General features: G+C 41.9%; 5 protein-coding genes and 1 pseudogene across 17 annotated transcripts; 3 read left to right on the top strand and 3 right to left on the bottom strand.

The window, feature by feature from the left end:
- Nucleotides 1-18,011: 18,011 nt before the first annotated feature.
- Nucleotides 18,012-62,731, bottom strand: Efcab7 (EF-hand calcium binding domain 7). Of its 4 annotated transcripts, XM_060365954.1 has the most exons (15): nt 62,494-62,612; nt 61,983-62,106; nt 60,521-60,708; nt 55,036-55,247; nt 54,186-54,272; nt 52,821-53,016; nt 52,272-52,390; nt 42,159-42,300; nt 34,342-34,451; nt 31,321-31,478; nt 30,058-30,191; nt 25,588-25,736; nt 21,660-21,869; nt 20,255-20,362; nt 18,012-18,259 (listed from the first exon to the last, which is right to left on the bottom strand). In XM_060365954.1, the coding sequence occupies exons 3-15, from the start codon at nt 60,705-60,707 to the stop codon at nt 18,185-18,187; spliced, it is 1,887 nt and encodes a 628-aa protein (XP_060221937.1). In that variant the 5' UTR covers nt 60,708; nt 61,983-62,106; nt 62,494-62,612; the 3' UTR covers nt 18,012-18,184. The 4 variants fall into 4 exon arrangements, with proteins under 4 accessions (XP_060221937.1, XP_060221938.1, XP_060221936.1 ...); XM_060365955.1 differs by lacking the exon at nt 61,983-62,106 and having other exon boundaries at nt 62,594-62,731; XM_060365953.1 differs by lacking the exon at nt 61,983-62,106.
- A 67-nt stretch (nt 62,732-62,798) lies between these two features.
- Itgb3bp (integrin subunit beta 3 binding protein) lies at nt 62,799-113,534 on the top strand. 7 transcript variants are annotated; one of them, XM_060365959.1, is made up of 11 exons: nt 62,799-62,972; nt 71,508-71,592; nt 73,820-73,862; nt 77,396-77,492; nt 82,576-82,711; nt 91,317-91,383; nt 98,930-99,008; nt 99,735-99,828; nt 100,860-100,919; nt 111,315-111,362; nt 113,343-113,534. In XM_060365959.1, exons 3-10 carry the CDS (start codon nt 73,843-73,845, stop codon nt 111,359-111,361), a joined length of 600 nt encoding a protein of 199 aa, XP_060221942.1. In that variant the 5' UTR covers nt 62,799-62,972; nt 71,508-71,592; nt 73,820-73,842; the 3' UTR covers nt 111,362; nt 113,343-113,534. The 7 variants fall into 7 exon arrangements, with proteins under 7 accessions (XP_060221942.1, XP_060221941.1, XP_060221944.1 ...); XM_060365960.1 differs by lacking the exon at nt 62,799-62,972 and adding an exon at nt 70,006-70,125; XM_060365958.1 differs by lacking the exon at nt 71,508-71,592.
- LOC132646965 (U6 spliceosomal RNA) lies at nt 95,574-95,672 on the top strand (annotated as a pseudogene).
- Nucleotides 113,535-117,020: 3,486 nt separating the features above from the next.
- On the bottom strand, nt 117,021-161,681 carry Alg6 (ALG6 alpha-1,3-glucosyltransferase). Of its 4 annotated transcripts, none has more exons than XM_060365951.1 (15): nt 161,611-161,681; nt 154,927-155,186; nt 146,988-147,072; nt 143,038-143,127; nt 141,923-142,011; nt 139,947-140,029; nt 139,159-139,223; nt 136,760-136,945; nt 136,051-136,186; nt 134,271-134,356; nt 132,764-132,848; nt 130,904-130,974; nt 128,440-128,508; nt 128,137-128,335; nt 117,021-118,198 (listed from the first exon to the last, which is right to left on the bottom strand). In XM_060365951.1, the coding sequence occupies exons 2-15, from the start codon at nt 155,006-155,008 to the stop codon at nt 118,001-118,003; spliced, it is 1,524 nt and encodes a 507-aa protein (XP_060221934.1). In that variant the 5' UTR covers nt 155,009-155,186; nt 161,611-161,681; the 3' UTR covers nt 117,021-118,000. The 4 variants fall into 4 exon arrangements, with proteins under 4 accessions (XP_060221934.1, XP_060221932.1, XP_060221933.1 ...); XM_060365949.1 differs by having other exon boundaries at nt 161,523-161,680; XM_060365950.1 differs by lacking the exon at nt 161,611-161,681 and adding an exon at nt 161,291-161,470.
- Nucleotides 161,682-212,746: 51,065 nt separating this feature from the next.
- Foxd3 (forkhead box D3) lies at nt 212,747-215,117 on the bottom strand. Its single transcript, XM_021661207.2, has one exon. It carries the CDS (start codon nt 214,356-214,358, stop codon nt 212,877-212,879), a length of 1,482 nt encoding a protein of 493 aa, XP_021516882.2. The 5' UTR covers nt 214,359-215,117; the 3' UTR covers nt 212,747-212,876.
- Nucleotides 215,118-226,735: 11,618 nt separating this feature from the next.
- Nucleotides 226,736-226,897, top strand: LOC132646755 (NADH dehydrogenase [ubiquinone] 1 beta subcomplex subunit 1-like). Its single transcript, XM_060365243.1, has one exon. It carries the CDS (start codon nt 226,736-226,738, stop codon nt 226,895-226,897), a length of 162 nt encoding a protein of 53 aa, XP_060221226.1.
- The last annotated feature ends 4,923 nt before the right edge of the window (nt 226,898-231,820 follow it).

Genomic DNA, 231,820 nt, shown 5'->3' with positions numbered 1-231,820 from the left:
AGCCAGTCTGAAGGACGGAAATGCCATCCAACGAGTCTTTTTTTCTGCAAGGACAGAATCAACCCCAAAGTTAAATTCGACTTTCTACTTTTTAGGTGTTTGCTGTAGACCACACAGTGATCTTGGGTATCCAGAGAGCTGATTTAGTCAGCGTATAGCTTCTAAGTCTTTTCAAAAGTAAGGCTTTTATTTTTCCCTGCTTATGCTTACAAAATTTCGATAATAAAATCCTTCCTCACAGCTTGTGGGGGCCAGAGGGAGGAAGTTCAGCTCAGGTTGGGCCTAAATAAACCAGGCTTTTATCAGGATTTACCTGCTAGTCATCCATCAAGTTTGACAACTAGGAATCGGAAACTCGCAGGGCAGCCTAGATAAACAGAGGTACAGATATTAGGCACCATATAATTACCGTGACAACTCAGCGACAGTGAAAACAGCAAAAGCCACGGCAGCCGAACAGATTTCTACTGATTATTCAGTAGAAACCTTTTCTTGTGGTTTTGGTAGTTCCTTTGCTTTGTTGAGAGTCTCTGCCTGGCAAATGTGTCGTTTTGCTATACGGAGAAAAAAACAAAACAAAACAAAAAAAACCTTGAGAGTTAATGTCTGTGGGTATCCATCTTAAAGGAACATAAAGCCTTTCATAAAGGATCTCTGCAAGACTTAGGCTGTGGTGCTGAGTGTGCCTCCGTTCTTAGGCACGCACACACATCATGGTGCACATACCTATGCGGACTTCCAAAATGGCCCCAGCCCAGTACAGTCCATGTGAATTCCTTATAATCAGTTGATTCAGTGATCAGAGTATACCTAAAACATTTTAGGCCTAAAATTATCAGCTCCCCATCCCCAGTCCCAGTACTAGAACATACTGTTAGCCCATGAATTCAGCTTGTAGTCATGCTTTCATCATGGATAACTGGTGTGTCTTGAGCCAGGAGGGAGGTTGGCTGACTCATGTGAGTTCTGCCTCAGAGAACAAATGTTAATACGTACGTAGCTACAAAGTGTATATACATAGAGCATAGCTTGTTATGGTCAGTGTCAGTGAACTTCTGTGGTAAATATGTAGAAACTGAATTGTAGACTGCAGCTCATAATTTCCAGTATTTTTTAAGAGTTTACAATTTACAGTCACATATTTTTGTAAATTAAGTTGTATGAACAAACCCATTAAATAGATGAGAAAGCTGAGGGTGGAATAGTCAATATGATTGAGATGACCCAACTCAAAAATGAAAATATAGCACAGAATCCACAAGTCTTAGAAATATCTACTTTAGAATTATATAGTGCACATTAGTGCTTTGCCATGGTACTAATAAAAAGCACTCAGCAAATGGAATAGTGTAAGAAGGGGGCTCAAACTCAGAGCCCATGCCCTTCCCTCAGTCTTTCCTTTCTCTGCAATTGTGGTGATGCTTTTGGCTTAAAAATGGCTCTGTATGTCCTCTTCTCCTTTCTTCTACCAATCATGTGCCCAACACCTGACTCAGTGACTTGTCTTCTCACAAGACTTTGAGAGTCAAGCGATTCCTGGCCAAGAAAGAAGAGCAAAACTATCCTATTCCTCAGTGGGTTTGGATGAAAACTGATAACTAAACCAGTTACAACTCCAAGAGACACTGGAAGAGAATGAAGCTGGGTCTGTGAGGATTCACACGATGACAAGACTGAAGGTTTATACCGAATCATGGTCATTGATCCAGTGTCTTCTCTTCTTTTCCAGGGTAGAGATTTCCAGAGTGGGGATTGGTGGGATTTCAAGGTCAGGAACTGGTGGGTTTTCAAAACCTGGAACTGACCTTGACTGTTTACCCTCCTGAGATCAGCTATCCTGCTGATCTGAGCAAGACCCAGCCAATCTTGGCTACATCCAGTGTCTCATTTACAGCCCCTATGTGTTGGGGGCTGGTCTGGCGCTCCGTATTCTAGTACTAAATACTGACCCCCAAGATCTGGTTGTTATCCAGATGAGCACATTCTCGTGTACACCAAGTGATGTACTTGCTTCCCAATTTAAAGTTGGTTGGTTAATAAAAGTAGCTGATAGCCTATACTTGGGCAGAAGAGAAGTAGGCAGAGCTTAAGTTCTCCAGCTTGGTGTCAGATGAGGACCACAGGTAAGAGAGGGAGGAGCAGGAAAGGAAGCCAGAGAGAAGGAAGTCACCATAGGGCAGTATGGGCCATGAACCCATGGCCATGAGGGATGGCCTGACAGAACAGAAGCACTCCAGGTAGCAACAGTTACGGCAAGCAAGTTGGGGTGTATATCTGGGAAATAGCAAAGTAGCTTAGAGGGTTGATATCTGCCCGGTTATTGTGCTTTAAAACTTATAAATCATAGTCTTTAAATCTTATAAAAGAAATCATAGTTTTCCCATGTCAATTTTGGGAACTAGCTGGGATAGAGGAGCCCTCTAGAGTCTAACATGTCTTCCTATGGTCCTGGTCTCCTGGTAATTATTTAGGTAACCCTTTTGTATTACTTTTCTAGTGCTATGTAACAAAGTAGTACATGAAAACACCCATTTATTACCTCAAAGTTCTGTAGGTCAGGAGTTTGCTAGATTTGGCTGTGCTCCACATGCAGCACATGTGAAAAGATTAACATAGTCTTGGCCAGGCTGGACTCTAGTCTGGAGGAAACGTGCTAAAAAGGTAAATAAAAGTAGTGGCCACAGGCTAGATACGCAAAGTCCAATCACTTACAGCTGCGTAGCCCAAACTTCACTCATCCTGATTGCCCTCAACTACTACTAGCTCCGGTCATAAACAGCACAGAATGTGCTTGTCATGGTGAGTCAACAAGACCTACCAGCTACAGACAGCGTACAGAGCTCTGCTTGCTCTGTATATGCCAATGTATAGCACAATAACTGGGCAGACACAGCACAGCTGTGCAGAGGCACAAATGCTTTATAATGTGAGCAGGCTTTTGCTTCTTTTTTAGAGGCCCCCACTTGGTGAACCATTGCTGCAACAATAATCTAAATTTTGGAACTGTTTTTAGCTGATTTGTTTCTGACCCATCTCTTGAGATCGCTAATGGTGTCGTCTTCTTGGCAGCGGTGGGCCCAAGAACCGCCTCCTCCTTCTCTGGAAGCTGTAATCCAGGCCACGGATTACACGGTCTTCATGACTCACGTCTCTAACTTACTCCTACAGCATTAGCCAAAGAAACTTCAAGTTTTTAAAAAACACTGATTTGTGTGTATGGGTGCGTGCTATAGCCATGTAGCCTGTGGACACCCTGCAGGAGTCAGTCCTCGCATTCTACCATGTGAGTTCTAGGGATAGAGCTCAGATGATCAGGCTTGGCAGCAGGCCAAAACATACATGTTTGTTTGTTTGTTTTTAAGAGTCTGTGTGAGCTGTAACCATGAAGTCTTAGTAGCTACAGGTGCCTGTACAAGAGCATACTGATCAATACTCAAGGATGGGCAAAGAGCCACTGTGTAACAAAACTTGTTCTGGGGAAATGTCTGCTCACCCCAGATGGGAAGCCCTTGACAGACCAAAACACAGATCCTGTAAGTTTTACAGCTCTGAGGAGAAAGGTATCCTGGCAGTCGGGAGCCAAGGAATATCCCAAAGTCACACTGCACAACAAACCTCACACTAGATTTTCTTGGTAAAGACACAAAAAGATTGATGCTTCTGCTTGGGAGAGAACTGAGCAAGCGGCTGATGTTATATAGGGTTTCTTGGGGGTGGAGTTTTCCAGGGTGGGTATATCCAGGGTAGGTGTTGGTGGGATTTCAAGTCCTGAGCTTGAGGCAAGCCCAGGGGTTGATGGATTTGGAGCTTGGGTTTTCAAGTGCAGGGATTTGTGGATTTTCAGGTCAGAGATTGGTGAGGATTTTTTTAGCTCAGGGATTGGTGGGCTTTCAAAACCCCTAGTGGCCTCAGGCTTTTTATCCTACAGATACCTCCAAAGTCCAGCTTGGAAAACCCAATGAATTTAATTGGTGCTATTTATAGGAATACGGGTGAGGGGTTACTTACAGGAGCAGAAATGAGTGCAGCTGCATCACAACAGCCCACCCCAGCACAGCTCACAAAAGCTGGAAAATCTGGAGCACAGTGCACAGCCTGCAGGCAACTCGACACGTTGGGAGAGTGTCCTTTCCAACTGACTCTGGTCTAAACCTTTTCCAGTCTGCTTGGCTGGTTTCTGCTTCCTCCAGGTAGCTGGTCTGGCCTCAGTCTTCTGAGTAGCTTTTGTTCTTAGAATCAGCTTTGCAGTTTAGCTCTGTTTACTCCAGCAGGCAGGAGCCTAGTGAGTCTGGTCTGTTTCCGGGACTTGCTGAAGCAATTGTGAGTAGTTTACCCTCCTGTTTAAGGAGCTTAGTGGCAAGATGAAGTGTTTCAATCTGGGAAAAAAAAATGTGAAGCAAGGGCCTCAATATCCCACCTCTATGAGGAGTTGTGTGCAGTTGACAGCTGCTGGCAGGGGAGAGACAGTTGTCTTCTAGAATAGCTCTGATAGGTTGCGCACACCCAAGAGGTCAGCCCAACACTCCCGTACATGTACATGTACATGTAGGCAATGCCAACTGGACTCAGGATAGATAAAGAGACAGACAGACAGACAGATGACAGACAGACAAATAGGATAGAGTATATCAATAATAATTCTAGAAGACATGAATTGGAGAGAAAAGGGGGGATGCCCAAGAGGACTTAGAGTGGGGAGATGAAGAGACATGATGAAAATGCACTGTAAAAAATAAATAAAGAGCCTGTGTAATCAGATTAGATTTACCTGGATAGTCTCCATGTTGCCCTGTAATGTGACATGTGCACAGAAGTGATATTCACTCACACTGACCTGAAGAGTACCATGAGGAGCTGGAGTCTTAAGAACAGGGTTGGGGTAGGGGAAGAAAAGAAGCCTTGGCATGCAAAGGGCCACGCAGACAGAAATGAAATGATTCTTGGCAGTGCGGACCAAGAAGCAAGTGGGCTGTTTATGTGCCTGAGTAGATATTGAACATTGAAATCCACATCTTCTTCCTCCAAGCTAACACTATTTAATCCTAGCCCAAGGAAGCACAGACTTGGTGAACAAAATAGGGATCAAGGTAAACTCTGAAGATGAGCGTGGTGGTGCAGGCCTGTAATCAAAGTGACGCAATGAGGTGGAGGTGAAGGAATGCTGTAGATAAGAAGATCAGTTGAGAACAAGTTCCTAGGGAACATGACACAGAAACCAAAGGCTACTTCATGGGGGAAGGTCTAAAGAAAGGTGTGTAAGTCAGCGTCCTCATGAACTTATTAGGCAACCACTGTAGCAATGGAATGGTAGGCCTGATCACACTCACCTCCCAGTGTCAAGTAGTATAGCCTTTACAGAATAGCAAAGAAAAACAACAAAAAAAAATTATTTTATTGTAGCAAAAGCTATCATCTTCAGGGCTAGAAAAATGGCTCAGTAGTTAAGAGGGTTCAAGTTCTGGCATCCACATGTCATCCTACAACCCTTAACTCCAGTTGCAGGGCATCTGACCTCCTTCCCTGGCCTCTGTGGGCAGTAGGCATGCATACATACAGGTAAAACACCCACATACATGAAGGCATACTTTTTTAAAATTTTTATTTTTATTAATAACAATTTATTCACTTTGTATCCCCCCGTATCTCCCTCCCTCCCCTTCTCTACCCATGCCCCTCCCCCAGTCCACTGATAGAAGGCATACTATTTTTAAAGTACACCTCACTGGCATTAAGTAACTTCATCAGCACTTAGAATTTAAGTGACTGAACTTGCTAAGCTTGCTAACACACTCCAGCACTAAGCTACATCTGAATGTCTCTAGAACTTCCTCCCCATCACACACCGACCTCTGTGATCTCTAATAATTGCCCATTCCCCCTGCCCTCCAAAACGCTCTTGGAGTCCACCATTTTCTCTCCTAGCAACGTAACCGTTCAACTCTCACATACTTGGAGTCACACATCATCTCTTTTCTTGTCTCTGGATTCTTTCAGTTAGCACAATGCCAACAAAGTTCATCTTTGTTGCAATATGGCAAAAGCTTGTAAGCAGACAAATACTGAGATCACACTAGCATTACTTTTACAGCACACTGTGGTTACTGTGGATGAATAAAAGGAAAAATGTAGGTTAAGTGAAACCAGCTAGGCAGGTAGAAAACTGGTGGGGGCTACTACACTGAAGACAATAGAAATAGTTGAAGTGGGTAGAATTCAAGATATTTTCAGAATGAGCCAACAAGATATGATGATATAAAAAAGTTAAGTGAAAACTGAATGGCACCTCCTAGCAACTTGGGAGTAGGAATATTAAAAATATAGAATTGTAGGTTGTATATAATAGAAACCCAAATTAGCTTTGGGACATAGAAAGTTTGAAGTGTCAGTCACACACCCAGGGAGAGAGACACAACAAAGTGTTAGATGCACAGGTCTAGAACTTAGGAAAGAAGACTTGGCCAAGTGCTATAATTTATAGCACATCAGCATACCGCATTACATCTGAGGACATGGGAATGTGTAAGAGCTCTGACAGAAGAGACTGCATTGTAAAGTGTGGGGGTTGAGGGAGAGGTCCAACACCAACCCAATAAGCTCAAATAAACTATACTCCTTAAAAGTCTCAAAAGTTAGCTTTTTTACTTTTGAAAGAGATTGATTGATTGATTGATTGATTGTGTGGAGTGTGTGTGTGATTATGGTGTATGTGTGGAGTGTGTGTGTGTGCGTGTGTGTATGGGTGCACTGCACAGAGCATGCGTGGAGGTCAGAGGACAGCTTTGGATGAGGGTCCTCAGGTACTTTCCACCTTTTTGACTGAGACAGGGTCTCTCCTTGGCTTAGAACACTGCCAAGTAAGCGAGGCTACCTGGCTAGTGAGCTTCTAGAAATCCACCTATCTCTTCCACCTGTCATACCACTGCTGGAACTGCAAACACATGCCACCTCACTACGGGCTCTGGGATCAGAACTCAGATCTTCACATTTCCCATCTCCTCAAGCCCTGAAAAACAAAGTATTCAGAAGCACTGAACCAGCATCAAGAAGAACTAAACCTGTTTCTTAATATAATATTTAGCCTAAAACTTATGCTTTCAAGGTTAGATAATAGTCAAAGGCAAGGGAGACCTAATTTTTTAAAAAGATTTATTTTTATTTATGTGTTATGTGAATGTATGTATGTGGACCATGTTTGTGCAAGTACCCACAGAAGCCAGAAGAGGGCGTCAGATCCCCTAAAACTACCATTAGAGCTCACTGTGAGGCGCCTGAAATGAGTGCTGGGGATAGCACTGAGTCCTCCGCAAGAGGAGTATATGCTTTTAACTGCTGAGCCACCTCTCCAATTCTGAGATCTAGTTTTTGGAGAAACTATTAATACATCACCTAGAAATATTCTTATAAGCTGAGTTCCCAGGTTTAGTTAGGTTCAGTCAGTGAATGCGTAAGCAGTTCTGAATTTCTCTGCCGACACATATAAATGTATGCACATGTAAGACACGTTAAATGTTGGATAGATAAAAATGTGATGCTTGGTCCAAACATTTCCTTATACAGTATTCATTAATGAACACTTTTCCTTCCGGGTGTGGTGGCACATGCCTTTAATCCCAGCACTTACATACACAATATATATATATATATAAACTTACGCATTGAATGTCTGCAGTGCCATATGAAAATTCTTACAGAAAGTGATAACTTAGTCCTGTCATTGGTGTGTGTTTTTTTGTGTGTATGTGTTTTAATTAAGGGAAGTCTGTGCAGGCCTAGTAGAGCTGCTGAGTAGGAGAAGAACTGAGGGATCGTCCTTCTTGTCTTAAGTGGGAGATAATTCCAATACGCTTCAGTATGGTTATCCTGCCTTTACTTGGTGTCCTCAGAGAACAATCATGTTCGCAATATGGAGTTGTTCTTGCTGCTGACAATAATGTGCATGCTTTTATTTACACAAGTGCCTTCTAGGGCTTTGTTGACACGTTAATGACTTACTTTTTCAGTGTTTCTAATCTTGATAATTAGTTTTAATATGTGAACCATGTATTAAACAAATGTTGAAGAGCTAATGCCATAAGATAGCCTCACTTCACTATACTTCTGTATACATCTTTTTCATTACAAATTTCATATACATACTAGTTATTACTTGTTTCAGTTATGAAGGTTGATAATTATAGCAAATAAATTTATTTAAATCATAAAAATAGGAATGCAAATTATTTGTAAAAAATTAAAGAAAAAAATTTTTTTTTCAAGACAGAGTTTTTCTGTGTAACCTTGGCTGACCTGGAACTACCCTGTAGACTAGGCTGGCCTTGAACTCAAAAAGGCTTTAGCATAAAACCTAAGCTTCCTCAGCTGCCTCTGCCTCCTAGTACTTGAGTGCTAGGATTAGTGGTGTGTGCCACAACCTCCTGGCAATATTTAACATTTTTAATTTGAATAAAGTTAGCAATATTTAGAGGCCATGATTCTACATGGAAGCTTTTCCTTTGTCAAAACAGTTAAATTTTTACACTCATGTTTCACTATCAAGAGATTACTTATAAGGCTATATGTGAAAAGAACTGAAAGATGATGAATTGGGTTTGTTCCTTTGAATTCATTTTTGGAACTTTCTCTAAAGCATATTAGTCTGAATTAATTTATATAAATATTTGATGTGCAAATATTAATATTTTAAATGGCAAAAGATAAGATTTTTAAAAATACAGATTGTAAAGGACATTTTTCAAGATGTAATGAATGAGTTTGGTGTGCCATCTCATCAGTGTTCTGGATTCCTTGTTACATCATAGGGTAGGTTCATACCCTTGTCCCAGAGCGACCCCAGTCTGCAGCCCCAGAACAAATGAGTATTAGCTCGGATGGCAAAATGACTATAGATAGAACTAGATTAAAAATTTGGGGGTGGGGAAACTATCATGGGTGACCCAGGAGGACTTAATGCAATCCCAGTGTCCCTAGAGAAACCCAAGTGGAATTGTTTACACTGGCCTTCTTGTGACCACATGCCCGACAACAAATTTGGGGAGGAAAGGTGTTTTGGTTCATGGTTTCAGAAGCTTTGGCCCATCCTGGTGAGGGAGCAGTGGCTGAGTTCATGGGAACAGGGAGTATGTGACTGGAGTTCATAGCAGGACAGTAGATAAGAAGCAGATAACTAGCCAGAACTAGCAGTGGACAAACCTTCGAAGGTCCAGTGTTAGTGAATTACTAGCTAGGCCCCACTTTCCAAAGGTTCCTCTACCTCCCCAAACAGTATCCCAAACTGGAGGACCTCGCTGTTCAAGAGCATGAGCTCAGGAGGATAGCTTAGATTCAAACCATAACAAGTCTATAAGAGAAGGCTATATGAGCATAGTGACAGATTAGAGTGATGTGGTTGCCGACCAAGGAATATACACAGCCACTAAAAGCTGACAGAGGCAAGAATGCAGCCTCCTCCACAACTTCCCAGAGGAACACAGCCCAGCTGGACATTGAAATCTTCCCAGTGTAAGTGATTTTGAACTTCTATTCTCTAGAACCATGAGAAAGTTGATTTAATTGTTTTTAAAGGGCAGAATTTCTGGTAACTGTTACAGCAACCAAAAGAAAACTAACAAGAATAATTTAGCTTTATGAAGAGATACAAGCCAAGAAACATATGTGCTAATTCTCCAGTAGCATAAAAAATTATGACTTTAGGTAGACAAAAGTAACTAAATACCACCCACCACCACCACCACCAAGAAAGCCATGCTAAGCCATTAGCAAGAAATAAACAGCAAAGAAATGTAAATCAAGAATTACAAGTAGCACACACACAACAAAAACAATAAAAAGGAATAAAGAAAGACACAGAGGTACTTGTTTCTAAAGGATTCTTTTGCTTAAAATATGTGAATAGGGTAAAAAAGTTTTTCCCCCCTTGAAATGTCTACAAAGTAATTTTCAATTTATTACCTAAGGAGAATTGGCTCCAGTGTAGTAGAAGTATTCCGCAAACTATTCTGAGATTCTGAACGCCAACGACCTGCCTCCAGATACTCAGGTCCAGATGCAACAGTAAAAACAACATGAAAAACCAAGACAATACCTCCTCCAAGAATCAGTATTCCCATAGTAATAATCCCTGAGGAGAGAAAGTTAGAAGACAATAGACTCAAAATAGAAATTATAAGTATGTTCAAGGAATTCAAAGAGGATATGGATAAATGCCAGAATGATACCCTCCAAAACACAGCAAATAGTTGAATGGGAAAAAAAAAGCCAATTCAGGATATAAATATAGAATTCAATAAAAAGAGAAAAAAATTGAAGAAAAATCAAACCAAAATAAACCTTTAGAGGATCAGCTAGTCACACAAAAAGCTTCTTGGAAAGCCTGCTCAATAGGCCAGACCTCATGGGAGGGGATGTCAACATATAAAGACAAGGAGAGAAACTGGATCACCCCATCAAAGAAAGTGATAACTGTACAAAACGAATGGAGTTTCTGAAAATCATAAAACGACCAAACACAAGAACTACAAGCAAAGAAAAAGAAGAAACCTATACAAAGACACAGAAAATATTTTCAGCACAACCATAGGATAAAAATCCTCAAATCAAAGGAAAAGGTTGCCTAGCCAGGTTCACAAGCCATGGAGAACACCAAATAAACAGGACCAGAAATGAAATTCCCCACATCATATAACAGCCAAAATATTAAACATACAGAACAAAGAAAGGATTTTGAAAGTTGTAACAGAGAAAGAGCAAGTCACATTTAAGAGCAGATATATAGGAATTACAGATATTAATCAGAATTGGCTGATGTTTTGAACCAATGTACCACATGCTCTCAAAGTCTATGTAGATGTTAGCCTAGACTACCAATTCAAGGAGAAATAAATCCTTCCTACAGTAAAAGCAGCTTAAAGGAATTTAGGGCCATCAAGCCAGTCCTACAGAGAATACTGGGAGGGATACTTCAGACTGAAGAAAAGGATAATCATACCCAAAAGGTGACAGTAAAACAAAATAAAACAAAACAATGTTAAGACTATAATTAAACAAAAAGGGAATAAGAAAGTAAACACCATAAAATCCACAAAATGAAAGGAATCAATACATACCTTTAACATCAAAGTTATTGATCACCTCCCCAATCAAAGGACACAGATTAGCAGACTGGATTAAAAAATCAGAATCTATCAGTTTGCTGCCTCCAAGAAACACTTCACCACCAAAGAAAGAAACTACCATAGACTTAAGTGATGGGGAAAGGTATTTCAACTGAATGGAACCAAGAAACAAGCAACAAAATAGATTAACACCCAACAAAATATACTTCAAATAAAAATTAATCAGATGAGATAAAGAAGGTCACTTCATCCTGATATAGGGAACAATCTACCAAAAGGGCATTACAATCCTAAACACTTATGCACCAAACTTGGTGCACCCAAATTGATGAAGCAAAGGCTACTAGATACAAATCAACAGATCAGCACCAACACAGTAATAGTAGTTGGATTCAACACCCCATTTTTACCAGAAGACATACTGTACAGATAAAAAATAAGCAGAAATAATAAAGCAGATCAGATCAGACATCAGATATTAATAGACCTAACATATCTATGGGAAATTTTACCTAAACATGAAACATTCTTCTCAGAAGCCCATACAACTTTAACTAAAATAGAGCACATGTTGGAATACAAAGCATGTCTCAATAAATAAAGGAAAATTACTACAACTAGTATTTTATCTGACCACAGTGGAATAAAGCCAGATTGCCAACAGCAATAGAAACTATAGAAAATATACACTATGTTGTTTGTAGAGATTGACAATACAGTATTGAATGATGCGTGGATCACTGAAGAGATTTTAAAAAAGAAAACTTATAACTTTCTAAAATTGAATAGAAATTAAAGCACAAACATGCCAAACATGTAGGCAGTCCTAAGAGGAAAGTTTACAGCTTTAAGTGTCTACATCAAAAGAATTAAAGAGAACCCAAATAAACAACTTAAAGATGTGCCTTAAGACCTTGGAAAAACAAGAACTTCCAAACAACACTCAGAAATAGACAAATAGAATTAATCAAGATCGGACCAAAAATTTATGAAATAGCAATTAAAAAAAAAAAGAAGCAATGAGATGAAGTTAGTTCTTTGAAGAGATCAATACGGCTGACAAATTTTTACCAAATTCACTCAATGAAAGAAAAAACAAAAGCTTATAAAATTAGAGATGAAAAGAGAAACATTACAATAAATACCAGTGAAATCTTTAGGGAAATACTTCAAAACTCTATATTCTAACAAATTAAAAACCTAAAGGAAATGGATGAATCTATCTATCTATCTATCTATCTATCTATCTATCTATCTATCTATTTTATGTATGTATGTATGTATGTATGTATGTATGTATGTATGTATTTATTTAATGTCCTGCATGCATATATGTGCACCATGTGTATGCTGGTGTCTGTGGAGGCCAGGAGAGAGTATTGGAATCTCTCAACCTGGCGTTACAGATGGCTTATTTATTTATTTATTTATCTATCTATTTTATTTATTTATTTAATGGCCTGCATGCATGTATGTGCACCATGCATATGCTAGTGTCTGTGGAGGCAGGAGAGGGTACTGGAATCTGTCAACCTGGCCTTACAGATGGTGGTCAGCTACTATGTGGATGCTGGCTGGGAATTCAACCCAAGACCTCTGCAAGTGCAACAAGTCCTCTAAACTAATGAGGCCATGGATGAGTCTCTTAATGCTGATGACCTATCAGAGTTAAACAAAAAAGAGATTAATTTTTGAAAACAGGTTAATTACAGCAACAAGACTGAAACTGCAATAAGTCTCCTAACTAAAAAGAATTTTACCATGCCTTTGAGAACTAAGATAGATGCTTCTCTAACTATTTCACCAAATAGAAAAGGGAAGAATGCTTCCAAATTCTTTTTAGGAATTCAGAAATACAGATACCTAAATCAGACAAGACCCCCACACAAAAAGAAACAATAATTTACCTGATGAACATAAATGCAGAAAATCTCAATAAAATAGTTGAAAACCAAATTCACGAGCATATCAAAAAGACATCACCCACCACAGTCAAGTCAGCTTCATCCCAGAAATGCAGGGATGGTTCAACATATGTAAAAACATAAATGGACTCAAGGACAGAAACCACGTAATAAGCTCACTAGATGCAGGAAAGGCCTTTGACAAAATCTAACCTCCATTGATAACATAGTCTTGGGGAAACTAGGGATGGAGGGAATATATCTCAACATAAGAAAGTCAATACACAACCAACAGCCAACATCATGTTAAACAGGGGAAAACTCACAGCATTTCCACTAACGCTGGGAACAAGGCAAAAATACCCTCTCTCAATGTCTGTTCAACATAGTGCTTGAACACTATAGTGACAGCAACAGTAACAAGAGTAGATAAAAGGGTACATTTACTATGTGACCCAGAAATCTCATCTCTAGGAATCTATGAGATAAATGAAAACCTGTGTTTACATAAAAATCTCACAGGCATACTTACAGCAAATATATTAATGATTGTTTTAAAAAACTGAAAACAAAACCATCAGATAAAATGAACAAATTGTGATACTATATAATATCACTAAAACACCAATTTTATATCTATCATCCATCCATCTACCCACCCATCTACCTACCTACCTATCTGCCTACCTACGTACCTACTTACCTATCTGCTTCATTTTTCATAAAACGACAGTCTTTTAGTAAACCTAGGAAAATGAAAGATATGTTACAACAATTTTTAAAAGTCTGAAATCTGGCTAACAACATATAAAGGTACTTGCTGCCAAGCCTGATGAGCCAAGTTCAATTATCAAGATCCACAGGATAGAAAATTGACTCCCCAAAGTAGTCCTATGATCTCAATATGTGCACTGGTGCGCTCTCTCTCTCTCTCTCTCTCTCTCTCTCTCTCTCTCTCTCTGTCTTTCTCTCTCTTTCTCCTAAATAAAATGTTACATTAAAACATCCGATATAAAACTCCACAGGAAAAGAGATATTAAAATAGAAGCTCATGATAGGGAACACAGTCTCCTAGTCTGAGAAAAGGACTAAGGCTTCATGAAAAATGGGCCATTTAAAAATGTATGTGAGAGGTGCTGCCTGCAATACTTGCTCACGATCCATCTTCTCTGATAGGCTATGTGAGGTGAGGACAGAAATCAGAAATAATGTCTCACTTGTTCACCTCTGCAGAAGCAATATCTAAAGCAGTGTTCCACACATACTAGATAAATAGTAAGTATAAGATTAATTGAGCTTTTGTGTATGATACCAATACTCAGAGATATAAAATAAGAGAGAACTCTAGGGAAAATGAAAATTGAGAAAGAAGAAACTTAGGTTTCCATTCCCCACCCTTCCCAAAGTTTTCCTATCTCTTCAATGTCAGTTAAAAGTTATAGCTTGTCCTCCTGACTTTTTTTTTCTGTTTGTTTGTTGTTGTTGTTTGAGACAGGGTCTCTTCTGTGTAGTCTTGCTGTCCTGGACTCACTTTGTAGACCAGGCTGGCCTCAAACTCAGAGAGATCCACCTGCCTTTGCCTCCCTGAGTGCTGGGATCACAGGTGTGAACCTCTGCACCTGGCTTTCTCCTGACTTTTCACATGTATTCCTTGAATGTTCCTTGGGGAGACTTAAACAAGGCCCTCCTTACCCTAGCTAGGCCATCTATAACAGACCAATATATGATAAAAAGAGTTTTGGAGCGTATTTGCAGAGCCTAGGTGTGGGGTTACTAAGAGGAACATAGGTGACCCCTTAAACAGCCTCACAACCAAAAAGTCTCACCGCAGCATGTATGATAACATCACCACAGAAGTCCTCTGTTCACTTAACTTCCCATCGTGTAGATACTTTAGCAGGTGCAGGACAGCATGCCAAGAACTCAATGAAGTCTGTTGTCCCTCCTGTCCTAATACTGGTTTCTAATACTGTGACAAAAACCATGACAAAATGTGATTTGGTAGAAAAGTTTATTTTACCATACATTTCCAGGTAACAGTCTATCACTGAGGACAAGTGAGCACAAGAACTCAAGGCAGGAACCTGGAGGCAGGAACTAGAACAGGGATCAGAGAGGAATGCTGCTTACTGACTTTCTTTCCCTAGCTTGCTAGCTTGCTTTCATATACCACCCAGGACCATCACTCCCAAGTGACCTGGACCCTCCCACATCAATCATTAATCAAGAAAATGGCCAACAGAGTTGCCTATATCCCAACCATTTAACTTAAATGAAGAAAACTCCAAAAGTTAAAATTTGAAAAGTTATGAAATCCTTCCATATGTCTTTCAGAAACCTGTGTTATTTTTGTCAATGAGATGAAAATGTAGAATTCCATACATTTCCATGATATACCAATAAAAGGTGTATTGTCTATGTATGTTTCCAAGATCCATTTTTAAACTTACGTTTACAACAAATTTTAAAACTATTTATTAATTTACTTACTTACTTACTTACTTACTTATATGAGTGCTCTGTTTGCACATATGCCTCCAAGTTGGAAGAGGGTATCATGTTCCACGTTCCAATGGCTTTGAGTCACCATGTGATTGCTGGGAATTGAACTCGGGAACTCTGGAAGAACAGCCAGTACTCTTAACTGCTGAGCTATCTCTCTAGGCCCCCATTTTTAACAGCCACTAAGGGTCTTTAGAATCATGGTCACAGTCTGGAAGAACAGTTGAGATGGCCCAATTAAGAATGTGAACATTTATGGAAAGATACAACAGAAAGCAGGGAGGTGAACGGAGCACCACTGAGCTTACCTTATTAAGCCTCAGTTAAAGGATTACACTTCAGGCAGCCTTCAATTTAATTTGGTGAATCTGGCATTTGATTGTAAAGAACAAGAAAATACTAGATAACCGTGAGTTTTATCTAAAAGAAATGGGAAACATAGTCTTAATTTTTGAAGAGTGGAACAATATTTCAAGTCCTTTATAATATATGGTGTTATCTTTAATTATTATTTTAAGAATATAAAGAAAAAAATTCTCCCTTCTCTGTGTTCTCGTGGTTTTGAAGATCAGAGCCTGGTCCACACACACTGAGCTGTGGCCTCAGTCCCAGAGTGCCCATCTGAAAGTCCACACTGACTTTGGTTACAAATAAAGGCAGCTTGTAAAACTTTAGGCCACCCGGTCTTGACTTCCTTAGACAGAACAGCTACGATTAGCAAATACAGATGCATTAAAGCAGGCCAAAGCTTGTTCCATTAGTCTGAGCAACTATTGCTAGTTCCTGGTCCTTAAATTCTCTCTTCACATGAACTTACTTACTTACATTAAATGATCAGCCTTTAATCATTTACTTCATTTTCCTCAAGTCATGATATAGCTTCTTCTTCTTTTTCTTAGGAATTAAGCAGGCTATATAGCAACGATAGACATTTTACACCATGTACAGCTAGTAGGGATATATATGTATATATCTTATAACTACAGTCAAAAAGAACTGCAAGTCAGTATTTTTTAAGAGAAGACTCGTTTTCTAAAGAAGGTACAGTTTTTTTTATGTATTTTCTATTCAGAAAGAGCACATATGTCTGTGTGTGCAGACAGCCTTAGAGCACAACATAGCTCACCAAAACAGCCTTGTTAGGCATAAAGAGGTTAACAGTGCTGAAAACTCTCCCTCCCTCCCTTACTTCCCTTTCTCCCTGCTCCTCCCACCTTCCCCCTCTAATATGCATTCGCCTCCTAGTGGCCAAAATCAGAAATACAGTTCTATTTTCCTGGCTTATACCCAAGATATAATTAAATGTAGCATATCATATTTCTGCTGCACACTTAACCTACACAAAAATAGCTCTAAGAGAAGGCCACTAGCTTAAAAAAAAAACCTTGTCTTTGCCAAGACCTAGTAGTAAATCAGTGCAGTGGTTAAATTCAGTAATTTAAGAAGTTCTTATAGTAATATCTGAAACCTAATAAATTAGTTTTAAAACATCAGAACTGTACAATGCTAAAGTTAGAGGGAAAAAGAAAGTTTAACCGAGATGAGAATTCTAAGATAGTGAGTCCTACCCCAGCTGCCAAAGCGCCGACGGAGCAGACAAAGGTTTCTGTAGCCAGGCTGTGCCTATGTGGTGAGCACAGCTCTAATGCTCCATGTTTTTTTGTTTGTTTGTTTGTTTGTTTTGTTTTGTCTTGTTTTCTTGAGTCTCCATGTTTGCAAGATGATATCATAAAACCCATCATCTGACTGTAAGAGCCCTATATTACTTTAAGAAAATATAACAACTTTGTTACATGGTTTTAGCATCACACACAATCTTCTGTAACTTGGTATGAGGTGAAATGAATGAGATGACCACAAATGCTGAACTTATAAAGCATTTGTTGATAAATAAAATAATTGTACATTTCGCTACCTTTAATGGGACATCCATCTGAAGAGTTCAGTGAGGTAATGACAACCTGTTTTACAGATGCCTACATTAATGGTCCAAACTCCAAATAACATTTACAATATATGCTTCTATATAGTAGGAAAAAAATGTATCTGTCAGATGGTATTCATATTTCAAAAGCTAACCCTGGCCAAGTACTCTGTTGCTGATAGCTTTTAATTGCTTGAGGTCCTTTTTCATGTTACACACTATTTCCTTAACTGCAACATAGGTTTAATTTCAACTGCTTCCATTGTACCCTCTGTGAAAAGCAAGCAATAAATTTGCTGGTAGGTTAGGACAGACTATTCCTGCTTTTGCCAACAGGTTTTGGCTTCCTAACACAGAAACAGGTTTCTTCAATTCTACTTCATCCTTTTAATAATTAGATCCTTTAATGGCTGGTTTTGTATTTATATTGTTTTTTACAAGACAAACCAAACCAAAAGTGTATAGATTTTAAGAAGTCATTGAAAATTACTTTTATAAATCCTTTCTATATTTTTTCATTTATTAAAAAAGTATTTATATTTCCCACTAAATTAACAAGACAGTCACACATTTTTAAAACACTATTTGTATTTTAATAATAAAATATATAACATGGACATAAAATATAAATGCATAGAAATGAAACAGATTAAGTATACCAGTTACATGAAACAGCATTTAGTTAATAAATAACAGATTCGATCTAAAATATTTCTTAGTTTGATAGCTCCAAGTGGAATTATTTAGGATATAAGGGAATACACACAATAATATATCCAATCTTGTCGTTCATTCAGGGGCATTACATGTTGACAAACCTGCAAATAAAAATAGAAAGCTTTCATTTTTCTTGGTAAATGATTGTTATTTTCTAATTTTCAATAGGACATTTCTAGGCCTATGAAACTAGGTGTGGTGGAACACACCTTTAATCCAAGCATTCAAGAAGCAGATAGAGGCAGATATCTGGGAGTTCAGGGGAAACCTGGTCTACACAACAAGTTCTAGGCCAACCAGGGCTCCCCAATGACACCCTGCCTCAAACAAACAAACAAAACCAAAAACCACCCTGTGAGGCCAGGGACAGTGCTCTATGCCATGTCATGAATGTGCATGAATGAAAATACTTGGGAAGCTTAAGCAGGAGCATCACTGGGCTAGCCTGGGCAACACAAAGTATACATTAATAAAAGAGTGATGATTACAGTTTTTTAAAAAAGATATGTGTGACAGTACACTACCTACTGGTATAACCTTAGGAGGTGAAGGCCAGAAGATTCCAAGTTTGAGGCTAGCCTGGGATACACAATGAGTCTCAGTCTTAGTCTCAAGAACCAAAAGAGGAAGGGGAGGGAAGAAGCTGCGTACAGATAAAAGTTCAGCATTTCTGGCCCAAGCATGGACTGACAGTGTATGGTCTGAGGACTAACAGGAGAATCCAGTCTCAACCCTCTCCTAGAGCAGTTTTCCTGTGTGAAAGTGGGTGAGGAAAGGCGGTGGGAGGTAAACTGCCTTTCTCCACCAAGCCTAGAACTCTGTCTAAAATTGTATGTGTGTACACAGGTTCATGTGGGTGACACGTGAGCACCTACACATCAGGAGGCAAGAGGACAAGCTCAGTTGTCATTCCTCAAACACCCCCCCGTCTCTAGGAAGCCTGAACCCTGCTGATGAGGCTAGACTGTCCGGCCAGTGACTCGGGGGTCTGCTGGTTTCTCCCCCAGAACTGTGTTTACGCGCTGTGCACCACCACGCCTGGCTTTTACGAGGGTCTGAGGATGCAGAGCATGTAGTTCACTCACTGAGTTTGCGCTGTACTTCGTTTCCTAAGACTTCATTAGAAAACTTAAAGAATAAGCTGGTTTTACTCTTTACTTTTAAATCACCTAAGAAGGTTCTGGAATTTCACAGAAAACATGGGCTGACAGGGGGAGTAAAAATAAAATACACTAGTAAGCGTTTTCTCTGTTCCGTCTCCACAGCCGGCGTGTCTGCTGATCCGTTCTTGCCTTTTAATTTGTGATCTCATCAGAAAAACTGAGCTTGCTAACACCAAAATTATAGCTATCTCTGGCTCTTGACAGAGTTTCGTTTTTAAAACTTCAAGGTGTTTCTTTTCTCACGTGATACTGTACAATCCTAATAGTACAAATAAGTGTATTTTGGGTTATAAAAGTAACTACTGGTAGTCACATTATTTGGCATAGGATGTTTGAAAGTGCCTTCATTCATATAACTTTATTTTTATCTTTGTACTAGCCTTGTGAGGGACCTAACTGATCTTGTGGTATTACTTTGCTTTTACCCTTACACGGGAACAGAGCTGGCAGATGGCTCAGCTGATAAAGTGCCCTCTAAGTTTGACATGCGTTTTGTGCCATCAATGTACATGTATGCATGCATGTACATACACATGCACAGACACAACGCAAAACAAATTTTAAAGCAAACCAGAACAGAGAAGTTAAATGACCACCCTACAGCTGCTCAGCCAACAGTGACGGGACGGAATTAAAAGCAAAGCCTCCACCAGGCATGATGGCTTGTAATCCTGGCACTGGGGAGATGAGGACCAAAGAACAGGAGTTTAAGATCTGCCTTAGCTACATGGTCTAAGGCCAGCCTGCATCACATGAGAAATAATCCAAAACTGATCAAAAATCCCACTAACTCTCCTACAGGAGAAACAGGGTATTCAGTGCTATGAATGCCACATTTAAGTAACTCTCAACTTCATTTCATGCCACACGCTTACTCATAGCATTAATAGTGATTTTTTTTTCAAAAGGCTGTAGTGAGGGAGTAACATTTACCATTGTGGATCTCGGTGCCACCTCTACTGCGAAGATGTTGAGCCCTCTGTTGTTGACACAGTTCTCGCTCAGCTCATTGTTGATGTGGATAATCACTTTGTTGTCTGACTGTAGAAAATGAAACGGCTTTAGTTTTGAAAAACAAATACAAATGTAAATCTCAGAATAAAACCTGAAAATTTGTTTAGAGAATCCAGTCCGCTAAAAAATTCATACAAACCAGCTGCCTCATTCTGCTTGGCGCCCCGGGTTTCCTCATTCATTTCATTCTAACTGATCACTAATGATATAAGCATTTCTTTCAAATGTGCTTTGGATTGTCCCTTTAATTTTCATTCCAAGACCACTGTGGACGGTAACAGCAAGTTAGCTCAACCTTGGATTATTACAGCAATGTCTTTCTCTTCTTTCATCTCTATTTTCTAACACCCATTCACTCAGATCCTACCTTCCAACTAATACGCCTGAAACATCCATTTAAGTGGGTTCCTCTCTTATTCACTGACTCAGTAAGATGTTTCTTTAACATGAACTGCATGCCAGGCATGTTTTAGGGCCCTGAAGAGCATTCAAGAGACCACATATGATCTACATCTACTCTATCACTGTTTCTGACCTTCCATGCAATCCCTCACACTCTCTCTTCCCCATGCACGTGTGTGTACATGAGTATGCATGTGTGCACACGTTTATGTGGGCGAACATGTGAGCATGTACACATGTGGAGGCAGGAGGTCAAGTTCAGTTATCATTCCTTGAACGCTATCCACGCCAGAGAACCATGCGCTGGTCAGGTAGACTGAGACAAAGCTAAAATCCTACTCTGCTCCCCCCGCACCGGCCCCGTCCCAGGTTCTATGGTCTCATTACAAGAGGCTCAGGCAGGAGAAAACTGCTGTGCATGCGAACGGTACTACATGACTTCATGTTTACTTATTTCTAGTCTCTCTGAGAGTATTAAATTTGTCTTTCTAAGCATTGCAACCTGAAAGCAGAGAGCATGTTTCATACTTCCTGGTGGTCCTGCAGCATAACAAACTAATCGAAGATTTTTAAAAATATGTAATCTTTTATATAAACAAAAATCATATCCTTATTTGTACCTAAATTACCCTGACTCTTCACCAAATTTTAATGTTCACATTTTAAAATAAAAACAGTGGTCTTGACTTGAGAGTAACGTGCCAAGTTTAATTTATAAATACTAAAGACAGTAATTTTCCATTATAAATATTACAAATACAGTAGGATATTTACAATGTAAAAAGGAAGATAACTTTATTATTAAACTTTATACCAAAATAAGGAAAATCATAATCAATTTATTTCAATTTATTTTCAATTTAGCAATAATTCAGATAAATCTCACTGGCTAGAATACTGCCACTGCATAAAGCTTCAATACCTTATTTTCAATAATTGATGTTATCCAGGTGTCAAAATTGCAAGTATGTACGATTATATTTTCATAGCCATTCATAACTTTAGAATCACTTCTATCGAGGACATATTTGCAAATGGCCTTCTCAAGCTGCCCACTGCATGCCTCCATATGGACAGCTTTAATTCTTGGCTTGCATCTTTCTGCATAGATATTGATGACAAATGGACATGCCTGATGGGGAAGCAAACAAAATCTTGGTTTAGCCTTCTGTAAAATTTTAAATAAATTAACTTACTATAAGTGCTTATCATTTTATTTGAGATTCATTTGGCCAGCAAGACAGCTCAGTGGGTAAAAGTGCTTGCCACCAAGACTGACACAGAGCCTAGACGGAAGGACAGTCCTGCCCGAGGATGGCAGGAGCTGCTGAGATCTTATCATGTGACTCAGGGTAGAAGGTAACTTAGAACGTTAAGTTCTGGATGCTTCCATTTAATACTTCAAACTATAACAGATTACAAGTATCTGAAACGATAGATAAAAGAAACCAACTATAAACTCTTTTGAGCAAAAATCTTAAGACAGTGATCCATTTTCAGGAGTTACACCACTCAAAAAAAATCTTAAGACAGTGATCCATTTTCAGGAGTTACACCACTCAAAAAAAATCTTAAGACAGTGATCCATTTTCAGGAGTTACACCACTCAAAAAAAAATTGTTCACTCAGGGCTGGACAATCTAAGTGGTAAAGAGCACTTGTTCTTACAAACACCGGAGTTTGATTCCAAGCAAACATGTTGGGAATCTCACCAACTTTTAACTCCAGCTCTACAGAATCTAAAGCTTTCTGGTCTCTGTGGGCACCTGCGTGCACATGTACAGACTTGTACGCACACGCGTGCGTGCGCGCGCGCGCGCGTGCGCGCGCACACACACACACGGACACACACACACGGACACACACAGAAACTTTTAAAAAAGTGTTCTCTCATGTTTGTGGACACAGTGATCAACAACAAACAGGCTAAGACCTAAGGACACAGCAAACCAGCTTAGGTTCTTTAATCCAAAAAAAGTGAATCAAACAAGCCCTGGATTTTCTTTTGCTAAACTTAGGCAGAGCCTACACCAAAGCTCACACTTCTGGATAAACCTGGGTTAACATTACAGGTAAATGGGTTTCTACCAATTAAAAGACATACTAAAAGGCTGCATGAGGTAAAGCCAGAGCATCCTTGGGACTTGTTTTCTTGGCCACACCTGGAAAATGTGGGCGATATGGTTGCAGAGGGTCTTTTGAGTCACTGCTTATAGCATGTCTTGCCTTTTCAGAGGTTTTTAGTGTTTTCCTGCATTTCCTTTTGTCTCTTTTCTTTGTGCAGGAAAGAGTTTATTTGGCTTACACTTCTACATAGTCTACATAGTAGCCCATCATTGAAAGACGGCAGGACGGGAATTCAAACAGAGCAGAAAGTCAGAGGCAGAAGATGAGGCAGGGGCCTACAGCTGGGATACAAAGTGAATAAACTGTAATAAATAATAAACAAACAACAACAAAAAACAGGCTTGAGAGAGCCATCATGATCAAGTCAGTAAGCAGCACCTCTCCATGGCCTTTGCATCAGCCTCTGCCTCTCTCTTATTTTTTCAAAACAGGGTCTTGCTATATTTTCCAGAATGTTCTCAGTTTACTATGCAGCTTATTAGGCTGGTGTCAAACTCAAAAGCCTCCTGCGTCAGCTTAGCACCTTCCGAGATGCTAAGATTTCAGACATACAAAACCATATCATGCAGTCTTGGAGGCTCTTAAAGCTGCTCTTGAGTGTCTTGAGCAGCCCTTTATTACCCAGAAGTCTAAGTTGAAATGAGCCCTTTCCTCTCCAAGTTGCTTTTGGTTACAGCTTTTGTTCCAGCAATAGAAAGAAAACTAGGACACTATCCTTTGATACTTGCTGCTGCATGTATTTTTTCCTGTAAAAATTTACTTTATTTTACTTTTTTTTCTCATATAGCTCAGGCTAGCCTCAAACTTGCTATGTAATTGCAGATGGCCTTGAACTGGCATCCACTACCAGGCCCAGTTGATGTGGTGCTGCGATTGTACTCAGGTATTCTAGGGATGTACTCTTATCAATGGAGCACCAACTTCAGCCCTGTTTCATTAAATTTCAAGTAATGGGGATACATTATCTATTCAAAATTATAAATAAATTTAAGTCAAATTAAAAAATATTAGGCTAAAGAGGGATATTTAAAAATTACGGTAACTCTGCCGGGGGGTGGTGGCACACATCTTTAATCCAAGCACTCAGGAGACAGAGGCAAGTGAATCTCTGTGAGTTTGAGGCCAGCCTGGTCTACAAAGCGAGTCCAGGACAGACAAGGCTATACAGAGAAACCCTGTCTTAAAAAATAAAGCAAACAAAAAAAAAATCACAGTAACTCCTCACATGCAATTACTAAAAATGGCAAGAGAGAGAATGAGATAAAAAGAAAAGGGGTTGGGAGGAGAAAGAGAGAGAACTTTCCTGAAAGCATACTCCTGAGGAATACTGAATGATATCTAAACTAGGGATTTAGTCAAAGTCTCAAAATACTTAAGTTTCAAATCTGTCATTACTAGTTCTACCTTTTAAGTTGACTCAAGTCAACTGGAAAGATGGCTGAAGAGATGGCTGAGTGGTTAAGAGCACTGGCTGCTCTTCCAGGAGACCTGGATTCATTTCCTAGCACCCACATGGCAGCTCACAGTCACCTGTGACTCTAGTGCCAAGAGATATGACACTTTCTGACTTCTGTGGACACAAGGCATCATGCATGTGGTACACAATCACACATGCAATCAAAACACTTGCACATTAAATATTAAAAAAAGTTGATTGACTTATGAGAAAATGATGAGTTTAAGATAATAAATATCTTGCTACTTAATATGTGGCTTGAGCTCAAACTCCTAAATCCTGTATTTTAAACATGACACAGATTTTCAAAGGCCTAATTTTCCTCCTCCCCTGGAATTGGAGTATTGTTTAACTTTGTCCTACTATGTTAACAGCCATTGAGATGGCGACAGGTACAGCACACACAGAGTGCTTGGGATCAGCCAGTCACTCCTTCCAATGTCTTATAACCACTAATCCAAGAGGCACCATCTCTAAAAAGACAAACACTCCAAACTCTCTATAGACACATCTTCTCATTCTCAGAGAACCTTCTTTCTCTTAGGATGAAGTTTCCCTATTTATAAGTAAGATTTTGGCAATTCAAACAGACATCTCCAATTTAAAATAAGTTGTTGGCCTGGGAAAGTGGGACCTAAAAATGAGGCCAACTAAAGTTTCATGCAATAGCAAACTTCATTCAGAGCATCAGGCAATTTATACTCTGAGGGTTGAGAAGTCACTTAAGAAGAGTGTTCAATCACAAAGACAAGTTGCACATGGCAAAAACATATTTTCCATAGAGGTGCATGAACGAACAGTAGCAGCTGTAATGAACATTTCTGAAGTAACTCACTTCCGTCCACTAAACCTGGGAGGGGCATGAAAGCGCATTCCAAGAACAATTCCAAGTTTTTGAAGAAACTGAGGTCACAAGACTTTTGTTTTGTTTTCTTGAGTTTTCTCACAAGCACTCAGAATTCCCCTCACACAACTCTTTTCTTGGACTGTGTTCCAACAAAAACATACACATTGTAATTACTAATTTCCCTCTGTACATCAAAGCTCAACATTTTTTATCTCTGATTAATCATAGTTGACAGTAACTACATTTTAGTGAAGAACATGAGCTTCAGTAAAGTACGAGAAACACACTGATGTAGCCAGGATTCATCTTACACCACTGAAAGCCAAGGATTTGAGTGCCTAAAGTCATGTGTCAGAAGACTGTTCAACAATGTTCAAGAATATCCTGACAGCAAGGCTTCTGTCAGTGTCAGTGCTTTACCTCCGTCAGCTGCAGAGCCTTATTGTAGCCCATCGAGTGCAGAGTTACCCACAGGTCCAGAGGGTCTCCTCCTCGATCATTTGCCTCCATCAGATGCAGGTCCATAAACCCCTGTCTCGTTAATTCATTCTTCTTTGTGTCAAAGTTTTCTGTAAAAACAACCACCATTTCTTCCATACATTATTTAAAAGCCCATGTGCTTAATTTTTATGTCTACACTGTTAAACGTAAATGTTTAGTTGTCAGCAATAACGAGGGGAATAAGAATCCCCCGCAAATTTGCTTCCTTTTCGAATTCTCCACAGCTTAACACAGGTGTCATCACAAAATGTAATTTTTTTTCCAAGATGTTGGCAAGTTCTAACTAATTAGTGCAAACACATTCCAAAGTTAAGAGGAAACTTTAATTTTTCAGTCTGACCACTCACTAAGAGTGGCCTGAGTGAATTTGATATGATGTACCCCAGACCACTGGAGTTTGAAAAAGAGAGAAGTGATGGGGTCAGGCTTAAGGAGACTCTGCATGTATAGTTTATCTAACAAACTGACTGGTAACAGAAACCTGCCTTTCCCAAGGGAACTCTGAATATGCTCATTTAACATTATTTGTGCCTATAAACTAAACTTACAAGTACCTAGACATATACATGTATGTAAGTGTATGTATATATGCTTATATGTATGCATGTACATGTCCATGTGTGTCTAATAGCTCCACCTACATGTCATATTATGATTGTCCTGAAATGAATTTAACAGATAAATAATACCATTAATGGATTATATTTTGGCAACCTCATATAACAAAAAATATTTTATTTCCCAACTCCTATCTGTATTACACTCAAGGGAAATGAGACAGCACCTCTGGCCTATGCATTATTATGGGAAAAAACCCCAAAGGCACACCTGATTGACCAATATTTTAAAATGTTTTATAAGTGAAACATTCACAGAGTTTTCAAGAAAAATATGCAAATTAAATCAGGGAGATTAATGATAGTAATGTACTACTATTTAGTAAAGTAAGATAAAAATTAATATTTGATATGTAAGACAAAGAAAGTATTGAAGAAAAATGTGTCTTTAATACTATACTATGTGGATCAGCAATAACTTAATGACCTTTAAAACTCAAAATTCTTAATCCTTATTAATTTTTAAAATTTATTAAAGGGCTGGGTCTAAAGCTCAGTGGTAAAGCACTTCTCAAGCAGTTTTAACCCTCAGCACTACTAAAAGGAAGTGGATTCCCTAGTAACTTCTGACTCAAAGGCTTACATAAAGCTATGAGAACCAAGAATGGTATTAGTGAGTCCCTTGGAAATTAGGTCAATGTAACAGAATGTATCTGTACTAGTGATAAGTAACAAAATGAAAAGCAACACAATGACTGAAGAAGTTTTTTCAACAATGTACCGGAACACCTGGATATCCAAGAATAAATGAATCTGGGACTAGCCCTTAAACCATTCACAAACAGTAACTTCCAATGAGCCATAGATGAAACTGCACAACACACAACGCTGGTGACACGTGGCACAACAGGAATGCTAATAATGGTTGGAGGGACTCAAAACTGTCACAGCACTTGTAAAACAGCATTGCTTTCAATGCTAGCCACTGTCTTAGCACACAGTCCAGGATTCACTGACCTGAAATGTGAATGAGGTGCAAACTTGTTTGCATATAACCCTGCACACAAGTGTGTACAGCAGCTGCACTCACAAATGTCCAAACTGGAAATCATAAGATAGCCTTCAACAGGGGAACAGAAAAATGCAAACTGTGCCCATACATGAGATATTATTCAGCAGTAAAGATAAACGAACTATCAAACCATGAAAAGACATAAAGAAAACATGCAATTCAGTCATACAACATTTCTTACAAGGCAAAATGATCAGTTATTGTCCAAGGTTTGGGGTAGGTGAAAATACAGGTGAACAGATAGGATGCAGGGGAGTTTTAGGACACTGAAACCATTCTTTGTGTTACTGTAATAACTGTATTTGTGAGATTAAACAGTGGTCAAAACCCATATAACTATATAACAGAAGTGAACCTTAATAATAGGAAATAGTGCAGCAAGATGAACTCACAAACTTTAACAAATGTACTGGCATTGTTAATAATATGAAGAACTTGGTGGGGGTGGAATGGAAAAGATGGATCCACGGATTGACTTTCCTACTTACGCACAAATACAAAAACATTAAATATTATTGTTGTCACTGGGTTTGGGGTTTTTGTTTGTTTGTTTTTGACAAGGTCTCTCTATGTAACCCTTCTGTCCTGGTCTCGCTTTGTAGACCTGGCTGGGCTCAAATTCACAGAGATCCTCCTACCTCTGCCTCCCAAGTGCTGGGATTAAAGGTGTGGGCCGCCCTGCACAACTAAGAATTCTTATCACATAAAAAACATTCTAGAAACCTTTTTTTTTTTTTTTAAGTGAAACTAACTTACTTTTTGTTGTCCTTTTCAGAGTCAGTGTATAGCCCAGGGATATCAAGTGCTGGAAAAGTAGTTTCCTTTTTTAAAAAAGGAGTTTGAGTTTAAAAGTACCCTGCATGGGTGGACAGTGAGTCCCCCAGAAGACATGGGTTTTTAATGGAAATCTCAATGACAGGTGTTAAGAACCTTTTTATGAGTTATTGTTTGGGCAAGCTCTAGACGCCCCTAAAATAACATGTGCAATTGCCATTCATGGTAGTTTGATGAGAACGTGCCCCATAGCTCATGTTTGAATACTTCGCTCCCAATTGGTGGAACTGTGTGGAGCCACACCTCCCTCAGCCCCCATTCCCCGCCCCATGCTTGTGGATCAATATGTGAGTTCCCAGCCATAGTTACAGCATTATGCCCTACCAGTCTGCTGCCAAGCTCCCTGCCATGATGGTCATGGACGCTAACCTTCTGGAACCATGAACTATAAATTAAATGCTTTCTTTTATAAGCTGCCTTAGTCATGGTATCTTATCACAGCATAGAGAAGTAACCAGGATACACTGCTACTTGTTATCTATCATAACTAGATGGTAAGACCCTTCTTCTGAAGACACAACCTGCTTTAGTTACAGGACATAGAACAATCAATTTGGAACTGACTTGGAAAATTTTTTCCCTCCTGGCCAGCTTGTATTGTGCTGGAAGATACTACACAGACTACTAGGAGGTAAAAAAAAACAATAGTTTTACCCAGTAGCACCATCGAATGCTGCAGTACCAACCTGCCAGGCAAGATGTGCCCACTGGCACAAAAGTGGCATGATCATTATGGGAGTAACCAACCACTTTACGACTGGATTTGAGGCCTGCTCCACAGGGAGGAATCCACCCGTTATTATAAACTTGTCAAAAGTCCATGGCTTGGAAGGTAAAGCCAAAGATCCTAGCAGGGAATTTGCTACTGTTGGTTTAGTAAATGGACATGTTGTCAAAACTGCCTCCTAAATACTTATATTTATACCTTTAGATTAGTGTTGTTCTCAACCCTGGCCACAGAAACTTATCTGCAGTAGGCAGTAGTTAATACAGAGACTCATGACTGATTCAAGTACTAAAGTGGCCTCAAAGTACATTAAGTGATTACTGAGCAATCAGGAAACATTCTCCAAGGATCAGGGAACATGGTGGAAGAGGGGGGAGAAATAATGTAAGAGCAAGAGGATGGGGAGAAATGCTGCCTTCTGGACACATGACTCTTGCACTCATTAAATCATTGCATACGCTTACCTTCACAAGACTAGTACATGGTCAACTCAATAAGATTAGTCAATATTTCAGTAGGCAGTACTTGCTGGACTCAGCGGATGAAGAGGAGGAAAAAGAAGAAGGAAGAGGAGCAGGGGAGAAGAGAGATAGGAAGTAGAGAAGAGAATAGAAAAAAGGATAGAAAATTAATGTAGGAAGTAGAGATATTGGGAGTGTCTGTGGTGTAGAGATGACTGAGAGACACTGTATATGTGTATGAAATTGTCAAATAAATAATTTTAACAGTTTTAAAAATATATTTTAAGCCCTCCAAAGATGAAATAATCATTAAGTAATTCACATCTCTTAGCAAGTATACCAACTATCACTTTAAGGAAATAAATGTTTAGGTTTAATAAAAGAGATTTACTTTTTTTTTTTTTTTTTAGTTTATGTGTATGTGTGTAGCCTGCATGAGTTTATGTACAGCAAGTAAATACAGATGCCTGTGGAAGCCCTGGAACTGGAGTTACAGGAGGCCGGGAGCAACCTGATGTGGGTGTTGGGACCAAGCCAAGGCCCCTGCAGGAGCAGTAAGCTCTCTTAACCACCATGCCACCTCTCCAGCCCACGTGTAGCTTTCCCCAACTATTCTGTCTTACAGTACCACCACATGGCGGAGTCCAGCTTGTTATTTCTGAAAATAAAGGGATGCCATATATATTTAAAGGGATTCCATATAATTTTATATCCATTAAGAAACAGAGAAGCACTTACCTCTGCAGACAGTCCAAGCATCCTCATCACATTTTTCACCACTTGTCCTCAATTCAAAAAAATTGTACTCTTCAAGGCTAACAAGACCATTTCCATCTAAATCAATTACTTCAAATATTTCTGATAAAGTTGACCTAGAATTATAAAAATTAAAAATTTATTATTTTCAAAGCAAAAAGTCTAAAGATAAGATTTTTTTTAAATGTGTATGTGTGTTTTGCTTGCATATATGGCTGTACACCACATGCATTCCTGGTGTCTGCAGAGGCCAAAAGTGGGCAACAGATCCCCTGGGACTGAAGTTACAGATGGCTGTAACCACCACATAGTGCTAGGAATTGAACTGAAATAGAAGAGCACCCAGCATTCTTACCCACTGAGCAATCTCCCTAGCTCCTAAAGGCAGTTTTTGAAGACAAGTTTCAAAGGAAGTAAGTGTCATTGAAGAATTTTTTCTGAGCTATATTATATCCAAGAAATCTTGACCTGTGGCCAAATTTCATTGTGAATATCTAGGATGTAGGAGAACAACCTAAGATTGAGATTTCAAATTTGACAGTTATCAAAATCAAGCATGCAAGTACCAGCATCTACCTTTAAAGGAAAAATCTGATGGAGAAGACCCTGGCAGAGATGTACTTGAAGTACGGCCAAGTGCACAGAACCTAGAAATTAATGACAACCCCAGACTTGTCACTCTTGGTTACTTAGTGAATTTTAAATATGTACATATATTTATTAAACATAGCATGCTTTTAATATATGTATATACTGTAGAATGAATAAATCCAGCTAAATAATACATCTATTATCTCACATATTTAGTTTTTATGGTGAGAACACTTAAGCTCTACTCTTCTAGTGATTTCAAATATAGTTCTATGAAATATAAGTTGCTATTAGCTACAATCTAGTCGCCATATTATACAATTATATAATCGAATTTATTCTGTCTATGGAAATTTTCTCTTTTAAACAATATTGTCTCAAAATTTCCTTACACCACCAAGCCCTGGTAATCACCATTCTGTTCTCTGTTTCTGTAAATATCACTGTTTAGATCCCTTATATACATAAATCATGAGCTACTGGGTTTTTTGTACCTCTTTTATATTTTTAAGAACATTACCCACCATGTTGTGGTAAGACACTGAAATAGAAAGATGGGGGTGGGAGCTGGCCAAAGAAAATGGGCATAGACAGATGACTGATTTGTATTCTATGTTGCATGTCACGGTTCTAGCATTGATAAACAAAACTTACCTAAACTCACTTGTAAGAAATAATTCCCCTGTTTCATCTCTGTGTACAAGTTGAGCTTCTTCTGTTACTGGTTTTGTTTCTTTTTTTAGCCTACAGCCAGTTGTGGAAGGAATTAACCAATAAACTCCTGGTCCTAGTTCACCAGTCCATCCAAACACCTTTTATCAAAAGAATGAAACAAAATAAACAACCAAAAATCTTAATGACTTTAAATCTTTCTTCTGAAGGGGAAACTCATTTATTTTAAATCAATATTTATCAGTTTACTTATAGTTTATTAATAATTTGCTCATTTCAAATTCCTTTTTTTCTTTTTTAAATTTTTTCTATTAATTACAGTTTATTCACTTTGTACCCCAGCTGTAGCCTCTTCCCTCATCCCCTACCAACCCCTCCCTCTTCTTCTACTATGCCCCTTCCCAAGTCCACTGATAGGGAGGTCCTCCTCCCCTTCCCTTTGTTTTTTTATGTTTTCAAAACTACCTAAAAACAAAAATAGAGAAAAAGTTATGTGTCATTTAAGTCATCCCCAAAACAAATATCTTTAAAAATGTTAGTAATGCCAATGTTTTCAACAGGAAGCAGAGAGTAATTTTTGGATTTCTTAAAATGCAAATACTAAGCTCCTTAAAGAAAAGTAGTAAAGATCTACTACTATGATTGAAATATAAATATATGATTTGTAAATAACATTTCAATATCAAAAAAGTTAAATATATTTTTAAGTTTATCATTTACATGAGTTAAACAATTTCAAAAACTGAACTGGATAGATTACAATGATTTTGTCTTTTCTGTTGTGAAAAAGAGCGTGTGTTTTTAATTGTTCATACAGTCTCACTATACAGTTCATGTTGGCCTTGAACGTGTTAAGCCAAGCCAGCCTCAAATTTGTAGACCTCCTGCCTCTGACTTCCGAGTGCTGGCTTCGTAGGAAAGTCACATAATACATCTTTGCTTTTGTCTGACTCTTTGAGAGTCTCACACTATTTCTCAAGTGTGAGAAATCATGAGGTATTGATCTTTGTGAATCTCCCTTATATTTTTTGGCAAAACACTTAAGTGGGTGGTTAAGATTACTTATGTGACATGGACTATAAAACAAGATGTACAGTCGTGGACAGTCCTGCTTATCTGAAACTGTTTCCTAACAAATGCTGGGTACTTATCATGAATATCCAGACATTTGTACAGAAAACATTTTACTCACCTGTTCAACAGAGAAAGCAAATGGCATCCCTCTATGTACCTCCTAGGAACTATGTGGAGCTTAACTATTTCTTATAAAACCAGGGACCAGCTTAACTCAATATATTCCATTGCATATATCAGTTACTTGTGCTACAGTGCAGACTAGCCACCAAACTGTATCAGGTCCTGTACTCAAGTATTTCAAAACCTATGTATATTTTAGGTCATCCTAGAGGTTCATAAACAAGACAAGTTGCTCATCTGAGTTCTATATTCAGTGCTCTTCCATTGCTCATCTGAGTTCTATATTCAGTGCTCTTCCAGCTGCTCAGTTCAGCTCTAGATTCTTTCTTTCTATTTATCCAAGGACCATAATCACCCTGAGGTTGGCATCAAGCCCTATTTTGGTAGCATAAATAATTCAAAGAAACTGAGGACTTTAGTTTGAAGACTAAACTACCAAATGCATGCTTTGGAAATAATAATTGTTTAGACTGGCCATATGTAGGCTGACATATAGGAGTTTAAAAAAATATCTATCTGGGTGGTGGCAGTGCATGCCTTTAATCCCAGCACCCAGAAAGCAGAGACAGATGGACCTCTGTGAGTTCAGGGTCAGCCTGGTCTACAAAGCAAGTCCCAGGACAGCCAGGGCTTCACCAAGAAACCTTGTCTCAAAAAAAATTATATTTTTTTCTCCATATATATGGAGAAAGAGAATAATGCTACTTCCTGATCCACTTTATCTCATGAACTTTCTTTACTCCCCACATGTAATTGTGAAGTGTCACGATAGATGGCAAGTAAGAAAGTTCTTCATGGTTAAAAAACTCTTAAGGAAAATAATTGTGATGCTAAAAATTCTAGTACAAGTCCTTTATAAATATGACACATCACAGATAAACTAAAGCCTATAAAGAGGTACACAGAAGCTCAGTTTAAACGCAGCCTTGCTATGATTGACTGTTTTTATACATGTAGTCTCATAAGAAAGTCATTTTATCCAAAACCAAGTGGGAAAAGCTATTGTTTCTGGTACTGCTTTATCTTGAACTCATAGTCAGCTCTGAAGAAGAGCTTAGTAAAAACATTAACGTCTGCCATTTTATTTGGTTCTGACGATAAGCACCCTTGTCTGTTAGGAAGCCTCCAATAAAGACTTTCATATTACATCCCATCAGGTATATGTCTGTTTGTTACTGGGCCAATATGAAAACTGAATATAATATTGCAGTAACCTTGAATATATTATTTCTGTTGTGTAGTAGTTTGTATTGTGTAGTTCTCATAAAATAAACAGTCAGAAACATGTATCTGCTCACATATTTGGCTTCTGAGTAAATACATAATTAGGAAAGGCCAAAAAAACTTCAAGGGCAATGTATAAAACATTTAAAATCATTTTTTTCCATCAGACTACTTTTGAAGACTGTAACATGAGGCGAGCTTGAGGATACTATTTTACAGTAAAACTTTACAGTAGTACAGTAAGGCAAACATCAAAAGCAACCTTTCCAGTAGCTGGAAACATGTCTTTGGAGGGTAGGGAGGATCTAGTGGCATCAAGCTTTTTATTGAGTACAACCAAAACTATGTGCATGAGATGCATAACGGCATTAGTTACGTTATTCAATCCTCAGTCCCACCCCCATCCCCAAGAAATCCCTCAGAATATAAAAAAAAGCCCTTTCCAGTTAATAAAACATATATAACAGCATAATAATTAGATAGTGCCCCACCTTCACTAGAAGACAGAACATCTGAGAAAAGCTATTAATTCCCTCAACTTGACTGTATAGTATATTATTAAACATTAAAAAATATATATACTTCTCTATTTCGTAGTTCGGTGAAACACATGAGCTGTGGGTCTGCTTGATCCTCATTCTCCTTAAGAACATATAAGGCTGTGTCAACCGATAACCAGGGGGAATGTTTTCCTAGAAACACACAACATCATCATTAACAAAACCCACCTCAGAAGAAGCAATCACTGCTTTTAAGTTCTTCATCCAGTAAATTTTGAAAAATACACATTCCATTTTTATAAACAAGCATCCTAATATCAATAATGTGCCACTACTATCTTTAATTTTATGAAAAACATTCCCTAAATATTCAGGTTTTTAAAAATATTTTAAGATTTATTTATTTATTTATTATGTATATAATGTTCTGTCGCCATGTATACCTGCAAGGCAGAAGAGGGCATTATATCTCATTAGAGATGGTTGTGAGCCACCATGTGGTTGCTGGGAATTGAACTCAGGTCCTCTGGAAGAGGAGCCAGTGCTCTTAACCTCTGAGCCATCTCTCTAGCCTAAATACTCAGTTTTTAAAAGCCTAACTTTTCTTGAAGTCATCAAATCTGCATTTCAAGGAGTAGACATGTCTCCATGGCAGAATTGTTGCCTAGCATGCATGAGGACCTGAGTTTGATCCCCAATATGCCTGTCCTAACCAAAAATAAACAAACAAGCAAAAAAAAAAAAAAAAAAAACAATGAAAAAAAAGTTAAGGTGCAAGACAACCACATCAAAACCTAAGCGAAAGCAGAAACTTGGGTTAAAGAGGTGGACTCGGCACTGACACTGCCCTGGTGGCCACTCGAGGAAGTAACCATGTGCGTGCTTACACACTCGGGCCACAAGCTGTACCTATGTGAAATCCTCCGCTGAGATCAAGTGTAGGGTATGCTGTTCTGCCAATAAAAAAAAGTGCAGGAACCACAAAGACTTATTAGAACGAAAGCCATGTCACAACTAAGGCGCTTGAGGCACTTTCTCAAGGAGAGATGGGATGCTCCGGCTTTCCTGTGATGAGCATAGGAGGAAGTATGTTAATAAATAAAGAAGACAAAAGAATTAAAAGGAGAAAAATTTTCCAAAGCAATTAGAGGCAACAAATCCAAGACTCTGACAACCCCAAAGAGGATAAACAGTAAACACTATACCAACCACAACAGAATCAATAACAAAACTCAGATACATATTTAAACTGCTTGAAAAATCATAACGAAAAAATCTTGACTTCCCAAACTTCATTTCTCTTGTAAAAAAGTTCTCACAGGAGAGATCACTTACAGTTTATATTCTTATTCCTTATGATTTTCATTTATCCCCTACCAACTTCTCCTTCCAGACAGGCTGACTTCCATCCTAAGATCCTAACATTACTTTATTATGTGTGTCTGCCTGCATGAGTTGATATGTACATGTATACAGGGGCCTCTAGAGGAACTAAGCTGTTGGAGCCACCATTTGGATGCTGGGAACTGAACCCTGGTCCTTGGCCAGGGCGGTAAGTGCTCTTAACCACTACTCCATCTCTCTACTCCACAGCTCCCAGTCTGCACCATGCACTCTACACCAGAGCACATACTTGGCACTTAATCTGGAATGCTCTGCCACCTCCACCATTCTTCATTTATCCTTCCACAGCAATATGCTTACTCCTTGCCTCCTATGAAAGGCATCAAAAATGGCCGCTTTCTCAGGATTCACAGGCCGTTACAATACAATTAGACAGCTTCTCCATTTGGAGATGAAGTTTATTTTGAAGTCTTATTGACCTGGACTTTGTGACTTATGAGTAACAGAATGTAACAGAAGTAACGTTGTGCCAGTTCTGCTCCTTGGAAAAAAAAATTCTCTCAGATTCCTGTAACTATATAAGAAAGTACACACTGGCTCACTAGAAGATGAAAGATCATACGAGGGAGTCAAGTTGTCTCAGATGAGACTGCACACATAGGAGAACACACATAAAGCCAGCCATGGCTAACCTGCAGTTACTCATGACTGCAAGCATGAGTGAACCTTGCACACAAAAGCCAGGCCTGGCTCAGACTAAAAGATCTAGCTAGCATTCCAACAGAGTCATGAATGAACAAATTCTTAATTGTTTTAAGCCACTGAATTTTGCGGTCTTTTGATTTATAGTAGTTGATAACTGATATACCTTCTTCAAAATTCTTCGGCCATATGTCACCTTCTTAATGAATCATATACTCAAATGACTCCATTTTTAATGGAGAATCCAGTCTTTCTCCATGCCTTTCATTTTATCTTCATTTTCCTCTTTTATTTATCAAATATGTATGAATATATGTGTGTGTGTGCACATATGTATAGTGAGAGAGAGAAGAAGAGAAGGAGGAGGAGGAGGAAGAGCCTGACTGATGCCACAACCTTGGAGGCCTGAAGCTCACTATGTGGACTAGACTAGCTCTGAACTTGGGGCAATCCTCTAGTTTCAGCCTCCTGACTATGGGGACCACGGGCATGTACTGCCACCATCCCTCCCCCTTTTAGACCAGGTACCCTGGAACTCATCCTCCTGCCTCAGCATCCCCAGTGCAGAGATTATGAGTGTTTCACTACGCCAGTTCCTTTACCGTTTACTCTTTTATTGTTTCTTCTGATAAAATCTGATAAAAGTCCTTGACAGCAGGTACTTTAATGTAATTGAATAAACTGAGGCTTAATGCCTAAAAAAATTTCAATAAATATTTGATGGATAAATTAACAGAGAAATTATTTTCATGAGAATAGAGAAATAACACTGAATCTGCATAGCCATCTAATTCACTCTTTAGCTGATGTTGTCATCATCATTTAAAAGTATCAATGCCTAGGTTGACTCAGTGGTTAGGAGCACTTGCTGCTTCCGCAGAGGACCCAATTCTGTGCTCAGACCCACATGACAGCTCATAATGAATCCAATGCCCTCTGTCCTCTTCAGATATCTGACATACATGATAGACAAATTCACACAGGCATACATAAATAAAATACATTTTAGCTCCTAAGTCCAGTGTGGTGCTGGTTTACTCCTTGATGGGTAAGGTAGGGAGTTCAGTGAGGACACCCTGGGCTAAATAGTGAGACTGTGCCTCAAAACCCAAAATCAATCCAAAGAAAATGAAGTCAGGGGATTTAATCAACTTCCAAACATTGTAGCTATCCTGCAATTTATGAAATAAAACGTCTAAATTATCTACTTTAGAAGGTATTAAAGGATCTTTAGGCAAGATATTTATAAACATAGGTTGAAATATGATTTAGAACAGTCATTATTTTAAAAAATATCTAAGGAGATCACTGTAGACAATTCTTACTAATTAAAATGACAAAATACCTGGGAATATAGCTTATAGTAGAACGCTTGGCCAGCATGAATAAGGATAAGGGTTCAATTCTCAGTACCACACACACACACACACACACACACACACACACACACACGCACACACAAAATGGCCATTTCAAAGAGTATATAGAATTATTAATTTTATATATAAATACGACTAGAAATGAGAAGATTACTAATAAAGACCTCAGTTATAGACATGGACATTGAAGATGTTTAAAAATACTTTCAGTTTCATATTCCCAAATTATGCCTGTATAGAATATCTGTTAGAACATACTGATTTTAAGGTTTATATATAGAAAAGGCTACAGGTCTGGCATGGTGGCACAGGCCTTTAATCCCAGCACCTAGGAGGCAGATCTCTCTGAGTTCAAGTCTACCTGGTCTATGTAGTGAGTTCTAGGATAGCCAAGGCTACATTAAAAACAAACAAACAAACAAACATCCAAACAGCATCTAATTTTGTTTTGACTAAAATATGCTGTAATAGCATTCAGAGAGGCAGGGGCAGGCGGATCGCTGTGAGTTCAAGGCCAGCTTGGTCTATAAAGTGAGTCTAAGACAGCCAAGGCTACACAGAGAAACCCTGCCTCAGGGGCAGGGGGGATGATTTAAGTGCATATTCATTCACTTGCTTTGCAAAATGGTAACACAGTAACTGTCTGAACTAATGTTTTCCTGAAGTACAACCACCTTTTCTTCACTCTTGTTCAATATACTGTTTGAAGTCTTAGATAAAGCAGTATGAGAAATACATGCAATACAAATTTATAAAAAAGTCAGACTGTTCATTCCTACTATACATATTTGCAGATGGCATGGTCTTCACTTAAAAGACCCTGTTGAGTCTTCTAGAAATTTAAGTCTACTAGAAATTTTACTTAACAGTAAAATTGTAGATTATAAAGTTATTTTTTTAAAAGAAAAAGTCATCTTCATTTATGCCAATGGTGTACTTTCAGAGAAAAAAAATTATTCAAAATAACTCCAAAGAATTAGGTATTTAGGAATATATCTAACTAGACAAAGATGAAAAAAATTCTCTACAATGAAAACTTCAAGACACTGAAAGGAGAAATCAAAGAAGATACTAGATAATGGAAAGGCACTCCATGATCCCAGTCTAGCAGAATTACTATTGTGAAATTGACTACACTATCAAAATTAAGTTACAGATTTAATTTAACACCTATCAAAATTTCCCAGGTTTTGAAAAAGCAATACAAGAATTCATATGAAATCATAAAGGACCATGAATAGTCAAATGAGTCGTAAAGAGTAAGAACACTGATGGAGGTCTTAACGATACCCAACTCAAATTGCATTACAGAACTACAGCCATACAGATCGCCTGGTGCTGGTCTAAAAATAGATCGATGGGATGGAATAGAGGATCTAGAAACAAAATAATAAAACTATGGTCATTTGATTTTTGACAAAGGAAGCAAAACCATACGTTTGGCAATTTGCTGTCAAAACTGGCCTTCTACCAGCAGAAGAATAAAGTTAGACTCCTATGTTTCACCTAGTATAAAATCAATTTAAATTGGATCAAAGACCTTAATTTAAAACCTAAAACACTGAAACTTATGAACAAAAACATAGGGAGTACCCTTCAAGACATGGAAGTAGACAATAACTTTTTGAATAGAATACCCATAGCACAAAAACTAACCCCAATATCAACAACACAGAACTACATCAAAATTAAGTTTCTGTACAGCAAAAGAAACAAGCAGTAGAGCAAACAGCTTACAGGACAGAGAAAAATCTTAACCAGCTACATTTCAGACAACATCCACAATTACAGAAATAAAACTGCCATTAAATAGGCAATGGATTTAATAGTTTTCAAAAACAAAAGAAACACAAATAGTTAATAATTACTTTCATTTCATATACATTTGTGTTTTGCCAATATGTACATTTATATGAGGGTGTGGGGTCCTCTGGAACTGGAGTTACAGACAGTGGTAAGCTGCCAAGTGAGTGGTAGGAATTGAACCTAGTTCCTCTGGAAGAGTAACCAGTGCCTTTAACCACTGAGCCATCTCTCCAGCTCCACTTTTACCTGTTCAATATCCTTAGCCATTAAGGAAATGCAAATTAAAGCTTCTTTGAAATACTACCTCACTCCAGTTAGACTGGCTATCACCAACATTGAAGAGTTGTGGCAAAAAAGGAATCCTTTAGTCATTTTGGTCAGGTGCAAATTAATATAGCCACTCTGAAAATTAATTTGAAGATTTCTAAAAGAATTAAAAATAAAACTACCACATGGCTTGCTCTTTTCACTCTCAGACATACACCCATAGATCTCCATGCCCTCTCATGAAGATACGTGTACCCCATGTTCATTGTTGTTTTACACACTATTGCAAAGAATTAGAATCAACCTAGAAGTCCATCGATAGATAAATGGATAATGAAAATAAGTCCATCGATAGATAAATGGATAATGAAAATCTGCTGTACACACACACACACACAACTCTTCTTCTCTAAAGAAAAATGTAATCACAAAACTTACAGGAAAACAGATGGCCTTATTAAGTAAGGTGACACAATCTTAGCAAGGAAAAAAAACTATCTATCTCCCACACATGCAGAATCTAGGTATATATCTGTATATACACATATATCTGTAGAGAAACTATATGTCTGTACATATATAGTTATGTATAGCTATACAGATGCAGGCAAATGTACTTGTAGATGCAGTACAACATGGAGAAAAGGAAAAGGGAAGGCTAAGCGTTAGGAGTGAAGAAGAACGGAATGACTTTTGCAGAGTTGGATAATTTTCAGGTCTGAGATTTTTTATTTGCAATATTTTCGGTAAGTGTTTAAAATTAAAAAATAATGCTTATTTCCAGATAAAATTTTATAATAAGAGACCCTAAAGGCTCCACCAGAAAATCTAAGATTATCAAATCTAAACACTATCAGAAAAGTGGCAGTATACAAACAAACAAAAACCAGTTGCCATCTTCTACACCAGTAACAAACATGCTCGGAGAAGAATCAAGGAAACAAACAATTCACAATTTCCTCAGAACCCTTAAAATACATCTAACCAAAGAGGCAAAAGACCTTTACAATGAAAACTTTATTTTTTAATGAACTATATTCTTTAAAAAAACCTGCAAGTAAATAAAAATATCTTTATAACTATAAAACAAATGAAACTGAAGACAACAGTGACACCCTCCCATGGTCCTTGATAGGAAGAATCACTATTGTGAAACAGGTATCTTACCAAGAGCATCTACAGACGCAAGTCTTCCAGTGCCATTCTTTATAACACAGAAAACACGATCTTAAAACGCAGAAGGAAGCAAAGAACAACCTGGACAGCCAAACCAATCCTGATCAAAAAGAGTACTTCCGACAAGGAAACAGACAATCATAAACTGCTGGTGGGAGACGTAACCCAGGACAGACACCATGGAAATCATTGTGGATGTTTCTTCAAAATCCCAAACTAAACTACCATTTGACCCAGATGACAATTTACCCAAAGGATTCCTATGCAACCTACTATAGTGATATTTACACATCAAACTCTATGAGCAGCACTATGTAAGTGCTCACTGACAGGACCAGATTTATGTGGCATAAAAATACATGTAAACACACAGATGCAAACATTTTTAGCTGTAAAGAGCAAAATTATGTTGTCTGCAGGAAGATAACTATAACTCGAAATAATCATAAGTAAATTATCACCTCTTTCCTCTCAACTGTAGTGCTAAGATTTTAATAAAGAGATGTTATTAAAGCTGTTAATAAAGAGATGTATGTGAGAGAGAAAAAAGATTTGGAGGGGGTCACATGGTTTTGGGCATGTGTGGAGGTCACAGGCAATTCTATGGAGTCAGATCTCTCTTTCCACCTTTACATGGTGGAAATCTACATGAAATGCAGGTCATCACACTTGTGTGTGAAATGCCTTTACAGGCTGAGCCATCTTGCCAACACAGGCTCCTAGATTTTATATGGATACATAAGAACCTGTATGTATCTATGACATACAAGTAGAAGTCAAACTGCTTACAGCAACAAAAGGGACTACAGATAAATGGGAAGGAAAAGAGGATTTAGAGGATTTACTCAACTACAGTATATTTATCAAAAAATGTACTCATGTAACTAAACATATATGAAGAATAAATACAAATTTAAAAATACAAAACTATATGTTTCTTTGGCAGAATATTTTTGTAAGACTAGAAAATACAAAGTATTTTTATATTTGAAAGTAAAAATACTGAGCAGGCGGCTCTCTGTGAGTTCAAGGCCAGTATGGTCTACAATAGTGAGTTCCAGAATAGACAGAGCTTCACAGTAAGACCCTGCCAGATAGATAGATAGACAGACAGACAGACAGATAGATAGACAGATGATGGATGAATGGATGGATGGATAGATGGATGGATGGATAGATATAGATAGATGAATGAATGAATGAATAAAAGAAAATTTGAACTTGCCTTCAACTTGACTCAGATTTAATGGCTTAATTGTTAGATGAAGCATGGATCTTTGAGCTATGTGCATTTTGTACTGATGACTAACAACTTCACCATCTTCTTCTAAAAAGAAGCAGCCTTTTGATTGTGCACACTGCCAGTCCTGAAACAAAGGGAAATGCTTTCAAACAGTATTTATTACATGTTCCAGCATGCATACTAATGAGGAGAAACCGAGGGACGATGGGAAGGAAATGTCAGACATAGCTCCTGCCCTCCGGGAGAGTACAACCATAGGAGATAAAGTACAGACACGAAATAAATCAATCATAACTGTCAGGTTGTGTGGCATAGTATTATAGTTATGTTAAAAAGAGAGAATTAGATATGTGAAACTACTGTGATCCCAGTTCCAAAAGTAGTGCCTAGCACACTGCGGTTGCTCAGTAAACATTTGTCTGATTGATAGAAGGCATTGATATAAACTGAGTGAGTGACAACAAACAATTATCATTTTCTATTTTTAAAAAGATTTATTTTTTATTCCTTAAAATTGCTTGTGTGTGGGGTATGCAAACAATTTCAGTGCAGTGAAACAAAAAGAGGGGGACAGACCGCCGGAGCTGGAGCTACTGGCAGTTTTGAGTGGCCTGACAGGAGAGGTGGGAACTAAACTTGGGTCTTCTGTAAGAGCAGCATGAGCCCTTAACCACTGAACTGTCTCTCCAGAACTGATCAACATTAGTTAGAGAATAAAAAGTTAGGAAAATACTTCATGGAAGACAGTTTTTTAAGTTCATGAGAGCACTGATGGAAAATAAAACATACCGTTGTCACAATCCAGGTGACATCAGTGTTAGGAGCATAATAAGAATGAAGAAACTAAACTAAACTAAAACTAAAACAAAACAAAAAAAAAAAGCAGCAAGATTCTATATTTAAAGATGAATTACAGAACCCGAACAGTCATTTCAATTTTGGTAAGCAGAAATAAAAGCTTCAGAGCTACTAAAAGCATACACAGACACTGGGCCTGGCAGTATTCCCTTGTAATCCCACCACTCAGAGGCGAGACAGACGGTCTGGAAGTCTAAGGCCTTTCTGGGCTACACATAACCTTGCCTAAAAAATTTTGAAGAAAAGGAAGGAAGGGGCTCCGGTAAAATTGTTAGCTAGCCAATCCCTCCCTGTCACAGAAGTTAAGTGAATGTGAAAACAGCACACTGGGCAGGTAGTAAAAGACCATTTACAAAGTTACCAGAAACTGTCATTAGTGTGGATGTGCGGAAAATGCTTTTCACTTTATCATTCGTGAACTCACCTACCATAACAGCAGACATATTTTTATATTGCTCCTAAAGATCTCCAAAAATAGAGGATGAATGAGAACTGAAGTACCTTTATAAAAAAATTCTGACTATTTCTCCGTAGGGATATTTAGATATGAACTTTAAGGACTTAATAATATTGATAATTATTCAGAAAATATATATTAGTCCTCTAGTAACAACATCACAGTAAGTACCACGTTCTACGAAAAAGCAAGATTAAGAATTGCTTACACCAAGGATAATTGCTCACTTTCTTTTCATCTTTTTAGCTCCAGCTGACCTAGACACCACTGTGTAGAGCAGGCTGCCTCACAAACATCTGCCTGACTCTGATTCCCCACCGATAAGATTAAAGGCTAACGGCATGTACACCTCACTCAGTTTCTCACTCCTTCGTAAAGGCAAAATTGTCCTCATATATATTTATATAACATTTTCTTATATAAGTCATAACTAATTTTTTCTAGTCAGAGGTTTTTAATTTTTTAATTTATTTTTATCATTTATTACAATTTATTCAATTTGTATCCCGGGTGTGGCCCCCTCCCTCATCTCCTCCCAATCCTGCCCTCCCTCCCTCTTCTCGCCCTATGCCTCTCCCCTAGTCCACTGATAGGGGAGGTCCTCCTCCTCTTCTATTTGACCCTAGCCTATCAGGTCTCATCAAGGCTGCCTGCATTGTCTTCCTCTGCAGCCTGGCAAGGCTGCTCCACCCAGGGGGAGCTGATCAAAAAGCCAGAGTTCATGTCAGAGAAAGCCCCTGCTCCACTTATTAGGGACTCCACTTGAATACTGGGTCTATTGGCTCGTTCTGAGCCTGGATTTTATGTCCTCTCCATGCATTGTCCTTGGTTGGGGTATCAGTCTCTGCAGGGCCCACAGGGTTCTGTTGGAGAGATAACTGAGAGGTTAAGAGCACTGGCTGCTCTTCCAAAAGTCTTGAGTTCAATTCCCAACAACCACATGGTGGCTCATAATCCCGTCATGAGATTTTGCGCCCTCTACTGGCCTGCATGGGGACAGAACAGAGTATTTTTAAAATATTTTTTTATATTTTAAGAAACGCTATTTTCTTTTGGTTTTTAAAATTTAATCTTACATCAAAACTATTTTGATACTGAAAGAGAATAAAGTGTTAGACATTCAGTTCATTTCCAATTTCTCATCAGCATACTCTTAACATGAATACCACTTTATCTAAAAGTTTTTCTCCTAAAAAATAATTTTCTTAAAAATAAAAACCTTAGAGAAAAAGTATGGTTTTTAGACCTACTAATATGCATTTGATATTATAAATCAGTGATATATTTTATAAGACCCCAATGGTCTTATATTATTATATTATATCACATTATTAATTATATTACATTATATTATATAATATATAATAATTTTATATAAGAATTGGTCAAACTATGTTACCATGAAAAAATTGGAGGTTATGGGGAATGATTTACTAATCAAAGTATGGGTACATAAAACATTCTGTATAGCGTTATGCTTATTTTATGTCCCAGATGTAACTAACAGCAAAAAAATAAAATTTTAATAACTTTTACACTATTAGAATTTTAGATTATACTTTCAGAGATTAACATTTTGCCATGTGTTTATAATTTTTGTTTCTTTTTGTGTGAACTGCCTATTATCTCCTAGTTTCATATTTATATTGCAAATTTAGCAGTTTCTTATAATATTTTAATACATTATTTTAGATATTAATACCCATTGTAAGCACTGATGCATGTATTGGTTATTTTTTTATTTCACATTTGGTTATTTCTCAATGGATACAATCCCCTTTTCTGAGTCACCACCTCATTTTATAGTCAACACTGGCCTTAAACTCACAGTAACCCTCCTGCTGCAGCCTTCTGAGTACTGATATTATAAGCATAAAGCACCACACCTGTCTGGGATGATTTTAAAGGATGCCTCTTTAAACTGATTTTCAGGATCTCATCACTATTGACCAAATATTCAAGCTCTCAGTCAGGCATCAATTACATGCATGGTCAAACCATTAAGACATAGAAGATACCGTTATTTTTAATATTGAGAAATTAATGTGGCCTTAAATTATTGGAATTAATATTTTTAAGTATATCACCAAAGGCAGAAACAAGTTCTTACATGTGATATTTAAATAACCTCATGGGGAAATATAGTGTAGTACTTTTTAATTAGCTTTAGTACCATGAAGTTCCAACTTGGGCTTGAGCCAAAAGCTCAACTGTTAATGAAAAGCATGCACACAGACTGTCATTTGGCTTCCCTGCAAATCTGTGAGATGGGAACACATAACGGACTCACAACAGATACAGGGCACCGCGCAAACTGTTCTTAGCATAGTCAACATGACTTGGGATGACAAAGGAAAGAAACAAACATACAGTATTTAGGTAAGTTAGCGTTTGAGAGAGTTGGAAGCATGAATCTGATAAGAACTGTTTTCCTTTCAATCAGTTTAAATTACAATTCAGTATTAGCAGATTTGATTTCATTGGATGTGTCTTAGAAACACTGAGAACAGAGAATAGAGCCAGATCAGTCAGTGCTACATTGCAAGACTCTTTCTCAAAATAAAAGATACCACCACCAACAAAAAACTACCATGATTTTCTAAAGTGAATTTTAAATAATGTTTCATGTTTATATTATAATCAATAATATATAACAAATATATATAATAATTGATACAATGATGGAGCAGTATCATTCTGAATTACTCACACACTTAAGGGCTAGAACAAACTTAAGTGTTTAGCTTTTATAATTTAAAACGTGAAGTTTTTGGTAGTTGGCAACATTTTTTATATTTGCGTCATAATCAGGTGTGTAGCATCTCTCCTTACTTTTGGAGTTGGCTCCCTCGTGCCACTGTGGGATCTGGAGAGTGAACTCAAGCTGTCAAACTTGAACCTACTAAGCCTTCTCGCCACCCTAAAGGAACTTATTTTTTCACATGCACTTTGATTAGTATATTAGTAGCTAATATGATCTGTGCCAATTGAGAAACTAAAGACAGAAGTTGTCATGGCAGACAGGTCTCCTGGGGTCAGTGCTGTGGGCTGATGGATGACTTTAAAAGTCTAGCTGACAAGGCAGATTTTTACCAGCGATCTTTACTGAGCTCTAGTTTGCGGGGGGAAATGCTGTAATAGTGAATAAGGTGTGAGTTTCCGTGAACGACCGCCAAACTCCATACTGCAAAATTAAGCAGATTAATGAACAGGACTGGAACTAGCAGGAAATAGCTGCACCAAAGTAAGGCAGGTACAACAAGACTGACAGCCAGTGAGCCAGTGTCCTGAGCGGTACACAGCATTCCTAGGGAATCCCCGAGCCGTGCCATTTAAAGGCGAGCAGTCGGTTTCTTAAGATCTACCTACCTTATTACACAAAGAATGTTTATCCGACTTCAAGTTTTATTTAAAACAGGACTTTCAGGAACACAAACGGCTTTTGTTTAGATGGTTTTGGTTATATTTTTTTTATTTTATTTCATTTTATTGGCTATGGATCCAGACTAACAGGCTAACATGTTAAAGTAAAAAAAAAGAAAAAAAAAGAAAAAATTTAAAAAACTAAAAATTTGCAAATAAATCAATTTGAATAAAATAAAGACCAGGTTGACAGTTTGAGTTTTATAAGATGATGGAAGTACACTAAATTTTAAAATGTTTTTAGAATAACAACTTCCATGTGTGATATATATATTTTGACAAATAAGGCTGATTGTAATTCTTAGAGTGGGCATGAGGTGGTGCTAGATTCTACCAATTCGAGTCCATTCCTGTCAAGGCAAACTGTTAACTTCACTTGTGAGTCACAGACTTTACTTATTTCACTCATAAGAAATAAGGAAATACTAAATAGGCAAACCACCAATCCTACAGTAAAAGGTGTGATCAAAGCAAACATATCAGTGAAGTTCCGTGTTTCCGGGTCACTCTGTCTCAGCCTGTCCTCACACACAGTTCCACACCATCAGCAGTCTAGGGAGCAAGAGTCAGCGAGGGGTGTGCCACAGACGCTAGTGCGGGAGCTTGGTATCTTCCTCACTCCTTACCAAGAGAGCCCACATCACACAGGAAGCTATTTGCGTTCACTGTGCTGAACAAGTAGACAAGAGACACTGTGAACCTCGTTATAAAAATAAAAGGTTGAACAGATGATTTAGGAAGGAAAACATTAACATGGATTATATTTTAATTGACAGGTTAAATTGATTAACATTTTTAAAAAGACACATAATTGGTATTTTAACAAAAATTAAGATTGAACCATTTTTAATTTGTATGATATATTTGTGTACATAACTGTATATTTGTACTTTTTTATAGAGAAACTTGTATATAATATATGCTTCACATGTACGTGGCTTATGCACACATAACATGTTGTAAATATGTATAGCTTGATAGCATATAACATATGTATGCAAACTATACATGTGCTGTATGACAGATACATGTGTCATGTACATATCATATAAAATACACTTATAAGCCACTATTTAGGCAAATTGTAATTAGGAGTATAAATTCAGGCAGTGTTACATCTCTGGAGTCTACAACTGAGAGGTGTGGCCTACTTGAATTTCAGTTATGACTGGCTTTATAGCAAGGAACTTAAACCTATTCTTTTCTCAAAGAAAATTCTTGACATTTCTTGAACATTACAGAATCTAACTAGATAGAAGTCAAGATTAAAAAGAGAATGATAATATAGTGTCAAAGTATGACCCATAGGAGTCAGATATATACAGTCACTGTGAGGGTCTTCTTTTCCTCCTATAATTCAAATCTTTTATAAAGGTGTGGATATTTTATTTGAAATCTGACTGTTAAACATGCTGCCTATAGTTTCAGCTACTCAGGGAGACTAAAAGAAAACAACTTTTTGAGTGTGTAAGCTAGAGGCCAGCCTGGGCAAACACAGCAAGACCATGTCTTTTAAAAGAATGAACAAAAGCATAAAAAGAAGAAAGCAAGGCAGGAAGGGAGCAAGGAAGGGAGGAAGAGATGGAGGACATGCAGGCAGGGAGGCATGCAGGTGGGCAGACAGAACAGGGAAAATGTCTGGCTTATGCATGCCCCACTGCAACAATTTCACATTTCTGAACTGCTCATTTTCTGTGCAATTCCACATATCTCTGTTGTACATAGACTAAGGTAACTAACTGGATTATACTACTTGAAAATTAATGTAGCTGTCTTATTAATAATTTATTTTATATTTCCATAACCAAACACTCACTAGAATGGTTATAAAACCTCACAAATGTATATAACACCTACAAAACTAAAATTGCTTCAAAGTAAAACAACAACAAAAAGAGCTGACACCTGCTGAATAACAAAGCCTGAGATTAAAAATATTATTTCAGGAAGCAGGAGGATCAAGAATTCAGGATCATCCTTGATTATAATGTAAATCCATGCCCAGCCTGGAATACACTCAAAAAGCCAAAATAACAATATTTTGGATCACTTCATCTAAGAAATGCCAGACAGTAAACAAAGCAAATGGTGGAAACTAGAAAAAAATCATCCTGAGTGAGGTATCCCAGAAGCAGAAAGGCACACATGGTACATACTCACTTATAAGTGGATATTAGACATATAATATAGGATAATCATACTAAAATCTGTACAACTATAAAGCTAAGCAATAAGGAGGACCCTGGGTAAGATGATCAATCCTCACTCAGAAAGACAAATGGGATGGACATTGGAAGAAGGAGAAAACAGAGAACAGGACAGGAGCCTACCACAGAGGGCCTCTGAAAAACACTACCTAGCAGGGTGGCAAAGCAGATGCTGAGACTCATAGCCAAACTTCAGGCAGAGTTCAGAGAATCTTATGAAAGAATGGGGGAGATAGAAAGACATGGAGGAGACAGGAACTCTACAAGGAGAGCAACAAAACCAAAAAATCTGGGCACAGGGGTCTTTTCTGAGACTGATAGTCCAACCAAGGACATGCATAGAGATAACCTAGAACCCCTGCACAGATGTAGCCCATGGCAGCTACGTAGATTCCCTGGGAACAGGGGCTGTCTGGATGGCTTTTTGATCACCTTCCCCTGAGGGGGTCACAGCCTTACCAGGCCACAAAGAAAGACAATGCAGCCAGTCCTGATGAGACCTGATAGACTAGGGTCAGATGGAAGGGGAGGAGGACCTCCCCTATCAGTGGACTGGGGAAGAGGCATAGGAGAAGAAGAGGGAGGAAGGATGAGGCTGGGAGGGGACGAGGGAGGGGGCCACAGCTGGGATAGAAAGTGAATAAACTGTAATTAATAAAAAATAATTTAAAAAAAGAAATGCAAGGCAAACATTTCCAAAAGAAATTAATATTTATATTAAAGTTACGGGTTTAAAAAGTTAACAATATCAGGTGCAGGCTCAGGTAGAGGCACTTTACACTAAGCACCATGCTCTCGGTTCAATGCCTGGAATCCACACAGTGGAAGGAGAGGACCAACTCCCACAGCTGTTCTCTGACCTTCACATGCACATACACATAATAAATAAATGAAAACAACTTCTTTGAAGTTGACAATATGCGAATTTCATTTAGTAATTAAATTCTTGGTACTTTAAAAATCTAATTCTCAATTCTTACTCTTGATGTCTAGATGCAAAACATAGGTGAACTATTTTTTGTTTTTTTATATCCATATCTAATGTCCTGCACACTAACCCTGGGATCGTCTTTAGACCCTCCTGATCCTAATTTACCACAGGCCAAGCTGGCACCACAACACATGCAGATAACTCTACCAGCCTCTCAGTAAGTCCTTCTCTCATCACCACTCAAAACCCAATGCTAGAGCAATGCTCCTTCAACTAGACTTCACCAGCTCATTTCTGTGTGAAGAACTGCAGTCGTGTCTTAGCGCTGTAATTCTTTATGTAGTTAGGTGACTAGGTCCCTACTACTATATTAAATGCTTTGAAAAAGATGTAGATCTTTTAAAATACATTAAATAAAAATATTCTCAATTTGTAGTTTTAAAAAAATAAGACTCAGAAGAAAGGTTGTTAAACTTGCCCACATTTACACAATTATTAGGGGAGAAGCTAGGAGTCACTCTCAGGTTTATTTACTCTGAGCTCTTTATCAATTCCAAGAAGACTCTTTCCGCAGTATCCTATCAATAATTGCTTATTTTAATGATGAAATACTATGCTGTACTACCGTGGCATATGATAGCTAATATTAAAATGGAAATTTTTTCAATTAAATTATTTTACACTAAGCAAAATAACTGATGTAAATTATCAGCCAGGTGGTGGTAGTGCACACTTTTGAACCCAGCACTTGGGAGGCACAGGCAGTCAGGTCTCTGAATTTGGGGCCAGCATGATTTACAGAGCGAATTACAGGACAGCCAGGACTACAAAGAAAAATCCTGTCTCAAAAACTTAAAGAAAAAAAATGAAGGAAAGAAAAAAGGAATTATTTGTTGGACTGAATTAAACTAAACAAACTATATTTATATGGTTAGTTATATATTTATATAACTAATTTATATTATATTATATGGCTAGTTATATAAATATAAATTAGTTATATAAATATATAACTAACCATATAATATAATATATATATGTAGTTTATATCTCTACATAATGACTAAAATTATTTTAAACACTTTAGAATTAGGTAAATCATAACAACCTAGACTAATATTTTAACATTTAACTTAATTACAAAATACAAAAAAGTTCCACTGGTGAAAAATAATATTGTTGGAACACAAAATATGTATGAACACACTGGACATGCACACCAAATTGCTTAGGGTGGACAGATTCCTAAACAGTCAGAGGAAAATTCCTTAGAGGTGATGTTTTAAAATTTTAATATAGAACAAATGTCACTGTCTAGCAATTTAAAGATATAAGGGACTTCAGAGTTCAATAACAAATACAGAGTTGTTATTTGAAACAAGAATGCAGCTCTGGAGAACAATCAGTTCAGTTCTCTAGCAGCAGTTATAGTGTGTGGTCATAACCATTTTCCCCCTTCTACAGAGGTCTCCAGGTGCACATTCTTAATGTATCCTAGCAGTTTCCAGTTAATGTTTTATATTTCTGTGGCTATTATTTTCTCCTGAAAGAAAACTAGTAAAAGTTGAGTCTAGAAAGGGAAAACAAAGGAAGAAGATCAATATTAACACTCTACAAATATTGACTTAGCAAAGTGACTTTGTGGTTTTTCTCTCACAGGAATTGATATTGGATTGATGATTTATTTAAAAAACACCTAGGGAAAGTATTTGTCAAACAAAAAAATTTTACTTGCCAATGTAGATAGTTAATTAAACCTATTCCTCAAATTCAAAAATTGAAGGGTCACCATTTCCAAAATAAAGACTTATATATAATAATATTCTTACTCATTATTTTTATTTTAAAATATCACAACCAGGGTCAGCAAGATAGCTCAGCAGACAAAGGTGTCTAAAGACAAGACAAGCAATTCAGATTCCGAACTGGGTCCCACACAGTGGAGGAAAAAATCTGACTCTACCAAGTTGTTCTCTGACCTCCCGATGCATACCATGGATGATCATGCCCCCTCCCCAACACACACATAGATGGATGGATAGATAGACAGATAGATAGATAGATAGATAGATAGATAGATAGATAGATAGATAGACAGATAGACAAAGATAGATATAGATTAGATTAGATAGATCAAATTAATTAGATAGATAGATCAAATTTAATTAAAAGTCAAACACTACAGAAAAAGTTGTATTTGTTCATTTAAAGTACTGTACCTTTAAGTTTGGCTCAGTTAACATTGAGTCTTGCTTACTATTAGCACCCATAGTAATTACGAAGGAAACAGATGTTTTGAAATTTCTAGTTGTTGACAGTAAGGAATGGCCTGGGTCACCTGTAAAAAGTAATCATTACTTGGTCTCACATATGAAAAACAGAAACAGTTTATTTCTAAACACAGTATTACAGTCTATTGCATTACTTTCACTCTTTGTTCTTCCTATTGAAATGCAGTCAGAGGTTTTATATTGATCAGTCTTTAATAGTCCTTAATTTATGTGATACCAATATAAGATTCTTTATTTCAATATGTCACCTGTTAGTCTGAAAATTTAGTTTTAATAAAATATAATGAGCATAGCCAAGTGAAGCTCCATAATAAAATTTTACTTCAGTACATTTTTACTGCTAAGGAAGTCTAGAAATGGTGGTTAAAAGTTGGATTCTCAGTTACCTAATTATTAATAACCTGAGACAAAAAAAAATTGTTTGAATTATGATCTGCCATTTCTGATCAAGAAATTATTAGTATTACAAGTAAATACCTTTGCTTGAGAATGTTTCCTGGTCATTTTTTCTTTTGATTCTAGGTGACGGTTTTGGTACTGGTGATGGATTCCTTTCAGGGGACCCTTCCATGTGGCTTCCAAACTGTTGGCGCCTCAGTTTACTGTCGGCCTCCAGTCTTTCTAGTGTAGTCTTGAGACACTGCTCACTGGTTGTCATGTATAATTCACAAAACTAAAGGAAATAGAAGAAAGTCGGCTGGTGGGAAACGATCAGTCCCGCACTGGGAGTTGAGGGAGGCACAGGTACATTAGTAGGCAAGGAGAAGGCTGGTCACTGAAACGCATTTCTACTTTACTCATTGCTCATGTTATTTTCCTGAACCAGGCTGCCCATCCCAAGTGACCTGGTGAAACGCAGCCATCAATCAGTGAGGTCACACTCCAAGTGAAAACGAATGGTACACCAGGAGAGGTGATTTATTTATTTATTTATTTTTACAAGACACATAGAGTTGCATTTGTTCTCTCTGCTTCTGCACCTGTGTAAGAATTAACTTGGTAATCCAGGCTGAGTGGCCCTTATTCAAAATGCTGGGACCAAGAGTATTTGGATGGCTTCAGGTTTTGGAGCACCTGCACATACAGGGTAGGGTATTTTGTGGTATCTGAGTCTAGTTAAGAAATTCATTCATGTTTAACATACTGCTTACACAAAGAACCCAGAACGAGTTCTACACATTATTTTTAGGAGGTTTCACATGAGTTTATACATGGAATGGAACAGGAATAAAGCACTTCATATTTTGGATGTTCAGATTCGGGATGCTTACCCCATATTATCTTTAATATTTTTATATATTGGGCTGGAGAGATGGCTCAGTGGTTAAGGGCACTGTCTGCTCTTCCAAAGGTTCTGAGTTCAATTCCCAGTAACCACATGGTGGCTCATAACCACCTATAATGAGCTCTGGTGCCCTCTTCTGGCGTGCAAGCATACATGCAGAAAGAGTACTGTATAAATAATAAATAAAATTTAAAAAATATATATATATTTTACATTCATCATAATTGTGGGACGGAGAGGACAAATTAAAAGTATAATGGGTAATAGCGCACAGTGTGTGCCTTTGTCAACATCAACAGTTGCGAGGGGCTGGGGTTGAACTTCCGTACAGGGTTTGGTATATACGATGCCCTGGGTTTAATACAACAATAACAGACCACTTGTCAGGTAAGAGCTAATCGCTAGTCATTTCACAGTGTATGCATATGTCAAAAGCATCTCTGCACAGGCTACAAATATATAGATCATTTTGTCAGTTATGTGTTAGCAGTGTTTAGAAAAATTAAAAGTAATGCCCTATACAGCATGCAAGTTTCCAGCAATATGGGCTTCTCTACCTTAATGTAGTCAAACTTCCCATTCGCATTTACATCAGCCAAATTCAATACAGCATTTACTTCTTCCTGAGTCATCTTCTCGCCTCTCTAAAATTAAATAAGACTTATTTTAAAACAACATAGTGCCCAACTGGAAATACATTTTAATCTCTTCTACAAATAAGTTTGAAAATCTGATTAACTGTAAGTCAGAATGAGAATTAAAAAATTAAATAAAAATTTCACACAACTATTAAATTTTATGAAAATATACTTAATTTCAGTTTCAAATTTTTAAAAATCTGTATTACAGTCTGCAATAATGAATACTGAAATTATAGTAATAAGATCTTCTAAACAAAATGAGTTGAGCTGGATACACACACCTTTAACACCATCACTTGGGAGGCAGGGGCAGGTGGATCTCTGAGTTCAAGATTAGCCTGGTCTATTAGCCAGTTGCAGGACAGCCAAGGCTTTACAGAAAAACTCTGTCAGAAATAGAAATAGAAAGAGAGAGAAGAAAAAGAGAGAGAGAGAGAGAGAGAGAGAGAGAGAATGACTTCTAATCACAGTCACAGTAATTTTCCTTCACTAATCACTTGAAAGCGCCATCATGGATTTTCAGAGTTCTGAGCAGTGAAGAATTACATAAGGTAAGGGAGACTGAAACATGGGCCCAACCTCATCCTTTCTCTTTTATTCATAAAGCATTTTTCATGGAGAAAGATTGCAAATACTTTATAAATACTGTATTCCATTCATTTGAGCTGTTGGGAGAATACTTAGTAAATATGGATTTTGGTAGCCAAAGCTGGACTCCCCTGTTGCTTTACAAACACACAACGTATAAAAGTCTCACAGATCTTACCTTCGTTAGGTATTTATGAAGGTCAGAGTGTAGAATAGAGCCATCATCATTTACATCTAATTGTTTAAATGATTCTAGCAATTTTGCTTTTGAAATAGGTTTTTCCTTGCTTAAAATTACACAAAAATCATCAAAATTCAGTTTGGCAGTTTGAGGAGTCCAATACTTATTAATGGTCTTTTGGGATGGACTTCTTCCTGCATGCTGAAGAGCTGTCCAATTAAAACAAACAAGCACACAAAAACAAAGTATCATTTGTTACTACAAACATTGATATTTGAGTATTCTTTTTCTTCAATCTCTATTATTAAGCAAATCCAATATATTCAGTACATCATCATTGATGTTGACTATATAGTTACATCAATGTATGTTTCATTCTTTAAAGCCAAAAATATATATGCCTACCAGCCAAAGACACTTGGTATGTTAGTGGCAGAATTGAATTGGTTTTTTTCTCTTATATCTGTTTGGTTTTCAGCCTACGTAACTGTCATTATCAGGTTTACTTAAGACCTTTATTTTTTGAGGCAGGTTTTCACTCTATATACTCTGGAACTCATTTTGTCGATCTGGTTTGGCCTTGAGATTGATGTACTCCTGTCTCTGCCTCCAAAGTGCTGGGATTATAGGAACAAGCCACCACACCCAGTTGGTTTATGTAAAAACCCTTGGGGAAAACAAGGTTGACTAAATTTATTTTGAGAAGACAGGGGTCAATATAAAAAGCATAAATGACTTTTTCAGTCTTGGCAGATATTTCAGTGAAGGGAAGAACTCATTTGATTGAGAATTTTAATGTCAACAAGATGTAATATCTAAAATGTTCATTAGAGCTGGGTAATAGGGGCTCCAGAACATCAAACATGCTCCAAGTGTCAAATATGTGCAGTATCCATTTGTAGGCCTAGTGAGATGGCTCAGCAAGAGAATGCACCTGTCACCAAACCGGACAGCCTCAGTTCTACCCTTAGGACCCACAGTGGAAAGAACCAATTCCCACAAGTTGTGCTCTGACCTTTACATGCTTTGCCATGTGCGTTCATGGGGCACGACACAGGCATATCTGAGCATGCACGTGTGCACACACACGCATACCTAACTAAACACAGTAAGTTTTTTTTTTGGTTGGGATGGTCTTTTCTTAATTAATTTTTTTATTTTTATATTAATTAAGTTTATTCGTTTTGCATCCCAGCTGCAGTCCCCTCCCTCCTTCATCTCCTCCTATGCCCCTCTCCAAGTAACATAGCAAGTTTTAGGGAGCATCCATTTGTAGTCATGATTCTGTTCAAAATCAAGCTGATAAACCTTGAAAGAGCATAACAGAGACACAGTCGTCACAGGGTTTTCATTTCTCGTATCTTTACGTCTGTAAGAGAGTTACACTCTCAGAAAGGCTCTGTGTATCTGCATATGCTGTACAACACCAGAGACAACATCTTTAAACAACTAAAGAACCTTGTTCAGTTGAATACAAGTGATGCTGTGATTCGCAAATAACTTCTACATATTACTTTTAACTGTCCATATGAACTGGTGAGTTTCTGAACTACCAGAGAAGAAATCATTAAATTTGTAAGCTGTATGTGTCTTGAATTAAGCTACCAACTTTTATTACAAAACATAATGTTGGACATTTCCAACTATTCTGGTGGGAATATATAATATATGTGCATCATAAATCAGCACATAAATGATTATTTGAATTTTCTACAATTTAATATAATAAAGTTAATAAATACAAAAAAATTAGAGAAATGTCCACAAGGAAATAGAAACTAAATCGACATAACAAATACGAACATTTGAAACAATTATTGAGCACTGGTTGCACACAATATCACATAAGGTGACTTTTGTTTTTCAAAGGAGCAAGCTTTTTGGGGTCCAAAGTTGTTCTGTGATATAAGTGAAAATTTTACATCTTTCAAAATATGTTACATCTTACATATCTATTGTTATTATTATTGTTAATATTATTATTATTAATGTGTGTGCCTGCACATGCAGGCCATGGTGCAAATGTGGACATCAGATGACCACTTGTAATTGCTTCCATCTTGTGGGTTCTAGGGACTGAACTCAGGCCCTCAAGCTTGGGGGCAGGCAGCTCCACCTACTGAGCCATCTTGCTGACCCACATAAGGTCTACATGTTAAATGTAATATTGCTAATTGTGGTCATGACTTATGTTTGAAAGACTAAAAGACACTTTCCCATCCTCCAGTTTGTGTCAATGCACTGTACTTAGATGACTGAAACAGACACGGGAAGGGAAACAAGCTCAGTCAATAGATTTAATTTTTTAACATCGTTTCCTGCATGCGCAATGCACGTGGAGGTTGGAAGACAATTTAGGGCATTTGTTTTTTTCCTTCACCTTGTGGGTACCAAGAATGCAACTCCAATTGTCAAGTTTGGTAGCAGATGCTCTTAGCCACTGAGCCGTCACTTTACTGCTGACAGCAGTTTCACTACCATTAACTGCGATCTTCTATCCACTTATAAAACCTTTATAGAAATGTATGATGTTGAACATGTATTTTTTTCACATGTGGATATGGACAAAAATCCTTGATTACCATGCTGCCCTCAGAATGAAGAGTAAGTATTTGCCTAATAAGTCATATGGCAACAGAATCAGAGAAATGGCATAAGCATTTAGGTATCAATCTACCCCTAGTCAACTCCAGCGACTAGAATGGGAGAGAATGAAGTACAAGGTAAATGAAGTTGTCATTGGAAGGTTAAAAACCCATGGAGCAAGAGTTAGAAACTATCTTACAACTCTCCAAAAGAGCAGTTCGGCAAACACTTGCTGCTATCTTCAATAACCAAAAAATTCCTCCACACACATTCTCACCTCTCCCCATCCCTCCCAGCCCCACACTCCTCACTCCAGATGACAGCCTCTGTTACAGCCCAGACTGGCCTCAACCATAAGTTAATCCTCCTGCTTCAGCTTCCCTTGTAAGGGCTGGGGTGATGAGCTTGTGCCTTCAGGCCCCATTACTGTACTCGCCACCTAAGAATCTTCTGGAAGGGTCATTTTTTAAGTGCTTGATCTCCAGGCCTGTGCAAGCTCTACCACTAAGCTACATCACCAGCTTCTCTAAAACTATTACATGAAAAAGAATAACTGTCTCAAAACAAGGTTAATTATGCCAAAATATGCACTCAGAAGTAGAGAAGTTTTTGCTAAGTGCAGCTGGTTAAGAGTTGGCTTCCGCACACTAGTCTTTGGCTTTCGTTTTTCTTAAGCTTTGCCATGTGTCTGTGACACCTGTGGCCCTGCAGTGTCTGACCCTGAAGGGAAACTTCAGACCATATTGTACACGCTGAGGGCAGAAGCATATACGGAAAAGAGGAGTAAGAAAGACATCACTGATGCACATTCTTCCTTCGTAAAAACTATCTTTAGCCCAACAGTGCTACAAAGAATATTCCACCTTAAATCCAAGCTACATGTAGCACTGGAGATGCAAAAACTGACTTGTTTTCTACCCAGATTTCACAGGACTGACAGTATCTTACTAATACTTATTCACTGGTTAACAATTAAAGTATTATACCAGAGGAAAGGGTTAAACTTTTAACTTAGCAAATTTTTTGTTTGTTTGTTTGTTTGTTTGTTTGAATACGGTCTCTCTTTGTATAGCTTTGACTGTCCTAGAGCTCACTCTGTAGACCAGGCTGGCCTCAAACTCACAGCAATCTGCCTATCTTTGCCTCCCTAGTACTAGGATTAAAGGCATGAGCCATCACTGCCCAGCCTAACTTAGCAAACTCACTATCTCTAAATATAAAAAATAAAATAAAATTTAAAAATGTCAGAAAATTTAGCAACAGCAGCAAAATGGAGTTTTAATTAACTGGATTTCTATCTATACTATTTAATATATGCCAATTAAACACAGATGTTTTGAATTCAAGATGAAAGTTTACTAACTTTAAAATTATATCAGTCCAAGTAAAATTACACATAATTTTTTAAATCACGAGCATTTGATCTTAAACTATTTAATACATGCATTCTATCTAAAGAGCATATGTATTTTTCCCATTAATTGATACAGTCACTTTACATCCTGATTACAGGCCTCCCTCCCTCCTCTCCTCCCAGTCTCACCCTCACACCCGCTTCTTCCCACCTCTCCTTCCCTTCACCTCAGAGAAAGGGAGGCCCCTCATGGGTACCAACCCACCCTAGCACATCAAGTCTCAGCAGGATTAAGCGAATCCTTTCCTACTGAGGCCAGATAAGGCAGTCCAGCTAAGGGAAAGGGCTCCAAGGGTAGGCAACAGAGTCAGAGACAGACCCCCCCCCCCCCCACTGACCCATTGCTCCACTCCAATTGTTAGGGAACCCACATGATGACCAAGCTGCACATCTAGATAGCAAATATATTTTTTAATCTTGTCAATTTTCATCATTCCTTCAAATGGTTTTTCTCAGAAAGAGATCATATGCATAAAACCCAAGACATTTCTGCAGAAACAGAAGAATTTTAACTTAAGAAAATTACTTCTAAAGATAGCAAAGAAACTCAGTTTCTCTGCTCATCATATTAGCCTTGATGAAACTGACGTGAGTGGTCAGCATTACCCACTATCATCATTTACCGCTCTCTAGCCACTAAAAATTACCAGAATCAAGACCTCCAAGTTATTTGATAGCCTGTTAAGGACCAAATTCAGTGATCTGGAGGACTTCTACTATCAAAAGAATTTTAAATTTGATAATGGGTAGAATAAGAAGCAAAATCTTGGGCTGGAGAGATGGCTCAGAGTTTAAGAGCACTCCTGAGCCATGAGTTCAATTCCCAGCAACCACATGGCGGCTCATAACCATCTATAATGAGATCTGGTGCCCTCTTCTGGTATGCAGGTATACATGCAGGCAGAATGTTGTATAAATAATAAATAAACCTTAAAGAAACAAAATCTCCCAACTCTTAATTCTCTTCTAAAATTTCATTTATAGCTAGTTATTTTTCTCTCACAGTCATTTGGCCCTGTTTTGCATATTCTTCATATTTTCTTTAATGTAGGTCAAAATTCAGACTAGTGAGTCAGATGACAAAGAGTGTTTTGATTCTGTTATTATAAATCTAAAGTACCACAACGATAACTAAAAACAGAACAATAATGACTCTTCTGTAGTAACTAATGGAATCTGTGAATCGTCTCTCTCTACATAGAGAGAATGGGATATATGAGAGATACCTAAAAAGTTTAGAAATATATTTATTATTATACAGTAACATTAATATAATGTATTTTAATGTATAATACAGTATATTATAGATATATAGAGATACCTATTAAATTTGGAGGTCCCTAGAATATTTAACTATATAAACAGCTATTGTTTCTTAAAATTATATTGCTTGTTTCATTGTGAAACTGGACTGATTCAATGATGTAATTCAAATTCAGACTTTTATTTTATTAAGAAAAAATAGTCAACTTAAAAAATTACCTAGGTAAAGTTGATCTTTAGAAATAATATTTTCCAAGCTGCTTTTGAAGATAGTTAAGTAGGCGGCTCTACAATTCATATAAAATACCTCCTGTTCAGTTGGTGGAAATTTCTTTGTTCGAGGACTCCCTGAAAGCACTGATTTCTGAATACCTAAAGCTGCATCACTTCCAGAATTGCTGGCCATTCTGTTGGAAAATAATTAAAATTTTTATTTTAGTGGATATAAAGCACCTAAAATGCAAATGTACCACTTTCCACTATGCGGTGGGATATTAGGGTATTAAAATTTTTATACATAAAATAAAAAGATAAATGTTATAGCAACTATGTAAACTCAACAGTTCATATTAAATAGAGTAAGTCCTTAAAAATTGATTTCTAATTAGATACACACATATACATATATAATTTCTCAAATATATAAAAGCATCCCAAAGAACAATGATGTAACATAATACAAAAGAATCTGAACAAATAAATGCATACTCCCACCATCTCAAAAATAAGAGGTCAGGGGAGACTTAAGAGCATTGTTAAGACTATATCAGTTCACAAATGTGAGGCAGATAGAATACTGCAGGGCACAAACATGCTAAAGAAGCTGTAGGTGGAGTGAAATTCCCTAACACAACACTGTCTTATGTAATTAACTGCAGCTGGCACCCACCATCCATAGCAGGATTAACTAAGTCATTTCTTTCACATTTTAATGATACAGCATATGTCAAATCACTGAAGTCTTATTTATGACCACTGGGCTTTACTGAATTCCTTTACTAGTAGTAAGATCTGGGGTCTATACAGCACCTCTGCTCGTAAGACATTAATAGACAATCACACATCTTATTTCATCCTTTACTACACCGGCTAGGCACTTTTTGTCCATTTTACAGATGATGAAACTGAGGGAGAGAGATGTCACCCAGTTATCCTGAGTTAAGTTGTGAAATTTCAGTAGTTTCTTCTGTTAATGTGGACAAAAGCTTATTGAACAAAGGCTACGATGAGGTGCTAAATTGTTCTGGTGGTCTAATGGCTTCCAATATTACTTTATCCTGCGTTGAGTTCTAAAAATACATTCCAAGCTAATAAATTGAATAGTTCAAGTTGAACAATAAGATGACACAGGTAGGGTCCCCTTCAGGACTCATTGGATTCTTACTCAGGAGGCCTAAATCACTGGCACCTTCTTGAATTATGTAGGTCTTTTACACTTGGGAAAGAAAGATAATAATCGCTTATCATGGATGAAGTACCCTATTTATAATACACAGGCCGCCTGTCTGACACTTTCATATTACACCAGATTTAGAAGGACCCCATAGGGATGTGATGTCACAGTCTGGTTACTGCAAATCGGTACCACCATAATTAAACATCAGTTTTAAACACATATGCGTGCACGCCGTCTCACAAATGTGAAAGAAAGCTGTTCCAATAAGGAAGAACGAACACTCACTTTACAGCAAGCAATTTAAAAACATATTTTTAAAGGATCTTCTTCAAATGCTCTTTCCAAATAGGGTTATTCTCGCATGGAAATCCCAGGGCAGACATGTTCCAGAATTCTATTCTTTCCCTTCCTGTGAAGAGAGTCTAAACTGAAGCTTAAATAAATGTATAACGGGACCCATAAGGGCTCGGAAACCCCCTCTTATTTAAAACTCTAGTCCAAGACTGAGACAGGGGCCTGGAGAGTACATTGTAGCAAACGGCTCCATAAATAACCAGGCACACAACAGACAGGAAAAATAAACCGCTAAAAGCGCCTAGGGCATCCAAAGGGCCGAGTGAAGACGGAGAGCCGTCCAGTCACCTTCGCGGCACCGAGTAACAGACAAGCCCTCTCCGTTTTTGTTCGCCTTGGGCCACAGTGCTGCTATGTATGTTTCAGGGAGGACACAGAAGTAAACGAAGCAGGTGGGAGAGGCAGAGCGAGCGAGAGAGCGAGAGAGGGAGCCGGTGGCTACCTAATTTCAGCTCACAAACCAAGACGAGCAGCCAATTTTCCTTAGTAGTTCCGCGAACGTCTCGGCACAACCCGACGGACCTCCGCCTTTTTAAGATTACCATAGCAACTGCGCTTCTCCGCCACCGGAAGTAAGGGGAGGAACACCTTCCAAAGGGTCCGACCAGAGATCTTTGAACTATTGACCCGGAGAGAACAGTCTTGGCATTGATGGGTGTCTGTTACGAGACTGAAAAGTGAGAGAGGGTCGTGTGCTGCATCCGGCAGGGACTAGACAGGGCTCTGTCCTTACTCCTCTGCACACCGATTTCTTGCACAGGGTAGGGCTCTTTATCATGCAGAGACTGTTTCCGGCGGGCGGCATTAGCTGTAACACCTCACTCGGAGCCTACTGCGCGGGATTTCTTATGCTTCCGCGTTTGCGGTTTCTCAATTGGTTCTGTTCTGCAACGGTGGCCCTTGCCAGAGTCCCGAAATGCCGTAGGTATCGCTTCCCTGGATGTTGCTGTTTTAAAGGGCTCTCTGTGAGCAAAAGGAGTATGCTCTGAGACCCCATGGTCACCTGTCTTTTCTGTTTTCTATAAACTTCTCTGTTGACAGTGTCAGGATGCTTGGTACCCTCAACCCTCCCCTACTCTTCCACTCCTAATTTAACTCCTCAAACCTCCCAACACTGTGTAAGCTGCGGAATAAATCTGAGTAATGTCTAACTTGAAATAACTTAAGTAGGGTTAACGATCCTGAGAATGAAAGAGGAGGTTGAGTAAATATGTCTCTCTAATTTGTAGAACGTTTTAATGCTTGTGAAACATTTGTGTAGAGAGTTCTGATAAACTCGGGAGAGAGTTCATGGACTGAATGGATTTTCAGTGCTTGGACTTAAAGATTCTCACTTAGCAACTCAGCAATAAGTGGTTTTCTTTTATTACTTATAAAAATAAGTTTGTATTGGATCACCTTTAAATTGCTGCCCAACCCCAATAATATGATAACCGAAAGTGATCATAATTGGAGTGGGTGTTGTGCTGGATAATCTTATATTCTTCCACCCCTCATCTACCCAATATAGGATAAATAAAGCACTGTTGGACGTTGTATGAAAAGTTTTTTTAAGTGTCATTAAATAATTTGAGGGAGGAGGAAGGGCTAATACTTGTCATACTTCTGTGGCCAATCCCTGTGCCAGGCTGATTTAGCTTCTGCCTGCTAGGATCACATTTTGCTGTTTGAGTAAAATGCAAAGTAAGACAGTAGGGGAGATATCTGCGTTAGATGTGACCTGACATAAAAAGGAGGACCTTCCAAAATAACAACCTATATTTATTGAGTCCTCTACCATTTTTATGATAAACAAGTAGAAAGACTTGTCTCCCTTTTACTGCACTAGAAAAAATTCTGTTATCACACTGCTGGCAAAGATAATGTAACAGAAAACAACTAAGCAGGGGAAAAAATGAAAACAAATTTGGTGTATGAACTATTTTCCTGATCTGTTTACAGAAATGAGAGCCAAAATCTATTAGAAGTGGATCTTTTTATCACCTGGCAACTTTAGTATACCACTAGATGTTCGTTATATTAGAAGAGTTTGAGGAAAATGCATCTGACAGTAAATGCATTGCCATCCCACATGTGTAGCAGTTTTGTTGGTTGGTACTTATTTGTAAAAAAGACAAAACAAACACAAAATCCCAGAGGCGTGTTTAACCCAGGCTGATCGCAAACGCGCTTTGTAGCTGAAGAAAACGACCAGCTTCTGATTCTTCCACCTCCCTCATGCTGGGATTGCAGGCATGCCTACCACTCCCTTTTTATACAGTGCTGGGGAGGGGGGGGGTCCAACCTAAGGCTTCGTGTGTACTAGGTAAGCACTCTGCACAATGACTGCATCCTAAACCCAATTTTGCTATTAGCATGTTTTAGCAAAGAGAGTAAAGGACGTCTTCACAATTTAATGCATGAAGCATAGTAACACTGTAGTACAGGTGTTCTGAGACTGTGGGTCATGAGCCATTTGGGGTCAACCCTTTCACAGGGGTCACCCTAAGACCATCAGAAAACATAGATATTTACGCTATGATTCATAACAGTAGCAAAACGACAGTTAGGAAGTAGCAATAAAAATAGTTTTATGGCTGCGGGTCACCACAACATGAGGAGCTGTATTAAAGGGCCACAGCGTTAGGAAGGTCGAAAACTGCTGCTTTAGTAGGAATGCTCCATCTTTGTTAGTGAGACGCTTTGTAAATGTGATGAACTATGAAGTCAAAGGGGGAGTTGTACAAGTAGTAATCTTAGAAAGTTCTCATGAAGGTAGTTTTTTTTAAAGATTTTCTTTATTTATTATGTATACAGTGCTCTGCCTGCATGAACACCTGCACACCAGAAGAGGGCACCAGATCTCATTAGAGGTGGTGGTGAGCCATCATGTGGGTGCTGGGAATTGAACTCAGGACCTTTGGAAGGACAGCCAGTGCTCTTAACCTCTGAGCCATCTCTCCAGATCCATGAAAGTAGTTTTTAAAGAAAAAATTTGTATGGACGAGTGTTTTGCCTGCATGTACGTAGGTGTCCAGGGAAGCCAGAGAGGGTATCATATCTGAAACTGGAATTAGAGGTGGTTGTGAGCCACCATATAATTGCTGTGAACTGAACCTCTTTCTCCTCTTGAAAGAGCAGCAGGTGCTCTTAACTGCTGAGCCATCATCTCTCCAGTCTCTGAAAGTATATTTTTTTTTTCAGTGATGTTCAATGTTGACTTTTCGGTATGCGTTGACAAGGCTATTTGTATAATGTAATTATGGAAAGGTGTGATCTGTATCCATTTATAATTTTTTTAAATGTAACAGGAAAATACGTTTTTTTTTTCTTTTCTAAATGAATAGTTGGGGAACTATGTGTGGCCTGAATGAATCTAAAATAAATATGAAAACAAATAACCAACAACCATAGAATGGGTAGTATTTTAAAAACAGAGTGACTGAAGGAACCAGTTTGTGGAAGACTGCATACAGCCTTTAACGCTTAAAGGCTAGCAAAAATAAACAGTTGTTTGGGTTTATATATGTGTGTGCTAAGATTATAATAGGGAAAAGCAGGGATCGGGCATCAAATTCATTTTAATGGTTGCCTCGTAGAGGAAGCAGATGGGCTAGGGAAGTGCCCAGTCATGTTGGTGATACCGTTTCTTAAATTGTGTGATGAATCTTTGACTGCTTGATTTTATAATTTGAACATTATTTGTTTTTTAGTAGTATGCATCCCAACCAACTTAAGTAGTTTGTTTCGGTTTTTGTATTTTAGATTTAGAGAGTACCTATCTTACGTTCTCAGTAAGCATTATTTCTCTACCATCTGTTAGATCCTTTGGCCCTGGCTTGAAGAGAGAAACAGGTGAATCCACTAATTACTGTTCCAAGTTTCTTTCATCTCCTCAAGCAAATGTACTCTTGTTTTTCTATTTATGCTGTATAGCCAGAGGCAATGTAACTTACCTAGTTTGCAACCTTGACTCTTAGACTTGAAGAGGAAAAAGCACTTGAACTCAGACACACCAGGATTTGAATTCTCATTAATAAAATAGTTGATTGACAAATATTAAGTGAATGATAAAGCTGTTTTTTAAAAATATATATCCTATGATAAATGTTACCTGTAACCACAGTGCTTGGGAACTAGAGGCAGGAGGATTGGGATCAGGAGTTTAAGGCTAAAATAAGACTCAAACTTAAAAGGGAGGAGATGGGGCCACGGCAGCTGCTTTAGGCAATATGGAGAAATTTTACACCAACTCTATGTTTACTTATTACTAATTACAAATTAGTTATTACTTATTACTAATGGCCAATGTAATAGCTTTTACTATTACATTTCCATTGACTCTCCTCCCCATCACTCACATCTTCCATCTTTTCATTTATAAATTTCCCTGTACCATTTGCCTAGTCTTTCTAATTAGCGTGTATTATCATGGTGCCTCAGCCAAAGACAATCAATTTCTATGAAAATTAGAATAGTATTAGTGTTGAAGACAATCAATTTCTATAGAAAATTTAGAATAGCATTAGTGTTGAAGTTTCTGACTGTGTCTTAAGGTGGGATAATTCTGCTGATAGTCCTACAAAGTCTCAGAGTTTTCTGGGAAAAAAATGTACTATTTCTTAATTTTTTTTAAAAAACGACTATCTAGTGTAGCCCAGTTTCACTATGTAGCTGAGGCTGGCCATAAACTCCTAATCCTGCTGCTACTATGTCCCAGATGCTGGTGTCACAGGCATGTACGTGAAAATGAGTTCAGAGATTAGCAAGATGTGTTGAGGGAGTTAAAAATTAATTTTCAGTAACTTCATGGTTAGAAAGGTAGCATGTGGGAGAGGCAATGTTTGAGGACATTGTAGCTTTTCTAGAATTGATGAAACATATGTCAAAGGACCCTCAGTATACTTGACCAAAATGTCTTTTGAGAGGCAAATGGGGCTGTTACTTTATGTTAGAATGCTTACCAAGCATGCATGAGGCCTTTAATTCAACTCCTAGTACTACCCTAAAATATATAATACATATATGTGCTTAAATATAACATGTGTGTCATAACATACATCTCTACATTATATATCATTAAAAAGATGCAGGAGATTCAACCAAACTAGTTGTTTTCATATACAAAACAGGGCCCCATAGGAAATTGAAATAATTATTTGAGACATCTTAATGAAAAAAAATCACAATTGATTGAACGTATCAATAACTTATGTAACAACAATATGCAGCTACTCTCTCAGGCTCTGAGATTGAAATATGTACTATGTAGTGGTTTGAGTTTTCATGGAAGAGAGTTCACAAAACAACTTACTGCTTATTAAATAACAGACATAACCTAATCATATAGGGAAGAAAACATACATAATACTTTGACATAAAATGCTTAGTGAGATGGCCATGTACAAATGCTATTGAGAGTAGGATATTTATTGAGTACTGGACAGCATCTGTGGGAACCTCATGGAGATGATTGTCAGAGTTTTAGAAGTAGACATCAGTAGCAGTCAGGTGTTTTGTTGTTTCAGTTTATGTGTGTATGTATGTGGTGGAAAATAATTCATAAAGTACATAAAATATCACCTCACCTACCTATAGACCTGTGTAAGTTCTATAGACCTGTGTAAGCCCTTGGTAGGACTCCTTTAAAGGACTTATTAATGTCAGCTACATGTACAAATTTTATATTTCTTTTATATTGAGAATATCATTTAGGAGTGAAATGGTCTTAACTTGGTTTCTCTTTTTATTAAACCCTGGAAAATCTCACTACTGGCTATGTTCTATAATTAATATACCCAAATACACCCATTAACTTTTGTAAAATGATTTTCCTTTGGCCCAGTATTAATTGTTTGATAAGGAAGGTTTGATACCAAAATACATTATCTAATAATTGGCCAAAGTTTTTGGTGGGTTGTTTCACAAAGTACCTCAGAGAGTGATCCCTTTAGATGCTTTCCCACTGTACCACACTTTATGTGATGATTAGAATTCCCACTCATCCATGCTGCAATGGAGATTTTGTGTGCAGGAAGTTTTGAACTCAAACAAACATAGACTTCAAAGAAAAGAACAGTGCGGAACAGATATTGAAGATTCTTATCCCTTATTATCATATGCAAAATAGAAAGTGGACTATTTTATATACCTCAAGTTGTATTTAACGTGTCACATGGGTTATGAATTTGGCCATTGCTTTTTGTCAAAGGATTTCTAAGCGTCTCAGGAGCTCACAAGTCCTCTAAACTCTCTTGTGAAGTAGGTGGCTGGCAGCATTATCATAGTCTTTATATTGAGGAGTAATGGAAGCACTGAAATACTAAGTGATATTTTTATCTTCCTCTCTGAAATTCTTACCACTTTACAGGCCAGTCTTATCAAGTTTATGAAGCTTAGTGCGATTGTATGATTTGCCCAACCTTAGGGAAGAATTTGGCATAGCATCAAAGATTCCCCACCAGTCTTATCTGCTTTCCCAAGTTTATGCTTCACCCTCTCCAACCACCTTGACCCTACCATTCAAAATCATGTGTAACTTTTAAAAGTTCTATTTTAAAAAAAGAACCTGATATTGTTTTGTGAGCTTCTAGGATGTTTTGGAATTCTAAGGAATTATTGGTTAAGAATCAGTAATAGCTTTCCTCCTTAGAACCATTTATTTAGTATTATAACTGATGTTAGTAATGTTATATAGTAAAACTTATCCAATCATTTCGTTGTGATGAAGCAGAGAATCGTATTTAAAGATACTGTCCTGTGTTAACCTAAATAATAAAATGGTGTAGCATTCATTCCTAAAGAATGTTATATCATTTTACCTGTTGGAAATGTTGCACACCAAATATATTTATCTTTATCAAATTGTGACAGCATTTAATTCTAGTAGTAACTGTGGTTTGACCCCAGTTACACCTGTGTAAGCAGCTTTCCTTTGTCTTTTTCATCCCATCTGGTCCCCGACTCTGAGAAGTGCTGCCTGCCATGTTCACGGTGGTAGGAGTACATCCATCACCACCATCCATCTCTAGATTTACTGTGATCTTATGAGACTAAAACTACTTTAATTAAATAACAATTTCCCATTACTTCCTGCCTCTAGCCTAATAAAGTCACCATTTTTATTTCCATGTCTCTGAATTTGATTACTGTCATATGAATAAAATCTTCACAGTGTATCCTTTTGTAACTGGCTTGTTTTCTGTTTTGTTTCTCTGTGTAGCCTTGGCTGTCCTGGACTCACTTTGTAGACCAGGATGGCCTCAAACTCACAAAGATCCATCTTCCTCTGCCTTCCCAGTGCTGATATTACAGACATGTGCCACCAAGCCTGGTAAATGGCTTGTTTTACTTAGACTAATGTCTTCATCTATGTTGTAATAGGTGTCAGATTTCTTTTTTGCTCTTTTTATTTTTTGATTTTTATTATTTTTTAAATTTAAATATAATTCTACCATTTTCCTTCAACCCTTCCTATGTCCCCCTTCACTCTCAAATTAATGGCCTCTTTTTCTTCGATTATTATTTTTTCAAAGATGTATTTATTTATGTATGTGGGGTTTTGTCTGCACACCAGAGAAAGGCATCAGATCTTATGGCATTACAGTTATACGTGGTTGTCAGCCACCATGTGGGTTCTGGGAATTGAACACAGGACCTCTGGAAGAGCAGTCAGTGTTGTTAAGCTCTGAGCCATTTCTCCAGCCCTCTTTGATTTTTGTTGGTACACACACATATGTAAAAACACAGCCTGCTGAGTCTGTCCAGTGTGGTTTACTACAGGCAGCTAATTACCATCAAGAGAGGGGAAATCAGCTTCTTCCAGGGAAGAGCGCCCTAACTGGTTATCCAAAACAAAGTAGTCAGGCCTGAAATCAAATGTTATTTTTAAAGCTAACATCCACGTATGTACATACCATGTTTTGTGTTAATTCATTTTTCACCAGCAACCTGAGCTGCTTCTGCTTTTGAGCCATTTTAACAATGCTGCCATGTGCAGAGGAATGTTAATTCAGAACATGGCAGCTCTGGCAAGAGATCACGTCCTAAGACCTTCTAGGTCTGTGTGAACACACCTTTACTCCAAGAGACAGAGGTAAGAGAACTCAAGGCCAGCCTAGTGTAGAACAAGTTTCAGGTAAAGAAAGGCTTAGGTACAGTGTGGTTGTACTTGCCTTTAATCCCAAACAGTGAAGGTAAAGTTAGTTTGTAGATGGAAGCACCCATGTTTGAAAGTGATGTTTAATGGAGTGGTAGAAAAAAATGATGAATCAGAGAAAGACTTGACAGAATAGGATGTGCCCAACTTTCAATAGAAGAGAGGAAAGGGAAGCTACTGAAGGGGCAATGCAGAGAGAGAGAAGGCAGTTTTTATTGGGACAGTAATAGAGAGACAGGTTGCAGAGAGAGAGAGAACTCAGGTGAAGAGCAAATAAGCCAGAGAATGAGAAGGAGCTAGGAGATTAGAGCAGATGGCTTGAGTTAGGCCACACAGAGCATTCAGAAACTGAGAGAAAAGCCAGACTGAATAAGTCAGCTGGGAGAGGAGTTTGAGCCAGAACAGCTGAGTTGAACCAGCCAGCCCAGAGCTCAGTGAGAACAAGAGTGAGCTTATTAAGCAGTGAGTCTCGGAGACTGAAACGTTGTAGGTTAGATTGTAAGGAGGCTAGAAGCTTCCAGGACTAGGCCTAGGTTAGCAGACTGAGCTGGTAAGCCTCCAAGACAACCACTGAAACAGGCAAATAAAGTTCCTTTTACAGCCACGAGCATTGTTTTCTCCATGTTCAACATGTACTGGCTTTTTGTTCGTTTTTGGAGATGGAATCCCTGAATCATATGGTAATCCTGTCTTTAAGTCTTTGAGGAACCGTATTGTTTAAACAGTGCCCTGCTGGTTTACATTCTCGTCAGCAGTCTGCCCAGGTTCCTGTTTCTCTGTACTTACTTTATATGTTGTTTGTTTTTCTATAATGCCTTATTACTAGTAGCACTCTGTAGTATGCCGAACCTCATGGGTTTGATGTGGGTCCTCTAGTGACTATTGACTATCTTTTCACATGTGTACTGCTCATTTTTATACCTTTGGAGAAATGTGTATTCAAATCCTTTGCCCATTTTGTTTTTATAACCCTGCTTGCTTTTTTTTGCTATCCCAGGTTGTCTTGAAATGTGCTATGTAACCCAGTCTAGCCTTAAACTCTGGATTCTCCTCCCTCAGCCTCCTGAATGCTGCAGATATAGGCCTACATCACCCTCTCTGCTTACATGATTTTTTTTTGTTTTTGTTGTTTGGTTTATTTATTTACTTTTCACCAAGATAATAGCCTTAAGAGCCAGTTACAACTTTAGAACTCCCAGAAAGTTCCTTGTTTCTAGTCAAATTTTACCTGTGCTTCCTGACGTGTCTTACGCATTTCTGCTCTGTTCCTGTTGACTTCAGAATAATCCAGTTAGTCTCATTTCATCCTCTCATATCAGTTGTTCATGGCTAAAGGAATACCAGTGGAAGCAGTAGATACTCAGTTTAATAACCGGTAACAGTGTGCCCAGTTCTGATCAAAAGGTAAGGATAAATTATCATAAATTCTTCTAGTAAGTTTGTTCTTCTCTACGTGATCTATAATTTTCTCTCTCTCTCAATTGAAGACCTATATGGTTGTTTTAAATGCATTAGTAATAAACTCCGAGACACCAATAATGCATCATTGTCGCCTTTAGGAAAGAAATCAAAGCACTTCTCCTTCATGTCATCAAACCAATATCAAACCTAGATTAGAATTCTCCTCTTTGCCCTCCCAGTGTCTTCCATCCTTCCTGGCTGTCTATGAGTCTGAATCTGTGCCTGCCTGAAGGCTATCTTGGGAATCTGTGGCCGTCTCTAACAGAGATTTTTGCTTTGTATTTATTGAGCAGCACAAAAAGTATCAAATGGGTAGGGAACAAGGGGTATATTACAGAAATCTTTAACAGTTTTACGGGATTAAGTCACTGACTCCAGCTGGCCCAGATGACAACATTACAAGCACCATCAAGCAGTACCCAAATTTTGTGTACCCAACATTTGTGATTCATTTATAAGACTGCTTTCAGCCTCTGTGCCGTGTCCAGCAAATAGGTTGTCAGAACACCCATGACAGCTCTGGGTCTGAAGATTACAGTTATGCATTAGCTTAGTTGTACAGATTGGTTACATGGGAAATCTAAAGCACTGGCAAACTAAACAAACAGGCGGGGTACACAGTAGGAAAGCAGGCCTCAAGATGTATTACTAGCTCTAGCTATGAGGTCCAGAAAAGATTCCAGTCTTTTATCAAAGAAGAGATGTTTTTATTATAATTCATTAAGAGCCAGTTACAAGTTCTGTGTTTCCCTCTTTGAAAACCTGACATTGAGCATGTTACACAAACTTCTATCTAGCCTGAACTAAGTCATTTCTCAGATGTCTTCTGCTGTTGTCTTTTACCTTCATTGTTAGGTTATAAACAAGCATAAAACAGATTACAGCCTATTTTAACTCAACTCACTTTCTTGAAAGTTTAACATTTCCTTGGTTTAATGAGTCTACTTATTATCTAATCTGAAACCTTTTAAAATCTGAACACAGAATTACTTTTTCTAAGAATTAGCTAGTGATACAAGAAAAATATTTTGAGTGGTATCAAGGGGAGCTCTCTTTTCTTATAAAAATAGTCACATAATTTAAAAACAAAGAAAAATGCTCTTAGTGATTTTTAGGATCTATATGTATTTTTAGGAGAGGTTCTGCAGAACAGAATATAATGCAATCTTTTACAGAATGTTCTAATTTTCTAATACTTGAGGTAATTTATGTCTCAGATCAAGAAGTACTTTTAATACTGCATTTGGAAAACCAGTTTTAATTTATATTAACCTTTTTCTCCTTTGAGCATTTAGTCTACAATCAATAAAATGTTGATGACTGCTCTTTAGAAAGCAGCTGTATGGAATAAAGTATTATAAATATTCAACTTTCCTTTCTAAGCATTGCCACCAACAGCTGGGCATCCCGTTTAGCAGAACAGATTTTACACATAGAGAGCCTGGCACGTTCCTGAATCAATGTAGTGAAGGAAACAAAAAATAGTTTCTTGCAGATTGGGGACATATAAAGACATGCAGCATCTGTTCCCCTGTTAAGTCATAGTCTGCTTGCTCTGAATCATGTCCAATGCTAGGCTAATGTGCAAAACTTTGCCTTACAAATACCTGTACCACTTAGCACTCTGTTCCTGCAAATGGTAGATTTTCAGTGTCTCTATAAAAAATATTTTAGATTATTTTGCTGTTATGTGTAATTTTTCCTCATAATATTTTAATGCAGACAACTGATTTTTTTACTAAAATTATCTATAATGAAAACTGGTCTGGGAATACAGATCAGTTGTAGAGCTCTTACCTAGCAAGCACAAAGGCCTGGTTTCAGTACCCATTACTACCACCCAAAAAGAATACAACTTCAGTATGTAAATGTTATGATAGTAATTGTATATAAGTTACATATTTGAAGAAGTGATGTGTGTAAATTTTTAATTAGGATCCCATATTAAAATATGCTACTAGAAATAAACTGATCAAATAAAAACATTAAAAAATCCAAATTTATCATTATAGTTGAGTTTTTTCCAATGTGGCATTTAGCTTTAACAAGCAATGTAAAAATTAGTTGGTAAAAAGTAACTTGTACTCAGCTATTTCTATTTTATCCTAAAATATCAGCTTACAATAAAGCATGCCAAATCTAAAAGTTCTTTAAATTATTTTGTTTGCAGAGTTAAAAGATCGCTGAAACTGGATGATATGGTTGAAGAAAATGTAAGTATTAGTTTAAGAATTGACCGCAGCCTCATGGTAGCACATGCCTGTAATCCTAGCACATGGCAGATGGGGGCAGGAGGAGCCTGAGTTCAAGATACTCCTCACCTCAGCTGCATGAGAGGGAGGAAGGCTGGGGGGGAAGGGGAAGGAATGAGACAGAATAAGCAGTATTGTGTTTTTCACTTTTGCCTATTGATTTACCTTGCTGAGTATAACATTTATCAAAAGCATAAGCATGGCACAGTCGTCACTGATACAATGTTGTCTTCATATAAAGTATTTTCCTAATCTAGCATGCCAGAGTTTCTAGTCAGTTTAAGATAGACATATGAGAAGCAAATCATTTAGTAATCTTTATAAAAATAATTTAGTAGAAATTACTTTATAGAAGTTTGCCACTTAAATGTATAAGAAACAAAATGAAATAGAAGTATTTTAATCTACATATTGTAATCTATTAAAATAATACTAAAACATTAGTGACATTGTCATATTAAAAAGTAATAATCTGCCTCAACTATGCTGGCATAGAATAAATGCAGAGATTACTGGCAGTATAATGAATTTTACCATGGTAATCACAGTAAAAATAAAATTGTACTGTTGGTAACTTTTCTAAATCTAGTCATAGAATATTCCCAGTGCCAAAATGTCACAACATATGTTAGCTAATAATCTTTCTGATAGGTTATCTCTGCCAACGAAATAAGCCAATTCACAGATTAAAGGTTTTAAAAAGGTTTATTTGGGAATTGGGGGTGTGGACAGATGAGGGGGTTAGGGACACAATCCCTCCCACACACTTTTCACACCAAGTATGGATTTAGATACAAACACTGACTGGCATACTTATTATTTCTCTAATCTTAAGTGTAAATAATTGGAAAGGAAGTAAATTAAAACAAAATGCTAGTTAATAAATGGGCCCTTACAAATCCCATGAGACTGCCACTTCAAGAATTGAGTTTTAAGCCAGGAATGGTGGTGCATGCCTCTAGTCTCAGGACTCTGAAGGAGAGGCAGGTGGATATCTTGGCCAGTCTGCTCTGTGGAAGGAGTTCCAGGACAGTCAGGGTTACACAAAGAAACCCTGTCTTTGGCAGGGGTGGGGCTGTGGAGTGGGGTGTGATTTCTCCTTGGAAGAGTCACTGGTTTTAACAAAATAGAAAGTCATCATTTAAAAACCTTTCAGGGTGCCTTTTAAAAAGATTATACAAAGGTGGCAAAATACTGCAGTGGCACTAAAAGCAGCATTAAAGGTGTAATTAGCAATTTAGAGTACCATTATCCAACTTGTTGTGTGCGGAATGCAGCTGTGACTGTAATTCTGCATCTGTTTCTTTGGTCAGAATGGTATTTGGGTAGATGGGTAGTCCAGCTTGAAATGAAATATTGTTCTTTCCTGCTTCAAAGCTGTTCTTGGGAGATAAACTCACCATCTGAGCAGGAAAATGACCATTGCAAACCCATTCTCTTCGTGGGGCACAACTGTCAGTGCGGCAGGCTTTCTGTGTTTTCTTCAGATGAGCGTGCATCTAGGTCAGTGTCACAGGGGCTGCTGTGTGTTGGAAGACACATTATTATATTTGGCCTGGGTCTATATTAATTCAGTTCCTCTAATGATTTATTCATATTTTCTAGTTCTTGGTTATTTAATCTGGGCAAGTTTGTGTCTTAGGGCACTTGTCCATTTCCTCCAAACTATTTAATCTGCTAACACAGACTTATTCATCCTATTTCCTTAAGACCTGTTTTATTTTCCCAAAATCAGTGGCTTAAGCATCATTAATCAGAAAATCTGAAATGTTCTTAGTTTTAGAATTTCTTAATTTTAGAATAAACATGGAGTTGTATTTTTCTCTGTCTTCCGGTAATCTTATGACTTTCTTAGGATAATGTATTTGTGTGTCTATGTAAAAGTTCTTACAGAGTCGACATGGATAATTCTATCTTCCCTTTCTCGGCCTTCCATCTGGGATCATACACACATCCCTCGGTGTGTTCATTGAGTCCTGTTTGGGCTCAGTACTGTAAGTTCATAGCGGTGTGACAATATGTAAATGAATCTCCTCTTCACTTTAACGCCTGTGCTATCACATTGACCTCTACAGCAGGGAAGGTCATTGGCTGCAGAGAGTGTGGAAAATCCTCACTAGTGGGTCGTTTTAGAAGCCAAAAGCCCAGAATTTTGAAAGGTTAAGTGTTTTCATGCATTCAGTTTTGGATAGGAGCACAGACGGGTACTTAGGGGACTGTCACTAAGATGCGCTTATTTGATGGCTGATTTGCTATGCCAGGTATTCTCCTTTATGTCAGCTATCATTCTAAAAACCTGTGAACCAACGCAGATTGTTTTCTCACACACACACACACACACACACCGATTCACAGTGAGGGAGGACTCTGGCATGTGAACAAGTTGTGCTTCCTAGAATTAGTGGTTTCCAGGAGGGATCCTAATTATTACCATCCCACCCTGCCTTCCTCTCTAGGTCCTTCTCCCAGCCCTGGGCGAGGCTATAACCTCTCTCGACCACATTCCTACTTATACTCCTTTCCAGGCTCCCAGGAGAAGGAGACAAAATCTTTTCATGCCTACCAAAACCAAATGTTGGGTTTGTGAGATGGTTCCACATGTAAAGGCGCTAGCGACATAAGCATGACGAGCCGAGTTTGATCTGTGGAACTCATGTAAAGGGATAGAGATCAAACTGCAAAAAGTTGTCCTCTGACCTTCACATATGTGCTCACACCCACACATGTTCACACATAATAAAAAAAATGAAAACAATAGCTCTCGTGAAACATTCTTAAGCAAAAGGAGTTTCACGATGATACTGGTAGAGAACCCTTATTGGAGAAGGTGTGGCAGCTGAGTGGAGTGCATGTCCCTGTTCCTGATAGTAAGAAAGCAAAGAGGTGTGCCTGCTGCCCCTCTGTCTGATCACTTGTGTATCTGAGTACATCCTACAGGAATGAACCCCTTTCAATAACATGTGCAAATTTTAAATGCTCACTTTTTCTGCGGTGGCATAGCAAGTCTATCCCTAGAAGGGAAAATAACGTCACAATTCAAGACACATACAGAGAGAGAGAGAGAGATCGCTAAAGATTATCAGAGTGGAACCTCAGCCAAAGTGTATAGGTTCTGTCAAACATTTCAAAATATTGTGTTTGTTCTATGTAAAAAAGTCTAATAAATGGTATCCACATGAAAAATCTTTTAAAAAGATTATTATATGTATATATGTGGGGTGTGTACATACGAATGCAGGTACCCTTGGAGAGCAGAGGCCTCACTGCCATCTTAGAGCTGGAGTTGCAAGTCATTGTGGGCTGTTCACTGTAGTACAGGGAACTCACTCTGTAGACCAGGCTGGCCTTGAACTCAGAGATTTGCCTGCCTTTGCCCCCCAAAATGCTGGGATTAAAGGTGTGTGCCACCACACTCAACATTAGAATCTTAAAGTTAGCCAAAAGTGTAAGGCCTTGGGAAGAAAATATAAGAAAGCATCTCTGTGAATTTACAGGAGCCAAAAATTTCTCTGTTGCCTGCTTCATGATCACTTCCCCCGACAGGACTGCCTTACCAGACTACAGCCCTCTTGCAACTTGATGAGCTGGTGGGTAGGTAGGGGGGTTCCCCTTTTCTGGGGACTTGGGAGGCAGGATGGGAAGGGAAGGTAGGACTGACAGGAGAGGAGGGAGGGGCTATCACTGGGATGTAAAATGAATAAATTAATTAATTAAATGTTTTTCTCAAGGCATAAAATTTATAAAAGAACATGTAGCCCTGTATATTCCTGGCTATTCTGGAGCTCACTATATTGGTCACACTGGCCTCAAACTTCTAGATCCACCTGCCTCTGCATCCAAAGTGCTTGGATTGAAGGGGTGTGCCACCATGCCCACCCCCTCCCTTTGTGTGCATGTGTGCTCATATTCTTTCCCTGATATCCCTGTAAGATAAAACTCGATATGTACAAGGTTATTTTGTTCTCCGTAGCTACTGTAAAAGCAACAACAAAATCCCAGTGTCTTTAGTACCCTTAAAAGTGATAATTGTATTTAATTAAGCTAGAATCAGTGCAGGAAAGCAAAGAAAAAAGTGTGTGGCAGATTTGACAAAACTGAAGTGAAGAAAGGCTGTTTCCCCACACTGCTGGATGCGGGTATGTGTTTGCCGACATTAAGCCTGCTGGGGAAGTGATGCTGAGCCACCCAGATGGCAAATAGCAGACCGAGACAAGAAGAAATGATTTTTTTTTTTCTCCTGAATTAATTCTGTTTGGATGATCTGGAGCCTCATAGCACTCAATAAGCATTGGAGAGACAGCATGGTTAAAAGAAACTAGGGCTTCCCATACAATGGGAGATGACAAAAAGACGAAACTTTTAAAAGTCAGGAATAGCATATTGTGTTCCCATTTGTATTTCTAGATTAAAAGGCCTTCCAGAATCAGGAGGTGGAGAAAATGGGGAGGTGTTGGTCTAGGGCACAGATGTTCAGCTATGAGATGGAAAAGCTTGAAAGAGACAATGCAGAGCCTAAGACCTTAGTCAAAGTGCTCTGCTCTTTGTATTTGCTAAGATGCACACACACACACACACACACACACACACACACACCACAACTGTGTGAGGTGATGGGTATGTGAATTAACTTGATTAGGATGGAAATTTCACAGATATATATATACACTGACTTATCATAGTGTATGCCTTGAATACATCCAATTTTATTTGCCAATTATATCTTAATAAAACCTGAAGATTTTAAAGTAAAAAATTTAAATGATACTTTTTTTTTCCTTTTTTACTAGTGTGAGGGAGTTTGTGCCAGAATTTGAAGGAGTGTATCTAAACCTAGTAAAATAAACATCTAAAGAGACAAAAAAAAAAAAAAGTGATAATTGTGACAGCTCAGAAATGGTAGGTCCAAAATGAAAATCACAGTTAATCTTCAGAATATCTGAGTATAAATTCCAAATTAGTGTTGGTAATATGCCATAATTGTATCATGGGATGATTATTATTAAGCTTACTCTAGTTGATACAATCAGAGTAAGCTTAATAATAATCATCCCAACAGGCATGATGACACACATGTGTAGTCCCAGCACTGATGAGGCTGAGGCATGAGGATGATACATTCAAGACCAATGTCGGTTATTAGCCAACCTTGTACAAAAAGAAGAGACACAAAAGACTGATCTTCTTTCAGCTGCCCTTTTCTGGATATCTATAGTACCTGTTTTAAGTATTCTAGTGATGGCAGCTAACAGTTCATAATAATAATTTTATATCCCATATTTCACTGTAAAAGAACCCTTAGTTAGTGCTTTCTAGACTGTTTTTAAGAGGTACAAAATCAATGAAATGCAGGCACCTTTTTGGTTGAACATGCTTTAAACAAGGTGACAAAGCAAGCTACAATTCATGAAGGATATGAAAGGCAAATGCCATAGCTATTTGAAATTATAGAGCATTGATTTTTTTTTCTTTAGCAGAAAGATCTATGCTCAAATTTTAGTTTTGCTAAGATAAAAGGTTTGACCTCTTAACAAAAAGTACAGTGGTGGCGATTGGGCTGATAATAGACTAAATTTTAGGACAGTCTTTCTTTGTTTAGTAATAGTGTTAAACATTTCTAAGGTGTCAGTAAATATTCGAAGCAGACATAAATTATTATAGAAGTGGGCGTAGTGTCTACTGTATTCTGTTGCATCCTGAATCCTTTGCCCTTTCTAGCAGACTTTTCTTTGTTGTTGTTGTTGTTGTTTCTAAAGGGATCAATAAATGGCACTCTTCCTTGCTGACCTCTTAATTAGTAACTCAGTGTCTCTTAATCTCTTCCTATTTGGGGAGGTAGTATATAAGTCCCCAGAGCTTGGCAGGTGGCAGAATGGAGTTCTTAGGATCCTAGGGTTGCTGTCTCTGAATCTTCACAAATTGGAAGTTAGAGGAGTGTGGTAAAACTGAGGAGAGAAGCAGGGGGGAGTTTGTGCACACACAGGGCAATGACCTCACATGATGATTGCTGAAGAATGTTTTGGTGAGACAGCAGGCAAAGGTAGAGCTTTAGTTGTCTCTCTGTGTGTGGCAGTTACAGATAAACATGTTACTTTTTAAACAACAGAAGTGACTAAGAAGAAGGGAGAGGAGAAAAGGGAATTCATGGTAGTAAAACACTCCTGTGCACACACACACATGTGTGAACACACACAGCTATAGAACTGTTTCCAAGAAGAAATATATTATCTACAGTTGCAATGTTTAGACATTTGGGAGTGTGGATAAAATAATTTTGGTGAAATAGGAAAACATATGGACATAAACATACAGCAGGGCAGTAACTTTCATTTCTTGTACATACGCAGTGAGCACATTCTCGGCAATAAATTCTTGGAGAAGTTGAGTAGGACTTGAGTAAATGTCATAGTTTATGACTGAATACATATAAACAGGTGAAAACTCAATATGGAAAGGTAATGGTAACTGCCTGATAAAGACATGAACAACTCTTCCACCCTGCAGGGATGCATTACAGGATTGCATTAGAGATGCAGTGGCACAATAGTTGAACTTATAAAGATGTTTTTACAAGAGTCTGCTTACAATTTTAGCAATTGTAGATATATGAAACAAATGCCTTTTTTTCTCCCCTAAACAAATATATATCATTTAAAATGTTAACTATAAACATTTGACCTCTGGTTTTTAGAACAAATACCAGGGTTATTTTTAAAGGTGACACCACCATGGGTGTATTGAAGGACACTTGACTATAGAACTGTTTGAAGACAGCATCCAAGCTAGCTGTTCCACAGTGTTGGCAATATCTGACTGGGCCTTGAGACCTTTCCTTTATGCTCTGAGTTCAACCGTATACCCAGTATTCTTGGTTTCAGATTCTTGTGCCTTTTTAACTTTTCTTTTGAGGAAGGGTTTTGTGTTTCTCAAGATGGCCTCATCTGCAGGGTGTAACCAGGGATGACCTTGAACTTCTGATCCTCTTGCCTCCACCTCCTGAATGCTGAGATGTATAGACATCCACCATTGTGACCAGTTTATTCGGTGCTAGGGATTGCAACTGGGGCTCTGGGCATGCTAGGCGAGCACTCTGCCAACTGAGCTACATTCCCAACTCCCTTTCCTGCATTTTTTAGTCTCTTAGTCTCTTATCTCAGCCCCTTCCTTCCCACTCACAAGAACCTTTCTATAATAGATTACTGTAGCCCACTGTGATTGTTCCTTCGTGAATTTCTCTAACAGACATATTAACTTAAAACTTCATCTCTGGCTTGTTTAACTTTTGGCTGACAATCTTAAGCGATTTATCTTTTTCTTTTAAAATCGTGTGTGTTTGTGTGTGTGTATATGAGAGGTCGGGGTAGGAGGGAAGTGGGAAGGGAGAATGTGGGTGCACGTATGCCGTACACACGTATAGAAGTCAGAGGACAAGCTTGGGTGTTCACCTTCTGCCTTGAGATGGATTCTCTTGTTTGTGACTGTGTTTGCCAGGCTAGCTGACCCACAGTCTTCCAGAGATTCTCCATTTCTGCCTCACTTCTTGCTATAGAAGAACGAGGATTCCGGCATGTGCTGCCATGTCTGACTTTATGTGTCTGTGGGGAACTGAACTTCGGTCCTCCTGCTTGCTGGATTTTCACGTCTTTATCTACCATGTTGGCCATAAGAGTTCCGGGTTCCAGATGGATTTCATTTCACCTGGCCTTACATGGATTCTGGAGACATGAATTCAAGCCCTTGTGCTGAGTTATCTCCCTCGCCCCTCATTATGTTTCCTTCTACACATTAGTGGAGAGATCAATACGCACAATAGAAAGCAAGGCTTAGAGGAATTCAAGAGCAAGCAATTAATTGTGTGATAATTGATGATTAGAGAAAGTAGGTGATGAATTGGAGATCCTTTGGGAAGATAAGAGATAACATTCTGAGGAGTAGTCTGATTCGAGACCCATGTGGGCATAATCTCGTGGAACTTGTAGGCGCTAGTTCATAAATGAGCGTATTCTGCGTAGAGGAGGATGCCAGCTCCCTTTTCAGTCATTATACAAGTTTTGTTCTCTGGGATATAAAGATAAATCATTTTCAGGAACAAATTGTAATGGGTTAGACAAAAATATAAAATATTACCAAGATATATACTGCTTAGAATACAAAGGAGAAAGCTGCAGGGCGTTGTGTAGCTCAAGACAAATCTTAAGACTCAGTTGTTTAGACACTGACTTGATTATCCTTAAGGCGGAAAGAACACTTACAGAAAAGTAGGTGGGGGGAGCAACGAGCTTTCCTAGAATTCCTAGGTCTCAGTAACAAGCACCTCAGAGTTTTCCTGGGCTGGCTCCCGAGTTATATATTACATACTGCATGTTAGCAGGGAGACTGCTGGCCAGTTTCCACATCTCCAAAACTGTTGGGACATATCAGCAGTTAGGAATGTTTCACTTTGATATAGCAAATAAGCTTAATAACCTCAATGCATCAAATTGAGGTTATTATAGAAATCTATAATAGCTACCTCATTTGAAAGTGTTCACTTTGAAGGTGATAAATATATTCAAAATCTAAAAGAAAGAGCAAGAAAAGTGGTATTAATTTGAGTTTTCCTAGGTTACTTAAGGTATTTCTAAAGTTCTGTAACCAAATGTAAGTACTTCTCTTCCAAATTATTATTTATTTCTAGTCATTCGGTCCTTCAAAAATCACAAGGAAGAAAAGTATTACAGCTTATTCTCCAACTACTGGAACTTATCAAATGAGCCCATTTTCTTCTCCCACAACCCCCAAAGAACAAGAGCACAGAAATGGACCATCAAATGGTTAGTTGAACATTCTTTTTCACTTATGATAAGATTTTTCTGGTTATTGGTTAAATCAGGATTTTGATTTAGTAATATATAGCTCTTGTTGCAGCTGGTTTTTCTCTCTTCTCAAGGAATTTAACATAGAAAGGCCTAGAATGTAAATGTTACTTTGGACATAAATGTAAACTTCGTAGGCACTTATTTTAAAATGCTACTGCTGTTCCCTTACTATCCCATCCATTAAATAGAAATTATGGCCTGACTGCCTTCAGCTACTATCAATTATAATGGTTACAGATATGCCCTTAACAAGCTATCCATCATGTGCATAAATTAAAGGGCACATAACTCAGGTAGTGCCACACTGCAGTTTAAGAGGGATACTTCTAAATGTTATTTTTATCCATATTATCCATTTAGCTTTACTCACATTCGGGATATGTTTATATAGTTTACCTTTATTATGTTTCATGACTTTTCCTTATATTAAATGTATTTGTTTTAAAAAAAAATCTCTAAAAAACCCTATTTTTTTATAAAAGAATTATTTTAATGTATTGTTCATTTAATTCTGACATATATTTGTGTTCTTTAGTAGTTTATTGCTAAGATCTATATTTAAAGGCACAGGTCTCGATTTCATGTTTAATTTTTTTTTATATTGTAAAAGGTCATGAATCAGTGACATGTCAGTCTCTTTAATATAAAATTTTAAATAGGCTCAAATTTAGTAAAATGTATTTTAGATATGCTATGACTAACCTAATTCATATTCTACTATTTAACATTTATTGGATGTTAAGCATATACTAGAATCTATACAGAAATTGGTCTCATTTTACCTAATTTATTTAATGAAATACATTATTAAAGTTATTGTTTTTAGTGTCTTTGATTTTAATTTAACCAAATGATTTTATTCTAAAGTTATTATGTTTGTTTTCACAAAATTTATGGAAATCTATATATTTTTCTCAAGTTCTATAGTTTTTGCATGCCTGATATATCTTAATTGAAAATAATACTTAGAGATTTCATATCTCTGTATGAAAATCTCAATAGATTTTAAGTTGATACATACTCAATTTCCATATTGAAATTAAATATGGACTTAAGGGACATTCCTTTTGCCCATAAAAAGATTGGTCACATGATTCACTTGACATTTATATGTGTAATTATCACATTATAGGTACTAAGTATGCTCTTTTTTAAAAAGTCATACTGTAAAGGTTTCTGGGGTGTCGGCGATATCTAGCTTTTGACTTATATATGATTGCTAATATGTTCTAGTTATTAGTTAAAATGAACATATGTGTTTAATTTACTCTGAAATATATATGTATGTACATATACTCACACATGCACATCATCACACGGAGAAGCCTCAAAACAGAGATTTGTTAAGGTCCTGAGTGAAATCACATCGTTTGTAATAATACCCCCAATCCTAGTACGTCTTCTGCGTTCTGTAGCACTAAGAAAACCTAATTGTTATCAGATATTATAGCTCCAAATTAGAATATGTACCTTACAAAGTAATTGTAGATGCCAATGAGGTCATGACCTCCTTTACATTTCCCCCTTGTAAAATACTATTCAAAATCTAATGGGAAATTTAAATAACATTTAGAAAAATTAAATTTCTACTTGTTATTTCTTGTTATACTTTATGTTAAACCCCCAAACCTTAAACTTAGATTTTGCATATTCAAGTCTCACAGCTTGAATGTGGAAGCCGAGGGACAGCTTTTGAGCATAAATTTTCATGTTTCTGCTACTGTTTCACTTGTTTCTGTTCTCCTTGTTTCTGCTCCTGCCGTGTTGTCTGAACTACCTGGCATGTGAGCTTCAGAGCAATTCTCCTGTCCCTGCCTCCCATCTGCTTTAGGGGTACTGGACTTTTTTCATGGATTCCTGGGACTGAACTCAGACTGGCAGTCTTCCTCGCCCTGCAAACCCTTACAGGGATTTTAAAAGCCATTCTTCCATCATGTACCTACCCATCCCCATCCTGCCATGTTCTAGCAGCTCTTGCCTTCTCACCATACTTAGTCACGCTGAGCCCCTTGCTGACTGAATGTTTAGTCATTCTGCCTCCACCTCAGGAGTACTGGGATCGCGGACATGCACCACCATGCCCAGCTCAGGTTAATTATTTCATGTAACTTGTGTAAAACAGTAGCTGCTATATGTTAAGCATTGTCATCATCACCATTAATTGTGCTTCCAAGTTTATCCACTGAAAGCCATTTTCATTAGTTATGGAAAAGGCTCCCTGGATCCTACCAGAAACTTCAAATACAATTCTGAATGTAGTCCAACTTCGGTGATGACACACTTACAACCAGTGTTTTGTAAAGCTGTACTTAAAAAGAATCCAGAAACAAATATTAAAACGTGTATGTGACCTAGAAAGGAAAATACCAATATGACTCCATGGCATTTTAATATATACTTTCTTTCTTTCTTTCTTTCTTTCTTTCTTTCTTTCTTTCTTTCTTTCTTCCTTTCTTTCTTTCTTTCTTTCTTTCTCGTTATTTATTTTATTTGTTTGGGTTTTTTTTTTTTCAAGACAGGGTATTTATTTATAGGCCTGGCTATTCTGGAACTTACTCTGTAGACTAGGCTGGCCTTGCCCTCTGTGGAATGCTGGGATTAGAGAAGTGTGCCACCAAGCCAGGAATATATTGTGTTTACTTTTTAAGTAGAATGGCATGAAGAGAGGAGAATTAGTAACTGAAAAAAATTATTTTGAAAAATATCTAAAGTCCTAGTAAGCAACTGGAAAGTACTTACAGACCTAAGAAAACTAAGATTTTTATTGATCCACATATTATTTTTCAGTAATAAAAATATTTAGTAAGGGAGTTCCAAGAGGGTGGCCACCAGTATTACTGTATATAAGGGGCAGATCAGAGACTGAAACCAGTGAATAAACTGGCAGCTGGATCCAACACACCAACTTTGGTGCTTCCCAGACTGTAGGGGACATCTAGGGAGTTGGGGGCCATCGAATCTAGGTCCCCTGTGGCAGTCTTCTGGGTCCAGGGGTCATGAAGTATGAGCCCCCTGCCTTTTCCCCATACTAGAGAGAGTGCGGGCCCCTACATCCAGGGACCCTCCGCTCCAGCAGCCAGACATCCAATCACTCCTACTTCCCTGAGGGTAATGTCTGGAATCCTGGGACAGCATTCCAATCTTCAAACCACGGTTTTATTGGTCCCCCTATGGATATGGAGACCAGGTGGACAATAAAATCATACAGATCCCAGATCCAAGATGGCAGAGCCCAGACAAGTCTGAGTCCCACGAGTGCAGCAAATGAAAGGCCTGTAAGCTGACGATCAGCTGCCTTCTGAGGAACTGGATCCCCTACAAGTGCCACCTGAGGCAGAAGCCCTCCTCCAACCCTGCAGCTTCCACCTGAGGTGGCTATGTCCCCTCAGCTACCACCTGAGACACCCGCTGCCATTCAAGGCACCTGTGGCCATGCCCTGCCTTCTGAAACACACACTCTAATGTGGCTGTGTCTGAAACACCAGTATCCATTTGTGTTCTCCTGGACCTGAAGATTACTCCAGACACCAGAGATGGGAGGATCCAGTCTTAGGTGCAGGTTCAACAAAGGCTACAGACAGCTCGAAGGCTAAAGGCCAGCGTAAGGACACAATCAACAAAAACCAGGGCATCATGGCTCCACCAGAAACCTCCCCCCCAAAACAAAACAAAACAAAACAATGGATATTCTAATGCAGCTGAAAGACAGAAAAATGACCTTAAATCCATGATTATGCACTTATTAGAGACATATAAAAAGAAAATGAAAAAAATATTTCAAAGAATTACAGGAAAATACAACCAACCAAATAGGTTGCCATCAAGGACAAACAGGAAACCACAATCAAATAGGTGAAGGAAATGGATAAAACAGTTCAAGACCTGAAAACGCAATTAGAATCAATAAAGAAAACACAAATGGAGAAAACCCTGGAGATGGAAAACTTAGAGAAGAGATCATAAACCACAGAGATAAGCATCACCAACAGAATACAAGAGATGGAGGAGAGAATCTGAGGCGCTGAAGATACAATTGAAGAAATCAATACATCTCCCAAAGAAAACATTAAGATGGAAAAGTTCAAAAAAAAAAAAGATGGAAAAGTTCCTGACACAAAACACAAGGACACCATGAAAAGATGAAACCTAAGAATAATAGAAATAGACAAAAAAGAAAATTCCAGGCTCCAAAGTCCAGAAAGTATTTTCGAGAAAATCATAGAAGAAAATTTTCCCAACCTTAAGAAAGAGATGCCTTTAAACATACAAGAGGCTTATAGAACATCAAATAGACTAGACCAGAAGAGAAATTCCTCTCACTACATAATCAAAACACTAAATCTACAGAAAAAAAAGAAGTATTAAAAGTGGTAAGGGAAAAAGTTCAAGTAACATATAAAGGTAGACCTATCAGAATCACAACTGACACAGAGACTATGAAAACCAGAAGGGCCTGGGCAGATGTCAAACAGACACTAAGAGACTGCAGATGCTGACCCAGACTATGATACCTAGCAAAACTCATTCCCCATACATAGAGAAAACAAGATATTCTAATACAAAACTAAATTTAAACTATCTATGTACCAACCCAGCCCAGCAGAAGATACTAGAAGGAAAACTCCAACCCAATGAGGTCAACTACACCCAAGAAAACACAGCATATACATAACTTCACAACAGCAAAACCAAAAGAAAACAAGCACACAAATACACTATCACCACCAACCCCACAACAAAAGGAACTAACAATCATTAGTCACTAATATTGTATCAAAATCAGTGGACTCAACTCTCCAGTAAAAAGACAGAGGCTAACAGAATGGTTATGGAAATAGAATCCAACATTCTGCTGCATTAAGAAACATACCTCAGCAACAGAGATAAACACTATCTCATAGTAAAGGGCTGGAAAAAGGTTTTCCAAGCTAACAGACCCAAGAAGCAAGCTGGAATAGACATCCTAGTATCTAAGAAAATGGACTTTCAACTAAAATTAATCAGAAGAGATGGGGAAGGACGCTTCATTCTCATCAAAGGAAAAATCCACAAAGAGGACATCAATCTTGAACATCTGTTCCCTGAATACAAGGGCCCCTGCATTCGTAAAAGAAATATTATTAAAGGTTAAATCACATATTGATCCAAACACATTAATAGTGGGAGGCTTCAACATCCCACTCTCACCAAGGGACAGATCATCAAGACAGAAGCTAAATAGAGAAATAGAGAAATAATGAAGTTAACAGAAGTCTTGAATCAAATGGATCTAATAAATGTTTACAGAACTTTTCATCCAAACACAAAAGAATATTCTTTTTTTTTTTTTTCACAGCACCACATGGAACCTTCTCTAAAGTTGACCATATAGTTGATCACAAAGCAAACCTCAACTGATACATGAAAATTGAGTTAACACATAATTCTTTATCAGATCACCATGGATTAAAGCTAGACCTCAACAACAATAGAAATAACAAAAAGCCTACACATTCATGGAAACTGAACAACTCCCTGCTCAATGATCACTGGGTGAGGGAAGAAATAAAGAAACAAATGAAAGACTTTCTAGAATTCAATGAAAATGAAGGTACAACATACCCAAACTTATGGGACACCATGAAAGCAGTGCTAAGAGGAAAGTTCATAGCACTAAGTGCCTCCATAAAGATAATGGAGAGGTCCCATATTAGCAACTTAACAGATCACTTGAAAGCTTTAGAGAAGAAGAAGAAGAAGAAGAAGAAGAAGAAGAAGAAGAAGAAGAGGAAGAGGAAGAGGAAGAGGAAGAGGAAGAGGAAGAGGAAGAAGAAGAAGAAGAAGAAGAAGCAAACACACCCAAGAGGAGTAGATGTCAGGAAATAATCAAACTCAAGGCTGAAATCAATAAATTAGAAACAAAAAAAAGCAATACAAAGAACAAATGAAACGAGTTGGTTCTTTGAAAAAAATCAACAAGATAGACAAATCCCTAACCAAACTAACTAAAAGACAGAGAGACAGTACCCAAATTAACAAAATCAGAAATGAAAAAGGGGGCATAACAGCAGATGTTGAAGAAATCCAAAGAATCATTAGGTCTTATTTTAAAAACCTCTATTCCACAAAATTGGAAAATCTAAAGGAAATGGATAATTTTCTTGATAGATTTTTACCTACTATAGTTAAATCAACAGCAGGTAAACAGTTTAAACAGCTCTATAACCCGTAAGGAAATAGAAGCAGCCCTGAAGTCTCCCAACCAAAAAAAAAAAAAAAAAACAAAAACAAAAAAAAAACAAACTATGGCCAGATAGTGTTAGTGCAGACTTTCAAAGAAGAGCTAACACCAATATTCCTCAAACTATTCCACAAAATAGAAATAGAAGGAACAGTACCAGATTCATTCTATAAGGCCACAGTCACCATGATACCCAAACCACACAAAGACTCAGCAGAGAAAGAAAATTTCATACCAATCTCCCTTATGAACATTGATGCAAAAATACTCAATAAGGTACTTGCAAATTGAATTCAAGAACACATCATCCACCATGATCAAGTAGGCTTCATCCCAAGAATGCACGGATGGTTCAGCATACAAAAATCCATCAACCTAATCCACCATATAAACAAATTGAAAGAAAAAAAGTCACATGATCATCTCATTAGATGCAGAAAAAGCCTTTGACAAAATCCAACACCCCTTCATGATAATAGTCTTGGAGAGATCATGTATATAAGGCCTATACCTAAACGTAATAAAGGCTATACACAGAAAGCCAATAGCCAACATCAGACTAAATGGAGAGAAACTCAAAGCAATCCCACTAACATCAGGGATAAGACAAGTTTGCCAAGTCTCTCCATATCTCTTCAATATAGAACTAGAAGTTCTAGCTAGAGCAATAGGACAACTAAAGGAGATCAAAGAGATACAAATCAGAAAGGAAGAAGTTAAAGTATCACTATTCATAGGTGATATGATAGTATACATAAGTGACCCCAAAAATTCTGCCAGAGAACTCCTGCAGCTGATAAACTCCTTCAGTAAAGTGGCTGGATACAAGATTAATTTAAAAAAAAAAAATCAGCAGCTCTCCTGTATACAAATGACAAATGGGCCAAGAAAGAAATTAGGAAAACCACACCCTTCCCAATAGCCACAAATAATATAAAGTATCTAGGAAGTCAAAGACCTGTATGACAAGAACTTCAAATCTCTGAAGAAAGAAACTGAAGAAGATACCAGAGGATGGAAAGATCTCCCATGCTCATGGATCAGTAGGATTAACAGAAAAAAATGGCCATTTTACCAAAGGCAATCTAAGGATTCAATGCGATCCCCATCAAAATGCCAACACAATTTTTCACAGACATTGAAAGAACAATTCTAAACTTCATGTTGAAAAAAACAAAAAACCCAGAATAGTGAAAACAATCTTATACAATAATATAACTTCTGGAGGTATGTCCATACTGGACCTCAAGCTATACTGCAGAGCAATAGTAATAAAAACTGCCTGGTATTGGCATAGAAATAGGCTTGTTGATTAATGAAATATAATTGAAGACACAGAAATAAATCCACACACCTATGAACACCTGATTTTTGACAAAGGAGCCAAAACCATACAATGGGGAAAAAAAAAGATAGCATCTTCAGCAAATGGTGCTGGTCTAACTGGAAGTCTACATGTAGAAAAACGCAACTAGATCCATATTTATCACCCTACACAAAACTCAAGTCCAGGTGGATCAAAGACCTCAACATAAAACCAGCTACACTAAATCTGCTAGAGGAGAAAGTGAGAGTCTTGAACTCATTGGCACAGGAGACAACTTCCTGAACGTAACGCCAACAGCTTAGGCTCTATGATCTACAATTAATCAATGGGACCTCTTGAAACTGAAAAGCTTCTGTAAAGCAAAGGACACTATCCATAGACCAAAATGGCAGTCTACAGAGTAGGAAAAGATCTTCACCAATCCTACATCTGACAAAAAAATGATCCCAGATCCAAGATGGCAGAGCCCAAACAAGTCTGAGTCCCACGAGTGCAGCAAATGAAAGGCCTGTAAGCTGACGATTAGCTGCCTTCTGAGGAACTGCATTGAACACTTGAAAACTTCCAGTAAAATAATCTACGTTGTCACTGGCTTCTGGAGCTAAAATGTGAGAATGAATTACAAATTAAGGAAGCAGTTTTAAATTTTGATTTTAAAGCTTTATGAGTATAAATAGCATAGTACAAAATTCAGGAAACTGACTTCTGGTCAATTTTTTTTTCTTTTGTTAAAGGAAATGAAAAAACACAGAATACTTTTTTGGATACTTTTTTCTTACTTCCATTTTGTTTTCCCCTTCCTATTCAGTATTTAGCAACCTAAATTCATCTTCTTTGTTGTTGGCTTTTTTTCCTAAGTTGTGCCAGGCTATGCGTGTCAGACTAGCCTCAACGCCCCCATTCTGTCTTTCAAGTGCTGGAGTTACAGGTAGCTAAAATTTGACAGTTCAGTCCATTAAAATTCAGCAAATTATCTCTTTAACTTTGTTTTTTTGTTTGTTTTTTTCATACAGGAACAAGAAAACTGAATAGCTTCAGCTCACCTGCAGGAAAGGAATCCATAGCAAAAGACAGTGATGAGTAAGCTTGGTTTTGAAGTCATATCCACTGAATACTATTTAGGAAAAGCCTGACTTTTTTTTTTTTTTCCCAAGTGACAACTTGAGAAAAGTCATTTACTTTTGTAAATTAAGAGTTTATAAAGGGGCTGAATTATTCTGTCTATCTATACATTTATTTTATATGACTTTCTTAAAGTCTGTTGTTAAAGAAAGTATTTATAGTGTCTTATTGCTCATGTAGTGGGAATGTATAATGTTTTAACTTTACTACTCAGCATGCCTAGGTCTGGGCTGTATAACAAACAGATCAACTTAGGGTCAAACCAAGGAAACTTTCATCTCACAGTCACATAGATGGAGAGGAACCAGAGAGCCACAAGCAGGGGAAGGTGGGGCAGTCGTGTAAGGGCTGTAAGCAGCCCAGGCTACGAGCCAGCACCCAGCCCTGTTCACACTGACTTGCCACTGATGCCTTTGAATAAAATCGAGTTTTGCAGAAAGCCTATCCTCGGAATAATATTTATGTATCTCACATTGGAGTGATTGAATTAGTCAAGGGAGTGACGTTTTTAAAGTGGCTCATGTGTTCATCTCATTTACCAAGTGATTTCTGTGTGCCATACCCTATGATGTAAGGTGACGTTTCAGCCCACTTAGAGCGCATGGTCTTATGTTGGAAGCTAATAGAGCCTCCTCAACTTAGAAATGAGTTTATGTTGGCAAATGTTTTCAAAGTCACTTATAGGGAACTTAGATTCATTTTCCATTCTAATAGTGGTAAAATCTGTAGTTTAAAACCTCAGATTGGATGTCCTTTATTTCATAATGAAAGTGACTAGTATCAGTTACTGAATGCTGTTTAAAGCACTGTACTGAGAAAGGTTAGTCTTCTAGGAAGCCTTGCTTAGCATTTCCTACGTCACCTCGGTATTTGCTTTAGGAGGTTTTTTCCTCCCTGCCCACATTCTCCCTGCCACCAAATATGTTCATGTTCTAGGCTTCCCTACTTCACAAGTACTATATTTGCAAAGGACTGCTCTTTAAAATTCTTTATTACATTCATTCATTTATTCATTCATTCATTCATTTTGTGTGTTTGTTGTGGTGTGTGTGTGTGTGTGTGTGTGTTAGGGAAAGCATTTGCCACAGTGTGCATGCGAAGGTCAGGGGTAACCTCCAGGCCTCAGTTCCCTCCTTCCATCACATGGTCTCAGGGACTGAACTCAAACCATCAGGCTGGTGGCAGGCCCTTTTATCCACTGAGCCATGCCACCCACCCTGCAAAAGGATTTGCCCTTTTTTTTTTTCTTTTCTTTTTTTAAATAATTTTTTAAAGATTTGTTTATTTCTATTTTATGTGTATTAGTGTTTTGTCTTCAGGTGTAGAAGGGGCCTCCAGATGCCCTGGACCTGACTGAGGGCATGTGAGCAGCCCTGGGGGTGCTGGAAACTTAACCTGAGTCCTCTGCAAAAGCAGCAAGTGCTCTTACCCACTGAGCCATCTCTCCAGCCCCATACTTTTCTTTTTTTTTTTTAAATTAAAAATCCTAATTCCTTAATGAAACCAGTCTTGACTAGTTGTTAAGTATTCTTTTTTAACCATTGAAACAGACAGCATATAAAAATAGCAAAAATCTGAAACTGTGATGGAGAGTAGCAGTAAAAGCAAGTCGCACATAACAATTCTGAATCTCTGGTAATTGTGTATTTGAAAGTAGATGACAGCTACCCCAGATAGCTCTCTCATACAGCTGTGAAATGAAGCAGAGTTAGAAGTAAAGGTGCACAGCGGAGGAGGAGAGGTTTGGACAAAGGTGAAACCACACAAACAAGCCCAAACCACAGATGACTACCCCATGCCAGCTCTGCTTAAACTGCCTTCCCTTCTCATAGCTTACACCCATTTCTTCCTTCTTCTGAACTCTCTACACTTTTAATGGGATACCCTGGCAGCTTGCTATCACAGAGCAAGGAAGCCACAAAACCTCCATTATGGGTCACTTAGGAAATTGTTTACGTTTATTAAATTTGTTTATGTTTATTTACTTTCTGTCAACATTTGTTTCTAAAAACTATACAAGTTAATATTAAAATTATTGCATTTAAGTAGAGATACTTTGAAATACATAAAAATAATGCATATAAAATAATTTTTCCACTTTAAGTTTTTTAAAATTCTTGCCCAAGATCCATTTCTAATTTTTTAAAATGTTTTCTTCCTATTTTGAAAAACCACTATAAAAACTTTAAAAACTTGATTTTTTTTAATCTCAATTTAAATGGAACACATTTATGGATTAGTTATAAATGATTATAAAATACTGTGGCAGTATTCCCCATTGCTTTTTCATTTGTGCAAAATATCATGTAGTCAAGAAAAACATGGAAAAAAGAAGGTTTTAGAACATTGTTTCCAGAATGTTCATCAGTCGTTGGTATTTTGGAATCATTATATATTCACTGTCAAGCCTATACGACACACATTCTACATTTTTTAAAGATTTATTTTATGTGTACGAGTGTTTTGCCTGCATGTATGCATGTGCACCACATGTGTTCCTAGTCCTGAGGCGGTCAGAGGAAGACGTCAGGTGCCCTGGAACTGGATTTATGGATGGTTGTGAGCCGTCACATGGTACTGGGAGCCTAACCCAGCTCCTCTGCAAGAACAGGCGCTCTAAACTACTGAGCCATCTCTCTAGTACACAGTGGAAGTTCACGATGAGATGGTAAGCCGTGCAATTACTAATCAATTTCCAGAGAAAATGATATACGATTAAAAATGCCATTTAAAACCATCTTACCACGTGTCTTTTATTTGGACGGGGAAGGGAAACATGCCGCAGTATTGTGGGGATGTCAGAATACAACTTGATGGAGTCCATTCTCTCCTCCCGTGTGGGCCCTGAGCATTGAACTCAAGTCGTCAGGCTTGGTAGCAGACACCTTTGCCCACTGAGCCATCTCAGAAGCCCAGAATGCCATTTTATTTCATCAGTGATTTTCTACACTATCCTCGGCATTAATCTTTTCAGATAGAACTTGTTTAAAGGGTATTCAGTAATCTAAGCATTGGAGTTAAAGGAGTAAGGTGTTTTAAAGAACGTTTTTGTTGAGCTGGGTTAGCTGTTTTCTTCACAGTGGAGGTATTCTGTCTAAGTGACTGATAATTCTGTACAAAGATAGTGCTGATAATATGGGGAAACCGAATCTGAATTCTTACCTCCCACTACAGACAAAAATCAATCCTGAGTGGATTGAAGGCCTGAGTGTAGAAGGTAAAAGAGTAACTATTTTAGAGAAAATATGTAGGACGCTTTTTATGACATTGAAATAGTTAAAAGTACTAACTGAAAAGGTGGGGGATTATAATGTAGGCTGGATTATTCGAGAGCTTTTTTATCTTACTATTTGTATTAAACTTATGTGTGTGTGTGTGTGTATTATGTATGTGTGTGGCCATCGGTACAGAGGTCAGATGTCAGCTTGCAAGTGTCCCATCTCTCTTTCTGACATGTAGATTTCAAGGATCAAATTCAGGTCACAAGCTTGGCAGCAAGTGCCTTTACCTGCTGAACCACCTCACTGACTTGAAACTTCATTTCATGAAAGGATCTTTTTAACAATTTCATGATCACTTCTTTATTTGAAGAGCTCCTGTACTCTAACATAACTCCATTCTCTGGATGGTTGATTTGTTCTCTGTGCCCAGTTAGTTATTCCTCGGAATATACAGGGTTAGAAGCAGAAAGAGTCAGACTTCTCAGGAAGATTCCAAGCCGAGTTATTAGTAGTCATTGTGTTCATCACTTGCTGTAGATTCCTATGCATGAAACACACTTTGCTTGCAGTAATTTAGCTGTCTGTAGTCCATACAATAAGAAGAAGAAGAATTGGAGACTGTCTTGCTATGACACTAGCCTAGTCTTGAACTCTCCAACCCCCCTGCCTCTCCCTTCTCGTATGTGCTGGAATTATGGAATTGTGCTACCGGGCCTGATATTTCTTTTCATAGTGTTTTGTTTTGAGACAAGATCTTAAGTGTGGTTCAGTTTGCCCTAGAACTCATTAAATGTTTCAGCCTTTCTGAGTGCTGGGATTACAGACATGAGCCACCACACCCAGCTATTTCAGAAAGGAAGAATGGGAAGACAAGAAAAGAGAGTGAGGAAATGGTGGGGGGGACTCCAGTAAAATATTTTCCTGGGCTCACTTTAGCACTGTATATACTAAAATTGGAACGGTACAGAGATTAGCATGGCCCTGTTCAAGGGTGACATGTAGATTCATGGCGCATCTCACACCAATAAAATCCTTTCCATTGAAGAACACACCAGTCGCTTATCCAATACCAAATAGTTAACCATGAAAACATGCACAAATAACATTACACAGACAGAGAAGGTTATTCAGAGTATAATGATAAAAGAAACCTTAGCTCTCAGAACAAAGAGGGGGTATAAAAATAATCAGCGGCCAATGAGTATATCATTTTATTCATATTTTAACTTTCTTAATTATGTTTTAATTTCTATTGTGAAATTTGTTTAAAATCACATAGTCTTTCCCTTCTGGGCTGGTGAGTAGACTCAACAGGTAAAGACATTTGTCATCATATTTGACAAGGCGCTTTGACCCACTGCCACAAGCTGTCCTCAGACTTCCGAGCATGTGCACACACAGCATAGATGAGTAAATGTGATGAAAGTATTCTGTTGAAAAGTAAAGCAGCGTCTAGCAAAATATCTTTTTTATGAAAATGTTTAGTGCAAATGGAAAGCTAAGTCAAATAGAAACAGTTCTCATTTCTTAAGACTTAAAAAAATCTATGTGCATATTATATAAATAATATATAATTATATGTTTGTATAACTACATGTTATTATTTATACATATTAGGTTTATTAGAATGGCTTACAGGTTGTTGACCAGCTAGTTCATCAATGGCTGTCTACCAACAGAAGGTTCAAGAATCCAGTAGTTGCTCAGCCCACAAGGCTGGGCATCTCAGCTGGTCTTCAGCATCCACCAGAATCTTGAAGGAGTAAGTTCTAAGGCCAGTGAAGGAAGGACTGGCTAGGGAGAACAAGAGCAGGCAGGCAAAGGGAGAGCAGGCTCCCCTCTTCCGTGTCCTTTACAGGCTGCCAGCAGAAGCTGGGGCCCACATGAAAGTTAGAGCTTTCCACCTCAAAAGATCTGGATTAGAAGTGTGTCTTGTCACTTCAAATGATTCCTCCAGCCATTTGAATTTTAGTTAATTCCAGATGAAGTCAAACTGACAACCAAGAATGGCCATCACAATTTTATGGAGGAAGCGGTATTTTATAGCTACAAACAAGAGTGCCCACTGATAAATTGTTCACGGATGTTCTTTCTAAGCTGTCAGCACTGAAACTTTTTTATGTCTGTTGTTGTATGTACTTCATGCTTACATGCATGCATGTTCACATGTGTGCCTTTGGAGGCCAGAGTTTGGTATTGGGTGTCTCTTTGGGTTGCTTTCCACTGTGTGTATACTGGGGTGGACAGAGTTGCATTGCTCACTTGAACCTGAGCACCTCGATTGCTACCTTAATTTGGGCAAGGAGCTAGGTCCTTTGGGGGGTTTACACTCTGCAGTTCCTGGGAGCCTCATGCACTCCTGACCCTTAGGAGACCTTAGAGGTCACAGTTCGACCCTTCCCACACCACTCCCTGAAGCAACAAGAACTAAGGCCCTAGATGTCAGTGACTAAAGTAGCTTATCTGTCTACACTTCGCATTCTGAGGACACTTCGTATACACGTTTTTCCTCTTGGTGTTCTGACATGACATTGTGTCTACAAAGTTCACACTTGAGGACTCTGTAATTGTGACAAAATTAAAAAATGTAAAAACATCTCATTTGATGTAAATTTCTGATTTTGTATTGGGCCACGCTCATAGCCTTTAGCCACATGATGCACAGGCCTCAAGTTGCCTGAAAGTCCCCTATTCCTTCAGGATTTGGGCTACCGTCTCAAACTGAGGTTTCAAGAGTAAGAAAATGGCCACAAAATAAATGACTTCTTATTGAAATTCCTATTAATGCAGTAAAAATTTTAAAGAAATATCATCCATTTATGTCTGTCCTCTAATAATTTTCATCTTTTGAAGCATGCTATCATGTCCACGGTCCATGTTGCTATTATTACATGCATCCTACCCAGTTTAAACATACTGTGTGCAGTGTATGAAAATTTTAACCTATAATTTTTCTTTAATACCACAGAAAATTTAATGGCAACACTGATGTGATTTTGAAAAGCTTTTAAAAACTTTTTCTCATTTTTTTATAAAGTCAATCGTATAGATTTGTGCTGTCTGAAACAGTCATGTAGCTAGTTTGAAATGAGATGTTTCAGTGTAAATACACAGCACACTTGAAAAGTACAAAGCTATCTCAGGAGTTTTTGTATTAATTACATGTTTAATACTTTAAATATTTTGAGCTAAATGTTATTAAAATTTAACAACTTCTATTCCTTTTAATGCAGCTCCTAGAAAATTATGTATGTGATCTGCTATACTTTGTTATATTGAGATATTGAGATAGTTGTACTAGATCGTGAGGAAATTTCAAATTAGAAAATAACCTGAAATTGCAACAATGAGGAGTTGATTAAATCATCTTTGGCTTGTTTATTTGATAGTATGGTTCAGCTTTACACATTTAGGGTGTATGCACTCACACAAAAGTTACACAGTCCATGCCCATGATTCCATCACTAGAGAGGCAGGGCTCAGAGAATTGCTACATATTTGAGGCTAGCCCGGTCTACATAGCCATTTCCAAACCAACCAGAGTTACACTTTGACACCCTTTCTCAAAAGCAAGAACTCTACTCCCAAAAAAGTCTGTTGTGTTCTGTAAAGAAAGCATGATATAAACCAGTGGTTCTCAACCTTCCCAGTGTGGGACCCTTTAGCACAGTTCCTCATGTTGTGGTGACCCCAACCGTAAAGTTTTTTTCATTGCTACTTCCTAACTGTAATTTCGCTGCTATTAGGAATGCAGCCCTTGTGAAAAGGTGGCTCACACCAATGGAGTCGCAGCCCACAGGTTGAGAGCCACTGTTTTACACTTACAAAAAATAAAGTTTGAATCCTAAAGAAAAAAAATCCAACCTATGGATTAGCAATAAAATCACAAGGTAGAACTGTAAGCAGTTTTTTTTTCTTATTTCAAATTTAAGAGATTGCTTTTGTATCTTCTTTATCTTGAATTGTGCAAGTCGTTATTTTTACCCTTTACAGTGGACTATTAACTCAAGAAGGCATGTATGGAAAGGGAAGAGACAGCTCTATCTTTCCTCTCACTGTTGGGTAGAAATGAAAGAGGGAGAGATGGACTCTTTGGAGATGAGTAATAATGTATGTTGTGTTTATAAAGGAACGGCAAAATGAAGGAAGAACATTTCCATATTCTGCTGCTTGGACATGTAAAGAAAGGGCTAGAGACCAGTCTGTCTCATGGAGTAGAATTAGAGCTCCGTGAGCTGACACATTCACGCACTTAATAACTCTATTTGTTTGTTCATTCCTAGATTTACGACGCTGCTCTCTACAATTGAGAGATCATCAGAAAAAACTGTGGAGATAATGAAAAATTTAAGTAGTATACAGGTTTGCACTTTTTCTTGCATATAATTTTCATATATTTGCTATCTGTTTAGGAAAGAAAAAGAAAGAAGCCCTATGTTTAAGAATCCAGTCAACAGTTTTCAGAGTATGTATTTATTTCTCATGAGAACCTCCTTAGTCGGACTCACTATGTAGACCAGGCTTGCTTTGAGCACAGAGATCTGCCTGCCTCTGCCTCTCAAGTGCTAGAATTAAAGATATGCACCACCATGCCCAGCATGTTTAACTTTTTTTTTTTTTTCCAGAGCTGAGGACCAAACCCAGGGCCTTGCGCTTGCTAGGCAAGAGCTCTACCACTGAGCTAAATCCCCAACCCCCATGTTTAACTTTTTAATAATAAGGTTTTTAAACAAAAGACCTGCTCTAAACTGAACATGGTGATACACTCACTCCCTTAACCCAGCACTCGGGAGGGAGAGGGGGGCAGATCTCTAGAGTCTAAGGCCAGCCTGGTCTACATATCAAGTTCTAGGATGGCCAGGACTACATAGAGAAGTCCTGTCTCAAACCTCTACGATCACCACCACCCCCAAACAAGGCAAAACTAGTATTATTAAGTCATTATAGGGCTTGTAATACTTGACTTACTAGAAAAACTCATAACTCTTAATTTAAGAATTTTTAAAATTAAGACAATGTATTGTATTTCTTTTGTAAATAATCTCTTAGGTATACAGAGCTTAACTCATTGAAAATGGTTGTCTTTAGGCTTTGGAGGGCAACAGACAGCTTGAAGATCTCATTGGCATTTCCCTAGTACCATGTGTCTTAAAAGGAGAAGCAAAGAAAACCAAAGAACTAAGTAAGAAAAATTAATGTAATTTTAAAAGATATTTTTTACTTATGTATTTTATATAGATGGTTATTTTTGTCTACATACCCAAGAGGGCATCAGATTCCATTATACATGATTGTGAGCCACCATATGAGTGCTGAAAAGTAAACTCAGAGTCTCTGGAAGAGCCGCCAGTGCTCTTAACCCCTGAGCCATCTCCACAGACCCTGTGTTTTTAATAATAGTAATTTTAGAGATAAACTTCATGATGTTTCTCAAGTTTCAGCCTGATGGATCACACATATCCCAGTGCTGTCCAGATAGAGATGCTGTTGCCATTTTTAGAAAGAAGGTGCTTTATCGGGATGTGTTGTTTTATGGCTTTTTCTTGAAGGAAAAGATTGCACAGTGAGACTGCGGGCAGGCTTCCTTTGTATTGAGCTCATTTTAAAAGTAAGATACTAAGAGGGCATCACATTGTGCTTGGTACCTATAGTATGTATTGCTTTGAAGTATTTTTTTCCTACAGAATTACTTCTTCCAAATAAGGAGAAATTATTTATTCATATTCCAGGCTTGTTTGTTCATAGCCCAGGCTGTCCTGGAATTCAGTGTCTACCCCAGGCTGTTCTTGAAGTCACAGAGATTTTTTTTTTCCAACCTCCAGAGTGCTGGCATTACAGGTATATGCCAACCACATCCAAGTATTTTTTTTGTACGTTCTTATTTAAAAAGAAAAAAAAAAAAAAGATTGTGTTTGTGTCTGAGAGCGTAAGTTCAAGTGTGCATACAGGTAGTGTGCAGGCCTGAGGTGCCCCATCACTACCTGTACCTGTGACTCAGTTTCTCCCTGGGCCTGGGACTCAGATGTTCTCATCTAAGCTGGCGGGCAGCAAGGCATGCACCAGAATCCCAGCTTGTTAACTGGGTCCAAAGACCCAAAGTCTAATTCTCTCAGCTGCTCAGCAAGCTATATTCAGCTCTGAGCCATCTCTAGCCCCTTATGGTACTTCTTAATGTGATGGTGGCTTTTGTTTGTTGGTTTTTTCCTCTTTCAGTGACAAAAGTAACAAAACAAAAACTACTCAAAAAGAAGAATTCAAGAATTCCTCCCAAAGGTAGGGTTGTAGTATTTTATTGTATTACATAAAAAGATGTTTTCACGGGGCTGGGGAGATGTCTCATCAGCTGAAAGCACTTGTCACTCCTGCAGAGGACCTGGTGTCAGATCCTAGCAACCACATAGTGGCTTACAACCATCTACAACTCCAGCTCCTGTGGATCTAGATGTGTGGCCTTCGTACCTCTACAGGCACCAAGCATACATGTGCTGTTCAAACTTACATATAGACAAAACACTCATACACGTGAGATAAAATAAAGCCTTTTTAAAAGAGAAATGTTTTCATATAATTTCATAAAGTAAGACCTCAGCGTGTGTGTATGTGTCTAGAGATTTATTCATCTTTAAATTTTTACAACTTAGTGAAATATAAGTATTCAAGGTATGTCCTACTGACTTTCTAAATTCCATCAGTATTCATATCAGCTCCCTTTTCATCTCTCATTTCATTAACTTGAGTGCTGTCTTTTGTTTATTTGTTTTAGTTAGTTTCACTAAGGGTTTGTCAAGTTTTTGTTTATCTTTTCAAAGAACCAACTCTTTGTTTTATTGAGCATTTACATTGTTGCTGTTTGTCTTTTTGTTTTTCATTTTTATTTCATTAATATCTGCCATGTTCTTATTTATATCTTTGTCCCTGCTTTTGGGTTTGGCTTTTTCTCCTTTTTCATCTATATCATTAGTTTATTTATTTGAAATCTCTTTGATTTTTTTAAAGCAGTTATAAAACTTTTTTAATAGAACTATTTTCATAGGTTTTTGTTTGTTTGTTTGTTTTTGGTATGCTCTATTTTTATTTTCATCCGATTCTAGGAATTTTTAAATTTCCTTCTTGATTCCTTCAAGGGGTCATTCATCATTCAGTAATGTGTTATTCAATCTGTATAAGTTTGTGTAGGTTCTATAGTTTTCATGTTGTCAATATTTAGTTTTATCCCATTGCAGTCAGATAAAATATGAGAACTTCTTTCAGCTCTTTTGTTGTTGTTATGACTTGCTTTGTTTTGTACTAGACAGTCTGCTCTAGAGAAGGGTCTATGTTATGCTGTGAAGAATGTGAATTACTCGGTGCCTGGTTAGACTCTTCTATAAGTGTCTGTTAGGTCCATCTATGACATTGGTTAACTCAGATGCTTTTCTTGTTTATTTTTGTCTGGAAGACGTGTGTGTTGACGAAAGTGGGCTATTGGTGTTATCCCCGCTGTGGTTTCAATAGGAAGAGCCTGATAGATGCATGTATTTGCAGGCTTAGTCATCAGGAAGTGGCACTGCTTGACAGGGACTAGGAGGCGTGGCCTTGTTGGAGCAAGCGTGTCACTGGGGAAAGGAGGATTTGAGGGTTCAGAATCCCAAGCCAGGGCCAGTGACTCTCTCTCTCTCTGCTGCCTGCCGATCCTGATGTAGAACTTTCAGCTACCTCTCCAGCACTATGTCTACCTACATATACCGTGATGGCAATAAACTAAACCTCTGAAACTGTAAGCCAGTCCAGTTAAATGCTTTCTTTTATACGAGTTGCAATGGACATGGTGTCTCCTCACAGTAACCGAACACTGACTAAGACATAGACTATTAGTATGTTGGGATTCGTCTGAGTCTCTACATGTAAAAGTATTTGATTTGTGAAATTACGTCCACCCGTGTGCAATGCACATGTGTTTAAAACAGCAATGTCCTCGTGGTGAATTGTTGATCAGTATAAAGTGATCATCTTACCTCTTCTAATTTTGGTCTGAAGTCTAGTTAGTCAGATATTAGAACAGCACCTGCTTATTTCCTAGTTCCATTTTCTTGGAATGTGTTTTTCCATTCTTCCACCCTAAGGTAGTGTCTGGCCCTTTTGTTTTGTCTTGTTTTGTTTAGTCCATGTGTGGTGTGTTTTCATGTTCACGTAGACACATGCACATATGTGAGTGTGTATGAAGGCCACGGTTTGATGTTGCATGTCTTCCTTAATTGCTTTCTGTCCAACCTATGGGACAGGGTGTGTCACTTGAAAACACAGCTTGCCTGCTTGGCTAACCCAGCTAGCCAACCTGCTGTCTGTCTTCTGTGCACAGGCATTACAGGTGAGCCGCCACACCCTGCCGACATTTACATGGGGATCCAAACTCTGGTCTTCACTTGCACAGCGAGTGCTTTACCCACTGAGCCTAAATATTAATCTTTGAGAGTGAAGTGTGTTTTTAGAGACAGCAAACGGATGGATCCTGTTTTGTAATTCAGTCTGCTAGTCTCTGTCTTTTGATTAGCACTGAAGCCATTTATATTCAGAATTATTACTAGAAGTATTAGAGGTGAGCCACCATACACTCCTGGCATCTACATGGGTACTGGAGATCCAAACTACTGTAGATCTGTCATTTTGTTGATTTTTTATTTTCTTTTAGTGTTTTTAGGTTTTCATTCTAAACTATTGTTCTAATGTAGTTTTTTCTTTCCTGTAGCATCATGGATCTTATTCCAAAGGATTCCTTCAAGTATCTACTTCAAGCACTGTCCCCTGTGCCTGGCCTGACTCAGATAGGTTACGGTTAGGAAAGCCCTGTGTCACGCCCTGGAGCTCCATGGGCTCTAGGGTGCCTAGCTGTGTGTCATGAAATCCTTTGGCCTGTTTCTATCAAGGAAGGTATTTCTTCTTCAGTTAGAGCAAATAGTTTCGCTGTGGATAGTATTCTGAGTTAGTGCTAAGCCTTTAACATGAAGTTCTCCTTCCTCCATGTTCATGATTTGTAGATTTGGTCTTTTCATAGAATCCTTTACATTCTGTTTATCCTTTCTCATTAATTCATCTTTGTCATTGTCTATATATTCCAACTCATCTGTCTTGTCTTCAGCCCTCGTGTTCTGTTTTCCCCTTGTTCTATTCAACTTCTAGGTGAGTCTTTCTGTGGAGCTTCCTCTTTGATGTAGTGAACTTTGAATTTCTTACACTTCCCTTGCTTTTTGTTTTGTTTTTCATTCTACTTTTATATCCTGTACTGACTTGTTTCTCTTTATTTTTGTATGTGCATGTCGTGTATATATACAGTACACATGCCTGTGTGTGTTCATTTGAAGGTCAGAGATCAGCCTCAGGGATCTTCTCTGTCACTCTCCATCTTGTTTTTTATTTTTTTATATTTATTTTATGTGTATGGGTATTTGGCCTATGTGTCTGTGTATGTACCACATGCCTACAGTGACCATGGAAGCCAGAAAATGGAATTGGATTCCCTGGAACTGGAATTACAGGTAACTGTGAGCCTCTGCATGGGTGCTAGAAATTGAACCCAGGTCCTCTGCAAGAGCAACAAGTACTCTTAACTGCTGTTCCACCTCTCCAGCTCATCTGTCCTATTTTTTGAGATAAGGCTCTTACTGAGCCTGGAATTCTTTGATTTCCAGTCTAGTTGCCATTAGGTCCTGGAGATACAGACACACCGCAATACCTGGCTTTGATGTGGGCGCTGGGAATTCGATTGATTAAGCCATCTACTAGCATCAGACTCCCGTATTTATTTTAGGTACTTGTATTCTCTTATAATTTACTCAGGAATTTATGTCTTCTTTGGTATCTTTGGAGAACTTATAACTCTCTTTTGAATTAGTGTTTCAGGATTTCATATAATTTACTCCCATTAGAGGACGTTACTGTGGGATAAATTACTTTTAGAGGAATCATTATGCCTTGGATTTTAATGTTTCTTGTATTTTTGCACTGAGACTTGCACATCTAGGGTTAAATCTTTGGTTGATCTTCTTTTCTTTCTGTTCTTTCATTTGAAGTGTTTGCAGTGTAGGAGTGACTGGGTTGTAGTAAGGCTATGGCTTTGTTTTCTGCTAGACTCCAAATCTAGCCTCGTAGTTAGACCCTCAGCCTACGTATTCATAGCACCAGGCTTAATCCCTAATACTGCCCTGAAGGTAAAACTGTTTTCAAAAACAGTAACTATCAAAGTTAGGCCAGCCCACTGTGAAAATACAGTAATGGTCAAATTAAAAATAATCACATGCTAGCCATTTTAGGGAGTAAAGGAACACCGATAGTTCTGTGAGCACTAAGATGTTAATTTTTATATGTGTGGGAGGGAAAAGCAGAGTGAGACTAGTGATTAGTATTGGCTAATGGAGGAAAGGGGAGAAGAAGGAAAAGTAAGAGAAGGGCCAGTGAGGTCAAGGGGGGGGTCATAGAAGATTAAGCGATTTTAGGGTGAAAAGAGAGAGTAAAGAAATCCAAAAGGCAGTCAAAACCAGGGCTCACCTATAAGAGGCTACAATAAGGAAACTGCATGTGCAAACCAAGCTAGTAAGTTCTTCAGGAAAGTCTATTTAAAAAGATGGAAAAGAAAAGTCTAGAGGTGGATAAAAGGCAGCAGATTTTTCTTTCCTCTAAGAGAAGGAAAAAGAAGCCCTCAAGGCCTTAGCCTACCAAAGCCTGGGCACCAGCCCATGTGTGCCCAGCCCAGCCTGGGTGAGCATGGGGGAACAGCGGGTCCTTCCTGCACCTTCAGCCCCCTGTCCCCTTTCTGGCTAGCCTTCATTGCCTTTCTCAGCCCATCACCACCTCAATCTTCCTGCACCTACAGCCCCCTGTCCCCTTATGGCTAGCCTTCATTGCCTTTCTCAGCCCATCACCACCTCAATCTTCCTGCACCTACAGCCCCCGTCCCCTTTCTGGCTAGCCTTCATTGCCTTTCTCAACCCATCACCACCTCAATCTTGGATCTGGAGTGTAAGCACAATCTCAGAGTCCTATTCTTGGAGATACTATGTCTGTAGAAGAGTCAACCTCCTCGCCTGAGAAACTGGGGTCAGGGGCAATATTGCCTCTCTAGAACCTACTCTTGTCTAAGTCACACTGCAAGAAGTGAGAGCAAACCAATCCAGAATCAAAGTTCTCTTCCAGTCTTCTCCGGGTTCTTAATCTCTACCATCTCACAGGGTGGAAGGGGGACCCCAAGGATGAGCTTCAAAAGGCTTGGGATACAGAAGCCTGGCAGGACTCACTAGGGAGTACCAAGTTCGTTGGGGACCTGTGTCTGTTCTCTTACCTTGCTATACACGTGAGTGGATTTGAATCAGTTCCCGGTGGTTTTAAAGTATATTGCTGACTAGGGTTCAGCATAAAGTCCCAAGATATTTGCTGTGAGTTTTCTGTATGTGATTGATGGAGAGCCTGGAACCACCAAGCCACTAACTCAGCAGGGGTCTTTTTAAAATTGCCATACACAGGTTGCTCCTACTGAGTGCTAATCTGGGCAGATCCCAGCAGAGACCTTCTGATTCTTTATGACTCTGTTGTGTGCAGAAGAATGAGAATCTTAATATTCTGACATGAACACCACTCAGCAGTCTCTGCAAGTGGAGTTGGGCATTGACTAGTCATATTTTAGTCTCACATCCTTAAGTACAAGCAACTACCATTTATGGAGTACTGATGATTTCTGTAAATTCTGTTCCCAGTCCTAGGCACTATCACAAGATAGTTATTTTCATTGTCATTATGGACAATAAACAAATACACAAAATTCACTGAGTAACTTGACTGCCACTTGAGTTACAGAACAGGGACTCCAGCTAAAGGTCAGGATGACTCAGTCCAGCCTTTCCACAGTTTCACATTTCTTCCAAAGACAAGTGAAGTCGGCTAGTCAACCCCAGTTTTCAGATTATACATTAATAAAACTGACACTGGGTCAACCAGTCTCATATGTTTGCCTGGGCTTAACTTGGACCGTAACCTTTAGTGGAAATACCAGATTCCAGTCAGATACAGGGCTGCTGCATTACACACGGCTAACAGCCATGGCAAGATGCCTCCAAAGCTCTTGTCAAGAGAGCAGAGAGAAGGCTCCTGCACCTTCTACTTGTACTATGCCCTAGACTCTCACACAGGGGAGCTGTTCAGGAGATTGGGGTCTCTTCTCTCCTTTAGCTTTCATGGCTTGACTGCAGTGCGGTCACTGTTCCACTTTCCTAACCTTACAAGATGTAGATTATACTGTGACATTTATGTGTTTATTATTCCCAAATTAGAAGAAGCTTCTCCAGCTTCTGTGCCAATGACGGATTGTTTAAATCAATACTTTCCTATAACTTCATAATTAAAACTGCCATTCACCAAATTTCGAGAAATGAAGGAAAAATTCTACGGTAATTAGTTAACCAAATGACTACATTTAACTAATTTATTGGGGCGTATGCCATGGCACACGTGAAGGTGTCAGCAGAAATCTTTTTTCTCTTATTATCCAGATTTGTTTAAATTTTAAAGCATCTTGTCAATCTTCGTAACATAAAAATAGGTTTTTTAAATCAGTCCTTATGCTGAATACTGAATTTGTTTTATTTCTGTAATCATAACAGAGGAACCAGGCCAGTTACTTGTTTCACTATCAACAGCATGTCCGTGAAGTGGCCACTTAAGACGGTGATGGTGGCTTTCCTTAGCCTTCAGATTCTTCTAATGTTTTCCTAGAATAACTAAAATAGGCAATTGCAGGAGCACCGCAATGTTGCTGCTGTCTCCACCATCTAAGCCTTAGTGCCTGTGCCCTTTGCTCAGCACCATGTGCAGTCCCTACTGCAGAAGAGGAGGGTCACTCCGGGACTGGGTGAAGGAGGCTTCCTGTATCCAACACATACTGCGAAGGAGGCTTCCTGTATCCAACAGAAAAGTAAAGCATCACAGAGAGCTTGCAGAGGTCACTGGGCTTTTCAGAAGAGCTAGGCCTCTGAGTCAGAATGCCGTGCTGTCCTGTGGGAACAGCAGGCCCTGCTCTGCTGAACTCGAGGTTCTCGAACAAAGGAAGGCTTCTTTTGGTTACTCAGGATATAAGAGTAACTTCACTTTCCTTAATAATATTGGCTTTATGACTATTAGGAAAATAATGAAATGAAGGGTTCCTTTCCTGTTAGATTTCGATGTGAATTTTCATAATTATTTTAAATTTGTCATGCTTAAGATTTTAGACATCTGACTATTCAGTGGGCCGAGACTGGTGGAATGTCACATTATAATCACATGGTGAGGCATGAAATGTATTTGCTTTACACAACAAACTTCTACTAAAAGCAAACCCATACAGATATTCCTTAGTCAATAGATGGCATTCTGTAGCACTTGGCATTTTCATTTTTTTCTAGCGATATTAAAAAAGGCCACCATTGTTTGTCGGTGACTAGGACTTCCAGTAAACAAAATGTTTTTGAAAAGAATGTAAGCAAATTGTAGAGCGGTTGCCAAGATAAGAAATCAAGACACTTAGTTTCAGTCCAAAACATATTTTATGTTTTGAGAATAATTGTGTAGGTTGCAGAATGCATATTTCAAATGCAGTATAACCATCTGAACTTTACAGTGTTCAAAAAAGTTGATTGCTTCAGCTATTTGTAATAGAAACTATTTCAAAATGTCTAGCTCTGGTCGTCTCAAAAAAGAAAAAGAAAGCACAGACTATGTTTTCTTTAGCTAACTTCCATTGTGAAATTCATCTTGGCTATAGGATTTTGAAGTTACCAAAATCTTTAGGCAACAGGACAAGCTGAAACCTCTTCTGTACTGACACTATAAAATAGTTTGATGTGGCATTGCCTTTACATTCTAGTCACCACTGAGATGTTTAAAAAAAATGTTATACTTCTCTTAACTCAGGCTTGAAAAAATACTCATTTTATTGGCTAAATAATTTTACTTCCTTTACTTTACTACTACCTTTTGGCTTTGCATCTTTTATATTAAATATTAAGCAATCTTTTTTTTTTCAGATACTTTACTTTTAAAAGCACTCAGATTTGAGCTTAAAGATTTTCTTTAAAATCCCCCCACCCCCTACTTTCCTGGATTTATTTGGAGATAGCTGTTAATTTTGATTCACAAACAAACATAAATGTACACTGTAGCCCTAAGGCCTTTATATGGACTGACTGTTATGTGTGCTGTTCACGGCTTACACCTCTACTTTTGATAATGTTAATGTCCTTGTTTTACGCCAGTCATCACTGTTTAGGGAATGCTTAGGATTTGTCTTGGATTTAAGGAAAGCCAAATGGGCTTATTACTTTTCAAAGCCTTTTACATAATTTTTCTCCATTATTTAAATTTTTATGCTTTATTTAAAGTATGATAATTTTTCATTTGGAAAAAAAATGTAGCAAATGTTAAAATTATACATTTGGACTCACTTAACAGCAATTATATGTTTAAAAGGTGTAAATAACTTGCAAGCAGACAGTACAAATATCCAGGTGTTCTTATGTGCTGATGACAACAAAATTGAAAAGAAAGACTGTAATAATTCTGACTGGTTTTCTCTGCAGAAGATATTGATTATTTGTGTGTGGTGAGAGATTTGGAAAATTCAATTAAAGGAGTTGTGCAAAGGTTTCATAAATTTCCCTTCTACAGCGTGTACACAGACATTGTTGCCTTTTAAATCAATGCAGCACTTCACAATATATTTTCTTTGAAACATAAAAATAAATAACATTTAAACAGTTCTGCTTACTACAGAAACAAATTTTATTTTCTGTGAAGCATTTAGTCATGTGCTATCACTGACTCATACACATTTGCCAGCTGTAACAAATTTTATAGACACTTCCCTGGAGACATAGCTCACATACTATGAATTTTTAAATGAACAAATGGTGAAGAAGGGATGTCAGCAATATAAAAATTGATCAGTTAAAAGATAAAAGCATAAGTAAAGAGATTTGTATGGTGGCCTTAATAGGTTTTATTAAATAAAAATACTATAAAAAGACAGTAATGAATAGACTGAGGCTGACTGTTCTTGAGGAGGAAAAGAATTATCCTGGCACATTTATAGAAATTGGTTTTTTGTCACCTGACAGGTGAACATTTTCCATTTTAACCCTGAAAGGCAGTCAGAAAAACTCAACTCCCCCCCCCCAGACTCCTAAGTGGCACACATATTTTAGATGAATATGTAACAGTATATTTACATTATTTCATAGCTAATTATGTTAGGTGAGTTGCTGTCCAGCACAGACTCCAAAGAGGAGGGAGGTCATTTGTATTTGCACTCAGTTTCAGCCCACCAGAATGCCTGGGCTCCTGCTGCTTTCCTTCCATTTTTCCTTCCAGAAAATTGCTTTTTCTCCTCATCTGCCTCCTTATCTCCCACTTATCTAACTGGAAAGTCAGTCTGAAATGGCCCGTCCTCTGTGAAGCTTGCCATTCTCGTAGGTGAAGTACGATTGCTTCATGTTGTAGGCTCTCACGGTACTTGTGAAATCATCTGTTCAGTGTGTTTGTGATGTCGCTGGCAGATTACTGGCCTTTTCGTGGACTCCTCTGTATTGCAGCCCCAGAGCCTAGTCAGAATCCGGAAGGAGAGGGCTGGGTGTAACTGCGTAGAACACCTATAGAGAGCCCAGACCGATTGTCCTTTCTGCAGTGCAGTGGATGGATGGATGGATGGATGGATGGATGGATGGATGGATGGATGGATAAATGTCTATCTGATAAATGTCAAGTTATCATAAAGCAAAGCTAGATGCCTTGCGACACAACAGTAGCACTGTCTGATTTCAAGAATTTAAGCATTTTCAAACACTTAAATTTTTTGGCTTTGTTGGGTCAGTGGGTCTCACTAACCCAGAACTTGCCATGTAGACCAGGCTGGCCTCAAACTCACAGAGATCTGCCTGCGTCTGCCTCTTGAGGGCTGGGAGGAAAGGTTCACAGACGTACGGTTGCTCTCTTCTGCCCTTCACTAATTTAATGTTTACAGAATGCTTGTTAAGAATTAGTCTCCTGGCCGTAGGGGTGCCAAAGCAAGACAGATATTGTCCTGCCCTAAGAATATGGAGACCAGCACAGATAGCAAGTAACTGGAATGAAGCATAGTATAACAGCAATAGGATTACATACTATTGTATGTAATGGTCTTTGTGATGGTATAATGTATAAGGAACACAACAAAATTCTTGGTTATTACCATTTTAAAATGTGTATTCTGCAGCAGAGTGAATAACGTATAAGATACTGAAATAAGTTATAAAGCCCAAACTTATTTATTATGAAAACTAAAAGTTGAAGTTATTTTTTAAAGACATATTTATTTTTATTTTATATGAGTAGGTGTTTTCCTGCCCACATGTAAATGCACCAATGCATGCAGTACCCACAGAGGGTACTGAAGAGGGTGCCATAGCTCTTAGAACTGGAGTTACAGGGGGTTGTAGCTGCCGTATGACTGCTGAGACCCAAGCCTGGGTCTTTTCCAAGAGCAGTGAATATTCTTAATCGCTGAGACATCTCTCCAGCCCCCAAATTTAGTTGATTTCAATTCAACTTGATTCAACATTTACTTTGTATCATATAGTGTGGCAAGTTATTTTGAAATCTTTTCTGAAAAAAAAAAAAAATCTTTTTTCATAGAACATCATCTGGACAGCTTTGCATTCCTGAAAGCCATTTTGAACTGAGGTAATGTCTTGCTTTTCTAACTCAGCTAACCTTGTTCAATTTCACCGTTGTTCATGTAAAATATTTTACTTACACTGTAAGATTTAATTGATTAGTTATAGCTTTTCTTTACAGTAATTGCTAATGTTTTGTAAAGACAACCTTTTTCCAGTAGCTAACTATAACACCCAGACTATATCAGCACTGTATACCAGACTATATCAGTGGTGTGATGTACATTGAATGGTACGTGCCTTGCTTGCTGGAGCATTTTCTCCATCTCATCCACACCTCTGACTGGCTCTCACCCTCGTGAAGAGGGCTTCCGTTCCAAGAGTAAAGCACAGTCCCAACTGCTACACTGTCTCAAGTATAGTTACTTCAGCACTTCTCTGTCAGTTGCTCTTCTTTCTAGGGTTTATAGCACTCAACCCAGCTTAAAAACTCAAAACACATTCAGAAGTGATACAATCTAGCAGCATTTTAGATGTGGGGACAAAAAGAATTTTGAGCTATATTAAATAATACAAGTTCAGGCTCTGCATTCTAGGGTCCTGGTCCATTGCACAAATAATGTGACTCTAACGAGGACCAAAGTATGAGCTTGGAGAAACAGATAATGTCCCACAGAACAAGCCTCTGGCACCAGAAAGTTAGTGATTTACAAGAACCAGGCCTTAAAGCAGAAGTGGAATCCATATGGAATCTAACTTTGAATTCCACGAACTGGCCCACGCTGAGGAAAACGCTTGATTTCTAAGTCTGTGGATCCCACAGACCTGCCTTTCTTGCATGCTGGGCTGGCAAGGACGGGGGGGGGTAGTCTCCTGACCACATGACGCTAGAAAGCGCAAAGGCCCATGAACTTGAACTAGGCAGTGATAGTGAAACTACACATGGGAAAGAATAGTGTGTAAAATTAATGACCTATAATATCAGTACAATGCAGGCCAGTAAATGTTCTGGATTCTGCCTTTCATGAGGTATAGAGCAAGGAAAAGTTGTAATGGCTATAAACATTGCTTTCTGCTGTGAGTACCAGTGAAGAAAAAGCAGTGTTAGAAAATTCACAACAGACATACATCTACTCAGGAAAGCGTGACAAGGTAATTAGTTAGAGACCGAGGACTTCACACTAGCTCCAGCCCGCTGTGGTGCGCAGCTATAATCCCGGCACTTGAGTGGCTGAGGTATGCGCCTGGGCTTTACAGCAGGCAAGCATGTCTTAAGGTGGGGAGGGACAACCCCACTAACTCCAGTCTACGCTCTCTCTGGCCAGGGGCCATTTACTCCTAGTGACACGTGCCCCGCACTTGACCGGACACTTGAACTGAGGAAACTTGGTTCTCACTATGCCCTGCCCCCTTTCTCCTTCTCCTCTCCTCTCCTCCCCCACCCCACCCCACTCCATCTCAACTGGATTCCACACCTGACCTCAATCCTTCCTCTCCTTCCTAAGTGCTGGAATGACAGGCATGTACCAACCATACCTGGCTCCAGAAACATGGTAATTGTTATGGGTTGTATATGTGTGTAGAAAGAATTACATAAGTTCAAAATATCAGAAAGCAAGACCAAGGAAGGGCTCAGGTCAATACTGACAGTCACCAGGCTCATACAATCAGAGATGGCGCAGCAGCAAAGCTTATAAAGACAGCAAGTGTCGGGTGTCTACCTTAGGATATATGGTTGCTATGAAGGAGTACTTCCACTACCTGTTGTACTGGAAGTTTTCTGCTTGATTCTGGAGTTGACCTCAAAATCTTTTTCAGTAGTTCTCCCAACGACCAGAGCTGACTGATGTTATAAACTAATATTTTTAAAATCAAAGATTTCCATACCAGCTCTACTACCTATGGCCCTATACATGGCTAGGTTCCTCTCATAGTGGATTGGAAATGGGGATTGTGATACTACTTCATAGGAGTAAACTAAATAATTAACCTAACCAGAATCTCCTCTGTGGTAACATTTTAATAAGAACTTTTCTCTCTTTTATAGTGTTCCCTCCCAAGTCTGACAACTGTGTCGATCTTTGTGGGTGTTAGTCAACCCATAAGAATTCAGACCAGACTGAAATAAAGAGCCAGCGAAAGTAGACTGTCGAGTTTGGAACCCACCTTCTAAGACAGGAAGTATACTATATGTGGATTTTCCCAATTGAAAAAATAAAGGAGTCTACTGTGCACTTCATTTTTGTGCAAAAATCTGTGTGGATGCTTGTGTGTATGTGTATGTTTGTGGATGCCAGTGTGTATTTACCATGGCATATATATGGAGGTCAGAGGACAATCTCAGATGTCAGCCCATTATCCACTTTAAGTCAGGGTCTCTTGTTCACAAATATATATACCCATTTAGCTGGTCTGTGACCGTCCAGTGAGCGCTGGGAGTACATGTGCATTTTCCTGCCTCTGGCTCTACATGGGTTCTAGCAATCCAAATGCACTGAGCCATTCCCCAAGCCTACCACTGCCCACCACTTCTGTCAGTGAAAACAAGGAGGGAAAGAGCCACATGCCTGCAAGAAAGTTTCAGCAGTTGCCAGTATCTTCCCTGGCACAATGCTCCCAAGTCTAAGTAAGATCCCCTTTCACCACTAGGAGTCCCCAGTGGGACACACTGAACGGGAATCTGTCACAGTCACCACACCCCCCTTCTCAGCAGCTGTTGAAGGAAGCACCTGCTGGAAGTCCCTTAAGGCATGTAGACAAAGGCATCTAAATTGTGTTTTAGTGGGTCATATTGGAGTTTCTCATATTTCCTCATGCAAAGTAAAGAATGCTGTTGGAATAGCCAAACTAATTTGTGAGGGTGAATCCTGTTCAGAAGACTCAAAAATAAGCAAATGGGCTCTCATCAGTGTCTAAAGCAGGTACCAAATTACATGGCACATGGTATTTAAATCATTTCTTAAGTGATGTATGAGAAGTATGTTAATTTGGAAAACTAATTTGTGATGATGTAATAACCATATTCTATATCCCAAAGGCACTAGGAGAAGTGTACTCATTGGGAACGGTCTGCATCTGCCTGGCCATATTTAAAGGCACAGAAGAAACGTGTGTAATTAATCTGCCCACTAAATACCAACTTGTAGCACTAGGCAGGTGCAAGTCTAGATAAAATTTCTTGCAGCTAATTTAAACCTTCTACACACACCAGTAGATAATCTCAATGTAAATAATACATTTCTTCTTGACCCTTTAATGTAAGTCTTGCTGTGCACTGGGGATAGTGCGTTTCTGCGGACTTTTACCGTTTGTGGGTAGAATTACAATTTGTCTTTGTAGAGTAACATACTTTGTTGGAACTCACCATAAACCAGGTGAGGCAGGAACCAGCTTTCCCACGTACAGTTCCAGCCACTTCTCAGTTCACAGGATATTTTATGTTTATTGAAAATTTAGAAGTGTTGAGGAACTGTTGTCTTAGATATTATTGCTCCACTCTAGGAACCATTGTCCGTGCTTATAGAGAAAATTACTGTGAATGTCTTAAGATTGCATAATTTAGAAAACACTGAAATGAATTTCCAGTACAGACATTTCAATATTAGGTTGGTTCTGAACTAACTTCAGAGTGCGATGAATGTAAAGAAAAGCCTTTTACTGCAGGGGCAGTCAGTGTGTGCTCTCTGGCAGATGACTTGAAGCTTTAGCTGAGCTGTGTGCCCCTGTGATGTTTGTTACCATCTGTGCTGTCAGAAAGAGGGGAAGGGAACTCATCTGTGTAACATGGATTCTAAAACTTATACACTGGACCTGTGCTGCAAGGGAAGAAATGCTGGTTGCTTGGCACTCACCTTAATTAGTTTAAGATGTTACCTGATTCAGTATATTTTGAAAATAAAAGTCTTGTATGGAAATGTGAAACAAAAATGAAAGTTGAAAAGAACTCATTTTACACCTAGCAGATTGATATTAGTTTTTTTTTAAGCTATTACTTTAAATGATGTAGGTACTAAGTACTAGTTCAATCAACTGTCCAACCTAATTGCCTTCTAGGTTTCCAGGAACTATTTAAGCGAGATTTTGTTTTCTTTTACCTGTCTGCTAAATATCAATACTTTTGATATAATCCTTCAAATATGTTAACAAAAATATACTAACATAGATTGTTCTAACATTGAAAACTAAAGTACAAGCCAAAACATAAAGTACCCTGAATTAGTTAAAACAAAGGGTTAAGAAGTAGATTGGTTTCACAAGTTAGGAGTTACATAGGTGTGTGCTTAAAGCGGTTACTGTGAGTTTGACCTCTTGACATACTGAGCATTTGCCTTTCAGAACAGCTGGGTCTGCAGAGAACCATTTCCCAGTTCTCTTCGTTGTAGATCAGATGACTCTCGCTTTATCACCCTTAGAGGCCACATGAAGGACAAAGCAGAAAGATCCACACACAAAACTAATGTTTATGTGGAGGGAGGGCCTGGGACGTACCTGGCCCTGACCTTCCGATGAGCAGAAAAGGAACCAGCTGGGAGCTGGAGCCACTGTGTTCCTCCAGCCACTGTGTAGCTGCAGCCTGTCCTCTCGTTCCTTCCCATAGAACAGCTGACTCTCATGTTCTGCTCCCTTGCTGTGGTTTATGATTTGGACAGATTTTCTCCCCTCCCTACGGCCTCAAAGGATAATGATTCTGGTAAGCTTCAGCTGGTACATGAACTCATACCCTATTCTCTTCATTGCTTTAAAAAGTAAACACAAGTATGTTAGCAGTGGAGAAAATTGCATTTACCAAAAAATGCTTCTTCACTCTAAAATGTATCTGAAAAGAACACAGAACTTTTCATTTTTTTTGACAGGCAAGAAAATGAGGCTTCCTATCTTTATTTAATTTTGTATAAGTATCTATTAAAACAGCGCATTCCTGAGGTTAACTGAGAAACTTTGAATCTCTTACAGGAGGATCTGGTACTTTGGATGCTATCTGCTGCAAGCATAAAGCACACTTTATCTGACTTTGGTTTTTAAAACAGGATTTCATGTAGCCCAGGCTAGCCTCAAACTCACTCTCCTCCTGCTTGCAGCTACCGAGCTCTAAGATTACCAGTGTGTGCCAACAAGCCTAGCTTTTAGTGCACTCTACCTGGTTTCTAATGAATGTGAGAGTGATGGATCGTAACTTCTTTAAAGCTGATGGGAATTTGGTATGGTTAAATTAAATCATCTGAAAAATGTGTTTTTGTTGACAGAATTTATGCACATCATTTACATAATGAATCTGGCATTATACTGCTTAATACTTTTATTTTTGAATAATAAGGTTGCTCTACTGAATTTCTAAAAAGTTAGAACTTCATTACTAATGGAAATAAGCATTTCTGTGTTAAACTCAGATACATTATTATTATGGGAAAAAAAACCTATTAAAGCAGCGAAGATGCTGTCAGCTGGCCCAGCGATTACAAATGGTGACGATGGGCAGTGATGCGCCTGCTGATTCCGCAGCGGCCAAGGCTGCTTCTCTGCACTGACCTTGTCCCCAAAGTCTTCACGCACATTTGCTTTGTCTAGGTCCACTTCCTTTGTCAGAATGAGAAATACATTATTTTCTTGCTTCAGCCTATGGCTAGCCATGTCCAGAACCAATTCTTTATAGACTTTAGAACATGCCATTTAATCACTTGATGCTTTGATGACTACATTATGAAAAAAATATACTCAAACAGGCTGGTTAGTAGGAAAGTGACTTTAATGTTTACCAGAGACCAAAAAAGAAAAAACAGCTTTCCTGAGAAACTAAAACATAATACACAAATTTTACCAGTTGATACCAGAGTAAGCACAGGCAAAAAGACCATATGGATGGGACAAAGCCAACAAGACATGATCTGCATAAACACACCAGTGGAAACCTTAAGCGAGGTAAAAGAAAGCAAGATGGAATCCTTGATAAAGTCGTTTAATTTAGAATGACACTAGAAACCCAGAACTAATGACAATGAGTAACTAAAAAGACTTCAAACGTCTTAGATTTATATTCAATAAAAGTTCTTTTTAAAAAATGAAATTAAGTGATTCTATATTCTTGGAAACAAGAATAACACTTAATCTATTAGCGACCAATTTTGCATATGCAGTAATGCATATTTAAACAGCATAATGTACTCTCTCAGTAATTAAAAGTTAATTCCCTGAGATACAACTTCTAAATGAGATGCATATTATTTGTATGGTAAAGCTCAAACAAGACAGGAGCTTCATTCTTCCAGTAAACTCACTGTATTGTCAGTTTTTAAAAATTATAATTTATAGAGTATATTTTTGTTATTAAATATTGGCATTAAGGACATTTTTTTTCTCCCCTTTTTGTTGAAATAAGAGTCTCACATAGCCCAAGCTAGCCTCAAACTTGCTATGTAACCAAGGATGCCCTTGAACTCTTACCTCCTGGTACTAGCATTGCAGGTGTGAGCTACAACCAGCTGGAACATTTTTTTTCTCTTATTTTACTATTTAAATATCTGTGAAGATTACTGAAATTATGATATGCTTTACCAAAAAATACTTAGAAAACAAATGCTTTGGTCCCCATATACATTTTGTGTAAATAACAATGCCTTTTCACCATTTCTTTTCCTATAATTCCATGATTCTAAACAGGATAAATTCACATATACATATGAAAAAGATTGCATTTGTTTGGGAATATAGCTAGTTAATTTTCTTCTGATTTCTTCCATTTTTGGAATCCCACATGATAACAATGTTAAAGTATACCAAGAAGAATACAAAGTTTATACAGGACACAAAACACACAAGTACAGAAAACAAGTCTGGTAATTTCTGGGGAGGGTCCAGTGTGACACTCAATATTGTCAGAAGAACCATGGTGATGACTGAAGAAATAAACTGTAAGGGGAAAAAAAACAACAGTATTTATTGCTCGGTAAGTGTAGAAGGTCATGCTGGTGTGCTGGCTGCTTTTCTTGTCAACTTGACACAAACTACAGTCACCTGGGCAAAAGGGAACCTCCATCAACTGGGCTGGGGGCAAGTCTGCAGTGCATTTTCTTGATTTATGACTGATGCGGGAGGGTCTAGCACACTAGGGGTGGTGTCACCCCACAGGTGATCCTGAGGTATGTAAGAAGGCAGGATGCCAAGGCATGACGAGAAGCCAGTAAGCAGCACTTCTCCATGGCCTCCACCTCAGTGCCTGCCTTGAGTTGGTTCCCTCAATGTACTGTAACCCAGATATGTAAGCCAAGTAAACCCACTCCTCCCTAAGTTGCTTTTGGTCATGGTCTTTATCACAGCACTAGGAAGCAGACAGCGGGTGACACTGATTTGTAGCTGTTATCTGAGCAAATTTGAAAATGAGAGCTGAAGGGGACACTATCTGACCTATAAGCGGGTCTCAGCTTTGGTTTGGTTAGAATTATCTGACTGTTAAAAGCCTCCACTCTCATAAGATTCCCTGTACTCTGCCCAAAGTTAGAGTCTGAGCATCTGCTTTGATACCCTGCTGAGTAGAGTCTTTCAGAGGCCCTCTGTGGTAGGTTCCTGTCCTGTTCCCTATTTTCTCCCTCTTCCAATGCCCATCCTGTTTGCCTTTCTGAATGAGGATTGATCATCTTACCAGGGTCCTCCTTGCTTAGCTTCTTTAGTTGTACAGATTTTAGTATGTTTATCCTATATAATATCCACTTATAAGTGAGTAGGGAGAGATAGAAAGACCTGGAGGGGACAGGAGCTCCACAAGGAGAGCAACAGAACCAAGAAATCTGGGCACAGGGGTCTTTTCTGAGACTGATACTCTAAACAAGGACCAGGCATGGAGATAATCTAGAATCCCTGCACAGATGTAGCCCATAGCAGCTCAGTATCCAAGTGGGTTCCCTAGTAAGGGGAACAGGTAATGTTTCTGACATTAACTCAGTGGCTGGCTCTTTGACCGCCTCCCCTTGAGGTGGGAGCAGCATTGCCAGGCTACAGAGGAAGACAATGCAACCAGTCCTGATAAGAACTGATAGGCTAGGGTCAGATGGAAGAGGAGGAGGACCTTACCTATCAGTGGACTTGGAGAGTGGCATGGGAGGAGATGAGGGAGGCAGGGTGGGACTGGAAGGGAACCAGGGAGGGGGCTACAGTTGGGATACAAAGTGAATAAATTGTAATTAATTTTAAAAAATTAAAATTAAAAAAGCCTCCACTCATAGCAAATTAGAAATGTAAGGGTAAGCCTTAAATATAAATGCCTGTTGTTAAAGCTCTCCAGAGGTACCTTTGTCTTTGTTTTACAGTGTTTTGCAGAGAATGGGAGGGAGTGCACTCAACTCATGTCGTGTGTGTGTGTGTGTGTGTGTGTGTGTGTGTGTGTGTGTGTGTGTGTAAGTCAGAGGGCCATTTGCCAGAGCCAGTTTTCTCCTTCCACCACACAAATTCTGGAGGTTAAACTCAGACTGTCAGGTTTGATAGCAAGTGACTTTTCCTGATAAGCCATCTTAGTGGTCCCAGAACCTGTCTTTTTAATGCAGTAAGTAATAGATAATGTTTACGCATATGTATGTGCACCTGTGTGGGCACACGGTGTGCGTGCACATGAGGGCCGGGGTTGACATCAGCTGTCCTCTGTCACTCTCATATCTCTTGCTAGTCTGGCAAGCCAACTTTCTCTAGGGATTCCCAGTTTCCATATCCCGCCATGCTCATCAGCTTTTTACAAGTGCTCAGGATCTGAACTCTGGGCCGCAGCTTTTACAGCAAACACTTTACCTGCTGAGCCCTCTCCTCAGCCCAATACACAAGTCTGAGTACCCAGAAAACCACCACTCTATAGGACATTGGGTTTCCCACAGGGAATTAGAGAGAAGCTGGTAGCAGCAGTAAATACAGGGTTTCCTTCATGCTCCTGTCCAGCATGGCCTCACACTAAAGTAATCTGATTCCAGCCTGCTTGGATTTAATTTAGACCAGTAAGTTCAGTACTAGTATACAAGAGACATTAAGGTTATAGACCTTTACTGTCCCAAAGGCCACATAACACCAAAACTTCATCTTCTAATAAGCATGGCTTTGCTTGTCTTACCCAAATATCTGAGACGCCAACTAATTAGTTACACATGTTTATACGCATAATTTTATAAGTTAGTCTTCTTTAAAAATTGACTTTAGGGAAGGCATATTATTTAAACTATTAGATAACATTAAAAAGGCAGATTTCCCTTCAACAACCCAATGAAAGGATAATGAAAATTTCATATACATATACTATGAAATACTATTCAATATTCAACTGTTTTTAAAAAAAGAAATTTTTTAAAAAGAGCTAAGAAATATTATGAACCCAGACCCCAGAAAGACAACTGTCACATGTTCTCTCTCAAATGAGACTCCTGGCTTCAAACCTTCAGATGTGACTCACAGTCCAGAGTAACTTCAGAAACCAGGAAGGTAAAGGGGACGTGACGAGGTTGGGAATGTGGGAGATGAAGAGAGGAACGGAAGAATACAAGCGATCTGAAAGGGAGAAATGAAGGGGGGGTTCTAACTAAAGAAAGGGGAAGGAAATGAATACAGAAAGAGGAGGGCAAAACAACAGATCTGCATAAGTCTTAAGGACTCATACTGCCAAAAATGGGAGAAAAAGAAAAGAAAAAGAACTCTCTACCATACATAGTTTGCATGAAATTTTCCTATCTGAGCTATAATGCTGTCCACAAAAGCCAAAGACCATCTAACAAAAAACAAAACTCTAGGCCTGGGAAGCCCTCCTCTGAGTCAGTGCAGGGTTGTGCAATAGACTCCCAAAACATTACATGTTGTTGCAATTAACCCTTGACTTCCCCTCAAAGGTGGAAGGCAAGTCCCTATTGCTGAAGACACCACGCACTTCAGATGCAGTGCCCAGAGGCCCCTGAGCTGGAACTGAATTGAAAGCCTCCTCTCTGAGGACTAGTTTTCACAGTTCAGAAGGTGCCATGCAAGCTTCCAGCGGAGGGAAGAAACCCGCAGTCCTACCCAGCTGCGACACGTACAAACCGTGACAACAACCGGCAGGGAACTAACCGCAAGGGTGCAGTAGTGGCACACGTACCTTGGTGGCAGCCAACAGCTCTCTGATTGGAGGGTCTCGGCAAGAGATAGCATGCCTGGACACCTAGCCAGCTACGCAGGGCTGGTGCAGCCATGGGTCTTGGAAAAGAATCTACAACTACCACTTTATACTAAACAAGCGTAATCCCACATTCTAAATATTTATCCTTGAACTTACAGGTAAATGTAGGGCCCACCCCCTCGCCAAGGAAACTTCTCTTTGAAGCAGAAGGAGATTGTTACAGAAAGCCACAACCAATCCTATGCTTAGTTGTAGAGCCCAACTCATAAAAAAAAAAAGAATTTCACAAGAAGTGATACTAATGCTTATATCTGAGATAAATACTCTTTCACTCATGAACCTATGTAACTAATTGTTATGTAATATGCTTAGATCTTATTTTCAAATTATTTTTCTTAAGAAACTTCAGTCTGCAGATTCTGTACATCAGTGTATGTGCACACTTTACCACTGCTTGTTGGGTGCCATGAAGATAATAAATTCTGATTGGAAACTTGGATTCGAGTATTTTTACCAAAGTTAAAGTGCTTTGACTAAAACTGAACAAAGAATAGCAAGCAGTGAAGTAAAAACCTACTTTGGAAAATTCTGAGTGGGTATGAGACAGGTTTCTGCTCTCCGTGGTGCCAACCACTGGCTCTGATAAAGCTCTGCTGAGGGATTCCTGCACGGCCGCTCCAATGCAGTCACTGACAGGAGCACACTGACTGGAAAACAACCAGTCCCATTTGCAGCCTGAACGTGTTCTTTGGTTTGCTGTGAGATGCGGCAGCACACAAGGCTCGGCGGACGGCCTCCTCGCTGCAGGTTGCTACGTTAAAGGTTGTGGGCGGCTCTGCCTTCCTCCTGCTTTTCCTGCTCTATTCTGTTCAGCTCTTGAGTTTCCTCCAGGACATCAGGACTGAACTGTTCTGGCGAAGCCATGTGATGGCTTTCTGGCAAACATAATTTGATCAAGGCTGAGAAGCGTCACAGGAGGACATGAGTGGGGGAAGGAGGCTGCCTCCAAAAGATTCAAAATTTCTTTGGGAAGGAGGTGGGCTGCCAGGGTCTGGGTTCACCTTTCCTGAAGCCATCATTTTGGCCAAAGCACAGAACTTCTATCTACCACACTTCAAGCCACAGAGGCGCTGGAATAATGCACTAAGTTAGAATACCTGAGGTCATTACTTAGGGTAACACATGACATCGCTGTACCCATCATCAGTAAAAAATTAAGTCACCGAATACTTTCTTACAGAGACCAGCCTGCCTCTGCCTTCACCAGTGCTGGGATTACAGGCGTGCGCCACTGCACTGGCTCACAGAATGCTTTCAATGAGCTATTGCTGTAAAAAAGCACACGGACACAAAACGTGGCTCCTTAACCTTGAAGAGTTAGAGGCTCATTAAATCAAATCACAAGGTCTTATTTGAGTAAAAGTCAAAATCAGTAGTAAAAATATACATTTACGGTAACTGTCCTCCTCTTTAGTCTAGGAGCTATTAACAGCTGTGGCTACTGAGCATCAGAAATGTCAGTGCGCATACTGCACTGACTAGCTTAGCTCAAGTGAGCTTCCCTGTGATATATTTACTCACCTATTCTAGCAGAGCAGATATCCAAAAGCTGGGTGAGGAGACAGAAAAGGCAGGAAAGCAGTGGTGACTTTCCCGGAGGTAGAGCCTACATGGATGCCTAAGTGATGCCATCAGAAAAGCTCTACTGAGAGCCGAGTCGGAAGCAATGCTTTGCAGACACCCGAAGGAGAGTGGGCAGGGTAGGGCCCAGCCTTTAAAGAATGAAATGTAAGGATTCTCTCAAGGGAAATCCTGAGTAACAGGAGAGTGTGAAACTTTCTAAAATGAAGGTACAAGTTTTTAAATTTAAGAAATAATTTTAAATATTTGAGAATATTCACAGTAGTTGAGATACCGTGACTCTGAACTAGTTAAACAAGAATGCTTTGGGGCCGCAGAGATGATTCAGTGGTCAAGAGTACATATTGCTCTTGCAGAGGACAGGAATTTGGTCACCAGCACCAATGCCAGGCAGCTCACAACCTCCTGTAACTCCAACTACAGGAGAGCTAGTGCCCTCTTCTGACCTCTGCAAGCACTGCACTCACATACACAAAGCCACAGACACACATACACACACGTACACATTTTTTTAATCCTGTAAATTTTTTTCCTTCCACTTTAGCTTTTTCTTTTCTTTTTAATATTTACTTATTATGTATACACTGTTCTGTCTGCATGTATGCCTGCACACCAGAAGACGGCACCAGATCTCATTTTAGATGGTTGTGAGCTACCATGTGGTTTGTGGGAATTGAACTCAGGACCTCTGGAAGAGCAGCCAATGCTTTTAACCTCTGAGCCATCTCTCCAACCCTTTTTCCTCCCACTTTAGATAAAATGAATCTTGAAGCCCTTACTCTATTTTCCCCCCTTTTGTTTTTCAAGACAGTATTTCTCTATGTAGCATCGGCTGTCTTGAACTCACTTTGTACACCAGGCAGGCCTCAAACTCACAGAGATCTGCCTGCCTCTGCCTCCCCAAGTGCTGGGATTACAGGCGTGCACTGCCACACCCAGCTCAATTTTATGCTGATAATTATAGCAAAGCTTCAGAAAGTGCCTGTAGCATAATACTGTGTTCAGTTCTTCATCACCGGTGAATCTGTGTCACCTGGCTTTTGCTATATTGTTGCAGTAACAACTATGGTCATCTGTCCATGACTTCTAATATGCCACCAGGGCTCTGGAGACATTCTTGTTCCCTTATTCATCCTCTCAGTAAATAGTAGAAGTAGCACATGAAAGCTTTTGTCTCAGGGAAATACAGCTACCACAATACCGTACTTTGATTCCTCCCACCAGGAACAGTCCATTCTCAAGTATCCGCACAGTCCCTTACAAAACCCTGCTACTTGAAAACTGCCATTGCCCGTGCTCTCTTGCTTTTTCTCCAAACTACTTACCACCTTGTGATATGTGTTCTCTACATGCTAGTGCTAAAATAACTTTTGTGACAGGAGGGGGTCTTAGTCTTATTGCTGTGAAGAGACACCATGACCACAGCAGATCTTATGAAGAAAGACATTTAACTGGGACTGGCTTAGCTTCCATTATTGTCACTGCAGGGGGCATGGCAGCGCGCAGGCAGACACGGCGCTGGAGAAAGAGCTGAGAGTTCTGCATCTTGATCCAAAGGCAGCGGAATGAGAGAGTGTGTACCACACTGCGTGTAGCTTGAGCACAGGAGACCTCAACGCCCACCTCCGCAGTGACACTCTTCCTCCAACAAGGTCACACCTCTAACAGTGCCACTTGCTGTGGCCAAGCATTCAAATCCATGAATCTTCAGGGCCACTGCAGAGGGATGTCTGCTCACTTGTTTCCATTGTGGCACCTTCAACCTCAAGTGTGTTCAGCACATAGCAAGTACTCAATGTGTTGCACTCATCGAGGAGCCCATGATCCCTTCGCCTTAGGACCACCCTGTAAGCTGTCACAAGAGGCTATAGTTCTACAGACATTTAAGTATTCAAGCATATGCTAACGAAATAAACCTTACATCTTGCTTTCCACTTAAACCCCTGAATAAGAATGTTAAACTGTCCTTGTCTTTCTTGTTTTAGGCCAAGCACCATGCCACTGGTAGTTGGCAAACAAAACAAATTCAATATTTTTGTAGACTTTTTCTACCATTTTGCTTTGTTTGGATATTTGATCTTTTGCTTGTCTCATTCCCTTCTGTGTGTATATGTGGAGGGGGGTTGTTTTGTTTCTTTTAAAGAGTGACAAAATATAAAGTTGGATGGGAAGGGCAGTGGGGAAGATCTAGGAGAAATTGTGGGAAGGGAAAAAAAAAAAAGATCAAAAAAGAATGCAGCCCAAATACCAGGCATGGTAGCATATGCCTGTAATTCTAACAGTTGGGAGATAGAAGCATGAGGATCAGTGGTTCGAAGCCAGTTTCATATACACAGTGAATCCAAGGCCATCCTGGGCTACATGAACCTTGTCTCAGAATCAAACAAGTTGTCAAAAAAAAACTTATAAAAATGGTTATATTATTTAAAGCAACCTATATATGTAACACACTTCATTAAAATTCCAATGGCATTCTTCAAAGAACCAAGGAGGAAAAATCCTAAGCTTCAAAAGCTGCACAAAAATAAGCAAGTAAAACAATGGAAAGAGGTCCATGCCAGAAATAAACCCAAATATCTACAGCCAAGTTATCTTTGACAAAGGTATCAAAAGGCAACACTGGGAAAAGCCTCTTCAAGAACGTTGTTGAAAACCATGAAGAATGAAATTACATCTATATCTTAACCTGCATAAAAATCAGGTCAAAATGGATCTAAGACCTGAGACTTTGGACGTGCTGGAGGAAAATATATCTGGCTACACTGAGATGCAGACAGACATTGGCTTTCTGAAAATGATCCCAGTAGGCAGGAAAAATCCTCACAGGATAATGCAGAATTTAAAAAGCCGTTCAACAAAGGAAACCATCACCAGAGTGAAAGGAAAGGCTACGGGCTGGGGTTGGAGAACTATATGCCAGGTAGGAGATTCACAGCTGTAATACCTAAAAAAGCGGTAAACATAAAACACCATAAAAATAAATCACCCGATGGGTGAACCCAACAGACAGTTCTCAAAAGAAATACAAATGGCTAATAGATGCCTGAAAAAGTGTTCGACCTGCTTCGCCATCAGACTAATGCAAATGAAAACCCCTTTGTGACTGCCATCTTGCCCTGGTTGGAACAACTGCCCTCAAGAAAATGAAAGACGGCTGGATGGCACCGCTGTGGGGAAAGTGGAACACGTGCCGCTGATGGTAACGTAAACTGGAGCAGCCACTACAGGACTGGGTGTGCAGGGCCCTTAGGCAATCAAGCTATTTCACCCTGGATATATACCCAAATACTGCAAGTCAGCAGAACGCAGAGACAGATATCTGCACACCCAAGCGTATTGTTGTACTGTTCACAAAAGCAAAGAAACAGAAACACCCTAGATGGAGGCCAACAGGCTAATATAAGAAATGGTACATGTATACGATGCAGTTTTATTCAGCTACCAAAAAAAAAAAGGAAAAGAAAATAAAATCATGACATTTACAGGAAAGGAGAAATAAAACAGACTGGCAAATATTCTCTCTCACACATGCACAACACTCAACTCTGGTCCTCTGTAACTGCAGTACACACTCTTAACTGTTGAGACCTGTCCCCCACCCAGTCGAAAATACGTATTTTAAATAAGGTATGAAAGACTTAGGGAACTCAAAAATAAAACACACAACTGCATGTAAGATGGATAAAAGTGGCTGAAGCTATAGCTGTCACTGAGAGGTTGCGTTAAATGTGCAAATTTAATTACTAGCTGATGGGGGAGAGAGGAGGAACAAATAGAGGAGGTAATGGCCCCCCAAAAGATAAACAAATAGCCAGTAAGAAAATGAAAAGATATGCAACAACTTTCATTAGAAAACTGCAAAATGAAAGTTAATGATACCCGTATGTAGCTAACAGGATAGCTGTGGTTAAAAAGAGAGCAACAGTGCCGCCAAGGACATGGAAACTAGAACCTTCCTCACATACTCATGACAATGTAGAACCGTACTTGACTTCAGAAAATAGGCAACTGTCCCACCAGCGAGACGACTCATCAGGTACAGGTGCTCTGTCAAGCCTGACAACCACAGTTCTTCCCTGCATCCCACATGGTGAAAGGACTGAACGGACTCCAACAGGCTGCCTTCTGAGCTCTACATGCATCCCACGGTGCATGCACACACACCAATACATGCAAAACCAAAATTCACACACTGAAGCCTAAACATCTCAATGTGACTGTATTTGGAGAGTGGCTTTTAGAAAAGCAATTATGACGATAATCAAGATATATATATATATATATATATATATATATATATATATCTTATTGATGTGTGTGTGTGTGTGTGTGTATGTATATCTTGGATTATCATCATAATTGCCATAATTGCATATATATATATATATATATATATAAAATAAGGGAGGATACCAGACAAGGTAGAGGCCATGTAAGGAAAAGCAAAACAGAGCTATGCCAGAAACAGCAGACTCATCAGAAACCAACCCTGACAGTTAGTGCCTCCAGGCCCAGAATCGTGAGCAAGTATATTTCTGTCGCTTAAGCACCCAGTCAGTCTCTCTTGTTACAGCAGCCTGAGTTGACTATGACATTCCCTTAATATGCAAACAGGCAAGTTCAGAGACAAAAAGCAGGTTAGGGGCTGTCCAAGGCTGGGGTTAGCAGTGACGGTATAATGGGAAATGACTGCTCCTAGATAGGGACATTCTATAATTCCAACACTTGAGAAGCTATGGTAGAAAAAGCGGGGTTCAAATCCTGCTTGGGCTACACAGTGGGGTCCAGGCTAGCCTGGGCAATATAGTGAGTGTGACCCTGTCTCAACAACAACAAAAATTCAGTAATTTGAAGAAAAAAAAATAGTAACATGCTAGAAAATATACTTCTTAAAAACTGAACAGGACCAGTAAGATGGCTCAGCAAGTAAAGGCACTTGCCACCAGGCCTGACAACCTGAGTTCAATCCCTGGGACCCGAGCGGCAGAAGGAAATAACCAACTCCCAAAAGTTAACGCTCTGACCTCTACATGTGCTATGAGGCAGAAGGGTACACATACACAAAACGAATGTTAAAAACGAAGCTTACCAAATACCGTATGATTCTGGGAAGAAACGTAAAGCCTGGCACGCGCCTCCTCACAGAAACAGCGAAGGGCTTCAGCTGCAGCTGTTCCTCAGAAGTGTTTTCAAACAGTGGGAAGAAGGCGGCACAAGCTGTTGAGAATGCCAACGCCGTCACAACTGAGGGTATCAGGAGATCATCTTTTAACAGGAGAGGCAGCATGCTGCAAAGAAAAACAACAACAAAATCAATAATTACTTTGTGCGAGTTCCAAAGACTCTGTAAGAATCGTACTGCAACGATTATATGGAAATTGGTTTGACTCACCTGAAGGTTGACACTAGTAAAAACCAAGTCGACATGAAAGGGATTTCATTTAAAACTAAGCAAACTGGTCTAAAATGACAAGAGAAAACATTTTAATGTCACAGAATGTAATTCTACCTCTAACCTGTAAAACTATAAATATACTCTACATGTCTGATTTTCAAGCTTAGTTTAAAGGGAAAAAAAACTACTCAGAAAGCGTCAACTTCTCAAAACTGCCTAGTCAAAAGCTGACTGACAAGTCATTACCAGGCACTCCTTTGTGTGCCGCATGAGAAAGAAGCGTTTGCATTTCCTTTAACTTTGCAAACACAAAGTGAATCCCAAGGCAAATGTTTTCAAACTTCTACCATATTACATGCTACTCAGTCAGTTTCAAACTAAAGTTACAACAAATAGGACTGCTGCATCAATGAAGGACTACGAAGGTGAACTGTAAACAGGACAGGTTAAGATAGTAAACTAAAAAGAAAGATGGGCCTGAATGGTTAGAGGCTACGTGGGAAGGGCAGGAACACAGGGACTGGAAACGCGATGGTGGTGCATGGAGCTGCTGCTTGTCTGGTGTCTGCGGTCATTACCACAGCCTGTGTGTGATGCTTTCTGGATTTGACTGCATCCATGCTCCTGCAGAGGCAGGCTAGTTGGAAGGCCTGAGCCCCAGTCCCACGCTGACACTTCCTGTGTGACCCAGGCCAGTGATTAGATTCACTGCTCTCTGCAAGTGTCACACGGTATGTGTTCTTAGCAATACAAAATGAGCTTTTCTAAGAGTGACAGCTGTTGGATTACTGTCGCTGTTACTATTAATCTCTCTCCCCTTATGTTTAAAAGGGTTCCAAAGGGCTTGAGCATTTTTCCCTGTGGAGGTTTCAGTGAGAAATGTCCTCCATAGGCTCAGACGTTTGAATGCTTGGCCTCTACCTGGCTGTGCTGTTTGGGTAGGTTTAGGAGGTGTATGTAGCCTTGCTGGAGGAAGTACGTCACTGGAGCTGAGCTTGGACACTTAAATGTGCCATTCAGAGTTTGCTCTCCCTGTTTCCTGCTATGGCTAAGCTGTGAGCTTTCAGCTTGTTGCTGCAGCCACCAGGCCTGCCCTCTGCCATCCTCCGCCATCATGATGGTGACCGACTCTTGTCCCTCTGGAACCATAAGCCTGGTAAACCCTTCCTTCTCAAGTTGCCTTGGTCATGGTGTTTTATCCCAGCAATAGAAAAGTAACTAATTCCACCACTTCTTAAAGGAATGCTCTTCCTTCATGTCAGCCAGCACATAGGAGTTAAGCTTGGCATCAGAAGCTACTGTTTCCTATTAAGAAATCAAGTCAGAGGGTTTTCCATCCAGTGCTTCAATATGCTAAATCAGAAGTGTCTCGGGACAAACATAGTTGTACTCAATAAGTAAGGTTTTCTGAGTCTTCCCTCCCATTTACTCTTTCAACATGTTATCACCACACCAAGCACAAACTAAACTGTATTACACGTAGGCGCTGCTCTGAAAATAGGAAAGATGGACACCACTGAGCCATTATCCTCAACGTGTGTCTAACCCCTACGTCCTCAGGGCCTCACTCTTTCTCCCGTTCGTCTGCAAAAACCATGCCTGGCTTGCCATTCTCGCAGAATAAAAGCCAAGGTAGCCCTGACCTGGACTACTGTTCCCTAACAGGGCAAGTGGTAAGTCGTAATCCCAGTGCAGGCTTCAGGGAGTAACATGAACTCTACAGCCCATCTACAGCGGCCGTGTGCAGCAGCTGTTCGCCAAGATGCCTTCCACAGAGGCAGCACAGAGCTCTACCGGAGAAACGCAGAGCCCTTCCCTCACCTCACTGGTCATCTTCCACAGACTACTGAGGGCACCAGGTGGGGCACGGCAGAAGGCTGCAGCAGATAGTTGGGACTGACCTGGGGAAGATTCAAGTACTCCATGAATTCTAGGCTTATACTGTTTTAGGAGTAAGGTAACACAGCCCCAGTTGTCACCCAGTTCCATGAAAAGTGGAAAATTTTTCTGCTCTTAAACAAAATAATCTCTTTCGGGAATGTCAAGAGGGTCTGAAGACTTCATCTACAGGCTGTGATTTAGGGAAGCAGGGGACAAAAAAAGAAACAAAACACAGCATGTAAAAGAGATCATGGAGGTAAATGGAGAGAGAATGAGGCTATCCAATAGTTGCGGAAATGAATGAAATACAAAGAGAAGAAACGGGAAGGACACTCTGAGGGATTTGCTTAACTAGTATAAAGAAAATATGAAGGACAGAGACATGAGACTATGTCAATAATAATTTTATCAGTTCGTTTAAAATGTTTTATACAGCAAAAATATGTTTCTGAGAATAACTAAAATAATTATATGCAAAAATGTATGTGTGGTCCTATTTTGCATTTAAATTAACATTTTTATAAATTTCCTTTTATAATAAACATTATACTAAATGCATACTTAAAAAATTTCTACTTACAATGATACCAAGAGAATGGACTTTTCATGTACTTGGAAAGAAAACAGAAAGAATGATAGTGCACAGCTAACCTTTAAAAAAAAAAAAAAGAAAAGTTAAAATGAGTAAATTAATTTTAAAATTTTTTTTAAAGAAAAAAGAAGAGAGTGACATATGATTTAACAACTTGAAAAATGTATCAGTGTAATTACAAATCTAAATAAAAATATCCACTTGGACTATGATAGATATTACCTAGAGGTAAAAACTCAAACCCAGAATATACATAATATTTAATCAATTTTATAATAATAATTGGGCTGTTGGGATGGTGCAGCGGGAATACGGGGCTTGCCACGAAGCCTGACGATCAGAGTTCAATCCCCAGGACCCGCATAGTGGAGAGAACTGGCTCCCACAAGTTGTCCTTTGGCCAGCTGTGGCATGAGTAAAGCTTCCCACCCCCTAAAAGTCATTAAATAAATGTTAAAAAAAAAAAAAAAAAACTGTTAAAAGGCTATCTAGACCGACCTAGAATGGTTCTGCAGCAGAACTGCCATGTATGGAGATAATAGTGACCAAACCCCACCATCCCTTGAACCCGGCAAACTCAAAGTGTGGGCCAAACTCAAAGATGGCTCAGCTGGTACGGGTCCTTGCTGAACCATATCAAGGACCCACCTGGTAGAAAAGGAGAACCAGATCCCGTAAGCTGTCCTCTGATTTACACACGCACGCACACACACACACACAGGTAAAATGAATAAATGTAAATTTGTTAAGTATGAAAGACAAGAGGGTCAAACTCTAAAACTGAAAAGCAGACAGATGGATCGCACTGTCTTTAGAAAGTGTGCCCAGTGGGACGCAGTAACTGCTTTATGAAGTCACCTGTGTGTGGCTCGAGCTGCCCAAGCACAACTCCTGACTTCACTCGGCCCACGCGTCCACTCTAAGTGCGTGACACCTCCACATACAGCAGCCACCCACTTTGTTCCCTTCTGCTCCGCCAGTGTTGGCAAAGCAGCCTACATGCTGCCTGGACCAGTACAGAACCCCAACTGGTAGAACCCCCGCCTCCCGCAGCAACCTTCAAACCCGTGTCTCGGATCACGAAACGCCCATCTCAAACCTCCCACCGGCTTCCTCCCTAACTCATCAGTCACTGTCTGTCTCCTCTGTCCAGCTTGGCCCCCGCCATGTCCCTTTATGCTTTGAGCAACCCAAGTATGTTTCTCTTCTCTTCTCTTCCCAAATTTGTTTCTGCACCTCTCCCACACAAGCCTCTCGACCGGACATCAGGCACCTTCTGAAGTTCACCCCAGTTCTTATCTTTTGTTCACCTATCCTTAACATACAGAAACAGACACAAACGCACACACTAATACGCATCTCGTCTAACGTCTGTTCCCCGCCGTACTCTTCTGACTTGAGCTTCTTTTCTGCCGTCGAGAAGTTCCCAGCTTTGTCGATTCTTCCAAGCCCGCCTGGAATCCCACTCACAGTTCTAAGACCCTGCCCCGAGATCTCTCCCTTCCCCACCACATCAGGCGTGATCTGAGTCTGACAGAACACAACTTAACACAACTTAACTGCTCACAGCATCAGTTAAGCATTCGTCACCACCGCTGTTGTGGCCCCCATTACTCAATCGATACAAAGCAGAAACACAACAGTTCTGATGTAAACCCAAGATTCTGATTGCTCAGCCTAACATTTAACCCAACACCTGTACAAGGATGGCGTTCAATGTCTGTCAAATAAGTGAATGTTTTATTTTGCAGCCCAGTCCATAAGGCCAAACAAGAATATAATTACTGCTGTTTTTAAAATGTCAGTTACAGCAAGAACTAAATATTTTAAGAAAAATGAGAAACTTACCAGAGTAAATCTGAATCCTTTAGAGGAGGGCTGAAGTGTCAGTTTTATACATGCAGGAAGCAAGCTCAAAAATGTCAAGCAGAAGCTAAAAAGCAATAAAATGTGTTTTCCGTGTTAGAGATCTAGTTAAAACAATTACTGTTTAAAATAGAAGGATTACATCATTCACTAGTCCAAGTTGATCTCAGATTAAAGTTTGTTATTTATTAAATTTTAAACTAGAATTTAAATAAAACACACACTGAAGTATGTGTGCGCTTCTGTACATGATTCTGATGTAACACAAAATCAAACAACACTAAGTATTGCACGTGCCATTCAGCATTTAATATCATGTATGAAGATATAAAGGCACAGAGTTGCAGGCCAACTACCAAACACTAGAAAATAAAACACTACTAGGCCTAAGAGACAATACTGTATTTTCAACACAAATATTCAGAAACTTAACTTCCAGGAGACTTCTGGCCCTCACTCTACAAAAGTTGACAATCCTTTTCAAGTTCAGAAAGAACCAATCATAAGGGAGTGAACTGGGCAGCTAGCTTCTCTAGTGATTGATGGCCGATGAGTAGGGAGGAGAAAAGCCAGACACAGACACCTCGGGACTGTGACAGACAGCTCCTAGCGCCTGAAGACGATGTATGTCTCAACACACAACCTCACTCCCTCACTTTGGGTGGTTCTCTAACTTGTGAGCTGAGGAGCCTCAAGTACCCAACCTCCCTTTCTGTATATTTCCCGGGAGGGTGAGCTACAGTCTGTTCTGAGAGTTGGAGCCCATGAGGAAGGCAATAGCCATCAGCTAATTTAAGTCAAGCAAAGGGGAGTCTGTCCCAGGGAGTGGCAACCAGGGGGAAGCCCACCTACGGCAGCTTCCGCCTCCTAACAGCCACTGCGGTCAGCTGCCATTTCCTTTCCAAGACATTCCTGATGCCTGCCCTGTGGGCTTCTGGTTTGCTTAGCCAAACCCCACAAACCCCCACAACTGCATTGGCCATTTCCTGTGGTAAGCTCACAGACATACAGTAATCTCTAACTTGCTTTATTTTTCTGGCTGAAGCTGGCTGCACACCTGGGAAAACCATGACTCTTCAAGATAATGTTAAGTCATATTTAATATATGATCTATTTAAAGGAAAAAATGAGGACAAATGTTCACATAAAATAACTGGGGAGGGGAAAAGGGAGAGAGGAGGAAGACGAGAAGGAGGAGGAAGAGGAGGTGGAGTTGCAGTCCAGTGTGGTGGTGCTCGCCTTTAATCCCAGCTGGGGAGGCAGAGGCAGGCTGTGGAGCTCTGAGGCCAGCCTGGTCTTCAGAGGAAGTTCCCAGACAGTCAGGGAGGGCCACAATGAAAAACCCTGTTTGGGGGATGGGGGCGGGGACAACAACAGAATTTTATTGTGCTAAGTGGCAAGTCACTATGACAGCTCAGATAAGCCACATACTACGACAATATTTTTGAAGAGTAGCTTATAAAGCACTATATATAAACTTGTTAGTTACCTGATTGCTATCTGGATGTGACGAGGCAAAATGTCCTTAATCTTCAGAAAAACATTAATGCTGCACCAAATATTGGCTACTTTATCCTTAAAAAGATTTGTTAGTTTTACATTTTGGTATAATTGAAAGAAATATTAAAATCCATGAAGTACAGCCTATAATCTCCAGGTAATAAACTTTTGAGACATGAAACTTTCACTCACATTTATAACAAAGTAGATTAAACTCTTCAAGCAATAAAAGTATACACTAAGCCTCAAGCATTTTTTTCTTTTTTGAAATGCAGATTATATAAAGCATTAGTCAACTCTAATCTACATCCTAGTAAACACTTAATATTTTTCAAAAAGCAGTGTACTAAGTGAAACTCTTCCCAAATTTACAGAATAAATATTAACTATATTTGCCCATTTTATTACAAACTTAACTTTATGTCACAAATTCTAATTGGTACTAGCAAAGACAAGACTAATTGCTAATAAATCAAGGCGTTTTAAAGCATTAGCAATTGCGCTAGGCTCACTCGAGATGAAATTTGCTATTTTAGCTCCCCAGCTAATACAATACATCCTCTACACAGCTGCAAATCTCACAGTTGTGCAGGTGTGACATCAAGAGAGGGAGAGCCTCTAACAACTGTCCTGGCTACTTCCTCTTCCGGGTCAAAGACAAAGATCTAGGGTGTTCTGTGGTTGACGAGGAGTGGGGGACTGATGATGAGCTATGACTACGGCTGACACCATGCCACGCTTAGCACCATAGACACTTTCTGAAATGGAAGCTACAACAAATAACAGGCAGCTTTCGTATTAAAAAAAAAAAAAAAAAGAAAAGAAAAGAAGGACTTGAAATCACAATTCTGCCACACAGCAGGCCTATGAATGTCTGACCTCAGTTTTCTATAGGTACAATAGGGACAACAGCCATCTTAGAGCTATATGGATCATGAAAAATTATGTGAAGGGGCTAGCACCTAATGAGTGACGTTAGCCGCAATGGGCAGAATCACCAGTGTCTGTACATCAAAACTGCCCCACACCCCTCTACCTTCATGACAACAAACATATTGCCTGCTCTCTTTCAAAATGCTTATCTCATCCTCCTGTAAATCCACTGAAAATATTTTACAGAAATTATGTATTCAAAACTTAGAAATGCTTTCTAATTCTTTTCAAAAGAAATATTATTCAAAAGCAAATCATCTATAAATATGTTGTCTCTAAGTTTATTAAAAGACCTCTTGTTCCAGAAATAAATGGTTTGTTTAACTTAATTACTAAATCCAAATGATCAAATTATTCATGCAATAAAAGTTTAACAAGAGTGATTAAACTAGAATTAAATGAAAGATTCTCATTAAAAATTACTATGGATAATGGTTACATATTTCATAAGGAATTATGAGATCATTCCAATGCAAACAGGATTATCATCTTAACAAATAAGGTGGCAAACAAAGAAGAGAATGTAAACCAACACAGTGGCAGGCTTGTTAACGCTGGAGCTGCGGCATCTAACGCTCTTTTACTACGGACCAATCTGACTTGAAAAGAATGTATGACTGATTTATGAATCTAATTACGGCAAAAACTATCACCTACTCTTATAAGGCACTAAAAAATGCAAACTGCGCTAGGGGTGCTACACTGGATTAAATAACTGACAAAGGTTGAGTGGAGGAGGAAACAGAAGTTATTGCTGCTGGTATCTCCTACATGAGCTCGCTAAAGTACAAGGGAGGTGCAGGAATAGAACAGTACGGGTCTACTTTTAACCATACCTCAAACAAGCCACGATCAACAGGGAAGAGTCTTCTTAGAACCTGCAGAGCATGCTCCCTTTCTGTAAAGAATGGCAACCAGCACAGAAGGAAGGAAGCCACGACAGTACAGGCTAACTTAACAAACAACTCAACCCTAGAACAAAGAGCAGAGATGAGCAGTGAGACCGAGAAAGGCTAATGCTTCGTGAAAAGTGATGTAAATATCATCTAATACAATAACAGTAGCAGTATTGTCAATCAGTACCACCAACAAAGACTTACAATAGGAATCCGCTCACAACATAGCTGAGAATTTCACAACTGGTGAAAGACTACTTTCTCCAGCCAAGGACCCACCAGCATCCCAATTAGCCTTTAGCTTGGATGCTGTTGCTACAGCCATGAAGGGATGCAGCTATGAAGAAAATGTCCAGCAGGGGTATTTCTAATAAGTGAATATGATAAGCACGATAAGCCGTAAAGTGAGGGCACTCTAGAGCAGTGCTCTAGCAAATCGGCCCACACTACCTCCAAAGCATACACTGATCAAAACAGTCCTGTGCATATGAAGATTTACAAGGATATAAAGCATGGCTCAACAGCTTTCTTCCCACCGTGGCCAACACATTTCTGAGAAATCACCAAAGCCAAAGACCACCTTCCTCCAGATAAGTATGCAAATAAATTCTCTGAAGATTTTGAATTCTATGCTTTAAAAGTCACTTACCCCTTTCCTTTGAGGCCTTTTTTAAAACACTTGCCAAGTAAGAAGCAAAAAAATGGTAGGGAGTGGTAAAGTTCCATCTGTTTATAATTTAGAGCTAAGCAAAATGCCAATGACCCTAGCAGGTCCCAGTCACAAGATACTCCAAGAACACCCCACAAAGCAAAGCCAAGACTCACAGAATTATATATGTTTCCATGTCAAGGAAATTAGCTCAATAAGAGGCAGAGCGTGCATTTTATAGAACATATTTCCGGTGTGGTTTAAAAATAATATATACACACACACATACACACACAATGAAAGCTAACTTCTAAATATGAACTGAAAGCATTAAAGAGATAAAAATGTATACAAAGCAGCCTCAAATATATTAAGTCTGATGCTAAACAACAACTGATGCGTAAAGGTTTTAAAAAGTTATAAATATGCTTTACTAGGGAAACCACTTGGAAACTGGGCAGCCAATGGAATTAGTAAAGGACACAGGGGCTGTCTCTGACCTGAACTCAGTGGCCAGCATTTTGATCACCTCCCCCTGGGGGGTGCAGCCTTACCAATCCACAGAGGAAGATGTCGTAGCCAACCTTGATGAGACCTGATAGACTAGGGTTAGAAAGAAGGGGAGAAGATCCTCCCCTATCAGGGGAATAGGGAAAAGGCATAGGGAGAGAAAAGGGAGGGAGGGTGGAACTGGGAGGAGATGAGGGAGGGGGCTGCAGGAGGGATACAAAGTGAATAAATTATAATAAATAAATAGATAAATAAAATTAAATTTAAAGAAAAAAAGTTATAAATAAGCATAGCCTTTTTTCTGTTAAGCTACTTTACAATAGCACTATAAGAGTATGCCATATCTAGAAAATAAAACTATTCTCACAGTAAGCTTAATTATGACAACAAAATTACTGTTGTCACTGTATGCTTCTTTTATACTAAGTGTCAATCAGATGAAGAATTAATCGAAAAAGAGGAAAAGGAAAAGAGAAAGAAAATTTTAATTAGAAATTCAAAACATGTCTAAGAAGACAAATGGAATGTAATGGAGGTAGTAAATGGTAAAGGCGGGATAATTATCTATAAAGCACAAAACAGAAAGCAAACATGCAAAAGAAGGACCTCCAAAATAAAACGTCTAACAACTGGCTAATAAGCTCAGAAAGAGGACATGCAAGAAAGTTATCAGAGAAAATAAAAGAATAAGTGCCTTTCAAAAGAGAGAGAGAGGATACACACAGCATCCAAAGCAACTGGGAAGAACACCTACCTATGACCTAAGTGAATCACTGCACACTGTTTGACCCCACAAGGTAAATGGCTCGGTGGGTGAAGTGTGCCTGCTGCCAAGCCTGATGACCTGAGTTCGATCCCCGGAACGGTATGGTGGAAGGCGTGAACCAAGTGCTGCAACTACCCCTGACCACCACATGGACACACTCACATACACACAGAATAAATCAAAACAAAACACTAATTATACCAGCAGCAACAAACACCCATACAATGCTCAGCAGCTCCAAAGAATTATTATAAGTGTATCACAAATCCTAATTCATTTCATTCTCAAATCAGGCTCACCTAGTAAGGGTGACTGTTATCTCCACTTAAAAATAAAGGAATCCTAGCTCTTGGGAGGCAGAGGCAGGCAGATCTCTGTGAGTTTGAGGCCAGCCTGATCTACAAAGCAAGTACCAGGACAGCCAGGGCTACACAGAAAAACTCTTGTCTCAAAAAAATAAAATAAAATAAAATAAACAATAATAATAAAGTAAACAACTAATACAGTAAACAATAATAACTTTTTGGGCTGGAGAGATGGCTCAGCATTTGAGAACACTGACTGCTCTTCCAGAGGACCAGGTTCAATTCCTAGCACCCACATGGCAGCTCACATCTGTAACTTCAAGATCTGACACCCTCAAACAGACAAACATGCAGACAAAACATCAATGCACATAAAATAAAAATAAATGAGTTACTAAAAAATAAACAGGGGAAAAATGCTTGGTGTGGTGGTATACATTTTTATTACCAGTACTGGAAGAGGCAGAGGCAGGTAGATCTCTTGAGTTGAGGCCAGTCTGGTCTACACAGCAAGTTCCAGGATAGCCAGGGCTACACAGAGACCCTGCCTCAGAACAAAACACAACAAAAATAAGTGAATAAAATTAAAATTAAAAATAAGGGAAATAATACATTAATCATCTTAAAAAATATGTCCCACAAAAATTTGAGAACTCTAAGGCTGTAAGGCTTTTAATTTACCACACCTGACTCTTTTCAACCGTTCATATCACGTGGAGAGTACATCCTAGCATGTATGACAATAGCAGATGGCATGCTACATGCACTGAGCCTAGGCCGTATGTAACCGGTTTCACCTCTGACTTAGGAAAGGATACTGAAAATGTCCGTAGTCAATAAGAATAAGGCCAGGGTACAGCAGTATGCACAAGGCGCTAGCGATCTGTGAAGAAGAGTGTGGCGGGCAAAGAGCTCATTACTACAGCAGCGTGATACGCACTGTGCGCCTAGCACGGCAGAAACGCCCCCTCTTCCTGACCCACTGTCCTTCCTTAATCAAAATATTCCATTTTCACAAGACACTAGAAGGCAACAGAAAATACTTTAATACAAAGTAACATTACTGAAAGAAATTTTATGTAGCTCTGGCTGTCTTGGAACTTATCATATAAGTCAGGCTGTCTTCAAACTCACAGAAACGCACCTGTCTCTGCCTCTCACAATTGTGGAACTGAAGAATTGTCAGAGGCATTTTTAATCTGATGATTGACCATCTAAGCACTCGACGTAAAATTCTCAAGAAAGGGTACTTGATAACAACTGTGAAAACACACTAACTTCCCAAAATGCCTCTTAGTTGAGTCCTTGTCACAAGCCAGGTCAAAATCCTGATTTTCAAGCTTAGCAATAAATGCAGCCTGGCAAGGGTCGACAGTGCGGCACTTCTAAAGGTCAATGCGTTCTGTTATTTCTAGAGAGCACTTAAAGTAACCACCGTAACTTTAAACTGTTGTTTTCTCAATGAAAATTAATCAATAGGAGCTAAAAGATTCATCATCCTATCTACTATCTACTCCCAAAAAGCAGGCCTTCCTCAAAGTCTATCCTTATTAGGCTAGTAATACCTTAAACATTTCAGGGATGAAACGTCAGCCTTAAAACTTACCTTTCTCTTGGGTGAGATTTCTTTTAAAGAGGAACAGTACAGAAGCACTGCTGGTACGTAAATGAGCAAATCAGCAACTAAAACTAAAACAGAAGCTGGTAAGACGAGCCCTCGGGCTCTCCGGCAGCCCACGACCGCCTTCCTCCCACAGCCCTGACTGAGAACTGCACTCATGCTACCCAGCCAGCCCTTTCCCGTCCCTCTCCTTGGACCTGATTATACACGCTGCGTCACTAGACGGTTCTCTCACTTTTTCCCTAACAAAGTCACATGTCTAATCAATGAGACGATGACGGAGTCACGCTCCTGCTGCTCTGACCTGAGCTTCAAATGAATGCTCAGAGCACAGAAAGATCATGTGCTCTCTCACATCTATGCACTCAAAATGTTCTGCTCAAAAAGAACAATTCGAGGAAGCATCTGTAGTGCTACTATTTATAAAACTACATAAGCTTTTACTAGTGAGTGCATAGAAAGAGTTGGAGAGAGCCCAGCACAGTGTGTCATGGACATTATTTTACCAGTCAGCAAGACAAAGCCTGGAGCTTCATGAGTTCCAGACCAGCCATTAGACAATATGACATGCCAAGACCCTGTCACCCTGTTCGCAAACAAACTAAAAAAAAAAAAAAAAAAAAAGCTGCTTGCGTGTCCTGGGTAATGAAGAAATTGGGAATATACATGAAGTGTGTGTGTGTGTGTGTGTGTGTGTGTGTGTGTGTGTGCGCGCGCGCGTATGGGATGGGATGGGATGGGATGGGATGGGATGGGATGGGATGGGATGGGATGGGATGGGATGGGATGGGATGGGATGGGATGGGATGGGATGGTGGGGGACAACAGAACAGGGAACAGGAAAAAAAGACAGCAATGTATAATTCCCTCTTATGCAGTCCCTTTAGAGCAAAGGACAACACTGCTATCCAAGAAGTCTGCTATCCTGAATGAGGAAGAGATGTTTAATGCCCAGTGCTCTGTGAAACTAGAATGGGCCACCCTACAAGCTGTGACTCCTGGAAAGGCAGATATCAGGGTGTTGAGAAGGTAATCAGCAAAGGTTCAGTGGAAGGAGGAGAGAGATGTGGAAGAGGCAAACAGACAACACAGGCTGCCTCTGAGCCTGAGATTATATGGCAGGTGAACACACTGGGCACTCGGGCTAACTGACAACAAAGGGTCCGAGCTAGAATAGTCAGTTATGTAGTACTTTCAAAGCAATCAAAGCTTAAAACTTCAGCCTCCTATGAATCACACAATGCTCAATAAGCATTGTTGACTAGCTGGGGTAGAGCTCGGTGAAAGGGTCTTGACTAGCACTTTAAGGCCCTTTGTTTAACTCCCAGCACCACTGAAAAGGAGGAGGGGGTGTCTGAGCTGACTGTTGAATGGACAAACAATACAGTCTATGAAACACCACTGTAAGGATTGCCTTGAGGGTGAAGGAACCTGGGCTCAGGACACTAAAGCAGCAGCAGAAAGAAAAGCAGCTTCAGTTTCTTACTCTCTGACCTAAGGTGAGTTTCCCGCCTCATGTAACTGCACATGGGTGGTTTCCTCGGCTTAAAATAAGGGTAGGATATTCGTTCCTTTTGGATGCTCAGAGGATGAAGTGATACAGTAAGAGTGAAACCCACAGAATTATTCCTTTTCTTTTGGCTTACCGCTTACATATAATTTTAGTCCTGCAGCATGCACACGTATACATCTGCATAACTGAACAATTTCAAAGCCACCGGAACAACAGGGTGTGGTGGCACATGCCTTTACTCTCAACATTCAGGAGGCAGAGGCAGGAGGCCCTCTGCGGGTTCAAGGGCAACCCGGTCTACCTGCTGAGTTCTAGGACAGCCAGAGCTACACGGTGAGACAGCTTCTCAAAAACAAACAAAAAACGAACCATAATAGTACTTTTAACCCATTTGCCCAAGTTGTTTTTAAAAACTGAGTTTTTGACCCAATACCAACTGCTATTTTACCTGTGGCACGCATGAAGAGCTTGTGTGCCTGACTCTCATGTCCCCGTGACGTGTGGAGAGCAACCCAGTCCGGATTTATAAACTCTGCCCTGCCAATCGAAGCAGATACACACGCACTTCATTACTCTCGGCTTTAGTAATGAGGACATCTGAGAACACAGCAATTTAAGGATTGTCTGTTGTACTTTAAGAATGAAATACTGAGGCTTTCCTCCTTGTCTTTAATCATGTAAAATTCACAGAGAATATAAAACAGCATCTCATCTGCCTTGCTCATCTTCCAAGAAAGCCATGGAATATCTGACCCTCAGCATCCTAGTGTAAAAGGGAATCTGATGTCACATTTCATTATTAAAAACATACTTTGTTTATAACCTCTTCAGTTACCAGAACAACGGGTTTAATAAACATAATAATCATAAATTTTACATAAAATTCAAACATTATTATTGATAAATGAACTTTTCAATCAGATGATAATATCCTTAGTATATCTAACCATCATGATGTTTAGGTGCTTATTTTCAACCTATGAAAATTTACTTTATATTAAAACAGTTTAAAATTTTTCATTATTTTAAACATAAGACAGTTAAAAGATGAAAAAATAAATCATGACAAAGTGAAGAAGTTCCTCAAATTTTTGCTGGCACACTTTAAGTCTAAGAAAAACTGTGTGACAGAGGTGAATGGGGTCCCTGCCAAAATAGAAGTCCTTAACTACAAATTACTTCATTTAATAAAAAAAAGGGGGAAGGGGGCACCAATCCTAAATCACTAAGTCACAAGTTTCTAACCTAGCAGGTCAGTTAAGAAGGCCATTTGGAGCTACAGTTTTCGCTCACTTGGCTACTCCAGAAAAATGAAAGCTGCTTTGTATTAAACACTGCTCAGCAGTCCTGTGCCGTCGGTAACACCTCTACTCTACCACCAATCTAAGTTCTGCAATCTTTCTAGCCTGTACACCACAAGCATTACAGAAATGTTCACATTCTGACAGTGGTTCTTAAACTTGTAATATGACCGAAGCTACAAGTAATCACTCCTAAATGAATCAGATTGCACTGTGTCTTAGGGTGTTTATATTCAGCTACATCAATAAAAGAAGAACTCACACATATGCACATAAGAGACTATGATAGGCGGTAAGCGGTGGGTAATCCAGTCCCCAGTACTGCAGATTGTTATCGCTGCTGTTAAAATACCTGGGAAGATAAAAAGCACCACCTCATTATCAATATTCAAGATATAACATGTCATTTAGTTAAAATTAAGCTTCTGGTTTAACAAGTTAAGACACTAATAACTACCCTATGACATCAAATACAAACAGGGCTGCCCCAGGAGCCTGGCACTTATTGTTCCTTTATTCTTAGTAGACTTAGTAAATTAATTATACTCACACAATAAAATATATGCAACAAAGACAATTTGTATCTGATACCATAATAAATTAGAAAAAGAGCACTTTTAATGCATAATTTAGAAAATAAAAAGCCAGTTTCAAAGAATACCTTAAAATATGGCTGGGAGGGTGGGATTGAGAGGGAATGAGGGAGGGGGGTACAGCTGGGATACAAAGTACATAAACTGTAATTAATATAAAAATAAAAATATATTTTAAAACAATAAAAAAAAAAAGATATGGCTTATGGTAAGAGGAAAGCTTCATGGAATAAGCAGGTTGAGGAAGACTTTGAAAATAATTCAGCCAGCATATATAACTCAGTCCCGCTACAGAGGAGAGTCTGTGAAACAGTGGGGGAAACCTGGTCTAGACTCCATACAGGTGCTTGGTTCCTCCAGTTCCAGATGTGAAGGAATTATGAAAAGCACTGTGCCTCTAAAAGGAAAATGAAGTTCATGGAAATACATCTTTAATTGTGTCCTTTGTGCTAAGCAGGTTCTTCCATCCACCTCACTCTCGGGCACAAGAGCAACTTACAGCAACGCAGACCAGACTGCGTAAGCAAACTCATAATCTTGTTGCAAATGGCTCACGGCTTCCAGTTCCCTAACTTAAAGACGACTTAGCACTCAGCAAGCTTCTCATCAAGGGAAAGGTCTCCCCCTGAGCCGAGGGGCTATGGCAGCTAGTGAAAGGGGAGCCGGCTATCTGGTAGGGTGCCTATGCTCAGTGGATAGCTCTATCTCGTTCCAGGATTTAGTGAGCTACCGAAAGATATGAAGTTGGAGGAAGGTTGAGAAAAGGCAGTCTCCGGGAGAAGACGGAGTAGGGGAAGGTAAATATGATCAAAATACATGTATGAAATTCTCAAAAAGGATAAATTAAAACGTATTTTTTGAAGAGATCTCCATCAAGTAATTTATTTCTCATACCCAGATTTGCTCTACTTGAAAGACAGGGATGCAGAGAGCTGAGGATTAGTAAAATGTTCAAAGCATACCAGAGAGCCAAATGATCTGAGTACGGGCACTGTGGTATGGTACAGCTGGCCACAGCTATGTGCTCCAGCAGAAATGTCCACACATCCTTCCTGAGTCCTGTGAGTGGCTTGCACTAGACATCAGAAAGCAATGTCTTTTCCAAGAGAGCTGCACGGCCGGAATCTGCCAGAAAGCTGGTGCACAAGGGTTCACCTCTCTAGCGAGGTCACTGACGACGGGCACCAACTGTGTTACTTCCACGTTCACACGACCGGAGGGCACACTGCACAATGCAAGCCTGGGCTCAACATGCAAAGCCGTCAAGTTACCGCCTCGCAAAACCTAAGTGCCAAAGCCTTTAACTACCCAGCTATGGTATGGCTACAGCAAGGAGAAACCATCAAGTCATTCGAGATTACATTCTGACAGAAACAACCTGATTTGGTTTCTAGCTTAAAAAGAAAAGGCTAATAATGTTCATTTACTTTAACCTTGAGATTCACTAGAGACAATAAGTGAAAGAGGTGCTGGAATGACAGTAAGCTATAAAAAGGCAGACTTACACTATCAGGAACAAGGGAAGGCTAAGAACGGGGCTCCCCATTTGTGGGATAATTCCTAAGAGAGGGAGGCAGGCTCACAGGCACACTGCCTGTAATCACAGCTACTCGGGATGATAAGGCAATAATAGAATTACCATTCAAGGCCTGCCTAGACTATACAGTGGGACTGTCTAAAAATGGGGGAAAGAAAAATGAAGACGAAAAGAGACAGCTGTGCAGCTTGGTGGTCGGGTACTTGCCTAGCAAGTACAGTGTGGTGGTTTGAAGAATGGCTCCCACAGGCTCCCGTATTTCAAAGCTTAGTCATCAGAAGTAAACTGATGAGATTAGAAGGATGGGGCGTGGCCTTATGGGAGGAAGTGTGTCACTGAAGGTGGGGTTTTAGGTTTCAAAAGCCCAGTTCTCTCTTCCTGCAGATGAGGGGGCAGCTCTCAGCTACGGCTCCATCTCCACATTTACTTTCACATTTTTATACACACACACACACATTTGAAGGTCAAGAAACTAGAAAGGAGACATAAAAGGAGAAAAGATCATAAAGGGAGAGAAGAGGGAAAGAAGCAATGGAGGGCTGGAGGTATGGCTCATCGGTCAGGAGTATGTGCTGGAGAGGACCAGAGATTCCTTTCCAGCACCTACGTGGAGAGGCTCACATAGCTCACACAGGCTCACTCCAGCTCCAGGGGACCCAACACCATCCTCTGGACTCAATCATGCACATGCCCACACACAGACACACACACACAAAGTTTAAATTCCTTTTTAAAGGGGGCTATGAAATATGTAAGGCATTTAAGCAGAAAGAGGGCTCTTGGTTGGGAAGAAAGGGAACCAGTGAGAGCGAAGAGAGGAGAGTAGTTCGGGCTATAAGAGCAAAGTGTGTGAAAAGGCCTTTGTAAGTCCTCATTCACCCAATGAGATATGAAGATGGTTACTTCCATTCTGCAAGTGATAACACTAAAGAGAAAATTAAATAACCTTCAGAGGTCCCAGCAACAGAAAGCTATGATGTGGCCTCTGGTCTGCACTCTTCACATTGTTTTAGGGTTCACAGACCTTACTGGCTCAACAATAAACAGAAACATTAACTGTCAATCCAGGGGCGTCACCCACAGACATGAAAAACACCCTTTGAACCACTGAGATTTCTAAGAGACACTCAGTGAAACTTCCAAACAGCTGTGTATGCAAAACTAAGGTGGTTTGTTACCATTGTGTTAGTGACTGAGAATAACAGCAATTCCTACCATGTTCCGAGTTCTACAAAACAGAAGACCACACAAACCATACCATGAAACCACTGACCTTTTCTTTACACTACAGAGGGAGATAGGAGATAAGGTCATGGAAGAGAGGACAAACGAGATGGACACAGCAATCTGCAGCGTGCCAGGACCCACACCAGAAGCACGATACTCAGAGATGGCCAAAGGGGCAGAAGTAAACTTTTCAATACTCCATTTCCGCTCCACACATACAGTCAGTTACTACTGCCGAGACCTTTCTGTTTGTACCTAGAGCTGATGCCACAGTAAGCTTTGGTGAAAAAAAAAAAAAAAGCATAGATAAGGGGACAGGGAAAGAGTACTGTCTGCTCATGATGCTGTTTTTGACTTCCATCCACCCAGACAGGTTTCCAAGGTATACGGTGTTTTTACATCAGACTTCTAGTTTAGGGCTGGTAAAATGGCTCCATGGGTAAACAGTGCTTGTACAAAGCCTGACCACCTTTTATGTTTGATCCCTGGAACCCATGTAAATGTGGAAGGAGAAAACCAGCTCCACAGAGCTGTCCTCCAACCACCACAGGAATACTGTGGCATGAGTGCGCCTCCTTATCATCACATGTGATGAGAACAAATAGAACTTAAAGATTCATAAACATTAGAAGTTCTAGATTAATGGCATAGCCTGGCTAACTTGGTGTGCATATGGACAATTTTCGGCACTTCAAAGATGTGAAACTTCAAAGATGAGGTCCAGTATGCAAGACAACAACATATTCAAAGCATCATACGCAAGAGATGAAGAAAACGGTGTTTTTCTTTTAAATGCTGCCATATAATCTACATTAACTATGATAAACAATAAAACCAACACAAAATTGCCTGTACCATTGTTTGACTGGTAAATTAAGGGTAATTTCTTGCCAGTGTCTCTGAGCTTCATAATCACCAAACATAGGTGGTTTTCCCGCACCTAGAATGGAAAGCAAAAAGAGGATAATAATGAGCTTTTAGCATAGCAGTGTAGGTTCTTTTCCCCCTTATAAAAATGGCCTATATCACAAGCCCAACACAAGCTAGAGAAAGAATGCAGGAGTTACCAAAATCAGAGATGAGGCCTGAACCCGTACTCCAAGCCACCAAATAGCCATGTGATGAGCACGTGCCTTACCCTCCTCACTAAACTTAGGAGCCACACGCTCTACTCAGAGACCTGCTAGAGCAAATACCAGAGAGGTGTAAACGCCCAGCACAGAGCCTAGCACAGCAGACGCTCAGTGAGCAGAGACATTGTACACCATCAGTAGTACAAAGCACGTGTGATTGCTTTTTTGTTTTGTTTTCTCAATGTTTTTTTTTGTTTTTGTTTGTTTGTTTGTTTTTTGCTAGCTTGGTGGTGCATACCGTTAGTCCCAGCACTGGGGAGGCAGAGGCAGGGTGATTTCTATGAATTCAAGGCCAGCCAGGTCTACATAGTGAGTTCCAGGACAGGCAGGAATAGTGAGACTCAGTATCAAATAAACAAACAAGCAAAACACAAAAAACCCAATGTTTTTAGTGCATGCGTGCGTGTACGTGTGCATGTGTGTGTGTGTGACATGTAGAAATCAGATCTCAAGAGGGGATTCTCTCCTGCCAGCTTATGAGATCCAGAGATGGAACTGGAGCTGTCCAGCATGCATGCAAGCACCTCTACCCGGTGATTCATCTTGCCAGGCACCATATTTACTTTTACTTCACGAGAAAAACTATTGCCAGCACTGTGGTCTGAATATGATATGTCTCCTACAAGTCCAGGGCTGGAGGAGCTGCTCTGCAAGGCTGAGGCATTCTGAGGTAGAGATTTGAGAAAGTAGGCCAATGGGACAGGGCCTGGAGGCCTGCTAGCCAGGGACCACTCCAGTCCTCTGCTCTTTCCACTGCGGACTCATCATGAGCAGCCTGTTCCCACTCCTGCCACTGTGCCTTCCCCACAGTGACGGGCCAGACCCTCAGGCTGGAGGGCAGATAAACTCTCCTGTATGGTTCCTTGTTGGGTATTTTGGTCACAGCAATAAGAAAAGTAGCAATGCAAATACTTCACAGAAGTACCATAAATTAACTACAATTATCTGCATTTCCAAATTGAAAATAAAAAACTTAAGGCCGAACACAGAATTAAACACAGGCTATATATTGATAGGGGTTGAATTCCTATCAAATGATTCTTCATATAAAAACTCAAAGGCCAGTGAGATGTCTCAGCAGCTACGTGAATTTGCCACCAAACCTGAGGTCAGTTCCTAGAGCCCATGGAGAGGAAGTGAGAACCAATTACTAAGTCACCCTGACTTCCAAATGCCAAGCACTGCACACACAATAAATAAGAGATGTTTAAATTAAAAAAATAAAAATAAAAAGCTGTAATTCGCTTTCTTTAAAGTTACAAATAAGGGATAATAAACCTTTAATAACTAACATGTCTAGTGCTAAATACAATAATCCAATGAACTAAGTGTTATTATTTCCCTACTTTAAGGCTGGGAAAAGGAAAATAGTCACTCGAGTAGCAAAAGCAGGTTCTACATCTAAACCCAGCGAGTTGGCTCTAAAACCCATTTTTTTTAAATCATCTTTTAAAGAGTAAATTTTTCTTAATGGTTTGCTTTTATTTCATGTGCACTGGTGTTTTGCCTGAATCTATGTCTGTGTGAGGGTGTCAGATTGCCTGGAACTAGAGTTAACAGACAGTTCACTGCCATGTGGGTCCAGGACCTAAAACTCTTTTTTTTAAAGATTTATTTATTTATTATTTATACAGCATGCTGCCTGCATGTGTGCCTACAGGCCAGAAGAGGGCACCAGATCTCATTATAGATGGTTAGGAGCCACCATGTAGTTGCTAGGAATTGAACTTAGGACCTTTGAAAGAACAGCCAGTGCTCTTAACCTCTGAGCCATCTCTGCAGCCCCCTAAGACCCATCTTAACTCCAACCTTCTCATGCCCGCAGAGATGACAAATCTCCATCTAGCAAACAGTAAGCACCTATTTAACAAGCAGTTGACTACTGAACTATGAGAAAGCCCAACAAAGTACAACAGAGTCACAGGTTTTTAAGTCAACAAATAAGGCAGAAATCAAAATAGCCATACATAAGTCTCACGTAGTCAAAAGGTGTGCCACGTTGAATGACGGTCCCCTGCTGACTGAACTCTAACCCAGATTTCCTCCAGGTTTAGTAAACCTGTTTGCTTTGTTGGCTGTATGCTACTAGTTTTCTTCGAATGCCGGAATTTCTAAAGAGAAAGTCTGTAATTACGGGAAAAGCAGACCAACAGCTCTATGCACTGCGTACACCTGTTTATAGTCATGCACACTGGGAAACCGGCACAAGCAATGGCGCACAGTACAGGCACTCTTGCGCATGTGCAACTCCGCAGTCTGCCAGAAGGAGCCGTGCTTTCTCATCTCACTCAACACCAGGGTGCGTTCGCCTAGTGTCTCAACAGCACCTGGCAGACTCCAGCGACTGTCAGTACAGCTCAGCGACCGCAGGCTGGCAGGCCTGGCTGTTGGCATGTGAAGCCCGGGTGCTGGTTCCTGCCCCAAATGCCTTTACTGTACAGCCCTCTAAAACGCCTGTTCGTTCTGTTCGCGCTCTATTCCATACATATCTTCCACCGGCTCAGATGCGCTGCCTTCAGGAGTCACCTCAGGAGACCAGCGTGCGCCCTGCAGGTGAAGTGCGTGCCACTAAATCCTGCCGGGCCAAATTTGATCCCTGCAATCCGTACGAAAAGCTGAGTGTGGTGATGACACACGTCTGTACTCCCAATGTCGCTAAAGTAAGAGAGGAGGCAGAGACAGGATCATCCAGAAGCCTGTGGCCGGCTACCCTGAGAGAGTAGGAGCAGCAGGGGAGAGCAGAGGCCTGGGAGTTGTTCTCCCGCCTGCGCCTACATTCACATACTAAATAACTTGTTGTAACTACCTCCAGGGTTAGGGATGTATCTTAAGGACTGACTGTGCCTAGCATGTGCAAGGTTCAAAACCTAACACCAAAAAACAAACAAAATGTTGAGCTGGGTGTAGAGAAAGAATCACTTCGTTGGGAATAGATGAGGCAAAGATGGTCGCACGTGCCTTAATTCCATCACTTGGGAGTTAGAGGCAGACAGATCCCTGTGAGTTCGAAACCCACCTGGTCTACATCAGGCTAGTCGGGGCTACACAGCGAGAACCTGTCGCAAAACAAATTAGGCACACTGGTGCATGCTTGTAATCCCAGCAGTCAGGAGTAGAGGCAGGAAGATCGGGAGTTTGGCAGCAAAGGCTAGCCTTGGCTACAAAAGCCTTGCCTCAAAAACACAAACAAAATCATCCAGGTCCCAAATCCCCTGTGAGCCTCCCTTACACTCTGAAAGATAAAAGGTTTATTACTGACTTTTCATAATATGTACATTTTCCACATCATGTTTGCCATATGGCTATACTACTTCCTAATTGATAAGTACGAATTTCAGTTACTGGAAACAGAAAAAAAAAAGTTGTTTTCTGTAAATTAAAGTAGGCATCATGTTAGGCATTCTTATTTTCATTTTTCTTACATTTGTTGTAGGCATGCATGTGTGGAGCTAATTCAATGAATACAACCACTGAATATATGGTTTCTTTGGGACGACAAAGGGAGTTAATTTTTTTTTTCTTTTTTCAATGCCATTAGGATAATAAAGTCAGAAAAGATTTCAGCAAACTATCTAGATTTCCTAAAACTACTCTGGAAATAGTGTGGTCAACGTGGAGGAATTTATTACCTCTCTCTAACAAACAGAAGAATGGATAACGACTCTCTTCAGGGTTGGGAAACAAGTTTTTATCCAGAGTCTGACCTACTTCAATAAATCCAGCTGACACTGGCTATGAAATTAGTACTTAAGTTTTTAAAACTGCTAAAGTGCCCTCAAAGCAACCCAGAAGGACAGCCCAACTGTGCCTGTGGGAGCTTCACTCAGAAGGGCAAAAGGATTCCTTCCACAGCGATGAACTGTACAAACTTACACAAGGTCCACAACCGAGGAAAGAAAACACGCCCCGTGCACTCACAGAGTCCCAGGAAGATGGGATAAGTAGCCCTAACGATGTTCACCTTGGTAAGTGCCAAATTATTCAAAGCGGTGTTTAAATGTTCAGAATGAGCCGTCTGTCCACAATACATGCTTTACAGTCAAGCTTTAAACATACTAAGGGAAGAATTGACCACATTTTTATATGAGATTCTTCCCTTGTTTCTGGTGCATGGTAAAGGTTAAGTCAAATGAGATCAACCAATTAACTTGCATGCCATCATGCCTCCTAATTAAAATTTTTCAAAATTTGATTTTTTAAAGGGCTTTTCCCATAGCTACATATTTGGCTTGGAGTAGGGGTGGGGAGATAGCAAACATAAAATGGCCTTCCTCTACTCCAGTGTGGCTCTAAGGCTTTGGATGGACTCTAAGAGGCATTGTAAACCTTTGTTTAAAAATGACAAACTGCTACTAAACAACCTGTGCTCTAAGAGAAAACCTAGGAGTGCTGAAGGAAAACATATTTTTCCTCTCCAACAAATGCTTCCTAATGGCTCTCTTAAAAGAAAATAAAGAGAAAGGAAACTATAGTACACCTACAGGCGGTTGTGAGTTGCACAGTATGGGAGCTGGGAACTAAAACCAGGTTCTCTGCAAGAGCAGCAAGTGCTCTTAGCCACTGAGACATCTCTCCGTCTCCCATGCACTAGGTCTCTTAGCTTCCCGTGTCACAGTTCCTCAGCTGTGGCCTGGAGATGGATGGTGATACTGTACATGTCTAGCATGTGGGGGGCCCTGGGTTCCATCCCGAGCATTAAGAAGAAGGTCTTAGGATTGGGGAGCTGGCTTGGTTGGCAAAGCGCTCACTGCACAAGCATGAGGCCCTGGGTTTGCATCCCCAGCGCCCGCGCAAAGAGCACTGTATGTTGGCACACGCCCTTCCATTCACTGCTAGGTTCTCATGCTATCCGGAGACAACCAGGAGTCTCACGTGGCTTCCATACAAGCCTCCCTCGTCCTGCGTGTTTGCCTGGTGGGTGAGCTGAAGCACGTAACCAGCTCTGTGGAGCACTACTTCTCATAAACTTAGTAAGCTGTAGCCACTGCACAGAGAGTCCCACTTTCCCCTCCTCGTCCTATTCCAAATTCCAGGATGCTTCTAGAACTCACTCTTAAAAACAAGTGTGAGCTCAGGCAAGCTAACATTTGTCTATGCACACCCTGTATTCCTCCATCCCTCAAAAAATGTCTCAGCTTTCTTTCACGTTTTCTTGTACCAGAATGTTCTCCTCACCCATTTTTTGCCTAGCAAAATCTTTTAGAATATACTTAAATGTTACATACCAAGATTTTTTTCACCTGAATTAGAAAATATCTAATGTTCCAAATCTAGTCATTTTATTTTAATTTAAATGTGATATATATTGGCATACCTCTCCAGCCCACCAAGCTGTTATTTTCTCTAGGGAGATACCACTTATCAATCTTTATTGTTATTATTAAAGCCTTAGTGATTACCAAGGCTGGGCTGTGGTGGCACAAGCTTTTAATACCAGCACTTAGGAAGCAGAGGCAAGCAGATCTCTGTGAACTGGAGGCCAGCCTGGTCTACATAGTGAGTTCTAGCACAGCCAAGGCTACACAGAGAAACCCTGGCTTGAAAAACGAAACAGAATTATGAAGACCTCTTTTTGGCTACACAGCAAATAATAATTTTGGAGGTTTGTTTTTTTTTTTTTTTTTTTTGTTTTGGTTTGGTTTGGTTTTTGTTGTTGTTGTTTAGACAAGCTCTGATATCAGCCAGGTTGGCTCTAAACTCACTATGTAGCAAAGCTGGCCCTGAATTCCTGACCCTTCTGCTTTTGCCTCCTGAGTGCTGAGGTTACAGGTATGTGACCCACCTGGCCATATTTGGAGTTACATAATGATCAATAGAGGTGAGGCAAGACATGTGCTGATTCTATTCCTACATAAAAAAAGCACAGCTCATACTTACTATCTGAACTAATCCCTCAAGCAAGTTGCTGACATATGTACTGGCATTCCTACCTCGTGTAAAACCTCAGGGAGATTAAATAACTCCCCTGAGATGAGGCAACTAACGGATAAAATACCTGAGGTTTGAGCCCAAGTTTTACTGCACAACACCTCAGTGACTTTTAACTTCCTCAACAGTACAAATCCATCTGCAGGACAGGGGTCGAAGACAAGGTGCTGCACGCAATCAACACACCATTCAGGAGCCACCGCAGTGACTCGTTAGCTGTACCATGATAGCAAATCCACCCTCAACTATCCTCGTCAGGTCCTCTTCTTCCTCAGAAGCCTCTGAACAGAGTCAGAGAAGCTCTGACGGGAATCAAGACATCACGGCTGAGCCCACTCATCACTTACTAGTCTTCACTTCCTTGTTTCTTTTAAATTTCTATGGGTATGCTGTTTGGCCTGCACGTGTATCAGTGTATCACACATTCACAGTGCCCACGGAGGCCAGAAGAGGGTGCTGGATCCTCCGGGGACAGAGCCACAGCCAGTTACTGGCACCAAGAGGGTCCCAGAACCAAACTCAGGCCGCTTGAGCCACCTCACCAGCCCACTTTTTTTCTCATTCCCAATTACGTTTAGATTTATTAGGAGAGGCAAATGATCGTTCTAGGCTAACAAAAAACGGTCCAGTATCACAAAACCTCCCTCTTCGTGACTGTCTCATTTTACGTTTGCACATTTAGCTATTACCCTGTCTTCAGTGGCTACGGCAAATACTAAAGTGAACAGTAAATGATCAGAATACACTCTCACGGCTACTAGTACCAGTTTGTCTCTTTACCTCCGGTATTTTTCCTACAACCTTTTTTATCACTGGACAATTCTTCTACAACCAAATTTGCCTAGATAAATGTACAACCAAAGTTCCAGCCACTTCCAAAAATGGCTGTGTGGACCTACGTCTCGGTTCTGTTTCCTCCCTAGGCTACTTCTCCACAAACACAATCAATTTTTCAATGGTTTTCTTTTCTCCTAGTTTTATTCCTTTTGATGCCATTTTGAAATCTTAATTCTTTTTTTGTTTTTTTAGGTCACTCTGACACTACGTACCGATGACCGTATTTCCTTATGAACATTTTCTCTAGAACACTGTGCCCATTCCATTGTTAATCCCTCAAGCCCTTAAGTCGGACATCCAATCTGAAGTTCGCTCTGGCGCGCTTCATCTGTCACTCCTGTTACCCTCGCACCTCAATCATAACTAAATCTTACTCATCACATCTTGCAATGACTGCCCGTCTATCTGAAACTGTGCTCGGTGACATCAACATTCACTTGACGTTTCTAGCACCTAGCACGTGTGACACCTGCAGCAAAGCACCTCATACACACCTGCAGCATTAAATCTGACCCCACTCCCAGTCTGCAGGACCACTGTCCCATCCCTCCTTCCAGCCTCACTCTTCTCCACTGTTCTCTTCTTTCTCAGTCTGGTACTGTGCCTCTCTACAAAAACATTGTCAACAAACAGAAACCTCTGACTCCGAGACCATCCTCAACACATAATCACACCTCAATCTGTCACACTCCAAGCTAGAATACAGTTTTGGTTTTCTCATATCACAAAGTATATTTTCCTCTTATACTTTTTAGTATAATTAGACACATGCATTGTCTTAATCATAACAATAAAAACTCAAATTCAGTCAGAAACTATAAACTGCCATCAAAATGGGCAAAACAGAAAGTCGCTCAGAGGAGCATTTACTAATCTCAACAGGAGCAGTGGATTACCTGAGTAAGGATGGAGAGAAACCGCCCACCGAACTGTGAGTCCTAGCAAGACCACGATTGTCACCTGGGACCAGCTCTCCATAGTTCTTCAAATTCTGGGGTGGGGACAAACGCCAGGACTGGAATGCTTCCTCTGAAGTCAGTCACTAGTCTCCTTCTCCAAAGCAACGTCACAATCTCTGTGGTTAGGAGCTTGAGAAAATTTTAAAGATGCTTTGCTTTGAAACAACGAAAAGTTGATTGTGTCTGTGGAGAGCAGCCTAGGAGGAAAACAGAACCAAGATTTAACTCAACACAGTACCCAAACAATGAACCTAGGAAGCCACTCAGAAATGTGGGGGCTTAGGGGGAGGGAGTGGATTGGGAGAGTTCCATGCTCCTTACACACAGGATTGGGAAATGCATTGCAAAACAAGACTCAGCCTGTCTAAGGATGAGACAGACGAAGGCGAGTGTTTCTGAAAGGCCCGGACATCGGCACAATCCATGTCCAACATGTCCACCTACAGGCACACACCCGCAATTCAACTCCAGCACTTCCGAGGGTTAAGACACAAGAACAAAGAGACCACAATGGTGGGAAAGAGGTACATTATCTCTGGTACAGAGGAGTTTGTCTTTGCATTTAGTTTAGAAAAACCTTCCATCAACATTATTTCTATAGTTTTATTTTTACTTCCTTTCTCAAGCCATCTGTGTGCTAACCATACACATCAGCTTTCCACGTGACGGAAATAAACTTTTAAAGACAAGGCAGTAAGGACGGCCCAAATCTTAGAAAAGAAACTACAAAAAATAAAAATATGTATTAACCACCTAGAAAGGTTTTTTTGTTTGTTTTGTTTTGTTTTCACTTTCTATTTCTTTCTTTAGGTTGAGTAGTGTGCTTTGTTTTATTGTTTCCACATACTGGGGATGGAACCTAGGGTTTTCACATACAGTAGAAGAGGTAAGCGCTCACAAAGTCATATCCCAAGCCAGACAGGAAAGCTAAAAGCAAGAAGAAAATGAACACTTTCCTCTAAAAAATAAAATAAATTAAAATAAAACTATGAGCCATTTTAAACATATTCAGAGAAAAAATATAAGTTGACCGGGCACTTTCGGAGAAGACTGGAAGTCTATCTCTTAAGCTTACATTATTTTTTTACTTAAAAACATCAAGGGGCTAGAGAGATGGAGCAGCAGTTAGGTGTGCCTGAGGCTCTTGGAGAGGGGTGGTGTTCATTCCCAGCCCCCACAGCAGGCATAACTCCAGCTCCAGGGGCTCTGACACCCTCTCCTGGCTTCGGTGTGTACTTGGCATACTCGGCATACACTCACACTGTCACAGACACACACATAAATAAAGATGAAAATATTAAAATTTATTCTGAAAAACATTTCAACTATTTTTTTATATCAAAAGCAATGCCAGAACTCATGGAGCTTAGATAGAAAGACTCAACGCACTGAATGAGGCCACATTACTTCAGCCTTATGGCTTGAATGACAAATTTTTTTCTCTCTGTCTCTCTCTGGTTTCAAGACAGGGTCTCTGTGTAGCCTTGGCTGTCCTGAAACTCACTTTGTAAACCAGGCTGGCTTTGAACTCAGAGACCACCTGCCTCTGCTTCCTAAGTGCTGGGATTAAAGGCCTGAGCTACCACTGCTAGGTTCCTTTCTCTCTTTTCACTGCATTGCTCCTCAAACTGCCATCTCAGAAGCAAGATAAAGAGAAAATTAAAGTTAAATCACTTTCCAAAGCTAACTGGATTTTTGGCACAAGTCAGAGACCACTATAAAACACTCAAATGCTTTTTCAGTCTATACTACAGTTTCTTCTATCAACATGCTGAGTTACAGTCAGTCAGACTTGAAACGTTTTTTTGTTTTGGTTTGGTTTAGGTTTTTTTGAGACAAGGTTTCTGGGTCATCACTGGCTATCTGGATTCACTTTGTAGACCAGGCTAACCTCGAACTCAGAGATCCACCTGCCTCTGCCTCCCCAAGTGCTGGGATCAGACTTGAAATGTTATAATCTAATTCCACTAAGACATTTAACACTTCTAATTCAGCTAGGCATGGTGGCACACACCTTTAATCCTAGCACTTGGGAAGCAGAGGCAAAAGGATCTCTGTGAGTTCAAGGCCAACCTGGTCTATAAAAATGAGTCCAGGATTACACAGGGTTCTTACACAGAGAAACCTTGTGTCAAAAAGAAAGAAAGAAAAACTTATACTTCAAATGCTAATCCTGGGTAGCTTTAAAAACATATATACTTAATTAACTAACGTGGTTTAAGTAATATTTTAACTAGGAAATTTAAGTTACTGATGCTCATAAGTTACTTGATGCTCAAGTTGACAGTTTCAGCTGTCAACTTGACATGAACTTAATGTTATCCAGAGAAAAGAACCTCAACTGAAGAACTTCTCAGATCAGACTGGCCTGTGCCCATGTCGGTGAGACATTTTCATAATTGCTAGTTAATCTAGGAGGGCCCAGACCACAGTGGACTAAGGCATCTCTAGGCAAGTGGGCCTGCACTTATAGAAGAAAGCTAGCTGATGAAGATCCAGCTATACCACTCCTAGGCATATATCCAAAAGATGCTCAAGTACACAACAAGGATATTTGCTCAAGCATGTTCGTAGAACCTTTATTTGTAATTGCCAGAAACTGGAAACAACCCGGATGTCCCTCATTTGAGGAATGGATACAGAAATTGTGGTACATTTACACAATGGAATACTACTCAGCAATTAAAAACAAGGAAATCATGAAATTTGCAGGCAAATGGTGGGAGCTAGAAAAGATCATTCTGAGTGAGGTAGCCCAGAAGCAGAAAGACACATATGGTATATACTCACTTATAAGTGGATATTAGACATATAATATAGGATAATCATACTAAAATCTGTACACCTAAATAAGCTAAGCAAGAAGGAAGACCCTGGGTAAGAGGATGAATCCTCATTCAGAAAGGCAAACAGGATGGACACTGGAAGAGGGAGAAAACAGGGAACAGGACAGGAGCCTACCACAGAGGGACTCTGAAAGACTCTATCCTGCAGGGTATCAAAGCAGGGGCTGAAACTTATGGCCAAACTTTGGGCAGAGTGCAGAGAATCTAATGAAAGAAAAGGGAAATAGAAAGACCTGGAGGGGACAGGAGCTCCACAAGGAGGAAAAAAAAAATTCTGGGCACAGGGATCTTTTCTGAGACTGACACTCTAACCAAGAACCATGCATAGAGATAACCTAGAACACTGCACAGATGTATTCCATAGCTGCTCATTGTCCAAGTGGGTTCCCTAGTAAGGGGAACAGTGGCTGTCTCTGACATGAACTCAGTGGCCAGATCTTTGATCACCTCCCCCTGAGAGGGATGCAGCCTTACCGAGCCACAGAGGAAGACAATGCAGCCAGTCTTGATGAGACCTGATAAGCTAGGATCAGAGGGAAGGGGAGGAGGACCTTCCCTATCAGTGGACTGGAGGAAGAGCATGGGTGAAGAAGAGGGAGGGTAGGTGAGATTGGGAGGGGACCAGTGAGGGGGCTACAGTTGGGATACAAAATGATTAAACTGTAATTAATTAAAAAATAAACAAATAAATTTAAAAAAAGAAAGAAAGCTGGCTGAGCAAACCAGGGCGCAGGACAGTGGGCAACAGAATGGTTTCTGGCCCAAGCTCCTGCCTTGGCTTCTCTCAGTGGTGGGCTATAACCTACAAGATGAAACAAACCTTTTTTCCCTAAGGTTGGCTATACTTATAATGGTTATCATAGCAAAAGAAGGCAAACTAGGAGGCTGATCACAAGTAGTTAAATGAACTGTCCTTGGTTCCAGGTAATCTGATGTAAATACTTCAGGAAACTTAATAAAAAGTCTATTGACAATAACAAATCATCAGCATCATAAACTTAAACCATGGAATGCTGACCCAGCTTGCCAAGAGCACAATGGTAGAAGACGCAGCTACATAACAGATCAAACACTCAAATCCAAAGTTTTCTCTAACAACTATGGCGTGAATCTAACCCTAGAACTAACAAGAATTTATAAATTCAAGTACAGTCAAAGCACTGCACTTAAACTTGGGGAAAAAAAAAAAAACAAAAGAAGTGCTGGCTGACGAGAAGGCAATAACACGACTACTAACAGACTTCAGTTTTGCATGCACCGGTGAATGACAGCCCACTTAAAACTAATTATTAGCAACAGAAGTTAACTAGGACTGTAGCCTAGAGATGAAACGCATGCTCTACACACATAGGTCCTGGGTTCAATATCCAACATCAATAAAACACTGCAAAAAAAAAATTAAAAAAAAAAAAAGTCTGTGCGAATGACAGCTGTCCAAACACAAATGGGCTTCTCTTCAAGTTCAAACAGAAACTGGTTGACTATTTGATTGACTCATATTTTAGATGTGGAGACGGGGTCTTGCTATGTTGCCTTGACTGGCCACAAACTTGGGATCCCCCTGCCTCAGATTTCTGATCACTAGGATAACTGATATGCACTACTTAGGAATCATTAAGATTCGATTTTCAGTGGGGTGTGTGTGAGAGAGAGATGTATATACATCCACAGGAGTATAGGTGCCCCCATAAGCCACAGGTGACAGATGAGCCAGAGTTATAGGCGCTTGTGAGCTGCCTGACACAGCAGCTGGGAATCAAACTCGGGTCCTCTACAACAGAAGGAAGCACTCTTAACTGTTGTGCCATCTCCCCAGTCCCCCAGAAAGACTTTTAAGAATCAGAAGAAATGACTAATTTCTATAGTGATTTCTAAGCCTAAGTCTGGGTCTCCCAGGCACGAGGACATGTTGGTACTTCTGCAGAGTCAATGAATAAAATGGATGCGGCATAAACGTGGAAAACATCAGAATCGTCATACATCCACACGCTTAAAATCCATACATCTAGCCACCGGCCTTGATGATGGAACCTCTCTGCCTGCCTCCGGCTGCGTCTCCATCCCCTCCTTCGGCCACAAGGTCTTTCTTCTGGGATAACCTGTGAGTTCATTCAGGCTGTTTCTTTTCACTCCTTTAACTCAGCTTTCGCTAACCTTTTGCCATGAAGTCATCCTTTGGGAAGACCATCCTTCCCCCCCCCAAACTACAATCCCTTTACCGTTTGTACCATCGTCTTCTATAACATTCTTCCTAATTTCGTTCACCACCAGAACTGTATGTTTACAACACAGAACATTCTCACACATAATTTCGAGTAAGTAAAGCTTAAGACACTGAAGAAAACGGGGCTCCACCTTTGTCTTACTTAGAGTTTCTACTGCAGTGATAATCACCATGGCCATTAGCAACTTGTTAGGGAAAGGCTTATTTCATTCAGACTTCCAGGTGACAGTCCATCATGAAGAAAAGGCAGGAACTCCAACAAAGCAGGAAGCTAGAGGCAGGAACTGGAGCAGAGGCCATGAAGGAGGAGTGCTGCTTACTGGCTTGCTCCTCATGGCTTGCTCAGCCTGCTTTCTTATACTTGCCCAGGGGTGGCACTGCCCACGGTGATCAGGCGCTCTTACATCAATCAAGAAAATACAGCCAGATACTGTGGCACTTCTGAGGCCAAGGCAGTCGAATCTCTGAGTTCGAGGCCAGCCTGGCCTATACAGTGAGTTCCAGAACAGCCAGAGCTATACAGCAAAACCCTGACTTTAAAAACCATTTAAAAAAGAAAAAGAAAGAAAATGCACCACAGGCTTGCCCACAAGCCAATCCCGTGTGGCCATTTTCTTAGCTGAAGCTCCCTCTTCCCAAATGAGTCTAGTTTGTGTGGAGTTGACAATAAACTAGCCAACACACCTGTACGGTTCTACAAATTAAGAAAAATGTTACTATGGTGATGGGGAAAGTCTGACGAGATCTTGTAAGATGCTAAGAGTACTGTTATATGAACTGAGTAACAGCAGGAAGATGGGTTTCAGTTAAGTGACAAACTGACAATTTCCAGTAGTTATGTACACTATGGTTCTGCAGGCATGTTATTCCAACAAAACAGCTTAGGAGAAAACGGCATTCGCTTGTCATTTGGAACAGAAACACTATGAGAGCCAAGATTTTTCTCCAGTCATTTCAAGGCCCTTCCACACTGAGACCAGGGTTGGCAGAAAGCAGGAACCCATCCCATTCGATTAGAGGGGATGGAGGGTGGGGGCAGGAGAAAGGAGGGGAAAGAGAGGGAGACTAACTTTTCTGAGTTCTGTGCGGTTATCCAGTGAAACACAGGATCTCACTGCGTTGCTCTGGCTAGCCTAGAACTCGCCTGGAACTCCGAGAGATCCTCCTGCCTCCGCCTCCCCTTGAGAGCACGACCAGGAACTTCCTCCTTAAAATGTGACTGCTGTCCCACCTGCAAGCTCAGCTTCGGCTGCTTTCTCAGGAGGCCACGCGCACATCCCAACACCCAGGCTGCTAGCTTTCCCTATCGACGGACCCGAGCAACTCCCGCCTCCTGCCTCTGGACGGACCGACCCGCGGGACAGCCCCGGGACAGAGTGGCCGCCGGGGCCGCTGCGGCCAGGCCGCGTCAGCACTGCAGGACGGCCGCACGCCGAGGGTTCCGGGGCTGGGCGAGGCCTCACCGCTAGCGACCAGGTCGCCCGCTCGCGCCGGCTGCCGGGGCCTCCCCACGCCTGCAGACTCCAGACCTCCGCAACCCCACGCTCTTACTCGCAGCCGGCCTCCCGAATCCGCGCCCGCGCCCTCGCCCTCGCCGCCCGCGGAGCACGCGCGCCTCCCGCGCCCGCCGCGGGAGCGAGCCCGTAAGGCGAGGGGGCGGGGCGGTGGGCGGGGCCGCCGGGTGGGCGGGGCAGGGAAGGCGGGGCCGCCGCCTTTCCGGAGGCGTGTTGCAAGCCCTGGAACCCGAGAAGCCTAGCCGGGGTTAGGTCAGGGGCAGGTGGAAAGCCCCTTGCTCCTCTTTCCCCGGGATTGCGGCCAAGACCGGAGCGGCTGCTTAGCCCACGGATTCCTGCAAGGGGCGGCTCCTGCCTGCTTCGCAGTGGCGAGCCCTTGGCCAGCCCTCACCCCCCGCGGCAGGTCTTCCTCCTGGGCCAGTGCCCTCCAGCAGCCACCAAGCCAGTCTACTTTCTTTTGGAGCTAAGCAAAGACTACTTGCCTAGTAAGGCTGGGAAGTCGCTTCCGCTGAGAAACCGTTTCTAGAGGCTCTAGGTTGAGCCTATCAGTAGCACTAGCCACACGTGGTGATAATCTTAGCCCGAGGGAGGCTGAGGGAAGAGGATGGGGAGTTAGAGGGCAGCCTGAACTACTTAGCAAGACCCTGTCCCTGACCCACTAAAAAAACAGCTCTGACCCAGAATAGACACTGCATGCCCCATCAGGCAGAATCGCCTGTTCCCACATTTGCCAAAAATAATATTCTCCTCCTTCCCTCAAACCCTACTTCTTATGTGTGCCATTCTGTGGACGCCAGCTCTGATATAAGTAAAAACGTATTTGACTATTGCTAGGACTGCTTTGTGTATGTGTGTGTGTGTTGTCTACGTGTGTGCTCAATATGTACAATATGTGTTACCTGTGTGTTCTTGAAGAGGCCAAAGGTCGACGCTGTTGTCTTCCTCTATCCATCCGTACCTTAATTTTCGAGACAAAGTCCCTCAGTCACCCTGGAACTCGCCTGTTTGACTACACTAGCTGGCCAGTGAACTCCAGGTATGTCTGTCTGTCTTTGCAACATGAGTTAGTTGGCTTGGCTACATATAAGTCCAAGGATCTTATGACTGTGGAAACTTGGCAATCTATAACCAATTCCCTGCTCTCAGAAAATTTAATTCTCTTCGAAAAGCATGTTCCCTGCAAAAAAAGAAAAAAGACAGGAGTAAAAGGAAGTGAATACTGTCACACACAGTAGTATATACACTGCTGCCCACCAGAGTCCGGACAAGAGTTGGGCTTGGGCTCCGAGTAAACTATCAGCTACCAGGAAATGCTGATGAGCCACCTTAGCTGTGAAAGAGAAACTGAACACAGGTACATAAAACCAAGAGCACAGGTGTCTGAATCTAGGCAACAGAAATGGCTGACACCAAAACTGTGGCAGCTGAAAAAAGGGCAGAACATTTTTTTTCCAGCTTATGTGGTAGCTAATGAAAGAGGAAAGGTGGTGTTAAGAAAAAAAGAAAAACAAACAAACAAACAAAAAAAAAACCCTGAGCTCCCAGGCTGCGGTGTCAAAGTCATTTGGTGATCGGTAAAGGCTCATTAATGGCAGGGGAGGGAGAACGTCTTAATAAAGCAGGGACAGCCGCCAGGTCCAGTGATGAAGAGCGCTGACCTGGAGCTAGTCAGCCTGGTGAGCAGCCAATCAGGAGAGGGGCAGGTGATCTATTGTCCTCACCCTCTGAACAGCAGTCTTGCTGTGTCTAAACAGCAAAATTTTAGAACAATAGGGACAACAGGAGTGGCACTGGGTGTCCCCTTCAGTCTGTCTATGAAGTTTCATGCTCTCAGCCTGTGGCCCTGAGTGGGTAGGCCAAGCCCAGTCCCCTGGGTTGGATGGAGCTGAAGATCTCATAAACACCAGTATGCTGGGAGAGGAACAGGGAAAAGGAGGGGACACATTGCCCAGGGCCAGATATCCTAGCAGTGAGGCTAAAGTGAGAAGCTGTGACTGTGGCAATGTGTAAAACACCTGGGCTCTTCCTAGATGCTGGCTGGGCAGTGACAGGTGCGCCAAAGGTGGACCAGGGTGATTTCATGGCCTGTATGCCTGATTACCTTGTGCTACCGCTAGGAGGCTGGTTATGGCAACAGCTGTTGCTGAAGCTGCCGGATCCTTCACAAAGAGCTATCACTCGGCTGCTTATTAAATGATAAGAGCTGAAGGATGGATCTAGTACGAAAAGTGTGATCTCAAGTTTCAGTTGGCCCCCAAACTTACTGCACATGGTAGAGGCAATGCAATCATGGGGTGGTAGGTTCCCAAAACCAAGAGATATAGAATAAAATGTAGCTGCCATTAAAAACAAGAGGAAAGCAGAAGATGGTGGCTTTGTTGGAAGGATGGATAGTATCTATATGCTTATGTTCAGCAGCAGGATGCTATGATGAATTGCACAGGTGATGCCTGTTACCATAGTCCAGGATGCAGATCATAAGGACCCAAGTTGAGGAACACTCAAGGGGGAGGTGTTTTGTTTGTTTGTTTGTTTGTTTGTTTTTTGCTTTCCATCATAAACCCCAGCTATGAGGACAAAGAGATGGTTGAAAAGGAAAGGCACCACCATTAAGCCCAACCACCTGAATTCAATCACTGGGACCCACATGGTCCTGATTCCCGAAAGCCATCCTCTGCACAAACACACACACACACACACACACACACAAGATAGATAGATAGATAGATAGATAGATAGATAGATTAAATAAATAGGTAGATAAAATATGTAAATGAAATTTAAAATAGCCCCAGATATCAGCTTGGTAATGGTTTCTAAGCCAAAAGGATAAACAAATTTGGACTGTGATGAAGCAAGAGGCTCTGAAATCTAAGTGGGCTAATGAAGAGTATTAATTAACATTTATGGTGTGCCTCTACTGCAAGGGGGGATGCAAAAGAGCCCCTGCTGCAGCCTCCGGAGAGGTGTCATATCTACATTACATCACCATGGGCCCTAAAGATGGCTGCCAGTTCAGGCTTTCAGAATGCCAGTGTGGGGAAAGAAAGAGGATGAGGGTGTCTACACACTGGTGTTGGGGGAATCCTTTCTGCAGGAGGAGTGGCAGGTCTGGCCAAATGAGTAGGGTCTTCATTCTCATCAGGTGGAACTCCTACGGTGGGCCTGCCCCTAAAGTGGGGGCGGGGAGGGGAGCAGAGGCTCAGAAGGGAGAGCCAAAATCTGAGCGTTAGGGATTGTGGGGCTGTTCGATGTAATGGAAGAAGAGGAGCAGACCCAGCTGCGAGCTTGTCTGACAAAGTAAGGGACAGGAAGACAGCAAGTTTCCCCTGCAGCAGGTAGGGGAAAGCTGGGCAGACCCCAAGGCAGTTCGAGCCCCAAGACACCTACTTCATCATCCTAGACCTTACTCTTATGACTTTGTGTGCTGCTCAAGGTGCCTGCCCAAGTCAATGCAGGGAAGCTTGGCAGGTAGGGACAGTTCACCAGGTCCTCCGACGTAGCTGCAGTAACAGCAGTGGGGATGGCAAGGATGGCCTGTACACACACACGCGCACACACACAATTAAAACTAAAATAAACATTTTAAAACATAATTTAAATAGAGCCAAGCTGTTGCTGCCTCCTCAAGTCTGCTTGGTCAATCATCAGGTTCAGCTCTGTGCCTTAAAAATCAAGTCATGTCCACTCTGACATAACTCAGCTGGGCATCAGAGCAGAGACACTGGCCCTGGTTTCGGGGTTCTCTGGGCATGAGAGCAGGAGAACCACTGGACTGACTGACCAGGTCAGATACTCTCAGGCCCAGATCCAGGGCTCTGAACTGGTCCACCCCAACATCTACCCCATCAATGAGCTGCTGGCGTGCATGAAGAAGCACGTCCTTCAGATCCAAAACACAGCATCTCCATGACACAAGGCAACAACAGGATTCCAAAGGAGTCTCAGTGAGGACCCAGTATTGATAGGGTAGCAGAAGCCAGAGGCCTCGAACCAGACCGACAAGCCATTGCAGTGACTTGCAAGCAAAGAAGTGTGGACAAAGGGGTATATATACTGTGGGACACACTGTGACACACTACAGCTTCCACAAGGAGATTTCTTTTTCTCTATTGGGGGAGAGGTTGCAAGGGTGGAGGGTAGGTATGAGGGGCGAGGGAGATGAGTGAAATCCACGTGCGTGGTGTGAAATTCACAAAGTACCAATAAAAAGTAAAAAAAGAAAATCAAGTTATATCTTTAAAAGTATAGCTTTTGGCTTAAGGAGTTCTTAATGCTATCAAATATCAGATAAACAGTCTACCTTTAAAACTGAAAAATGATAGTAAATGCTATGAGAGTCTTGGTGTGTTTTTAAATTCTGTTTATAAGCCTTTTAGCTTTGACAGGACTGTTGGCATGCGTCGATTCGCATCGCAGATGGTTGCTGGTGCGGACCTAAACAAGGTCAAGCCAATCAACACTCCAGCATGAAAACCCCTCGTGAGGTCCCACCCCTAGCCGAAGAGCTAGTGCCAGTTGGTGGCTGCTAGGGGCGTGAGTCCATTTTCTTCAGTGGTATGGCCCGTGGTGAGTTGCTCATGTTCCAACACCCAGGTACGAAGAACAGCTCTAACTGAAATCAGTGGGTTATGGAAGGCTGAGGAGGTAGAGGAGGAGGGGAGTTGAGAGGGAGATGTTTAGGGATCGTCCAAGAAGAGGGAGCAGGTGGGGGTGATATGATCTAAAGTCGTTGTATTCTTATATAAGATTACCAAAGAATAATCTCTTTAAAATCGGTGTGAAAGCAAATATATATATATATTTTTTTCATACATGGCTATGTGCACGTATGCTAGCTAGATGTACTTGTGGTTTAATAATGTCTGCTTGGTGCCAAACTGGTTTATAAGTAATTTTAATTATGGTCATATAAATTAGAACTGTCAAGTTAGGCCAAATTCTTTCTAGTTTGTGGTTTATAAAATTTCAAAACAAGAAGTATGTCAGCAGTTAAGAGCGCATACTCTTGCAGAGGACTGGAGTTTGGTTCCCAGACCCCCACATTGGGTAACTCACAACTGCCTGTAACTCCCGCTCCAAAGGGATCACATGCTTCGATTGTCTGAGAGCATCTGTACTCATGTACCCACTCACCCATAAACACACACACACATGCATATACACACATACACATACACACACACACACACACACACGCATGCATGCACACTCATAAATGTAAAAGTAAAATTTTAAATATATTTGATTATCATTATGTCAGGTCAGATTTTATTCTCCCAGATTGCATTTGGCCAGTGTTTTGTCACACTAACAGAAAGCAAACTAGAATATTATTCATTACCCCGTTCTCCTTGTTCTCTCCTTTTCCTTTTTCTTCATCCTAAAGTCATAACTTTACCTTGTCTGCAGGGGCCCCCCCATGGCTCAGCCTTCTGAGAGACAGGGCTGTTCTAGTTATCTGCTACCTTCACCTTTCTCTTCCCACGCCACCTTCAAGCAAAATCCTCCTATCCTCGCAGCTGTTTTTCCCCTAGAGTTCTACTGTCTTCTAAAATATTTTTTATCACATCTATTTTGTGTGCCTGTGTGCACGCATGTGTAGGTGCACGTGCAGGCACACGCATGTCAGAGGACAACTTATGAGCACCAGTTCCCTCTCCTTCTACCATGGGAGTCCCAGGGACGGAACTCAAGTCGGCAGCCTTGCCAGTATAAGCAAGCACCTTCACCCACTGAGCAATCTTGCCAGCCACAAGCTGCCTTCTATAGACTCACATTTGTATCCATAGATTAATGCTGCTCTCAGCCTTTGCCAGAGACACTTTTATTGCAGCTGCTGGTGGTTAAAACAGAGAAAGACCAATAAATGGTCAAAATGGCAACAATAAATGATGGTGGAGTGGGTGACCCGAAATGGGGCATCTATATCAGTCCCTCCAAGGCTTATGAAAGAGAGGGCACAAAAAAAAAATGTAAGAGCTAAAAGCTGGGGAGGTGTGCCACAAACAGATGTCTTCCGGACATGACACAGCTGTTGCACTGTGCAGTCACCGAAGTCACCACAGCTGTGGTCCCCTGAACAAGACTGAGCATGTCACACATTTCATCATAAAAAGGGGAGTGATTCAGGAGGCTTCCCTCCTCCCGAAGAGACTATCGCCAGATAATGGTCTCTAGGGGAGGTGATACCACTTTCTTCAGTGATGTGTCCACTGACCTGTTGCCTAGCTACAACCTCCCGCCTCCACTCAAGCAGGGGGCCCTAAGGAGACTCAGTGGGCTTCTCACACAGGAGATGTGGAAGTAGGAGGAGGCTTGCTTAGGAGGAGGAGCATGAGAGCAAGAGAGTAAGAGGGATGAGGAAGGGCAATGGGGGATGAAAACAACTAGTCTCCTTTATCTACTACTCAGGTCCCATCCAAAACTCGTGAATGGACACCCGGCAGGGCAACATGGCAACGAGATGAACATGGAGCCAAAAGGCCACACTTCGTCAGTCTTCCCTCCTCTTCTACCCTCAGACACGCTACTATGTCCATCTCCTAGGTCATGTAAAGCCAGTGAAGTGGACAATGAAAAGTAACTACCCCAGCTCCACCACTTGTCAACTGATGCCCAATCAAACCATTTTAAAACATGACTTTCCTCCCCAGCCTTTGAAGCACCGTGTCCATCTCATAATGCAAGAATCCAACAGGCCCATTTCTGAAAGCTCACAAAGTCTTGACAGTTCCCACGCTGCTCAAAAGCCCACAGTTCAGGGCTGGAGAGATGGCTCAGAGGTTAAGAACACTGGTTGTTCTTCCAAAGGTCCTGAGTTCAATTCCCAGCAACCACATGGTAGCTCAAGATCACCTACAGTGAGATCTGATGCCCTCTTCTGGTGTGCAGGCATACATGCAAGCAAAATGCTGTATAAATAATAAACAAGTCTTTAAAAAGAAAAAAATACTTCATAAAAAAAAAAAAGCCCACAGTTCAATGTTTTCTAAAACGCAGCATAACTCAGCAAAACTCAGCATAACAATGGGCCCCTATGAATTAAAAAAAAAAAGAGCAGGAGACATACTTCCAATATAAAAATAGCATGAGGTAAACATTCCCATTCCGAACAGAAAAAATGGGAACATACCAGGGGAAGATCAGAGCCAAATAAGACTAAAACTCAGCACGGAAGATACATGACGCGGCTCCGTGTTCAGCATCTGGGACTCTCGGTTATATCATCTGGTTTTTGACAGCCTTTAGTAGCTCTTCCCTTCCAGCCCTGCCTGCAGTACATCTAGCTTTGCTTCTAAGCCAGCGCTCCTCCGTGTGCTAGCAACTCAGATATCCTAGAATCTCCACTGCGACATTCGCTTTACCTTCCCAGCCTCACTCAGTAAACGCTCACAATATCCTTTCAGGGAATCTGACCTTGCCAAATGTTGCCTCACCTCAGCGGCTCTCTGGAATGCCCACGCTTGCAAAATTGCTACCAAGTTCTTCTGGCAGCTAAAGTAATTCTACCCCTTCTACCACAACCGCAGGACCCTGCATGTGCCTTACTGGTTGAACCTGGGAAAACGTTTTCCTGGATGACCGCTTTGCGGTAGGAACTCCTTTGGTGGCCTGCTCAGCTCAGTCTCTTCTCTCCTTTCAGAGGCATTTCCATGTTTAGAACCTGGGGGCTTTAATGAGTGGAGGCTTGCCCTCACGGCGAAATGAAATGTCCCTTCTTAATTATACTAATACATTCAACAAACACAAATGTTGGATTTTGCCTTGCTCAACGTGTCAGAGCATGAGCAAACGTAGCCAAGCTCACTGCCAAAATATAACAGGACCTCTATTCCATTTCCCACAAGTCCTTGCTCCCTTCTGAAACCTCATGAGCCCAGCCTCCACTGTTTGGTTTATTTTAGCATCCTGGTCTTCTGAGCTCAAATCAGAATGGTACAGTAAATTCTGTGTATAACATTCTAGGACCTCTCTAGCCTGGAATCCCAAACTTTTCAACATGCCTCCCACAAATAAAGAACCTCCCGTTCGTCACAGTAACGATGCCACTCTAAGGAGCCAATTTCCTGTGTTAGTTACTTTTATAATTGCTGTGACAAAAGGCAACGAAGGAAGAATTTGTTCCAGCTCGAGGTTTGAGAGCGCAGTCCATGGTGGCGGGCAAAGCATGGCAACCAGGGCTCTTGCAGATGCGCAGTGGGAGGCTGCTCACGTCGTCGCTGGAGATCAGGAAGCACAGGAAGAGCAATGTCGGTGCTCAGCGGCTTTGCCTGTTTTCTCTTTGTACCAGCCCTTTCGATGGTGCTGCTTATGTTCATAGTGGGTTCCTGCTAGTTGTCTCCATGTACGCTCTGCAGGATGCACGCACGCGCACACACTTTTTGAGAGAAAAAAGAAAAAAACACACAAGAAAAATTTGAGTAAGTTGTCGTGGCCTCTGATGTGCTCTTGGTTCTGGAAGACTTTTGTTCCCATGAGGTTTTTCTGTTTGTTTTGGTTTTGGTTTTTCGAGACAGAGTTTCTCTGTGTAGCCTTGGCTCTCCTGGACTTGCTCCGAAGACCAGGCTAGCCTCACACTCACAGAGATCTATCTGCCTGCCTCTGCCTCCCAGTTGCTAGGATTATAGGCATACCCTACCATGGCCCAGATTGTTCCTTTGGTTTTGATAAAAAAAAAAAAAAAAAATCACACATTAATACCTTTTTCTTTTTTTCTTCATTCCCATTTATTTTTGGCTCTTAGAGTATCATCTTTTCAATATGAAAAAAAAAAAGCAGCAAATTCAACACAGAATAGAAAGGTAGGGTATGATGAAACCAAGGGCAGGAGAAAAACGGCAGAAGCAAAGATGTCACCTGGGGAGCATCCCAAACACATCTTTCCAAGGTTAGAGGTTAAATGGATCAGTCAGTTTCCGGACGTTCAGAGACCAAGGCTCTGCCCACCTCCTTTGCCAGGTCTCTCTGAGAAAGGAGGGGCAATGGGCAAAAGACACCCCCAGTGGCAGCTTTGGCTCATGACACCTGGGAGGCTATAAATGGAGAGAATACCTCTGAGGCTGAGACATGAAGCAGGAAAAAAGAAAGCTGTTGATTGAAAGCCTCAGTGGATCCCCTTGTCTAAACGGGCTTGACTGGAAAACCCCATCCCTCTCTTCCTAGAGACCTCTTCCTATCCCCCTACCCTCCTTTCTCTGAGCCGCTACTTCGGTTTTTATGGCAGTGGCTACTATCTGGGTTCTTAGTAGTGGGCTAGTTTTATATAGGGTCTGGAACAGAACTCCTTTGCACATACCTACACACAAATAACTTAAGAATAAAAAATAACTCTTGAGAAAATGAAATAAAAATGTGAACCACAAAAGAAACAATATATATATATATATATATATATATAAAATGCAGGAATGATTCTGAGGACATTCATTTACAATTGTTCATTTATATTTCAAAAGATATAAATAAGATAGAAAAATAGAAAACTATAAAGAACTCCAGATATAATTTGATATAGAAATCTACATTTACTAAACTCCTCAAATTTTTTCTGACCATTTTTGTTTGTTTTTGGAGACAGTCTCACTGCCTGTGGCCCCTTTAGGGGGGAACTTACTATGCAGACCAGGCTGGCTTTGAACACACAGAGCTCTGCCTTCCTCTGCCTCTTGAGTGCTGTGATTAAAGTTGTGCACTGCCATGCCCAGCCTACATGTCTGGCCTATTACTCTGCTTTTTTAAGTTCTTTAAAAAGATAGGATGGTGCTTACGTCTTTACAAAGAGAGTGAGAGTTCTCTAATGTGGAAATATAATGTATTCACTGGTTCATGGACTGCCAAACCTCCAAGGAATGTCACAAGTCTGCACCTCTCTCTCTGCCCAGGGTTTTGAATTTAAATATATGATATGCAACTCAGCCCAAGATAGTTTTGGAGAACTATAAACATCTATAATTTCTGGTCTAAGTTCCAGGGTCAGGTCAGTGTTCAGACGGGTGTATAAAGACGATGTGATAACACAGATGCTGTTTTATGACTGCAGCTCCAGTGTCTTTCACAACTGAGTGAATTGTCACACTCTATTATATGACACACAGATCCAGATCCACTGACTTCCAGCTGTCAAGGTACTTGTCTAAAATTGTCTTTGAAAATGAAAATTTGGGCTAAATATAAAGGAGGCAACCTGTCAGTAAGAACCATCCAACCCAAAATTTCCCTGAGGGAGACGGTAAGAACTCCATTTTAAAATCATTTAAATCAACAAGGTAGGAGGTTCTAACTTGTAAATTTTATAATAGATGCAAGATTTAAAGTGAGGTTTTCTTTAAATTTACATTTATTTAGTTGTGCGTGTGTCCCTCTGTGTGTTTGCACACATACCACAGCATATCCATGGGGGTCAGAGAATAATTGGCAGGCACCGTCTGTGGAGTCAGTTCTCTCCTTCCAACATAAGGATTCTGAGGATCAAAACTCAGGTCATCAATGTTGGCAACAAGTTCTCTTACCTGATAAGCCCATCTCACTAGTCCATAGAGTCAGATTTTGAAATGAAATTTTATTTACAGGAAGAGTGTGGGGTGGTGAGCAAAGTGCTTGCCACACAAGTCTAACATCCTGAATTCAATCCCTGGAACCCACAAAAAGGTGGAAAGAGGGAGCTGATGAACCACCCTGCCTCCATTTTGAGCTTGAACTCCATCTTCTAGTAAAGACAAACTAGGTTCATTCCTGTTTCTGATTAACCTCAGTTTCTCAAGAACTGGGCTATGACCCACCTGTAACCTTAACTACAAATGGTTCTGTATTCCCGGTTCCAGGAAACAGCAACCATGGCTTTGTTTCAAGAAGTTGTTATGACCATCTTGCAACCCTACCTTTGTTTCTAAAGGTTACTGTAACCATCTGCTGTTATGACTACCTTGTTATGTTGCTCCTATAACCCTGCCTATTTGCCTGTCAAATCCCCCAGTTAGAAACCCTCTACCCCTGAGCTACAGAAAAACAGAAAGAAAGAAAGAAAGAAAGAAAGAAAGAAAGAAAGAAAGAAAGAAAGAAAGAAAGACCATTATCTTGTCCATGTCCCATGGCCAAGGATGATCTCTTGAATCCTGCCTTTATCTGGAGACAGCCTGTGTACACAAATGAAAAAAACTTGCATTAATTAATTACTTGCTTTCATTTGGACATGGTGGTCTTTCTCCTCAAATCCTTGGGATTAACAAAACCACTGCACTGCCTCGCATACTTTGAGCAGATTGCCAGGGTAGAGCCACAGAGTACTAAATCCTATTCAAAAAGAGAGAAAAGCTAGGGAAGAAAATCGGATCAGTTGTTCTCCAAAACAAAACCCCATGACATGCAATTATGATTCAAGACATACTCTATCTTTGCCTCTCTAATGAACTCTACAGAACACCGTGCTTTCCACAAAATGCACCAAAGCTGGCAGCTATGGCAGCTAGCTGCATTAAATGCAATTTGAGCCTAACATGGTAACATACACCTGTAATCGCAGCATTTGGAAGGCCAAGGCACAGGATCATCTCCACATCAAGGTCAACCTGAGCTTTGTAGTGAGTTCCTGGCTAGCCTGGATAACAGAGAGATGCTGCCTCAAACAACTGAGCAAACAAACAATCCTCGGCTTAGTGAAGCCCTTGGTTTCTTCAGGGTGAGTGCACTTCTCAAAAGAGTTTTTTACTTAGAAGCATCGGGGATGTGGAAAACCTTTCTGGAAGGTTTTTCTTTCTTTCTCTTTTCTTCCTTCCTTTCTTTTTTTTGGGGGGGTGGGGTGGGGAAGAGGGGGCTGTCTTGAGACAAAATCTGGCACATTGAGCCTCTTGGTTCTGCTCCTAAGTGCAGAGAGGGCAGGCATGCTCCCCCACACAGAGCTCCTTCTCTAACTTTTGCTCCCTACCTTTTGTGAAATCTTCAGGTCCTTTCAGCTATTTCCCAATCCAGGCTTAATTACATTCTAGATTTCTTTTCTCTGGTTCTTTTGTTTAAATTCATCACAATACACACACACACACACACACACACACATTTTCTTTGAGCCCTGAGATCTAAAATATTCAAAATAAAATTTGGGAAATTTGTGTTTTTAATAAAGTTCTCCACTTTTTTCCCCCAGCACGTTTGTCTTACTTTGGATTAATAAAGTTTTGGTAGTTGTTTAAATAGATTAAATGTCACACTTTAAATAGAAAGAGAAGGCTCTACCTAAGTGACCTATTTTTCATCTGTGGTTTGGAAAAAGGCAAGATTAGCATGGATATTGCATTTTCAAGGACCTTACTACTATTAAATAGACTGTTAAGTGCATTTTATGGCTGAAGAGTCTGTTCCCAGTTCAGTCTCCAAGACATGTTAAGTTCATCTCCACCTGCTACATTGAACACTCACTGACTAAAACCCTTTCTGCAGTGGAATATCTATGCTCTGTATCTTTTAAGTACATAACTCTAAATATTTTAGGATGAGTAAATGTTACTCAATAAAAGTCTCAAGAACGCATTGTCCCTCCAGAAAGACACACCATGTTAGCATTCCTCAGAGATGAACGTCCTTTGCTCCATTAGCTCCTGTGTCTTAAGTGCCAGGTGCTGGAAAAACAACACAGTCACTCATAAAATAAGATTACAAATCCTATTTAAAGCAAAGAAAGCAACAATAGCTGGTGAAAGCTCCCTCCCTTACATCAACTCAATTTATTCTTAGGTTTTGGAACTGTGACAGCCGTTTATGGGACAATGCTCCAAACAGGGTTGATATCCTACCCTGTGTTCTCACACACATACACAAAAAAAATTAGGTCGACTGGTTTAGAAAGAATGGAAGAGAGAGGTGTGGGGGGCAGTTACTGAGAGCTGGACTTGGTGGAGAAAGTGATTTCAGCTTCTAGGAGGCAGAAGCAAAGCACCCATGCAAGTCTGAAGCCAACCAGGACTACATAGTGAGAGTCTTTCTTTAAAATGGAAAGATAAGGGCTGGATAGATGGCTCAGAGGTTAAGAGCAATGGCTCCTCTTCCAGAGGTCAGGAGTTAAATTCCCAGCAACCACATGGTGGCTCACAATCATCTCTAATGAGATCTGGCGTCCTCTTCTGGAGTGCAGTTATACTTGCAGTTGGAACACTGTATACAGAATAAATAAATACAACTTTTTAAAAAAATAGAGAGAGAAGAGCCAGAGAGGTGGCTCAGAGCTTGAGAACACTGATTGTTCTTCCAAAGGTCCTGAGTTCAATTCCCAGCAACCACATGGTGGCTCATAACCATCAATAGTGAGATCTGGTGCCCTCTTCTGGCACACGTGCAGGCCGGATGCTGTATAAATAATAAATAAATAAATCTTTAAAAAATAAAATAAAATAGAGAGATAAATAATAAAATGAAGAGCGTAAAGCAAAAACAAGCAACCGCCCAAAAGACCATCCCCCTAACCACATGTGGCTTTGCTTGCTTGAGATAGGGTCTCATTTGGAAGCTCAGGCTGAATTTAAACTCCAGTTAAAGACCAAGCTTACCTCAAACTTACAGAGATCCTCCTGCCTCAGCTTCATGGCCTCATTTTGCCTTTTTTTTTTTCTTTTAGGTAGTTTTGAACACAAAAGAAGCCATCAATAGATGAGTACAAAAGTAAAAAAAGTAAAGCTGCCTGTTAAATCTGTCATATTTCCTGTCCCCTCCCCATCTCAGAAGTAACTCTTGTTAGAGAATTGTCTTAGCGGGACTACTTACTCGCCTACTTTAGTTCATTTGGCATGGCAGAAGTTTGGTCTAGCGCAGTCTTCATCTAACTCACGGAGACAGTAGCCAGGAAAGGGCTTCTCCAATTCAGAAACTCACAAGCTGAAGATCTTGATCTTGTCACCTTCTCCCATAACCCTGAAGCCTGGATAGGCAGAAGTTATCTCCCACGAACGCCTCCAGCCTGATTGCTGGGTACCAAACAGGAATGTGATGGGCACCAGAGACAAACCTTTGAGGGAGGACCAACCCTGTCTATCAGCTATGGCTAATAATAGGCTAGGAGGCCTGGGTTTGTGAAAGTTCAAAAGGAAGTATGAGAGTCCATTAAAGACGTTATCAGGATGGTTCTTATGATCTGTGGTTATCTATGGCTAAAGAACTAGCTATGAATAACAAAAGACCAGAACCACTGAAGTATAATCCCTGCTTTACCGGAACAATTAACACTGGTTAGCTGGTATGCTGGCTAGTTTTTGTTTTGTTTTGTTTTTGTCAACTTGACACGGGCTGAAATAGACTCTCAGGTAAGAAAAAGACCACCTCCTACATACCAGACTGTGGGGCACTTTCTTGACTGATGATTGATGTGGGAGGGCCCAGCTCACTGTGGGCAGTGCCACCCCTGGGCTGGTGCTCCTGGGTACTATAAGAAAGCAGGCTGAGCAAGCCACAAGGAGCACACCAGCAAACATCACCCCTCCATGACTTCTGCAACAGCTCCTGCCTCCAGATTCCTGTCCTGGGTTCCTTCAGTGACGGAGTGTGACCTGAGAAGTATAAGATGAAACAAACCCTTTCCTCCCTAAGTTGCTTTGGCCACGGTGTTTTATCAGGACAATAGAACTCCAGGATATTTGGGGCTGAGGGACAATCTGTGATTAAGAAGAGACTGGCATCACTAAGGTGGCTCTTCTGGGTCAGCCCACAGAAGCTACAGTCCAGACAGGGCAAAACTGCATCTCATGCTGGCAGCTGAACTTGGTAATGCATGAGTCTCTCACATAGTGTTAGTTTGGGTGGCATAAAAGCTGCAGGGAATGCCAGGGCAGTGGGATAACCAGAAAGGACAGCAGCAGCTATAGGGTGGACCCAACCTGAATCTATAAGATGAACTATGTGTGCTGTGGAGGGCAAAGCCAGGGAAGTGGAGCTATCCAGACCCTTTGGACCCCAGAAGATCTTGAGTGAGTCCCATATGTTGAACACTGAGTTCTGGTTATAACTGTGCCCTGGTTCTTCACTCTTGGAAGTGTTCTAATTGTTTCTCTGAGATTTTTGCAAAGAGCTAACTCTTGGAGTGATTTTGGATAGGTCGGTGGATAGATCCTAGAATGAGGCGGATACATCTTGGCTCCTGAGCTTCCCCCAGCATAGCCCCTGGAGAGTTATACAAGAACCTAAGGATATGCAGCCTGCTCCCCTCTGTATTCAGCTCTGTGACTGATCACTAGATCATGTGAGACCAAAGCAGAGCAGTACCCATTGCATACATGTGCTCAGTGAACTTGTTAAATGGGGTTTGCCGTGTTACTCAGAACCTGTGTGCTATCAAATACTAGAGGAGGATAGTGGGAGACATCAGGAGACTAAGCCACAAAGGTTCGGAAACACTGCTTAGTCTGACCTGTCCCTGCACTACCCTGTTGACAGAGTAAAAATGTCCATCCGGGTAGACCGGGAAGTAATGGTAGAGAAGGGGCAGCCTTGACCCAAGACTTCTCTCTCTTCCTCTATCTCACTTCAGATGGATAAACTAATTCCAAGATCCCTCAAGAAGTACCACTTGGCCATCTGAGGACACTTGTCCTCAGTCTCTCAAAAAGACAAAAACCAGAAACCTGATTTGTCAGGAGGTATGGCCCCAACATCCAATGGGATGTATTCTTGCAGGAACTCAAACCCACTTTCATTCACAGAATCAACTTCTTAATGGAGCCCAAAGAAAAAGAAAGGGCATTGGGTTTTCCAGAATGATTGCCTCCCTTTGCAGGCGCACACACAAGCTAATTGGAGGCACAAATGTCCAAGGTCTTCATCAACCCAAGTCTAGACAGAGTCTCATGCTGGACATTGGTAAAGGCAGGTCCTTCTGTCTGTTTGATTATGGTTGCTCACTGCCAATCACCGGATAACTTAAAAATTTACAGGCTAAAAGAAAAGTTTGTCAATGCCTGCTCCTAATAGGTAAGACCCACCATCACAGTTATAAGGAGTGTAAGTACTTTGGGTCCAGTAGGTTATCACTGGAGTCAACAGTGAGCTCCTGTACAGACCACTAGCATCAGTTCTGTGGAGGAGTAATGTCGTCTGTGGCTGTGTTACATTGCCACATGCTGTTTGAGATCACTGAGAAGCTGACTCTGAAGTGGCCTTCCGCCTTCAGACCTAAGCATAGGCTGTCTCACAATGTTCTCCAAAGTCCTCCTTCCTCGAGTTAGGCTGGACCCCTGACTCTGTGACCTGGAGAGAGAAGAACAAAGCAGCCAATGAGTAAACGCCTGTGACTATTACTTATCTCATGATCTACAGCTCTATCTGTATCTGACACTTACAGTCCTTCAAAACCAAAAGCCTAATTATATTAAATCTTGTGTTGTCTTCTGCTCTCTGTGAGGTCTCCCTGGGAATTTACCCAGCCCAGTAGTTTGACAGTGAGTAATACTCTTTTATGTGTCCAGTTTTATTAAGCTGTTGTTACTCAGCACTATTCTCCAAGCCAGACCACTGTCATGACATAAGCTGTACCAGCTTGGAGAAGATCATCATGGCCAGGCTTGTTGAGTCTTGATTTGCTAACACTATTATATCTCATAAGATGACTGAATGTTTTTCCACATAGAAAAAAAAGGTGGAAAGCTTAAGCAAATTATAAAGGCCTGAGCAAGGTATGGAGAACATCAAAATCCAATATATTGATGTCAAACCTCTGCTTAAATCAATGGTTATTGATCTATTCTCATTGACAAGGACTGGCCTAAAGAACAAAAATGTACATCTAGTAAAAGTTTGTTTGGTTTTTGCTCAAATTTTACCTAAATATTACACGGTAGTGGAAATAGCTGACCAGTGGAGCTGACCTTCTGGGTGTTCAAAGATTAAAAAGAAAAATACCTCTCCTTCTTGTCTCCCAAGGTCAAGTGGATCTCAAGAAACTGTGGGACATCTCTCAAAATGTCCTGAAACAGTACAGAGTCACCTGTTCTCTTGTTTGGGGAGGTCATGGAGAATCCACCAGTGCCTAGTGTCCTGTCCATAAAAAGGAGATCTGTAGAGATCCAAGCATCCAAGTGAAGCCACGGCCAAGCAAGGCATGTGGCTAATCCTTGCATAGGTTGAACAACCAATAACAAGAAGACCAAAGGGGCCAGGCGTTCTTCTCCAGCCCAAGTGACCCCTGAGGGACAGATCCACAACTGGCCTTGACAGTGAAAAAGAAGTGTTTCATTTTGGCTACCTGCATGGGCTTAAGCACCCAGGGGGAATGTACAACAAGAATAAAATATTGAGATGGGTGTGTTTCTTTAACAGCTGAAGGGATTGTACTCCTCAGGTGTTAGACTTAAAACGATATGAGATGTTGTTTAGACAACTATTTCACTAATTATTTCCCTCTTGGTAAGAAAAATGTTGTCCACATACACTGGCTCAATTCAGCACCCAAGTTCCTCCTGTCACCCAAATAGGTAGGCCCACCATTGTCGCTAAATGATGGTCCATTTTTTTCTCTTCCCCTCTCAGGCTGTTGGAATGGAGTGGTTCTTAACCTTTTCAATGCTGCAACTCTTTAACACAGTTCCTCATGGTTGTGGTGACCACCCACCACCACAAAATTGATAACTGTAACTTTTCTACTGTTATGAATCATAATGTAAACATCTGTGTTTTCCAGTAGTCTTGGGTGACCCCTGTAAAAGAGCCCTTTGACCGCTAAAGGTCATGACCCACATGTTGAGAAACACTTTTACAGATGGTTGTGAGCAACCACTTGGGTGCTGGGAATCAAAACTGAGTCCTCAGCAAAGTGCTTTTAACCTCTGCGCCCTCTCTCAGGTTCTCTGCTTTTTATCTAGAGGAAAAGTCTCACTGAAAAGAGTTGCCCAGGCTGTCCTTGAATTTACTCTGTAGCCCAGGCAGGCCCAGCCTTCGCCCCATTTTATAAATACTGGATCCAAACCCAGAGCTTCCCAGCTGCTAGCCATTCTCTCTCCAACCCAAGTACATTTTAAGCTCCTTTTCAATAAATATGTCAATTAAAAAATTGAACAATTGTTCAGCCTGTGTTTTGAACCAATAGGTTAAAAATAAATAATAGTGGAGTTAAATGAAAACTTCATTGATCTGGGTCCTTTGGAAGACCACCAAGTGCTTTTGTCCCCTGAGCTGTATCTCTAGTCCTCTTCCTTCATTTTCACAGCTGGTTGCATATTTTCTCCGAGTCCACCCCACTCCCCATTCCTCCACTCTGACTGCAGTCAACACAGTTGTAGCGCCTCTGTTCTAAAGATCCTTTCCTTGTGTTGGACGCCCCTGAGAACCCAGGGTCATCTTCCTTTCCTCAAAGCCCTCCATTAAACCCCATCTAGAAAGTCCTTCCTATCAGGCTGGGGATATAACTCATTTGGTAGAGGCCTTACTTACAATGCAGGAGGCCCTGGGTTTGACCCCTGCAGTACCACATAAATGGGATCCGCTAGAAGAGCTGAGCACTCTGGAGGGAGAAGTAGGAAGATCAGGAGTTCAGGGGCATCTCTGACCTCACAGCAATTTCAAGGACAGCACCAACTACAGGAGATGCTGCCAATAAAACGAAGAATAACGAAGGCCTTCTTGCCCTTGTAACATGTTTGGAAATTCTGAGAATTAAGCTGTGGTCAGCTTTAAGAGCCTGCTACCCTATCTTCCATTTAAAAAAAAAAAATATGCATAATGGGGCTGGACAGATGGCTTAGCGATTAAAAGGCCTGAGTTCAAGTCCCAGAACTGACATCAGGGGACTCACACACATCTGCAACTTCAGCTTCAGAGGCCTTCTCGGGCATCTAAACTCATGTGCGTGCACACACACACACACACACACACACACACACAAAATCTAAAGATAATAAGATAATAAAAATATTTTTTTCTTTTGGTTTGGTTTTGGTTTTGATTTTTCGAGACAGGGTTTCTCTGTGTAGCCTTGGCTGTGCTGGACTTGCTTTGTAGACTAGGCTGGCCTCAAACTCACAGAGATCCTGCCTCTTCCTCCCCAAGTGCAGGGATTACAGGAGTGCTACCACACCCAGCTAAAAATGTATCTTTGTTTTTTTAAAGATTTTATTTATTTTACATATATATATGAGTGTTCTGTCTGCATGTACACCTACACATCAGAAGAGGGCATCAGATCCCAGTATAGATGGTTGTGAGCCACCATGTGGTTGCTGGGAACTGAACTCAGGACCTCTGGAAGAGCAGAGCCATCTCTCCAGCCCCACCTAAAAACATATCTTTAGAGAATGTGCACAATAAGAAAACCTGTTCCAGCGAGATGGCTCAGAGGGTCAAGGTGCTTGCTGCCTAGCCTGACAACCTGAGTTCAAGGTGGAAGGTGAAAAGCCTCTCCCTGAGATTGTCCTCTGACCTCCACAGGCATACCATGGTACGCTCATGCATGCATACACACACACAAGCACACACACACCCTGAATACTTACTTAAAAACTCACATGCAAACACACATAGGCACACTCACACTGAGTGCACACATACTCACCTACACAGTCCACACACACTGAATACAAATATACACACACATGCATGCACACGTATACACTCGCGTGCATACACATGAACACAGCGACACACATGCATACACACATACACTCACACACACATACTGAATACATACACACACACTGAGCACGTATGAAAATAAAGGTAAAATCTCTTAAAAGAATTGTTATATGGGAGAAAGAAAGATGGGCCAGCAATTAAAGGTGCTTGCGGCCAGGCCTGATGACCTCTGATGACCTGACTTCCATCTCCAGAATCTACACAATGGAAAGAAAAAAATTGACTCCTAAAAGTTGACCTCTGACCTCCACTTGCATACACACAAAGTGCGCCTGCGCAGTGCAAGCGCACGAGAACGACAAAGAGAGACACACAGAGGGAGACAGAGACAGACAGACACACACACACACACACACACACAACAACTTTTTAAAAAAATTAAAATGGGAGAGAAAAAGTCTGAAGATGGCGGCGAGGCAGATGACGAGCTCAGAATGACGGCTTTGTGAAGCACTTGGCCCCACATAATTCAAAGTTTGTAGTTGCTCGAGTCACAGTGAATGAGACTGTCGTCACCCTCAGCTGCACACATTCTGGCATATCTCACTGTGTGGGATTTTAAGGTGCTGGTGTCACCTGAGGTTGCGTTTCAGGCAATGCTACTTATGCTCCGTTCACGTTGAAATTCCCCCAGGGTGCCACGTGGTTCAGCCATTGACTGTTCTGGGTCATCTCTGCTCTCCCAGCTAGCTCCTGCTTGCTGGCCTCCACTTCCGTGTCCTGCCGACCCTCCACCGCCTACAGGCTCCTACCCGCCTTCCTCGTCGCTGACTCCCAGAGCACTATCAGAAGTCAGCCTCCCCACGCTGGCGTCAGCTGCTTTCTTTCTCTTGGCTTTTTGACCCCAGGCAGATTCTCCCCTCGTGGAAAGCAGAGGGCTACCAGCAGCTTCAGGCTCACCTTTTACCAACTTGGCAACACGGATGGAAAGAGTGTCCCTCTTACATTGGGTCCATAAAAAGACCTGGCCTCCTGATCTCATTGGCCAAGCTGAGCTAGGCCTGGGCTCCACAGCAACTGCGCTTTTTCTTTTTTGAGACAGGGTCTTGCTAAGTAACCCAGGCTGGTGATGTTCTTGCTCGCTATGTAGCTTCCAGCTCCTGGCAGTCTTTCTACAATCTGAATACAGGATTGTGTCAGTTTGCTACTTTTTTTTTTTCTTTTGAATCCTGGGGAGAAATTAAGTCCAGGGACCCATGAATGTGCTCTACAGCTGAGCAAGAGCTTCAGGCTCACCTCCAGTAGTAACTTCTGGAACACAGATACAAGATGAGTCAGGCTTGCAGGAAGTAGCACTCAGGATGAAGAAGGGAAGGCTTTGCAAGAAAACTGAGGCTTTGGAAGTACAAAGCGGAAAAGAGATGCTAGGTTGTAAAGTAACGCTGACCATGAGATTGGAGATTCGGGGATAAGTAAAGTCTTCTGTTTTCAGAGTCTCACAAGGTCACCAGGTTGCTTTTCTGTCCTGACTGGACAACAGAAGGAGCCCAAAGCCTGCTAGCCAGCTGAGAGGGACCCTGTCTCAAAATAAGAACTATAAAATGTGCCAAGATACAACAACTACCCATGATGCACCAGTCCTTGGGTTCAGTCTTTACTAGGGCAAACTGAGACTAGAAGGAAGATGGAGGGGAAAGGCTGTGTCTGTGGGTACTAAGTTACAGTTAGGCAGGACAAAGAAGTTTGAGGTACTCAGTAGGGTGACGCCAGAGAGTGACCACACGCGGTAAGCTTCAGCGAGGTAACGAAAGGATTCTGAATGCTTTCACCACATAGAAATGATGCATTAAAACATCACACGGCACTCCCCATCAATATTTATAATTTCATTTCCACTTGCCAATTAAAAATAAATTTAATTTTTTGAAACTTATACATGCCAGGAATAAGAACAAGAAAGATGAAAGATATCATAAGAGGAGACGGTATTGCCCCTCATGGAGTGGTGGGCCAGGGCTATCCCAAGAGATGCTAAAGACCCAGCTGGGTATTTAAGTTGAAATGGATAGCAGGGATAGATAGATAAGTATGTGAATGAAGAAGAGATACCCCTGTATTTATCATAAGTAGAGGGGAAATTTGGGGCTAGGAGTTGGTGGTGCAAAAGTGCCTGCAAAAGGCAGGCACTTTTTTTTTTTATATGTTGGGGGTGATAGGTGTGGGTGCATGAGTACAATCGTATACAAAACACAGTGCATGTGTAGAGGTCAGGGGACAACTCTGGGGAGTTGGGTTTCCCCTCCCACAGTGGGTTTCAGAGGTCAGACTCAGGATGTCAGGCTGGGCGGCAAGCACCAAGCTTTACCTGCTGGGCCATATTATCCAGCCCAAGGGAAGAGAACCTTAACTTTAAGGCCAAGCCGTGCTGGTTAACTTTTATTATCAGCTTGACATAACATAGCATCAACTCAGAAGAGGGAATCTCAATTTAGGAGTGACCTAGACCAGACAGCCTTCTGAGGAAGTCTGCGCGGCATCATCTTGATTGCTAATTGATGTAGGAGGGCCCAGCCCATGGTGGGTACCATTCCCTAGGCAGGTTGGACGGGACTGGTAGAAGAGAGCTCACTGGGGGAGCTGGAAAGCAAACCATCAGGCAGAGCTCCTGCGTGGTTTCCACCTCCAGCTTCCAGCCTGGAGTTCCTGCTGGGACCTTCTTTGATGGTGGATGGTAACCTGGAAGTGTTGGCCTAGCAAACCCTTTTTTCCCCAAGCTGTTCTATCAGGGTGACAGAAAGAAGAGAGAGGAGCCAGGAGAGACTGATGTTCACATTATCTATTTCATGTTGGACACAAATGAGCCTCATCTTCCTTCCCTCTTTGCTCCTCTCTCCATCCTATTATAGTCGTTAGGTCATAGAAAACAAACACTAGAAGATGCCTAGCCAAGCCTCCTTCTTCACTTCACCAACAGTGAGTTTCAGTGCTCTGACCAGCACCTCCAGAGATGCAGGAAATTAATCTCACGACAGTTGCTTCTGACTCCGGCTGCTCTGTCTTCCACGTTCTTTCTGTTCATTCAGCCTCATTGTCAGTTCAAACATATAACTCAGCCCTATGAAGCAAAGATAAATTAGGTTACACCTTGTTCTGTGCTGAGGAGAAAGCAAAGTATGAGTTAGACTCGCACAAGGCTGGTGAGGGACAGGATTGGCCTAGAAGTTATATTTGTTTTCTTCTTCTTTTGTGGCTGTGGCTGTCCTGGAACTCCCTCTGTAGACCAGGTTGGCCTTGAACTCCAAGATCTCCCTGCCTCTGCCTCCTGAGTGCTGGTTTTAAAGGTGTGTGCCACCACAGCTGGCATCATTCCACCTCTTTATCAGGTGCTGTCATATAAGTCATAAATGAAGGAAGCTTGGGTGACCATTCAGTGACATATAACATAACTTGGAGAGTTTTTAATCCTTTACCACCTATTACTCAGTAGTCTGTTTTGGCCTACGAAGGTCACAAAATACAGAATAGACTGGGTTGCTACTGTGGAATGCTGTCCTCCAGGCGTGGCATGGCCTTTGACCTCTTGATAACAGAGCAGCTGTGATTATTCAAATGAGGCACACAAAAGATTGTGCTCATTAACTTTCAGAGTGGGGGAAGAGCAGACAATGAGTGGCTGTGGGTGGGAATGGCTGTGCTTCTGAGGCCCTGCCCTGGCAATATTAGGCCGTTAATAGGTGCTGACAGAGACATTTTCTTCATCGGTATAGCCTCTGATGAGGTGCCTGCACACCTGTAACTAACCCCTCACCCTCAATTAAACTCACTGGCTCCCCAAACTAGGCTTGGGTGGAATCGTTTCTGTGGTCTGTCATTGACACCCTATCTAGGCTGAGCACACATTTGTTCGTCTCCCCAAGGAAAGGCTCAGGCAGCTCTTGGCACCCACTATGGATATGACGGAACAGAAGCCATGTTTTGGAAGAGTGCTTGCTCTGTCTGTGCCGTGAGCGATGAGACTTGCGCCAGCAGGGGCAGTCCCTGTGCAAGCCATTCCTACCCCCTGGATGAAATCATGTGGTGGCTGGCTTAGGTCAACTTGACACGTGTTAGGGATATTTGAAAGGAGGGAGCTCAGTAGAGAAAATGCTTCCGTAAGATCCAGCTGTGGGACATTTCTTAATGAATGATTGATGGGGGGAAAGGAGAGGGCCAAGCACATGGTGGGTGGTGCCATCCCTGGGTTGCTGGTTCTGAGTTCTGTGAGAAAGCAGCCTGAGCAAGCCATGGGAAGCAAGCCAGTAAGCAGCACTCCTCCAGGGCCTCTCCATCAGCTCCTGCCTCCAGGCTCCTGCCCTGTTTTGAGTCCCTGTCCTGGCTTCCTTCAGCGATGGACAGTGTGAAAGCATAAGCCAAATATACCCTTTCCTCCTCAAGCTGCTTTGGTCGTGGTGTTTTGTCACAGCAGAGGTAGCCCTGACTAAGACAAATGCCTTCTTGCCCCAATAGCAGCTGCATTGGCCCTGTTGGGGGTGCATAGCTATGCAAGTGAGGATGAACCATCTGAAGGCGGAGTGTCCATGGGCAGAATTCCAGACTGCCACTCTCTTCTATGTGGTATTGAGTGACATGCCTGCTTGATCAACGGGTCTGATTATACCTCCAAAACAGCTGACAGACTGGAGACCATGGACCATGTTAACATCGCTGCTTTGGGGTTGGACTGTAGGCAGGCTGAAGTGTCAGTGGGGTGGCTTTTGCTGTAAGCAATGACACTTGCAATTGGCATTCAGCTTCTTGCAAAGAAAGTACCTGTGTAAGAGAGGAATTATAAGGAGGAAAAAAAAAAAGGGATGCTGGTGATATCCGCCATACTAGCCTCTGAATTGTCAGAAAAAGTGGGGAAAAGATGGATGAGAGGGAGGTGGTGGCTGGATGTTTCTTATAGCTGAGAAGCCCGAAGGTAAAGAAAGTACAGATTAGATCTGCGCTAAAGAGTTCTTCCTGGGGCTGGAGCTAATGAAAGGACACGGAAGGTAAAGGTGCTTGCTACCAAACATGATGACCCAATTTCTATAACCAGAGCCCACATGGCAGAAGGAACCAACTCCAACAGGTTGTTCTTTGAGTCCACGCGAATGCTGTGCCACTTGCATAACCTAATTCCATAGCAAATTAATTAATTATTCATTAGTATACATCTCAGCTCTGACCTTCAATACAAAAGAAAGAAAAGCCCATGAGATACTGTGCGCTGTAGTGACCTTACTAGTGGCCAGGTATGTGAAACAGTGAAAACCAGAATACTCTGCCTTTGTACTGCTTGAGTTGAAGACTTTTAAGCAAGGAATGAGAGTCTCGCACAGCCTGGCTCATGAATCTGAGAAATAGAAACACAGATAGATCCGGATGATTGCTTTGGAAGGAAAGGAGCTTAAGAGAAAACTGCCCGTCCCTTTTTGAGACAAAGGCTGCAGAATCTAAGATGAGGGAAGTCAAACCCTAGTGGACTGGGATACTTGGTTATTGCTGGCTGAGGTCCCCATGAATACCAGGGACTGAAGGACAACAGAGGGAGGACAGACATTTGCTGAGAGATGTGGGCATAAGAAAGGTAGTATTGGATGCTCAGTTCATCAGGTGGCTATAACTTTGTCCACAGGAGAGTTAAGAAAGAAGCTAATTCACCAGGAATTTTAGGACTGGCGTGGGTCTTTAATTAAAAAAAAAAAAATTAAAACACTTTCCTCTAACTAACTAAAAAAAAAAAAAAATCACACATATAGCTTCAGGAAGGCACTCAATGTTTAAACAAACTCATTATAAGCAATGAGATCAAAGCTATAATCAAGTCTCCTCCACAAAGAAAAGCCCAGCACAAGAGGGATTCACAACTGAATTTTATCAAATTTTCCAGGAAAACTTAATAACAATTCTTCTTAATTTGTTCTACAAAATGTAAAGTGAAGAAATACTACCAAATTCATTCTACAATGCCTGTATTATTCTCATATCAAAACCAACACAACAACATCAACAAAAAAGAAAACTATGGACCAATTTCTGTGATGAACATGTATGCAAAAATTCTCAATAAAATCTTTGCAGCTCAAACTCAGAAACACATGAAAAAGATGAAAAATTAGGACGGGGGGGCTTCATCCCAGAGATGCAAGATTTACTTAATGTATTTAAATTAATAAATATAATTATACCATAGAAATAAAGTTTTAACAAGAGACGGCATAATTACATTTATTGATGCCCAAGAGGCATTTGTTTTCATGATTAAAGTCCTGGAGACATTAGAAATACATAGGGCATACTTCAAAATAAGAAATGCTTTCTACAACAAACCTATTACCGATGTTATAATAAATGGAGACAAACTATGACCATTTCCTCCAAAACCAGGAATGAGACTAGGATGCTGTGTTAGCCAGGGTCATCTAGAGGAGCAGAACTGATAGGGTGAACATATATTTCAAAAGGGGATTTACTAGATTGCTTTACATAACACAATCCAGGAAATCCAAAATTAGCTACCTCACGTGGGAGAGGTTTCTTAGCCTCTCCAGTAGTTGCTCCGTCCACAAGGCTGCTTCTCTCAGCAGTCCCAATATGGCGCTGAACACCAGGAGGATGTCTGCCTCCTGGTGCTGATGGTATTCAGTCCGCATTCCCAGTCTGAAGAAGCTGCTTCCAATATTGATGAAGAAATGTCACAACAGCGAGATACATGAACTTTCTGGTCAGAGTGAAGGCAGGGGGCTGGAGACATAGGTCCCTCTGTGTTCCTGCGGAGGACCAGAGTTCAGTTCCTTCTATTCACATTCAGCTCATAACCATTGGTAGCTCCAGTTCCACGGGATCCAAGGCTCTCCTCTTGCCTCAGTGGGCAGCAGGCACTAACAGGTGCACATACATACATGCAGACGAGCACTCATACACAAAATAGAAAAGTAAATGTTTCTTAAGTGAATCCCCCTAGTTCTTCCCCACTACCCGTTTTGGGCTTTTCTTCTAGGCCATCTCCATTCTGTTGTGAGTCCTGCTGACCTGCAGAACTGCTCTCTGCCAGGGGCCTACAGCTGTCACACTTGCCTCAGTCCCAGAGTGGGTAACAGCAACCAAAAATGGGACCACCCACTCAACAAAGATGAGGCCAGATATCTACACCAAGAAACACTCTGCATATCAAGGCTCCAGATGCCTAGGTCTCAATTGCGAAAATACAAACATGAGCAACTAAGATCACGTACTTCCTCCAGGAGCCAGAAAGCCTCTTGTAATAGGACCCGAGAAAGGCAAGTTAGCTGAAGCACGAGACAAGGATTTCAAGGAAAAAAAGTTATGCATATGGTCAGGGGTCTTAAAGAGGATATAAATAAATAAGTACCTTAATGAAAACTGAAAATATAAACAGTCGAATGAAATGCTGAAAAACATTTCAAAGCATGAAAGCAGAATTTGAGTTTGTTTTGTTCTTTGAGATGGAGTTTCTCTGTGTAGCCCTGGCCATCCTGAAACTTGCTATGCAGACCAGGCCGACCTTGAACTCAGAGATATACCTGCTTCTGCCTCCAGAGTGCTAGATTAAAGGCATGTGCCACCACCGTCCAGCTAGGAAGATAGATTTAACAAAGACATGGAACCACTTAACAAAAACAAAAACACTCAAACTAAAATACAATTAGAAATTAAACTCTCAGGCTGTCATACAAAACCCTCAGAGATCAGTGCATGGCTCAACGCTCACCAGAGAAGCTGCTTCCTTCCCTAGATAGTAATTAACACAGGGACCCACAGCTGGACAATGTGCAGAGAGAGGCTTTGGAGCGCTCAGTCCTACACGGGATGTCTTCATCAAACCCCTCCCCTCAGAGCTCAGGGCTCTGTGCAGAGGAGGAGGCAGGAGGACTGTAAGAGCCTGAGGTGATGGGTATCTCCAATTAAACAGTCTTTTCCAGACACAAAGGAACTGATACACAAAAGAACTGACAGAGATCGTGACAGTACACAGGACCTCCATAGGTTCAAAGGGAAGTCCAAGCACTTAAAGGGGAAGTAGACACAAAGTTCCACCCCTAATCAAGAAGCTATTTGCAACTGGTGCCTGATTGGGAAAGGGAAAATTAGTTTTCTCCAGTGGAATCTCACTGAAGATTATCAACAATACTCCAGGGCAGGCCCCATGTACCAGACTGGTTGGCCATTACAAAATGGACTCCATTTTTTATGGGTTTTTTGGTTTCATTTTGTTTTGGTATTATCTGTCTCAGTGGGTTTTATTTGTTTGTTTTTCTCCTTCCTTCCTTCCTTCCTTCCTTCCTTCCTTCCTTCCTTCTTTCTTTCTTTCTTTCTTCCTTTCTTTCTTTCTTTCTTCCTTTCTTCCTTCTCCTTAGTGGTGTCTTTCATTACTTTAGATGTAATCTCATGTAGCTAGCCATCACAGTGAGTGTGATTGGGGTACATTATGTTTTTGTTTTCTTTTTCTGTTTTTGTTTGTTTGTTTTGTTTTGTTTTTAAAAGAAACAATGTGAAGTTGGGTGGATAGGGAGGTGGGAAGGATCTGGGAAGAGTTGGGAAGGGCAGAGGATATGATCAAAATAATCGTATAAAAAATGAATTTTAAAAAAGCAAAGGCAAGTGGACAGAGAAGGAAAAGGTTCCTTCCTTCACGTTCTTTCATCTGGGCTGCCACCAGAACGCTCATCCATGTTCATCACGGGTCATCCCACTTCATATAATCTAATAAAGGAAGTCCCTGGCAGGTATTCCCAGCATTACTTGATTCCAGATCCACTCAAACTGATATTCACAATTAGCCATTGCAAGTCCACTTCTTGTCCACTTGACACCCAGTCCTATCTCCTTACAGCATGAAAAATTTCCAGAAAGAACAATTGCAAGATCATAATTCTGCTAACATGGTATGACTATGCCATGCACAACTGCAAATGTCGTATATTTTTTTTTAGGATAGGTGGCAGAGCCCCGTAGAATGCTTAGGTTTTTTTTTTTTTAAGTTTCTCATAACTTAAATATGATAAAGATTTATAACACTCGATTACTATTATTATCTAAACTGATGTTACATTGCATATAAACAACTAGAGAAAAGAAAACACAAATGTCTGTTTACTGTACAAAGTGCACAAACATGTGTTTGTTTGTCTGTTTTTGTTGTTGTTTTTGCTTTATAGTTTTTTTGAGACAGGATCTCTCTATATTGTCTTGGTTGTCCTGAAACTTGATATATAGACCAGGCTAGCTTCAAACTCATAGAGACCCTCCTGCCTCTCCCTCCAGAGTGCTGAGACTGAAGACATGCACCCCTGTGCCCTGCCTCACAAACATGTTTAGCAAAATAAGACAGAAACACTCATGTCGGTCACAACCTTCATTTCTGCAGTTGGTTAAATGGCCTTAGCTCATGTTTATCACTGCTTCCTCTACTATCCACCTCATGTGTCCTTCACACTCAGCAATCACCTCAGGTCTTAGTTCTTTCACTGGAGTGGTGATATTCCATCCCTGAAGGGTCTGGGCGCTTTGGCAGTCTGCCTGTATTGGGTGATTGTAGTTACCCGTTGATCTTAGTCATAAGACATGGTAACACCAAGAGATGCCCTAACAGATCTCCTGCGCTCCAGACATCATCTTTCTCTACCTCCATTGTAGAGAAGTAGTCCAGGCTTCCCCTGGTAGTCTGAATCAGTGACCCCTCATAACACTTACTCTTTTTTTCAGTGTGTTGAGTTAAGAGTAGCAGAAGCCAAAAGTGACCAGCAGGGAGTCTGAAGCTTCTACTTCAATGGAATGTTTGCTGTGTCTCCTGGGAGAAGCAATCCCCACTCTGGAACCAAAACTTCTAGGGTATTAGAGTATAACATCACAGGAACAGGAAGGAAAGCTTTTTCTAGTGGGTAACTAGGGTGCTAATGAGTGGAACCATTCCCATGTCTGCACCTTGAATCCTGAACCTGGATGCTGATTCAAAGCATTTACCACCCTCCAGAGAACCCTACCCCAGACCTCCTGGCTACTGCTACCTAAGTGGTGTAAGTGTAACTGTTTCTTAAGACGCTGTTCAACTGCTCAGTCAACACAGATCCTTCAGGATGGTGGGGTACACAATAAGACCAGTGAATTCCATGAGTGTGGGCCCCACTGTTGGAATTCTTGGCCAGAAACGATGCTGCATTACCCCGACAGTAAATAAGACATTTGGTAAGTCCACAGATGGTAGTTTCAGCAGAAAGCACTAGGTACGGAAAAGGCAAACTCATAACCAGAATAAGTATCTGCCCCGGTAAAGACAAAATGTTTCTCTTTTCATGATGGGAGTGGTTCAGTGTGGTCAACCTGATCACCAGGTCACTGGCTAGCCATCCTGGGGAATGGTGCTTATGTCAGGGGCTCCATGCTGGTCTCTGGTGCTAGCAGATCTGGTACTCAGCAGCAGATATAGCCAGGTTAGCCTGGGTGTGAATGGAAGTCCATGTTGTTGAGCCCACGAAAAACCCCCATCTCTGCCACCATGGCCACTTTGATAATGGGCCCACTGGCAATGACAAAGATGACTGGGAAAAGAGGCTGACTGCCCACAGGACAGATTATCTTATCTACTTGATTGCTGAACTCCTCCTCTGCTGAAGTCACCTTTTAATGAGCATTCACATGGGACACAAGTATCACACCCTTCCCCCCGTTTGGAAAGAGCTATCCACACATTCTTCCTCAGGTCTTTCTCACCACGTTTCTGATCATGCTCCTTTCATTCCCTGACCAGCCAGCCAAACCATTGTCTACAGGCCACATAAAAGTATATAATTTCACATCTTGCCATTTCCCCTCCCAAGAAAAATGTATGAATGGGTAATGATTGAAGTTCTGCTCACTGTCAAGGAAGGGAAATCAGTATCCTTCTTTCAGAGTTATCGCAGAAAGAGGCTGAATGCTATGGCTGTCCCCTTTCTTCTCATATTCAATGTAGTGTTTAAAGTCTTAGCTATAGCAACTAGGCAAGAGAAAGACATGAAATGAATACAAATAAGGAACTAAGGAAACTGTGCTGATTTGCTGATGTGATCCTACTTAAAAGCCCCTATAGATGCTGAGTGTGGTAAGAAACACCTTTCATCTAGCACTCAAGAGGCAGAGGCAGGCTGATCTCTGTGAGTGTGAGTACAGCCTTGTCTACATAGTGAGGCACTATCTCAAAAGCAAAACAGAACAAACAAACAGAAAACATCCTATCGTGTCACTAGAAAACTCCTAGATCTAATAAACATGGTCAATATTTCTACTTATTAGAAGAAGAAGAGGAAGAAGAAGAAGAAGAAGAAGAAGAAGAAGAAGAAGAAGAAGAAGAAGAAGAAGAAGAAGAAGAAGCTGCTATTCTAACAATGCATCTTTAAAGAGAAACAATAGGAGAAGGAAGAAGAAAAAAACTGGGAAAAAAACTAACAAAAGAGGTGAATGATGGATACAATGAAAACTTTAAAACACAGAAAAAAATCAGGGTGGAGAGATGGCTTATCAATTGAGGACATTTGCTGTTCTTTAAGACTACCCAGATTCGATTTTCAGCACCCACATCAGTGACGCAACCACCTGTAATTCCAGCTCCAAAGGATCCAGTGCCTTATTCTGGCTTCCATGTGCACTTGAATTCACATGGCGCGCACACACACACACACACACACACACACACACACACACACACACACGCTCGCGCGTAAAAATAAATCTTGGAAAGGAAGATCAAAGAAAACCCAGACCATTGAAAGACCTTCCATTCTCTAAGACTGGCAGAATTAATATCATGAAGATGACTATACTATCAAGATGGATCCACATTTTAATGTAATACTCATCAATTTTTAAAATTTTTACATTTGTTTGCTGATTGTGTGTGTGTGTGTGTGAGAGAGAGAGATCATATGTGCCGCCATCTTGTGTGGAGGTCAGAAGACAACCTGCAGAAGTCATGTCCCTCCCTCCCCGATGGATGTGGGCTCTAGGAATACAGCTCAAGTCAGCAGCCTGTGCCAAGCAGCCACACCTCCTGAGCCATCATGCTAGTGTTAGTGGCTTTGTTGAGCTCGAAGGTGGGACACAGTCTTCATGAGGTGAAAGAGGCTCTGGCAGAACTGAATGATTTAGATTGACTTGTATATCAGCTTCCTAATGTGCTAAAGCATTCAAGAGGGGATGAGAAAAACAAAACAAAATAGAAAAGCCGTCTGTCTGGGTCACTGAAAAACAAACATAACAAGAGTTGGGTTTAGGCAAAGTTCCAGAAGAAACAGTTGGTTAGAGGACCAAATCCTGTGCTTGTGGGACCCTGGGAAGCCTTTAAGCCTGAGGAAATGTTGTTGAAAGGGCCCTGGGCTAGCTAGTTTCTAACTCCGATATACCTTCATGCAGGAGAATAATATATACAAGATTTTCTGGAGGGGATAACCGCCCTCTCCTGGAATAATCATAGTCTTTTCCACCCTCACTTTTCCTCAGGCCACTGCAGTTGGTTGCTTATGGGAACAAATTGTAAGACCCTGTTGCTGAATGAACTGTGTGTTTTGGTCACAGGACATGGAAAAATCAAGGTGATATTAAGCTGGGCGCTTCCCTCTGCTGATGAGCTTTTACGGTGTTGAAAGGTACCATGTGGGTTAAGGGGAGAATTGTGGCCAAGTTGGATCTGTTTTGAGGCTCCACCGATGGGAGTTCGTGTCTGGCACAGTGGGTCAAAAGCCCATGTTTGGGGAGATTGTAAGTCCTAGTCAGGAAACTACTCTTTTTTTTTTTCTAAATGGACACAATATGCCTGTCAAATTGCCATTTAAATATGTTTATGCCCACAGATTGTCACTTTGGTCAAGGAGAGTTCATTTGCAGTGGGTAGCCGTGACTGAAGAAACTCAAAACTGTTAAAAGTGATGAGCATAAGTGACTATTGAATGCTTAGCCCTAAATGAGACATCTGTATCCTTCTCACCACGTCTCAGGGAACACTGAAGAAGGAGTAAGTGCCACTGAACACTGTCCTATAGGTATGACATTAACATTGACCTCTTGAACTCTCAACTCTCAATGTCTGTGTCCACACGTCTCAAGATTGGGCCCATTAGCATTCTGCTTTCTAAGACAGGGTCTCATTATATAGTCCTGGCTGGCCTGAAATTTGCTTAATTAGGCCAAGCTGGCTTCAATCTCACACTATCTTTCTGCCTCTAGCTTCCAAGTTCTCAGCCTAAAGGATTGTTCCACCACACCCATATGTTACTTTTTTTTCAGATATTACTTTTTACTCTTCTGAGTACCAGGGATAATAAGGTTCTGAAAACATCATGAAGCAGGTGCCTCAGCCTGTGACAGAGGACATGAATTCCAGGAGACATCATACGGGTTACATGGCTAGCGGGTGTGAGGTCTGGACTTCTAACCCAGGCACGTCCAGTGGTCATTACGTTTCAGTCTCTCAGAGAACTAGAGATCACAGGGAATCCCTGTGAGAATCAAAAGTCAGCTACAAATGGAGTTCAGTGACAACGGAGCTCTTAGCATTCCAGGAATTAAGTAGGAAAGGAGGGAAGAAAAGAGGGAGGAAAGAGAACCAAGTTAACATTTAAAACTATTGAGAGATGGCTCAGAGGTTAAAAGCACTGGCTGTTCTTCCAAAGGTCTTGAGTTCAGTTCAGTTCCCAGCAACAGCGTGTTGACTCATAACCATCTATATGAGATCTGGTCATCTCTTCTGACCTCCTGGCTCACATGCAGGCAGAATACTGTATAAATAATAAATAAATAAATTTTTAAAAAAGAAAAAAAACTATTTGCAGCAGGAGGCAGGTGTGGTGGCACACACCTTGATCCCAGCACTCTGAGGCAGAGGTAGGCAGAGCTCTGTGAGTTTGAGGACAGCCTGGTCTATGGAGCGAGTTCCAGGACAGCCAAACAGCCAGACTGTCTCAGAAAGGGGGGAGGGGGGAGAGATGGTGGCCTGAGTTTGACCCCCAGGACCTACTCCCACAAGTTGCCCTCTGACCTCCATACGTGTGTCCTGACAAGCTCGCCTGGGTGTGTGCACGCACACACAATAAAAATGCTGAGGGGCCTTCTCTGTGCTAACACGAGGTTGGACCTTTCCTCTCCTTGTCTCTACTTGCCACAGCCTGCACAAAGGGCATTCACAGTAACATCCTGCGAGGACACTGCAGATCAGTCACTATTACTTCAGTGGCCCGTGGCACATTGCCTGGCCTTTGCCATTCGGTCACTAAGTGTGTGCTGTCGTATGGAGGAGGAGAGTGGAGGAAGGCAGAATCACCTGAGCAGCCCTTAGGCTGTAAAACAGCATGGTAATGTGCCGGAACAATTACTTAGCTGTGCAAAATTTTACACACAGGAAACGTGAAAAATTTGGTACCAAGAATTTTACCTCCTCACCAAGCCACCATTAATATCTAGTTATGTTTGCCTTATCACACGACTGACTCATCTGCCCATCCCTTCTTCGTTCTGTCTTCCAAACCACCTCACTTTTACAAGGTACAATTGCAAAGTTAGACCCTGCTGCAATATTTTTGTTTTGTTTTGTTTGTTTTTTCAGACAGGGTCTCATGATGTAGTTCTGGAGCTGGACGCCTATTATTATTATTATTTTTTTTTTCCGAGACAAAGTTTCTCCGTGTAGCCCTGGCTGTCCTGGAACTCTCTCTATAGACTCAAAGTCACAGAGATCTGCCTGCCTCTGCTTCTCAAGTGCTGGGATTAAAGACGGGTGCCACCACCTCTCAGCTAATATATATTTATTTGTTTGATTGATTATTTTCAAGACAGGGTTTCTCTGTGTAGCCTTGGCTATCCTGGAACTCACTTTGCAGACCAGGCTGGACTCAAACTCACGGAGATCTGCCTGCCTCTGCCTCCTGAATACTGAGATTAGATGTTTTCCAGCTTAATTAATTAATTAATAATATTTGTTTACTTAACTTTATGTGAATGAGTATTTTGCCTGTATGTATGTCTACACCCCATGGTGGGGGGAAGGGTGCTTGTGGATGGTTGTGAGCCACCAATGTGCTTTCTAGAAACTGGACCCGGGTCCTCCGTAAGATCAGCCAGCGCTTTCAATGCTGAGCCTTCTCCCCAGCAGCATTTTAAAACAATTTGTATACCCTTTCTCTCACTCCCACTTTCTTTGACGACTCTGTTACCTTTACTGTACATATGTAGGCTGTTCAACGATGCTGTTTCAATCTGATCACGAGGTGAACTGTTTAGCTCGATCACGCCAAAAGAGCACCGATCCTATTCGTCTGTTCTCAGGTCCCGCCTCTTGCTTGCGTCTCCTTGGGAGTTAGGATTTCAACCCTGAAGGAGTGGTTTGTTTGACATGGCCTTTCACTAGGTAACTGGGTATGACCTCGAACTCTACGTGGCCGATCAGACCTCCTGCCTCCACTTGTTCACATCCTTGAATACTGGGGTTACAGTATGAGCTTCCACGCCTGTCTCTTGAAGGTAGGGTTCTCCGGAGGGACAAAAACATTCAGCAGGTTTTGGGGGTGGGGCAGAGTGAGAGGCCGAATGCAAATGTTTTTCCATCCTGAGACTGTGCCCTCAGGCCTTGAGCACGGCTGTCTGAGATGTTCTTTCCGTGGCCAGGCGTGTGTCATTGCACGCCCTCACAAGCTCCATGAAAGCAGGCATGACTGCTGTTGTCATTTAATGACTGAGGTAGCTAGGAAACGTTTAAGTGCCTCACAACACAGCCAATAGGTGACAGAGCCTGAACCTGAAATCAAGCTGTTTTGTGTCCTGGACAGGGCTCCTCGGGAACAAGTATTTGCTCATCTTGCACGTTTTCACTGTTGTTTTGTTTGCCCTGGATGGTCAAGAATTCGGTATGTACACCAGGCTAACCCACAACTGGCCACTGTCCCCCTCTGCCTGCCTCTGGAGTGCTGGGATAAAAGGCAGGTGATGCCATGCCTGGATTGATTTTATTTTATTTCTTTAATTTCTATTTCTTTGTTTGAGACCCAATGTTTCATAGTTCAGGCTAGATTCAAACTCTTTATTTTTTATTTTTATTATTAGTTACATTTTATTAACTCTGTATCCCAGCTGTATCCCGATCCCTCATTCCCTCCTAATCCCACCCTCCTTCATCTCCTCCTGCCCCTTTCCAAGTCCACTGATAGGGGAGGACCTCTTCCACTTTCATCTGACTCCAACTTATCAGGTATCTTCAGGACTGGCTGCAAAGTCCTCCTCTGTGGCCTAGCAGAGCTGCTCCTCTCCTCCCTTAGGGGGTGGGGAGGTCAAAGAGCCTGCCATTGAGTTCCTGTCAGAAATAGTCCCTGTTCCCCTTACTAGGGAAAACCCACTTGGTTACTGAGCTACCACGGGCTACATCCGAGCAAAGGTTCTAGGTTATATCCATACATGGTCCCTAGATGGATAAACAGTCTCATATAAGACTTCTGTGCCCAGATATATTTGGTCCTTGTGGAGCTCCTATCCTGTCCATGTCATACTAACTCCCCCTTCTTTCATATGATTCCCTGCACTCTGCCGAAAGTTTGGTTATGAGTCTTAGTATCTGCTTTGATACACTGCTAGGTAGAGTCTTTCAGAGGCCCTCTGTGGTAGACTCCTTGCTGTTACTTGTTTTCTCCTACATCCAATGCCCATTCCATTTGTCTTTCTAAGTAAGGATTGATATCTTACCCTGGGTCTTCCTTCTTGTTTATCTTCTTTAGGTGTATAGATTTCATTATGTTTATCATATCTTATAGGTCTATATAAGTGAGTATATACCATATGTGTCTTTCTCCTTCTGGGATACCTCACTCAGGAAGATTCAAACTCTTGTTTCTCCTGCTTCATCCTCCTGGGCTTATATATGTGAGTAACTGCATCCAGCCTTATCTACCGCTTTATAGTTCTACCATGTATAAATTAAACATATTGACACACACACACACACACACACACATAAATGTGCACACACTATTTAAAACTGAAATACCTGTGGGGCCATCCTGAGAATACAAAACGTAAGAGGAAGTCAGGCATTGGGACATGGACCTTCAATCCTAATACTCAGGAGGCAGAGGCAGGAAGATCACAGTCGGTGTGAGGACAGCCTAGTCTACACAGAGAGTTCTAGGTTAGCCAGGGCTGTACATGTAAGACTCTGCCCCAAACAAAACAAAACTAAATTTAAGAGAAAGGTACTTCCCAAAGCAATACCTCCCTGAGGACACACACAGACAGAGAGCATTTTCTGGCCCTTGCTGCTCAGTGGCTCTCAGCCCTTGTCCTGTCATTCTGTGGGTGCTCCACTCTGTGTGCAATTTACTTTCTCTACGAAAACACGAAAGAAGAGTAAAGTCACGTGACTGGCTTCGCAGCCAAGCCCCCGCCAGAACACAGAAACAAGTTCCATTTCACAGCACGGTGAACCACTGAACTGCGTTTTACACCACCTGACTCTAGAACAACCCTGGTGAGGGGCAGCTGTTATGATAGAAATACATCTTGTGCATGAGATAAGACCCCAAAGTAGACAAAAACAAACAAACAAACACAGTAAAATGAGCTATAACAGCCTACAGGATGGGAAAAGGTTTTTACCAACTACACATCCAATAGAGGTCTAATATCCGAAATACATAAATAACTCAAAAAATTGGATATTCAGAAGACAAAAAAACACAACTTAAAAATGAGTTACAGTTCTAACCAGAGAATTCTCAAAAGAGGAAACGCAAATGGCCGAGAAGCGCTTAAAGAAATGGTCAACATCCCTAGTCATCAGAGAAATGGAAATTAAAGCTACTTTGAGATCTCATCATATACCTGTCAGAATGGCTAAGAACAAAAGCGCAAGTGACAGCTCCTGCTGGTGAGGGTGTGGAGTAAGGGGAACCCTCCTCCACTGCTGGAGGGAGTGCAAAGCTGTACAGCCACTGTGGAAATCAGTGTAGTAGTTCCTCAGGAAGATGAGAATTTATTTACCTTAAGACCTAGCTATAGCACCCTTGGGCGTATACCCAAAAGATGCTTCATCCTACAATAGAGACATTTGCTCTACAATGTTCGTTGCTGATCTATTCATAATAGCCAGAAACTGGAAACAACATAGAGTAAGAAAATGTGGTACATTAAAAAAATAGAATATTTGCTGTCAAACAATTATAAAACTTTCAGATAGATGAAACTAGAAAAAAAAAACATCCTGAGTCAAGTATCCCAAACCCAGAAAGACAAATATGATATGTATTTACTTATATGTGGATGTTAACTCTTAAATAAAGGGGGCAGAGACAGATCTCCTAGGGAAGAGGAAATAGGATAGATAGTTATTGACGGATTGGGGGTGGGGACTGGAACAGGATTATCAAATGGGAAATGGGGATGAGAAAAGAAATATGGAAAGAGACAGCTAAAATTAAGGATCATTTGATCGGTCATATGGAAATACAATGCGGTAGAAGTTTCCTAAATTATATACACATCTGAAGATGATCTAAATGAAACTGACAAATATAGGAGACAAAACCCCAACTAGGCATCTTTCATTACCAAATGAAGCTTCAGTACCAGGAATGGGTTACACTTAATTGAGGTTTTGGCCAAAGGGGTCTTATAGGAACCCCTACACAATCTATCTAAGATGTTACAAAGGGTATAGGTTGCTCGTCACAAACTGACAGCAAGGCCCTATTGCTGAAAATGACACCTACACAGCTCACTGAACATGGGCAAGTCAAGCTGGTGTCTACCTAGGGTCTCCGCCTCTACTGGCTAGTGTTCTTGGTACCAGAAATTATTCTTGGTGCTTAACGAAGGGGAATTGTGAACCCCAACCCAGCCAACCCAGCTAAAACCCCTTTGATCTACAATGGTGACCTGCCTTCAAGTTATAACAATGCTACGGTGGCACGAAGCATCTGATTTGACTTAAGGTGCACTCCATGAGATGAAACCCAGACCCGACACTGCCTGAGTGACAAAGAACCTGATGCCAATTGAAAGCCTTTACTCCAGATGGCTGGGACCTCACCCAAGTGTTTTGGGGACCTAGGTGTGGCCCCAAGTATCCAGAACCTGAGGCTTTTAAAGGCAGAGACCTTGTCCTGGCATCTTCCGTGGCAGCTGCAGGGTAAGCGGTTTGAACCAGGCAGTTTTAGCAGAAGCTAAGATAATCCATTAGCTGGAAAGGGTTCCTCATAAAACGAGCCGTTTTAACAAAGGCTAAGACAAGTTAGCTAGGACATCCTGACCTTTGGTTCCTAGAACAGAGTTGGGAACTTTTCCGTGGGATTCTCCATTGAGGAGATCAGATTCTAGTTAAACCTGAAATGGCCTCAGCAGGAATATAAGATGGAGGACCTCTGCACCACCTTAACCCATCATAGTGACACGCTGCTATGCACACAGACAATGCTGTGCCATCATCATAGAAGTGTGGGAGAAACACAGAGATCTACAGACAGACAATATGCACAGAGTGAAAGACATCTGAACACTCAGCCCCAAAAGGGATGTCTCCATCAAATCCCTCCACCCCTCGGGGCTCAGGGAACCCTGCACAAGAGGAGGCAGGAAGAATGTAAGAGCCAAAGGGGATAGAGGACAACAAAGAAAAAAGGCCTTCTAAATAGTCTGACCAAAGCACAGATGAACTCAAAGAGATGGAGGCATCCCGGCACACAGCCTACACTGGTCGGCACCACGTGGGGTCCTAGAGCTGAAAGGAAAAGTAGACACATGCCCCCATCCTTAACCTACCTCCAATTGATAACCACTTGCAAAAGGAAATTTAGTTTTCTGCAAGTCTCGCTGGGGAAACAAACTACTTTTGATGGTAGGCCATATGCCCAGCAGTAGATGGCTACCAGAAAACAAGCTCAGTGGCATCTTTGGCGGTTCCTTGTCTCATAACTGTTACGTTTCTAACTGGGGACAAGCATCTGAGGTGCCTATTTAACATATCAAAAAAGGCCTGGCCACCAGGTTTTCCCAGGCATCCCCGAGTCCCTACCTGTGGCATGGTATGGCTGCCTACTTGGTCCCTACCCTGAACTCTTCAGCCTAGGGCCTGGCTGCCCTTCCCTCAGGGGCTCTTCCCTGTATAATCCAGACATTTTGGTTACCAGCCCCTTTTGTACCTTTGGCTTCCTGGCCTGCTGTACTTGGTTTCCCTCTCTTCTTTCCTCTCCCCTTTACCCCCCACCACTCAGGGTCATGACCACTGTGGACTCTCTGTCTATGTGTCTGCCTCTGTCTATGCTCACCCACATATCTATAATAAACTATACACCTAGGAGCAGTCACGTCCTTTCCTATTTATTTATTTATTTATTCATTTATTTATTTATTTATTTTCAATAGTGTCTGTCACTCCAGAGTTTTATTGTTTTAATTTTACTTTTTTTTTTTAACCCCACAGGTTTTGCATGCACAATATCATGCAAGTGCTTCTGGTTTTGTGTTTTTGTGGGGTTCCTGAGCATGTGAATAAGAGGTTCTCTGATCTAGATCTGTTTCTTGGGCTCTTTCAGTTTGTTTTGTGCTATCCTGACTTGTTTGTCTTATTAGATTTTATTATTATCCCTTAGAAGCCTGTTTGTTTTCCAACAAGAGAGAGAAAGGGGTTGGACCCAGATGGAAGGGGTGTTGGAGAGGAATTGAGAAGAGTAAAGAAAGGGAAAGCCATAACCATAATACAGTGTATGAAGAAGAATATTTTTAATAAAAGAAAAAAAAAACACAGCTGCAAAAATCCCTTCAATCTGTCCTTGCAGTACAGACTTTCAGTAGCTCTTAAGACAGTAGCTGTTCCATTGTTTGAACTCTAGCTGGAGGAGTGGACTTCCACTTAGAAGCCAAGTTATACAAAAAAAGACAACACGCTTCAGCGCTAAGACAGCACTCTTGGAAGTGAGACACCCACGCTGTAAAAGGCATGTGAGCATTGAGGCTAGGTACAGAGACAGAAGCTTCGAGCCACTCTCCGTTCATTTCCCTGCATTCTGTGTCTAGTGAGTAGAATTCACATTAAAATGGTTTTTCATTTTCTCTCTTGCTTTTTAAGTGAGCCTTGGTTTAACTTGATAAAACTAAACTGTTTAGTAATGTGTACTAACTAGCTTATCAGCATCTGTGGTTCAGAGTTGCAAGTGCTTTAGAGGAAGCTACCTGTTGTTTTGCGACAGGGTCTTGGGTGTGCCACGCTGGCTCAGATTTGATATGTACCTTGAAATGACCTTGAGCTTCTTTATGCTTTTGAATTTTCAAACATTATTGATTTGTGGGCTGGGCAGTGGCGGTGCATGCCTTTAATCCCAGCACTCAGGGGGCAGAGGCCGGTGGATCTCTGAGTTTGAGGACAGCAGGGCTGTTACGCAGAGACACCCTGTTTCAAAACAAACAAAACAACAACAACAGATTGTGTATGTGTGTGTGTGTGTGTGTGCAAGATGAATGTGTGTGGGCGTGAATGCCAAGTTTCAAGTGTGTAGCTCAGAGGACAATTGTGTGGAGTTGGTTTTCTCCACTTTTACACACATTTAGAAGGTTAAACTCACCAAGCCTTCTCAGCAAGCTTGTGCACTCACTTAGCCTTTAAAAAATGTTTTAAACTTATTATTATTATGTGTGTGTTGAACTGTGTGTCTATTGTGTGTGTGTGTGTGTGTGTGTGTGTGTGTATGCTATATGCATGCCATAAGTTTCGAAAGTCTGTTGTTTTCTGTGGTCTCTGGGAATATAGAACTCAGGTCTTCGGGCTTCCTTCACAAGCGCTTTTACAACCATCTCACTGTCCTGGCCCTGACCTCATCCTCTGGCCTCTACCTCCCTAGTACATTACATTAATTTTATGCAGTGCTCAGTATGGAATCCAGGGTCTTGCCTGTGCTAGGCAAGCATTCCACCAACGGAGCTATAGAAGGTGTTTTTGGTTTTTTTCTTTATGTAGCATGTTGCTCTGAGCCTAGGCAGACTTCAAACTCAAAAGCTCACCCCTGGCTACAGGTGTGAGTCGCCACACGCAGCAAAGCCGGTTGGCATCTCTCTCCTCCTCCATTAACTATATATCCTATTCTCTCATTAGACAGGTAGATAACCAAGACGGATTTATTTTATAAGTTAAAACTTGGACTAATCAGATCCTGTCCAGGCATGTAGTAACTTCCTCTAGTGAAATTTCAGGATAGACATAGAAGAAGAAGAAAAAAAAAAGTAAAAATTAGTCTACCCAGACTAGAGCTCAGCAAAGAGACATAGGAACATGTCCTTGTTCTTGCGGAAAATGCTATCATATCTTTAATGACTATTGTCAAAACCTCTCATCCACAAGACTGAAAAATACCCTGAAAGTGAGAAAGTGATTTACCAAGCAGCACCACAGAGTAAATTGCTTCACATTTGTTAAGTTGTGAGAACACAAAAATGATACCTAACTCAAACAGATGGGAAAGACAGTGGCCCCAGCAACTTCATTTTTAAATATGAAATGTGACAACTATTTGGTATATGTTATCAGAGAAAGAAAAAATAAAGGTGGCCTCATAAAAATGTGACCACGATAAGATCAGCAAAACCGCAGAGCAGTGAGTTGTCACTGTTGTTAAGCCCGCCAGATTCATCACAGTAAATCTTGATGTTCTGATTCTTTCTTTACAAACAAGAAAACAGAAACGGAGAGGCTAGCTAACTGTGATTAAGAGCACATGCAAGGAAACCAGAAATCCAGGCCCTTGTGGCTCAAACGTATAATTCCAACGCTTGAGGCTAAGGCAGGAGCATTATAAGTTCAAAGTTACCCTAGGCTGTAGAATGAGATTTCACTATCAAGAAAGAAAGGAAGGAAGGATAGAAAGACAGGAGGGAGGGAGGGACGGAAAAAATAAAAAACAGAATGCCCAATTAACAACAGAGAGAGAATCAAGATTTGACAATAAGACTATCAAATCCAAAGCCCATGCTTTTTATAGCCTTTTTTTTTCTCCTTTATTCCAACTAATAAACCCCCATTGGCAAAAATAAATAAATAAATAAATATTTTTTTAAAATACAGTAGTTATCTCTCAGATAATGTATTTAGCTCTTATAATTAATAAATTTAATAAAATGCTTTCTCAAATTTCATCTCCTTTAGTGTAAGAATATTTCAAGGCAACATAAAAAAGCAGTAATCTATTAAATTTGTAAACCGAATAAGCTGCATTAGAGTAATGCTTCACAAAGTGGAAGGTAGCCTTGATCCTCGTCTCTTTGCACATCTTTAAAAATCATTCACAGGGCCTTCTGGCTGGCAGAGGGGACACTCAGTTTCCTAATGTACACATTAGCAATGTCTTCAAAGTGCTAGAGATTTGAATGACAGATGGCTTAGTACGACAGATATCTTAAATCAAGACAAAAGTGAAATCAAAGTTTTAAAAAAATCTTTAAATTTTTAAACAGTTACTCAAAAAGTTTTAAAAAAATTGAACTGATAGTTATTGCACTATAATTTCTTTCTTTCCTTTTTTTTTTTTTCTCAGCTAAATCTTCTATGGTAGTCGTCAGGGCTGCCAAGACAGCTTATGCGGTAAAAAGGGGTTCCCAGAAACACAGTCACCGGGGTGGAAAGTCACAAAGTTGTTTTCTGTGTACCGCACACTCACCCAGGCGTGTGTGACTCCTCTCACCTCATCTCCATCACTCTTAAGTACACACACACACACACACACACACACATTAAATTTTAAAATATATAGAGCTTTCCACCAGGGCAAATATAGAGTCTATCAAACACTTTGAAGTTCAATGTCAAGACAAGGGCTGGAAATTAATCATGTCTCTTCATCCAGTCTATTGCTTCTTGTATTCAGTTCCCTCTAACAGCAAGAGAAACTTTATCATAAAGCCCCAATTCCGGGTGGAGTGCCATTAATAAAACAGATGTTTCACCCTGGCTGGGATTCAGCTAGCCAACATTTACATTTGGGAGGTGCTGGAATCTGCAATGCAGAGAAGGAAGCTAGCAGAGCCATCCTAAGCTGAAGTTAATGGGGACCACATAAACTGAGAAATAAATTTGAAAAAAAAAAAAAAACAAACCTGCATCAAATGATTCACACTCACATTATCTTGATCTCAGTTGAAAGCAACAACCAGATAACATGAGATTTTCTTCTTGCTCCTTATTAAAGGATCTGCTAAAGGCAGATCTTCAAAAGGCACCAGGGTTCCTACCTTTATAAGTTAAACGGCTGTAGTCAGTTGTAAGTAAGATATAACTTTAGGAAGTGGTGTGACACAGGGTCACAAGACTGAACTTGAACCTACTAGGTATGAGCCTGGTCTTGAACTCTTGACCCCGTTGTCCCTCTTGAGTGCTTGGGTTACAGGCATGTATCACCACACCTAGTTCTTTTTTTTTTTTTTAAGATTTATTTATTATTTATACAACACTCTGCCTGCACATCAGATCTTACTATAGATGGCTATGAGCCACCATGTGGTTGCTGGGAATTGAACTCAGGACCTTTGGAAGAACAGTGAGTGTTCTTAACCTTTGAGCCATAACTCCAGCCCCCACACCTAGTTCTAAAAGATGACTTTTATGCCAGGGACACAAAATGAAAGAGCAGTTTGTTTAAATTTCTTTTTAAATTTGTATTTTATGTGTATGGGTATTTTGCCTGTGTGTTATGTATGTGCACCATGTGTGTGCCTGATGCCAACAGAGGCCAGAAGAGGGCGCTGGATTCCCGGAAACTGGAGGTACATATGGATGTGAGCTGCTCTGTGCGTGCTGGGACTACAACTTGGGTCCCCTGGAAGAGCAGCTCATGCTCTTAACTGCTGAGCCATCTCTCCAGTCTTATTTAACTCTCCAAAAATACTTATTTTTATCTGACGAGGGTGGAGCACAAAATACTCAACATGCTGGCAAACGTTCCGCGAGATGACTCACCGCCCATTCCGTCTGGGTTCAGTCGCAGGTAAGATGGTCTCCACATAGATCCTGGAAAAAGGTTCCCAGAAGGTACTGGGACACACACCCCATTTCATTGCAGCCGCCAAAACACATCGGATCCTTTGTGTTTCTAGATTAAGAGTCCCATCAAATACTGAGGGCCACCTTTCCTATAAAAACCTGAGCAAAGAGCTCTCAGAGCGATTATCCTGTTCCAAAGGGCGGGGGGAGGGGGAAGGCGAGACTCTTTGGAAACAGAGACTTTCCGGAGTTCTTCAACTGCTGTGAGGTGGTGGTTTTCTCTTCAGCGGGAAAGCTGAAGCGCCCGCTGGCTGAAGCGGGCTGTTGGAAGGGTCTCCCATTAGAAGCGAGCAGAAGTAGCTGTCGGTACTTCAGGCTAGAAACCACTTAGCCGATTTTGCAGTGAACATACTCAGAAAAATCCTCCTGGAGGAGGCTCCCGGTTCCTGGGTGGAGCCTGAGAGCCAAGAGAACCCAGCGTCCGGGGTTGCCGTAGAGCACAATTCCCCAGGAACCGGACGTGCGCCCTTTGCAGAAACGGATTAACAAGGACAAGTGGTGTGCTTTAGAAGAACGAGTCTTGTCTGCCATCGGTTGAGAGGCGTGGGAGAGGTCTTGATAGAAAAGGAACCAGAGGTTGCTCCTCGGGACCCCTTTCTAATGCGGGTCCCCCTAGGCCTCACAGGAATGGGTGGCAGAAAGGGTGTTTCTTTCTGAGCTCCGGAGGAGGCACCAGCAGGCTAAACCGACGGATGCTTGCCGCTGCGCCCAGCCTGGCCGAGAACCCTCAGCCCCAGCCGTGCGTGGCTTAGAGGGGTAACTCACGGGGGACCCCAGCTGGGGCTTCTACTGCCCAGGTTAACCCCGGGAGCAATTGCCTCCTCCCGAGCGCACGCAGTTTGCGGGGGGGTAGGGTGGGGGGGTAGGCTTGTCTCCATCGCGCCTCCTTCTCCAAGCCACCTTCCCAGTGGGTGCCTTTCCACGCTGGGTGGCCTTCCTTAAAGCTGTCCGGGGCTTTCTCCCATCCACACTGCCAGGCTGGGGGAGCCGGAGCCCTCGAGGCCGGTGTGTGTGTTTGTGGGGGGCGATGCCCCGAGAGCAGGAGGCGGACACCGATGACATCCACCCCGGACGCTGCAGTGAGGTGGCTGGGCTGCTGGCCCACCCGTCCAAGAGAGCTAGCTTCTGGCCTGAGCGCCCACTCTTCTTCCCTCCCAGTTCTCTGAGAGAGATCAGGCAGCCGTCCGGTCCCGGCAGAGGCCCCGACAGCGGGGACCCCGAGGGAGGCCCCGGTGATGGAGGGAAGGCCCCGGTGATGGAGGGGGGGGGCGGGTGATGGAGGGAGGGCCCCGGTGATGGTGGGAGGGCCCGGTGATGGAGGGAGGGCCCGGGTGATGGTGGGAGGGCCCGGTGATGGAGGGAAGGCCCCGGTGATGGAGGGGGGGGCCGGGTGATGGAGGGGGGGCCGGGTGATGGAGGGGGGGGGGCCGGTGATGGAGGGGGGGCCGGTGATGGAGGGGGGGCCCGGTGATGGAGAGAAGGCCCCGGTGATGGAGGGGGGCCCCGGTGATGGAGGGGGGCCCCGGTGATGGAGGGGGGGCCCCGGTGATGGAGGGGGAGCAGGGTGATGGAGGGAGGACCCGGTGATGGAGGGAGGGTCGGTGATGGAGGGAGGGCCCTGGTGATGGAGATTGGGCCCCGAGGCCCACGTCGGGCGCCTTCCTGCCCCTGCGCTTCCCTTAGCCTTTCTTCCTCAGCTCTCCCAACCTCGCTCTGCCCCGGGGCTAGCTGTTTTCTTTTCCCCAGATGGCACGGTCCCTCCCGGGGAAGGAACACGTTTCCATCCCCGGACTACTAGCAGAGCTCGGCCTGATCATGGGTGACTTTGGGGGTGGAGTGGCGTGTCACGGGGCCTTCCGGAGCTATGGATGTGTACAGGAGAGGGCTATCCGTGAGGCTTGCTCCAAGGCGGCTATTCCAGGCTTGGTTTTCGGAAGGCAATGATGTTCCCCCTCGTTCCCACCCCTGGCAGGATGGGGCTGTGTGCAAAAGCACAAAGTCCTCTGGGAAAAGCAGCTTCTGGCGTCAGTTTCATGTTAAGGAAACGGGGGAGCAGACTCACTTAATTCTTCACAAAACGTAGAAGATCTTAAATCCTTAGGCTAATTTAGGGGGAAATTCCGATGTGAGACACCACGATGAATAAAAGACCGGGCTGTCGCGCTCCCTTCGCGTTTCTTTTCCAATTACGTTGGGTACCCAGCCCGGCTTGGCTCCTTTTCACCCCAGAGACCAAAGAATGGCCCGTACATTCCTAAGAGGGCAGGAGAAGGGGGCGGCGGTGGAGACCAAGCTGCTGCCGGGTGCCAGCCGGCCAACTGTTGAAGGGCGGCGCGGGAGGGTGGTCTTTCAGGCAGGCCTGGGAGGAGATCGCATCCTGAGTTCGCCGGCGAGACCAGGCCTGGCCCACCGGCTTCGGCCAGCGGAGGTCTGGGCTCGCCCCCACCTGCCCGGGTTAGCGGGAGCCAGCCCCGCAGGCAGGGGAGCAGGCCGCAGCGGGGGAGGGAGGGCTGGAGGGAGGGAGCCCTCCTCCCGGGGTCCGGGGCGTGGGCGAGGACAGTGGAGCCTGGCCTCCCTTTCGCTCAGTTCCCTGTGACCCGTCTTAGAAGACCAAAGCGAACACCACCAAAGCGCTCAGAGCAGCATCGTTTCACTGTCTAGAGACCGTGGGGGCGGGGAAGGGGAGAGACCAGCGTGACCCCGGGTGGGTTGGTGGGGGGTGGGAGGGTGGGGAGGGGTCGCGGCGTAAAGTACCTTCGGCACTTCACAGTTTATGCAGCGTTTATGCAACACCCCCCCCCCCGACCATGACACTAGCCTAAGTCTGCAGGTAGAGTCAAAAGAACTGAAGAGATTTAACAAACCCAAAACATTTTTTTTTTAAAGGGGGCTTGACCGGAGTGAAAGGAAATCCCTGGTTGCGAGTTGCCTTCTGTGAGGCCTCTCATCCTTGCTGCCTCCCCCAACGCAATCCGCCCCAACTGCTTTGGCTTTGCTGCAGCCCAGGCCGTCTGGGACTCAGGGGGAGCGTCTCTGTAGCCGGTTTCCTTTCAGTTCAAATTCTCTTCAGGTCACTTTCTCAAGGGACTCACTTGAAAAAGCTCCTCCCTCATCCCCAGCACACACTAGCTTTCCGTGGTCTCCTCGCTACCAAGATTCCTCCTCCGGAGCTGCGTAAAATAAATAACTGCAAGTGTAATCCTTAATTGCTTCCGAGACAGTATTTTCTCATCACCGAATTGCATCGTTTCATAACTGCGAGGATGAACTCGCCTCGAGACCCTGTCCCTTTTCAGGACCTAGGCCAGGGAAAGCAGCTTCTCGAGACTCGACGTGGTAGTTTCCCGGACCTGAGGATGAAGGATGGTGTCAGGGGGGTTGGTTCAGAGCCTGGCCAGGGAGAGGCCTTGGGGTGGGAGTGGGCTGGGGGTGGAGGGCAGTCTCCTGTCGGATCTTCAAAAACAGCTCGGGAGTTTTCCATCGGCTCGTCTCCCCCTACAGGCCACAATCGCCATCACAGCCACAGCTCTGCCCAGTCCGTAGATTATTTCACGTTTTTCTGGAACCTCCAGAATCCTACCTGCATTCCCGCAAGGGACTGGGTGAGAGAGAGAGAGACAGAGAGAGAGAGACAGAGAGAGAGAGAGAGAAAGAGAGACCCGCTCAGGAACTCCATCCTGAGGTCACACTAGGAGCCCCAGGATTTAAGAGTGAATTGATGGGAAGTCGGTGTCTGAGGAAGTGGAAATGTTTAAATCGGCGTGTAGCTGAAAGCCCAGCATCTTCCCTTTTATAGCCAACCTGCTTCCTTTATTTACCCTTCTTTTCTTTTAATTTCCTTTTTTAAAAAAAAAAAACTGTAATAAAAAAGCATGTAGCAATAGTACTGTTTTAAATCTCAATTGAAGAGGGATTATCTCTCCTTTTCATCACAAGTGCCTGAAAACTGCAGCCTGGGTTTAAAGCTTTGCCCCACCCGACCCGGTGCTTGAGTGCCTTTACCTGCAGCATTTAAATTTCCTACTCCAAAACCCCACCGTCTCGAGCTTAAGCTCCGTCCTTTCTCCAGGGTTACAGCTAGGCTCTCCTCGACCAGTTATTATACCCATAACCACTGGCCGCTGGAGTTTGGACCCGGGGCCTCCTGCCCTCCAAGTACACGGGGGCTGTCTGTTGTCCCGGCGAAAAGCGGCTGGAGGGAGAGTCGCAGCGGTCCCCACACCGCGCCGCCCAACGCGTCGCTGGAAAAGGCCCTGCGGATCTCAAGCGGCAGCTTGTGCCCGAGCGTCACGCTGCGTGCTCAGGCTCGGCCGGTATTGCTGCTATGCGCGGAAATATGAGCGAGTAATTTTATAAGTAACAAAGGATCAGGGATGGAATGAGGCCCCTGTTATCCAATGTCATTTAGAAGCCTTGGATCAGCAGCTTCTTGAGGCTAAAAGTGAATTCAAGAAGCCCTGCCTTTCCCTTTTCCCAGGGGTGTCAGCTAAATTTAGAAGTAACCTCTGTGTGTTTGCACAAATCGTGTACCATTTGCTGTTTGTGTAAAAACCGATTAGCTAGACACAACTGTGAAACAACTTGTGACTTTTATAGCTGCAACGCACAAACCAATTTAGATCCGTTCAGTTTTCCTTGTAAAAGGAGATGAAAAGGGACCCGCCCGCAGCTCCGCTCCTCGGCGAAGGCTGCGTCGCTCCCTCAGCGGCGGCTGACGATCGGGTTCCTGTTTATCGAGTCAAAAAAACCTCGCACCCCAGAAGCCCGTTTTATTTTAGGACCCGGCTCCCGACGGAATGTTTACTCGGGGAAGCCATGACATTTACCGTTTACCTGGAAAACAGAGCCGGTGGTGGCGAGGAAGCGGTTTTTTTCAGAGCGACCCCCCCAAGCCCACGCCGGCCGCCGAGGAAAAGGCTCGGATTCCGGGTGCGAAGCGAGCAGTGGACTCGGCTTCCGACACCGCCTGGGCTTCTGACCGACAGGACGCTCGGAGGGGGGAGATGACATCGCTGCTCCCCGACTGTCCCCGGAGTTAAAAAAAAAAAAAAAAAAAAAAAAACTGATTTCGCTTAAGTAACTGTAACAGCTAAATTAATTACAAAATAATTAGAATGGATGCCGTCTGAGGATGCGGCTGATGGTGGCCCAACAGGCCTCCTGCGTCCGGACGCTTCATTTCTACTTTCACACTGCGGATAAGAAGTGGAAACGGCTGAAACGCACACCTAAAATCATCTACGAGGCCGTTCCCCACCTCTGCCTCGGATCTCAGAAAACCTAAGCTAGAAAAAGAGGCGGAGGTAATATGCACTGTTTTCAGAAAGGTGTATCGATTCGGATTCTTTGGCCTGCAGACAGGCCCGGGGTCGGGAGGGGGGGACTAGCGCTTCAGAAGTCCTCCAGAAATCCAGTTCCCCGAGTAGTTGATAATTGGCGTGGAAAAAAAAAAAAGAGGGATCCACCTGACATTTTTCCGAAGGGGGAAGAAAAATAAAAAAATAAAAAATCCATTGCCTAACAACATAATTGCAGATATTGCTATCCAAATGCAAAAGCTAAAACGCTACCGTGTGACTTAAAAAACCAATGGGATTTTAGCCCCTCCACTAAAGGGATAAAAAGGAATTCCAAAAATCCAAGGTTTAAATGCTAAAATACGAGGTGTTTGTAATTTTGCTCTTGAGAGGACAATTCAAATGAGCAAAGACTCGTGGTAAGTTTGCCTGGTGGACTCTATTGGACCGGCTGCTCTTTAAAACGACCGCTCGTGTAGATTTTTAACGACAAGCTTACTTTGTAGGAGCCGCTGGTCATTTACAGCAGCTGGGCTTGAATGAGATTGTCATCCTTATTGTGGGGTTAGGTGAAAACTAACAGACAATTATTAGATTTAAGTATACTCTCTTCATTTTCAAATTCAAGTTTCTACACCCAAATTGTGAACCTGCAAAGTTTGAAAAGGTCATGATTTTAAGACTGCTGGATCTTCTGGGGAAGACAATGCAAATTCCATTTTAAAATAAGGGCCATTTGCTAGACACCTAAATAAAACACTAGACTGAGCATTTTAAAAATTTATTTACAAAGTTGTGTACAACACGATGGAATAACATTTAGAATACCATATATATTCATTCATATATAAACAGACTTTTATAATACAATGACACTTCGCCTTTTCGAAAAAATTTTTTTTGTATTTAAAATCTCCCAGCGTCTTTATACATTCTTTTCCTCAGATAAAACAGCGGAGAGTGAACCTTCAAAAAAAATGAAAGTTCAGAGCTCTAAATCTACTGAATTTGCTTTTTTTTTCTTTTCTTAAAAAAATAAAAACCCCAAAAGGAAAAGTCAATGATTTTTATACAAATATGTACAAAGAGCTTTCTCCCACCCCCACAGTACTGAGAGGAGGCGCCGTCGGGGTGCATTTTTTTTTGGGGGGGGGAATTCGGTTATCAGTTTTACCTGTACGAAAAGTTATCCCCAGCGGACGCGCGTTTGTGTGAGCGTGCTCGGCCGGCTTAGGTGAGCGAGGGGACGGAGGCCGCAGTTGGTCGGTGTTGGGGATGGGATGGGGCGCGGGAAGCAGAGTCCGGGAGCGGGGAGAGGGGGACCAGGACCAGGGCGGACGGACCGGGAGGAGGGCGGGCGCCCGGCCCGGCCCGGCTCCCACCGGCTCCTGCTCACTATTGCGCGGGCCACTTGGCTTGGACGGCGGCGGCGGCCGAGGCGGCGGGCTGCAGGAACTGTCCGGACAGCGGCACGCTCAGGATGGGCGCGATGGTGGCCGTCGTCCGGCTCAGCGACAGCGGCTGGTGCGCGGCCACCAGCGCCGCCGGCTGCACGGTCCCCGGCGGCCGCAGGAAGGACTGGGGGGCGGCGACCCCGCCGCCGCCGCCGGCGCCCCCGGCCGAGCCCCCGGGGGCCGCGGGGCCCGCGCCGATGATGTTCTCGATGCTGAACGACGGCCGCGGGCTGGGCTCGGACTTGACGAGCGACGTGGCGCCCGGCGTGCCGGCGGCGGCGGCGGCGGAGGACGACGACGAGGACGACGACGAGGACGAGGCGGCGGCGGCGGCGGCGGCGGCCGCCCCCAGGCTGTTGAGCTGCAGCTGGAGGCTCGGGCCGAGCTGCGAGCCGAAGGCGGCGGCCTTGCGGCCCAGCTCGGCCGAGGGCAGCAGGGGCACGGCGGGGGGCAGCACGGCGGGCGCCGCCACGGGGGGCAGCGCGTACGGGTACTGCAGGGCCGCGGCCGCCGCTGCCGCCGCCGCCGCCGCCGCCGCGGGGTGCGGGTAGGCGCCCGCCGCCGCCGCCGCCGCCGCGGGGTGCAGGCCGTAGGGGCGGCCGTAGGGCCCCGCCGCGCCCGCCGCGGCCGCCGCCAGCCCGTAGGCCCCGAAGCTCTGCATCATGAGCGCCGTCTGCTCGCGCAGGTGCTCCTGCTGGTGGCGCTTGAAGCGCTTCCGGCGGCGCAGGAAGCTGCCGTTGTCGAACATGTCCTCGGACTGCGGGTCCAGGGTCCAGTAGTTCCCCTTGCCCGGGTTGCCCGGCTCGCGGGGGATCTTGACGAAGCAGTCGTTGAGGGACAGGTTGTGGCGGATGCTGTTCTGCCAGGCCGGGAACTTCTCGCGGTAGTAGGGGAAGCGGTTGCTGATGAACTCGCAGATGCCGCTCAGGGTGAGCTTCTTCTGCGGGCTCTGCAGGATGGCCATGGTGATGAGCGCGATGTACGAGTACGGCGGCTTCACCAGGCTGTTCTTGGGCTTGCTGGGCGCCAGCCCCGCCGCCGCGCCGCCTCCTCCTCCTCCGCCGCCGCCGCCGGGGCCCGCGTCCTCGCCGCCGCCCTTGCAGCCGTCGGCCTCCGGGACTCCCGCCGGTTCGACTCCCGGGCCCACCTCGGCGGGCAGCGACGGGGCCGGCGGCTGAGGCTGGGCGCGGGGATGGGGAGGATGGGGATGGGGATGATGGGTGGCCGGCGGCGGCCCGTCGTCCGCCTCGTCCAGGCGCGGCTCCGGCGGCCCCGGGGGGCTGTCGCAGCAGCCCGCGTCGCTGTCCTTGCCCCCGTCCGGGCCGTCGTCCCCCTCGCCCACCACATCGATGTCCACGTCGTCGGCCGTCAGCACGGTCTGGCCGGACATGTCGCCTGCGCTGCCGCCGCCGGAGAGGGTCATCCCTCCGCGGGGCTCGGCGGCGCGCCGGGGGGGTGGGGGTGGTGGTCTCGGGGATGGAAGGGGTGGGGTGCCCGCGCCCCCCGACGAGGACAAGCGGAGCGGGGGAGGGGAGGGAGGGGACGCGGCACGGGGGAGCCCGGGGCCCTCCCGGGGCAGCTCACGCCGGGAGGCCCCGCATCGCGCACCGCCTCCTCCTCCGCTGCCGCTGCGGCCAACTCCTGCGCTCTCCCCCGACCGGCGCTCCCGTGCCAGGCCGGGCGACGGCCGCCGCTCGCGCCCCCGGGAGGCTGGGTCCGCGCCGCGCCCCCCTCGGTCCCTCGGCCTCCGGGTCGTGGCGCGGGTGCTCGGGAGCGGTGCGGGCGGGCGAGCGAGCGCGGGGACGCCCGGGCGCCGGGCGCGGGACCCCGGAGGGGCGCGGGCGAGGGGCGACGGCGGGGGTGGGGGGGTCTGGGGGTGACGGGGATCGCCGAGCCCGGGTAGTCGAAAGTCCCGTTTTAAGGACTGGCCCTGATAGATTACTTTCTACTTAAAGATCCAGGGGGAGGCGGGGCCACGTGACCGAGCGTGACGTCAGGGCCGCGGCGGAGCCGGCCAAACTCAAGTTGGTTCGGGGGAAATTGTCAACAAAGGGACCGAGGGAACTACGACTCCTCGCCGGCCGCCCGCTGGCATCCCGCGGGGTGGCCCCCGGAGGGCTCCTCCCGCTGCCGGGAGACCCCCCGGCCCCAAGCTGGAGCCCGGCGCCGGGGCCAGGGAGGGCGTGAGTGTGCGTGGGTGGGGGTGGCAAGGGCGTGGGCCTGAGAGGGTGTCCTCCGGACTGCGGGGCTCCGGCCACCCTGACTTCTCCGCCCCTGCCCTTTTCTGCCCTCACCCCCCCCACCCCACCCCACCCCTTTGCTAATATTATTTAGACCAACTGGCCGTTGCAGGACAAGGTTCGGATTTACAAAAGAAAAACTTATTTAGATTGCTTTTCTTGGGGAGGGGGGAGTTGTTTTCATTCGGGGATTAAGGGGAACACATCCGGCTCCCTTCTGCTAATCGGGCCTCAGGCCCCCTCCTGTTTCAGGGCCTTTCCAGAGGGGGAAAAAAAAGACACCTCCTGATGTGCCTCCCATCACCCCAGATCTAACTATTCAGCTCTTACCCTTGCTTTCCTGGCTCGACGCGAACGTACATATATTTTTATATATTTGCACGGTCACACCACCATCAGCAGGGGTTTCCCCGAGGTCAGAAAATAGCTATCGATTAACCTATTAGGGACAGTTGCAGAGAAATAAAAAGGACGTAAAATAACAGGGAACCTATAAACAAAGACGCCGTAACTGGCTGTTGGAGTTGTTAAACGACTTAGCCCAGGAAAAAGTCGGAAATGAGCTGGAAATGGAGCGGGTATTGGCAGCGGCCTGGGTAAGTAGAGCGGGGTGGGGAAGAGGCTCTGGGCCTCGGTGTGAACCGTCGTGCCCCGACCGAGACAGACGGTTGGGAAAGTTTGGGGAGCGGGGGGCCCCGAACCGCGGTGTCCTCAGGCATGCTGGCGGGAGTGGACTCACCTCTGCTACTAACTAACTAACTAACCAACTAACTAACTAACTAACTAACGTGGATTATCTCTTGAAGCGTAGACAAACCCCTCAAGACCCAACTTCTCTCAAAACGTGAGAAGAGGCGAGGATGTGTCCAGCGCACACGAAGTTTCCGAGGCAAGGAATGTCAGCGATGGTAGGAAGGACTGGGAATTCCCAGAGACCCTGGGGGTGGGGGTCCTCAGACTGACTCAGGGCTCAGCGCCTGGCGCTGCTGGGCCGAGAGGACTCGGAACCTGGGAGGGGGCACCGGTGCTCCAGACCCTGGTGATTCTGAGATGGCCTTGGTTGGTTTTTTTTATTATTTCTGCCCCCTGCCTTTAGGCCGTTCTTTGTCAGAGAGAAGAAGGCGCTGGGCTCGGCAGGTCGAGGCTGTGGTCCTCTTGAAACCGGCCTAACCTGTGGGCTGAAGGCCTGGGAGGGGAGGGCCCTTTGCTCCCCGAGTCCAGGAGACGCAGAAGAGGAAGTCAGGGAGGACATAATTTCTGTAGTGTTTATAGAAAAGCGCGGAAGAGTTAGGTACTTCCAGACTGCCAGGGTGTCCCATGCCCCGAGCCCTCACCCAGAGCCACTGTCGCAGTAGGTAACATTAAGTGGTGTTTTACAGTAACCTGGCTTTTGTACAAGCGCTAGGACACACAGATGGACTGCCACCCCCATCACACAACCCTCCCGTCTGTGCCACTGGCCCTCGGACTCCGCACTTCCACGATGCCCCGGGTTGGGGCAGCTGCGGGATGGGTTGGGACCGTGGCCGTCCTGAGCAGTCTGGAATCTTCACGCTTTTGTTGTTGTTGTTTCCAGCCCGATCCGGGGTCACACCTGATCCGGAAAGGCGTGCCTGAGTTGATGTCTGCAGCTGCACCCTTGTGACCCGCTGGCCCAAAACACAACAAAAACCAAAAACGTCTCCTACCCTGACGGTCTTCTGGGGGAAACCGACAGGAGCTGCGGCGGGCTGGAGCTGGCCGCCTGTCACCCTGGGCAAGAGGTCACAGCGGCAACTGCTTAAGCGACTCAAAGGAAGGTGGGGAGGAAAAGAAAACACGAGCCAGATTCACAAACTTGGGGACGCCTTTTCGCCCGGCTCGGACGGCCTGGCGGGCGGGCGCGGCGGGCGCGGGGCTCAGCGCGGGCTCGGCTGCGGCCCTGACAGCCCGGCCTGCCCCCGCGGCTCTCTTTAAGGTAGTCTCCAGATGAACCTCATTTCGATGTCCCCGCCGCGCTGAGCTGGCTCGGGGGGCGGGGGGGACTTGCCCCGAGTCGCCGCCGCCGTCCGCCGCCTGCCTCTCCCCCTCCGCCGAGGCCTGGCCCTGGGCGGTCCATTCCCGTGCGTCCCCTCGGAAGCTCTCTGGGGAGGGGGGTGGGGGGTCCCAGCTGCCGGTTCCATTTGTTGCGCCTTTTTCCTTCGACACAATAAAAGTCAAATTAATTGATTCATACCATTAATTACGGTGCGTAGCGTGAAAAGCAACGCTTCCCCTGGTTAGGGATCCATTGTGCTCGTCTCTTGTTCCATCAGTGTTACCATCTGATGCTGGGGCCGGCCCCTACAGGAACTTGGCGACTCGATTAGCTCAATGAGGAGACCGCGTGGGACCTACTGGCTGCCGCCCCCCCCCCCAACCCGGGCCCGCGCCGACCTAGGGACTTTAATATCGATTTCCAAAAGAGGCCTTGGAGATTTCTCGCGGTGGCTGTGTTTGGGGACCCTGCGTGGCTTTCCTCCCGCCGGGTGGACAGTGGTGCTGGCACAGCCTCCGTGCCAGAGCGAGCGGCTGAGCGGTGGTACAGGTGGGACACCGGGAAGGTTCCTGGGCCCCCCGTCGCCGGAGGCCGCCGGAAGCCTGCTGGATTCCCAGCGACACAGCGGCGAGCATCTAGCTGGTCTCTAAAAACCCAGGTGCTCAGTTACCGCCAAATTTTGGGACAGAAATTAGAGAAGTGGGAGGTGGGGGGTGGTAATGGACATGGGGGGAGGGCGTGACACAGGGAACTGAAATGGCAAAGGTAAACATCCATTCGCCAAAGATGACTGGGGGCACCTGAGGGAGAAGAGGGAAGGCACGAACGCAGTTGAGAATGGGAGTGACAACTTGGGTCAGCTAGCAAACTCCCCAGGAGATATTTAAAAGGAAGATGGCAGCCAGCGTTGGAAACGAGCGGGCCTAATGAGAACGAAGTGGAGAGAAAGTCCGCTTCCTCCCGGGACTGGGAAATAGGTAGTACAGGGCCGGGGATGCCACTGAGACAGGGCCAGGAGTGCAGGGTTCCCGAGGTTCTAGTAACGGGAGGCAAGGAGAATAGAGTCAGGATCGATAGGAGGGAAAATTGAGACGTCTCCAGAGGAGGAGAGATTTAGTGTGTGTGTCCTGGAAGGGGAGGATGTGGACGGAACAATTTATGACGGAGAAGTGGGAAATTAATTACAACTCAATTTGGATTCTTAAGTGGTCAACACGGGAGGAGGGGCAGGGTCGGAGAGTGCTGGAAGCAGAGTGGTCCACTCAGGCCTGAGCGACCCCGGGTGCTGTCTCTCCCTCCATCTCCGGGGCTGTGGTATCGGCTTGGCCACATCACTGAGGCAGGCAGGCGAATGAATGCACCTTTCTGACAACCCTGGAAGGTGAGGCCAGCTTGGGAGAAGGCGAAGAGAGCAGAGCGTCCCTTCCCCGACCCAAGGCGGCTACTTCCTTTAGCAGAGAAAACAAGCCGTGGGTGGAAAACATTTGGCAGCCAGCCCCCCTTTCCAGGATCCAGTACCTGCCCTCAAGCTGAAGTCCGCTTCTTCTGGACAATTTTCACAGACTTATTAGACCACACGGCCGGCCTTATTGTCTGGATGCCTGCCACCAAAGAAGGTGGGAAGGGCAGAGGGGATCAATGGAGTCCCAACCCATGCAAACTACCCCCACTGCCCAGTGGGTAAGGGTTTTCAACACGCTTTCACCCCCAAACACTGGCCCCCACACCTCTCCATAGCTCTTTGGGGGAGGGGAGGAAGAGGCTAATTTAATGTTCTCATTTAGATTTACGTCTCAAAACTTCATTTATTTTCAGTACCTGGTACAGTCCTCGCGTGCCTACAAATGGCGAGAGACCTTTGGAAAGGGGAAGAGAGAGGGGGAGAGAGGAGAGAGAGAGAGAGAGGATGGTTTCGAATTTATTTATATTGGAAATGTATAAACATCCATTCTGTAAAAGGCAACACGTTTAATTAACGATGAGAGAGCAGTTAGGGGCAGAAAGCTAGTAAAATTGTGTGATAAATTTATGGCATTGTTAGCGTGCTTTTAATTATGGCTATTATGTTAATTATTTCACATTAGCATGGAGTTATCAGCAGCATGTCAGATTTAATCAAAACGAGCCTTTCTCTCGAAAATTGTTCTTTTCATTCGCGAGGAGAAAGATCCTGGGCAGGATCAGGGCTTAAAAATGACTTGGCACTGAGAGCCAGAGTCTCGCCGACGCTGCCCGATGCGGCACCGCGGGCCCGGCGTCCTCCTGGTCCCTCCAGGCTACCGGTAGCTGCAGGAGAAGCCAAGGGCTGGGGCTTTTAGGAATTCACCATCCTCACCCCCTTCGGAGGCGACACTTCATCACGCGGGATCACCCTGTCAAACAATATGATGCCGCTCATTTTTATCTGTCCCGCTTTACAAAAATCCCCATCCAGCCGGCCGAGGAGCAACAAAAAGCCAGGGAGGCGCGCGCGGCAGCCGCTGGCAGCCGCAACCCCATCGCTCGCCGGAGAGGAAGGGGCAGGGACCCGGGCGAGCGTCCCCGGTGCCCGCCGCCCGCAGCCCGAGGAGATGCGACAGGCCCGGGTACCCGGTCCCCGAGCTCGGCCGTCCGGGCACGTCTTTCCCGGTTCTCGGCGGGCCTGCGGGGGTCCGGGAAAGCGCCACTCCCTGCCCGGCAGCCGGAGACTCGCCCACCGAGGCCGCATCGATTTCTTAATCACCGCCGATCGATTTATCGGGAACAAATAAATAGCCCCTTTTTTTGGGGGGGGGAGAGACGTTTCAATCGTGGGGGAACTGAGACGGGGAGGGCGGGGACACCGCGAGGAGGCGACCGTCGTGGGCCCCGAGGGAGCGCGTGGGGACCGCGATGCGCCCGCATCCTGAGGGTCCTCCTCCCCCCCACCCCAGGGTCGGCGCCTCCCCTCCCGATCAGCTCCCCCTGCCGGCGGGGCACGACATCTGGACGCCCCGCCCTCCCAGCCTCCGGTCCAGGATCCTGCGCATGCCTCCTAACGCCTTTTGAAAGTCCAGAGCATCCCAAGGCCCGGCCTGAGACGCGCCGTTTTTTTTTGGGGGGGGGGGGAGGGATGGACGCCCCCTTTCCAGCTTCGGGCAGCCGAGCCGAGCCAAGGTGGTCCTCGGGGCCAGGCTTCGGACGGAAGCAGCACCTCCCGGCCGCTCCCACAGCGGGACCACTCTGGTCCCCTCCTTTCCCGGGACAGGGCCGAGGACCTGCCAGCTGCTACCTTATTTTTAGCGCCATTCCATTCGCGCAGTTATATTTAACTCGATTCCACTCCTCCGAGGAGGTCGCTCGGACATCGAATTCTCCACATCGCTACCCGGTCCCGCCCGCCTAGCCTCGGGGGCAGATCCTCAGGGGCGGCGGCGGCGGCGCGTGGGGGTGTTGCGTGTGGGGGTGCGGGTGGAAAAGCCTGGCCAAGAACCCTCGGCCTCTGGACCCAGCGGGGAAGAGGACAGTTGTGCAGCCTTCGTTCGACCCCTTTGCTAGTGCCTCGTGGGGATTCTGCCTTGTGAGGGGGGGGGGAGTAGCAGTATCCAGCCCTTTCTCCTCCCCGCACCCCACCCAAGGGTTCTCTGCGGGGAAGCATGGAATCCATTTCCTACTTATGCAGGACCCCAGGCACCTGAAGGACTCGGGACACCTACTAGAACGCTGGTCTTCAAAACGTTCGTGGTTTGTTTTTGTTCAGGCAGCAGTTCCTTCTCTCTACTCAGCAATACACTCATTGAGAAACTTAAATTGCAAATGGTACCTTGGGTTCCTCATAGTTCCAACCCAGACTATCTTTCCCTTGGAAACACCACGCCTCTGGCTTGCACATAGCCTGAGAAAAATACTCACTTGGCTAGCACATAGAAACACCAATGCAATGCATACTTTGCTCACGGGGGCGGTCCAGCGGAGTTTACAAATCCAAAAACCCTGTGCTGTGACATGATGCAGGGTTGTGAAACAGACTTTTAACCTCCCACTTACTTTTTAAAAAGTGGCTTTTTCCTCGGGCCCAAACTGGATGTTTCTGGCTCCCTGTCACTGTAGCTTTCCCGTGACGTAGAAACTTCTTGAGTACCTAGAGCCATACATACCGAATTTGGAAGGATGGGGTGTTTGTTTATAATTAACGCGTTCAGCAATACTTGATTGGCCTGTTGTAGACTCCGGAAAGTGCCAACGATGAGAAGAATTAAAGGGCTGAGGAGGAGCCGGTTACAGAATCTCCCTTCCCGGTGCAGGTGCTACGGTAGAGAAAAGAGACAGCTCAGCAGGGTCCTGATGGAGAAGAATGAGAAAGGATGAGGAGGCCTTCCGGTGGCACACACCCTTAATCCCGGCCATTCCAGCAGGAGGAAGGATGGTATAGAATTTCAAGCCAACCTAGATTGGGCGGGAGACCGTGGCTCCGAATAAATAACAAAACCAGAAAAAAACTGCAAATCAAACCTGAGTGAACAGCTCAGAAGGATAGCTGCTGACCTTAGGGATATCGGTGGGAACTTAGGGGAAGGCATTTAGAAACTTCAATACACCCCTAGGGGAAGTATTCGGTTGACTACCTAACAGTACTTAGTAGGGAAACGAATGCTGGAATTGTGACCCAGAACACCAAAGAAGGGTGAAAATGGGGAATCAGGGAGTGTGAAAGGGGAACTTCGGGGGCTGGAGATGTTAAGAGTGACAGGCACCGCTCTTGCAGAAGAACCAAAATTCAGTTCCCAGCACTGACACGAGGCAGTGCACAACTGCCTGGAAAGCCAGTTGTAGGGAACCCACACGGTTTTACCCCTAGCTTCCCCTGACACATACAGCCCCTGAAAGGTTAAGTTTCCAACAACGGCTGAAAGAACAACAAGGAAGGCTGCTCTCGCACAGTACTTCTCCAAGGAGGCCATAGCTAAATTTCCGTATGCTAAGTTATACACACATATCATAGAATGCTATATGTTGAATGTCATAGGTCATATCATAGAGTGCAGGGCAGTCAGCCCGGAAAGGAGCCATGTGTAGGAAAGTCTCCCAAAGGCCTTAAACTGACTGTGGTGGGAGCAGCTGTTGGGCAGGTGAAGAGAGAAAGGGTGGCAGGCAGAGAGCAGAGCCTGAGTCAAGACGCGGGGCGTGCATACAGGGGCAGAAAATGGTTTGGGACAACTGGACGGTGCAAGCACAACAGGGAAGTGGCTGGGCTTAGAAGGGGGTAAACGGAGGAAATCCGTGAAGTCTCTTCCAATGCAGCTTCAGCCCAGATTGGTGATGCCTATCTATAATCCCAGCAATCTCGAGGCAGAGGCAAGATTACCTAAAGTTTGGGGCCAGTCCAGTCTACAGAGGCAGTTAAAGGCCAGTTTGGGATACAGAGTGAAATCCTGCCTCAGAACAAAAACAAAATGAGCTCAGCATTGAGAGGTAGAGGCAGTAAGAGCAGGAGTTCAAAGCCATCCGTGACAACATAATGAGTCTGAGGCCAGCCTGGACTACAGGAGACCTGCTCTCAGAGACAGTTACACCGGGCTGGGAATTATCCCACCCCACCGGTGGGCTGCTTTTCCACATGCCCTGGCTTCAATCTCTAGCACTGCAAACCACCACCACAACAAAACAAGCAAGTAAGCTCACTCTCTGAAAACAAATAAATAGATGGCAATCCTCCTGTCTCCCAACAAAAGAGGATAAAGGATCTCCTTGCAGAGTCTGACAACCTGAGTTTAATCACTAGGAACTGCATAGTGGAAGGAGAGAACAGACTCCCACAAGTTGACCTCTGACCTTCACACACACCACACACACTCTGTGGTACATGTGCACACTCACATGTAATTTTAAAAAACAAAATAAAGTCCAAAGTCGAGAAGAAACCAAAAAGAGGCTTTAAATAGATGATCAGAATAACATTTTGAATGATCCTTTGTTGACAGGGGAAGGATAAAGCAGAGAAAGCAAAGGAATAGAGAGAGTAAAGGGGATATTTAAACTAGCCTGAGATAAGAGGTGATACAGTTTATAATTTATTTATTTTATGTACATTGGTGCTTTGCCTGCACAAATGTCTGTGGGTGCCAGATCTTGGAGTTACAGACTGTTGAGAGCTGCCATGTGGATGCTGGGAATTGAACCCGGGTTGTCTGGGAGAACAGTCAGTGCTCTTAATCACTGAGCCATCTCTTTAGCCCATCTGCTGCAGGTTTAAACTGTGGGGCTGAAACTGAAGAGGGCATGGGGTTGGAGAGGATTTAGGAGATAAAATTGCTAGGACTGTTTACTTCTTTATGTAGTGACAGTGTTTTGCTATGTAACCCAGGCTTGACATTGTAGCAATCCCCCTGTCTCAGCCTCCCCAGTGCTGAGACAAGAGGACATACCTGTCACAGTGTCTGCTTTACAAGGAGAGAATTCATAGCAGCTCTCATGTGTGCAATTTGGGTGTCTGGAAGGATTGAGACAAGAATACAGACTGGAGAATGCCGGGAGCTGGAGATACAGGCCAGTAGAACAGCAGTTGCCTAGCAGGGGAAGGACCTTTGGTTCCATCTCTGGCACTTCAGAGTGGGGAACCCTTTAATCTCTTCTTCAGTCATTCACATGGCTGCCAAGTTATCTTAAAAAAGTATCAGTTGGGAGATACTAGTCATTCCCTCAGTTAAAAGCTTGGGAATACATAGTGAGTTCTGGAGCTCAGCCCACCATGGACTACAGAGTAAGACCCTGTCTCAAAGAACAGGAAAAGGAAGGAAGAAAAGAAGAGAGAGAGAGAGAGAGAGAGAGAGAGAGAGAGAGAGAGAGAGAAGAAAGAATAGAATGAGAGAAGGGAAAGGAAAAAGAGTGAAATTCTGAACTCTCTAGAAAGATGTGATCTATCTGTGCCTCTTACTCAGCAGTTCTTACCCTCCCTAAGGCTGCAACCCTTTAATGCAGTTCCTCATGTGTGGTGACCCCAACCAAAAAATTATTTTTTGTTGCTGCTTCGTAACTATCAGCTTGCTACTGTTATCAATCATAATGTAAATATCTGTATTTCCCAGTGGTCATGGAGACACCAGTCAAAGGGTCTTTTGACCCCCCAAGAAGGTCATGAGCCACAGGTTGAGAATCACTGCTCTGATAGTCTTCCATCCTAGTACTAACCAGACCTAACCCCACTAGCTTCTGAGATCAGACAGGAGCAGAAACCTTCCGGGTCCTATAGCCACAGACTAACTTGATATCTGATATTCATTCTTTCTCTCTCTCTCTCTCCCTCTTTTCCTCCCTCTGACCCTTCTTCCCTCTTCCCTCCCTTCCTCCTTTCTCTTTCTGCAATGGATAAAACTCAGCACCTTGTGCAAAACTGGCAAGTTCTTAACCACCGAGAACTCTCATATCTCCACCTTTCCCCTTCTCCCTTTTTGGGGACTGAACCCAGGGCCTTGTGCTGCTAGGCAAATAAGCTACATGCCCAGCCCTTTTGCCATATTTCACTTTGAGACAGGGTCCCATTATGATGCCCAGGCTACCTTTAAACTTGCTTAGTCGTCCAGGCAGATCTTAAACCTTTGACCCTTCAGCTTCATCCTCCAGAACACCTGGGATTACAGATTTGCACCACCAGGATGGGCCTCTAATGTCTCCTTCAGTTTCATTGACATGCCATGGTCCAGTCTCACAAGACTATGACCTCCATCTTTCTCTTGTCACTGCGTGACCTTGAGCAAGTTCCTTAGGCTCATTGTGCCTCATTGCCTCATCTGTAAAAAGGGAGTAATGGTAACTTTTTTAAATGTGTGCATACATTTGTCCTTCCTTCCTTCCTTCCTTCTTTCCTTCCTTCCTTCCTTCCTTCCTTCCTCCCTCCCTCCCTCCATCCCTCCCTCCTTCTCTCCCTCCATCCCTCTCTTCTTTCCCTCCTTTCTTCCTCCCTTCTTTTTTTCTTTCTTTCGTGTGGAGAGCCAAGCTCTGCCGCGCCCTAAAGATGGCGCTGGCTTCTGCCTCTGGTAGGTAAAAGCTCTCGGTAATCAACTCCTTAATTGGTTGTGTATGTGCATCGGGCTTGCTTCCGCAGTTGTGGACTAATCTGCAGGCGCCATGTAGCTTGTCAGGATTGGCTGGCCATAGGCTATTTAATTGGCGGGCTGGGCTTCCCGAGAAGTCAGAAGATTGTTCAAGGTTCCTGAATAAACTGCACTGAGAAGAGTCCAGTGTTGCGTCTTCCTTGCTCGTCGAGGCAGTCACAACACTTTCGTTTTTCTCAGGTCGGGTTTTACACTTTTTGTCTGTTTTGTTTTTTGAGACAGGGTTGTAGCCGTGGTTGTCCTGGAACTGCCTCTGTAGACCAGGCTGGCCTCTGACTCAGATCTGCCTGCCTCTTCCTCCAGAATGCACCACTCCACCACCTGACAACTTTATGTATTTATTATCATCTTTGCAATGCTTTTGCTTTTTTCTCTTTTTTTTTTTTTTTCTTCATTCATGGTATGGGAGTTGAACCCCGTGCCTCACAGGTAAGGGCTCGACTATGATACTGTATTCAAGCCCCCTCTTCTTCTTATTTTCTACTTTTTATTTTGAGACAGGGTCCCCAATCAATTGCCTAGGCTATCCTTGAACTTGCCTTGTAATCCAGGCAATCCTCCTGTCTCAGCCTCCTCAGTTGCGGAGATTACAGGTCTAGGCCACTGCACCTGCTTCCCTTTTCTGTGTGGTGAAGGGAGACAGACATCATAAACCATCTGAGAGTGACACAGAGGGGTTCACAGTGTCCTCCTGAGAGCTACTATTGTGGAAGGGATGCGATTGGACACATTGTTGCTACTCTGTTGTCAACGTGGGGAGTGGCCTGAAAGATTTTGTCCACACTGAATTCAGTTAGTGTGTGTTTGGGTGGCATTTGGAATAATTAACAGATTAGAGTCTATAACAATAGCGACTGTGGAAATACAATATGTGTTACAAATGTCAGCTCTGTACATACTTTTAAATTGTCAGGAACCTGTCTGCAGTCCCAGTGCTTGGGCTGAGGTAGAAGGACCAAGAGGCTGAGATCATCTTCAGCTACAAAATGTGTTCCGGTCCAACCTGGGCTATCGAGTGAGAGCCTTTCTCACATAAAACAAAACAAAACAAAACTTCTAATCCAATAGTCACACTTTTTGATGTCATTGTTGCTTTGTTCCAGTCCTGGTCTTCCTAAGTATAGTGTGGGCTCTCTAACTCTCCTGTCTCAGCCTTCAGGATACTAGGGTGAAAAGCATGAACCTACCATCCTAGCCCAATAGCCACATTTTAAAAAGCCAAGAGAAATGCATAAAAATTACATTATCAATATATTTTCTGGGGGCTGGAGAGATGGCACAGAGGTTAAGAGCACTGGCTGTTCTTCCAAAGGTCCTGAGTTCAATTCCCAGCAACCACATGGTGGCTCACAACCAGCTATAATGAGATCTGGTGTCTGCTTGAGTGCATACATGCAGGCGTAACACTGTATACATAATAAAGAAATAAATATTTAAAAAAGGGGAGGGTCTTGCTTGGCACTGAGCTGCAGTCATGATGAACTTACTTCAGCTAGTCTGTGACCCCTGGGTTCATGTGTTTGTCCCCATGGGCTTTGTCTTTGGGTGTTACCTAGACAAGAGGGATGACAAAAGCCGACTGACTGCCTTCCAGAATGAGAGCATGCTATCTCAAAGGGAACCGAGGTCCAACTAAAGAAGTTAGTTGGAAGTAAAGACTGGTTAAATCACAGAACAACCACATTTTAAAAGTTGTCAAAGAAATGAAAACACATATTATTTTAAAAAATACATTTTATTTGCCTCAACACACTTAAAATATTACTATTTAATAATAGAACTTATATAGAATTTATTGGTTTTTTTCCTTTTCATTCTCTTTTTCTTACCAATTATTTGAAATAGGATGTATACTTTAACCTCACAGTCATTACGCTTGTTTCTTCTGTGTTCCAAATGCTCCGTAGTTGCGTGTGACCAATGACCGTTCAGAGATAGATACAGCTCAAGAGAGAAGCTGTTAGAAGTTGAATGTGAGGCCGGGCACGGTGGTGTATGCCTTTGATCACAGCACTCGGGGGACAGAGACAGGTGGGCCTCTGTGATTTTGAGGCCAGACCAGCCTACGGAAGGAGTCCAGGACAGCCAAGTTCAAGGTACACAGAAACCCTATCTCAAAAGTAACAAACAAACAAGCAAACAAAAGCGGAGTTTGGCGGCACTTTCGCCTACCCCACAGATCGTCATGTAATTTCTGTGAATAAGGAATTCGGAGGGGCACAGTCTGGCTGGTGGTTCTTCCCCACAATCTCACTAGATGGCCTAAAGCTGCCGGCCAGAGGCATTGCTGTTGGATTGGGGCCCGTAGCGTGGCTGTTGGTAGAGATCTGCTCCTTGCTAGGTTGGCCTTTCCACTGGCTGGGCCTTCCCGCAGCAAGGGAAAGAAGAGAGACCTGCGCCGACCTGGATTTCAGAGTCACCGCAGCCCACTTGTACTTGCTCTGTTCTCTTTTAGAAGGCTGGGTCTAGAGCGACGCCTCAGTGGTTAAGGGAATTGTCTGCTCTTCTGAAAGGACCCAGGTTCAATTCCCAGAACCCACATCGCAGCTGTAACGATGATTCCAAAAGATCTGACACCTTCACACTAACGCACAGAAGATAAAATTAAATAAATTATTAAAAAACTAAAATGAAATGAAAACACTGAACTATCTCAAACGTCTCTTCCACTGTATGTTGGACACATCTGAAGGAAGGTAATATCTCCTTGCTCATGGGTTCGTCAAACCTTTGAAGGCCTCGTTACACATGAACTTTTGATTTATAGGGTGAAATTCTGAACTATGTAGTGCTGCTGTAATGGAATAGGTCTTTTGATATCTGAGGGAGAGAAGGTCGCTACAATTTGGGTGAGGTTACAACAAGCCTAAGGATAATTAGAATTATGGCTTAAGACTTTATGCTTGGGGCCCTTGTTCCTGTCCTTATAGCTAGCCTTCCTCTCCTGTGAATGACAGAGTATGAGCGCTCATTATTTTCAGCTCCTACATGTTTTGGAATGGGGGATATCCAAAGACCTCTTAAGTTTGTACCATGCCTTCCTTAGTCTAAGCTGCCAGTATTCTGATAATATCATTCTCGTCTGTCAATATACTCATCTATATACCCATCGTCTTTCTCCTGTACTGATGGAAATGAACATCATTCTAGTTCCAGAGGGTGAAACTTGCTTGATTTAACCCAGATATGATAGTTTCATTGATCTTGCCCAAGATTGATTAAGACATCTTCAAGCGATAACCACTCAGGCTGTGGGGACAGAAGGGTCCAATTGTTCAGGGTGTCTAGGAAAGGTTTTCTTTCCTGACAAAAAGATCCCCAGGGAAGAGTTCCTCTTCTCTGGACACAAGTGTGTCTACACCTCACGCTCACAGTTGTCATCCTGGCCCCCCGAGGCTGGCAGAGGAAGGATGGGAATGGGGAATAGGCCTTTTGCTATACAGCTGAGAGACAGAAGTTCTGTGATTTTTAAAACCAGTCAGTAGCTGTGATCAGGACTTCGAGGGGAGACTTTCCGCAAAGCTTTGTTGTGTATACACACACTGTGTGGCTGGTGCCAGTAACTCAGGTTCAAGCAAGAGAAAGTAGAGAACAAGGGACAGGAAGGTAATATGACTGTTTGCCGTGTCTGGTGCCAAGTTTGGGGTTTTTAAGGAAGTAGTTGCCACAACACATCTCCCTCTTTGCCCCCCTCTTTCCCTTCCCTACTCCCCACCCTTCTCTCCCCTTCATTTTTCATCATCGAAGCCTCCTCGCTCCCGCTCTTGCAGCCAGCCCTTATTGGCACGGAGTTTTATTTAATTCTCCTAAAAGCCTTGACTAGTAGGCTTTTATTTGTTTGCTGATAGGCTCTCTTGTTGCCCAGGCTGTAAAGGCAGAGGCTGGCCTTGGATTCTTCCAACTTCAGCTCCCAAATGCTGTAATTATGTGGCCAATGGCGGCCATGCACCACAGCACCCTGATAAACCCTCCCGTTAAGCCATGTGCTCGTGGCTGTGCCTCTAAAAAGTGGCTCAGCAGGTGTGGCGATTGGTGCTCTAACCCCTAGCCACAAGTAAAGGAATCTTTTTGTTTATCTTTTTTTTTTCCTTTTTCTTTTAAGGATTTCTTTCTTTCTTTATTGAGGTACCAAGGCCTGAACCTAGGGCTTTGGCCTGATCAGGGAACTGCTCTCCCACTGGGTTGTGTCCTGATGGAATTCTTTCCTTTGTCTCCATCTTTGGTTTTTTGTTTGTTTGTTTTGTTTTGTTTTGTTTTGGTGTCTTCAAGACAGGGTTTCTCTGTGTAGCCCTGGCTGTTCTAGAACTTGTTTTGCAGACCAGACTGGCCTCAAACTTAGAGATCTGCCTGCCTCTGCCTCTTAAAAGCTGGGATTAAAGGCATGTGCCTGATGCTGGCACCACCAAGCAGAAGTTTTTCTTTTAAAAAGAAATGTTGGAAAGCCAGGTGTGATGGTGGACCTCTAGTCTCATCTCAGCACTTTCAAGGCCGAGGCAGGTCAAAGCCAGCCTGGGAGGGAGGAAAAGGGTAATTTTGCTAACCCTTGGTGTTAAACTAGTCCAGTATTTAATTTTTGGGTTCACATAAACAGAAAACTGAACAAGGCCTATGAAGTTTTCGAGAAGCAATATTGCAACATTAACAATAAAAATGTAAGCGTTTGTTTCTCTGAACAACAAAGAAGATAAAATTCCTAAAGCTTAAGACAAACCTAAGATTCCACTAGAGGTTTTGCCATTGTCCTGCCTCTCACGTCCTCCCTCATGGCTGTACCACCATTGGGAAGCCAGACTAGATTAAGATTTCAGTCCAAGGTTGGCTCACCCATCCCCCCACCCCCCACCCCCCCCGTAACGAGCTGCTAAGAGGTGCCAGCTACCCATGATATTTATCCTCTCCAGGAATATTTTACGCTAAGCCATGTTCCAGAGACTGTGAATCTTCATGTATTAGCTCAGATGGTTCTGGGCTCAGTGTCCTGTCATGCTGTTTAACACAAGTCAGACCTGGTTTTGACATGCAGGCTTCCTTCCTAGGAACGGAAGAGGGCTTTCAAGGAACCACCCGAGGAATCTCCAGTCTGTGCTGGTTTTAGCAATCCCAAACTCCCCAGGACTCTTTAGGAATTTAAATTTATTTAAAGACAATGTCTTAAACAAGAAAATGTTTTCTTTGTGGTCTGATTTGGGAGTTGTTTAGAGACCGTGGTATTTAGTTTGGAGGTAGGCTAGCCTCTTGTCCTCTTCTGCACCAGGGAAGGTAACTCAACAAAGACCCCTGGTGTCTCAAGGCATTTCCCCTATTTGAATATTCACTCTTATTTAAAAGACTTAGAGGGAAATAGCTAGGCCTAAACTTTCGCTATGCTAATTTCATTTACATACCTCTGCAGGTGTTTACACAGGGCATTTTGCTGGAGGTATTGTTTGCCTAAGGAAGAAAACATGGCAGCAATCTTGTCTTGCAATGTTTACTGTCTGCAAGCTGTATATATATAGGGCATCTTGCTAAAATATTACATGACAGAAAAATTTTCTTTCAATAAGCATGTTTAAATGAATTCTAAGAAACCAGACAGAAAGGAAATATGCCTCTTTGCTTCAGAAACATTTATCTCCCTGGGTGGAAAAGGGTTGGGGCAAACCTTTGAGTGATAATCCAAGAGAAAAATGCACATTAATCTGTAGTTTAATGTGTTTTCTAAATGTCTTAATTGCTTTTAAAGTCATGTAAATAAATAACAGGCAAAGGATGTGAATTAATATCCCAAGAAAATTATTTTCCTGATACAAGGGCTCCTTCCTCCAAGAATATTTATAAGGCACAGCAAACAATTTTCAGCCGAGCATTATGAAATTTGCTGATAGCAAACCTGAATATACCAGCTGTTAATAGGAAACGTTTTGTTTTGTTTTGTTTTCCAAGAGGCTGATTGTTGCTCTGAACATTCACCTCGTTTATTTACTTTATTGTTATTTTCTATGTGTAGAGCGAAGCGTCCTGTAGCTCAGGCTAACTGTGAACAGGCTGAGGCAGATCTCAAACTCCTGTCCTTCGGCTTCCCCACTTGAAAGAAGTGGCAAGATTAAAACAGGTTTATCCCACCACAGCGTGCAGTACACACAGGCTATTTTCTAAAGGAAGAAAAGAAGGAAAGAAGGACGAACCTTCCCAGGGAAGAGAAAGGAGTCTGGAGAGGCCTGGAGGATCTTGGATTTCTAAAAAAATAAGTAAGTAAACAGGTTGAACCGTCACATCTCACTGAAGTCTTAATGGCAAGAATGGCGCTTTAAGAGTTAAACCTGGGGTCTGGAGAGTGGGTGATTAAGAGCACCTGATAGTCTTCCAGACTAGCCAAGTTCACTTCCCAGTGCCCTGCTGAGCAGCTCACAGTCACCTGCAACTGCAGTTCTATACACACAACACACACCACCACCACCATCACCACCACCACCACCACACACACACACACACACACACACACACAATTTTAATTCCTTTAATCCCAGCACTTGGGATACATAGGGCAGAGAATCTCCATGAGTTTGAGGCTAGCCTG

This window comes from Meriones unguiculatus, chromosome 12, assembly GCF_030254825.1.
Source record: "Meriones unguiculatus strain TT.TT164.6M chromosome 12, Bangor_MerUng_6.1, whole genome shotgun sequence".
NCBI classification, from domain to species: domain Eukaryota; kingdom Metazoa; phylum Chordata; class Mammalia; order Rodentia; family Muridae; genus Meriones; species Meriones unguiculatus.
This window is presented reverse-complemented; position numbering and strand designations above follow the sequence as displayed.

Coding starts and splice junctions, on each gene's coding strand:
- Efcab7 (XM_060365955.1), bottom strand. CDS start 60,707: ATGGCCAGCAATTCTGGAAGTGATGCAGCTTTAGGTATTCAGAAATCA. Junction 53,017..54,185: donor GGAAGTTTGACTACATTAAG/GTAGAGAAGCCC, acceptor TATTTCCTTTAG/TTTTGTGAATTATACATGAC. Junction 20,363..21,659: donor CATCAATTATTGAAAATAAG/GTATTGAAGCTT, acceptor CATTTTCTACAG/TCAGACAACAAAGTGATTAT.
- Itgb3bp (XM_060365957.1), top strand. CDS start 75,250: ATGAAATATTGTTCTTTCCTGCTTCAAAGCTGTTCTTGGGAGATAAAC. Junction 77,493..82,575: donor GCAACTTGATGAGCTGGTGG/GTAGGTAGGGGG, acceptor ATTTATTTCTAG/TCATTCGGTCCTTCAAAAAT. Junction 100,920..111,314: donor TTCAAGAATTCCTCCCAAAG/GTAGGGTTGTAG, acceptor CTTTTTTCATAG/AACATCATCTGGACAGCTTT.
- Alg6 (XM_060365951.1), bottom strand. CDS start 155,008: ATGGAGAGCTGGTCCCAGGTGACAATCGTGGTCTTGCTAGGACTCACA. Junction 142,012..143,037: donor AGTCTCTTATGTGCATATGT/GTGAGTTCTTCT, acceptor TTCGATTGGCAG/GGCAGAGTTTATAAATCCGG. Junction 132,849..134,270: donor CACATCCAGATAGCAATCAG/GTAACTAACAAG, acceptor ATTGCTTTTTAG/CTTCTGCTTGACATTTTTGA.
- Foxd3 (XM_021661207.2), bottom strand. CDS start 214,358: ATGACCCTCTCCGGCGGCGGCAGCGCAGGCGACATGTCCGGCCAGACC.
- LOC132646755 (XM_060365243.1), top strand. CDS start 226,736: ATGATGAACTTACTTCAGCTAGTCTGTGACCCCTGGGTTCATGTGTTT.